The sequence below is a fragment of the Equus caballus genome, chromosome 13 (genome assembly GCF_041296265.1).
Source record: "Equus caballus isolate H_3958 breed thoroughbred chromosome 13, TB-T2T, whole genome shotgun sequence".
NCBI classification, from domain to species: domain Eukaryota; kingdom Metazoa; phylum Chordata; class Mammalia; order Perissodactyla; family Equidae; genus Equus; species Equus caballus.
Genome location: NC_091696.1, coordinates 3,757,461 through 4,034,135, shown reverse-complemented (window position 1 = coordinate 4,034,135; position 276,675 = coordinate 3,757,461). Strand labels below are relative to the sequence as shown.

At 54.1% G+C, this 276,675-nt stretch overlaps 5 protein-coding genes and 3 long non-coding RNA genes across 16 annotated transcripts; 5 read left to right on the top strand and 3 right to left on the bottom strand.

Annotated features, from left to right (window-relative positions):
- The first annotated feature begins 14,329 nt into the window (after positions 1-14,329).
- Positions 14,330-70,509, top strand: MMD2 (monocyte to macrophage differentiation associated 2). Of its 5 annotated transcripts, XM_070230694.1 has the most exons (8): positions 14,330-14,468; positions 44,823-44,904; positions 45,901-46,061; positions 49,216-49,290; positions 55,793-55,894; positions 56,673-56,742; positions 59,151-59,229; positions 60,385-60,867. In XM_070230694.1, exons 1-8 carry the CDS (start codon positions 14,422-14,424, stop codon positions 60,459-60,461), a joined length of 693 nt encoding a protein of 230 aa, XP_070086795.1. In that variant the 5' UTR covers positions 14,330-14,421; the 3' UTR covers positions 60,462-60,867. The 5 variants fall into 5 exon arrangements, with proteins under 5 accessions (XP_070086795.1, XP_014585300.1, XP_070086796.1 ...); XM_014729814.3 differs by lacking the exon at positions 59,151-59,229 and having other exon boundaries at positions 60,385-70,509; XM_070230695.1 differs by lacking the exons at positions 59,151-59,229; positions 60,385-60,867 and adding an exon at positions 60,097-60,329.
- Positions 70,510-77,113: 6,604 nt separating this feature from the next.
- RADIL (Rap associating with DIL domain) lies at positions 77,114-146,839 on the top strand. 3 transcript variants are annotated; one of them, XM_023655188.2, is made up of 16 exons: positions 77,464-78,028; positions 78,393-78,534; positions 81,373-81,971; positions 119,762-119,994; positions 121,030-121,662; positions 123,559-123,596; positions 128,262-128,422; positions 132,698-132,810; positions 134,660-134,897; positions 135,629-135,801; positions 142,508-142,658; positions 143,763-143,953; positions 144,109-144,463; positions 145,349-145,488; positions 145,889-146,028; positions 146,500-146,839. In XM_023655188.2, exons 3-16 carry the CDS (start codon positions 81,437-81,439, stop codon positions 146,603-146,605), a joined length of 3,207 nt encoding a protein of 1,068 aa, XP_023510956.2. In that variant the 5' UTR covers positions 77,464-78,028; positions 78,393-78,534; positions 81,373-81,436; the 3' UTR covers positions 146,606-146,839. The 3 variants fall into 3 exon arrangements, with proteins under 3 accessions (XP_023510955.2, XP_070086793.1, XP_023510956.2); XM_023655187.2 differs by lacking the exons at positions 77,464-78,028; positions 78,393-78,534 and adding an exon at positions 77,114-77,269; XM_070230692.1 differs by lacking the exons at positions 77,464-78,028; positions 78,393-78,534 and adding an exon at positions 77,130-77,269 and having other exon boundaries at positions 119,762-119,868.
- On the top strand, positions 92,393-96,755 carry PAPOLB (poly(A) polymerase beta). The gene has a single exon (XM_023655189.2). It carries the CDS (start codon positions 92,585-92,587, stop codon positions 94,511-94,513), a length of 1,929 nt encoding a protein of 642 aa, XP_023510957.2. The 5' UTR covers positions 92,393-92,584; the 3' UTR covers positions 94,514-96,755.
- A 2,906-nt stretch (positions 146,840-149,745) lies between the features above and the next one.
- AP5Z1 (adaptor related protein complex 5 subunit zeta 1) lies at positions 149,746-161,130 on the bottom strand. Its single transcript, XM_023655186.2, has 17 exons — positions 160,972-161,130; positions 157,876-158,013; positions 157,582-157,768; positions 156,994-157,138; positions 156,777-156,889; positions 156,143-156,314; positions 155,644-155,784; positions 155,304-155,341; positions 154,861-155,023; positions 154,259-154,437; positions 153,357-153,499; positions 152,863-153,003; positions 152,056-152,167; positions 151,619-151,716; positions 150,902-151,034; positions 150,608-150,822; positions 149,746-150,350 (listed from the first exon to the last, which is right to left on the bottom strand). The coding sequence occupies exons 1-17, from the start codon at positions 161,010-161,012 to the stop codon at positions 150,080-150,082; spliced, it is 2,430 nt and encodes an 809-aa protein (XP_023510954.2). The 5' UTR covers positions 161,013-161,130; the 3' UTR covers positions 149,746-150,079.
- A 47-nt stretch (positions 161,131-161,177) lies between these two features.
- LOC138917055 (uncharacterized) lies at positions 161,178-164,908 on the top strand. The gene is made up of 3 exons (XR_011424460.1): positions 161,178-163,333; positions 164,029-164,180; positions 164,260-164,908. It is a non-coding gene; the product is annotated as an uncharacterized lncRNA (long non-coding RNA).
- Positions 164,909-165,867: 959 nt separating this feature from the next.
- On the bottom strand, positions 165,868-233,612 carry FOXK1 (forkhead box K1). The gene is made up of 9 exons (XM_005598584.4): positions 233,044-233,612; positions 191,361-191,546; positions 180,399-180,555; positions 179,728-179,874; positions 178,931-179,124; positions 176,088-176,254; positions 175,704-175,988; positions 174,619-174,843; positions 165,868-173,995 (listed from the first exon to the last, which is right to left on the bottom strand). The coding sequence occupies exons 1-9, from the start codon at positions 233,595-233,597 to the stop codon at positions 173,718-173,720; spliced, it is 2,193 nt and encodes a 730-aa protein (XP_005598641.3). The 5' UTR covers positions 233,598-233,612; the 3' UTR covers positions 165,868-173,717.
- A 21,430-nt stretch (positions 233,613-255,042) lies between these two features.
- LOC106781509 (uncharacterized) lies at positions 255,043-257,958 on the bottom strand. 3 transcript variants are annotated; one of them, XR_002812121.2, is made up of 3 exons: positions 257,519-257,958; positions 255,810-255,893; positions 255,043-255,528 (listed from the first exon to the last, which is right to left on the bottom strand). It is a non-coding gene; the product is annotated as an uncharacterized lncRNA (long non-coding RNA). The 3 variants fall into 3 exon arrangements; XR_002812124.2 differs by having other exon boundaries at positions 257,806-257,954; XR_002812123.2 differs by having other exon boundaries at positions 257,784-257,911.
- A 4,012-nt stretch (positions 257,959-261,970) lies between these two features.
- On the top strand, positions 261,971-271,152 carry LOC138916968 (uncharacterized). Its single transcript, XR_011424244.1, has 2 exons — positions 261,971-263,319; positions 264,318-271,152. It is a non-coding gene; the product is annotated as an uncharacterized lncRNA (long non-coding RNA).
- Positions 271,153-276,675: the final 5,523 nt, after the last annotated feature.

Below are 276,675 nucleotides of genomic sequence, written 5' to 3'. Positions count from 1 at the left end.
CCCTGGGTACCTGCAGTGGGAGCAGCCCTGCCACAGCAGAAGGACACAAGTAGCCCACAAAGGGGTCGCTCCTGGATCTTCTGGACTGGTGACGAGAGGGAGCACACTGCTGGGCCTCATAAGGCATCTCATACATAAGGCCACTTCTCCAAGATCAGGAGACATAGCCGACTCACCTAGTACAAAGAAAATAGCACAGAGAAAGAGGCATAATGAGGAGGCAAAGGAATACTTTCCAAGCAAGGGAACACTACAAAACCCCAGAAAAAGGACCAAGTGAAGCAGAAACTAGCGACCTACTTGACAAAGAGTTCAAACAAAATATCATGAGGATGCTCACAGATACGCGGAGAAGAATGGATGAACACAGTGAGCACATCAGCAAAGAACTGGAAGATATATATAAAAAAAAACCAATCAGAAATGAAGAATACAATACTGGAAATGAGAAATTCACTAGAGGGACTCAATAGCAGAGTAGAGGAAGCAGAAGAATGGATCAGCGAGCTAGACGAAAGACTGGAGGAAATCACCCAAGCAGAACAGAAAAGAGAAAAAAGAATTAGACAGAATGAGAACAGTGTAAGGGAACTCTGGGACAATATCATGTGTGCTAACTTTCGGATTATAGGGGTCCCAGAAGGAGAAGAGAGAGACAAAGGGGCAGAAAATTTATTTGTAGAAATAACAGAAGAAAATTTTCCTAACCTGAGGAAGGAAGCAGACACCCAAGTTAAGGAAGCACAGAGAGCTCCAAACAAGAGAAGCCCAAAGAGGCCCACACCAAGACATATTATAATCAAAATGTCCAAAATTAAAGACAAAGAGAGAATCCTAAAAGCAGCAAGAGAAAGGCCACAAGTGACGTCAGGCTATCAGCGGACTTCTCAGCCGAGACCCTACAGGTGAGAAGAGAATGGCACAACATATTTAAAGTGCTAAAAGGAAAACTCCTACAGCCAAGAATACTCTATCCCTCAAGGCTGTCATTCAGAATGGAAGGAAAGATAAAGAACCTCCCAGACAAGCAAAAATTAGAGTTTATCACCAAGAAACCAGTTCTGCAAGAAATGGAGAAGGGACTTATTTAAGTGGGAAAGCAATAACCACAAATAGAGATAAAAAAAATTATCAAAAAACCCCACAAAACAACAACGACAAAAAACCAGGCAATAAAATCACTTGTAAGGTAAAAGTATAGTAAAGTCAGCAGATCAACTACCTGTGAAGATAACATGAAGGTTAAAAGACAAATGTACTAAAATCACCTATTTCAATGATAAGAGGGTAATGAATGGACACACACTAAACAAGAGAAAAACATAATGTGGGAGGAGGGGAGTGAAGACGTAAAGTTTTTAGAAAGAGGTCAAGCTAAAGAGTCTATCTACTCAATATAGACTGTTACATGCATAGTATATTAAATAGGATCCTCATGGTAACCACAAGTCAGAAACCTATAACAAGCAGGAAAAAAGTAAGACAAAAGAAATCAAACATATTACTAAAGATAGCCATCAAACCACAAGGGAAGACAGCAAGAGAAAAAGAAAGGAACAGAGAACTAGTAAAACACCCAGAAAAAAAAAGTGACAAAATGGCAATAAATACATATTTATCAATAGCTACTTTAAATGTCAATGGACTAAATGCTCCAATCAAATGCCATAGGGTGGCCAATTGGATAAAAAAACAAGACCCACATATATGCTGCATACAAGAGACACACTTCAGACCTACAGATGCTCACAAACTGAAAGTGAAAGGACGGAAAAAGATATTCTATGCAAATGGCAAAGAAAAGAAAGCAGGGGTAGCAAAACTTATATCAGACAAAATAGACTTTAAAACAAAAACCATAACAAGAGACAAAGACAGGCACTACATAATGATAAAGGGAACAATCCAACAAGACAATATAACATTTGTAAATATCTATGCACCCAACATAGGAGAACCTAAAAATATAAAGCAATTATTAACAGAAACACAAAGGCATAATGATACTTGCACCCCTATGTTCATTGCGGCATTATAAACAATAGCCAAGACGTGGAAGCAACCTAGGTGCCCATCAAGGGACGAATGGATAAAGAAGATGTGGTGTTTATACACCATGGACTACTACTCAGCCATAAGAAATGACGAAATCCAGCCATTTGTGACAACATGGATGGACCTTGAGGGTGTTATGCTGAGTGAAATAAGTCAGAGGGAGAAATTCAGATAGCATATGATCTCAATCATAAGTAGAAGATACAAACAACGACAAAAAAACACATAGCATTGGAGATTGGATTGGTGGTTACCATAGGGGAAGGGGGGAGGGCAAAAGGGGCGATTAGGCTCACATGTGAGGGGATGGGCTATAATTAGTTTTCAGGTGGTGAACATGATGTAATGTACAGAGAATTCGAAATAGGATGTACATCCGAAAATAATAAAAAAATAATTTAAAAAAATGACAGAAGACAGTAACTGGAACCCACACAAAGAAATAAAGGACAAGGGTGAAGCTACTACATGGATAAATATAAAGACGGTATAAATGCATTTTTTGGCAACTTTTTTTTCTATCTATCTGATTTAAAAAACAATTGCATAAAGTAATTATAAAACTGTGTTGTTGGGTTGAAATGTATAAAGGCGTAACGTGTATGACAATAATGGTACAAAGATCTTGAACTTCTTTCAACAGCGTTTTGTAATTTTCCGTATACGAGTCTTACAGTTCTTCTGTTAAATTTATTCCTAAGTATTTTATTCTTTTTGATGTTATTGCAAATGGAATTGTTTTCTTAGTTACATTTCAGATTATTCATTGCTAGTGTATAGAAAAACAATAGATTTTTTTCATCTATTGATCTTGTATTGTGCAATCTTGCTAAACTCATTTATTACTTCAACAGTTTTGTTTTAACGAATTGCTTAAGATTTTCTAGATACAAGAGTACATTATCTGCAAATAGAGTTTTACTTCTTCTTTTCTAATCTAGATGCCTTTTATTTCTTTTGCTTGCCCAATTATCCCAGCTAAAACCTTCAGTGCAATGTTGGGGGAAAGTGGCAAGAGCTGACATCTTTGTCTGATTCCTCATCTATAAAGAAAGCATTATGTTTTCACCATTAAGTATGAAGTTAGCTGTGGGTTTTTTGTAGATGCCCTTTATCACATTGATGAAATCCCCTTTTATTCCTGGTTTGCTCAGTGTTCATCATGAAAGGATGTTGGAATTTGTCAGAAGCATCTCTGATCTATTGGATGATCATGTGGTTTTTTAATGTTTTTTTTCCCTATTAATATAGTATATTACATTGATGTATTTTATGTTGCACTCCTGGAATAAATTCCATTTGGTCACGGTATACAATGTGGTCAGATTCGTTTGCTGTTGAGTTCGTTTGCTAGTATTGTTTGGGTTTTCTTTGAGAATTTTCTCTCGGTAAGGAATAATGGTCTGTAGTTGTGTGTGTGTGTGTGTTTTCCTTTTGGTGTCTCGCTCTGGCTTTGGGATGTGGGTAATGCTGGCCTCATAGAATGAGTTAGGAAGTGTCCCTTCCTCTTCTGTTTTTTGGAAGAGTTTGAGAAGAACTGGTGTTAATTCTTCAAATGTTTGGTAAATTTTCCAGTGAAGCCTGCATATGGGTCGTGCTATCCTTTTTCTTTGCATGTCTCATAATTTTTTCTTGAAAACTGGACATTTTAGATAACATAGCGTAGCAACTTTGGATGGTGGTCCCTCGTGCCCAGGGGTGGTTGTTATTGCTGTTGTCTGCTTGGCAATTTATTCAGTGAGTTGGCCGCACTGATTTCGAGACGTCGTCCACCTCCACATCCCCCGGTCCCACAATGTGCGATCTGTGATGTCCCTGCTCAGATCTTCCCCCTGTGTTTGCCTTTTGACCTGGCTACCTGGGGAAACCCCTGAGGCAGCATAAGCCACTTATAGTCAAAAGTTGTGCATGAGCCCTTGGCCAGTTCGATTTTGCCCATCACTGTTGCGTGTGTGGCATGGAAGCTGCCATCACGGTTCAGAGAGTTTACCTGTTTTTGCCCCATATTCAATCAGAGACCAGCAGCTCAGTTCTCTCTATGATCTCTCCCAAGAGGGCACAGCCCTGGGCACGGACATTGTCTTCCAGATACACGTGGAGGACTGGGATATCATTTAAATCCTGGCTTCCTAGAAGAAGCCTGGCTTCTTTCTGGTTGCTGCACACTGTGGGTCAGAGATGTACCATTACGTGTGGACTGGCCATTGCGCATTTGTATATCAGTCTCCCACACCCTCAGGAAACAGTGCAGACTCCGCTTCCAATATATAGTTAGAAACCAACCGCTTCATCCTAGCTACCCGCACCAGTGTCCTGGGTACCATCATCTCTAACCTTGGGATAAAAAAGGGCTCCCATCTGGGTCCCACACTTCCACCCTTGCCCTCTTTCAACCTCTTGGAAGCAATGCTCAGAGAAATCCTAGAAGGCAATGGGGTCATGGATACCCTCCCCACCTCACCTCCCAATAAAGTCCAATTCCTCACCACGGTTTACGAGTGCCATCCAATCTCTTCTCACCTCTTCCATCTCACCTGGGCCCACCTTCCCTTTCTGCCATCCTCCAGCCCCATGGTTCTTCTTCCAATCTCTCTTCCCTCTCTCCCACCTTGGAGACCCTCCCTTTGCCCAGAGTCCGCCCCACCTCCACCTCCCATCTGTCAGGTCTTGGCTTGAAGGGAACCCCTTGGGAGCAAGGATGACCAACCTCTCCCACCATCTCAGTCAGCCAACTCTCTGTCCAGCTGTCTTCTCGGTTCCCCTTTTAGCACTTAATTAAAACTTTAAGAAAAAAATTCGGGATGTTTTCACATATACCAAAGCAGAGAGAAAAACATATGAATTTCCGTACGCCCATCACCCAGCCTCAACGATGGTCAATATTTTGCTCTTTTTATTTCAACTTCATGCCCTGACGTCTGGTGGGAATATTTGAGAAGCAAATTCCAACATTTCATTTCACCCATATGTACTTTAGGACACATCTCAGAAAAAAACCTTGGGCTGGCCCCATGGCCGAGTGGTTAAGTTCACGCGCTCCGCTTCGGAGGCCCAGGGTTTCGCTGGTTCGGACCCTGGGCACGGACACAGCAGCACTCATCAGGCCATGTTGAGGTGGCGTCCCACATGCCACAACTGGAAGGACCCACAACTAAAATATACAAGTATGTACTGGGGGGATTTGGGGAGAAAAAGCTAAAGAAGAAAAAAAAAAAAGAAGATTGGCAACAGTTAGCTCAGGTGCCAATTTTTTTTTTTTAAAAAGAAAAAACCTTTTTTTCTTTAATGTGGCCATAATGCCATTATCTAACCTCACAAAATGAACAATTATTCCTTAATATCTGGTACACTGTTGGGGATCCATTTCCCCTGATTGCCTGTCTTTCTACAGTCAACTCCTTAGAACCAGGATCCAGATAAGTGGCTCAACCATTGTATTGGTGGATGAACTTGGAAGTCTGTTTTTAATCAAAAAATTTCCTAACTCCTCGCTTTTACACCAGCTATTTGTTGAAGAGACCCGATCGGTTGTCCTGCAGGTGGCCCCCTTGTCTGGATTTGGCTAATTACTTTCCTGTGGCTTCATTTAACATGTGGGTGAGAATGTTCCTTTCATCCCTTTTCCTTAGAACTAGAGGGAATATGTTTTGGCACGAAGATACCGTCTGCGATTCCCAGAGCTGGAGTCAACGGGTCAAAAGGTCTGTGCATTTAAAATTTTGACATGTACTCCTGAGAAGCTTACTGTAATTGGCACCCCGCGCCGCCCCCCCCGCCACCAGACCCTGGTTGAGCATGCCCATTCTCCACCCCCAGCTCTGATCAGTGCCAACTCCCGGATTGTCATCATTTTTAATGTGTGATAATTCTACTTCTGGCCACAAGAGGCCAGCAAGGCCCAGCACATTGGGCCCAAGGGGACCCTCCAAGGCTGGATCCTGGGCTTTGGATTCTCTTGGGGGCCCTCGGACCAGGGGTGTCCAGTAACCAGGAGGTGGGTGAGTGGTGCAGACGGGACAGGGGTCTGGGTGTGTCAGAGAGGCCTCGACGAGAGAGGGGCTGAACATCAGAGCTGGTGGTCAGTTCCCAGAAATTGGGGCACTGAACATTTCTGTGATTAGACCACATGCTAGTTAAAGCTGATTGTCAGTCATAGCAGGAAATGGGCCCACGGGCACTCACACCTGCTTTCTGCCTCTCCTACACACACACACACACACACACACACACACACAGCAGGTACAAAGATGGGGCCTTTTGTTTGTTGTATTGTTACATATATTTTAGGTCTTTTCAGTTTTTTCGAAGTATAATTTATATACAGTAAAAGTCACTCTTGTTAAGGATACGGGTCTTGTTTTTGACAAGTAGACAGGTTTTGAGTTTTGACAGATTTACACAATCACATCACATAACCACCTCACAAACAAGAAACAGAACATTGGGTCACCCCCAAAATTCCCGTGTGTCGCCTCCTGCCCGCCTGCACCCCAGCCCCTGGAAACTGCTGAAGTCCGGGAGTTCGTTTCTGTATGGGATGTGAGATATGGAAGGAACAATTTTTTTTCATGTACGGACGTCCAATTTTTGCGGCACCATTTGTTGAAGAGACTGTCCTTTCTCCATTAACTTACCTTGACATTTTTGTCAAAATCGGAGTCTATTCTTGGACTCTGTCTGTTTTATCCCATTGATCTCCAGGTTCGTTCTTCCCCCAGGTCCATAACGTCTTGATTATGGTGCTTCAGAGTCAATCTGGAAATCACGTGGTACAATTCCTCCAACTTGGCTGTCCTTTTGGTGTTGTTACCTTTTAATCTTACAATTCCAGAGCTGGAATACCTTCATTTCAGAGATGAAAAACCTGAGGCCCAGGCAGATGGCATGAGTGGTTTGAGGGGATGCAACTGTCTGAGGCTAGACCAGGCCCAGGTCCCCCGCCTCCTGCTTCCCTGCTCAGATGCTCTTCGGGTCGGTAAAAATTCAGGATCAGTTGTTGCAAAGTTGTAAATGTTGAGAAAAGCACCATCAGCGCCTGTCTAGGTAAAGTTTAAATTTTGTGTTTCTTGTACCTATGGAACAAACCTCAAAGTTTTAAGACCCACTTATGACATCACACCAGTTTTTGTGGATACTTGGAAAACGATATTTTGGTCTTGGTGCCCCAGGTGACATTTTCAATAAAAATCTGGAGGACAACAACGCAATGTGAAGAAGTTGCTTCATCCTCTAGCAAGAGGTTCGGTCTTCCTGTGACAATTCAGGTTATTATGATGGACACCACTTGCCTGTTTTTTTCTTTTGCTGTTTTTTTTTTTAAGACAAATCTTTTTTTTCCCTCCCCAAAGCCCAGCACATAGTAGTCTATCCTAGCTGGAAGTCTGTCTGATTCTTCTATGTGGGACGCCACCACAGCATGGCTTGATGAGCCGTGTGTAGGTCTGTGCCCAGGATCCAAACTGGTGAACCCTGGGCTGCTGAAGTGGAACACATGCCCTTAACCACTATGCCACCAGGCCACGCTCCTGGTTTTTTTTTTTTTTAATCTAAGCTCCCAAGTCAGTGGAGAGCCTGGGTCTGAATTTGGCTCCATCTTCTAAGAAAGTCTCTCCAGCCCTAGTGTCCTCTTTGAAAATGAGAACGTTTTCATTGGAACGGTGCCCTGGGCGTTCTGCAAACGCAGGTGTCACACGTCATACGGAGTGGCTCCCCTACGGGATTTGGACACAACTGCTGGGCACGCGTTGCCGAGATAAGAGGTGCCTAGAGGACAAAAACCTCGAGACCCATCCTCTGGCCCCCCTGCACCTCCTTCCCCAGCTTGCTTCCTGCTCTCATCTCTGCTGCTTCACGAGACTGGATCTGGATTCCCGGCTAAGTGAGGAGCAGGGCAGAGGTGAGAGGGGCATTGTGTCTGGAGGAGGTGGAGGCTGGGAAGAGAGAAAAGTGGACCCAAGAAGAGCCGGCTGGCTGGGGCGGATCAGAGAAGTAAGCTCCCTTACAGAGGAAGCTCTGATCGGGAGCGCGGGGTTACCCCTCCAGGCCGTCAGCCCCCTCAGGGGGTACCTCGTCCCCCCCCACAGCCCTTCCCTGCGGCTTCACCAGCAACTGATGGGTGGGTTACAAAGACCCAAGCCGCTCACCTCCGAGGAAACCTCAGAAGGATCTCCCCAGCTTCTGAACGCCCTCTGCCCCTGCTGTCCACGCCAAGAATAGTCCCTTAATAAATCTGCTTATGCTAATCTCATCTTAGAGCCTGCTCCCCGGGAACGCAGCATGCGACAAGCTGGTTGCCGGGAGCTTCTCCTTTCCTCTGGGGGAAGAGCTGAAGCTGGCCACAGGGACAAGACTTGTTCCATCAGGATGGGAGACCCACCTCTGTGGGGTGAGGAGCCCCCGGAGAGAGTTAGAGTCTAAAGAAGATATTCTCAATCCTGGCCGAACGTTAGAATCACCCAGGATTGGGGAGTGCTCTTAAAACCACACAAGTACCGGAGCCCCTCCCCAGCTAACCGAGCCGGCATCTCCGAGATGGGGGCCCACGCCTCGGGATTGCTACAAACTTCCTAAGAAGAGTGAAAGGGCTACCACGGGTCAGAACCACTGGTCTGAAGCTGGTCAAGTACTGTCCCCACAGCGCCCCTCCACTGCAGCCTCCTCAGGGTGTCGTTGTGAGCGGGAAGGCAAGGCTGTGCACGCAGAGCACCTCGCACAGGGTCTGGCACACAGCAAGTGCTGGAAAACCAGGCCCTGGTATCGTCATTCTTCTACCCATTTTGCAGATCGGAAAAGTAGAGGCCCAAGGTCACATAGCCGACTGGTGGCCAAGCCCAGGCCAGAAAAATGATGAGTGATGAAGCCTCTGGTCCATTACCTCTTGTCCGTTTACCTTGACCCCCGCCCTGCCCACGATCACGGTCCCCCCTGGTTAGGAGGAGCCGAGTAAGAAGACAGATCTGACAACAGAGACTGAGATCGAAAAAGTAGCCCCTCACCGCCAGGAACTGGCCCGACGCTGGCAGTACCCTGTTGTCACACGAGGCCACTGTGTGACCCCAGTGAAGTGAGACTAAAACTAAAACCAGCCTGAAAATTCATCTCATCACAGGCAAAAATAAGGTCTTTTTGTGAAGGGCGAGAGTACCAAATATCCCCACTCTCCTGGCCAGTAGGAATGACTGTCACTTCTTCGCCAGTTACACTTGACTCCACCCTGCTCTTCCCCTCTCTGGACAAGACTTATCGAGATATCCAGTCAAGAGTTAGTCCTAGGGGCCAGCCTGGAGGCGCAGCGGTTAAGTGCGCACGTTCTGCTTCAGCGGCCCAGGGTTTACCGGTTCAGATCCCGGGTGCGGACATGGCACCGCTTGGCACTCTATGCTGTGGAAGGCGTCCCACATATAAAGTAGAGAAAGATGGGCACGGATGTGAGCTTAGGGCCGGTCTTCCTCAGCAAAAAGAGGAGGATTGGCGGCAGATGTTAGCTCAGGGCTAATCTTCCTCAAAAAAAAAAAAAAAAAAGAAAGAAAGAAAGAGAAAAGAGTTAGTCCTGTGTTGGATGTGGACAGCATCCAACACCAAGTAAAGGCCCACTTCCTTGAACTCCCCAAGCACCGAACACAAGTTCCAATCCTGTAGCGAGGCCTTCCTAAGCACCCTCACGGAGCTCCCCACCACGGTGAGCATCCTTCCTTGTTGCAATGTGGCAGGTGACAGGTACACGTGGTCCAGGCAGCCTTTGGCTGGTGGGCGCTGGTGGGATGATGTCACGGCACAAAAAGGAGGAGGAGCTCTTCCCCCAGAATCCCCCGTGGAGGAGACCTTCAAGCTGGGTCTGGAAGAATAGATAGAGGCCTGCCAGGAAAACTGAGGAGGAAGGGGATTCCAAGCAGAGGGAACAGCCTCAGCCAGGAACCAGGGCACCAATGCCGTGACTGCCCTCTCGCCATTTTCTCTTGAAGACATGGGGATGCTGCCTCCCAGAATCTCTATTCTCTGTCCCCCCAGCCCAGCTGGGTGCTCCCTGCTCCAGCCCCGTCTTCAGTGAGGGGCAACACCGCATCCTCCTGGAGCATGGAGAGTGCCCCGCTCGTACTCTCCTGCTTAAAAGCTGTTGGCTTCTCGAGGGCCTAGATGATACAGGCCAGACCCCTCACTCAGGTTTCACGAGCCAGCAGGACCCCAACCACACCATGCTGCTCCATGCCTCTTCCCTGAACTCCTCCCATGCCCGCCCCTGCCAAGCAAAGTTGCTTCCCCTTCCTGGGGCCACTGTCCCCCCCCCCACCCAGACCTCGCCTGCCCCTTGGTTATTGCCTTAGCAGGTCTGCCTCCCCAGTCCACCTGTGTGCCCCCAGGAAAAGGGGCAGCGCCCAGCCCAAGGCTCGCCCAGAGCAGGGGGGCTGGGATGCTGACAGAGAAATTCTAGACCAGAGCAGGGATTTGCAGCGAGTTAGGCCTGGGCTTGAGACTCAGCTCCACCCCTTTTCCCCGTCACCGGCCACCTCTCTCCAAGCCTCAGCTTGCTCGTCGGGCGAATGGGAATCATTGTCCGGTTGTTGAGAGGACTCCTGAGATGACGTATGTGGCATCAGCATGCGACACTCAAATTCACTGACTGAGTGAATGAACAAATGGTTGGCGATGGCCTTGTGTCACTTCTGTCATCTCAGACCCTGAGTTCCAGGTGGCCGGGACTGTGCCTTCCTCTAGGTCCCTTCTAGCTCCCAGACACTGCTAGGCTCCCAGTAGGTGCCCATTTCATATCGACTGATGGGGGATTAAAATCCCCGAGAGGGAAGAGGAGGAGAATCAGGTCACAGGGGGCCCAGGACAGATGACAGAGGCTGGCCTCACGCAGAGGAGGCTGACGATGCGGTCAGGGCCCCAGGGAAGGGGAGAGAAGCCGGGGCGGTTGGGAGGCCTTTATCCCACCTCCCTGCTTCCCACTTGGTCCTCCGCACAGCAGGGAACACAGTAAGAGCTTAATGCACGTCTGTTCCATAGTGCACGGGCTCCAGGCTGAGCCCGCTGTGGGTGCGAGTTCCAGGCCAGCTCTGTGTCACGGAGCCCTTTGCTGGGCTGAGCGTATTTCATGTCTGTGAACTGGGGACGGCAACCCTGCCACGTGGAGTCATTACACCGTCAGCAGTCATGGCCCCGGCCTCCTCTGCTCCTTAGCTGACCCTGTAAGGTGCGTGCGGTCACCTTTATTTTACAAGTGGGGAAACTGAGGCTTGAGTGTTAAGTCCCTGGCCTAGGGCACAGAGCTAGGTGGGCCGGGTGGGGGAGGCTTCAAGTCCCGGGAAGGCCATCTTCACAGCTTTCAACCACCAGCCAGCCTGGCCCAGCGGGTGGTGCTGGTGCCACCGTCAAGGGAGGGGACCAGAGGAGGAGTGGCAGAGAGGGAGGGAAGATGGTGAGGTGGGGTTTGGCCCAGAGGGGTGAGGAGGTGATGTACTTCTCTGCCTGTGAGCGGTCACTGTGGCAGGGCCACAGTTCCACCTGGAGACGAGGGCACACTCTCCACTCCCAGGAGTGGTGGAGGACAGGCTTTGGTGACAAGCCTGGGCCGAGCCAGAGACCTCAGAGCTGGTGGGAGATGGGCTTGCACCAAAAGGAGAGGTTGTCAGGGACCATCCACCACAGCGAGCTGGGTCAGTGGTGACAGAGGTGGACTTCCGAATGGGGGGCAGACTCAGGGCTCATGAAGACCCCTGGGCGGGAGCCTGACGCTTGTCCCCCAGCAGCTGCGGCCCCTGGTGCCCGCCTCGTCTCCTCCCTCACACACAGCAGCCCAACCCGGACTCCGGCGCGGGAGTCAGGTCCCCGGTTGCCATAACAACCGATCCCGACGGTAAAAATAGTAACTTATTTCTTATTCAACTTCTTTTGCTCTTGGAGAAAAAGAAAATCCATTTTTAGGCTTATATTTCCTTTTGGGGTCTCCTCTGGGGCCCTGCTGAGCCCACTGCCAAAACCCGCCTGAAGGTCACCAGCAGGTGGGGCCCGGAGAAGACCAGTGGGCCAGGAGCCTGGGGACGTCCAGTCCCAAACCCATGGCTCCCCCAGCCTCTGGGGAGCCGTGGTCAGCAGTGGACGCCCTGAGCTGGGCCTGGACTCCCCAGGAAGGCGGGGTCACAGGGGACTCCGGCCCCTGGGGGCTTTCGCCTCTGCAAAGCCAGCAGGGACCTTTTTGGGAAGGGAGGTAGAGGACAATGAGAAGGTGTCGCTGGCACCTGGAGACAGTGAGGCACAGGGCGGGATTCAGAGCAATGGTGGTGGAGGGCAAGGTCAGGGAAGAAGGCATGAAATGCAGGGCATGGCCTTACCCGCTTCGTTTGACGGTTTGACTTCCGGCTCCTGAAGGTCTGAGAAACCCTTGGAATGGGAGCAATGAGCTCAGAGCCTGGAGAGCCGGATTCCAGGGCAGGTTCCGCCTCTCAGGCTGTGTGACCTTGGGAGGGTCCCCCCGTCCCTCTCAGCCTCCCTATCCCTCCTCCAAACGAGCGACATGAGGCGCTGTCAGTACAGCTGTGAGCCTCGTCCCTTCTTCGCCATGACTCTCAGTAAGAAATACATCTTCCATCCCAACCAGGACACAAACGTACACAAACCACGGCAGCAAAAGTCTCCTGAACGTGACTTGCTGCGTACGCCGCCCTGCAGGTCGTCTCTGTGTCATTTTCTTTTTCAATGCTGCTCACCCCTTGGTGGACTCCAACATCTCCTGGGACGGCGCTGTCCCGCAGAACCTTCTGCGGTGCTGGAAATGGTCCGATACAGTAGCCACTGGCCACACGTGGCTGTTGAGCACTTGGAATGTGGCCCGCGTGACCCAGGAGCTGCGTTTTAACTTTCATTTCATTTTACGTAATGAGGAAGTAAATGGTCGCGTGAGGCTGGTGGCTATGATTTTGGAAGTCGCACTTCTAGTAAGTCCAGATGGGCCATTTGAAACTCATGGCTCAAAGGGAAGCTTGCGGCTCAGCCCTCCCACCCCTCCTCGCTGGGTGGGCTTCCTGCCCTGCCAGACCCTCTGGCCCACAACAGACTATCCCCTGGGCCTTCCACTCACGCCAACCTTGACCTCAAGGTCACCTGGCCCAAACTCTGATCTTCTCTCATCACCCTGCTGGTCCCCCTCTGGCCATCCCCCCAACCCCTACCACACCTCTCAAGTGGCACCAATACCCACCCAGCAGGGCCAGCCAGAAACCCAGCAGTCGCCCTGACTCCTCTGTTCCCCCACTTCTAATCCATCAACAGCATCTGGCGGGTTTCACCTGAAAACGTCCCTGGATCCCTTCTCTAGTCCTGGCCTCCAGCCCTCCCTCCGGCTAGCCACACTCTCTCCCCACTGGGAGCCCTGCGGTGGCCTCTGACCACATGGACCAGCAACCCTCTGGTCCTCAACCTATAACAAGTGTGTGTGCCCACAGCGTCCCAGCGTCTGGAGAGCAGAAATGAGTTCACTGGAGTCCCTTTGTCTTCCTTCTTTGTCTTGTTCTAGCTACTTTGGGGCAGAGGGCGTGGGTAGGATTATTTTCTTAAAGTGTAGCAGGATCTCAAACAAAGCTGGTTATAAAAAGGAGCAGGGAGCTGGGCTTGTGACAGAGAGGTGGGGAGGAGGGGGACGTGTGCGCTGGGAAGAAGGGGCCTGCTCTTCAATTTGGGGGGGTGTCCTTCCACTTTGAAGGCTGGTCTGCCTCCAGGCGCCCCCAAGAGTGTCACCCCTTCCAGTAGGGGTTTCCCAGAGCCCATAACCGGGCCGAGGTCTCCTAAAAGAGAAAGCTGGACTTCGTAGAAGCAGCAAAGGGAAGTGGGCAGACTCTGGGTACGCTGGAATTCGGCGACCAAATGCGTGCGCCCCTGACTCGGGGTCATGAGGGTCCTCAGAGTCCCAGGGGCTCCCTGGCGCCGTCGCGTCTCGCAGGCACACCGAGGCAGTGGGGGGGAGCGCGAGCTACAAGTACGCGGTGGGGCTGGCCACGCGGGGGGCTGCACGGCGGGGCGCGGGCGGTGGCGGCTCCCCGTGCAGCTCAGCCCGGGCCGGGGGACAGCGGGGCTCCGTCCAGCCCAGGGCATCTTCTCGCTCTCCAAACTGCGGGCAGCGGGGACACGCGGAGAGAAAGAAGGGGCCGCATTCGGAAGCCCCCCTAGTCCCCCCATTGCTCCCCCATCGCCCCCCGCCACCAGCCCAGCCGGGGCAGGAGGGGCCGCCCCCACGGGGAGGTGGGAGGGGGCTGGGGCCTCGGGGCCGAAGGCGATTGGCCCGGAGGCCCCCCGGCGCGCGCCCGCCCATCTGCTCGGGATTTGGCGGCGGCGGCTCGGCCCGGCCGGCCGGACGCTGATGGAACGGCCGCGATGTTCGCTCCCCGGCTGCTGGATTTCCAGAAGACCAAGTACGCGAGGTGAGCGGGGCGCGGGGCGGGGGCGGCTGCGGCTCTCTCGCTGCCCCCACCACCTGGAGAATGCCAGGCGACAAATGGACCCCAACCCCGGCCCGAAGAAGCCAGGAGGGGTTGGAAGAATTTGGGGGTCTCTGCAAGAATCTCCGCGCGCGGCTTTGCGCCCTGGACCCGGAGCAGCGCGGTGCCCAGCGCCACCTCTCTTAGCGGGGCCCCTCCGAGGGGAGCCGCTCCGCCTCTCTGAACCTCAGTTTCCAGGGCTGCTAAACTGGGGGTGATGAGAGCCCCATGCCCGGGGCCCCGCGAGGATTAAGTGAGATGCCTCTGAAAAGCGCTTTGCATGGGCCCGGAGGAGAGTAATCGCTCAAGGTCTGCCCGGCGCTTTAGTTGATGATAGAAGGGGTTGGCGCGCACCACCTCTGTTCCCCCCTGCGCCACCCCTGTCCCGACGCCACCCCTGTCCCCCAACCACCACTGTCCCCCTCAGGACCCCAGACCCCCACCACCCCTGTCCCCTTGTGCCACTTCTGCCCCCTCCCCCACACCCCCAGCATCCTGTCCCCCTCTGACCACCCCTGTCCCCCTTGCAACACCCCTGACCACCCCCATAGCAAGCAGGAGGAATGGATAAGTGCTCTTTTCAGGTGGGGAAACTGAGGCTCAGGTCCCAGGAAGGGCTGCCTTTACATCTTGGCCTTTTCAAAGCATGAGGTCCGTGGTCCCCCCGAGCCTGTTTGTTGTCCTACAATGGTGATGACAGATACTCCCACGGGATTGCTGAACAGAAGACATGCTCCTGTCGCTTTGATTCCCAATTTACGGGCTGGGGCGGGGAGGGAGGTTACAATTATTAAATTTCTCTAAGATGTTGGGGGGTGGGTTGCCTGAAAGCTGGCATGAAAACGCTTTCCTGAAGTTGCCCATCAGCATCCAGGGGACTTTTTGGGGGAGCACCGGCTGTTCTGGGAGTCCTGCCCCTGCACCAGGTTCACGGAGAGGGCACTCAGCCTGCCCTGCTCCCCTCTTACCCTCCCCCTCAGGGCTCCCGCCTCCCCGGGTGGAGTGGGCAGGTGGTGAGTTTGAACCCGGTTGGCATCATTTTTGATATCCTCAGCCCCGTGGCTCCGTGTCACTGGGGGATTGTTGAGGGTCGCTGGTCCCATGAAGTGTCTACAAGTTCAGGTCAAACTGAGCACAGCCTGACGGCAGACGCGGGCGAGGGCTGAGCATGACGTGGGGGCAGGGCGGGCGGGGAGGCAGGCCTGGGCCCCTCCCCATCAGTCTCACCCTCCTTTCCTTCTGGGGACCTTGTGATTGTCACAAAGCTGGGGAGGCCCACCAGGAATGGGGCTGCGGGGGAAGGACTTGAAGAGGAGTTCTTGAGGATTTTCTCTTGGCCGGAGGTGGGAGGGGCTGGGAGCGTTAAGTTTGCGGAATCTTCTCCACTGTCGGTGCTCCGACTTCCAGAGGTTTGTTCTCAGGGGTCCCGGGCGCTGGTGTGAGCTGCAAGTTGGTGGCGTGTTTGCTTGATGGGGAGGGGAAGCCCAGAGCTCAAGGCTACAGATGCAGATGTGCTGGGAGGGCGTTCTGAAGCCTCTGCCGTGGGTCTTCGCCTGTCCTGCCGCTGCTGTGTGATCTTGGGTAGGTGTCTCAGCCTCTCTGGACCTCAGCTGGTTGATCTGTAAAGACAGGAGGATTGGTCTAAATGATCTCTAGGTTTGGACGCCGGTGCTGCCCGCTCTGTACCTGGAATAGGGCTCCTCAGCGAGGCCGGGGGCTGGTCCGTGGGCTGCTGCTTTCATTCTTGGGCTGATACAGCTTCTATGGGTGATGGGTCGGTTAAGGAAACAGAGGGCATCGATTAGAGCTATACCTGTTTCCTTCCTCAGTGCTCGCCCCTTACCACCATGCAGTCCCTGAAGTAGGTTCTTAATAAGGGCTTCTCGATTGAGTGAACTGAATAGTATAAACCAGTGCCATTCCCTAAAAAGGTCATGCAAGCCTCAGATGTCGTTTTAAATTTTCTAGCAGCCGTTCAGTTTAATGTGCGGCTAAAATGCCATCTCGTCGTCATGAAAAGGTAAAAAGAAACAGATGGAATTAATTTTGAATATGTTTTTGTTAGCCCTTTACAGCCAAAGCGTTATCACTCCCACGTGTAATCAATATAAACAAATTATTCATGAGATCCGTTACATTATTCTTTTCACCGCAGATCTTTGAAATCGGGTGTATATTTATCCTTACTGCCCGTCACGGTCGGGACTAGCCGTATTTCAGGTGCTCAGTAGCCACCTGTGGCCTGTGGCCGCCATACTGAACGGCATAAGGATATCCTCCAGGGCGAGAGATGGGTGTTTGTCTTAATCCGTTCGGGTTGCTGTATCAAAGTACTGTAGACTGAGTGTCTTGTAAACGACAGAAATTTATTTTTCATGGTTCTGGAGGCTGGAGGTCTGAGATGAGGGTGCAGCCCAATCGAGTCCTGGTGGGGGCCCTCTTCCGGACTGCAGACTGCACACGTCTTGTTTATTCTCACTCGGCACAAAGAGAAGCAGCTAGCTCTCTGGCCTCTTCTTAGAAAGGCGCCAATCCCGTTTATGAGGGCTCCACCCTCGTGACCTAGTCACGTCCCAAAGGCCCTGCCTCCAAATGCCGTCGCGCTGGGGATTCCATTTCAACATATGAATTTTTTTGGTGGGGAGAACGCAAACATTCAGTTCTTAACGGTGTTCCTACTTATGCTGTGTGTCACTGCAAAAGATGCTTTCTCTCTCTGAGCCTCTGTTTCTCACTGGATGGTTGGACCAGCTGATCTTTAAATTCTAAACTAGAGTCCTTGAATGGTTTGCCTTCATCAAGAAGCATACTTATCATACAGGAATTAGAGACAGTGTAGTGTTGGTGCAGGGCTAAGCAACTTGACCAATGGAACAGAATAGAGAGGCCAGAAACAGCTTCACGCAAAGACATTTGATTTTTGACAAAAGTGGCATTTCTGATCCACCAAGCAAGGATGGTTACTGAGTAAATGACGCTGAGACAATTGGTTATCCACAAGGAAACAGTGAAACTGGAACCCTACCTCACACCATACAGAAAAAGCATCTCTAGCTGGATTAAAGGTTTAAAAGTGAAATTTTTTAAAAAATTGAAAACTTTTAGAAAATATGAAATAATATATTTAGGGCTTTGCATTAGGTAAAGGTTTTCTGAAGGCATAAAAAAGTACAAACCATAAAAGAAAAGTTGGATAAACTAGACTACATTAAAAATTAAGAATATGTAGTCATCAAAAATTGCTGGGAAGAAAGCAGAAGACAAGCCCCAAACTTGGAAGGATGTACCTGCAACACATTTAGCCAAGAAGTAATGAATGTCCAGAATATATAAAGAGCCACAGCAAGAAAAAGACAAATAACCCAAGAGGATATGTAGAAAGACAGTCATTTCGCAGATGAAGAGCACAAATGAGCAGAAAGCGTGAGACAAACAGCTCACTCTCATTGGGGGTCTAGGAAATGCAAAATAAATTCATGATGAGACACTGTTCTTATATTCACTTATGAGAAGTCTGATAGTACTGTGGCAACTGCTTTGGAAAACAGGAATTTTCATGTAAACTTGGCCACGTGCACGTCCTAAGACTGGGCCGTTCTCTTCTGGGCGTCTCCCCTCAAGTTGTGCATGTGTGTGCCAGGGGACGTGCGCCAGGGGACAGGAATCTTCTCAGCAGCATTGTTCGTGGTAAGCAAGACTTCAAGCCAAGGTGACGTCCATCATTGGCAGAATGGTGTGTGTTCATCCAGGGGAATAGTCCCCCCCGTGAAAATGAACTCCAGTTCCGGGGAACACTCTGGATAAATCTGAGACAGGTGGAGTAGAGCAAAGCACAGAAGAAGGTATGAATCCCATCCCATCACGGGACACTCAAAACCAGGCACACCAACTGTGTCATTTAGGAATGCACAGAAAGGTATATAAAAAGCCAGAAAGTGGTTATTGCAAAAATCAGGTGAGTAGTTACCTTTAAGGGAGGGCAAGAAGGATGCACAGGCTGCTTCTGGTCCTGGCAATGTCCTAATTCTTGCCTTGGGAAGAAAAACACGCTGAATTCTAAGTGTTCCAGAAGAGAGCTCACGTTCCCTAGGGGCGACCCACGTGACTACACCTTGCCGCTAGGGAGGCTGGGAAATGTAGTCCAGCTCTCCGTCTGTGTCCACTGCTGTCTCCTCCGGGCCAGAATGGCACCTGGCATCTGAGTGGGTACCAGCCCAAATCTGTTGAATGAATATTGGCTGTGTGACTTTGGACAAGCGAATTAATCTCTGAAGACATTGGTCCCCTCTCTTGCTTCGTGCAAGGTGACTTTCAACGGCGGTCATTGTGAAACAGCGTTACGGTCGTAAGTGTAGCAGGTACTCCTTAAGACTGTTTTTCAAATCGTGGGAAGTGGGTATAAAAATGAAAGCAGCAGTCGCCTTTCATCCCACTGTCTCGAGATCATCGCTCTTAAACATGTGGGTTTGTTTCCTTCCAGTCTTTTTTCTGTGGATACTCCATAGCTAGCGTCTTATCCTGATTTTTAAAATGTGACCTGCTGTAATCCTATTTCCTTCGTCTTCCAAAACTACTTGCAACCTCCGTTTAACGTGTGCCTAACGTTCCATCTCATCGTCATTCTCTGCTTTATTTTAGTATTTCCCACTTTTGGACACTTAGGCTGTTTCCCAGATTCCGTTTCTGTAACTAACGCTCTCAGGGACATCTCTGCAGCAGTGTTCAGGAGAGTTCTCTGTGCGATACCTACCTGACCCATTGTCTGTTCTGGGCGTTGGCCAAATCCTGTGGGTCACAAGGTCCATGTGATGCTCACTGACCGCCCACTTTGCAGTGACCAGGTCAAGGGGTCCCCACTGGGAGTGGCTCCCACAGCGCAGTTCTTGCCCTGGGGCTTAGAGTTGCTCCTAAGGCCACACAAAGGTCGGAGCCCAGCTTGTGCCTCCGTGGCTTCCTTGGGAGGTGGCAGGAGCTTGGCGCTCGTGCTTTGATTGAGTCCTCCTCGTTGCTGGCTTCTCTCGGGCAAGCACCTTATTCCCTGAGCCTTGCTTTCCTCCTTGTAAATGAGGCTGGTGGATGGGGTTGGTAGAGCACGTGGTGGCCCTGCTAGGCCCTTCTGTGGGTTTAGGTCCCTTCCAAACCACTCAGAACCAGTCCTACTCTCGCTAGGACTCTGAAATTCTGAAGGTCACGGGTTTCGTGAATGTCCTTTTTTATTTTTATTTTTATTTTATTTGAGGAAGATTAGCCCTGAGCTAACATCTGCTGCCAATCCTCCTCATTTTTTTTTTTTTTTTTGCTGAGGAAGACTGGCCCTGAGCTAACATTCATGCCCATCTTCCTCTACTTTATACATGGGGCGCCTACCACAGCATGACTCGCCCAGTGGTGCCATGTCCGCACCTGGGATCCGAACCGGCGACCCCCAGGCCACCAAAGCAGATCGCGCGCACTTAACCACTGCACCACTGGGCCGGCCCCCGCCTCGTGAATGTTCTTAAGTGATTGAGATAACATATGTGAAGCATCTAGGTAAACAGCTGGTGCTCCATGGTGGTTATTTATGTCACGGTTATTGCTGTCATTTAATCTGTCTCTTTCCTGAGAGAATTTGAGGCAGTTGGTAAAAAGCGAGTTTCTTAGTCCCCACTGGCTGTCAGAGAGATGCTTTCATCTGGGCAAGGCTTCCTCTGCCTTCGGAAGTCTCTGCGTAGATGGAGGAGGGGTTGGGGGGCGAGGGCCGCACCGGTGCTTCTGTCTGTCTGGGCCGCCAAAGGGCAGGCCGGCCCCTGGCTTCACGGAGCAGGGGGAGATGAGCCCGTGGGCCAGGCCTCATTTCATCCAATTCGTAGCAGTCCTGTGAGCGAGTACGGTTTTTATCTCTGTTTGGTTTGCCCGAGGTCATCGAGCAAATGGTGGGACTCACGCCTGGGTTTGTCTGCCTTCTTCTTTGCTTTGCTGCCTCCCGAGCAACCATGGGGATCATCCTCGTGATCCTAATTATCAACAGTTGCAGAGTGAGCCTCCCGCACCGGATGTCCTGCGAGCGCCTGCTCATCACCGGACACAGGGACTCAAATGCCGGGTCCTCCCCGCTGCCCACACCCTCGCAGGGCCTGGCGGGGCTCTCAGAAGGCCCGTCTGTGCCTCGGCCTCCCTCCTTCATTCACTGACAGGCCCGCCCCAAACCCTTGTAGGGCGGGAGCGAGTGTCCTGCGGAGGGCCACATACCGTATGTCTGAATGTTTAAAGTTAAAGATCAAGCTAACAAGTGTTTCGACGAAATGGGCTGTCCTCCTTCTCGACAAATATACTTGTATGGTGACAAAATTCGACACTCTCTTAGACGGTGGCCATTGTGTGACTGAAGCCTGGCCAGTCTCAAAGACGGCTGAGTTTAGACATCTTCAAGGTGTCTTGGCCTTTGGTACCGGGCCAGCGATGCTTGGAGGAGAAATAAAATAAAGCAACGCGTAATTTGTTCGTTATTGTGTATGTCATATGGTTGATTTTTTGCTTGACTTCATTGCAGTAAAATCATGAATTGTGTTATTCATATTCAAGATTTTTGCTTAAATTTGTGTTCTATTAACAGTAATAAACTAAAAGTGTGCTGTCTGGGGCTGTAGCATTAGCCCCCTGTGGCTATTTAAAAGTAAATCTAAATTCATTAAAATTAAATAAAATTGGAAAGCTAGTTCCTCAGTCTCACTAGCCACATTTCAAGAGCTCAGTAGCCACAGATGGCCAGTGCCACCGAACGGGACAACACAGACAGACAGCATTTCCATCATTGCAGAAATTTCTCTTGGGGAGCACTGGTCTAAAGGATTAAAATGAAAAATGTAATTTAAAAAAAAACAACAAACTCCAGACATGTAAATTAAAGCAAATGCAAAACCTTAAAAAAATTTAAGTGATTTTTATTCCAAAATATCCAAAATTTTCTATTAAATTCAAAAGGCAAAATGCAAGTTAAGATTAATAAGTATAAAATTTAAAGTCAGAAAGTATTTCGGTAAAGCTGAAATATTTTATTTGAGTTTTTGAAACTGTAATTGAACCTTATTTTATGAAAATGAAACCGCTGTCGCCTAGAGTTCGCCTTCACCTGGCTGCCCATGTGAAGAATTTGGGGGCTTCGAGTTCAGGAGTAATGGGAACTTATTAACATTGCACGGCGTCCCTCGGCTGCCGTGTGCTTCTTTTGGGAATTCTCGGGCAGTTTGCCGGTGCCTCTGAAACCTGGAACTGGACGTTATTCGTGTTTTCCCCTCATGTGACGGATGAGGCTGATGGGGGGCTGCTCGGCCAGCAGATGAGAGGGACACCCGGCTCGAAACTCAGGTCTTTCTGACCTCAAGTCTGAGTTCTTGCCAGTTCCTCTCTGCAAGGAACCAGCCCTTCTCCGGCCATCTTGTCCCCGATCTGGCTGATCCCCAAGCTGCCAGAGCTCCCAGGCTGAGGCTCAGACCTCTGCAGCCCCCTCCCTGGGGGGCCGGCCACCTTTAGCCGGATGAGCAGGAGGGCGACCGGAGTTGACCACAGGGTGACGGCTTAGCTCACAGGAGGTGCGAGTGTGGATGGGTGCTCACATGACTCAGTGAGGTCGCTCCTTAAATTGGAGGACACGTGAACTCGTTCTGGGGTTTAGTGCGTGTAGGGCCCCATGGGACCTGGAGAGCTGGTGGCTCTTCCTGTTTATGTGACTCTCCGGCGTGGACCCCATTCTCCGCTTCCACCGTCTGCCTTCTTCACTCTCGTCTCTGTGCTTTTCCCTGCCTCCTGCCTGCAGCCGCCTCATAGTCTCTGCTTTCTCGTGGCTTCACTTCCTTCTTCTCTGTTGCTTGGCATCTCCATCTCATTGAATCCTATTCTAATTGCTCCCTTGGCTGTGCCTCCCACGCACCTGGCGGCAGTGGAGAGGGCAAGTGTGTCTTCTCCATGTGACCTGAGAGTGGACAGCACATAGTAAATACTTGGGGACTGGGAATTAGAATGGCATCATGTGTGGCTTGTGGTGTCAGACCACTTGGGTTTGCCTCAGACCCTTCCCTCCCCACTTATTGGCTGTGTGATCTTAGGCATGCTGTATGACCTCTCTGTGCCTTGGTTTCCTCTTCTGAAGAAATGGAAGTAATAATATTACTAACCTACTAATCTCACTGGGTGGATTGAGTCTCTGAGCCTCAGTTTCCTCATCTGTAAAATGGACAAAATAATAGACTCTCATTGTAGAGTTGTTTGGAGGACTAGATGCTCAAGCATGGCAAGTGCTTGTCCCGGAGCCTGGCGCAGAGTAAGCGCTCCAACAGTGCATTGTCCATCTCGGTCCTATTGCTCACCTACTGGTGCCCTTGAGCTGGTTACTTAGTTTCCCTGGGACTCAGGTCCTCCATCACTCCATGAGGGATGGACCAGGTACATGCACTTGCCAGAGTGTGGGATGTGTCCCTTTGGCCCACAGAGGGGCTGGGTGGTCACAGAATGGACAGTGAATCACTCTGAATGAAGCAGGGTCATTGGGGACCCACTGTCCTTAGGATTCACTGAGAGAAAGACTTGTCTTGGGGATAAGCACTTAGGCCCTCAGGTCCCACTGTTCAGGGAAACTGACCTGCAAGATCACGAACGCCAGACCTAAGATGCTGAGCTGTCTTCTTCCTCCAGACGGTGAGGATTCCCCTCCTCTCAAAATGTCCAGCTGGAAGAATCACCAAGGTCATGAGGGGTCAGGGCTGGGCTTGTCTGGATCTCCCGCGACTCTGCCACCAACCCGATGGCAGGAACACTAGTTGCCAAGAGAGGGCTCGGAGGGATGAGGGGCCCTGGGACTCTCGGCTCGTGTTGTGATAGTTGCTGCTTCGCTCGGAGTCTGTAGTTGGCGGTGGGGCGGGAAATGGAGGGGAGGCAGGTTAGGGCTGTGCCGGGTGTGTCGTTTGATCAGACTGAAGACAACCGAGAAAACACTGACCACCCTCACTGTGGACACTTGGCTGCCCCCACATAGAAATCTGTCTTCCATTTGTTCATTAATTCAGGCCACAATTGCCCCAGTGCCTATGACATGCAAGGCACTGGCCCAGGTGCTGGGGACACAGGGCTGCCTTCCTGGAGCTTGCACTCTAGTGTGAGAAGCAGACGACAGACAGGTGACGAGATAATAGAATTTTGGTGGGGATGTGGCCAGGTGAGAGTGTGCGGTGCAGGGATGGGTGAAACAGGGGTAGAGATGCTCCCCATAGGACTGTTTGGAGGATGAGGTGAGGAGATGCATGTAAACTGGCATACAGTGGGTGCCAACTAAATGAGGGGCTGATGCAGCGCAGGGTTGGGGCACCTGCTGCCCTGCTGGGTGTCGAAGGAGCTGTCCTTTCAGCACTGGCCGGCCTCAGCTTGGTGCTCTCCTCCTCGACTGAGAACCTAGGCTGACAGATTTGCGGGGAGATACAGGAAGTGAGAGTGGTCCAGAAACCCCACTCCCGCAGCAGTGCAGAAACGCACCTTTAGATTCATCCAGACGCAGCCCACCCTTTCACGTTTCTCCCAAGTCCCAGGACTCGAGCAGGAGAGGGTATGGCAGGTCCCCCGTCTTTGCTCACTGTTCCCCAGCCAGACAGCAAGCTGCTTGGAGCGGGGGTGGGCTGGGGGCTGTTCGAACCGTGCGTCCCCTGGGGGGTAACGTGGTCTGGCATGTGGTGGGCATTCCATGTTTGTCCACTGGTTGGGCGCCCAGAGTTGGTTAGCTGGTCCATTGATTCATTCAGACACCTTGTTGAGAGGCAGGGGCTGAGTGCAAAAATGAATCCTATGGAAAGATGCTCATCATCACTAATCATCAGGGAAATGCAAATCAAAACTACACTAAGATATCACCTTACACCCATTAGAATGGCAAAAATATTCAAAACCAAGAGTGACAAATGTTGGAGAGGTTGTGGAGAAAAAGGAACGCTCATACACTGTTGGTGGGAAGGCAAACTGGTGCAGCCACTATGGAAACGGTATGGAGATTTCTCAAAAAGTTAAAAATAGAAATACCTTATGATCCAGCCATCCCGTTACTGGGTATCTATCCTAAGAACCTGAAATCAGCAATTCCAAAAGTCCCATGCACCCCTATGTTCATTGCAGCATTATTTACAATAGCCAAGATGTGGAACCAACCTAAGTGCCCATCAAATGATGATTGGATAAAGAAGATGTGGTATATATACACAATGGAATACTACTCAGCCATAAAAAAGGACAAGATCGTCCCATTCACAACAACATGGATGGACCTTGAGGGTATTATGTTAAGCGAAATAAGCCAGACAGAGAAAGACGAACTCTGTATGACTCCACTCATAGGTGGAAGTTAACATATAGACAAGGAGAAGTGATCGGTGGTTGCCAGGGGAAAGGGTAGGTCAGGGGAGGGCACAAAGGGTGAAGTGGTGTACCCACAACATGACTAACAATAACGTACAACTGAAATTTCACAAGGTTGTAAACTATCATAATCTTAATGAAAAAAAAAAAAGCTTTGGAAAAAAAAATGAATCCTCTGCAGAACTTGCCTCCTCCTTTCCAGAAGCTCATAGTCTAGGGGAGGACTGAGTCTGCTAATCATACCCTGTGAACAAATGCATAATTGAGATATGAATGAATATGCTGCAAATGTAGGTATGCTTTATGCTTGAGTGCCTAGGCGAGGGGGTCTTGAGGGTGAATTTGGGACTTCCGGTTATAAGTAACAGAAGCTTCAATCTGAACTGGCTTAAAGCAAAAAACAAAGAGAATGAGAGGGAAGGAAGCAAAGAATGGGAGGGAGGAGGAAGGAGAGAAAGAAGGAGGAGGAGGAGGAGAGGAAGGGAAAAAAGGAAAGGAAAAATGTTGTTGGTACTCAGAAATGAAAAGTATGTGGGTTCAGGTACAACAGGATCCAGGGTCTCAAGGAGAACCCAGCCCATCTCTCTCCACCTGTGTGCTGTTTCCCCAGGTGGCTCCATTCTCTGGACTGCTCACAGCCCTTGTGGATGGAGAGTTTCTTTTTCCCCACAGAATCACCACTCTCCTGGAATCGAGCTTCCTTGTCCTGGCTTGGATTACACGTCCATCCTCGAGTCTGTCACCAGGGTCGGGGAAGGACTCCACCAGGTCTAGATCACAGCTCTTCCTTTGGAGCTTGGAGTTTGGGAGTCAGGCATGGCTTGGGATGCTCCACTTGAACTCGATGGAGGGGGAGGAGAGAAGGGGTGGCCGAAACCAAAAGTGGTTGCTGTTATGAGATTGAGAGAGGACAGATGCTGGATGGACAAACCCCACCACTACCCGCCATTGGACAGGAGAAGCTGCGGAGAGCTTGAGGCATTTGGGTGGGTCCTTCAGGATGAATAGGAGTTCAGCAGGGAGGCTGGCGGGTGTGGGGAGGTGGGGGGGGGGTGAGGTGGGGGGGGTGAGGGGGGGCGGGGAATTCCTGGAAGAGGGCAGAGCGTGAGAGAGGCATGGAGGGGGAAGCGCAGGGATGCCCAGGGAGGAGTTGGCAAGGCTGGGGCTCAGACTGGGCAGTGGGGAGGATGCTGGGTCTGGCCCCCAAGGACCCCGGGGTACACCCAGCAGCTGGCCTTTCTCCTGTGGGCCCCGGGACGCCATTGAGGCTCTTCCGCTGAGGGTGGCATGGGTTCCAGAAGAAGAGGAACTCATGGGAGGGCCTCTTTCAGAGACCATCACAGCAGTAAACAAGTGGGGGCTTTCTGGGATGCAGAGGCACAGGGGAACGGGCTGGAGGCGCGGGAGCTGCGTGGGGAGGTCTGCTTCTCTCATTCCCTGACTGCGGGAGGTTGCATGCACCAAAACCTCCGTGCGTGTTTCTGCAGAACCAGGACGCTCTTACGGAATGAGATTGAAGAAAGGAAATTTAGCCTTCAAACAGAATGACATTCTGACGCATGCTGTGACATGGATGAACCTTGAGAACGTTATGCTGATGCACAAAATGCTATTACTGCATCGTGCTAATAAGCTAATCAACAAAAGGACAAGTCACGTATGATTCCACTTATCTGAGGTCTCTGGAGGAGTCAAATTCATAGAGACAGAAAGTGGAACGGAGGTCACCAGGGGCTGGGAGGGGGATGAGGAGTCCGTGTTAATGGGGACAGAGTGTCAGCTTGGGCAGAGGAGAAAGTTCTGGAGTTGGATGGTGGGGATGGTTGCACAGCAATGGGAATGTACGCACTGCGCTGAACTGTGCCCTTAAAGATGATGAAAAGGATAAATTTTACACTATGAGTATTTCACCACAATTTAAAAAGTTCCTTTAAGAAAACCTGGCTGAAAATGGTAACATATGCAGGTCATTTATTAAATGTGAGAAGAAACAGAAAAAAAAAGTTTAGCATTGACACAATGTTGTTCGATAGCGTCCACATGTAGATTCTACCCATCGCCCCATTGCTGTCCCAGTTCCCGCTTTCCCGTGGTTCCCTCCGATCCCGGATCTGGTTTGGGATCCTGATCGCGTCGTCTGGGTAGCTTCCTCTCACCCAGAACTCACCTCTAGCCTTCCTCTGTCTTGGAGACCTTTGCGTCTGCAGCATCCAGCCCGGGGGTTCTGTGGACTCTGGCTCCATTTGGGGTCCTTGACCTGTTCTCCTGATCAGACTGAGGCTCTGCGTTTTTGGCAGAAGTGATGCTGGTCCTTCTCAGTGCCTCCCAACCCGGGGTTCATAGCTTCGGTCTGTCCTTTCAGTGTGACGTTAACCTTGATCCCTTGGTTGGCAAGTTTCTCTCCATAACCTGACTGTTTCGTTTGGTAATTAATAGCATTTGGGGGGGGGCACAGGGAGGGGGTATTTCAAGATTATGTAAATATTCCATTCCATCCTATGAACTTGCATTCAAAAAGTAGAGAGGACGATATAATGAACCCCTGACACTTATAGCCTAAATTTGACAGTTACGAACGTTTTGCCGTAAGTACTCGCTTCGCCTCCTTGCTTTTTCTCTGGGGAAGTCTTTGAAGGCAAATTTTGGATGATATCATTCAGTCCCCATCTCTCAGCAGTCTTCCATAACCGCAAGCTCCCTATCACACCTGACGGCGTTGGCAACCGTTCCTGACCCCGAGCACTTGAGATGTGGCTGGTGCCACTGAGGAACTGGGCTGCAAATTTTATTAAGTATTAGTGGATTTACATTGGCTCAGCCGAATGTGGCCAGCGGCTGCCCCCTGAGCTAGCACAGCTGTAGAGCCTCGATTCGATTTGGGATCGACGACGTCCTTGGGAAGAAAGGCAAGAAGCTTCGCATTGTGTCTCTCCAGGAGGCACCAGACGCCTGACTGTCCCGTTTCTGGTGATGCTGAGATCGATCTTGGGGCCTCCGGGGTAATCTTGGGGAGCTCAGCTCCTCGGGTTGAAGATGCCGTTGCTTAGCAACCTCTTGCCGATGGTCCTTGCTTCGTTGGTTATCGTTGTCTGAATCAATGACTTCCTTAGCGGCTGTAGTTGTGTGGTTTCCAGGATCCTCTCTGATGAAGACTCTCACTCCTGAACCTCTCTGCACACAGCGCACCCAGTGGGTGGATCCACGTTACTATCCAAGACAAAAGAGAAGGTTCGTGGCTTCCAAAGAAAGGCCCCGGGGGGAACGAACGGATCGGTCTGCTTGTAGTGTCAATATTCTTAGGATGTGTGGATGGTGTTTTGGGCTCCATGAGCCCCCGGGGTTGCGTGCACAATGTGTGTGTTTGTGTGCATGCATGCATGTGTGTGCATTTTGCCTCAGAAACCCGTAGGTCTCTGGGAGCATCTCTTTCTCCCAGTAGGAGCTGCCTTGTTTAGGAATGGATGCCTGAATCCTGATCACAGGGGATGGAGCTGGGCTGAAAACCAGCTTCAGCATATCCCAGGGCCCCCTGCTTTGGAATTTCCACGGCTCCACCCTGCCCCGACATGGTACCCTGGACCCTGGGCCATCGGCTATGGTCTGTGGCAGTAGGCTATGCCAGGGCATGTGGCCCTGTGTTGGTGGGAGTGGGCCACTCTAAGGCCCCTGCCATGTTCCACGGGTCCCGGAGCGGCCACTCCTTTCACAGGGACCTGTCTGAGCAGTGAGAACACTATTTCTCGTGGAAGGATCGGCCGCTGCAGGATGCCCCAGGGTTCTGGCAGGAGGATGGCTGTGGAAGGCAGCCCCTACATCTCTGGAGTTAGAGCTGCTTATGCTCCCTCCAGGCGAGCCCAGGGCTAAAGGTCCCGTTGGGGGTGGATGGGGGATGTTGCTGAATTTCTTCACCAAGTTCCTCCCAGTGGATTCCCGTTTGGGACTCACCTCTTAGAAGGTGTGTTCCGGTGCCTTCGCTGTGAGGAGGATGGTGGTGGTTCTGTGAGCTCACGGGAAATGTTCTGGATGGTAACCCCATCGTGTCCTCAGGGAGAGGAGAAACGTGGGGACTGAGACATGGCAGGGAGGCCACAGGGCGCTGTGTTAGGAGAGCGAGGGCAGGCGGGGCCGTGGCCTGTCCCTTCCAGAGGCATTGGGAAGAAAACAAATGTGGGTCCCACCCTCGGCTGGCTACCGCACCCCGGCCCCGCCCGTGGAGCCAGGGGGAGTGAAGGAGCTTCCAACTGTGAAGTGCCGTGCCAACAAGCCCCTGGAGTCGGCAGCATCCTCACGTGGGACTGGAGTAATTCAGAAGCAATATTGCCTGCTTGCCCCATATCAACAGATCCTGCTCTTGGCTCCTGAGAATCTGCCTTAGTTTGGGTTTCCCCAGAAGCAGACCCCGAGACTAGGATTCAAGGGCAAGCAGCGTGTTTGGGAGGTGACCCCAAGGTTCATCAATGGGAGAATGGGGGAGTGAGAACAGGGAGGGGCACGCAGCCCCCCTGAAGGGTTTATGAAGAAGCAAGTTGGCACCGTGGGCACCCGGAGCCTAATTCTGCTTGGAAGATGGCTCGGAATTCTTCCCACCGAGGGCAGAGGGCTGGGGTGGGCTGGAGTCTTCCTCAGCTCCCCGTGAGTCGCTGTCGAGGCTGCATCCTCCGGCACTAACTCTCGGGCGCTTGCAGCCGCAGGGCGAAGGCCCCACCTTGCTTCTGCAGCTAGAGCGCTCAGGCCTGGGGCGTGCGGCTGCGGGGTCCAAATGCCGAGGAGCAGCTGGGCACCCACAGCATCGAGGGCAGTGGGCCGACCATTCGGGCTTGCATCTGCCCCTTGTTATAAAAATTGCAGAGGTGGGGGCCTCACCCCAGGGGTTACTGGTTCAGGAGTCTGGGTTTCCATGGCAGCATCTCACTGTTATCTTGCGGGAGCTTCCTGTGAGGCCGGGAGGAGGGGGTGGCCCTGCTTTAGAGATGTGGACTCTCATTGTCCCAGAGGAGAAGAGATTCCCCAGGGAGGCATGGGGAGGGTGCAGGGCTGTGGTCTGACCCAGGTCCTCGGGGTCAGTACCATCAGCTGCACACCTCCAGGGGGCGCCGTTCATGTGGAATGCCATGTGCAGCCTGGCTGAGACCTGTGTTCTCCTACAGACCATGTGGGATTTCCTTGCACCTAGCACCCGGTCCAGCCTCGGCCCCTCCCACCCCTCCCTCAGTTTCCCCTTCCTGTCCCCGGCTCTCTCCCCCCGGGGATTTTGATCTCGCAGCCATTCCATTCCGACGTGGCGCCAGCCCAAGGACTGTTTTTTCCCCACTCTGTTTCCCAAAGGCTGAGCCAAGATGCTGTCTGCCATGCAGGAGGAGCCATGAATTCATGAATGGACACAAAGAGTAGCCGGGGCTGAGCTGGAGAAGGGGAGAGGCTCTGAGGGCCCGGGGCCAGCTTGGAGCCTCTGTGGGACAGACGGACAGACCCCCTTTGTCTCCTGGACAAATCTCTTTAGTCCTCAGCGCTGGGGATTCAGGCCACCGCCACCAGGCACGGGCCCAGCCTGGAGGGGGCAGCCACAGCCGTTCTCCTGGGCCCGGGCTCATTTGGGAGGGAGGCCGGCTTTTCTCCAGGGGCTATGACGGACCCCAGGCAGGCCCGGGGCCAGAAGGAGAGGGGGAAATTGCAGCTCTGAGGCTGGGCCTGGAGAGGACGCAGGAGGGGAGACCAGCAGGGATGGGGCCCAGGTGATGGGGTCAGGGAGGGACAGGCAGGTCAGCAAGCTTAAGCCCTGCCCTGGGGCAGAAATGCTGCCCCCGGCTGCCTGTAGAGACCCCAGGGCGGTGGTTTCGAAAGTGCTCCTTCTTCAGATCTAGCCCAGCAGCAGCCTGTCCATCTTTAAACCCTTCAGTGGAGTGTAACGTACGGGAAAGCGTGCCTCCCTATCACGACTCCAGGTGAGCAACCTGTGGAACCAGCACCCGGATCAAGATGCTCGACGCTGTTGGTTGCCGGAAACCCCTTCATGCCCCCTCCAGTCACTGCCAAGGGTGGCCACCACCCTGGCTTTTATCCTCAAACGCCCCTGGTGCCAGTTCTTGAAGTTTATATATATAGGATCCAGGAGTGGATACTGCCATTCGGCGTCGTATCTGAGATGCGTCCGTCTTTCTGCAAGCAGTCGTTTGCTCATTCTCATCGCCGTCTGGTGTCCCGTTGTGTGAATATCCCCCGTTTATTTCCATTCTGCCCCGGATGGGCATTTGGGTGGTTTCCAGGACTCTCTTTGGCACTGGCCGCTCCCTGCTCCCAACTAGGATGTGGCCGGTTCGAGAACGTCTGGTCTCCAACATTGATTTCCATATTTAAAACGTTTTCGTTTTATTATTTTTTTTTAAAAGATTCCTAAAGGAGTAAATGGACATGGTAGCCAGTCAAACAACACAGAAATAGAAAGAAAAAAATACTATTTCCTGCCCTTCTCTCCCCGTCTCTCCTCTGGTGCTTCTTTTCATTCCTTCTGCTTGTCCCAGTCGGCAAACTGGCCCCACCCCTAGGATGGTGTGGCCTTGGGCAAGCCGCTTGTTCTGGCCGGATTAACCCATGTCTCAGGAGTCTGTCCGTTCCAAAAATTCTAACTGTGCCTAACTTGTTATCTTGAGTCTGAACGACTTAAGCAGTGCTCCGAGGATCGAGTGTTCCGTTATTGGCCGGGCCTTACCTGTTGGGTGCACGGCTCTGCATCGGTGTAACTGAGCGAGGGCTCGTTCTGCTCGCCCCAACCCTGAAGCCAAATCAATTGCAAGACGAGTTGGTGGTGGAGAAAGGGGTTTATTCCATTAGCCAGCGAAATCGGAAGATGGTGGAGTCATGTCCCGAAGACCATCTTACTCAAGCACAAGGTTTAAGCAGTTATGTAGGGCCAGCGGGCTATAAAGGAAGGGGTTGGGATTGTTGACCATCTGGCGTCAGGGACTGGAGGCCCCACCCCAGGCCTTTCAGGTGTCATTGGTGATGGATGTCAGCATAGATGTGTTTCTTCGAGGAGGTCGGCGTATTCCTGAGAAAGTCAAAAGAACAGAGCTAATATTTATCTCTACAGGGAGGTACCTACAGAACGTGCGTATTTCCCAGAGGGTGGTTATAAAAGTCACTTAGGCTACGTGCAAGTTAAAACATGCACTATGTGGGCGGGTTGGTCAGAGGTTATTCTAAGTTACGACACGGCTTCCCTCATGTCAACCTTGCTGTAGGCTGGTATCACTGGTACCAGGAAGGTGAAGATGAATCAGGGCCAGTCCCCTGGTTTGCAGTCTAGGCGTGGAAGCAGACCCAGAAACTCCCAAATACATATTGTATGTGCTATGATAGGGGTTGCACGGGCAGTTGTGGGAGTCCAGAGGAAAGAGTCCGTCTCTCTGCCCAGGAGTGCTCCAGGAAGAGAAAGAGGGAAGGAGAGTCCAAGCAAATGACTTGTGCGGTGGCCTAGAGGGGAGAGAAGGCAGTTTATGACCCAGTCTGGATGGGAGTGTGAGGGTAGCGATCAAGGAAGGGCTTTTCAGGAGAGGGGACTTTTGCCATGGGTTCTGAAGGCTGAATAGGAGTTTGCCAGTTTGAGAGAAGAGAGAAAGGGATTTTCAAGCAGAAGAAACAATGTGTGGAAGGCCCAGGGGCATCATGACTCTGGGCCTTGGAGAGAGCTTTCCTGGGGTGAGGAGGATTGTAGGGACTGAGTTAGCGATAGGACACAAGGAAGTAGATCCCCCTGGAAGACAGGGTCTTCTAGCCCATGCAGAAGCTGCCTGGCGTTTTTGTTCTTGTCCTTGGCACAGGCACTCATGCTCTGCCTTGGCCCACAGACCTGGGAGTCTTGGTGTGGACTTTCCAAGGTGGGAGGGACTGACAGAGCCAGGGCTCAGGGGGACTGGGGATCGTGGGTAACTTGTGGCCGGGGTGCTCTGACCACTGGCCGATGAGGTGGGGATTTGAGGAGCTGGGAAAGGGCTCCAGCCCTGCCCTTCCTTTGCCTCCAGATCCACAGCCAGTCCTCCATCCTGCAGAGGATGGTCGGATCCATTATACTATCATGTAAGAGACTGACGGCAGAACCCTTCCCATCAGGACCACGGACAGGGCTGGAGGGGGCCATGGGTGTGGTGGGAGGTGTGAACCTGGAGTCAGAAGGTCTGGCTTCCAGTCTTAGCCACACCGCTGCTAACTGGGGCTTCCCTTCTCTGAATCCTTGTGTGAAATGACAACCACGATCTGGGCCCTGCTCGGTTGATGGCATCGTGAGGTCCAGAGAGAAGGAGGGTCGTGAAGGCTTTCGGGTAACTCTCCCATCAGGGAGGGCTGCCTCCTGCCTGCCCCATGCCCACGGTCACAGCATCCCTCTCCTGCCACACCTAGAGTCACTCTTCTTTGCAACACAGCACTGCAGGCAGCCTGTGCCAGCCCGTCAAAGTCGGCACGTGAGCCCTGGCTGAGCCCGGCGTACGTTTGGTGGTCCTGGGGTCCCGTGGCATCCCTGATGTGTGGCACCTGTCCAGGTGGGGCCCCCCATCCCCTCCCTGCTGGGCTCCTCCTTGGGTCCACTGCTTGTCAACCTTGCCAGTACACTGGAATCACTTGGGAAGCTTCAAAAATGCCGATGCCCGGGTCCCTCCCCTCGCGGTTCCGTTTTAATTGTCGGAGATGCTGCCTGGGCGTCGGGATTTTTCAGGTCTCCTCTGGTGATTCTTGTGTGCAGCCGCATCTGCCCTGCGAGGCGGTGATGCAGCTGTGTCTGGAGCAGCCCAGGGTTCCAGGGTGGGGGTGATGACCACGCAGCTGAGACCCAGCACCTGTCACTTCCTTGCTGACGTGTTCACAGGGGGTCTTTGTAAGGACATAGATTTGCCTGTGGCCTGAATTTTTTTGGTAAACTACACGTGACATAAAATTGTATTTGGAGCACGTGTCAGAATCTCCTTCCTTTTTAAGGCTGTGTAATATTCCATTGTATGCATAGACTACACTTTGCCTGCCCATTCATCTGTCAGTGGATGCTGGGGTTGCTTCCACCTTGTGGCTTTTGTGAATAATGCTGCTGTGGACATGGGGGAGCAAGGATCTATTCAAGTCCCGGCTTTCAGTTCTTTGGGGCGTAGACTCGAGAGTGGAATTGCTGGATCATATGGTCATTCTGTGTTCAGTTTTTTGAGGACCAGCTGCACAGTTCACAGTGCTGCACCCTTTGCACTCCCACCAGGCGCACACAAGGTTCCAGTTTCTCCACGGCGTCACCAACACTTGTCTTTTTGATGATGGCCACCCTGATGGGGCGAAGTGGTGAGCCCGATTTCTAAAGCAAAGCTTCCTTTTTCCCTTACTTCTACACATCGTACACCTCTTCCAGAGGTACTGGGACCAGCATGTGTTGAGTACCTACTGTGTGCAGGGGACGTCCCATGTCACGTCTCGTCCTCCACGGGGCAGACGTCCGTCCCCTCCTGGAGCGCAGGCTTCGAGGTCAGACAGGCCGGGGCTGAAATCCTGGCTCTGTCCTTTCCCGGCTCTTGTGCCACGACTGTTGATTTGATTTTTCCGGGCTTCAGTTTCCTCAGCTGTAGAATGGAGTTAAGAATAGGATGTCTGTCATCGGCTATGAGGAATCATAGCCCCAGAATCATTAACGTCGGTCAGGTGTCAAGTGTGCTGGGAGCCGTGCACGGATTAACCCATGTCATCCTTTTATAGTCCTCTGAGGTGCATGCTGATGTTATCCCCACGGCTCAGATGAGAAAACGAGGCCCAGAGAGCTTCAGTAACTTGCAGATGGACACGCAGCCGGCAAGGGGTGAAGCCGGGATGGAATCTAGCTTCTCTGCCCCCGGAGTGCCCGATCGTGATTATAAACGCTAATGCGTGCTCAGTAGATGCTGCAAGGCGGGTGTAAGCCACAGCAGAGGCTCAGGGAGCTGAGGTTTTCCCTTGGGGAAGAGGAGCTCCCCAGGCCTAGCTCCACCTCGTCTGAGGAGGGCAGCAGACGGACAGCCCTTTACAGATGGGAAGCACCTTCACTGGTGTGCTGTGAGCATGGAGTTAAGTCTCTGAGCTGCCCTGCAGGAGGCTGGCAGATCCGATAGGGTCGGTTCCGCAGGACGGACCCATGGCTGCACGTGCAACAGAGAAGGGGGCAGGATGGGGTGTGTTGCTGAGAAACTGGGAGACCGTAGTTAGCATCACGTGATTGTGACAGCCCCTGCATTTGGAGGGTTCGCTGAGTTCACTCAAATCTGCCCCTGCACTGCGCCCCACTGCCTGTTCCAAACCTGAGAAGCCCGAGCATGGGCCACCTTAATAAAGGACTGGGGCAGGCACCCTGAGGGAATCCAGCACCGTATTAGCTACAAAGCTGAGCCTCAGCAAAGCATAATTTACCCGAAGGAAACACTTAAAAGTGTTCCGGGGTTTGTGTTGGAAGGAGAGAGGAGAAACAGACTTTCTGCCAACCATCCTCCCATCCGTTCAGACATCTGCTTATCTACCTATCTATCTACTTATTTTTCTACCAAGCTATGTGCCTCTCTCTCCTATCTACCTACGTCTTCACCTGTCCATCTCTCCATCCGTTTATTCCCCATCCATCCATCTATCCAAACTTCCATCCATCCATCCATCCATCCATCCATCCTTCCATCCTTCCATCCCTCCATTTATTCCCCATCCATCCATCCATCCAAACCTCCATCCATCCATCCATCCATCCATCCATCCAAACTTCCATCCGTCCATCCATCCTTCCATCCTTCCATCCCTCCATCCATTTATTCCCCATCCATCCATCCATCCATCCATCCATCCAAACTTCCATCCATCCCTCCCTCCATTCCCCATCCCCCCATCCTCCCATCTGTTCCCCCATCCTCTCATCCCCCGTCCGTCCATCCATCCCCCCATCCTCCCATCCATCCATCCCCAATCCATCCACCCATCCGTCCTTCCAGACATGTATCTACTTATCTAGTTATTTGTCTATCAAGCCATTTGCCTATCTGTCCTGTCTATTTACCTACCCACCTACCCATCTGCTACGGACTGATTGTTTGTGTCTTCCCGAAATTTATGTGTTGAAGCCCCAGTGCCCAGCGTGATGGTATTTGGAAGTGGGGCCTTTGGGAGGTAATTAGGATTGGATTAGCTCATGAGGGTGGGGCCCTCCTCATGGGATTAGTGCCCTAATGGAGAGAGGAAGAGACCCCGGAGCTCTCTCTCCTCCATGGGAGGACCCAGTGAGAAGGTGCCATCTGCACACCAGGAGGAGGACTGTCACCGGACGCTGAGTCTGCTGGCATCTCCATCCTGGGTTTCCTGGCCTCCAGAGCTGCGAGAAAGAAAGAGAATGCATAAACAATCACGAACAGAACATTGGTAGAAATATGCATGGCGGAGCCCCTTCTGATGAGGTCTCAGAAGGAGATGAGGAAGATGTCATTGGACGGGGGAGAAAAGGTGGTCCTTCTCGTGACGTGGCAAAGAGCTTGGCTGATTGTGTCCTAGTGTTTTGTGGCAGGTGGAACTTGCAAGTGGTGAGATTGGATGTTGAGCTAAGGAGATTCCTCAGCAAGGTGTTGACGGAGCGGCTTGGTTCCTCTGGCGGCTTATGGTAAATGCCAGAAGAGAGGAATGAATGGAAGAAGGAATTGTTAAGCAGAAAAGAACCAGAATGTAAAGATTTAGAACATTCTCAGCCTGTCTATACTGTGAAAAGTGAGGACTTGTGTTCAGAAGAGAACATCCAAGGTGGGGCCAGCCCCCCGTTTCATCAGGAGATTAGTGTGGGTGGGAACCACGGACATCATCAGCCGTCTCAGCTGAAGCCAGGAACAGAAAGGGGATTAAACCAGCAGGGACTAAGAAGACTGGGCCAGATAAAGGAAGGCTGCACACGTGCTGTTTCTCAAGAAAGGGGAAGGACGATGACGAAGGCAGTTCAGATGTCCTCAGGACTGCTGCTCCCCCCACAGCCCTGCAGACAGGGTGGTCCCTCCTCAGTTTCAAAGAATGGGGTCGCCTCTCTGATTTTGCTGGCCGGGATACCCCTGCCCAGTGCCTCAGGGGCGGGGCGACCTCCTGAGCTGGGGGCGGGGTGATGCCGTCACACCAGGGGGCTGGAGAGCAGAGCCTCGGGCCAGAGGATTATTCTCGAGCCTTAAGATCTCGAGGAACTTGCCTTGCTAAGTTCTGAACTCCTTCCTTCTTTCCGCTTTCTCCCTTTCGGGATGGGAATGTCTGTCGGAGGCCTGTCCCACCACTGTATTTTAGAAGCACATAATTGGTCTGGTTTCCCAGGTTGGGAAACAGCTGAAGAGGAATTTTGCCTCAGGATGAGATCTCACCTGTATCTGATTTAGATGGTCTTGAGATGAGACTTTGGAATTTTAGAATTTAGAGTTGATGCTGGAATGAGTTAAGACTTTCACGGCCGTTGAGATGGGATGAACGTCTTTTGCCCCTGAGAAAGACGTGAATCTGAAGGACCAGCGGTGGAATGCTGTGGACTGAATGTTTGTGTCCCCCTAAATCCATATGTAGAGGCCCCACCCCCAATGTGGTGGTATTTGGAGGTGGGGCCTTTGGGAGGTATTAGGGTTAGATTAGGTCATGAGGGTGGGATCCTGATGATGGATTAAGGCCCTTAAAAAATGAGGGAGAGACCCTAGAGCTCCCTGCCATGTGAGGAAACACCAGCAAGGTGGCCATGCGCAAACCAGGAGGAGGGTTCTCACCAGACGCTGAATCTGCCAGCACCTCCATCTTGGATTTCTCAGCCTCCAGAATTATGAGAAATAAATGTTTCTTATTTAAGTCACCTAGTTACGGTATTTTGTTATAGCAGCCCAAACTAAGACACCATCCATTCATCTCTCCACTCCTCATCCTCTATCCATCCCAACATGCCCCATCCCTAGTCTGTCCATCCGTCCATCCATCCATCCACCCATCATCCCTAATCCATCCATCCATCCATCCCTAATCCATCCATCGATCTGTCCATCCATCCATTGATCTGTCCATCCATTCATCCCTAATCCGTCCATCCATCCATCCATCCATCCTTCCATCCATCCCTACTCTATCTATCCATCCATGCATCCATCCCTAATCCATCCGTCCATCCCCAATCCATCCATCGATCTGTCCATCCATCCATTGATCTGTCCATCCATCCCTAATCCGTCCATCCATCCATCCATCCATCCATCCTTCTATCCATCCCTACTCTATCTATCCATCCATCCATCCACCCATCCATCCATCCTTCCACCCCTAATCCATCCATCCATCCATCCCTACTCTATCCATCCATCCATCCATCCATCCATCCTTCCACCCCAATCCATCCATCCATCCATCCATCCAGACAGCCATCCATCTATCCATCCAGACATCTATCTACCTATCTACTTATTTATCTATGAAGCCCTTTCTTGTCTACCTACTTACTCACCTACCCATCCATCTAGTTCCACAGTCAATAAATTGAAAACGTATTGGAAAATATGGCCGTTGTCCTGTGGGCAGTGGGAGAGCCAATGAAAAAATTTAATTGATCATGAAAAGTTGAAAATTCTACTTTTCATGATCAATTAAATTTTCAGATTGTGGCATCTGTAAAACCGAGGTGCATCGATGACGTCTTCGGGGAGTTGTGGGCATCAGCACACAGCCCCCCTGCTGCCAGAAAGCTCTTTGGGCCCTACAATAGTTGAGTCCATATGTTTTCCCTCCACCTACTTCCTTTATCCTGGGCAGCCCTGTGCTGAGTTAAAGGTCAGGGTTCCTAGGGAGTGAGGGGAGGATGGGTGCTGGGTGATGACTGTGCCCCTGCCACACAGGGAATGCTGGAACAGTGGGATACTGAAGCTGGCATTGCCTCATAACCCCCTACCCCTTCCCCAGCTCCCTCTCCAGCCTGCGGCTTCCCTCCCAGCCCCTGAGCATGCCTCCTCCTTCCTGCCACCGGGCTTTTCCTGAAGCCCTTCCAGCCTCCAGAAATTGCCTCTCCTGTCTTGAGTGCCTCTGACCATCATGTCTCTGGGATCCCAGCTTTCCTTCGGGAGAAAAGAGCCTTTTCTCCTGCCAACAGCCACATCATGGCAGAGGACTGGCCTTCTGTTGTTTAAATCTTTATGTGATAAAAGCATTAGCATCATGACAATAAAAGAATTTCCTCCAACTTTTTATTTTGAGAAATTTGAAATTTAACATAGAAAAATTGCAAGAAAAGTTCAGTGAACACCCAAGTGTCATTTACTTAGAGTCACTGGGTATTAACATTTTGCGGTGTTTGCTGTGTCAGTTTCTCTTCCTTTGAACCTTTCGAGGATAAGTTGCAGGTGTTCCCCCACAACACGCCGCCACTCCCAGGGACCCGGCGCTCCATGCGATGCTGTGATCTAGTCTCTGTCTTCCCCCGCTGCCACTACAAGAGTTTTTAAGAAGAATCTCTTCTAAAATGAATCCTGCCGCCTCGCCACAAAAATTTGCATTTCATTTTTGTGCATTTACATGTTTTCTTCCGTCCACACGCATACTGTGACCTTACGGCGAATTGTATATTCTCTTTTTCACTTAATATTACACGGCAGACATTTCCCACGTCGTTATACAATTTAAAAACTTATTTTTAGTTCCACAAGTAAAACTTGAATATAATCTCATAAAAATTCAAACAACAGGTGAATTGAAAATCTCCTGCCCAATCTTAAAAATCGTAAAATAGGGGGGCAAAGTCCTCTGTGACCGGCACCCCCAAATCCATCCCTCTCTCCTTTTTTTTTCAGGCCTCGTCCTGTGCGTTTACCATGGATCTGTGGTCGACATTCAGGTTCATTCCTGTTACTGTTTTTGTTGGCTCTGTGTCACTTTTAGTCACCAGGCCAGTTAGCATCTGGGCCCTTTGATGAGCCTGACTCAGTGCTTCTCAGACCGGGCCCCAGCCCCAGAGATAACAGTTTCTTTGATCTGGGATGCGGCCTGGGCACAGGCATGTGTAAAATCTTCCCGGGTGAGTCCTTTTCTTAGCATTTTTTAAAAATGAGGTGAAATTGACATGCACGCAATTAACCATTTAAAAGTGAACACTTCAAGGGCATTCAGTACGTTGACAGTGTTGCGCAAACACCACCTCTTTCTAGTTCCCAAACGTATTCCATATTCTCTCACGGTACCTGCAGGCTAGGCAATGTTATCTCCTTTTACCCACAAGGAAGCTGCAGCCCAGAGATGTTAAGTAATTTCCCCTAGGTCACACAGCACCCAAGTGACTATGTAGGGATTTTCCACCCACTGTGCCTAGCTACAGGAGAGAGCTCCTGCTTCCTCCAGTTCATGATGGAAATTCAACCTTCTGTCTTTGTCTCCCTGCCAGCATCCAGCTCTGGATCCTGGCTCAGTTTGGGAGCCCCCCACATGGAGTTGCCCTCCCTGCCCCTATCAGATGCTGTGGCCACGTGGTCACCCAAGCAGCAAGGGCTGGCCACAGAATGGGGATTCTGTTCTCCAGACAGGAGACAAGGCCCCTTTCCCTCCTTTAGTTAAACCAGCGACGACCTGCTAGAAATGTCAACTCTTCTAAGAGAAATTTCCCACAATCTTGAAGGCCGCCCTTCTGACTGCCAGCTCTGTTCTAGAACATTCTAAAATGTATCTGTGCATTTCATCTGTTAAAAATGACTCCTTTGTCCCTGGACCGGGGAACGGGTAAACACACCATTCTGCATCCAAGCGATGGACCAGTTCTCCACAATAGAAAGGAAGAGCCATCGATACACACAACAGCGCGAATGATTCTCAGATGTGAAGTACGCCAAACTCAAAAGGCTGTACGGAAAAAAAAAAAAAAAAACGGAGGACGGAAAGGTTGAGAACAATTGCCAAGACTGGTACTGTTACATTTAGGAGGGCCCGGTTTTTTCTTGTATGAGACACGTTTGTCTTAGTACCTTTTGAATGGAAAATCAGTAAACCCCTGTTTTACATTCAAAGCACAATTTCTTTTCCCGTAAGAATGTGCTTTGACTTTGTACAGTGAGTTCTGTTGGGGACTCCTGGAGGACTCCAGTTATGGGACATTCGGCACGAGGCAAAGCTAGCGGGACAGAGCAGAGTGGTTCTTCCTGGCCTAGGGAAAGGGATGGGGTCCCAGGGGTGTGAGGGCATTTTGGGGGGTGATAGATGTGTCATTTATCTTGATTGTGGTGTAGCAGTTACACGACTCCCTCCATTTGCCAAAAACCATAAAACCGTGTAGCAAAAAAAGCAAATTTTACTGTGTCAATTAAAAGGTAAATGAAAACACCAATGAAACAATTAAATTCATTGTCCTCTTAAAATGCCTGCTTAGAGGTTTATGAAGAAAAGAAGGAGGCCACAAAGAGTTAAAGAAAAAGGTCTTGATTCCGGAGGGCTGTGGGAACCCTCTTTCTTGGGCTGCTGGCCCTGGCCCCGGCCCCGTGGCCCGGCCTCTCTTTCTCTCCGCCTGCCTTTCTCTCGCACCGGCTTTCAATAGCAGCGGCTCGAGTGGGAGACAACGAGAGTTTTGTGGGGCTCAGAAATAAATAAATAACTGCCCAGGCCTGGGTCGCCATGGCAACCGTGACATCACCCTTGAAGCCAGGAGTCGGGAGGCGGGGCTGGCACCATGGGTGGCTTGTTGGAGTTTGTTAAGGGAGCAGAAGGAGTGAGGGCGGCCAGGCGGCGCCTGGTCGTGGCTGGAGGAGCACTCCCTCGGCTGCAGACTGGGTTTGCCACCTTGGAGAATGGCGCGAGCTGCGTCCCCAGCCCAGTTGGAGGGAGCGTAAACTGGCGCAGCCTCCCTGGGGGCTTTGGGGCAGAATCTATCAAAATGAACACAGTATGCACCTGTGTTCGTGTCTCCAGGGCTGCAGGAACAAGTGGCCACAGAGCATGTGGCTGAGAAAACAGGAATGTGTTCTCTCACGGTTTTGGCAGCCAGAAGTCCAAGATCCAGGTGTCGGCAGGGGTGGGTCCTTCTGGACGTTCTGAGGGAGAGTCTGCCCCAGGTCTCTCTCCCAGCTTCTGGTGGTTTCGGCGAGTCTTGGTGCTCCTTGACTTGTGGACACATCACTCCAATCTCTGCCTCCTTCTACTCTCTGTATCCCACCTTCTCTAAGGACAAGTTGCATTAGGTTAGGGGCTCCCCACCCCCAGTAGGACCTCATCTGCACTCATTGCATCTGCAACAACTACGTAAGGTCACATTTGGAGGTGCTTGGGGTTAGGACTTCGACCCATGTTGGGGGGACATATAACACTATTTTTGTTATTATCACATGCTGTTTAATAAGCCGCTCTTGGCCACCAACAGCTTCCTCCTGGGCCACCCGTGAAGGTGGGCAGATGGGCTAGGTGTTTGGGGCTCCTGGGGAGGCTGTACTTCTGTGGGGTCCCCACCCTCAGGGGCGGGTCCTCCACTTTCTCTGGGACCGTAAGCTCGGTGGTTCGTCTGCCCCTGCCCGAGTGTCCAGACCCTGTGGGAGATGCAGCGCTGACGTCTGGCTGGCCCGGCTCAGAAGCCCTGTCCTGGGACTTGCTGCCAGAAGCCCTTAGTCTTCTCATCTATCTAATGGGCTCAGCATGACCCTGGCCTTGCCGTGGTGGAGTGACCGCTGGCTGCAGGCAGAGAGCAGCTTCCAAGCAGGTGGTGGGGAGCAGACTTGGACCCCCAGACTCGTCCAGGTGCCGAGGGGCCAGTAGAGGAAAAGCAGAGCCCAGGAGTCCTGGGGCACGTGGCACTATCACCTGGCGGATGTCCCCACGCTCCAGCCTTTGCTCCTTCCTGCCCTGCATGCGCCAGGCTGCTGGCAAAGCGCTCTGGGCTCTCCTTGCCTGTTCATGCTGGCCTCTGCGCCACGAGCACCCTTTCCACTCCTGCCTTTTCCTTCACCTGGTAAACTCTTCATTTCCTCCTTCAGCATCCATTTGCTGGGTACCTGCTGTGGTGCCAGGAGCTCTGCCAGGCCCCCGGGTGTCGTGGTCAGCCTGTGCCCCAGGAACCCACAGACACAGTGTGGGCCTTGCCCCCAGGGAGCCCTCCCTCTGCTCTCTGATCTTCCTCTGAGCTCCGAGAGCACCCACCCCCACACCCTTGCCGGCACAAAGTGGGTGCTCAGCAGGTGTTCCCTGGGAGGATGAGAGGCACTTATCACATTGTCTTGGGATTTCTGCTTGCATCCGATGTCTTCTGGGCTGTGAGCTCCTCGAGGGTAAGACCGGGTCATGCCATCCCTCTGTCCCCAGGTCTGAGTGTTGAGCCAGCATACAGAAGGTGTTTAATAAATGCCACATGAACCATACTGGCATAGATCCAGGATATAGAAGGTGCTGATAAATCCTTGGTGAATTGTACCTAGCATGGATCCAGCATACAGAAGGTACTCAATAAATGCTCCGTGAACTTTATTGGCATGGATTCAACACACAGAAGGTGCTCAATAAATGCTCTGTGCTCTGTCCTGGCGTGGTGTTGGCGTACAGAAAGTGCTCAATAAATTCTTGGTGCACTGTACTAGCATGACATTAGCATACAGAAGGTGCTCAGTAAATGCTCAGTGAGCTGCACCAAGCCTGGCCCCAGCATACAGAAAGTGCTTAATAACTGCTCCGTGGACTATCCTGCATCGAGCCCTTTTGTTCTGAATCACGCGCTCACATCTCATTTTTATGGGTCTTCGTAGTAATAATTGGGATCTTGGGGGAGAAGTTTCCGGTGTTTCTGTGGAATTTCGCCCCATCTGGTGGCTGTCCCTTGGCAGAGTCCCAGGTGACCTGTCCGCTTGCCTGATTCTGAGCCTGCGTAGGCAGAGGCGGTGGCCCCTGCTGAGCTGGTCCTGCTTGCAGCCGGGTGCCTGCGGATCTTGCTCGAAGCTCTTGGCGGCCACTTTCCCTGCCCTGCCCGGCTTCCCTTCCCAGCCTGACCTCAACACCCCTGCACAGTCCTGTCCTGGGGGCTGTCACTTCCTAACCTCTCTGCTCCGAGGCTCCTCCGCCATAAAATGGGCCTGGTGAGAGCCCCGTGTGCTTGTGGAGCTCCAGTGTGGAGCAATCGAGAGACGGGAGGGGGCGAGGCTTGGAAGATTCCGGAAAGACACCAGAACATCAGGAATGTTTGTTATGAAGATAAAGTCACCTGGCAATTCCACGTTGGCAGTTCTATGCCGCCAGAAGCGAGTACAGATGTTCACCATTTTGTAGGCCCAAACTGGAACGTCCACCTCCAGTAGATTGAGCACATAGGTGGTGGTACGTTCGCCCAGGGGAATACTATACTGCCATGAAAACAACCAGTTGCTGCATCCAACGTGAGTGGATTGCACCAAAGTCACGTTGAGCCAAGGAAACCAGACACAGAAGGTTTTGTGCTGTGTGACCCCATTGATAAGAAGTTCAAGAACAGGCCAAACCAGCAGATGATGAGAGTGTCAGGGGTGGTGTCCTTGGGGGAAAGATCCCCCCCTGGGAAGGGGTGTCAGGGCATTTCCTGGGGGCAGGAAATGAGCTCTGGCTGCTCCTGGGTGGTGGGTACATGGGCGCGTGCGTGCGTGGAGAAATTTAGCAAGCTGGACCCTCGGGGAGGAAGGAAAAAATAGGAAATGCAGAGAAAGCTGTGTCTCAGTTTTTAGCAAAGTTTTTTTAACAAGCCCCACATTGGGGATTAGACACAAAATATTGGATAGTCGAAAAAACATGTAATAGAAAGGGAGGGAGAGGGAGGGAGGTAGACAGGGATGGGGGTGGTGGGGAGGAGGCGAGGAGGGGACCCTCTCTTCCGGCCGGTAGGGGCCGAGGTCTTCAGGCCTCCTGGGAATTCTGCGACCACAGCTGCTCCCGGCTTCCCGGCTGAGCTGCCAGGAATCGTGCCTCTTGTTCCAGGTTCATGAACCACCGAGTCCCCGCCCACAAGAGGTACCAGCCCACGGAGTACGAACATGCCGCCAACTGTGCCACCCACGCTGTGAGTCGGCTTTGGGGGGCTGAGAGCTGACGGGGGGACACTTCCAGGTGGGGGGGAGGTAGCCTGTCCCCCACTGGAGAGATTCGACGTCTCCCTCCCATGGCGATGTCCCAGGTGGGCTTTGATCCCCTTTGAGCATCTAACGAAAGGTCTAGACGTCCGTTGTCCGGTTCAGTGGCCACTGGCCCCGTGTGGCTGTTGAGTGCTTGACATGCGGCTCGTCTGAATTGAGATGTGTTCTGAGCGTAAAGTACACGCCAGCTTTGAAGGCTGAGCGTGAAAAGAGGAAAGCAAAAAAGTCTCCTGAATAATTTTTTATATTAATGACTTGTTGAAATGATAATATCTTGGATATATGGGGCTGAACAAAAAATATGATGAAAGTTAATTTCATCTATATATTTTTCCTTTTTTAAACGTGGCTGCTTTCAAATCTAAAATTTCCTGTGCGAGGCGAGTTATATTTCTATGGGCCGGTGCTGCATAGACCCCGCCCTCCAGAAAAAGTGCTCCCCACGCGCAGAATTGGGCAGACACTTGCAGGGACCCCCCGCCCGCAGTGTTTTGGAGAGTTCTGAGACCCCTCAGAGGAAACGATGGATAAACCAAGATTTGAAGAGTGGGGGCTTTTCAGGCAGACATAGTGGGGAGGGAGCCACGTGTGCAACAACGCAGAGACGTGAAGCACACGGCGTGCCAGGGGACCCCGGGATAGGGGGTACAGTGGACTCAGAGTGTGGGGGCAGTGAGCAGTGACGCTCCTTGAAGGCAGGGGTCTTGGCTTCCTGTCTTAGACATTTCCACCATCGAGGGAAGTTCTGTCAGACAGTGCAGGTCTAGGACATTTTAATAGCCACACGAAATTCTGTTGCACAGCCTGGTTCTGGGACAACGGTGGGGAGTTTGCTCAGGGATGCTCGGGGGCTCTGTCCTTCCCTGGACGCCACCCCGAAGGCTGGCCCTGGAGCACTTGCCCCCTGCCCTCCCCGCTTCCAGCTCTGGATCATTCCCAGCATCCTCGGCAGCTCCAACCTCTACTTCCTGTCAGACGATGACTGGGAGACCATTTCTGCCTGGATCTACGGCCTCGGGCTCTGCGGGCTCTTTGTGGTGTCCACCGTGTTCCACACGATCTCCTGGAAGAAGAGCCACCTCAGGTACGTCTGCCCAACCCGTGGGAGGGGGCACATGCTGGGCGGGGTGACCTGGGGCCAGGACCCCCAGCGGGCCAAGGGCTGTGGCAGGACGCAGGGTTGGCCATGGGCGTCAGGCCCAGAGTGGGTGTTCCTTGCGCTGTCTTTGCCGGGGGCCGGTCAGGGTTGAATCCCACCTGGGCTGACCACCTCACATGCACTGGCCTCCTCTGCTGACCTCTGAGAGGTGCAAAGAGTGAGCGCCCAGCTCCCAGGGCTGCTGGGAGGGACCATCACCACCATCATCCTAATGGCTCCTTCTGGGCGCCGCCCAGCTTCGGGGCACTCTGCAGATGTCCTTCCCGACCTTCTCAAGAACTCTGCAATGCAGGTGTTGGAATCCCAGACTCTCCTTTTGATTTGTTTTGTTTTTAATTTTTAAAAAAATTGTGGTAAATACGCATAACCTAAAATTGACGGTCTGAACCATTTTAAGTGTGGGAGTCTAGTGGCCTTGAGCACATTCACATTGTCGTGCAGGCATCACCACCATCCATCTCCAGAACTTTCCATCTTCCCAAACTGAAACTCTGCCCCCACTAAACACTCGCTTCCCACCCCTCCCCCAGTCCTGGCCGCCACCCTTCTACTTTCTCTCTCCGTGAACCTGGCTATTCCAGGGACCTCATCGAAGTGGACTCACACAGTATTTGTCCTTTTGTCACTGGCTTGTTTCACTTAGCATCATGTCCTCAGGGTTTGTCCGTGTTGGAGCAGGTGTCAGAACTCTGAGTAACATCCCGTTGCGTGTCTGGATGCATTTTGTCCGCGCATCGGTCGATGGACGCTCGGGCTGCTTCCACCCTGTGTACCGGCTTCTTTCGCTGAGTGTGCTACCCCCGGCTCTTCCACGTTGCAGCCGGTATAATCCCCGTTCTGTGGATGATGACGCTGAAGCTCAGAAGGTGGCGGGCCTTGCTTAAGGTCGCAGAGCTGGTCGTGTCCAAGCCAGTGCTGATTTCAAGAGGCCAGGGTGCCCCGCAAAGCGAGGGGACGCCCTAGCCCATTGCAGCAGCTGCAGGGGCCACTCACCCCCATGCCAGTGCCCCCCTCGCCCCCAGAAGCCCGGGACTGTGCTGTGTCCTACCCCGCTCCTGTCTCTGTTCTTCCCCTCTCTGTGGGTCCCTGTTGAGCACCATTGTATGCGTTTCCTGGAGCTGCTATAACAAATTACTGTAAATTGGGTGGCGTAAAACAGCGGAATTTATTCTCTAATAGTTTAGAAGGCCAGAAGTCCAAGGGCAAGATGTCAGTGGGCCTTGCGCCCTCCAAAGTCTCTACGGGAGAACCCTTCCAGCTTGTAGAGGCTCCTAGTCTTCCTTGGCTCGTGGTTGCATCCCTCCTATCTCTGCCTCTGTCTTCACACGGCCTTCCCACCTGTGTGTGTCTGCGTCTGAATCTCCCTCTCTTTTTTCTCCTAAACACACCAGTCATTGGGTTTAGGGCCCACTTACCAGTGGTGTGACGGAGCTGCCCTTTGGCATCCTCATCTGTGACACGGTGGATGAAAATATTGGTACCTGCCTCCTAGGTGGGATTAAAGAGCTCGCGCTCGTAAAGAGCTTAGAAGAGTGCCCTGATGCTGGGACGTGCTCGGTACACGTCGGCTGTTTCTGTTACTTTTATTTCTAGGAAGACGTGCAGTTAAACCATACGTAGTATCACCGGTCAAATTTATGGAGGGCTGTGGTTGGCTAGACGGAACCACAGTTTGTATGAGTTACCTGTTGCTGGGTAACAAATTACCCTAAATCATAGTGGTTTAAAATAACAATAAACCCCCCCCCCATCCTCTCTCAAAGTTTCAGCAAGTCAGGAATTCAGGAGCTTACCTGTGGGTTCTGGTTCACTGTCTCTGATGTAGTCAACACGCTGGCCTGGGGCCGCCGCCATCTGAAGGCTTGACTGGGGCTGGAGAGGCCACTTCCAAGTTGGCTCCCTTACGTGATTGGCAAGTTGGCGCTGGATGTTTGGGGATGCTCAGTCCTTCCCACGTGGAACTCTCCACAGCCACGTGATGGCTTGTTCCCCCCAAAGTTAGGGATCCGAGAGAACAAGGCAGAGGCTGTAATATTTTGGTGATCTGGCCTCAGAAACCACACGCCATCATTTCTGCATCTCCTATTGGCTACACGCATTTGCCTTATTCTTTGTGGGAGGGGGCTACACACGGGTGCGAATACCAGAAGGTGGGGCCCCTTGGGCGCCATTTTGGAGGATGGCTACCACACAGGTCCAATGTATTGAAGGCTAGAGTTTGCTGTTCAAGGTGAGGTCATAACAAAAATGGCTAACGTTTATTGAGCACTTCTTGGATGCACTGTGCTAAGTACCACCTCACTTAATCCTCACAGCAACCCCGTGATGGGTTGCTGATATCCACCCCACTTCACAGATGAGGGAACTGAGACCCGGGGAGGGTAAGTAACTTGTTCAAGGTCATAGTCCCTTAATGGTAGGGTTGGGATTCGAACCCAGGCCTCCTGGCTCCAGAGCCTGGACCTGAACCAGAATACCAGAACCCAGAGGGTCCTCCGGGGCCACACAGCTTTGTTTGTGCTTTTATTTATTTATCTTTAACCATAGAATTCTTTCATCATTTGAAATCCTTTTTTTTTTTTTTGTGGTGAGGAAGATTGGCCCTGAGCCAACATCTGTGCCAGTCGTCCTCTATTTTGTATGTGGGACACCATGACGGCATGGCTTGATGAGCGGTGTGTGGGTCCAAACCCACAAACCCTGGACCGCCGCTGAAGCAGAGCACAAAAACTTAACCACTACGCTACCGTACCGGCCCTGAAACTTTTTGAGAAGCCCAGTCTATGAAACAGAAATGCAGAGCGGCTCTGATTAAAGAAGGGGAGGATGCTGTCAGACTTTCACCTTTCCGGGAGAGGAGGGTCCTCAGCGCGACCCCGAGGGGTCTCTGTTCAACCCCTAGGGTGATGGGGAGCCTGGTTTGAAAGTCACTGCTCTGGTCCCTCACAGATGGGGAGACTGAGGCCCGTGGCTGGACAGAGGCGAGTCAGCCCGAGCCCAGGCCCTCCCCGTGTGGGAAAGCGCGTTGGGCCAGGCCCGGGCGCGGCTCCGCGGCCCTAACCGCCCTTCTCTGCCCCAGGATGGTGGAACACTGCCTGCACATGGTCGACCGCATGGTCATCTATTTCTTCATCGCCGCCTCCTACGCGCCCTGGTGAGTACCTCCGTGGCTGCCCGCCCGGCAGCGGCCGCTTCCTCTCTTTGCTTTGTTTGACTTTCTCTTTGTGTCTGGCTGGTGAGTGTGGAGACTCAGCGCAAAAGAGTGTAGGTCAAAGTCGGCCCCCCGCCCGTCTGCCTTCCTAGAAGCAACTGCTTAGTCCCGGTTTCTCGTGCGTCCTGCCAGAGTGGCTTTATGCACAAAAGAGCGAGCGTGTGTAAATGTGTGTGCAAACTTGTATAGATACGTGTGTGTCCATGCACATACATAGCTGTATGCTTACATATTAGTAAGTGTATATTTATACTTATGCTTTTCTCTGACTTTTGATACAAACGGGAGGATGGTACCCACCGCTCTGTAATTTGCTCCCGCTCTCACAGTGCCGTAGCTGGGGACGTCTCTCCGTATCAGTGCCTGGAAGATTTCCCTGCTATTTTTCTCACGGCAGCATAATATTCCCTGGCCGGCCTGCTGTTTGTGGATCTTTACGAGGTTGGGACAGCCCCTTCCGTTGCTCTAACGACAGCCCCGCAGGGAATACCCTTGTGTGGGTCGCGTTTGGCACACGTGCGTGGGTGCGTGGCTTGAATCAGAGGCACTTGCTTAGAGGCGACCTTTTTCGACTCCAGAAACGGCAGCTCCAGGTGGTCGGGCCTGATCTTTGGGGGAGAAGCATCGGGAGTTCAAGCCTGGGAGGCTGCGAGCTCCTGCGAAGGGAAAAGGACCATCCCGCTCATGTTTGTTGACCGCGTTCTCCATGGCCGGGCCGTGCAGGGGGTCGGGGCGCTGAGGTTCTGCTCAGTACAGGTGGTCGGTGACAGGACAGTGATGATGGTGAGGCGGGCCTGTGCACACACTGCCGTGGCAGCTCAGAGGAGGCTCTGCCCTGGCCTGGGGGCCTCAGGAGGGCTTCCTGGAGATGTGTCACTCTGAGACTCCGGACGTTGGCATCTGAGGAGGGGGAGCCACAGAAAGCTTTGTTGCTCCATCTTGCCCAGGGGGTTTCTGTTTTGGGCTGTCATAAATGGGGCATTCTCTTTCAGTATTTCAGCTAATAAGTGCGCTTTGTGTGTCTACGCTAAGGCAATTGCTTTGTCAACATTCTATAAGGTGTCCCACACCTGGAGCACTTGCACCGTCATGAAGGTACATCTCAGAGCCTTTCACACATGGCAGCCAGATCCGAGATGGAGAAACAGGATACATCCGGCCCTTCGTCCCCATCTCCTGTCACCATCCCCCCGAGATACCCACAGTCTGAATTATCCACAGTAATTCGCCTGATTTCTTAGTTCATGTTAATGGAATCCTCATCCTTTCGGACTTTGCCTGTTTCACTCAACGTGGCGTCTGGTGACTCATGGAGTCCTTGTGCAGGAGTCGGCCGTCGCAGACCCTATCCTGGGAGAATACGCCACAGGTGTCGACGCTCCTGTGGCAGGCCGTGGCATGGTTTCCTCTCCTCTGGACCCTCCTGTGCAGGTGTGGGGGTGAATGGAGCACAGGTGGGTCTGCACTCAGCAGTGGATGGGGGTTTGAAGCCGGATATTGACGTGGTTCTAGTTTGCAGACTGAAGTGTGGCTGCCTTGGGAGCAGGGAGGTGCAGAGGAGGCAGGTACAAGCAGCCCGGAGAAAAACGGGGGTGGTCTGGAACCCCGTAGTGGCCATGGAGGTTGAGGGGAGCAGACGGATGGACGCCCATCCACGCAGACACTTCTTGTTGGCCCCGTCGGCCCCAGGCCCCACCTTCAGTTGCTGGGAGCCAGGTCATCTCAGGCTTCTTTTTGGATGTTGCCGAGTGGAGTAGAGCTAACTTTTGTGCTCAACGGCGGTAACTATCCTTGACGGAGAATTCTAGAACAACCCTGTACTGACTTCATGGCCGGGTTCTATTCTTTATCCGGGGCTGTGACTGAGTGAGCACGGGCTCCGTGCCCGCCCCCTGTGGTAGCTGAGGATGTGGCCGTAAACAAAGGCAGGAGCCCTCACTCCTTAGGGGACTTGGGGTCCCAGAGGGAACCCACATAGTGACTGTCCCAATACTGACACAAAGAGATGAGTTACAATTGTGTTAAGTGCCAGGAAGGGGAGGGGTCCAGGTGCCGAGATGTGCCCGGGTTCGCGAGCCGTTTAGGAGGAGGAATTGGCAGAACTTGGGGCTCCACTGGATTAGGGGGTGAGAGAGAGGCAGAGCTGGCGGTGACCAGTTTCCTGGCTGGGCCCCTGGGTGAGTGGTGGAGAGGGGACATGGGACAACGTGGTGTAGAATTATGTGGCGCGTATTTTTCTTGTGTTGCTCGGGTTTTCAAGCTGTGTCCTGCACAGCCTGGAGGTTCCCTGAGGACCACAGAGCGGCTGGAGGCGTGGAAGGCTGGGCTCCCCCGTTTCTGCTCCAATCAGAAAAAAACCATTTTTTTAATTTCAATTTTTGTTTTTGATAGAGTGGACTTATGTATAAGCGTCCTGCATACAATCTTTATTTAAAGAAAGGGTGTAAAAGATGGTTAAAAGATGGCATAGCAGAAAGAGAATAGATTGTGGGGTCAGACAGCACAAAGTTCTGGTCCTGGGCCAGCCTTTTCGTAGCAGGGTGCCCCTGGGGCAATTCCTGGGTCTCTCTGAGCCTCAGTTTCCTGCCCTGTAAAATGGAGACAATGATAGTACACACCCCCGGGAGCTGTCGTGAACAGAGACAAACTAAGGGCACATTGACCAGCACACGGACATCATTCACGTGACTGACGAGGCAGGACCATGTCACCAATGATAGACAAGAGTGGTAGCCTCCAGTGGGACACAGAATCTTCCATCCCCTACGCTTCAGAAAACAAGCAAAATAAAGTTATAAATATTGAGGAGGGCAAAAGAAAAATCACTGTTCACCCCTTGACCAGGAATAGGACACAGCTCAAGGCCGTGATTTCAGAGTCACAAGGTTCTGGAACAGAGTGGAGCAGCATTGGGGTGTCAGCAGCCACCCCGAGGATTCCCACCCATAACCCACGCCTGCAGAGGGCATGCTGATCTTTCGTCTCTGCCAACTGCAGGACCTGGAGAAGGCTCCTGGGGAAAGTGTGAGAGGAGGGGATGGGCACGGGAGCCAGCTCCAGGGTCACGGGCTGAGCTGCGCAGGCCTGGTGGGTTGGGTCTGTGTTCGCCTCACTAAGCTGGGACCACAGTTTTCAGGCTTCCCTTCCCCGTAGGTTCCAGGTGGGAAGGTGGAAATGAAACAGCGCCTTCTGGTGTGTGGTACTGGGGCTGTTGCTGACACCCACTGTCCCCGGTCTGTTGGCTCCTCTTGACGGCCTGGGACCTCCTCCATCAGCTTCTCTGGGTCTTGGGACGAGTGTGTGTGCAGCTCCACGCTTCCTCTGCAGGCCACCTGTGTCCTCAAGGTTGGCGATAGTGGGAGACACGTGCAGGTCCAGTTCGTCCTCAGGCTTCCCCACTTCATGTCCCAGCTTTCCTCCCGCCTGCTGGCCCTGCTGACCTGTGGGTGACTTCCAGCCCGTGTGACAAGAGAATGGATATCATCGGACAGGAGCGCAGAGACGAGATGATGAAACAACCGAAAGGCATGGAAATGGAGACCGCACACCCGAGGGAACCAGCCCGAGACCAAAGCCACATTCCAATGGAACCGAAAGTCGAATGCGGAAATAGACGGAAGACAAGGTGGTTGGGGGGGGGGACACACGTTTTTTGAAAAGCCCCAAATTAAAGCCATCAGAGAGAAGCTGATCGAAACGAAGGACGGAGACAAAAATCTTCAGGCGTCGAGGTTGGAAGAACAAATCACTTATGGAGGGGAGCGATCGGGCTGCCCCAGATGTGGCCGCAGCGCCGTTCCATGCCGGAACACGGGGGGACACTGCTACACTTTCCAAAGGTGACTTCGGAATAAACTATCCAGCGAGGTTATCGTGTGGACGTGAAGAAAACCATTCTCGTCTGTGAGAACAGTCAGAGAGCACAGCTCCCATGAAGACTTCTCAGAAAAAACTTTTTGGACAACAAAATCTAGCCATTTAAGAGAAGGGTTAAAAAAAAACCCTCGAGAATGGTGGTAAACGTTGACTCCATTTTTTTAAAAAAAGGACCTGTATTAAACAGCTGTGTGAATTACGGTTATGGATCAGAGCGCGAATGTTGCAGGCCTCGAGAGGGACATCCTGGTGGCGGCTGTCTCTTAGTATCACTAAGAAAGACGGGGTGGTCGGTGGAGGGAGCACGAGATGCTGACGCTCTTGTCTTTTGAGGTGGGAGTCCATCGATGGAGCTTCGCTGCTGTTACAATGGCTACCTGTAAGCTGAAAAAGCAACTGCCTGATGCTTTTCATAATTTATCTCAACTTCAGAGTCAAAAGTGAGTTTTATGGGGAAGAAATATTCTTTTGAAGTTCAGCAATTTTTTTTCCATTTTCTTCTGTTAAAGTCAGGTTAAAATTAAATGTAATACTTTTAATAAAACAATGACGTATCATTTGATTCTCGCTCTTTTTCCCTTTCCTCCGTCCCATCCTGTCCTTCTGTCCATCCCTCTCCCTGTCTATCCCCTTTTACCCTCATCCTTCTGCTATTTTTGTGTCTGTTTGAAAAGATCTCTGGAATGGTCTTCACTGATGGTTCTTTTGGGGAATGTGGCAGGTTATTATTTTTTCCTTTTAAACTTTTCAATATAACCTAACTTCTTTATGACAGTTGGACACTGAGCAGGTCACTTAAAAAAAAAAATTTTTTTTTTGAGGAAGATTAGCCCTGAGCTAACATCTGCCGCCAATCCTCCTCTTTTTGCTGAGGAAGACTGAGCGCACATCCGTGCCCATCTTCCTCTACTTTATATGTGGGACGCCTGCCACAGCATGGCTTGCCAAGCGGTGCCCTGTCCACACCCGAGATCTGAACCGGCGAACCCCGGGCCGCCAAAGCAGAACGTGCACACTTAACCACTGCACCACCGGGCCGGCCCCTCACTTTTTTTGGGGGAAGGGGACAGAAGTTTTATGTAAGGTGTTCTCATTCAAGAAATTTATTCCAGAAAAAAAGTGCAAGGACCTCTGTCCCCAACTGCCACCACCAACTGTCCTTTTCTAGAGGAAGCCATCATTACCCCTTTGGAAGGCGTTCAGATCTGTTTCTGCGCGATTCCCTGTCTCTCTTCATATGTACAAAGATTATAGTCGTGTCGTTCTCGACCCGCTCCCCCCGCCCCCAGCAGCAAGGTCTTGGAGATCTCTCCGTGTCGGTGCAAACAGAGCATTCTCAGATTTTCCAAATTGCTATGAATAGTCCACAGGCTGCTACATCAGCCAGGGTGTAGTCAGGAGACAGAAACCGTACAATGATTTGACCGCAGGAAATGTAGTAGAAAGGATTGTTATGGGGGGACTGAAGTAATGGAGAGCTGACTACTGAGAGTTAAAGACGATTCTGGGAATCCGTTAGTGGCAGATTTAAGAGACAAGCACCACCAACCCCCCTCCGCCCAGGGTGGAGACCCCGCCTCATCGGAAAGGGCATGGCCTTGGCGCACTGGATGGCAGAGAAGTTGCTGAGGGGTCTGTGGGTGGGGCTTTCCCTCTGGGATGCTGGAGGAGGCCACCCCGGGAGAGGTGCCGAGCTACGGTGCTTTCTGCACGCCGGGGAGCTGCTGGTTGCTGGGGGCTCCTGGAACCAGCGCTTGGATAGGTCCCTCTGCAGGAACCCTAGGCATTTCTGTGCAGCTGAGTTGTGTAGACAGCTACACAGGAGGAGGGTCAGCTTGCTGCACAGGAATCCCCATGGGGAGCCCCAGTGTGCATGTGTGTGGGGCCGAGGAGAGGGTGCAGGAGCCTGGCTGAGGCCTAGGCTGCACTGGCTGGGGCCTGAGGCTGTGCTGCTATTATCGAAGTCAACAGCTAGAGAAAACACGCTGAGGCCAAATGCTGGAGAAAGCTGTGCCCTGCAGGCACCTCGCCTGGAGAAGCAGCCTGGGTCAAGCAGGGGAGAGAAAAGCCACTCTCAGTCCCCAGGAGACTCCAATTTTTTTTTTCTTTTGCTGAGGAAGATTGGCCCTGAGCTAACATCTGTGGCAGTCTTCCTCTATTTTGTATGTGGGTTGCTGCCACAGCATGGCTGAATGAGTGGTGTGTAGGTCCGATCCCGGGATCCGAACCCATGAACCCAGGCTGCTGAAGCAGAGCCCATGAACTTAACCACTGTGCCACCAGGCTGGCCCCCCAACAGGCGTTACCCATTTACACTCCTATCAGTTTGATACGTCCTTTCGCTTCACGCTTAGATGTGATCAGTTTTGCTAATTTTCCCTTAATAATTGCTTATTATTTCTGCCCTTCTTTCTGTCTCTCCCTGCGTCTTCCCGTGAGAGCCCATCTCATTTTTGAAGCTGCAAGCGGAAGGGCTTCTCTGGGGTCAGTTTTCCTGTGACGGGCCGGCCATCGAGGGCTAGGTCCCCGTGGGCCCCCCTCAGGCTGTGTCCTCGGCTCTCTCTCCCAGGCTGAACCTTCGGGAGCTGGGCCCCTGGGCCTCCCACATGCGCTGGCTGGTGTGGATCATGGCCTCTGTCGGCACTGTCTACGTCTTCTTCTTCCACGAGCGGTAAGCCAGGGCTGGGGGGCTCAGGCGGGTGGGGGGCCCCTTGATGCTCCAGAGGAGATGAGGCCCCAGGATGACCTCAGAAGTGTCAGGGCACAGCTCCACCTGGGATCCTTGTCTTCAGGCCCATGGATGGCCACCAGGTCCACAGCCCATAGGGTCAATCTGAAAAGTTTTTGAGAAAGACCTGGTAGGTTCCTAGCCCCACTGAACTGTGCCACAGGTTACTGTCGTCCCAAAGCTGTGTTAGCAGATAACGGGGAGAGGCTCTGAGCGATCCAGACCCTGTCCACCTCCATCTTACTGAGTGACAAGATGGGAATGATTAAGTGGGGAAAGAAACTGAGCTATAGAAGCGAAAGGGAGTGACAGACTCCTGGAATCTCCAGGGGTGGCAAACAGGTGTCGGTTGACACAGCCACTCAGATCCACTGATAGTGGCTGCCTGGGGCCCGTGGGAAATGGTGCTGGGATCGAATAGTAATGTCTGCCCTGGGGTTGAGCGTGGGCAGTGCCCATATGCAAGCTATACCCGGCCTTGCCATCCCGGCATGTCATTTCACGGGTGTGGAAACCAAGTCTCGGAGAGGGAAAGAGACCTGCCCAAGGTCGCCCAACTCTGCCAGCTCCTTTTGGGTGTATCTGGGTGAAATGTGGGGCCAGGAGTGCCGGGCAGAGGATGGAGTCCCTTCTTCTCACTCTTCCGGTCAGGGTGTCCCCTCCTACGCTGGTCCTCACGGGGAGGCCGTCCTGAGGCCACGATGGCTTGTCTTCCTGCCAGGTACAAGCTGGTGGAGCTGCTCTGCTATATCGTTATGGGCTTTTTCCCCGCCCTTGTCATCCTTTCCATGGTAAGTCCCGCTCACCCAGCGTGGGGCCTCACATCTGGCTTGAGAGGACCCAGAGCGACTCTCGAGGTCGTCAAGTCGAACCGTGTCCTCTGGCTGACGGGGAAACTGAGGCCCAGGGCCAGTGTGGCTTGCCTACAGGGACGGTGGATCGGGCAGGTTAATCCTGAGGGCTTGGCCACCAGGCCCTCCAGCTCCCACTCACTGCTACGTTCAGGGAGTTCATTGCCCTCTGCACGTCCGTCCGTTTCCCCATCTGCTTGAGGATTATGAATAAGAAAACCCACGGAAAGGGCTCAGCACAGCGTCTGGGACACTGTAAGAGCCCAGTCGCTGAATTTAGTCTCGGCTGATGACATTAACTGATGACGGAGGCAGACCCGGACTCCGGGCTCTGACTGCCCCGTCTTGTATCCTTGGAGATGAATGTGGCCACCATTTCACGAATGAGGATGCTCAGGCTCAGAGAGGGGAAGTGGCCGGCCGAGGACATGCAGTCAGGATTCGGCCCCATGCCCTGAAGGTGATTATTGGGATCTTTGAGCTGCTCTGCCTCGCCTCGTGCATGATAGAGCCCTGCAGACAGGGGGAAGAGAAGCAGCCGACATGGCCATGCATGGATCACCTCTCCTCTCTGAGCCTCAGTTGCCCCATCTGTCCAGTGGGCACAGTAAACTCAGCCTACCCACCCTAGGCCAGATAGCGATTTGTTACTTTACAATTGGCAGATGTTAAAATTTTATGTAGTCAAATCTAACAAGTTTTTTTTTTCTTAATTTTATGGCTTTTACCTTAAGTGTTATGATTAGGAAAGCCTTTCCATTCCCAAGGTTATATGAATATCTACCTATATTTTCTCCTCTTTCTTTTATGGTTTAATTTTTAATTTTTAACACTTTATTCTCGCTGTAGTTTCTTTTACATATGTATGTTCTTCTTTCTTCCCCAAATGATAGCCACTTATTTCATTTAGCTACCTTTTTTTTTTTTTTTTGAGGAAGATTAGCTCTGAGCTAACATCTGCTGCCAGTCCTCCTCTTTTTGCTGAGGAAAACTGGCCCTGGGCTAACATCTACTTATATGTGGGATGCCTGCCACAGCATGGCTTGCCAAGCAGTGCCATGTCTGCACCCGGGATCTGAACTGGTGAACCCCGGGCCGCCGAAGCGGAACGTGCGAACTTAACCGCTGCGCCACGGGGCCGGCCCCTTAGCTCCCATTTTTAAATGTTCCTTTAATCGTATGTTAAAGTCGTATATATACATGGGTCTGTTTCTGAGATTTCCATTCCGTTTTTATACTAGTACCAAACCTTTTCACTTGTTGTAGCTTTGATTGCATTTTAATACTCGACAGTGAAGTCTTGCCCCGTTATTTTTCCCACTCAACATTTTTCTATGATTTGTACTCATTTTTACAGGTTACCTATTTCCCCCAAGTTTATTTTTATTTAAAAATGTGTATTTAAGTTATATCTATTAAATTATATAATATCCATCAAATTATGTATTATATATATTTAATTACATATATACACTTATGTGTATAGTAAGTGTATATTTCAGTACATACTTACTGCAAAAAATAAGTCCCGTCTGAAAATGTATAGAGGACCTGGGGTCCCCCGACTTCTTCCCCGACACGGTGCCCCAGCTGCAGCCACCATTCACAGTTTGTTGAGCATCTTTTCCATTTTTTCCTCTTTTTTATTTTATTTTATTTTATTGAGGTCATAATAGTTTATAACGTGGTGAAATTTTGGTTGTACATTATTATTTGTCAGTCACCATATATACGTGCCCCTTTACCCCTTTCACCCACCCCCCAACCCCCTTCCCCTCTGATAACCACTAATCTGTTCTCTTTGTCCATGTGTTTGTTTATCTTCCACATATGAGTGAAATCATGTGCTGTTTGTCTTTCTCTGTCTGGCCTATTTTGCGTAACATCATACCCTCAAGGTCCATCCATGTGGTTGTGAATGGGACCATTTTGTCTTTTTTACGGCTAAGTAGTATTCCACTGTATATACATATATATATACCACATCTTCTTTATCCAATCATCAGTCCATGGGCACTTGGGTTGCTTCCACATCTTGGCTATTGTGGATAATGCCGCGATGAACACAGGGGTGCATAAATCTCTTTGAATTGTTGATTTCATGTTCTTTGGATAAATACCCAGTAGTGGGATAGCTGGGCCGTATGGTATTTCTATTTTTAATTTTTCGAGCAATCGCCGTACTGTTTTCCTCCTTATGACGTGCCAGTCTAGGTGGACACGCAGACATATATTGGCTTGTTTGTTTTTCTTTGACAAACCCGAGATCACCCCGTGCGTCCTGTTCTGCAGCATGCTCTTCTCGCTTAGCAGGATGCTGAGGGCGTGTTTCCCTGACTGTCATGTAGGGTAACACCTGCCTCGAGGCTGTGGTGAGGCTGGCGTCCGATGACTCATGTGAGGCCCTCACTACAGACCTGGCACATGGTAAGTGCTAGGAAGTATGACGTATTACTAATCTCATTATGTAATTAATATTCAATTATAGGACTCCTGAGAACTGAGTGAATAAATTATTGTACATCTGTACAATGGAATACTATGCAGCTGTTCAAAAAGCGGGGGGAGAGCTCTCGTTCCTGTGCACATGTACACGTCTGTGAGTGCATGTTGTAGATGGTACGTGTGAAGACAGTTTCTGGAAGGATGCTGCAAGATGCTGTTAATGGTGGTCACCTGGAGGCAGTGGGCCCAGGCAGCCCGGTTCCTCATACTCCTCCATCCCTCCCACTCTCCTTGAGTTCCTTTAACCGAAAGCACCCCCAGTGTCAAGAGGGCTCATCTCTGAGGGCCAGGACTACGACATTTTTGTTGTTGTTTTCTCTAAAATTTTTTGCCATGGGCGTGCATTACTCTTTTTTATAGTGATAAAATATACATAAAATTGACCATTTTAGCCATTTTTAGATGTCCAGTCCTTCCACATTGTTGTGCAGCCATCTCCAGAACTTTTCCATCTTCCCAAACTGGAACCCTGTCCCCATTAAACACTAACACCCCCGCCCCCGGCGCCCATCCTTCTACTTTCTGTCCTTATGAATTTGATCTGCATAGAAACAGAAGCATACGTTATTTGTCCTCCTGTGACTGGCTTCTTTCACTTAGCATGCTATCCTCAAGTTGCATCCATGTCGTGTGTGTCAGGATTTCCTTCCTTTTTAAGGCTGAATAATATTCCACAGTATGAAATAACACGAATAACACTGTGTTTATCTATCCATCCACCGATGGACCCTGGGGCTGCTTCCACCTTCGGCCCTTGTGAATGATGCTGCTGGAACCTGGCTATATAAGCATCTGCTCGAGTCTTTGGTTTTCCTTCTTTGGGGTGTACCAGATGTATTCGTTTTTAGAAAAGATAAAAAGCTATCAAATGTTCTTTCAGATTTTGATGGAAGTGCGTTACATTTGTGAATTAATTTGGGGAGAATTGACGATAGCGTGGAGACGCCCCACCCGGGAATCCGGGCTGGCTCGCCATCCACGTGTCCTTTCGTTTCGGGGGGCGGGGGAATGGTTGGGTGCTCCCGGCCTTGCTGGCTGCCCCTCTGACCTGTGCCCCACCCTTGTCCTTGCCGACAGCCCAACACCGAGGGCCTCTGGGAGCTGGTGACCGGAGGGGCTTTCTACTGCTTGGGCATGGTGTTCTTCAAGAGTGACGGGAGGATCCCCTTTGCCCACGCCATCTGGCATCTCTTTGTGGCATTTGGTGCTGGTACCCACTACTATGCCATTTGGAGGTATCTCTACCTGCCCAGCACCCTGCAGGCCAAGGTGTCCAAATGAGGTGGCCCAGACTACACGGGACATTTGGCCTTTTGGAGCAGAGCATCACGGGAAGTGTTTCTGCGAACTTTAGCCCAGAGCACAGCGCCCAGCCCGTCTGCCCGCCCAGGGGTAGAGCTTTTGATGGGTCCGAGGTTATTTCTGGCGACAGCCAAACCCTCCCTCGGGTCCCAGGTGAGAAAGAAAGCATTTAGTCATTTTTACAGAGGAGGAATTAACCCCGTAATGTGTTTCTATTCTAGACGAGTGTTTCCTAATACAACCGACATTAACGTCTTCAGAAAAGGGAGCAGACGCTGTTCTGGCAAATTGGGGAAAGAGGGGGCAATATGTGTTTCTTAAGGTCCTGCGAGATCTATCAGGGAGGCTGGCGGGTTGTTTATACCCAACTGGGCAGGGCCTCCTTCTCTGCTACCAAAGTCCTGGCTGGGGAATTGTCCCCCGCTCAGGGAAGGTCCCCAGCTTGCAGATCAGGGAGGGTGAATACCCGCGACCATGGCAGACATCACCAATCAACTGCAGCACTGTGTGGTCTCAGAATTCTTCTCAAGACGTGCTCTGGGCAGACATGACCAATCGCTCGGCACTCATGATGGAACTTCTTAGCCTTTGCTGCCTGGTGTGCTCTGCAGGGATCCCAGCCAGACCAGCTAAATGTCTCCACGTGGGGGAGCATGCTTATCTCCCGACACGACGCCTCCACCCCCTCTCCCTTGTCCCTTTGGCAGAAGCTCCTGGAGTGGGCGGTTTGGGGGCAGCAGAGGAGGACCGAGGCACACACCCCGAGCAACCCCTGACCTTCTGCTCCACCATAGCTGGTCCTCAGGGCAGAGGTGGAGCGAGTGACGGAGATGGCAATGGGGACGCTGTTACTTGGCCCTTTCTTCTCATGCCGAAAAATCCAGAGAAATTATGAGAGCTGTATGTTAGAGGGGCAGGCAGATCCCGGGAGGGTGCTTGCCTGCCCCAGATTTAGGGTTGTGATGGCAACATTCAGATTCTCATTGGTGCCAATCAGTGGCCCTTCCGGCCTCTTCAGCTGAACCCCAGAGGGAAGATCTTGGCTGATTCGATACTGGGCACAGCGTTGGGGTACGCCAGCCTCTGAAGCCCCCAGTAGCCCAACGACAAGGCTTCCAGGGGCTTGTCCTCACAGCCCCCTCCCAGGGCCGGGCCAGCTGCTCTGTCCCCGGCACGTGGACATTCACTGGGGAGGGGACCAGGCCCGGCTCCGGGATCTGAACTGGAATCTCAGAGTGTCCGGATCAAGGATCTATCTCAAGTTAGATGGGCGTCATTCTGCAACTCCCAACCGGAGTCGAATGGGCAGAGACAAGGTGCCTTATGCTTAGTTCTAGTACATTCCAGGCTATTTCAGGGCTCCAGAACCTGGAATCCCACGTGTGCAAGCTGGTGTGAAAGCATCTGACACGTTCCTCAGAGAGGCGGGTTCTGAGTTGGCAGATGCCTCGGGGAGGTTTAGTCCTCTTGCCCGTGTGTGTGCACGTGTCTCTCTGTCTGTCTACACTGGCACTCCCAGCCGCTGGAAGCTGCCTCTGGTCTGCCCGCCCTGCGGAGATCACCAAGTATTTCCCATCAGTTGGGGTCAGGGTTGGAGGTCAGGGGTCTGTCGGTGGGAGGCTGGGGAAGGGCTTGCCCCTGGTTGGGGGCAGGGACACTGCAAGTTGACCTCTGCCAGGGCCTGAGGCAGAGGGAGGGGGCCATGTGGGTTCTGGGATGCTGTTTAGGAGGCCCCCCAAAGCATGGCACCATGCCAGGGTTGGGATGCTAGGTTGTCCCCTGGACAGCCTGCCTTTTTGTGCCCCTGCACCTTTTGAAGTGCCGGTTCACTCCCTCATCCACCCAGCTCACTCCTATACATCCTTCAAAGCCCCAATCAGGCATCAGCACTGAGGAACTTCCGGCCTTCCTCTGACTTAGGGGCCCCCCACTGCTTCCCAGCAGCCCCTGTGCTCACTGGCACCTCAGCTTGGAGCCCTGTCTTTCGTCACCTCGGTGCTTGTGCCCGTCCCCCAAGCCAGGAACTCCTGGAGGGAGGAGCTGTGTCTTGCTCGACCTGGGATCAAATCTGCATCCTCCGTTTGTGAGGGCTTGGGCTGATTCCTTACCCTCTCTGTGCCTCAGTGTCCCAAGCTGTAAGATGGGTACAGTGAGGCAACGCTACACAAGGGATGCTCGAAGATGCAGCACGACAGTGAGTGGGGGACACCCAGCCGACTCCTGATTCACTCCCTTAGTTGTCAACTTGGAAAGCAACCCTTGATAATGAGGACGACACTCTTCCAGGGGTGTCAGAAAGCCTGCTCCGCACAAAGGAATGAATCACTAATGGTGGAATTTCCGACTGTGGACAGGCTGGTGAGGATACTGGAGGGTGTTCTGTAGGGCCTTGATCACATTCCTTCCCCTCATTCCAACTCAGGACAGGTCTCCCAGAATCCTCTCTCCTCCCCAGCGTCCTTCTGAAAGCCAGTTGGCTAGGGTTCCATTTCACCCAGGCCCAGACCCTGGACCTCCTCCACATACATCACAAACAGTGCAGGAAAGGAAAATGTGTTCCTTGACCCGGTCCCTTCCGAGGCCAGGCCCTGCCCCAGGGACGTTCTAGGCTGTGTGCTGGGCGTGTGGGGTGGAGAGGGCACGACCCTGGAAATTTGGATGCCAGCTCCCTCTTCCTGTCCATCCTTGAGGCCATCACATGCCAGGATGACCCAGCAAAGTGGCCGTCATGCCCCAAGGAGCCAGGGGCGGTCGGCAGCAGCCTGGCCTGTTTGACATTCCAGACACTTCGGTGGCTGCTCCCGAGTTGGGGCCGCTGCCAGGGTGGGGTGAGGGATGGGAGCTGGTGAGAGAGGAAGGTGGGAGCAGGTCGGGGCAGGGGTCCGTCAGCGGGCTCACACGCCGGTGACAGTGATGCGTCCCCGATGCACGGCCGCGCTGGCGGGCAGGCCTGGAGTGGACGGCCTCATCCTTAGTCCATCAGCCTTGGCGGGGCAAGCCGGAGCTTGCTGGCTGAGGCCTGTGTGTCGCCTGGTGGGATTTCCCTGAAAGGGTCCAAGCAGAAGGCCTGGGCCGTCCCAGGGTCCAGGAGCCCCCAGCCCTGGGAGGGATTTAGATCAGTATTACAGACCAGAGCTGGCTTTCTCTCTTGATCGGAAATCGCACTTAGGGTGGAGGCAGGGCGAGCATCCTTCTCTCCAGCAGCGTCCGTCGGGCTCAGGCTGGGGAGCATCCTAGGAAAGCCCTGGGAGGGGGGCGGGGGATGCAGAGATGGGAAGAACCAGTGGGCCTGGCCCTGCTGGTCGAAAGCTCCCTTGGTCGTAGGTGGGGGTCACTGCAGGGCACTGGTTTGGGGGGGGGGGGACTGAAGGCAGGATAATAGCCACAGGCCTGGGTTTTCTGGGGTTTGGACTCCAAACTCTCTTTTCATGTCCGTCTGCAAAACCAACGTGCTCCGCGTGTTTCCCCACAGCTCTGCACGAGCCCCGGCATCTGGGCTCGGTCCTCCACTGGGTGGTGGGGGGGGATGGGGGACGGCTCGGGCCGACTTCCTGCACTGCAGCTGCTCAGAGGGGCAGGCAGAGCTCAGGGGGCTGGGAGAGGGGTCCGAGAGCTGGTCCAAAAGGCAGTTGTCGAATTTGCCGCCACATCCTGTGCAACCAGATGTTGGGGACAGCATCATGGGGTCCCAAAAGAGCTGTAGGAAATTCAAGCAGCCACTTCCCTAGGAGCACACCTTCGCAGGTGTCCTCCCAGGTGTGGTGCACGGCAGGTGCGAGGGGCAGGAGCAGGAAGCCAGGGAGGTAGAAGCTCGCCTGTGTGGCGCTCCTCCTGGGGGCCCTCTCTGTGCGAGACTGGCTTTATAAAAGCTCCAGCCATTGACTGACACAGCCCCCCGTGGGGTGAGGATTACCAGCTGATCTTGCAAAGCAGGAAGCCACAGCACAGAGAGGTTTGGCCACTCTCCCAAGGGCACCCAGCTTCTAACCGGCAGAGCAAAACTTTGAAGCCAGGACTATCTAGCGCCCAAGTGTCGTGTCCCTTGGCCACATCTGTGGCTTCCAAGGAAACTCACTGCCCCCAGGGTCTTTCCTCCAGGGAGGAAAGCCAGCTCAAAAATTTTAGTGGTAAAAAAAACCCAAAGCCTGGTGTGCAGCATTTGCCAGGTCCCGTGTCGTCAATACCCCCACAGTGGCCACCGGAGTGACATCACTGAAGATGGCTTGGGAAGAGACGCACACCGTTGGCCTCCGCAAGCCGTGCCAGCCAGGCCGAGGACATTGCTGCCCCACCGCCCTCCCGACTGTGCCCCACGCGGAGCCTGGCTGGTACTATCAGGCATGTAACCGCAGTGAGAACAAACCGTCGCCGAAGGGTCCTCATTCGGGGTCAGGCCTGTCACCGAGAGGCGTGGAAACTTCATCTGGGAGTCTGGAATCTGGAGCCAGTCGGACCTGATCCAAGTCCAGCCCTGTGCTGGCCAGCCCGCGAGATGCCCAGACAAGTCCTTCAGCCACTCCGTGCCTCAGTTTCCCCACCTGTGACATGGAGACTGTGATCAGTGCGTGGAACCCCTGTCTCTTGCTAACTGCAGGGCGGAGGCCCCGTCTCCACTGGAGGAGGTGGGAGTGGGGTTCCTGACCCTGGGGTTTGGCCAGAGAACCCCAAAGGGGTTTGTTGAACGAGTTCCTGCCCCCCTTGGGAGTGCTGAGCCAGCAGGCCAAGGGGCACTTGGGGTCTGGACTTTAGCAAGCTCCCGGGCACGTCAGATGCTGGTTCTGGAAGCCCCAGCCCGGAGCTTGTCTACTTTAAGGGCGTGCCCTGCACGTGAGTGGCGGGTTCCTGAGTCAGTCTCCAGAGGACAGAGTGCGTGTCCAGGGCCGGGACCTAACGCTTCTCTTGGTTGGCACTTCCTCTTTTCCACTCAGTGTCCTAGACCCACACAACATGCCCCCCCCCCACCCCACCCGGAGCAGCCTGTGTTTATACACAAGGCCATTCCTTAATCTTTCCAATCACTCTGTGAGGTAGGGAGGATCCCATTTGACTGCTTTGGAGATTAAAGCTCAGAGAGGTTAAGTAACTTGTCCAAGGGCACACAGCGGGTAAGGGGCAGGCGTGTGCTCTCCCCCACTCTACTGTCTGTTTCCTAAAGCAATGCATTTGAGGGTTCCCAGCCCACAGCTATGAGCAGCTGAGATGAAGGGGGGTGCTCCACATTTCTGCTTTGGCGGTTCCTGTGCTCTGAGGGTTTTAGCAAAGCTGTGAGGCCTGTTTCAAGAGCCCCGTGTTCAGGCCAGTGTTGGGCAGGGCCACGCCCATCTGGCAGGGGCTCCCATCCCCGCTTTCACAGGAGAACCATTTGGGAGATGGTGTAGCCGGGGGGGCTCCCAGTGGCGGGGTGGCTGGGAGGAGTCAGGTGCAGGCGGCTCTTTAGATCAAAGTCAATTAAAATTAAATAAAAATAAAAATTCAGTGCCGCAGTCACGCCAGCCACATTGTAAATGCTCACTGGCCACGTGGGGCCGGCAGCCGCCTCTTTGAACAGCACAGATAAGGACCGTTGCCGTCATCACTGAAGTTCCATTGGACGACGCTGGCGGGTTGGTGCTTCTCAAACTTTGTGGTCCTGGAACCCCTTTGGACTCTTAAAAATTGTTGAGGAACCAAAGAACTTTTGTTTGTGGACTGTGTCTGTGAATGCTGATCACGCACGAAACGAAAACTGGCAGCATTCTAAAATACCTTTTAATTCATCTCAAGATAAACCCACACGTATTTTTCTATTAAAAATGATGATATTTTTCCAAACGAAAAAAGACATAAGGGGAAGAGTGGCCTTGTTTTGTGTTTTTGCCAGTCTCTCGAGTGTCTGGCTTCATGAAGGCGACCTGGTTCTCCAGTCTGCTTTCACCTTTGGCCTGTTGTGGGGTCACCTGTCTCTCGCGCAAGCTCTGGAAAGCTTTGCTGTGCATGTATGGAAGCACCGAGAGGGAAAAAGACAAGCAAGGTCACAGCAGCGTTAGGAAGATAGTTTGGCTTCGTGGACCCCTCCAAAGGGCCTTGGGGATCCCCGGGGCCCGGACCAAAGGCTGTTGAGAACCACTGATCTCGAGTTTTCCCCTTATTATAACTGGTAACCCCCATTGATGGTGGTCACCGTCGACCGGGACTATCCCTGTGTCGGCCGAACCTGGAGAGCTGGGCAGGACTGGGAGGCGGGGGGCGGGAGCAGAGGTCCCGGAGACCCTCTGGCTGTTGAGGGCGGGCACTGTGTCTGCGTTGACCCCTGTCGCTCCCAGGGCCCAGCAGAGTCGCCAGCACGTGGCGGGTGCTCACGCAGATTTGTGGAAGGGGCGGAGGAGGGGCGTGGTCTTGGCGTGGTCCCCACCTCCGCCTCCTCCTCCTCCGAGGTCGGGAGAGCTCACATGGGAGCCTCTTGTAAGTGTAGGCCCCTCTCATCCGGGGTCAGAAAGAGGCCAGTTCACAACCGTGGGCTGCTTGGACCCCCCGGCCCCGGCCTTTCCTCTTGGAGACTCTGAGCCTGGGAAGATGGAGGGGGGTGCCAACGGGAGGCTCCAGGGTTCGTGTTTCCCAACTCGGGATTGTAGTGAGCCTTGTCTCTGCCCGGAGTGGGTCCACAGCGTGGATGCTCGGTGGTGGACCGTGGCCAGTCCTGGAAGTAGAGGATGAATGAGACAGGGCTGAGGACAAAGGGACAAAGTCTGTGTGGTGCGAAGGGTCGGGGTGGCCTCTGTAGAGGGACCCTGAGACTTGTCAAGGCCTGTCTGTAGGCTGAGGGCGTGCATAGCCAGGTGACTGGCAAGGGGGTTTGTCTTCTTAAATATGTGTAGTTGTTTTTTTTCTTTTCCTGCGGAAGATTGGCCCTGAGCTAACATCTGTTGTTAATCTTCCTCTTTTTGCCTAAGGAAGATGGTGACTGAGCTAACATCTGTGCCAATCTTCCTATACTTTATGTGGGATGCTGCCACAATGTGGCTTGACGAGGATGCTGGGTCTGCACCCAGGATCTAACCCCGTGACCCCAGGCCGCCAAAGCAGAGTGCACGAACTTAACCACTATGCCATGGGGCCGGCCCAAATATGTGCAGTTTTTGATTTCAGTATACACTTTTATATCCTATATTTTTACAAAACTTTTTAAGTGTTTTTCCTTATTTTAAGCCCTCTGTAAACATTTTGAAAAGTTTACATCGAGTGGATGTACCACACTTTATCTACCCATTCTTTAATTCGGGGTATTTATCTGTGTCTACACCCGTGATGAGGATCCTTCGACAGAAAGTTTTTCTCTCACATTTAACGCCTTTTCTTTAGGCCCCATGAAGAAGTTAGGTGGAACTCGCCTTACGCTGTCTGTGCCACCAGTCGTGGCTGCTGCTGGCCTGCTCATTCTCTACAGTCGGCCACTGTCCCCATCCCTGGGGAGTTTGGGCATCCGGAGACCCACTGCCTGGGGGCTGCAAAGAGCTGGTCCATTTGGAGGATTTGTCAACGCTAGCGATAGCGAGGGGCGTGAGCTGTGGGGGAGGGAGGGAGCCGGGTGCCTGTTTTTTGGGGTGGTCTGGGGGATGGCAGACAAAGGAGGTGGGCCTCGTGGAGGGGATGCTGACGGAGACAGCTGCGCGGCCCTCGCCCCGGCTGGCGCTGTCCCCCCGCTAGTGGGAGAGGAGACGTTGTTGAGGGTGTCGAGGTTTTACATGCCGCGGTCCCCTGGAGACCAGCTGGTAGACATTCAGGGACTCGGCAAGTCGTGTGAGGTCGGCTCACACACACTTTTCCGAATTCCAGCCCTTCTCTATCAGTAGAACAGGTGACATGCGCACAGCTACGAACGTGTACACGTTCGCACCCGTGTTCTCATATATTTCTTCCCGCAAAACCTGGCAAGGCAAAGTTATTGTTTCCATATTACATGGGGAAACTGAGCCAGCTCAGAGAGGCTAAGTGACTTGTCCGAAGTCGTCCAGCGGTACAGGGCAAGGCCTGGATCCAAGTTATGATTCTCGGGTGTGGCATCCTTCCTCCTTCCACGGCACCAGCTGTCGTCTCTGCCCCGAGAGCTGAGCTCTGGGGCCTTGGGTGACGGCATCTCCTTAACCTCCTTCCGGGGCCTCATGGCTCCTGACTTTAGCGATCGCATCTCTTGGCTGCCGACTTCCTGAACTCAGTCAGTTTTGCCCGAGCCTTGAGAGGTCCAGGATATAAATGCTGGTGTTCTTTGCTTCTGCCTTTGGTTGGAGCCCCTCAGGGCGCTGGCGGGGGCTGGACGCTCTCTCCGGGGGGCAAGGACACTTGTGCCCAAAGCTCCCTGCAAGGCCCAGCAGCCCTGGCAGCCCTGGGGCCCCGAGCTCTGGGATGCCCTTTGTTGTTGGGGTCGACCGGGCAGCGTCCTGTGGCGTTCTCATCCGTGCAGACAGCTCTCCTCACCAGCACCCCCGGGACAAAGGGGCATTTAAATACCTTAATAAGGGTGATGGGTCTGTCCATAGGGAAGTGACCTTTGGTATCCACCTGCCGTTTTGGGGTGAAGATTTGGGACCTGCTAGGCCAGGCCCAGCCGTGACGGGTTGTCACCTGTCCACACGGAAGCTCTGCCCACACGCCCTCACTCGCAGGTGTCCCGACAGCCTTCTCTTTGCACTCCTCTTGGACAGCTTTGTGACGGGTTTTCAAACAACTGGCACCCTCGTTGTGGTGATGGGAGGGGAGGTGCCACGTCCCAGCTGCCCCGGCAGCCCCCACGGGGAGGGTGACCTGTGCGCCATGGGGTCTGCCCGCTCCAGCACGTGGGAGCAGCTGCAGGTGACCTGGGTCAGCTGCCCTCCTGCGTTGACCCCAGATGTCAGAGTTTCCCAAACCCTTCCGATTCGTACCCATCATGAGAAATGCACTTGACACTGTGATTCCAGTTTACACATCAGGCTCGGAAACAGGATCTAACGTGTGATGCCCTGTGGTGCTTCCTGCCTTACCCAGTGTCCCCCAACCCTGTCCGTCCTGTCCTATGTCATTTTTTCAAGTTGCTGGCTGCAACCCCCTAAATTGATCTTATGACCCATAAGTGCGTCTGAGCCCTCAGTTCTGGAAACTACGCTTGGTGGTCTCCTGGAAAGCCATAGGCATTGGTACTCAGTGCTTAGTGCCTCTTGATTGGCGGTGGTCAGCATGGTGCCATCCCTTGGGAGCCTGGGTACCCCAAGGCCACATGGGGACAGGTATAGAGAAAGAGATTAGGAGCTCGGAGAATCTGGCTACTGAGAACCCTGACCCCACGGAGAGGAATACGAGCCCAGAGTCTTGAGTCTCTTGTCCCTGTGATGGCCTCGCGTTCTGGGGGCCCCAGGGCCGGATGGTCATAGAGACCTCGGGCGGGCAGCGCGCCTGGCTGTGCGTCAGCATTAGTTCAGGCAGGGGTGGGGAGGCAGGAGGGAGAGAGGGAATCCATTCGAGGAAAGAGGACCCAATTTCAGAAGCGCTCTTCTGCCTCCGCGAGCAATTCCGGATTCCAGGCTCTGACTTTGCTGGCGGAACCGCCTGCCGGTCCTGTTTACACTGCCAGGGATCACCAGGACCCCATCCGCTTCTGTGCAGTCAGAAGCTCCGGCTGCTCGTTAAGGCCGTGCTTGGGGGAAAACGGGAGCTCTGAGCGCCTTTCGTGCCCACTTTTATAGACCTCTCATGTCCACGATTCGTGGCGTGACTTTTAAAAAAACGTCCTGCTGGCATTGGACCCTTTCTGTGTTTGTGAAATTGCTATTTTGTATTAACACAGTGTTTGTTTGATAAACATTTGTATTAAGAAGAATAATCCTGCAGGTGGATGTTATTGCTTCCAGCGGTGTAGAAGGAACTGAAATAAACAGAAATTCAAGATGACTCTGTCTCGCCCAGTTGTCTTTCTAAAAAGAACACTTGTGCATTCTTTTTATAAAAGAATCTTGGTTCGTGGTGGAAAACTCGGGCTATTTGGAAAAGTAGAAAGTAAATTTAAAATCCTGTCTTGGCTGTCTATTGCCGTCTAACAAATAATCCTAAAATATAGTGGCTTAAGTCAACAGCAGGCAGCAGCGTCTCTCATGGCTCCTGTCAGTCGGGAGTCCAGAGTCTGGGCCTCACCTGGAGGATGCCCTGTCGGCACACTCACCCACGTGTCTGGTGCTTGATGCTGGCAGCCGGCTGGAGCCCTCACTGGGGAGGTTGGCCCAACACCTGTTTTAAAATGTAAGTTTTATTATTATTCAGGTATGGTGAGGCCCACAGATCAGAGGCTGGCTGGCTTTGAAAAGCCAGTTTGTTCCTTACAGTTCCCGAGAGGAGGGGGCACCCACCCCACCCCAAGCCATGCAGGGCTGCATGGGGAAGCACCAGGGCTGGTCAGGAGGCAGAGGGAGCGAGGGGAAAAGTGGGCCAGAGCCTTTATTGTGGTTTCCACGGGAAGGAATGGGTGAGGCGGGGTGAGCCGGCTTGGGATTGGCTGGTTCCAATAATTTCAGTGGGCTCTGGGACGGAGGGGCTGCCCCTAGTTGCGTGGTACCCTGGTCTGGGCTCATTACGGCGGGGGGATGGGGGCCTGGAGTGTGCGAGGCTGGCTGAGGAGGGGGGAGGGCTGGCCCCAGATTGGTTGATTTGCACAGGTGAGCCGATTACTATCTCTAGGGATTGGCTCACCCTGGGAGGGGCCATCTCCCAGGTCAGTAAGGCCCCAGAAGTCAAAGCATCATCTTAAAGACATGCCTCATACACACCCACAAGGGGGCCTGGGTTTCCTTGCATCATGGTGGTTGGGTCCCAAGAGAAGGAAAGAGCCGGGCAGGAGACATAACGTCTTTTCTGGCCCAGCCCCGGAAGTCTTGCTTCATCACTTCCGCACAGCTGAAAAGGTCCCCAGATCCAGCGGAGAGAACACAGACCTCCTTACAGCACCCGATGGAGGGGAGTCCGCACTACACTGTAAGAGCACGCAGGGCGGAATCTGTACAGATGTGGCCATCTCTGGAAATTGCAATCTGCCACAAACCCCGTCACCCAGAAATAATTACCGTTAATATTCAGTATCTAGCCTGCTTGCATGTCTTTTTGAATGTGATTTTACATGGGAGAAGTCATGTTATTAGTGAAGTTTTGTGATCTTGGACAGGTCCGTTCGCCTCTCTTGGCGGTGGGTCCACCGCAGTGTGGACACTGGTTAAATCGGGGGGTCTCACACATTTCTTTCCTCGGGTACCAGGAAGATCTTCAGCTGGCCCACGCTCTTGCACCCCACATTTGAAAAATCACCCTCGTTAATTCTCAGTAAAAAAAATTACTACATAATATTTTCTCAGTCAATTATTTTTCTCGTACATACATCATAAACGAAATGGTACCTTCTAGCAAAAGCTCGCAAGTAACAAATCAAGTAAACAAATAAAAAATTAATGCTAATGGAAAGGTCAGGTCCTGCCAAGCATATTTGGTTCCGCAGCGTGTTTTCCTGAGGCCACATGTGCCCATGTTTGTGTTTTTATGTTGTGACCATGTCACGTGGTCATATTGTTGGCTGATGAAACAGATCCTCTGTCCTACGTGGACTGAAACGAGCTTTTCAACACGTTCCCAGTCCCCAGAGAACAAGGATTTCCAGAGTTTGATAACCACTGGGGTGGATGATTTCTTAAGTCCCACCCAGCCTCGAATCTTTGGCAGTTCAGTAAATGTGGTTCAAGCTTCTTCACAGCAGAGCAAACACTCAGGAACCGTTTGGCTTGATCTGTGTTATGGTACTGACATCTTTGTTTCAGCTGAACACGCCACCACCCCGGCTTCGTTTCCCATCGACAGGCTAATGACTGAATCAATATCTTCCAGTTAAATATCTCACCTGAGCTTCAGGTCTCTAGAGCTAATTGCCTATTGGATGTCTACATCGGAGTATACACATAACTTCAAACGAAGAGTATCAAATACCATTACTCTGTAATCCTCGAACCCCATACATTACTCTGTAGTTGTGGTACTCCATATGTTACTCTGCACTCCTGATACCCCATATGTTACTCTACTGTCCTGGTACCCCTATGTTACTCTGCTGTCCTGGTACCCCATATGTTACTCTGTAGTCCTGGTACCCTACACATTACTCTGTAATTGTGGTACTCCATATGTTAATCTCCAGTCCCGGTGCCTCATATGTTACTCTGCAGTCCTGGCACCCTGTACATTACTCTGCAGTCCTGGTACCCCATATGTTACTCTGCTGTCCTGGTACCCCATGTGTTACTCTGCAGTCCTGGCACCTTGTACGTTACTCTGCTGTCCTGGTACCCCAGGTGTTACTCTGCAGTCCTGGCACCTTGTACGTTACTCTGCTGTCCTGGTACCCCAGGTGTTACTCTGCAGTCCTGGCACCTTGTACGTTACTCTGACACCCTGGTACCCCATGTGTTACTCTGCAGTCCTGGCACCTTGTACGTTACTCTGACACCCTGGTACCCCATGTGTTACTCTGCAGTCCTGGCACCTTGTACGTTACTCTGACGTCCTGGTACCCCATATGTTACTCTGCGGTCCCAGCACCCCATACGTTACTCTGCTGTTCTTGTGCCCCATATGTTACTCTGCAGTCCTGGTACCTCCTACATTACCAGTGCCAAGAGGTACTAAACTGTTGACTGAAAGTCGCTCAGCATACGATGTGGGACGAAAAATAACAATTGCCGTTTCAGGCTGATGAGTCTACAAGGAATGAGCAAACCCGAAGGGCTGCCATTTATAGGTCGTGGTGCTGAGTTCATCCAGAACGGAGTCCCAGGATTAAATCACTTGTTTCGCCAGCCCCTTCTAATGATGCCGACTTAGTCTCTGAAAGAAGGGCTGGGCTCTGACGCTGTCCCTGTGCCTGCCGCCACCTGCCCTTCCTCTCTTCTGTCCCCAAATGCCCAGTCTCCCCGCCTCTGGACCGGGCGTCCCCTGGGAACCGGCGCTTGGCTCTTAACCGGATGCTTTTCCTCTGGGCTCATCTGGTCCTTTCCTTGAGCAAGTCTCGGGACTCTGCCGCCCTCTGGTGGCCATGGCGGGCAGCGCAACACTCCATTTTCGCCCCTTGAATTTCCAGCTGTTCAACCCTATGCTTCCAAACCTTGTTTGGTTCACCTGCCCCTGGGCTGGGTGCTGGAAAACAAAGATGAACAGAACTCAGTTCTTGCCCTTGAGAAACTTCCAGCTGACGGAGGGGGTGAGAGGTGGGATGGGCCGAAATCTGTTCATTCCTTTATTCCTTTAAGGAATATTTATTGCGCACCTACTTGGAGCCAAGGATGGAGGTAGACAGGACAGATGAGGCGCCTGCCTTCACGGAACACAAATCCTAGTGCGTGTTAAATACACAACAAATAAATAGTGATAAAGGCCTATGGATTAAACAAAACGGGGGGTGAGATAGATAGAGAGTGAGTGCAGGGTGGCTCAGTGGTCAGGACCCAGTAGTTGAGCCGGGTTTTCATGAGAGGAAGGTGCCAGCACGCAAACACAGTGGGAGGAGCATTTTAGGAAGAAGGGCATCAAGGGGAGAGGCTTCTGAGGAGAGTGTGAGCTTAGTGTGTTTGAAACAGGAGTTAGGTGGGGCTGGAGCTCCGTGGCAGAGGGAGAGAGCATCTGGGGGGGGGGTCAACAGGAGCCCGTGGGGGAGGGTTCTGGAAGCCCCACTTTATTCTAAGTGCAAAAGGGAGTTATTAGAGGATTACAGGCTGAGAAGTAACAACGTCTGGTTTGCATTGAAGGAGCATAGTTGGGTATAATGTGGACTTGGTCAATAAAAAAATAAGAAATAAAAGTCTGGAGCCAGCCCTGATGGCCTAGTGGTCGAAGTTTGGTGCTCTCACTGCCTCAGCAGCCTCGGTTCATTTCCCGGTCACAGAACCACCCCACCTGTCTGTCAGTAGCCATGCTGTGGTGGTGGCTCATGTTGAAGAACTAGAAGGACTTACAACTAGGAACACAACCATGCACTGGGGCTTTGGGGAGAAAAAAAAAAAGAGGAAGATTGGCAGCAGATGTTAGCTCAGAGCAAATCCTCCCCTGCAAAAAAAAAAAAAGTCTGTGAGAGCACAAAGGAGGGGCATGTGGCCAAGTCTAGGGGTCAGAGAGGCCTTCCTGGATAAGGTGTATTTATTATCCATTGCTGCCTAACAAGCTACTCCCACGTTTAGTGACTTAAATCCATAATAAACATCTGTCATCTCACACAGTTTCCGAGGGTTGGGAATTTGAGAGCAGCTTTGCTGGGTGCTTCTGGCTCAGGGCTCCTCATCAGATACAGTCAAGATGTCGCTCAGGGCTGCATTCATCTGAAGGCTCCTGGGTCCTGCATCCAGCACGGCTCACTCACATGGATGGCGAGTTGGTGCCAGCTGTTGGCAAGAGGTGCTGGTTTCTCACCATGTGGACCTCTCTGGGGCTGTTTGAGTGTCCTCCCAGCATGGCAGCCGGCTTCTCCCAGAGCGAGGGATCCAAGAGAGAGTGAGGGTGGAAGTCATATCTTTTATGATTTAGCTCCAGAAGTCATACTGTCATTTTGGCAGCATCTTATTGGTTACACAGGTCAGCCCTAGTCAACATGGGACGGGACTACACGGGGGCCTGAAAACCAGAAGGCGTGAATCACTGGGGACCACCTTGGGGGCTGGCTCCCACATAACACCTACTCTGAGTCTTCAAGGATGGGTAGAAATTGGCCAGGTCAGGAAGATTGGAGTGATGAGCTGAACTGTGTTCCCCTAAAATGTATGTGTTGAAGCCCTAACCCCCAATACCTCAGGATGTGACTGTGTTTGGAGATAGGGCCTTTAAAGAGGTGATTAAGTTAAAATGGGTCATTAGGGTGGGCCCTAATCCAATAGAACTGTGTCCTTATAAGAAGAGGAGATTAGGACATAGACACGCACGGAGGGACGACCACGTGAGGACACAGGGAGAAGATGGCCATTTACAAGCCAAGGGGAGGAGCCTCAGAAGGAACTAATCCTGCTGGCACCTTGATGTCTGACTTCCAGCCTCCAGAAGTGTGAGACAATAAATTTCCGCTGTTTAAGCCCCCAGTGTGTGGCATCTGCTCTGGCCCCTGAGCAGCCTAGCACAGTTGGGAAAGGTATTTCAAGGCCGAGCGGATGGCCTGAGCAAAGATACAGAGGTGTGAAACGGTGTAGTAATACCAAATAGTTGGCATTACTAGATCCCGAAGAGCGGGGTCAGCAAACTGTCTCTGTCAAGGGCCAGATAGGAATTATTCTAGGCTTTTGGGCGGTAAAGTCTTTGTTGCATGAAAGCGATTATAGACAATAGTAAACAAATAGGTATTGCTGGGTTCCAATAAAACTTTATTTACAAAAACAGACAGCAGCCCAGACTTGGTCCAGATTTCGTAACAACATCTCCCTCACCAGAACTGACGCAAGCTTTAAATGAGATGACCGAGGTGAAGCCCCTAGTGTAGGGTCTGACATATACAGTAGGTAGTTCATAAATGTCTGTTCCCTCCTTCCCATTTTCCCCTGCACAAATCTGGGGTCACTACTGTAAAACTTTATAGCCCTATAGCTGTCAACAAAGAGGTCCACGCCCAGGGTCAGAATTCTGCATCTCCGTGTCCAACGTGCCGTCAGTCTCACAGCCCTGTCTGTGAGAAGCCTTTCTCCAAAGTGGACCCAGCGGGAGGGCTGGTGCCAAAGTGAGCTCTAAGGACACGAGCTACTTTTAAAACAAGTGACCTAAGGAGGGCTGTTGGGCCAGAGCCCCAGAGCTGACCCGGCTCTGTTTTAAGCAGAAGAGTGCTGTCATCTGATTTGTCATTTGCAACTCTGGCTGCCCAGTGGGGCACAGACTGTAGGGGAGATGGAACCAGCCACCCTTTTCCTTTTTCAGCGTCTTAGATGTTCATATATTGGGCTGCTCCATTTCAGTTAAGTGTTTGCCTTTCCTCGGCTCCGTGGCATTAAAAAGTGGGGACAAAACACTGCTCGCCGGTGCCCCAGAGCGTGAGGCCAGCACGTGGCACCCAGTTTACCCTGGCCCCGCCCCTCCTGCAGAGGCCCCGCCCCTTGGCTGCGCAGCCCCGCCCTCTCCCAGAGACTCCACCTCTGCCTCCGAGGCCACGCCCACACCCGTTAATTGGCCTGCAGGTGGCGCCGGCGCTCCGCCCAATCCCTCACCGGCTCTGCACTCCCCCCCAGGCCCCGCCCCTCGAGGCCTCCTCCCCGTCCATTGGTGGGAACAGGAGGAGCCCGCACACGGCCCGCCTCTTCTTGTAGCCGGCCCCGCCCCCGAGGCCCCGCCCCTCGAGGCCTCCTCTCTCTCCATTGGTGGGTACAGGAGAGCTCGCACACGGCCCGCCTCTTCTCGTAGCCGGCCCCGCCCCCGAGGCCCCGCCCCTCGAGGCCTCCTCCCCGTCCATTGGTGGGCACAGGGGGAGACCGCGCACGGCCCGCCTCTTCTTGTAGCTAGCCCCGCCCCTGAAGCCCCGCCCCCAGGCCCCGCCCCGTCCGTTGCGGCCGGCAGGAGGCGCCGCGCCACGCGCGGGTCCCGGGCACGGGCCCGGGCCAACGGCGGGTGTGGGAGCCGCGCGGGAACGCGGCGGCGGCGGCGGCGGCGGGCTGTGCTGGAGGTGAGTGCGGGCTGCGCGAGGAGTGGCGGCGGAGGGGGGCGCCTCCCGGCGGCGGCCGGGGCTCCGGGGCGCCGAGGCCGCGGGGCGCGCGCTGGGGCAACGGGGTCCGCACGGGGCATCTCCTTGGCCGCCCAGGCCAGGCTTGTCCGGTTGCCATGGAAACCGGCGGCTCTCGGGGCCCGGGCGCGGCCCCAGGGGGGCGGGACCCGAAGGCCGGCGAGTGCGGGCGAGGGCGGCCCAGCCTGCGGTTTTCGGGGGCGTGGGGTGCGGCCAGCGCCCCCTGCGGCTCCCAGAGCCTGGCCCCGACCTGCAGGGTCCCGCGGGCCTCAGTCTCCCGGGTGGTCCCCTTGCGGGGGGGGGCGGGGTCTGGCAGCACAGGAGCCGCGGGGGAGCGGGGCGCAGGGTCCGCACCCTCCTCCAGGGTCGGTGTGACATCCCCCCGCCCACAGCCCGTCTTGATTCTCCTGTGCACACAGCAGCGCCTTCCCCACTCGTGTGCCAGCTGAAAGCATTGTCTCCCAGCTATTTCTGTCCCACTTCCAGCCCCTCTGCGAATACTGCATCTAAGAAAACATACGCTGAGCTGGAGCTCCTGGGGTGGCCCCCGTGGAAGAAACTGGCTTTTTCCCACCAGGGAGCGGGTTGGTTGGGGCCCCTGGGTGGAGCCGCAGCCCCGCCCGCTCAGCCCCCAGCGCCGTGTCAAGTGTTTGGTTAATCTGAATTGCCAAAAAGAATTTTCCAAGTCACCGGCGATTACAGGTGTCTTCAGTCAGCTCGGGCCACCTCTCGTGCATTCCAGCGGGGAGCCGGTCCTTAATCCCATGGGCGGAAAAAGTCAGTCCCGTCTCAAGAGGCTAGCATGTCAGAATTAAATCTGATTCAATTATTTTTGTATTTAAAAGCATCTCTCTGGCTGGAGCTGTCGAGATAGGATTTATGGACCGTGGGGGCTAAAGCAGGGCCTGCAGATCTATGCTCTTCCTTTCCTGTCCGGGTGGAAATTCTAATGGATTCCATATTCCCATGTTGGAACAGCCACGTCCCTCCACCCATTTTGTCAGCCCTGCGCTGACCTCGCTCTCTGCCTGCCCTCACTGGTGTGACTTGAGCTTGTTTTCCTCAGAAACTGGATTCTTCCTTGAGAACAAGAGAAAAACATTCTCCAAGAGAAGCAGCAGCAAACGTCCCACACCCTCGTGTGGGCCCGTGTTCCCCCAACTATTTGTGTGAAAGAGGAGAGAAGAAAGCAGAAAAAGAAAAGGCAGGTCAGGCTCCCCCAAAGAACAGATCTGGTTACCCAGGGTGCGCACGGCTCTGTAGGATATTCCTGCCCTCTTGCCCTTTCCAAAAAAGGATCCGTCACTTTTTCTCAAACAGGCAGTACTTGTGGATAGGCGGAAGGTGACGTAAACAAGTGGCTCCCTCCCTGGTTACTCTCTGAAAATGGCCACAGAGAGAGTGACCCTGAGAAGATAAAAGCTTCCTGATCAGCTGGATCAGAGAGATCAGGGGCTGTGTTTACTGGGACTTCCTGGGGCTTAGGAAGCAGGGTCTGGAAAGGAAGGCATCAGATTCTCTCCTCTGTGCCCTCTGCTCGCTTCATTGACACCGCCAACTTTGCCTTCTAGCCCAGCACGAGAGATTGCCGGAGGGGAGGGAGGGCCCCTCACTTCCAAGGCCCCGGGAGGGGACCTGGCAGCCGTGCATTTGTAGTTTTCTGTTTCTTTCCTGTATGAGCAGAACTATGTAAGCTTCAGACCTTACAGAACCTGGATCGGCCCCCGGGTGCATAACAGCAATTCCCTTCTCCGTTGTATCTGGGGGTCTTTCAAACTCCTACGTTTGCGCCCTGACTTTTCTGCCCAGACCCGGTCTCGCAGTTTTCAGCATCATATTTAAATTTACACTCAGACATCATCTCGAAAGGCAGAGGCTTCTGCCTAGTGGCAGAGGCCACACTGTGGGCCACTCTCGGTTTGGGTGGGGACCCGGGGGGCTATGCTTGAAGGAGGCCAGGGAAGCGGAGAGTGGGGTCGGAGAGGCCCGGGTTGGACGTTTCGGAGGCAGGGCTGTGTGACCTTCAGAAGGCTCAGGGTGGAGTTGGCAGCCGTGCGAAGCTGCTGGCGTGCATGGTGTGCAAACGCACAGCCATGTGCTTGTCAGGCGAGCACTCTCTGAACGGCTCCTGCGGTCACTTCACTCGAGGCCTCCGACAGGTCCACGAGGGGGGCCCTAGCCAGCTCCAGGCTCCTTCCCATCTGACCAGGAAACTTGTCGCACATTCCTCCGGAGGAAGAACGAAGCGGTTGACATGTTTCCTCCTTGACAGCGTGACTCGCTGAGGCCAGAGAGCCTCATGTGCTCCTTCTGCTTAGGGCACTTGACTGCTTTGAGCGAGTTCAAGTCTTCAGAAAGCCCTGACACAGTGACAGGCTTTGCAGGGGTAAAGCGTAAGCAACAGGCTGCAGGGCGGGAGGAGCGCCCCCGGCCCACCCCAGAGGGCAGACGTTTGAGTTTGGGTTTGGAACCCAGTCTTTGGTGCACAAAGCATTTTGAAGAGTTCGGGGTCCTCAAGGATGTCCGGGGGCTGGTTCTGGCTGCGTTGCTGGCAGGCCTGCTTTTCCGCCTGAATTCCCGACAGCCCTCGGAGGGGGGTGGAGGGGTGGGTGGGAGACCTGAGAGGACGTGACGGAAGCCTGGGTGGACAGCGAGGAGGATACCCCGTTCACCATGTCGGTGTTGGCGGCCTGGGCGGTTTGGGGTCAGTGTGAGTCCTTTTCTTTGGGCGGCTCCCCCGTCACTGTCACCTGCTCTAGCAGCCACTTTCACTTCCAAAAGCCCTTTCCAGCGCCCCGGGAGCCACGAGTGAGTCGGGACGAGGGTTCTGACTTCAGGCAAGTCTACTGCTGATGTTCATGGCCCTGTGAGGTGGCCGGTGCTGCCCTCACTGGGACCTGGGCCGCTGTTTCCAGAACCTTCTAGAAAGTGGAGTTTTCTTCTCTGGTCTGTCTGCTTTTGTCACTGGTGAGGACACGAGCTTAGCAGTGGGGTGCGTTAGTCAGGAGACGTGTGCGGTTTTCCAGTCTCCACGGACTTGTAAAGCCTTCGCTTTTATGAAGCAGAGACATCTTCCTTTTCCTCAGCCTCCTGCTCCCCCAGAACTTTGAGGGAACCTGACAAACGCTCTCTTTAGCGCTCTAGGCCCTGGGAACACTAAGTGCACCAGAATTATGGTTTTCTGACACACCAAAGGGTCCCCGAGCTGTTTTCTCATTTCCCCGGCTCTCTGCATCTCCGGCCTGGCCAGGGCTGGCGTACCAGGCTGGATGCGGTGGGTGGAATGCATACATTCCAGTCATGCCTCCACGGTTCTGGAGGAGCCCTTCTGTGTCCACTGTGGTCCCTCGGACATTCTAGCGCCGCCACTCCCGGCAAGTGGCTCCTCCAAGCCAGGGCCGGGCCTCGAGAAGCCGCCTTTTGGGGGGTTTGTGTTTTGAATGTCTGATCGCTTATTACTCTGCTAATGTGGCTGCCACCCTGCCCGTTTTCCTAGTGTCACCTGTATTTGTGATGAATTTTCCACATTACAGGCTGTGGTGAAGGAGAGAGGGAGTTTAAGGGGAGAAGGCATTTCACACGCTCCGTGGTGTGTAACTTTTCTGTGGCTGCCACGTTGTTGGGTTGTGTCCCATGTGACCGGGCCAGCCCTGCTCAAGGTCTGCTCTGCGAGGACAACTCGCACCCACGCTGTCCGTCACGGTTCCCTGGCTGCCTGCGTGTGGTGTGCATGGTGCCAGCACCTTACAGGCCGCCACCCTACAGCAGAGCACGTCTTACCTGTTGGTGACCTCATCACGCCTCCTAATAATGGCTTTCCTCGAAGGGCATTTCAGCCCGTTCACACCTGCTTTGTCCCCTGTGGCCCCTGCCAGCTCAGCCATAGCCTCACTTGGGGGCTCTGTTGGGACTTGGCCGAGGGTGGCGTGTCTGCTGGTTCTGTTGGGCCCCGGATGGCCCCTGGGTCTGTTAGAATTCCCCTGAGCCTCCTTTGCTCTTGCTGCTCCTGACGGTCAGCGCTAACCCAGCTTCCGTTCCTCTCCCAGGACCCGGCCTCTTCCCCGCCGCTGGCTGGAGCCCTCGGTCCTCATCCACGAAGACTGACCCACCATGTTTTATGGGACCCACTTCATCATGTCTCCACCCACCAAGAGCAAGCTGAAGCGTCAGAGTCAGCTGCTGTCCAGCATGCTGTCCCGGACGCTGAGCTACAAGGACCGTGACCTGGACGCCGCCCTCTCCAGCCTGGGGGCCAGCGACGACCCCGCGGAGCTGTCCACCCAGCTCTCGGCCCCCGGCGTCCTGAAGGTGTTCGGGGACAGCGTCTGCACAGGCACCCACTACAAGAGCGTCCTGGCCACCGGCACGTCCAGTGCCCGGGAGCTGGTCAAAGAGGCCTTGGAGCGCTATGCCTTGAGCCCCGAGTGCGCCAGCCAGTACGTGCTGTGTGACGTGGTGGGCCAGGCCGGCGCCTCCGGGCAGCAGTGGCAGGCCGAATGCCTTCGGGTGTTTGGGGACAACGAGAAGCCCCTCTTGATCCAGGAATTATGGAAACCCCGAGAAGGCCTGTCCCGGAGGTTCGAGCTGAGAAAGAGGTCAGACGTGGAGGAGCTGGCGGCCAAGGATGTGGACACTATGACAGCAGGTGACGGGGGAAGATTCAGGAAAAGCTGGGGGCTGGTCAGGGAGATGGACAGGCAGAGGTGCAGGGGCCTGATCGGGGGAAACCGTGGGGAGGAGGAGAGTCAGGGCCTCTGTCCCGGCGTCTGAGGACTTCCCCCACCATTCCCGGCGCTCACCGCACCTGTCCTGGAGACGGCACTGTCCACGCGGTGGGACGCCCGCCCGCTGCTGTTCTTCAGTGGCTCCTGCTGGGCTCCTGCCGCGTTGTAGGGCGGGTGCCTCCTTTTGTTTAGAGACCCCTCCCCAGCTGTCTGGCAAGCCTGTCATTAGCTGCAGGGAGCACCTTGTCCAGTGCAGGTGGCAGACGCGTCACAGAGCATCCTGCAGTGCCCGAGTCCCTGAGCGATCAGATGAAAACGTGCTGGAAGCCGGGCCTCCAGAGGGGACGGGGGCATTCGCTGTGCGTGGGGTCGTGGGTGCCAGGGCAGTTGGAGGCCGTGTGGAGGGAGGCCCAGCCTAGGAATGGTTGGTTATTGTCCCTCTGAGGCGTGCCAGGAGCCGCGGGCGGCTCTGAGTCCCTGCCCGAGGGCGGGAGGGAGCCTTCTGTGGCCTGTGGGCCACTGCTTTGTGCAGGGCTGTTATTCAATTGGTGGGAAGAATTTGTTTGTCTTAATAGGTAAGCGCCACAAGCGATAATTTTTTTAATGCCAAAAGACTCTTAAATGTATCTCAGATCATCTTTGCCTGTTTCCTAGCTTCCCATAGAAAACGGTGGCTTTACACAAGTAAGTGTACTGGTCTTCTGTGGCCCAGAGCGGAAAGACATTTAATGGCCTCAGGAGACTTGTCACTTGATTCGTAGGTTGCAAGGGGCCTGGAGCCCTCGCCGACATTTTGTGTGCATCCCTGAGGTGTGGCGCACTCTCATTTTCTCCAGTTCTGCTGCCATTGAGAAGCCTGCCTTGCACCATCAGTATGTGAAGACAAGGGGTGTGCATGGCGGTGGACTCCCGTGGGGTGGGGTCCCTTGGGCCTGGCCTGCGCAGCTCTGGGTGCCACGGCTGGCACTGGGCAGCAGTGGCCCTCTGTTCCCTTAGGCAAATTGCTTTACCTCTTTCGGCCTCAGTTTCTTGATCTGGAGGATGGGAGCGTGACTCTCCCAGTGACGTGCGGAAAGTTCTTAGCGCTGCCACAGGAAATCATAGTCGTGTGTTATGATGATGATGTCTGTCCTGCCCAGGGGAAGCGCTTTGCTCTGTGTGCTGTGGGCCGTGGGGTGCTGAGGACGGCTGGGGGTCCCCCGCCATGGAGGGTCTTCTATCACTGACGTTGTCCACAGTGCCTGGCACACGGGGTAATAAAAAGCCGGCCACTGTTGGGCTGACGTCTGATGAAGTCTCTGCAGACGAGGCCCCACTCCTGAGGCTCCGGTTCAGGTGGTTGGCTTTTTGTCCTGACTCTGCCTTGCCATACTCCAGGGGACTCTGGCCGGTCCCCTCCTCCTTCTGGAAGGGGCCGCAGTGGTGTGGGTGGAGTGGCCAGTGTCGTTGTCTGCCCTGTGTGTGCTCTGCTGAGTGGGGTGCAAAGAGCCACGGGCCAGGCCAGCCCTGCCCGTCCTGAAAGTCCCTGTACCCCGGGCGCCTGGGGGCCTCGGAGCGCCTGCTCTGTGTCACGGGGTGATTGCTTGGGGGGGCCATGGGGACCATCGCAGGAGGCCGGGCTTTGGCTTACGGTCACCAACCCCTTTGAGACCTTCCCTTTTACATCATTCGAGGCAAGAGAAGGCCAGTGCCACAGCCCGTTGAGCCGGTGGTGGCTTTGCAGGCCTCCCACACAAAGAGCCTATTGAGCCGGCCCGGCTCGCTGACACACTTCTCCGGCTGCAGCGGGTTGTGTTACCTGCCCTGAGCAGGCCTCCGCCTCCCTGGCCTTCCACTCGGGTGTGGGCCGTGCCGTCCCCTCGCCAGTGACAGTGGAGCGGGCTCGGAGAGGCCCTCGGGGGCTGCGGGTTGTCTGAGCTCCACGGTGGCCCAGGCTCAGGGCCTGTGCCACGCTTGACCCGGATGGAGTCCACACCTTCGAGTTAGCGTCCTCATTTGGTTATTCTGATGACACATGGATATGTGGACACAAAGCTGACATGCTCACATGGGGGCACACGCGCCCTGATCTGCTCCTCTGTGCAGAGCGTGGTGTGGCCTCGGGGCCTCTGCAGGCGGCTGTGCGCCGTGGCTGTAGCACACTCCCGGCTTCTCCCAGCATCCCGGAAGGACGGAGCCCCAGGGAGCTGAGTCGTGTCCCATCCCGCTTCCTGAGAGCTGCTGGGTGGCAGCTAAAGTGGCCCAGTGTCCCCCTGCCATCCTCCCCAACGGTGGGCACAACAGAGAGACCCAAAGTCGCCGTGATGTGGAGGCGGGCGAGGCGCCTAGGGGGTGTTTGGTGTCGCAGGTTGGTGGCCGTTAAGTTTGATAATAAGAAAGAATTGCAAGCTCATCTGCCGGTCCTGCCAGGGGAGGCTTCCCCCCGAGGTCCTCACGCCTGTGGCTGCATCCCCTGCCTTACGTGCCCCAGGGAGGGGGCTGCTGACCTCCCACGTGGCCTGTCCCTGCTGAGCCCCCAGGAGGCTGATGGCCCCGCAGTGCCGGCCTGTGCTGAGAGAGCGGGCGCCTGCACTGGCCTGCATGTCGCTGTGAGGCTGGCGGTGGCATTTGCTGTGCTGGGACCAATGCCGAGAGGGGGGGTGTTTCGGTGGGGTGGTGGGTGCCACTGCTGAGCGGTGCTCCGGGCACCTCGTTCCCCTCCTTCCTTCCCCAAAGGACAGGTAAGGTGGTCCCTCCTCCCCATTGAGCCAGTAGTCGACCTCATCTGGAAGAAGTGGTGGAAAAGGGGAGGGACCCCCTGTGTGCGTGCACACGTGTGTGCGTGTGCGTGCACAGGCATGTGCGTGTATGAATAACTGCTGGCCTTCCCCGGGCTCAGGTCCAGATTACTGAATGCCGTCACAGTAATTTTCGTTCTTTAGTGATTGTTCCCACAAGTCCCACAAGAGTCCCACAAAAGACTTGCCCTGGTTGCGAGTTGGGGCTCACTGGTCATACTGGTTTGAGAGGAGGTCTTTAGCCAAAGCCCACAGTGCGCGCCTTGGTGGCTGTGGAGCCGAGGAGCGTTGGGGAGCGGGTATGTGGGGTGGGGGGGCACCTGCTGGCCTTTCTCCTGCACGTTGACTGGGACCCCCCAGCATCAGGTGTGAGAGTGGGGGTGACAGCCCTGCTTCCCCGAGGCCTGCAATAAGAGCCCCCGGGGCGCCTCCACCGTGTGGGCCTGGTTAGGCGCCCCAGTGAGGCACCTGGCTCTCCGGGGCTTTGTTTTCCATAAATGTTGCCTTTTCACAGCTGCCAGCTTCCCCCTCATTTCCAGTATCCAAACATCGTGTGTCAGCTCCGGGAGGGGCGGCCGTGTGGGTGCGGCTCCCACTGCAGTTTCCCACCAGGCTGGCCCGGAGGACGTGCCACGTGGAGGGGCCCCCGGGCCTCTCCCCGAGATAAGGAAGTGATCACTCTGGCTCCCTTTGGGGAGGGGGGCGGCCAAGCCATGTGGTTTTTGTCAGCGGCTAGGGAAGGGCGAGAGGAGGGTTTATTTGTGTTCCCAGAACGGAAGAGCGTGTTTGGACTGGGTTTCTCAACCTCAGCCCCACTCACGTTTTGGGCCTGCAGTCGTTTGCTGTGGGGGCCACCTGTGCGTCGGAGGATGTTTGGCAGCACCCAGGCCTCCACCTGTTAGATGCCTGGAGCATCCCCACCAGCTGTGGCAACCAAAACGTCCCCGGACATTGCCAAGTGTCCCTGGGGGGAAAGTCGCCCTCGACTGGGGACCACTGATTGCACCTAGTGGCCAGGACACAGTTGGGGAAGCTCGGCTTGTCGGCCACAGCAGCACCTCCCCGTTGGGGCCGTGGATCAGGCCACGCCGTCTCCCCTGGGGCGCTGAGGGACTTGGGGTGCCTTGGAAGCCCAGGGTCTTGAGGGGGGTGACGTGCGGAGCCTTTTTGTGCCTGTGGACGCCTTCTGGGCCCTCAGGGCTTGGCGGTGCTCCGTCGCGGCGGGCAGGGCCACCTCTGCTTTGCTGCCCCTTGGGAGCAAGGCAGGCTCAGAGCGTGTCTGCCGCCACTGCGGCCTGGGTGAGCTCTGCAGCTCCAGGGACATCTCTGCGTTGGTCCCTGGGCTTGTGATGTCAGACGTCGGGCATACACTAGGTGCTTGCTAAGTGCCTGCTTACGGATTGAAGTGACTTAGAAGAGCAGGCGCCTCTGTAAGTCTTGGCTTCCACGTGCATCCAAGACTCCAGGGTTGGAATCTGGTTTCCTTGCAGGGGGAGGTGGCAGGGTGACTGTCCCCCGGTACAAGCTGTGGTTGAGGAATGTGCCGCTCTGGCACCTGACAGCCCCTCTGCTCCAGGCCCGGCTGGAGTGGCCGGTGGTGAGAGATGTGTCATCTCTGAGGCCCCTACTTGGGTGTGCGTTTGCCGTCCCCCTTTGTCATCCAGGGATGGGCAGACAGGGCCCGAACCCACGGTGACAGACAGGGACGTCTGGCTCCACTGGAAACCTCTGCCATCTCTGTCTGCTAACTGGGCACTGTGTGTGAGTCCTGTGCTCACACGCCCCCCCCCACTCTCTGCTGTCGTTTTCATCTGATGCTTTTTCCTCCCGCTCTGAATCTGATTTGTAATAACTCTTATCTCGGGACGAAGGGGGCGATCCAGACTCCTTCTTTTGTTTAGGAGAGGCTGCCTGGAGTCGTGAGGGGGACGTCCTCCGAGCCTGTTCTCAGTGACAGAGTCATTGTGGGAAACGCTTGGTTGATGTGGTTTGGTAAAAAGCAAACCACCCCCACCTTTTTTCATCAGTCTAAAACTAGGAAAGTTATTAAACTTAAAAGACATGTTTGAGGATTTTTAATTCAAAGAGAACATAAAGTTGAGTAAGTTTAGCTGCTCACAGCCAGGTTCCTCCTTCAATTCACTGCTTGGACTTAAAAAAAACTCATAGCTTTCAGAGTCACATAGAAGCGCAGCATCAGCAGTGGGCTTAAGGGCCCTGTTCTCGCCAGCTGGGTGGTCCCCACCTGGGGCCTAGCCGGCACACCCCCTGCTCCCCTGGGAGACTTCCAGCCACACTGTGTAAGGAGCCTCCAAAGGGGGCCGCTCAGCGCTTAACGCAGACAACACAGAGGAGATCTTAACTGGTGTCAAATGTTTGAAAGACATAAATGATAAGAGGAATTGGCGAACTTATGGCCAGGGTGGACGCTGTGGGGAAGGAATGGAGCCAGCAAAGGAAGTGCGTGCCCGCAGGGGGCAGAGCCCTCCGGGGTGTTGGGGCACAGGGGCTCTGTCACAGTGGGGGTTAGGTGTCAGGCTGGGGGGGGGGGTGAGCCAGAACCCAGCCGCTTCTCAGCCCTCCAGCTCTGTGATCCCAGTTCACAACTGTCCAGCTTCCTTGGCATTTGGCCCCAAATTGGAATACTCAAAACATGAGGGTGGATGTGGACGGTCGTCCTGAATGACTAGTGATTTCATAAACTAAACGGCACTTGCTTAACTCGTACGTTCTAAAGCCTGTTTACAGTTCGGCTGAAATTGATTTAAAAGTTCTAGAAGTATGTTCAAGAAACCTCATTAGCCAGCGTTTGCTGTGCAACTAGCGTAGCAGACCAGTCTGTTTCTTGAAGCCGTTCGTGTTGCACGATTTCAGTAGACTGAGTCAACCTCTTCAATGCTGCCTTGAAACAGGCAGACAGAAAAGCAAAATTCTGAATTTGATTAAATGGAAATAGAGACCTGACTTTGTGCCGTCAACCGCCTGAAGCATTTCCAGGAAGTAGTAACATATCAACAACTATGTTGTTATTAACATTTAAACCACGTCGATATCTGTTGGTTCCCGACAGTGACTTATAATGTTGGTGGAAAGATTCTGGGGCGTGTATTTCAATCATACAGAGGAGTGTCCCTCATGGGTTTGGACAGTATGCTTGTGCAGACCCAGTCAAGTCTCTCTTTTTCCTTCTGAAGGTTAAAGTGGCAGAAATATTGCCAGAGGCTTCCAGAGGCCCTGGACACACGTTCAGATGCGTACAGAGTGGAAACAGTAAACGAGGCTGAGCCCACCTCCTTGGCTGTGCTGTCCTTGCACAGACTGAGTCCGTCTCTGGGGAAGGAGACGGGACGAGACGAGCAGTGCAGGGGAGGCTGACCTCAGCGCTGAGACGTGTTCTAATCAGTGGTCATGAAGCCTTGTGGTTTTGGGGCAGGAACGTTCGAGCAGGTGGAGGAGCAGAACAGAGAGGGCAGAGGCACCCGTGTTGACTGGCCCCATGGGGACGGGGTGTGCTGTGGGCAATCACAGGTTGTGGGGAGAGGATTTTGTAAACAGTGTTGGGATAACTGGCTTCCACTATATGGAGAAAAATAAACTTGGATCCTTACTCCAAATGCATTGAAGACCCAGGTGTCAAAGGTAAAACTATAGAGCCAAAAGAACGACTTCATAAAGAAGGCCTAAAAGGCACAGACCACAAGGGGAAGGGGTAGCTGGGTTTGATTATATCACAGTTTAAACTTTCTCTCCCACTGAGGATACTGTGTAGATAAGCTAAGATCTGCCCGTGGTGCCGGCTGTGAGGCCAGTCATAGCCTTTGACTGAGGCGTGGTTTTCCATCGATGGAGGTACCCATCACCCGTTCTCTCACCCTGGGCACTCGGCTGCATCCAGCTGCTTCCTCCCTCAAACAGGGGCACTACGACCCTCTTGAGGGGCTGTGCAGAGTTCTCTGGGGGTGTCCTCCCAGGAATAGACTTGCTGGATTATAGGCAGCTCACCGTGTTTCCTAGTGAGCACTGCCGGGCAGCATCCTCCCCAGAAAGGCTGCTACAACAGTGGCCTGCTTTCTTGTGCGGCCCTTCCAGTCCTTATGCACTGAGTACGAGCCCTCCTCCCTCGACTCACAAAAGGCCCCCCTGGAAACACTTTCCAGTCAGAAGCGGCCGCTGTCCCATGGGCTGCTAGGGTCATGCAGCCGTGGAAACTCTACAGCCAAGAGGTGGGAGCAGCTGTGAACTGAGCCATGCAGTGCTTTCCCAAAGGTCACCATGTGTCGATTTGAAACTGCCCCTCTACCTAATCAAAACTCAGGAGGGGCCTGGTTAACTCAGTTCGGTGTGCTCTGCTGCAGTGGCCTCAGTTTATGGGTTCAGATCCTGGGCACGGACCTACACCACTCGTCAGCCAGGCTGTGGTGGCAACCCACATATAAAGTGGAGGAAGGTTGGCATAGATGTTAGCGCCAGGATAATCTTCCCCAGTAAAAAAAAAAACCCAAAACAAAAAAAAACCCTCAAGAAATCAGTCTTCTGGATATTGATTTGCCAGTGACTTGAAGGAGAAATAATTTTCTCTTTTGTTCTCATTCATTTATTTGTTGGCAAGTAATTGTTGAGTGCTGCCATCTGTTAGGGACTTGACTAGGTGCTGGATATGCAGCAGTTGACAAAACAAGTAGATCATGTACTCAGGGACCCGAGAGTCTAGTGGGAAATAAAGATGAAGACATAATCACTCAAAAAACATATAATTACAAATTGTGACGCATGCCCTGAAAGAAAAGTACAGGTGCCAATTTAGCATGAGGGTTGGGGAAATTCTCTCTGAGACGAAATTTAAGCCAATCTCAAAGATGACGAGACACTAACCAGGTGAAGAGTAGTGGACAGTTGGTGGGGCAGGGAGAAATTTCTGGGCAGAGGGACTAGCACTATGCAAAGACCCAAGGATGAGAGAGAATGGCACAAATGCAGGGCACTGAAAGAGGGCCACTGTGGCTGGGGCATAGGGGGGACGTTGTTGGGGTGAGGCTGGAGAGAGGGTGGGGGGAAAGGCAAACCTGGGTTGTTAGGTATTTTGGATTTTAGACTAAGTTTAATGGGAGGCCACTGGAGGGGTTAAAAGACCACTTTGGCTACGAGGTAGAGAATACTTTGAGAAAGTCAGTAATAGGAGAGTAATTAAGTTACTGTGGGAGCCTGGGTGAGCGTTGATGGTGGCTTGGACTAGAGTTATGAGGGAAGTAGGTGGGGAAAAGTGGGTGAATCCCAAATATATTCTGGAGGTAGAATCCACAGTATTTGTAAATGAACTGGATGTTGGGGATGAGAAGGAGGGGGGAGTCAAGAATGATCCCCAGGTTTCTGGTATGAGCATCTGGGTAGATGGAGATGCCATTTACTAAGATGGAGACTACGGAGAGAGAAACAAGTTATGGAGGGAACAGTAAGAGTTCTCTCTAGACCATGTGAAGTTTGAGACGTCCAAATAGAGGTGGCAGATAGGAAGTCAGATGATAGGGACCTGGAGCTCAGAAGAGTCTGCTATAAAAAATTAAATCAATCTGTAAATAGGCGATATTTAAAGGCTAAGTAACGGAGGAACACTCAGCAAATTAGACTGAGAGGAAGCCAGAGATGTACAAGACAACACAAAAATGTGGTGCCATGGAGGCCAAGATGAGGCTGCTACAGGTCACAAAAGGTGTAGACCATGGGATCCATTTGATAAAGCAACAGAGAAGTCACCAAAGACCCTCCTGATAGATGTGCTACTGGAATGGTAAGCACACAAAGCATATTGAAATGGGCTGGAAAACAGGTGCTTAGATTTCTGGCAATACGTAGGATTAATTATTCTGAAGAATCTTTCTATATAAAGTACCCAGAAGTGCTGGATAAAATATAGCAAATCTCCTTTCAGATGCATAGCTGAGTACTCAAGAAAAGAAAGGACATCCCTAGGGGTGAAAAAAAAAAAAAACCCACAAAAGAGGAACCTTCAAACCTCAGAATCTTAGCTGATTCTGAAGCTATAATCGCCCTGGAGGTATCTGCCAGTCTTGGTAGCTAAGAAACTTAAGTTTAATGGCTGCCCAAGAAAGTCGCACAGAGCCTTAGGACCTTAAGAGGTAGGGAGTTGGAACTGAGACCCCCAAATATAGTTGGAACCCTCAAGGGGTGACATATTGAGTGACAATATGGAACAGGAAGAATCTGCTACCTGGTAAAAGCTGATGACAAAGAGTTACCTTTCTTGATGGGCTCTGGGTGGGGAGAGCTAAAGACTCTTCCCCAGGATTGAAAACTGCTCTTCCTCTCACACATGTTTGAGGTTCAAAAATCACAGTCCTTACGTGGTCTGGATAACCCCTGGATGAGCATTTAAATTACAGTGTACATAATTTGATAGTGCACGCAGACATCTGAGAGAGACAAAGCAAATCCCCTTAGAAGGACACATCCTTCACACAGCCATGCTGAGCCTCGCCAGAGATGAGCCCACAGCCTCAAATTACAAGACACGTGAAGCAGTGCCACTCCAAATCAGTCCGTAGAGAACTAGCTATACAATCAGATTAGGAACTGGGACTGTTATAGAATACTGACTAAGTATGTGTAAAACGTGTAAAGAAACAAAAGGCAGAAAGAAAACAGGAAAGAACAGAATGTCACCCAGAAAGGCAGGGAAGATTTGGGAAAGGACGAGATAATGCTTCTAGTAATAAAAACATAAGCATTCAGTGAGGGCTTAAACAGCAGACTAAATACAGCTGAAGAGAGAATTGGAGAAGTGAGAGGTAGATCTGCTGTCGCCCAGAAAGAAACACGGAGGAAGAGACACAGAGAACACAATGAGAAGGGCTGTCATGTGTCACATGACCAGAATCAAGAGAATGCCGGGAGAGCATCTTCCAAGGACACGCCTGAGAATCTTTCAGAGGTCACGGAATGAAAAGCATGAAATTCAGGAATCATGGGGTATCCTGTGTGAGACAAAGAAACAGGAATTTACCCCTTGACACCTAGCGGTGGTACCGCAGGAACCAGGGGCGGAGGAGGTTTTCACAGCTGCCGAAAAGACGGGACAGGTGAGCAGCAGTTTTGGCCTGACTGCAGACTCCCCACCAGCAACCACGGCAACCAGAAGACAGCAGCTAGGACCTCGAAGGCGTGGCGAGAACGGAACCGTCAGCCCAGAGTGGCAGGCCCGGCTGAACGTCATCCCGGCCGCGGGCCACGGAGGCCACGCCGGGAGCTGCCGCCACCAGCGGACCCTCGCGGTGAAGGGATTGCTAAAGGATGTGCCTTCGGGAGAGGAACACCTGAAGCTGCCCCTGGAGAGGAAGCAGATCTGAGGCGTAAGAGGAAATGGTGAGCGAGGGCTAGATGGGTGGGTCTGGGTAAATAATGAAAACGAGGCCGAAAACGAAGGCGCGCCCCTGCCCACTCCCACCCGCCTGATGGCCGCGTTGCACCCCTGGAAACTACAACTCCCGTGAAACTCTGCGCAGCGCGCACGCGTGCTGCGCGTGGCGTGCGTGGCCGTTCTAGAACGCCGCGCCGAGGGCCCGGGCGCCATGTTGGGGCCGAGGGGACGGCGGAGAGGCGCTTGAAGCGGCGGGAGCGGAGCGGGAGCGGGTCGCCCCCGGGCTGGTAGGAGCCCCGCCCCTCCGGCCTCAGCGGATCATGACCCGGGCGGCCGCGGGGGTCGCGGCGGCGGCGGGGGCGGCGCGGAGGGGCCGGCGCTAGAGATGATGCCGTTGCAGGTGACGAGCCCGGGACCCCCGCCGCCCCCGCCGCCGCCCAAGCACCCCGGCATCTCCGCGCCCATCAGTCTGGCCGCCCCCAAGGAGACTGACCGCGTGCTCACCCGGAAGCTGGTGGAGACCCTGAGGCCCTTCGGGGTGTTCGAAGAGGAAGAGGAACTGCAGCGCCGGACTCTGATTTTGGAGAAATTGAATAATCTGGTCAAGGAATGGATCCGGGAGATCAGCGAGAGCAAGAGCCTGCCGCAGGCCGTGGTGGAGAGCGTGGGCGGGAAGATCTTCACATTCGGCTCCTACCGGCTGGGGGTGCACACGAAGGGCGCCGACATAGACGCCCTGTGCGTGGCGCCGAGACACGTGGACCGCAGCGACTTCTTCACCTCCTTCTACGACAAGCTGAAGCTCCACGAGGAGGTGAAAGACTTGCGGGCCGTGGAGGAGGCGTTTGTTCCCGTCATCAAACTGTGTTTTGATGGGATCGAGATTGACATTTTGTTTGCAAGATTAGCACTGCAGACGATTCCAGAAGATTTGGACCTAAGAGACGATAGTCTGCTTAAAAATTTAGACATTCGATGCATAAGAAGTCTTAACGGCTGCCGAGTCACTGATGAAATCTTACACCTCGTCCCCAACATCGACAACTTCAGGTTGACTCTAAGAGCCATCAAATTGTGGGCCAAGTGCCACAACATCTATTCCAATATATTAGGTTTCCTAGGAGGGGTTTCCTGGGCCATGCTAGTGGCGAGGACTTGCCAGCTTTATCCAAACGCCATAGCATCCACCCTTGTACGTAAATTTTTCTTGGTGTTTTCTGAATGGGAGTGGCCAAACCCAGTGCTGCTCAAAGAGCCGGAAGAGCGGAATCTTAATTTGCCTGTGTGGGACCCAAGGGTAAATCCCAGTGACAGGTACCATCTTATGCCTATAATCACACCAGCGTACCCACAGCAGAACTCCACCTACAACGTGTCTGTTTCCACAAGGATGGTCATGGTCGAGGAGTTTAAACAGGGGCTTGCTATCACACATGAAATCTTGCTGAGTAGGGCCGAGTGGTCCAAACTTTTTGAAGCACCCAGCTTCTTCCAAAAGTACAAGCACTACATTGTACTTCTAGCGAGCGCACCAACTGAAAAACAGCATCTGGAGTGGGTGGGCTTGGTGGAATCAAAAATCCGAATCCTGGTGGGAAGCTTGGAGAAGAATGAATTTATCACACTGGCGCACGTGAATCCTCAGTCGTTTCCAGCACCCAAAGAAAATCCCGACAAGGAAGAATTTCGTACAATGTGGGTGATTGGGTTAGTATTAAAGAAACCAGAAAACTCTGATGTTCTCAGTATTGATCTCACCTATGACATCCAGTCTTTCACAGACACGGTTTATAGGCAAGCTATAAATAGCAAGATGTTTGAGATGGATATGAAGATTGCTGCGATGCATTTAAAAAGAAAGGAACTTCATCAGCTGCTCCCTAATCATGAGCTTCAGCAAAAGAAAACACAGTCGGCAGAAGGTGTCACGTTGACAGCTTTGAGTGATGACAGCCTCGACTTGACCGCAGACAGTGAAAACAGCATGTCTGTGCCTTCACCTCCTAGCACTGTGAAGACTGGCCCAGTGAGTGGCAGCTCTCAGGGCAGAAACAGTCCTACCTTGGCTGTAATGGCAGCACCTGTGAGCAGCGTACAGGTTACTGACGTTTCCTTGCCACAGGTGTATCCCAGTGACAGCTCCGGGGGTACGCCGAGTGAAAGCGTTGCTCAGACTGCCTCTCACCCAGCTGTTTCTCCGCCCCCAAAGCCCACGGTCACCAGAGTCGTTTCTTCAGCCTGTCTGGTGAACCATCCACCCAGGCCTTCAGGGAGTGCAGCCGCAAACATAGCTAACCCTATAGTAGGAGTCTAGGGGACATTCTCATCTCATACGGAGAAAGGACCAAGGACACCAAAACAGAAGAGGAACAGTCTCATAAAGGGACAAGCACAACCCAATTAGAAACTCCACGGAGCAGCTTCTCTGTTGGCCTCGTGGGAAACGTCCAGGGCAGACCTTTCCAGTAGCCCTGCTTATCCTGTTCCTGTTGTCAGGAATTCAATAAAGCAGAGTGAACTGATGAAAACAACTTTGAGGGTTCATAAACAGTATCTGCCAGCTCAACCTGTCGTCTTCAAATGTGAAAGGAGGAGGAGGAAGGGGACCAAAGTAGAAAGGACTCAAAGTAGATTTAAGCTTGTTTGGTCACTGCCTTTACTGGGCTAATCTTGATCAGAAGTCCAGGTTAGTGTGTGAAGCTGAAAGTACTGCTGTCAACGTGTCTGATTATTAATGTGTCCGTGACAGTTCTGTTAACTCTTCCAGAGGACTACTGCCCTTAAAGAGAAAAAAGAGAGAAACCCTGCACTATATTTGTACCCGTGGCTGACCTCTGGACTGGATTTATCTTTGATGCGTTGTTGGGGAAAATTTGCAATACAAAGTGGTATCAGAATGCCTTGCAGTGATGATGCACTTTATGTATATTTTCATTAGAAGATAGAACTAATTTTAGATTTTTCAGCTTGATGAATTTTAGCTTTTTTTCCTGAAGAGTTTTTTTCATTGTTAACCTTCAGCTTGGGTACCCCCGTGCCGTGGTGTCCTGTACTTCAGAACAAGCATGAAAATGCATCTAGCTCAGTCCCTGTGAGGTAGCTGTGACCCTTCAAAACGAAATGTCAGCTCTTAGGGTGTATGTTTGACACGAAACAGTGATTAGTAAGTCCTCGGTTTTGATGGGACATGATCAAGAAATGAGATCTTGGTTTTATCTGTAGAATTGGCTTCTGGTGCCCACAATCAGCGATCGAACAGCACACATTGTCTTGGAGCTCAAAAAGCTCCATAGTCTTGTCCTTAATCATTTGTCCTGAAGCAAAAAGGCTTTTTGCCTCCCCCTGCTCTTCTTGGTTCCTATGCACAAGGTCTGCTTATGTGTTGTTTCTTAAAAAAACCCAGAATGCTAATATTTTCTTAACCGTAGTGTGGAACCAGCAATCCTGTGGCCGTGTGGCATAAAGCACTAAATTTTGGTTCCATGGCTAATATTTTGATAAGACTTTACTGAAAGTAATGCCTGTGAGCCATGTTGTCGATCTTGGATGGCCATTTGCTCTCTGCATATGAGAAATTTTGTGTGCTCCACAGAGTACCTGCTTATAGTAAAGTTAGTTTCCAGTTTAAATGTGTAAGCAAAAAGGCATTTTCTCCAAGAATTTTAAACCAATTTTTATTTTTAAATGACTTAACTAAAATTCATCAGTGAATTTTATGTGTAGAAACATAACAAATAATTCCTAGCAAGTGCTTGATGTCTAGTCAGCTGTCTAGTCAGCTTTCTACTCTTGTTTTATCCTACCAAAGATTAGGAATACCTTTCTTTAAACAAGCAAAAAAAAAAGACCGCTCATAATTAAGCAGCAGAACATCATGTTTAGGAAGCATGAGTGACAGCAGCTGGAGATGAATGAAAACTCAATTTTGATCTGACAGGTTCTCCACTTGGCTGGTTCCGACCTTCGCCTCCCCCAGCCGTGTTCCTTTCTACCACATGCGCATTGTTGACGTTAAACTGTAGCTTCCTAGACCCTTTCCCTATTCTTCTAGATTAATCTTCCAAAGCAGCAATGCGGTCTTTCTCCTTTCACGCTCTGTAGTCACTGAGGCTCTCTTCTCATCATTCCTTCCGACATCCAGGACACGGTGTGTCTGTCTGCCCCCTCCGCCCTGTGTGGTCACCCTGCCCTCCACCCCAGTGAGAAGGCAGGCGAGGTGCGCACAGTGCCTGTGTGTTGCAAGTAGCTGTGGTGTCGGGTTGAAATGGCCAGGCACAAATTTAGTCTTGTCATTTTGTTTACACATTGGGGAAAATTTGCTTATTAAATGTTTCATGTAACTGTACTTGTTTTACCAAGCTGGAAACTTGGGCCTTTTTAATTCTAGTTTTCATTACCTGACTGTTAGACTATTTTTTTCGTATGATGTGCATAGTGTCTGATGGCTGGAGTTTGCTTTGTTTTATAGTATCTGTACTCCTTGTATTTTTCAAGCACTATTTTGGAAACAGATGATGTATTTCTCCGTTAAAAACACAATAAAAATAAACAGCAAAGAAGCAAGCATAGGGGTTTAAATCTGACAATAAGAGTTCAGATGTTCCGCACTGTTCAGAGAATGGTGGAGACGCTGGTGAGCTTTTCAACTTGGTTAAGTCTAGAATTCATGTTATACTTTTGGGAGAAAAGATGAGAAGGTTAAAATTTCAAATCAATACAAGTAAAAAAATGGAGATAAAAAGTCTTAATCCTAAAGAAGGCAGGAAGGAAAGGAGGGGAAAAGCAGAGAAAAAAACTGTATACAGAGAAAATACAATAGGGGCTGGCCTAGTGGCCTCATGGTTACGTTTGCACACTCTGCTTTGATGGCACAGGGTTCATGGGTCCAGATCCCGGGTGTGGACATACACACTGCTCATCAAGCTGTGCTGTGGTGGTGTCCCACATGCAAAGTAGAGGAAGATGGGCACAGATGTTAGCTCAGGGCCAATCTTCCTCACTAAAAAAAATAAAGTAAAAAAGAAAATACAATCTAGGATGGAGGAAATGAAACCAAGTATATGTCATTGTATGTAATAAATGGACCAACCTTCCTGACTAAAAGACGGATTGTCAGATTCCATGGAAAAACTAAGTCCAGCTCTATGCTCTTTTATTTACAAGCGACACACCCAAAACGTAAGACATAAAAGAATGGAAAAAAGATGTGCTAACAAAAAGAAACTGTCATAGTAACAATATCATCCAAACAGATTTCAAAGCAAAAGTAGTTACTAGGGACAAAAGGACCACTGCGTAAGTGAGAGAAGAAATAATGCAGCAGGAAAATAGAACCATTTAAAACTTGTTTGCACTTAATAAATTAGCCTCTATGTAAAGTAACAAAGATTAACAGAAATTGCCAAAAGTGTCATTGTCAGAGAAGATTTTAAAACAACTCTTTCATTAATGATATCAAGCAGACTGAAAAAATGGAAACGTTTTCAACACAGCAACAGTGGTTGGCAAACTTTTTCTATAAAAGGCGAGATGGTAGATATTTTCAGCTTCGTGAGGCCACACGGTCTCTGTGTCAACTACGTAACTTTACCTTTGTAGCGTGAAAGCAGCCCTGGGGGACAGGGAAAGAGACGGTCAGGGCTGGATCTGTCACCCGTCCACCCAGCTGGTGTTTGTCATCCCTTAGCCAGTGGACATTTATTATAGAACCCCCCATGCGACAATTGGAAAATGCATATCATTCTCAAATAAGCATTGGGCATGTATAAGAGTTAACCTCACGATAGGTCAGAAAGCCAGACCCAACATATTTCAAATGATCTGATTCATAGAACAAGGTTCTCTGACAGGACAGTGAGTTAGAAATCAATAACAAATAGTGTAGAGAAGAATCTCCTAAAAAGGACACAAAAGACCTCAAACCATAAAGGAAGAGATGGATGAACAGAATCTAATTGTATCAAATAATGAACAGCAAAAAGTGAAAAACAGGCTCTAAGCGGGGAGAAGATTTCATAATAAACAAATGAGACAAACGATTGCTCTCCAGAATATATTAAGGATGCGCCCCTTCCTACCACGCAGAGTCTACTTGGAAAGGTCAAACAGCCTAATTAAACTCGGGCAAAAGAAACGCACAGGCGTTTTCCCGGAGAGACTGTTTACGAAAACGACGTCCAGAAAAGTCGGGGAGCACTTTCCTGGAGACTCTGTCCCGTGGGTCACCAGAGACGAGCGCAGGAGTGTTTGTAGCCATGTTTTGTTATAGCCTGAAGCTCCAGATAACCCACATATCCATAAGTGGGGCGTGGATAGATAGTGGTGTATTCGTGCAGTGAATAACATAAAGCCGTCAGATTAAATGGACCGTAGCTCAGTGCGTCACTGTAGATGCATCTCATAATATTGAGGGAAAAAGAAAATTGCAGGATGCACAGTGTGATACAATTTATATAAGGCTTAAAAACAAGCAAAGTAGGGCAGTATAATGTAGGGTTATGAGAATGTGCGGTATAGCAATAAATGAAAACCAAGGGCATGCGGAACACAGGCTCCAGAGTAGTGGCTCCCTTTGGCAGGCTCAGAGGTGGGGAGACGTCAGGGGGGCGCCGCGGGAGAGGGCGGGGAGACTGGAAGCACCCCACTCTTTCCAGGTCAGGTGGTGGATGAAATGGTGTTCGTTTTTATCATTAGTCTAAGTCATAAATGCTTTCATATGACTGAAATATTTTATGATTAAAAAACTGATATCAGAGTGATATCTTAAAACGTCTCCATCAGTTGAGAACTGCATTTGGCCAGATAACATAGCTGCACACCATGCAGGTTTATTTTCTTTCATGTTACAGAGGTAGTGAGTTCAGGGTCGCTCAGGCGTCTTTCCTGGCCGCCAAGGACCCAGGCTGTGTTCACTTTCAGCCCCACCATTCTAGTTCATGCCTTCCATCCTCAAGGTCACCTCAAGGTGCAGGATGATAGTGGGGCCACTGCCAGAAGGAAGGGAGGGGGGGAAGGGCAGGTGTCCCTGTAGATTGTGTCCTCCTTCCACGGGGCTTTCCTAGAAGTCACAACAGTGACATTCCCTCCCCTTTCACTGACTGGAACTTAGTCACATGGCCACGCCTACCTGCAAGGGAGACTGGAAGATGTCATTGTTGTTAGCCGGGTAGGTTCCCTCATCGTTCCTCACCTTTACACTGTTAGGAAGAAGGAGGGAATGGATATCGAAAGGCAATGGTCACAGTCTCTGACACAGCGCTCAGAAGTCCCAACACTTCCGAATAACTCAGGGGTCAAAAAAGATCCTCTAGTGTCAATCAGAACTGAACAGGGATGGAAATGCAACTTGTGGGATGCAGCTAATGCGTTATTTAGAAGGAGGTCACATAAAAAAATCTTTTTTTTTTTTTTTAAAAAAAGGGGAGCCTACCCTGTGGCCGAGTGGTAAAGTTCGCGCTCCACTTCAGTGGCCCAGGGTTTCGCCAGTTCGAATCCTGGGTGCGGACATGGCACCGCTCATCAAGCCATGCTGAGGTGGCATCCCACATGCCACAACTAGAAGGACCTACAACTAAAAAAACCCCATATAACTATGTACTGGGGGGCTTTGGGGATAAAAAGGAAAAATAAAAAATCTTAAAAAAAAAAGTCACAGCATTAAATGCTTATACTAGAAAATAATAAAGACAAGATCAATGAGCTATCTGTTTATGTAATTAGGGTAAGAAAGGAATATGATAAATCCAATGAGAAGAAAGGAAATAACATAGAGCAGAAACTAAAGAAACAGAAAACAAACACGCAGTGGAGAGGATCAATAAGGTGAAAAGTAGGTTCTTTGAAAAGACTAACAAAATAGTCAAAACTGTCAAGATGATGAGGAAAAATAAAGATGGTAAAGATAAGCAATCTTCGGAATTTAAAAGGGGATATAGGTACAAATGCAGTAGTGAGTTTTAGAGAAGGATCTTAGAGACAGCTTAATGCCAGTAAATTTGAAAACTTAGACAATATCCTAGTAAAAGATACCTACAAAAACTCACTCAAGACAAATAGGAAACCTGAATAGACTTATAACCTTGAAGGAAATTGCATGAGTAGTTTGAAAGTGTGCCCACTAAAACCAAACCAAAACACATACGTAAAACCAGAAGGTTGTACAGGCCGATTTTTCCTAATATTCAAGGACAAAATTATTCCAACATTATACTTCAGACTATCTCAGAAAACAGAAAAAGAAGAAACATTTTATGAAACTAATATAACTTCATGTCAGAACCAGAGAAGTATGACACAGAAAAATCATCAGCCAAATTCACTTATGTATATGGATAGGAAAACCAAACCAAAACCAGAAATCTATGAAAACTGTCCTGACCATGTTTGATGAGACTCTGGAATGCCAGGGTGCTGTAACATTTGAGGGGTTGGCTGGCCAGTTGATGCTGGCTGTAGGCAGGAGGCCTCAGCTCCTCTCCATGTGGAGCGCTCCTTAGGGCTGGTTGAGTGTCCTCCCAACATGGCGGCCAGCTTAACCCAGAGCACGTGACCTGAGAGCACTGTGCCCCAAGGCATGTAATCATGGAAGTCACACATCGCTATTTCCTCGGTGTCCTCGTTTTTAAACAGCCTCCATTCACTGTGGGAGGAGACTACAAAAGGGCTTGAATACCAGGAGGCGGGGATCATTAGGGACCATCTTGGAGACTGACCTCCTCATCCATCAACAGGAAAAATGGGTACATTTTAATATATTACAATGGAAAACCACACAGCAATGAGATGGCAAGAACTAGAGATACACATAGCAAATGAATGCGTTCCGCTAACATGATGCTGAGTAAAAAAAGCAGCTGGATAAGGATACATACCATATGGTACCATTTCATCCAAGTTTTTAAAAATTGCGAAATGAAATATCTTTTCCAGAGATACTTAATGTGTGTGTATATAATGTTTTAGCCATACTTAATATATGATAAAAGGATAAATACATACATGGGAATTATGCCTGCTGATCAGCATAGCCGTTATTTCTGGGTACGAGAGAGAATGCTCATCTGCATCTATCATTTTCTTCTTTATTTCTTGAGGCTGGGTAGTGAGTAACTTCGTGCTCATTATTTTGTTCTTCACACCTTTCTTTGTGTCTGACATGCTTCGTAGTTGTACAGAAAGGGGAGCAGGAGAAAAGAGAGCAGGAAGCATGTGCATAGACAGCCCCTTCACAAAGTTTGGCGGACAAGGAGAGTTGAGGGAGAGGCCTGTGACTCATGGACGTGGGACCACGGCAGGGCTGGGCATGCCAGAGCGTGGGGATGCCGCTGGAAAGAGTCCACGGCGCTGGGAAGCTGCCTGCGGAGAGGTGTGCCCACCCACACCACGAGAATATCTTTGTCCCCCTCCCTCCCGGTCGTGCAAATAAGCTGTGTTCATCTTAAAGAATTTGAACCACACATAGGAACATAGAGAAAAAGGGTCACTGAAATCCCTGTTCCTTTTAGACCGCCGTGAGCTGTTTTCCCTTTTACGTATTTGTTATAAAACATATGTGAACAGTTTAACAAATAGTTATAAAGCAAACACCTGAGTAACCTCCACTTGGCCGGGAACTGGATCACGAGGAGCAGCGCGTGAGCCCTCCGCAGACCCCTCTTCAGTGAGCCCTGCGTCTTTCTTCTAGACAGAAGCGGAGCCCGGCGGTGAGTGGCGATGCTCTGCTTGGCCCCATTGTCCGTGTGGACGCATTCCTCGACAGCAGAGCGTGGTTCTGCCTGAATCTGAACTTTCTGTGAACTCAGTTGGATGGCGTGTGTTCTTGTGTGCCTTCTGTCTCTCGGCGTGTCACTGAGATTCATTCGTGTTGCTGTAGCCATCGCTCATTTTCATTCCTGGGTCGGATCACGTGGTGTGAATGTACCACTGTATCCATCCCACTGTGGATGGGTATTCTGGTCATTTCAAGTCTTGGGCTGTTACAAATCACGTTGCCGTTATTGTTCCTGTCCAGTCTTGGGGTGCGTGTGGAGGTGTTGTATAATCTGTGTCCGTCCCTGCTGGTTCTTAGGGCGCCACGTGTCCTTGGGGCGCTCGCTTACCTTTCACTGTGTGCACCTGCTGACTGCCCACGACAAAGTCAAGGCCTTTAAACCGAAACTGTCGCTTGAGGTTTCTTGGCCCAGGTCACATAAGTTTGGTTATAGCTTTTTCCTTCTCCCTTCCCCCCATTTTGATCAGTGCCAGGGGCAACTCCTCCCACAGCCCCCCGGGGTAGGGTCGGGTAGGGTGAGTTATGTCTGGCTCACTTTCTCTTCTGTGCTTTCATCTTAATTCAGGGAGGGTCTCCTTTAGACTCTCCATGGTGGGTGAGCCCCGGGCTTTGATTTCTATCAATACCACCGTTCTCTTTCCTTGGAGCTGGCAAATGTTTCAGGACAAAAGGGGCTCCATACACTCCTACCTCCTGGTTCTTCCTTTGGCTCAGATTTTGGCCTGACAACTTCTCTCTCTGTTATTTGTGCCCCACCCTCTCCAGCATTAGCTGTTTTCAGTGGTGACGTCGTCTTTGTCCAAAGTCAACTGGTTAGCCCTTAGGCCATTGTATCTTAGGGAAGAAACACCCCTCTTAATGTTAACACACTTCTATTTAATGTTTCATGCATGAGTTTGTACGATGTAAACTTTTTTTATCATGGAATTCTGCTCTCTCCCACGTGGGTGCCTCCCCACTCGAGTCCTCCTAATATCATGTTAACAGCCTCATACGTTCCTGTGTTAGTTTTCTATTGCTGTATAACAACTTATCATAAACCTAGCCGCTTAAACACCACCGCTGTCTTGGCGCACAGTTCTGCAGGTCGGGTCCGGCCTGGTGTGGCTGGACTCTCAGGGTAGCACCGGCTGAAGCTAAGATGGCAGCCAGGCCAAGTGCTTGACGGGAGCCTCTGGGGCAGGACCACTTCCCAGCTCATCTTTCAGTTCCTTGTGGTTAGAGGACAAGGTTCTTGTCTCCTGCTGGCTGTCCTCTTGGGGCTACTCTCCCTGCCTTCCCACGTGGCCGCCTGTACCTTCAGGCCAGCTGCGTTGTATCGACTTCCGCTTGGCTTTTAAAAGCCCCATGCGTTTAGGTCAGGCCCACCTGGATAATCTCCTTTTGATGAAGCCAAAGCGAACTGATTAGTGAAATTAATTACATCTGCAAAAACCTGTTTTGCCATATCACACAACATAATCACAGTGACGGCTCCCACATTCACAGGTCCCACCCACACTCAGGGGAGGTAATTATACAAGGCGAGGTCATCGGAGGTCATCTTAGAATCCTGGCTGCCAAAGAGGGCCCTCTGGCCCCCAGGGATCCACGTCTGCTTCACCCATCTCCAGGTGCCCCAAAGTCTCGTCCCACTGTAGTGTCAGTTCAAGACCCAAATCACGTCATCTAAATAATCTAAATCAGGCGTGGAGGAGGCACCTGGGTATAATCTATTAAGTACAGCCCCCCGGGTGGAGGGCCACAGCCGTCTCCACCTGCGGACCTGGGAGCCGGGGTGAGGTACCCGCCACAGCTCCCAGCCCCGTGGTGGGACTGGCATAGACCACAGGCATAGTTCTGTGTTAAAAGGGGAAAATGGACGGTGAGAAGGACTCCCTGTCCAAGGCAGTTTTGAGACCCAGCCCGGCAGACTGCAGCTGGAGTTCCTTGGTCGGTTCAGGGCCTGGGAATAATCTCTCGCCGCTCTTCCTTTCTCGTGAAGGGTCGCACGTGGCTGCAGTTGTGTGGTGTCACCGGCCTGCCTCCTGGCAGGAGCCTCCTTTCATCCTGTGCCCTCTCTGCCCCGTCGGGCTAAGCTGGCGCCGTGTCTGTCGATACGATCTTCTCGAGAGCCTGTGGGCCTCACATGGATTTCAGGGGATTCCGCTCCGTTAGACAAAACCACCTGTACAGACATCTCTGAGATAACCCTTGTCTTTTCTAGCTTCTGCTGAGATGGTGAAGGATGCTCTTAAACCTCTCAGGGCCTCTGCTTTGATTAAGAAAACCTACGAGGAACGCCCTTAATCTCTTGAGAAGGTCTTCTGTGCGGCTGAGCACTTGGATCTGTCGATCTTTCTGAGGTTTCAGGAAAGGGTTGAGCGGGACACATGCAGCCTCTGCTCTGCCACACTCGCCACCGCCGTTTCTGACTTTCGGCATCTTTTCTCATCTGGAGAGGCTGAGAGTTTTCAAAATAGTCCAGTGTGGGTTCCTTTCTGTTATCTGTTCCTCCAATTTCTCTCTCTCCTCTTGCCTCTCACTCTAAGCAGCAGGGAGAAACCAGGTCGCGCCTTCAATACTCTGCCTGGAAAGCTCCATAGTGGCAGTTCAGCTTCACTTGCCAGGTCTGCTTGCACGTGCCGCGGGGTGCATTTCCATGAGCACCCCCTCTCCTTCTCCAGTTTCCCATAAATGCCCCTCACTTCCTTCTGAGCCTTCTCTGCCACTTTCTCAAAGTCTGCATTTCTGCCGCCACGCTGTTCCCGCAGTTGGCTTTCTCTGAGGCACGTTGTTATGTTTACGTGATAGAAATGGCCGTATTTCTGTTAACAGCCTCTTCAGGGCAACCTGGACTCTTTCTGTCATGCTCCTCCCAGGTCCTCCAGCTGCACCCACTGCCTGATGCCAAAGTGCCTTCCACGTTGTACGTATTTGTTCCAGCAGCAGCTCACTTCCTCGTACTAAATCTGTCCTTGTTTTCTGTTGCTCTGCAACGAATAACCACAGATTTAGTGGCTGGAAACAACACCCTTTTATCGTCTCGGTTTCCATGAGTCGGGAGTCTGGGCCCAGGGTAGCTGGACACTCCGCGCGGGTGTCACCCGGCTGCCGTCAAGGTTGTGGTGGCCAGCCTGCCATCCTTTCTGGAGGGGCGGGGCCTCTGTCACGCTCACTGGTTGTTGGCAGAATTCCATTCCTTGAGATTGTAGGACTGAAGTCTCCATCTGTTGTCTTTCTTTCTTTCCTCCTTTTTCTTGCTTGCCGTTGACCAGGGGTGCCTCTTGGACTCCTTACCTGCCCTGTGGCCCCTCCCAACTCAGCCGTGAAAAAACCCCTTGGGTCAAACCCTTCTCGTCTCTCTGACTTCTTCTCTTCTGTGACCAGCTGGAGAAGACTCTGCTTTGATGGCACTCGTGTGATGAGGTTGGGCCCATTGGAGAATCTCCATGTCTTAAGATCAGCTGATCGGTAACCTTAATTATATCAGCAAAGTCTTTCGCCCATGAACATAGTCACCGGGTAATCCCAGGGGGCAGAGGTCGTGGGGGTCACCTTAGAGGGCTGCTACCACAGTGACCTTCTGTAGTTTCTCTGTGCTTGGGTACTCCTGTGTGATTTACTCAAACTTATACATACACATGCTTTCTGTCAAAGTTCATTTTTTAAAGATGAGATCACGTATTAGTTTTCTGTGTCTTTTCTTACCAGACTCCTTTTGGAAATCTCCCCACATCATCTGTTCTAGTTCTAGTTAATTCGTTTTAGGGATTATAGAATATTCTGTGGTGTGGATAGAGCAAAATACACAAAATACATATATATTGGGATCTTTAAGAGCAACTTTGCAGTAGATAATCCTGTATATACTGCATTTCACTAAATAAAAGACACTATCAATTGTAAGATCATCAGTACTGGCTTATCACCAGGATAAAAAATACTGCAAGTTAAACTAGGACACAGCACTTTATTATTACTTAGGATTCTTAGTTTTGTACTTATGTAAAGAACTCTAGTAAACCTAAAGATTTATTTAAACGTGGGTTTTAATCTGTATTCGTTTGGGGCATACATAAGAAGATAAATATGAGTGAAGTAAATTCAAAGTGTAGTTCTTTTCAACTCGGAGTTGTCGGTGTGCACCTTTCCCCACAATAGCGTTTTCTGTGCCCTCAAGAAGACTGGCGATGTGGCATTTCTTGAAAGAGTGCCGCACTGTCATTTCTGGGATTTTCTTCCAAGCTGCTGGCATGAAATTCTGCAAGTTTGCACACAACACTCATTCTTCAAATGGCCCATAAATGACTGAAATATTGCAGAATCTTGCCTTCCCAGGCCTAACAACCAAGCTCTTATCACAGCTGCTGCCTGGCTGGCATTCCACATGCATATAGGATGCTTTCCAGCTTCAAAGATGCTAAAATGTAAAAACAGTGTGCCTAGGAATTGATGAGCTATATACCATTTAAGCATGCATTCATTCATTCATTCATTTAGTGGGTTGAAAAGTATGTACATTTAAAAACTTATTTTCACCAAAGTTATGGTTATGTATGTGCACAGTGAAAGCAGCGCTTTCTCATCACTAATTCAAAACAAAACAAACTACAAACAGCAGTTCCCTAGCCGGCCTCTCTTCCCAGTTTTGCACCCCCAGAGGGAACCACTTCCAACTGTGAACTCTTTCGTTTTTGGCATTTAATTCCGCATCTTAAAATAACAAACTTATCCTGCTACTGCTTGGTTTTGAAAATTTCTGGCGTTATCTAGTGACGTCCTGCCACGAAGATGAGGATGTGGCTCTTTTCACCATCCCTCGTTCAAAACAGCCCGCCCCCTCTCCGTGTCCTCTGGGTCCAGCCGCAGTTCTGGCTCGATCAGTAAGCAGGGCTTACATTTCTAGACCAGGTGTAGTTTTCACAACGGAAGATTGATAAATACAAAGATTGCTTTTCCTTCTTGTCCAACTTTGAGAGTCTTTGAAATTAATTATGGTCATTATTGCTTGTTTGCTCGTTCTTTTTCTTGGTACTTCTCACTGATTCAGTATCTCCCTTCCCCCGGCCAGTTAGCGTCTCTCTCTTCAGGATCGCAGAATCAGCTTCAGCGTTTGCGGCCTTCCGCTGCCTCGGTCGGGGCTGCACCTCTCGGAGCCCACGCGTGACTGTCATCCCCTGGGTGTCTCTCCCGGGGAGACCCCTGTTTCTCGTCCTCGCTCCCTTCTTCCTCATTCTAGGTGACGCCCTCGTTTTGACTCAGTATGTCCCCCAGTGGCTTCCTGAGAGTTAAAATGGTTTAAAACACCCTTTGTCTAGAAAGATCTTTATTCCTCCTTAATGCTTGATTAATAGTTTAGCTGCGTACAGAGCTTTAGAATGAACATAATTTTCTGTCCTAGAGTTTTGAAGGCTCTGGTCCGTGTCTTCTAGCATTCAGCGCCCCTGTAGGCAGTTGCAGCGCGTCCTGATTCTTGATCCTTTGTACTTAATCTCTTTCTTCTCCATCTGGAAGCACATATAGTTTCTCCACGCTGCCTGCCGCCCCGGGCTGGTCCTGAAAATTCTCAGTATGCGTCTCGGTGGGGGTGTGTTTTCATCCTTTGCGTTAGACTTTTATTTTTTTTTTAACTATCATATTTATTTATATCATCCATAAGTCTCTTATCATCTTATTAAGGTCACTAAAATATATCCATTTGCGCATTTTGACCCTTTATGCATTTTTTTACCTCTATTGTATGTTAGACTTTCCATGGGACATTTTATTCTAAAAACTCGTGTTCTTCAGTTCTGCAAAATTGTATTATTCCTTTGATGATGTCTCCTGGCTCTTCTGTTATTCAGGTTCTGGGTCTCCTGGACTGGTGTGGGTTTTTCTGATCTTTTCTCTCCTAGTTTCTCTTCTTTGTCCTTTTGCTCAACTTTCAAAGCAGTTTCCTCAACTCTCCCTTCCAACCTGAATCAGTCGTGGAGAGCATCTTTCAGAACGATGTTGCGGACTGCGATCGAAGCTTCGTCAGGATGGGGACGCAGCACGGGGCGGGGTGGCCAGCTCTGGGGGCCCAGAAGCCTCCTCTCACGTGAAAAGCCAAGGCACTTAATACAAGATAGAGATTGCTAAGCTCAGGGACGAAAGAGCTGGTTCTCCAGCTGGATCCAGAGAACGGACGTGCTGGTAGAGATGCGGACTGTCCCTTCTAGGTCGTTAGCGCCTGTGGGGAGCGACCCCGTGTGCGTCAGCTGTTAGCGTGAATATTGACCATGGTCCTCGCTAAGATGGGGTATAGAGACGTCGCAGGGAATCAGCGTGGCCTTTGGTTTCAGCTGAAGACAATTCCTTGTTTTGCCGTCCTGCTCTTTCTTTGGCACAGTTCTGGAAGGTTCCATTTCCATCTGCGACTAACAAATGGCTAAAGCATTTCATCTGCTCAGTTACCCATTATCTTAATTAGGTGATTCGTTGCTTCTGGAGAGGAGGGGATGTTCTTCCCTCATTAAGACCCTAAGTCGTGGGAGAACGTCCAAGTTTTACCATGAAAATAATGCTCTTCAGTACTTGAAAATGTAATTTCTCCCCACTTTAAAAAATAAGACATACCCATTGTTGAAAACTTGGAAAATAAGGGAAAGTGTAAAGAAGAGAGTAAAAATCATCTGTGAAGTTGCCTCCTGGAGAGAATCGCTTTTAGTATTTTGGTGCCGTTCATTCTAGTCTTTTCTTCGTTTGTGCATTTATCATCTTACATAATTTAAATCAACCTATGTACCTGTACATAGCTATATATATCCTCTGTTTTTTAGTTAATATACTTATTTCCTCATATTGTGAACATCAGTTTTAATGCCGGTGAACAGGTGTATCTCCCACGTCCCTAGTGGGTTTTTAGGATGTTTCCTATTTTTCTCTGTTTATAAATAGTGCTTATATAAACATCTTAGTACGCAACTGACTCCTTTCTGATTATTTCTGTACGATGGTGACTTGAAGTGGGGCTCCTTTGTGGAAGGACGGAGACGTTGTAGGTACCGACGTCCCCGTGTCTGACACTGATGGAGTTGGCAACGTCTCTGTAGCTTTTTTAAAATGTGGGGCGGGTCAGTGCCGTTTGATATTCCCACCAGCGGTTTCTGAGAATGTGCGTCTCTCCTCGTCCTCGCTGTCATATGATTCCAGCGTTTAAAACTCTGCTAATTTGACAGGAGAAAAACATACCCTGTTGTTGAAGTTTGTGTTTAGCTTTAGTATCTGTGAGGTTGAGCAGTTTCTAGAATGTTTATGAACCACTGATATTTGCATTCTGTAGCTGCCTCTCCTTGCCGTCCTCGTCTTTGCTGTGAAATTCTTCAAGCACGCGTGAAGTCGATGCAGAATAGTGAATGACCTGTTTGTGTACACAGGACCCAGCTTAAGAAATAAGGTGTTGTAGGTGGAGTCCAGGAGGGCATTGTACGGTGCAAGTTTTCACGGATCTCCTCCGTCGTAGGTGGAGGGAAGGCTTGGGGTGCTGGGGACACTCGCCTTTTGCCCGAGGATCGGGCATTTGTGGGAGGGAAGCGCTGGCGGCCCCCTGGGTGGGCGATGAGGAGAGGTGCTGGAGGCACGGAGCGAGGCTGCCTGGGGTGTGGGACTGTGGCTGGGGAGGGGGCGTAAAGCGCTCCCAGGGCTCAGGTCAGCATGGAATCGGCAAGGAGCGGGACGTCGTCAGCACCCAGAGTGGCCCGAAGCTCAGCCCGTCCCTGCCCCCTCGGCAGCGCCCACCGTCCCGGTTTCGTGAGGAGGATTCTCTCGCTTTTCTTTATGGTGTTATCACCTGTGTATGTCTACCCACACAGGAGTTTCGTCTCGCCTGTTTTGAGCGTTACGTGAATGGATTTATGTTTCTTTCGTGTCTTGCTCTCTCTCAGCATGTTTGTGAGAGTCGCCCTCTTGTTGCTTGGGCTTTATTCATTCCTTTTCCCTGCATAGTATTCCACTGGATGGATATCGTGCTATTGATCCACTCTGCAAGCGGCCTGGGATCTGTCTGCTGTGAACCGTGCTGCTAGGAACATCGTGTACACACGTCCTGGTACACGGGGCGCCTCTGAGGCGGGCGCCTGTAGGGAAATTGCTGGACGCTGAGTTTGCGGATCTCTGCTTTACCTCACAGGGCCAAACAGTTTACTGATTTACAATCCTACATGTGATGTCAGTGCCTGGTCTGCTCTTTTGCATAATTTTCTGTTGTTTGGTCTTTTTCTTATTGATTTGTGGGAGTTCTTTATTCTAGATCCTAGCATTTTACTAGAAAGATGTGTTGCAGATATCTCCTCCCAGTCTGTGGGTTGATTTTTAAAACTCTACTTATAGTGTCTTTTTTTTTAATAATTTTGTTTTATTTTTTTTTTGAGGAAGATTAGCCCTGAGCTAACTACTGCCAGTCCTCCTCTTTTTGCTGAGGAAGACTGGCCCTGAGCTAACATTTGTGCCCATCTTCCTCTACTTTATATGTGGGACACCTACCACAGCATGGTGTGCCAAGCAGTGCAGTGTCCACACCTGGGATCCAAACCGGCAAACCCCAGGCCGCGGAGAATCGTAACGTGCGAGCTTAACCGCTGCGCCACCGGGCCGGCCCCTGTATTGTCTTTTGATGAATGAAATTGTTAATATAGTTGGCGTTGTCAGTTCTTTTCTCTCTGGTTAATGCTTTCGGTCGGTCTTGGTTTTGGTCTTGTGGCAGAAGTCTTTCCCTGCCTCCCGGGTCATAGAGTTGTTCCCCTGTGTTCTCTTCTGAAAGCTTCATAGTCTTGCCTTTCACACCAGGGTGTTTAAAGCCTGACTTTTGAATGGAAATAAAATTTACCTGATATGAAATTAACGATTTTAAAGCATGTGATGCAGTGGCATTTAGTACATGATCATGTCGTTTTGGTCTTTTGTTCTGTCGGTATAGTTACCACAGCGATCCATCTGGGGATGTTGAGTCAGCTTGTCTTCCTGGGGCGAGCCCCGTTGGTCCTGCTGTTTAATCCTGTTACATGTTTGCGAGTCTCTGTTGGAGATTTTCACATTTGTATTCACGAGGGGTGCTAGTCCATAGTGTTCTCCTGATGTCTTTCTTCTTCCTTTTATTGGACTTCGTGAATCTGTGAATTGGTTTCTTCACTCAGTTCTGGAGAATTCTCAGCCATGTTCTTTTCAAGTATTGCCTTTGCCCCATTCTTGTTCCTCTCCCTCTAGAGCTGTCTTTAGACGCACGTGACACCTTCTCACTCTGTCTTCCTCATCTCCTAGCCTCCTTCATATAGTCTTATTCCTCTCCTTCTAGAGCTGTCTTTAGACGCGCGTGACACCTTCTCACTCTGTCTTCCTCATCTCCTAGCCTCCTTCATATAGTCTTATTCCTCTCCTTCTAGAGCTGTCTTTAGACGCACGTGACACCTTCTCACTCTGTCTTCCTTATCTCTTAACCTCCTTCATATAATCTTGTTTCTTCTTTGTCTCCTTGCAGCACGTCTGGGACATTTTCTTGGTGTTTTTTTTTTTTTTTTTTTTGCTGAGGAAGATTTTCCCTGAGCTAACATCTGTGCTGATTGTCCTCTATTTTGTATGTGGGTCGCAGCCACAGCATGGCCCCCGAGGAGTGGTGTAGGTCTGCACCCAGGAACTGAACCCAGGCTGCCGAAGTGGAGCACGCTGAACTTAACCACTAGGCCACGGGGCCAGCCCCCGGGATAATTTCTTTTGACTTGTCTTTTAGTTTGCTAATTCGCTTTTCTGTTGTGTCTGATATGCTCCATTGAAATGGTAGTTTCTGTTTCTGTCCTAATTATTTTTCAAATCTGGTGTTATTGTTTTTAGTTTCCTGTTCTCTACCAATATTTCAAGATTTTTTATTTCTTTAAACAGGGTAAGCATAGTTTTATCATTTGCATATGATAATCTTAATATCTGATGTCCTTTTCTTAAAAGGAAGCATTTCCCTGAAATATAGCATGCAAACAAAAGAGTACACAGATTATAAGTGTGCAGCTCAAGGCATTTTCAACAAGCACCCAGACCGAGAAACAGGACGTCAGCAGGCTCCCTCATATCCCCTCCTAATCGTTAGCACGGACCCAACGAGCCTGACTTCCAGCACTGTCGTTCAGTCTTGCCTGTTCTTGAATTTCCCATAAATGGAGTCATATAATATGTACCTTTTTGTGTCTGGCCTTGTTTTGCTTGATGTCGTGTTTTTAAGACATCTGCTTTATTGCTCATAGACGAATCTCTTCACTGTTGTTGCTGTGCAGTATTCCATTGTGCGAATGCACCACAATTTGTTTAGTCATTCTGTCACTGATTGACATGGGCTTGTCTCCGGTTTGGGCCTGCCAGGAGTGATGCTTCCATGAATGAGCTCGTGCTCGTCTCACGGCCGTGCACGCATTTCTGCCGAGCACCCGCCTGGGACAGGCATTGACGGGTCCTGGGGTCTGCGTCTGTTCAGCTCTAGGACATGCTGCCTCACGGTTTATCCCAAAGTGCTTCTGCCCGTTTACACTCCCACCAGCAGTGTGTGAGAATTCTAATTGTTCTGTGTTCTTGCTCACACTTGGTGTTGTCTGTCTTTTCGTTTTAGCTGGTCCAGCAGTCATGTAGTGGTATTGCTTTGAGGTTTTAATTTGCATATCTGATGTTCAGTGAGATTAGTCACATTTTCATATGTTTAAGGGCCATTTGGGCTATTCTTTTGAGGTATGTGTTCAGAGCTCTTGTCTACTTTTCTATCGGGTTGTCTGCCTTTTTCATATGGATTTTGGATATGAGTCCTTCTTCTGATGTGTCTACGAATATCTCCTCCCACTCTGCAGTGTGCCATCACCGTCTTTTTTTTTTTTTTTTTTAAAGATTTTATTTTTTTCCTTTTTCTCCCCAAAGCCCCCCGGTACATAGTTATATATTCTTCGTTGTGGGTCCTTCTAGTTGTGGCATGTGGGATGCTGCCTCAGCGTGGTCTGATGAGCAGTGCCATGTCCACACCCAGGATTCGAATCAACGAAACACTGGGCCGCCTGCAGCGGAGCGCGCGAACTTAACCACTCGGCCACGGGGCCAGCCCCATCATCACCGTCTGTTAAAGAGAAGTTCGATTCACCTACTGTCCAGTCAGGAAAGCAGAAACCACACCAGTTGGTGATGGGGACCCAGGTTGTGGGGTCCTGTAATGTCCCTTCATGAGACCTTCAGTTTCCATCAGGACCCAGGAGCGGGTCAGGAGTTGTTTCTCAAAAGGAAGGAAGACAACGTGCTCCAAACCCTGAGGTCGGCCTGAGGCCCTGTGCTGCAGACCCATCTGCTGTGGACTCTCCGGGTGTCACCGGGCCTCCAGGGTCAGGGCAGCCTGCCTGCAGCCCGGAGGTGCTGCTGAGCTCTCTGTCACTCTGATTGCCTCTAAAACATGACACCTGTGCATTCAGTGGCCACCACGCTGTGATAATAAGGGTAGGGGTGGGTTTTCAGGGGGTAGGCATCCTCTCGCGGCTGCCCACGTGAGGTTATTGTAGGTTCTTGAAGCAGGGGGAGGCTAGTCCTTCCGGACGCAGGAGGCAGGCTGCTTCTCCTGGCCAGTGAGGCTGTTGGTTTGCAGACTGGCCCGGCACTCACTCGGGCAAGGAGAGACTGGAGAAAAAGGCAGGATAAGTAAGGGGACTCTCAAGGCTCGTCTTGGGCACCTGCAAGGTGAGCAGATCTCTGGAGCCACCCGCCAGGATCTCAAAGTTTGTACAGAGGCTTTAACTGGGCTCCGTCGTGAACCCCATCCAGATGGTCTCAGCCCCGCCTTTTCTCAAGGCCGTTTCCTTGGCGCAGCTCCCATGCTGGGAACGGTGGGCACAGCGTACGTTCCAAGGACGGGGAGGGGTGAGCAGCCTCTGACTGCCCAGGGCCAGCTCTCGGGTCACCTGGCGGTCACGTCCTCTCGAGGACCCCCTCCTGCAGGCTCAGGTTGAGTCCAGGGTTCCAGCTGCTCAGCTTCGTGAGAGCCCACAAGATTTCCCCGTGCCAGGTCTTAGGGCCCCACTTCTTCCCGGTCAGTGCCTTAACTTTCGCACAAGGGGCTTGGTGAGACTGCGAATCCAGTTTACACTGTGTCCTACAAACCACGCAGTTACATTTTGTATCTGATTTTTGGTGAGATTGGCACTGTATCTGCAAGAAACGAGGGGTTCCTTTAGGACCCCTCTGAAAACTTGCTGCTTCTCTGACTGATTTAAGCCTCGCATTTAAAGAGCTGAACTTGTCACTGTCTGTAACCACTCCAGTGCCCTCACAGCATCCATGATCCATTGTCCCTTTGTGATTAGCGCTGTTCCCTGATTTAAGAAATCTCTGTGTACCCGAGGTCATGAAGATATTTTCCTGGGCTTTCTTCTCAACACTTTATTGTTTTACCTTTCGCAGCTAGATCTGCAATCCACCTGAAATTAATTTTTGTGGGTGGCGTGAGGTAGGGATCATGATTCATTTTTTCCCACGTGGAGATCCAGTTGACCCAGTACCATTTACTGAAAAGACCAGCCCTTCTGGATACATGACTCGTTTCTGTTCCGCTGGTCTGTTTGTCTGTCCTTATACCAATGCCACACTCTCTTAATTACCGAAGCTTATAATAAGGCTGTTATCTGGTAGCGTCCTCCAGCTTTGTTGTTGATCTTCAAGATTACCTTAGCCCTTTGCATCACCATATATGTTTTATCACTTTGCACCGCACCACCCCCCCACCCCAGTGAAACCATAATTGGGATTACATGGCATTGAACTTACACACCAGTTGGGGGAAAACTGACGTCTTTACTGCCCATCAACTTGGTATATCCTTCTATTCCTTAGGTCTGCCTTAATTTCTATCAATAGTGTTTTATAATTTTCAGTGTAGTGGTCTTGCACATCTTTTGGTAGATTTATTACTTAGTTGTTTTATGTTTCTTGACACTTTCGTAAATGGTATCACTTTTTTTACATATCCTTTTCTCTTTGTTTCTAGTGTTTAAAAATATTATTGAAGTTTGCATATTCACCATATCTAGTCACTTTGCTAAATTCAGTTGTTAATTCCCATAATTTGTCCGTGGATTGTTTTGCATTTTCTGTATACACAATCACATTGTCTGCAAAATAATTATATTTTTCTTCCTTTCTTTTCAATCTTTAGACCTTTCGTTTGTTTTTCTTGCCTTGTTGTACGGGCCAGGACCTCCAGTACAATGTTGAATAGAGGTGGTCATTGTGGTCACAAGTGGCATCCTTGTCCTGTTCCTAATCGGGGAGGGGGTGTTAAATATACATTTACTTTAGAAATTTTTTCGCCAGTGGTAGGATTGGTCCTAAAAAGCGAGGCTAACATATTCCCGTCTCACTGAGGTGCCTTTGTAGGGTCCGTTGTAAGAAGGAAATGGAATCAGATGCAAAATGCCCAGAAGAAGTCTGGCCATGGAGTAGATAGGTGCTTACCAGATTGTGCCTAACTAGGTCTTTCTTTGTACATTTCCAATACAAAAAATTTCACATCTACTCCAAGGATTGCTTGATTGACTTAGAAAACGTTCTTATGGTTCGGAAAGACTTGTTTAAGGCAAGTCGGACCCCTGTGTTTCGCAGCAGCTACTGCAGAGTTTAGTTTAGCAGCCTGTCCCCAGCTGTTACTAGGGACCACTTAAAAATACTCTCGTTTCCCCCAATTTTAGTAAAATTTCCTAACACAGCAATGTCTCATTTTCCCATCAGTCCCCTATTGTAATCGCATCTCCAGACCTCCTCCGGCCCCGGGGGAGGGCGTGTAAGCAACAGAAAGTTTTCCAAGTTGTGTGTATCGTTTCAAACCTTCAGCGTCCAGGGAGGGAAGAGCCAACAGGATCCAGAGGTAAAGCCTACAGGTGACTTCACTGTCCCGAACTTAGTGACGTTCAGGAAAAGAGCTGTGTTTTTCTTTCCAGGGCTGTTCTGCAGCCAGCAGAGAGCCCATGCCCAGAGCTCTCATGACAGCTGCAGGCTGTTTTCAACACCAATCTTGCCACCCCTGGTACCCGAAAAGTCCTTTCCTCTCTGCCAGCGGAACGCACGTCTGTACTTCCTGTGGAGGGGCAAGGACGGGTGCATGCAGAAGAGCCATGTGGCCCAGGGTGTCATTCCCCTACCCCTTCCTTCCCTGCCCAGCTGGCTGCCTCACCCAGAGTGTCTGATCCTGGGGACAAGGAACGGGGGACTCCTGCCTGCAGAGCCGTGAGCTTGCAGGTTTCCTTCTGGGCAGGGCAGGAAGCTGGCTAGAGCCGGCCGCCGGGGCAGGGCAAGCTCCGAGCTCCTTTCTGTAAACGGTGCACTGTGAACGCACGTTCACGCTCTCTCACCGTCTCTGTCAAGTTACACCGTCTGCTGGTTGCGAGCCCCGCCCCCCCAATTCCCATGTCGGAGACAAACAGTTCAGGGTGGGTCAGCGTGGCCAGAGCACCCCGAGTCGGAGCCTGTGGACCCAGCTGTGGTTTCTTCGGGAGGCAGCAGGGGCTGTTTCAGGATCTCTCCCAGTGCATTATCCTCTTAAGATGGTGGAGAGTGATGATTTTGCTTCTGAGTCTGGGGCCTCCCTGTGTATTAGCGAATGTTGAGTGGCAAGGCGGGTGACGTGCGTGTCCTTGCGTGGGAACAAGACGACTCCCTGCGTGTGTCCTGAGGTGGGAACGGGGCAGGGCGGTCCTGTGTGTGTCCTCGGGGGAGCCCAGCAGCCCCTCTGGGTTGCCGTTTCCAGACCCCTGCTTTCATTCCCCTGCTGGGTGTGTTTCTGCTTTTTCGCCAGAGAGCAGATATACAACGGGGAAATGGGGAGCCCCACATCGCCGCAGGGCTACCGTGGGCCAAGCTCCTGGAAGAGGCCATGCCATGCACCACTGGGACATGTGACGTCTTTGGAGGGGCGTGGGTAGGTTCTGTGAGTGCTTCTACCTGCGCTCTGCCCAAGCGGCCCCCTCCTGTCACCGCCACCAGGAAGCCAGATGGGAGGTTCTGTTCCTGGTCGGGCAGATCCGCCCAGTTTGGGGCTGTGCCAGGACGCCCGGTCTCATGATGGTGACACTGGAAGACAATGTCAGTCAGGAGACCATGACTGTCCCTGTAGGCTCTCTGGAAGCCACCACCTCCTCAGAGTGACTCACTGGGGACGCGGGGCTGGCGGTTCGTCTCCGGCAGGCTCGTCAGGACAGGATGGGGACCGGCCCCGCAGCTCCACATGCAAGTCTCCCGCCCCCCGGGGGGAGCCAGGAGGTCACAGCAAGTGAGGGGGCTGTGAATGCTTATGGGCTTTACTTTAAGAAAGGTTTTAAAAATAAAGTATAAAGAATAATCTGACACCTGGGGACCTATCTCCCAGGGTTGACATAAAGTTTTTTTTATCATATTTATTTAGAGTTAAAAAAAAATGAGTAAAACATTGTATAAAACTATATATAAAATGTAGGGGCCAGCCCTGTGGTGCAGCGGTTAAGTTCGCACTTTCTGCTTCGGCAGCCTGGGATTCGCTGGTTCGGATCCCGGGTGCGGACATGGCACCGCTTGGCACGCCATGCTGTGGTAGGCGTCCCACGTATAAAATAGAGGAAGATGGGCACAGATGTTAGCTCAGGGCCAGTCTTCCTTAGCAAAAAGAGGAGGATTGGCAGCAGATGCTAATCTCAGGGCTAATCTTCCTCAAAAGAAGTAAATAAATAAAATGCATTCTCTTCTATGTAGGACGTGGTATTGCATATATTCTATTAGATGTATTCTATTAGATGTATTTATTCTATTAGATGTATTAATGCATTATATTATGTACCTTCCCAGGGTCATTCCTCCCCACCTGGAAGACAGTCGTTTCTTGAATTTGCTGTGCGCGTTTTCTATCCATCTGTGAAAATAGCTTCACGTGCACACATATACACCCGTGAGCAGTACACAGTGGTGTTCGACGTGCTGTTTTAAGCGTGTAAACAGGAGGCCTTGCACTTTACTCTCTGCCTCTCCGTCCACCGCTGGGCACACGCTTGGCCCCTGCTTTCCCCCGCAGCATCTTCGTCCTATGAACGAATAGTCCCCACGGGGGGTTGTGTGGGGTCGGTGGCCATCCTTGCACGGGTGTCCACGTGTGTGTGAGGGTCCACACGGCTGTGCGCCAGCAGGGTGCTCGGGATCATGCCTGCATGCTGGCCCTGCCGGCCAGGCCAGTGTGGGCAGCCCCGGCTGAGGGTGGTCCTGAGTGTGGTGAGGATACTGTTTTAGACAGCGGGGTCAGAGAACCCGGCCCTGGGGGCTGGGAGGGGTCATCTGCCGGTGGTGTGGGGCCACACCTAGAGGAGTGGGGTCCGGTTCGCTGTGAGCTCCATCCACATGGGCTGCAGCCCCCGAGGACGCTGGCCCCCATCACTTGAGCCCCATCGGGGGTCTCTGGAAGCCCCTGGGAGTCCACGAGGAAAGGGCACCCTCTGGGGCTCTGCCGGTGTCCCAGGAGCCCAGGACTTGGGGAAGGCGGCTCTGAGGTGCATCTCCTGCAGCCGCGGCCGAGATGAGGAGGAGCCTGGGGGTTGGAGCAGCATTTGGACTGGCTTTGAATGTTCTTCTCTCCGATGTGGCCCTGTGGTTGTGCAGTGATGCTGCAGCCGGGGCTCTGCCATTCGTAGGGCAGTATGTGGGACACGGCCAGCTGGGGCTGGCTTCTGCCTCCCTCACCCCCTGCTCCCCGCCCCCCTCCCCCTACCCCCCCTCCCCCCCACCCCCGGCTCTCTGTCTGCCAGTCGCTGGCTGGCTCTGCAGCGGCGGCGGCGGGAGCAGCCTCGCACTGCGGTGGGCTGGCCTCACCTCCCGCAGCCCCGGCCCCGCAGGCTGCAGCGAGCTGGCCTGCTCCGGGAGGGCGGGCTGGTCTCCTCGGGTAAGGCAGCCCTGCCCCGGCCCCAGCGCCTCGCGCCCTTCGCGTCCTCGGGCTTTGTCTGGCTTCCTTTGGAGGGGGTGTAGGAAGAGAAGCTGCAGATGGGGGCAGATGGAGGCCGTGTCGGGGGACTGGCTGAGGGCTCAGAAAGAAAGGCCTGGGGTCAGTGGGGGAATGGGGACAGTGAGGGGAGACTGGCGCTCACGGGCTCCATGTGGCTTCCCAGCTTCCCAGCAGCGTTAGTTTAAAGAGCGCTTCCTGGTGTGCGCGACTAAGTCCTTCACGTGGTGTGTTTGTGTGTGCACGTGTGCGTGTGTGCACTTGTGTGTGTGCATGGGCTTGAGTGTGTGTGCACACTCTGACCTGGCCGTGTCTCAGGCAGGCTCGGAGACCAGCCGGCTCAGTGGGCCCGGGTGACATGGGCAAGTTGACTGCTTCCTCCTCATAAATTAGGGGAGGAGGATGGATGGTTCTCATCTCACCTGATCACAGCATGCACGCACGCACATGCATGCACACACGCACGCATACGTGCACAGGTGGGCTGGCAGGACGGGACAGGTGGCTGGGCAGGGCTTTGGGGTGGTGCGGCCACATGGAAGCCCCCCGCACGGTGACCCGGCAGGAGTCCCTGCCTCACCTGAGGGGAGGGCCGAGATGCTGGGTGTGCCACAGGGCTCCTGTAGGGGCCTCGGGTGTGGACAGCCCAGCTATCTGGCTCTTCAGGGGGAGCCTGGCCTTGTGAGGATGTGGTCAGTCCTGCGGCCTCCTCCAGCCCTGCTGGACAGAATGGGGCCTGCTGTTGGGAGCAGTGGCTTCCTGAGATCTGAAGTCAGAAGGGCCTGGAGGTGGCCTCAGCCAGGCTCTGACCCTCCCCTGTGTGGCTTCTGTTTCAGGCATCAACGCCCAGGCCCGGAGGCTGCAGCGGAGTCGCGCCAAGGGGACCCCGACCCTGGTCCCGGGGGGCGCACGGAGCCCCCCTCCACCCCGGCTGCGCCGCACGGTCAGTGAGACCAGCCTGAGCCAGGCCGCCGCCCAGGGCTCCGAGGAGCCGGGCCAGGACGCCATGCGCTACTCGCTCTATGAGTCGCCCCACCTGCTTCTCCTGCAGGGTTACAGCCAGCAGCATGTGAGCTCCCTCACCCCCCGCCGCCTCCTGCAGGGGTCCTGGGCTCAGCCGCTGCCAGCTCCTGCTCTGATGATGGGGCTGTAGAAACGGGGCGGCTGGGGTCCACCACATTGGGCCCCTCCTAGTCTCTGGGAGGGTGAGGGCTTCCCCTGCCGTCTGCTTCCAGAGCATTCCTGTGTTCAGGGCTCAGTGGGAGGCAGCAAGGTGTGTGCCGAGGACCTCCCAGCTCCTGACGTAGGAGCCCAGTGTTTGCCTGTCCCCAGGTCCCTTCTGGAAGAGTTGTCCCCGCCTCCCAGACGGTGCCTCAGGCCACTTCCTGCCGGGGCTCTGGGGAGGGACCTGGGCAGGTGCCAGGGCACAGGCCTCAGTCTCTTCCAGGTGGCTGGCTGCCCAGGGAGTGGCTCAGTGGGCTCAGCCTCGAGCGGGTGCAGGACACCTTCTCAGGAGGTACAGAAGGCGGCCGCCTGGCCCTCCCCGAGCCCGCATTTCTTATGGCTTTTGTTGGAACGAAGACCCACGTCTTGGCTGGAAGGGTCTGACCCTTAGCAGCCGGCTGTGTGGCCGCCACGTCGAAGCCTGCTCCTCCCCGTTCTCCGTTCCCTCCTGTTCTCAGAGCTCCCTCAGGGCACACTTGGCGACATTAGGCCTCCTGGCGCTCAGTTCTTGGGGGCACTTTCCTAGCTCCCTTGGAGCAGCGGGGGAGGGGCTTGCACACAGCCTGACGTGGGTCACGGGGTGGGGGCTGGCCACGCTCGGCCCGTGTTGAGATGCCCTCGTTTAGCCTCTCATCTCTGAATGCTGGAGTCGGCCCTGGGTCTCTGGTGTGCCGCCGAGGCTGCCCTGGGAAACCTCCTCGGACAGGGCGGGTGCCCAGTGTGGGGCAGGCTGGGGGCCAGCAGCAGGACACCGGGAGCCGGGGACAGCGGGCCCAGCACACAGCTAGGTGCCGAGGACTGGGACACCTGTTCTTTTCTTCTCACTGACTGAACTGCCAGGGTGCTGTCCTGCCCCTGATGTCTGGTGTCTGTGTTTCAGGACAGCCTGGTGTACGTGCTCAACCGGGAGCGGCACACAGTAGGCCAGAGGACCCCCTCCAGCAAGCCCAGCATCAGCCTGTCGGCCCCCGACATCCTGCCCCTGCACTGCACCATCCGCAGGCGCCAGCCTGCGGGCCGAGAGCAGGCGGGGGCCCGGCTGGTCCTGGAGCCCATCCCGGGGGCGCCCGTCTCCGTCAACTTCTCGGAGCTGGGGGGCCGGACCGTGGCGCTGCGCCACGGGGACCTGCTCTCCCTGGGCCTCTACTACCTGCTGCTGTTCAAGGACCCGGCACAGGCCCAGCCCCTGCCCGCCCAGGCCCTGGCCCGCCTCCGGGCCGGGCCGCCCAGCTGCCGGCTGTGTGGTGCTGTGCTGCGGGCCCGGGGCGCCTCGGGGGCTGCGCGGGCCGCCCTCCCCCGGCCGAGGCAGCTGCACCTGGAGTTCGAGCCCGAGGTGGAGGACACGCTGCTGCAGCGGATCATGACGCTGATCGAGCCCGGCGGCGATGACCACAAGCTGACCCCTGCTTTCCTCCTCTGCCTCTGCATCCAGCACTCGGCCACCCGCCTCGAGCCAGGCTCGTTCGGGCAGCTCCTGCTCAAGATAGCGAAGTCGATCCGAGAGACAGTCTGGGTCAGTCGCAGGGGTGGGGCAGTTCCACTGTCCGGGGTCCTTGGCCATGGGAGGAGCTGGGTGGCAGCTGCGGCAGCCAGGGTGGAGGTCGTGAGTCCCTCCTCTGACCGAGGGCCAGCCTTCCCTGCCTGTCCACGCCTCCCAGCCCGTCGGGCAAGCAGGGGGAGCGGGACCACTCAGGGGTCTGCTGTGGTGCTTTGCCTTGTGGGGTCGGCCGTGGGTGGCTGCATGAGCTCTGGCCCTGTGTCCCTCCCCGTGGCCCGGCCTGGCCCAGCGTCTCCACGCGCCCGGTAACAAGGTGCCCTGGAGCCCTGAGCCCCCATCTAGCCTGTGTACACCGTCCTTTCTGCTGGGAACAGGCTGAGCCGCTGCCAACACCCCATTGTCGACTTGGTGAGGGCGCCGGACGGGTGGACTTTTGTATGTTGTAAAGCTTCTCTCCAGGATGGTTTCTAGACCTTGGCACCCGGCATATTTTGGGCAGAATTCCTCCTGTCGTGCCGCCGTGTGCACGGTAGGATGTTGAGCAGCATCCCTGGCCTCACCCACTGCGTGCCAGGAGGACCCCCCCTCCCCTCACAGAAATGGCTCTGGGCACTGCCAGACCTCCCCCGGGGGCCAGAGCAGCCCGGGCACAGACAGCTTGTTCGGCAGGGCGAGGGTGGGAGTGAGGCCGCCTGGGCCCTGCACTCACGGCCCCTGCCCCTCTCCTGCCCCTCCAGTGATGGACTCCCCGGGGTCCTAGAGGATGGCTTCTGATTGCACACAGTCCTTCAGAGACCCCTGTTAATCTTGGTCCTGCTTACCCCGGGGCAGACCTGGGAAGAGGAAACCATTTGGCTGTGTGGAAACCAGATAGATTCCTCAGATTAAAACCCACATTGAAAATGTTTGAAACTTTTTAAAAGCAAAAGCCAACGTGGGCTGTCACTCCAAAGGTTTGTACAAGCGATCCATGTGCATTGTGGGTTTCCGAGCCGTGTCTCCCTGTGTCCTGCATGGGATTTGATGTTAGTGTCCCCGCGGTGTGGTCCCTGCCCCTCCGTGCAGTCGTGCGCACGGGCAGGTGGAGTCGGTGCAGGGTGGCAGCTGCCCACAGCAGGGCCTGAGGCGACCGAGCCCTGACGTTAGGGGCTGTGAGTTTCCACGTGGATCTGGCCCTTTCCTGAGTCTGCTCGGGGCCGGATGCTTCCTAGTAAGTCAGGCACTGTTTGATTTAACTCCCACACAACCCTGACGACGTGGGGCTGCATCCCGCGTCACGGCTGAGGCCGCTGAGGGTGCAGGAGACTCGTGAAGGAGCATTCTATGAACTGCAGGGCAATGTGTGCGTCTTGGAAGAAGAAGCGACAGTCAGCAGTGAGGCCACGCTTCCCAGATGACACCTTGCTACTGAAGCAAGAATCGTTGCTTGATTACAAGTGACAGAAAATGTGGGCTAAACCTGAATCCCTGTGGGGACGTTTAAATATGTTTGTAAATCCTCAAGCTCGTATTCCTCTCCTCATGAGCACTGTGGCCGACACTTAAAGGTGTATGGATGCAGCTGCCCAATGGAGCGTCCCTGGGATCTTCGTTCTGCTCTCTGTAAAGCGTGTGGCCTGTCGTCACCCTTCTGAAACGGCCGGTTGTTGTGTGAGCTGGATGGTCGTGAAATATTTCTGTCGTAGGAAATACGTAGGTCGTATTCAGTAATGGAACGGGAAGATGTTGAACCAGATGGAAGCATGCTCTTTCCAGCATGGCTTAGAGTAAACAGCACAGGGCGGGGTGGCTGGTGCAACGGGCTGTGTGTCTCTGTGGATGGTGTAGCGTGTACTTGGTGGTGTTCTCTTTGCACATAACCCGGGGTATCCTGTTTTTCTCATGCTTGCTTTTTTTTCTTTATAATTGTAGGAGAAGACCAAAGAACTGGCGGAGAAGCAGGCGCACCTGTGAGTACGGCCCGGCTGCTGCCCCCGCCTGCCCCTTAGGCAGCTGGTTCCCTGTCGACCTGCCCTCCCCTGCGGAGCCAAGACCCAGGGGGTCCCCCAGGTGCCTCCGGGGTCAGCTCTGCGCCTCTGCCACACCCTCCTTCCGTCTCAGAGGGCGTTTCCACTTCTTTAGTCCCCCGCCCCTGGGAAGCTCTGGTCTGGGAGACGTCTCAGGGCGCCCGTGGCCTGGGTGGGAGCCTCTGCACTGCCCCTGGCTCCCTGCTTCTCCAGGGCATGTCCAGCTCCCCATTTTGAGAGACGGCAGCACATCTCAGTCTCCAACGTCCATTTCTATAAAAAGCACTATTTCTACCCTTACACACTGCTTGTGGGACTTGGGAGAACTATTCGGCGTTAACAATAAGGACGTGCACGTCCTGGGACCCAACAGGCCCGCTCCCGAGGGGACGCCACAGGGAAACGCCTTCACACAGAGGGCGGGACACGTGCGTTCCAGGCCTTGTTTGTACTCTCACAGGCTGGGAGCACCCACGAGTCCGTGGCAGGGGAGGTGCAGTGTGTGGGTGCAGGGGACACGGCAACCGTGACAGCGAAGGAACTGCTGCCACATGCTTCACACGTGTAGACACGTGTGTAAAGTCCAGCTAAGCCCTCTGTATAAGAACATACGAATGTGGTGCTGACCCCAGGCTGAGCTGAGGGCAAGGGGGTGGCCACTGCCCATAATCGGGGAAGGACACGTGGGGCCTCAAGGCCCCCACGGTGCACAGAGCTTTACTTTTCATCCCTGTGTATCCTCGCATGGGAAGGCAGGCCATTCATAAAGCACGCTGCTGCCTGTGTGCTTCTTAGACGGCCGCCACGGTCCTGTAAGGAGGGGTCAGGAGGAGGTGTCCTCACCTCCCGCTTTTGCAGAAAGGAGCTAAAGGCGTGGAGAGGGAGATGGAAGGCTGGTCAGGGGCAGCGAAGCTGTGGAGTCACTCCCCACCGCCCCCCGGCCCCCCCCAGGCTGGAGGCTGAGCCCAGAATTCCCGTCACTCCCGTGTGCGCTCCCTGGCTCCTATTGACATCAGCACAGCCGAGTGACCTCGATTACCTGTGCGCTGACGGGTGACAGGGCTCTGAGGCTGGGGCTGTGCGGGGAGACCAGGCTCTGCCACCGTCGCGGGGCGCAACAGAGGCCCCCGGGGGACGCTGCCTCGGAGGGTGATGAGTGGCTTGTCCATGTGGGGCAAATGGCAGAGGCGTGAGCACGTGGAGTCCTATACCTCTGGGTTTTCTGAGTGAGGGGACGTTTAATGAGGGAGTGGCCTCGGGGCCCAGCGACAGGTGAGGGGCTTTCCCTGCCCGGGCTTGGCTCAGGGACAGCCGGGGTTCCAGGGTCGAGGTGGGGTGTGGAGGCGATGGAGCTGGGTCTTGCAGGCGCACCCGGCCCTCCGCCTCCCGTCCAGTGCCCGTCTGCCGGGGGCGCTGCTGGGCCCTTTTGCGCTGCGGTCCCACAGACGGGAGGAACCTAGTCTTCCCTTCTGCGACTCATGCTCATACTGTGTTTTCCAGACACACAGGCAGCCCCATGTCCATCCCCAGTGAGCACTCTTTTCCCCCCCTTTTTAAAGATAATGGATCACTTCCACAATACAGAAAAGTACAGAATAGATCAGTTACCCACGAGCCCACACCTGAGTTTCACACTGTTGCCATGGTGACTCCTTTCCTTCCCATCGTTGGGTCGTGTGCTTCTCTTTGTGAGTGGCTGTTGGAGTTTGCCAACGCTTTTACCGCATCTGTGATCGTCACGCGTTTTCTCCCTTGAATCTGTGAACATGGGTCCCACATTAGGAGGTTTTCTGAGCCGTGGTTGAATTCCTGGAACCCTTCTTGACCCTTCATGACCATCGATTTTTTTTTTAGCATCGCAGGATATGGTTTGTTGGTATTTTAACTAGGATTTTCCCACCTGCGTTCATAGGTAAAGTTGATCTGAGTGTCTTTCTTGTGTTGCCCTTGTCTGATTTTAATCATGAGGTTCACAGAAAGTGAACGGGCAGATTTCTCTGCGTTCATTTCTCTGAATCAGCGTGTCCGTGGTGAGGACGCGGCTCAGAGCTCTGCCCGGAGGAGTGGGGACAGGCCTGGGCTGTGCCCGTTGGGCTCGGAGACTGTTTCCTGGCTCCATTTCTTTAAGGATTATTGATTTAGTTTTCTCTTTCGCCTTAAGTTGATTTTGGTAATTTTTGCTTTCCTAGAAAATTATCTGTTACATATGTTTTCAAAGTCATTAGAATAAAACTGTTCGTTATAATCTCTTACGACTTTTTCATCCCTAATATAGTTGTAGTAATATCCTCCTATTTAACCTATTGTGTTGCTATCTTTTCTCTTTTCCTTCTCCTTTGATTTATTTTGCCAGGCGTTTGTCTGTTGTTATCTGTTTAAAAGAACCGATTTTGCTGTTTCTGTTTACTGTTTCTTTGGCTTCTATTCCATTAAGCTCTTTATTATTTCCTTATTCTTGCATATTTCGTATTTTAATTTCTTCTTTGATTCATGAATTGTTTTGAAAGTTTTTTGAATTTTTCATTTTCGTTTAATTTTGATTAGCAAAAATGCATTTGACTTTGTTTTCAGTAATAATGTCTCTGCTATATGCTTCCCCAGTGGGTTTTCTAAAAAAACAATTTACATCAGAGCATCATTGATTTGATTTGTTTCATTTTTATTTATTTTATCGTGATAAGAACACTTCACGTGAGAACCACTCTCAACGGATCTCTAAGGGCACAATGCAGCGTCGTTAACCGTGGGCATGGTGGTGTAGAGCAGACCTCTAGAACTTATCCATCCTGCGTAATTGAAACTTTATGCTCATTGATTAGCAATTTCCCATTTCTCCCTACCCCCGCCCCTGGTAACCACCATTCTGCCCTCTGATTCCATAAGGTTGACAATTTTGGATACCTCATATAAGTGACATCATGCAACATTCGTCCTTCTTGATGGTCTCATTTCGCTTAGTGTAATGTCTTTGAGGTTCATCCACGTTGTTGCATATGCAGGATTTCCTTCTTTTTTGAAGGCTGAATAATATTCCATTGTATCGTATACCACATATTCTTTACCCATTCATTCATTGATGGACATCACTGATGGGTGAACTGTGGGTGCTAATGTCTCTTGGAGATCCTGATTTCAGTCCTTTTGGAGAAATACCCAGAAGTGGAATTGCTGGATCATAATGTCGTTCTATATTTAATTTTTTGAGGACCCGCCATACTGTTTTCCATAGTGGCTGCCCCAATTTACATTCCCCCCAACAGTGTACAAGGGTCCCCTTTTCTCCGCATCCTCGCCGACACTTGTTATCCCTTGTCTTTTTGATGATAGTCATTCCAACCGACTGTGAGGCGATACCTCACTGTGGATTTGATTTGCGTTTCCCTGGTGACGAGTGATGTTGAGCATCTTTTCATGTGCCTGTTGGCCATCTGTGTGTCTTCTTTGGAGAGATGTCTGTTTAAGTCTCTAAGTTATTTTTAATTGGGTTATTAGTTTTTTTGCTTTTGAGTTGTAGGCGCTCCTCATATATTTCGCCTATTAACCCCTTATCTGATAGATGGTTTGCACATATTTCTCCCATCCCCAAGTTGCTTTTTCACTCCGTTGATGGTTTCCTTTGCTGTGTGGAAGCTTTTTAGTCTGACACAGTCCTACTTGTCTGTTTTTTCTTCTGTTGCCTGTGCCTTTGGTGTCATATCTGTGAAATCACTCTCTCTACTTGGTGTTCATCTGAAGGCGTGGGACGGGCCCCAGAGCTGTGGCCGGGGCTGCCAGGCCGCGTGCACTTGACACTGACCTCTCTGAGGTGTGACACCAAAACTCCAGTTGGTGATGCCTGGGGGTTCTTTTCCAGTAGAGGCCTGTCTGTGCCTTCGAGTTCTGGGTGAAACTGAGAAGGGCAATGAATGTCGAAAACAAAATGAAATTAGGCTCTGAAGGCCAGATCGATGCTTTTTAATGACCTAAAACTCTTTATGCTCATGTGCGTACATGTGTGTAATTCAAACTAGAGTGGAGAGCGGGAAGGGAACAGGGCTCAGAGCTCTGCTGATGGGCAGGTGCTGTGGTGGCTGACCGACCGAGCGGTGGAAACCGGGAGCTGCAATCGGGTACCACTTCCTTCCCTCCCCGGGAGCAGGACAGAGAGAGGGCACATTGTTTGTCGACAAAAGTGAAGTTACATCAGAGAGAGCAACACTGCAGGCTCAAGAGGAGCGGGAGGACTGGAGCCTCAGGTCCGCTCGGCCCATGCGGGCTGCCCAGCAGGGGATGGTCACGGTGGGGGATGAGGCCTCAGCAGGGGATGGACATGGGGGGACGAGGCCTCAGCAGGCGACGGACACGGGCAGTGCCTGGCAGTGGGAGCTCTTTCTGTGGCCCCTGGTGGCTCTTCCTGCTCAGGTGTGTGGCTGCGCCTCTGGCCGTCAGGTGTCAAGCAGGGTGGGTGTCTGTATCTGGTTTCCCAGCCTGACGTTGGCAGGTTGACAAATCGTAGTGGCTTTTGTTAGTTATTGAAACTACCGTCTTCCTGTGCAGAGCAGCAGATTCGGCCTCCCGCGGTGACGGGGCCCCTCCGAGCGTAACCTCAGCCCCTCTCTCTCTCGGCAGCCAGGAGCCCCTGTCGCTGGGCGGCGTCAGCATGGCGGGCCTCGTGCCAGACCTGCAGCACATCCTCTTCTGGATGTCCAACTCCGTCGAGCTCCTGTTCTTCATACAGCAGCAGTGCCCGCTCTACATGCAGAGCCTGGAGGAGGAGCTGGACGTCACGGGTACGGCTGCTGCGCTCCCGGGGGGCGGAGTGAGCGGGCTGGGCGTGGCGTCGCCTCACCGTTTCAGGGTCGGGTCGGACGCCAGAACAGAGGTGGATTTGTGTCGGGGCTTCCTCTGAGAGGGAGGAGACGCCGATGGCTGGGCTAGTCTGGCCCCTTTGTCCTTGTCCTTCTGTGCACTTGGTGCAGCTGCCCTGTGTCCTGCTGGGGGAGGCCGGGGGACACAGGGCACCACTGGGCACCGTAGAGAGGGCGGCGCGTCGGCCCTCAGCCACCACCATTCAAGATGCACCACTGTTTCAGAAAGCAAGCACGCTCCCCAGGAGAGTTGTAAAATTGTGTGATGCTTGTTGCCATCAGAGACTAAAAGGAGGGCAAAATGTGCATCTTAGAATTTATGGAATACAGTGTGGATGCTGAAAACACTAAGTTGAAAGAGTGAGTCTGACGGGGGCAGTCTGGGAGGGCTTCATGAAGAAGGTGGCATCTGGCCCCCGGTGGGATTCAGCTGGTGTGTGTCTCACGAGGGCTGTGCAGGGGCTGCAGAGGCGGGCTGGGTGCTGGAACGGAGCCCGGAAGGAGCGGCAGGACCGTCCCACGGTAGGACAGGGTGTGACAGCCAGGCACCCAGCGGCTGGGCCACAGCCTCACATGGTTGAGCTTGGTTTTGTCCCACATCCCCATGCTCTGCCGTGGCAAAACCAAAGCTGCTCACTTCCCTCCCTCCCGTTTGTGGGCCCCGGCCCGTCCCCAGCCTGACCCCGGCCTGCCCCAGAAGCGTAGGGGACCCCGAGCAGGCGGGGCTGGGCGGCCCGGCTTTGAGGCCCCAGCTACAGCGGGAGGCTGCCCTCGGAGCCGGGAGGGAAGCCAGGAGGGCGGGGGCAGGGCTGCTGGACACTGTGCAGCGTCTCTGTGTGCTCAGCCGTGTCTCCCGGGAGGTGGCCATGGGCTCCGTGTGAAAGAGCCCGCGAGAGCGACGTCAGGAGGAGGCCCTGGACCTCGCCTGCTCGGCTGGGACCTGCTGGGGCCCCGACGGCGAAGGGCTGGATTTCCTGCGAGGGGGGCTCTTGGCGGCCGGTGGGAGGGGCGGTGGTCTGCACCGTGTGGACTGTCCTGCTGTGTGCTTCAGGAGGCCTGTGCCCACTTGGTCCCTGGGGAGCCCAGCTGAGCCGGCCCTGTGGGGTCCAAGCCGGGTCGAGGGATTGCAGGGTGAGGGAGCGGAGCCAGCCGGTCTCCCTACTTTCCTCTTGTCGTTGTGGCTTCTTGGCATCTCCTTACCCCAACCCCACAGTGGACGCCGGTGGGAACTCTTGGGCTCCTGGGCCGGGAATCTGGGCTTCCGTGGATATGTGGAGGGCAGCTTTGATCCCTCAGCGTCCGGGGGCATTCCAGGCCCGCTGGCCTGTTGCCTCTGTCCCTTGTTGTGAAAGGCGCCTGGTGAGACCTCCCAGGGTGGGGCAGCTGCTTTCTCTGTCCGGGAGGCCTGGGGCCGAAGCAGACCTGTTGTCTGGCTTTTTCCCCCGAAGGTCACATAAACGACTGCATGTGCACGCGTCTCGTCTCCGAAGCCAAGGCCCCTCCAGCCGTGGGCCCGCCCTGCGCGGGGCGCTCTGGGGTCCAGGCAGGCAGCTCAGTGCCCCGCTGCCTGCGAGGCCCTCATCACCTCTCTCCAGCCCACTTGTCCCCTCAGAGGCCCCAGCCGCCCAGGACCCACGTTGCGGGCGCCCCAGTGGCTCCGAGTGGAGGAGACTTCTGCACTTGGCATTGGCCAGCGAGCACCTGGGCCTCTGGCTTGTCTCCCAGTGCATGTTGTCCCTCCGTGCGGGATGTCAGGAGGTCAGGGGTGTGGGTGGGGAGGCCCGTTTACTTTGGGTCCAGCAGAAAGTCAGCTGGGAGAACCGACCGCCCCGTGACTTTTGGGCAAGTCCTGCTGACGCCCCTTCTCATCTGGGCTTATTTCAGATGCATATCGAGAGGTTGTGGTCCCGAGACCCCACTGAGTTAGGGCATCCGTCCTACACAGGGACCCTGTGTTTGGCTGGTTTCCGTGGGAAAAGCCGCTTGGGGTTGGTGGGGCTCCGCTTCCTTAGCTGCTGCCTCTGCTCCTGGGAGGAAGTTATTTTTGGGCCCGGGCCGGGATGCCGTTGGGGCCCAGTCGGTGCTGGGAGGGTGAGCTCGTGGACGCCCGGTCCCGCCACTGCCCACCCTGGGACCACGCGGCCGGGCCACCACGCGGGACCTGAGCGTCCCAGCAACCATGCCCTGTGCCGTGCAGGCGCTAGAGAGCGCAGAGGAAAAGCAGCATCAGCGGAGGGCGAAGGGGAGGTTAGGGCAGGCGTTTCGGCCTCCTGACCCTCAGCAGGAAATCTCTGTGGGAAGAATTCTAAAAACAGAGATGTCATGTCCTGAAAGCTGGAAAAATCGCGTTTTCATTCCCCAAACAACCTTTTTTGTCCGAGCTCTGATCCAGGAGGCCTCGTCTGCACGGGCAGATGAGAGTCAGCCCATATAAGGGGGGGTGTTTGTTTTATCCGTTCACAACTCCCCTGTCGGTCTTCGAGGCCCTGCCTCTGTGCCCGCAGGCTTGGGGGGGTGGGTTCCTCGGGTGCCTGAGGGGCAGCTCCGTCCTGGGGCCTTGGGAGCAAGTAACGGAGGGAGGGAGTCCCTGAGGGCGTAAGCTCAGCCAGAACCCCCGCAGAGCCCACAGCACAGGGAGAAGTGTTCAGGTGGCCTTTAGATGCCACCAGGGAGATCCGCATGGCCCTGCTGGGAGCCACCCCGCTTGGCGCTCTGCGGAATCCCGCCTCGGCCTCTTTCTGCCATCCCTGCTCCCTCCAGAGCCCCTCGTGGCCACGCGAGGGGGTGGGTCTGCTCTCTCAGCCCGGCAGTGGTGTGGGGGCCCCACGGTCAGCACCCAGCCCGTGCGCAGGCCCTGCTGCGGTGAGAGGTTGGGAGCTGGGGTTCCCACTGGCTGCCACATGTTCGGTCTGCTCATGTTCCGGGGGCAGTAGGCCAGCCTTGCGTGTTTCTCTAGGCCTGGAGCCTTCTGGAGGAAAGGGCACAGCCTCTTGCTCCCGCAGACCCAGGACCCCTCAAATCTCCTCATTTGCCCCTCCCCCGAGGCCCAGTGAGGCTGCAGGGAGCAGCCAGACCCCGCCAGGGTCCCCAGGGAGACCCCCACCCACAACCCAGACAAGACCCTGCAGGCCAGGCTCTGGGAGGGCTCAGACGGGGCTCAGCACGAAGGCCCCGGCTGCCTGCACTGGACATGGCGCCGCGGCCACTGGCCTGCAGCTCCTGGTGGTGAAGAATTGAGGGTTTCAGAGGGCAAAGGACCAAGGAGGGCATCCAGCGTCCAGTCTCTTCCCCTGAGTGCTGGGGACCCCCAGCACTGACACCACATGGCTCCCCACATTCTGGGAGGCCTCCTCGGTGGGTCCGCCCTGTTGGAGGCATCTGGTCTTGGGGACCCTGTTACCAGTTTGGACCCCTGCCTTTACAGAAACCCCTCCCAGAGGGAAGGGACCACCTGATGTCTGCTGACACCCAGCCCCGCTGGGCAGGCTCCCGGCAGCCCCCGAGTCTTAGCTCCGGCCATAGCTGCCTGGCAGCTGCCCCAGCCTGGGGAGGCCACCCTCGGGCCTGTTGTTCCCCTGCCCACGCAGAGCCGGGGTTCCCTCTCCCGTGCTGTTGAGGGTCCGGGGTCTCTGCTCTGTGCCCAAGACACAGCGGCGTCTTCCTGCAGCCTCTCTGGGCGCTGGGGGGAGAGCGGGGGACACAGACAGTAGGGTTTCTCCCTTCTCGGAAAAATGTCACAATTCCAGGGAGCGACGGTCTCCTTAGGAGCTTCAGCCAGGTGTCCTTTGACCTGTGTCCTGAGTGGGAAGTGAGCCGTGGGAATCGGGTGGGAATCTGCCACTGTGGGGGCAGTTGGTTCTCGCAGAAAAGCTCTCCAGAATCTGTTGGTTACTGAGCTCCTGACGTGCTTGGTGTGGATTCAGCTGTCGGAAGCGCGGTACTGGGGCTTCTCAGCCGCGCCATTCAGCATCTCGGGACCCCGGGGACCCCTGGGAGGGCGTGGTGGGCGGGGTGGGGGTCGGCCGGGCCTGCTCTGTGACTTTGGCTTGTTTTCCAAAGCCAAGATGGGCGCGTCGGGCGAGGGCACTCGGGAGATAACTGGGCCGGTGTGTGAGGTCACTGTGTTCCAGAAGGTTCCTGCGTGCACTGAGGCCCAGCCGCCTCGCGCGGTGACGTCGTGCTGCTGTGTCCCCACAGGCTCGAAGGAGTCGCTGTTCTCCTGCACCCTGACGGCCAGCGAGGAGGCCATGGCGGTGCTGGAGGAGGTCATCCTGTACGCCTTCCAGCAGTGCGTCTACTATGTGTCCAAGGTAGGGCGCGGCTGGGCGAGTCCTCGCGGCCCTCCTGGGAGTGTGGGGGCCCGGGGGCGAGCGAGGAGCTTTCCACACCCGTCACCCCAGGATTGTGGGCTCTGAACCGGCCGCCTCGGCCCCCCTGAGCCCTGGCCTCTGGTTCCTCCCCATGCTCGCTGGCTGTTACTTGTCGCATGAGCCGTCCCCCGACCTGGGGCCAGCAGTGTGGAGAGATGGGGGGCGGCTACCCCGGGGAAGATGATTTGAGAGGCGGAATGGACCCGCGGCAGTGCCAGGCTCTTTGCCCTGGGCACGCTGTCCCAGCGCCCTGAGGGGGTGGGCAGCAGCTCGTGGCCCCCAGACCCCGTCAGTCACTGAGCCGGTGTCAGGGTCTCTGGACTCAGGGCCGAGCCACACCTGCAGCTCTGCGCTGTCTGCAGCCTCCTGGCCTGGCTGTCACCTTTCCGAGCCGTGGTTCCCTCTGGACACTGGGTTTTGCAGCATCCTTGGCTGAGCGGGTTGAGGGTCAGCAGGTCGGTGTACAGGCGTCCATCAACGCAGCTGTCACTAGGGGGGGGCCTGCTGATCCAGTCTATTCAGAGACCACATGGGATGGTAATAGTCACCCTACATTCTAAAGAGAGCTCCCAGTTACGGAAGACCCCCTCGAGGTGCCCCTCGCGGTCGCACCCTACAAAGCCCAGCGCTGTGAGGAGGGGTTGTTGGCCGTGAGCCATTGGCCTCTGGAGGGCACTGTGGCCTTTCACCTACCCCTCACCCCACCAGCTGGCCCAGGGGGACCCCAGAGGGTCACTTCTGGAGATTGATTGGCAAAAAGGCAAGCCCAGCGTCCACCCCGTTGATGGTGCTGTTCCTACCTGATCGGGGCGAGCGGGCCTGGCCAGTGGGGAGAGGGACAGCCCCTTCCCTCGTGTGGGCACGGCCAGGGCACAGGCCCTGTGGACCCCTGTGGACCCCCGGGAAGTGCCCGAGCCCTTGCCTACCAGCGAGGAAAGCCCAGGGGGCTTGGAGGAGCCCAGGCCAGGGGCCAGGCAGCAAGGGGTGCCTGAGGGCCCTGAGAGATGGGTATGTGTGCCCTGTGGGCCCTGGTGGCCATCACGGTGACCAGAGCTGCCAGGTAAGGAGGAGCCGCTTATCCCCACCCAGTGCACGGGGCAGGAGAGAGAGTGGGGAGAGGAGGTGCCCCGAGGCAGGCGGCCCCTGCGGGGGGAGCCTGAGGGACTCACTGAGACTGAGGTTTAACTCGGGTGGATGGTGTGGGTGATTGTCCAGTGGGAAGGAAGAGGCTGGATAAGGCACTTTGGGGATAGTGACTGGAGAAGAAGATGACCCCTATTTGTTCCAAATGGAGTTCAGATGGTGGAGTAAACCAGCAATGTGGTCATGAACACTGGCTGCTGGGGCCCTGTGTTGAGAAGGATTCTGAGGTTGCATCCTGGCTGGCCAGGCAGGAGCCCACTCCTCCGCCCCGCATGCTCTGATCTGCCCTGGGGCCCGAGTGGGGCGTGCACTGCCCTTGACACAGCATCCTGGGGTCCCTTTGTGGGGCACTGGCCGAGTGACAACTGTTTATTTCTGGGGGCCAGCTGTGGATGCCCAGTCGCCCCTGAGAAGAGTGTGAGCACCTGTCGTTCTGCACAGAATGTGGTCCCCTTAGGGGCCTTCCCCCAGGCAGGCGCCTCAACCCCCAGGGAGCTGCATCTGGCTCAGCTCTGGTGAGGGGTGCTCGTGGTGCCGGGGGTGCCGTCCCAGGGGCATCCTGTCCAACAGATGTGGGATGTGGCCGAGCCAGGAGCTCGGGGCCCCGGGCCGGGCTGATGGTGCTGCGTCTGCCTCTCGCCCCCAGACCCTGTACGTTTGCCTCCCGGCCCTGCTGGAGTGCCCCCCTTTCCAGTCGGAGCGCCGGGAGAGCTGGTGCTCGGCTCCCCAGCTGCCCGAGGAGCTGCGGCGCGTCGTGTCCGTGTACCAGGCCGCCCTGGACCTCCTGCGGCAGTTCCGGGTGCACCCCGAGATCGCGTCCCAGGTGCTGGCCTACCTCTTCTTCTTCTCCAGCACTCTGCTCTTCAACCAGCTCCTGGACAGGGGTGAGGGCCTGGGCGGCCGGGGACCCATCCTCCTGCAGGAGATACCTGCATGTTCCCCTTGGAGGCGGGCGCTCTGAGCCCTCGGCGCCCTCCCGACACCGGCTCCGCCAGGGTCAGGGCGTCTTGCTCAGTGGCGGTCAGGGCTGTGCCATGGCGGGGAGGCTGGCTGAGGCCCGGGGAGGAGGACGTGTTGCAGAATGAGCTCCTGCAGGAGCAGGAGCCAGAGGCCCCAGGGTGGGGTGGGGCTGGGGGGTCTGCACAGGGCCCCTGGGGCCTTTCCTGGTCTGTTTTATCCCCACACAGCCCCACAGGCCCTGTGAGAGGGGAGGGGCAGGCTCAGGGAAGTGATGTGACCTTTGACCCTTCCTCGCTGCGCCAAGGCCCAACTCCCCTCCTTGCAGAAGTTCCTCCGTCGCCCTGCCCCGGGCCCAGTGCACCAGAGAATTCCACCCAGGGCACTGCTGGGTCTGCAGGGCTGGAGGGGTGGGAGCAAGGCGTCTTGACTGAAGGCCTGGACCATGCCCCTTTGCTCTGGGGATCCAGTGGCTGTCACAGCCCCTCCCTGCCGTCCCACCTTAACCTCCCGCCTCCTGTGTCTGTCCTCAGAGGCCTGGAGCGGGGGGGAGGGCAGGTGCTGGGGGCCAGCTGGGGCCCGGCTCCCTCTGGGGGAGGGTGGGCAGTGCAGCTGCTCTGTGAGGAGTGGCCCAGGCAGTGCCCCCCTGCCTCCCAAGGTCCCTCTCTGAGTTGCTTCCACTGGCCCCGAGGCGTCCAGGCCTGCGCCCGCCTGCAGCAGCTCCTGGAGTGGACGCGGAGTGCCGGCTTTGGGGAGGCCGGCGAGCACTTCTTCCGGAAGCTTTCCTGCACGCTCAACCTGCTGGCCACGCCCAGTGCCCAGCTTATCCAGGTAGGAGGGGCGCAGAGAGCGTGGGAGACCCACAAGTGCAGTGGGGCGGAGGGTCGCGGGCCACGTGTTGTCGCTCTTGGGTCACGGGCTTGCACACCAGGCCAGGATCCGGGGACCTGGCTTCTGGGCCTCAGAGAGCTCGCAGAGCTGTTTCCCTTCCCCAGCTGTTCCCACCTGAACAATGGCCCCTAAGTTGTCTGTGTCTAGTCCCTGACCTGAGGCTGTGTGACCCACATGGCCCAGGGGCTCTGCAGGTGTGATTAAGCTTCAGGACCCTGAGATGAGGAGATTGCCCCTGGTGACCCCGTGGGCCCTGTGTAGTCACGAGTCCTTAAAAGTGGAGGCGGGAGGCAGAAGAGGGGGTCAGACAGACAGGACAGAGGAAAAAGAGGGCTCAAGCCGCTGCTGCTGGCTGTGTTCTTGGAGGAAGGGGCCGTGGCCAAGGAGTGCAGCGGCCTCCACGAGCTGGGGACGGCCCTCAGGCGAAGGCCAGCACAGAAACCTGGACCTCGGTCGTACAGCTTCAAGGAACTGAATTCTGACAACCTACATGAGCCGGGAAACGCATCCTGCCCTGGAGACCCCGGAAGGAACGCAGCCCTGCCCATACCTGGATTTTAGCCCTGTGCAACCCGTGCTGGATGTCTGATCCCCAGAGCTGTAAGATTAGATGTCTGTGTGGCTCGTCATTTGTGACAACAGCAACAGGCAGCTAGTGTGTCACCTCCCTCACCAGCCGCCCGACACAGTCCTCCCAGAGAATCAATGAGCCGAACCAGTGGTATTCCTTTCCTGCCTGGCATGGACATGGATGGTGCCCCAGGAGTGATGGTGATGGGGTTTGCAGGGCAGCCCAGGATGAAGCCTGCACTCTGGGCCACCTGGGAGTGAACATTTGAACCAAACGGGTCATGTAGCCCATCTGCCGTCTCCAGGCAAAGTCCTGAGCCGACTGCAGTGTAACCAGCGTCACGTGATCTTCACGAGGGGACAGAGGACCTTCCAGTTTGGTATAAAAAGTGGAGCACTCCACCTGTGCCCCAGGAGCAGAACAGAAAGTCTCATCGGTGTCTCGTCACTGCTGTGACCAGTAGCAGCCAGAGCTGCGGCCAGTGAGCGTCTGCGGGGTGCGAATGGCGCTCCTTTACCCTCACAGCCACCTCGGAGGGAGGCTGCTGGTGACTCTGCTTCCTGGTGGCCAAGCGGAGGTCACACAGCCTGGTTCCAGGAACCGTTGACCCTTCAGCAGATATTCAGAATCCACCACGCATCAGGAACTGTATGTCTTGCTCAAGTGTCTTTTTTTTAAGTTACTAATTTTTTTAATTCTAAAAGGGAAGCACGGATTCACTAGAGAAAATTCAGAGACAGGGGACGTCTGGGGAGGGATCGCAGATTGAACATGAATTCAGTTTGCTTTCTCCCCAACCGTCACTAAACCAACGCACAGCCGAGCTTTGTAATGGCAGAGCCAGTAAGGACGGAGAAAACGGAGAGGGCGCAGAAACGACGTTTGGAGGCTGGAAGCAGAGGGCTGACTGGCACCTGCCTCGGCGGATCTGAGAGGCAGCCCCGTGTACCACGCAGCCACTGACGGGCTCAGGGAGCACGAGTGCCGGGTGCCTCTGGAGGCCGTGGTGGGGGTGGCCGAGGCGGAGGAGGAGCGCCAGGGACCTTGTGGAAAGCTCTAACGCCCTGGCTGCCCGGTGGGTCCAGTTGCTTGGGGTGAGGCTGTGCCTGTGCTGAGGGAGGAAGGAGGAAGACGACACATGAAGTCCTGTATCAGAGGGCCCCTGAAGCAGTGGGACGGAGGGGGACTGAGCCGCTGAGGGGCCCCAGGAGCTCGCCTGTGCTGCCTTTCCTGTGGGGCACTGGCATCGTCCAGGGCAGGATCTGTGTGAGGCCGAGGATCCAGGCTTCATCCAGGCAGGGGCCGGAGCTGGGGAGGAGAGCCCGCACAGCCGTGGCCACCTCATGGGCCAGAGAGACAGACGCGAGGTACTTGAGGGGCCTGAGTTGTGTGGTGGTTTCCCCTCATGACATGTGCCGAAATTCTGAAGCTCCAGGGCCTGGGATGGGAAGGGCTTTGTTGAAAGCAGAGTGGAACTGTGGTAGTCTCACAGTGCCGAGGAGCAAGTGTTAGTGTTCAGGACTCTGAGGGAGTGAGCACCAGGCTCTTGGCTGAAACCCTGGCAGCAGCATCAAGCAGAGACCAAGCTGCCCAGCGCAGCCCCCACCGGGTCCAGGTGGTCAGTGGCAAGGAAGATGCACACCACCAAAGCCTGTAGGTGCAGCTAAAGCAGTGCCAAGAGGAAAAGTTATAGCCTTAAGTGTCTATCTTAGAAAAAGCAGAAGGCTGAGGATGATGGTTGTGAAGCAAGAAAAAGTACAGCAAATCAAACCCAAGAAAGTACTAGAGAAGAGCCAAAATCAACGAAACAGTAAACACGCATACAACAGAGAAAAGCCAAATGCAGGGAGTGGGTTCTTTGAAAAGCTATTTAAACAGTTGAATAAAAGTTTGAAAAAACCAAGAGAGCCAGGAGTTGGTTCTCTGAAAAGTTTAATAAAAGTGGAAAACACTAACTGCCATATCAAAAATGAAGACGGTGACATCATTCAGATCCTACATTAAAAATTAGTAGCAATAATTTTATCTCAATAAAACGGGGAAAGTCTCTTTAAAGATTAATGGAGGATATTAAGACCAACTTTATGCTGATAAATTTGACAATTTAGACGAAACAAATAAGACAAAGAACACTTATTAAACTTGCTACAAGAGGAAATAGAAAATCTGAATTGTCCCGTATCTCTTAAAGAAACGGAATCTGTTATTTAAAAACCTCCCCACAAAGAAGATTTGAGGTCCAGATGGTTTCATTGCTGAATTGCTTTAAACATCAGAGGGAGAAGTAAAACCGTTATTACCCAAATTCTTCCAGAAACTAGGAAAAGAGGAAATCCCATCTCATTTTAAAACGCCAGCACAACCTTGATACCAGAACCTGAGAAGGAACCATACGAAAGGGAAATTACACACGAGAGATGAGCAGCTTTGCTCATCATCAGAGAAATGTCTCTCAAAACCACAGTGTTTTCCACACCAGAGACATCAGAATGGTTAAGATGAGAAAAGCCGGTACCATGCCCCCTGAGGAGGGTGCCCATGGACCGCACTGTGGGGGGCCGTGGGCAGTGCTGGAGCCGACCACAGGCACACACCCCACCCGGCACTTCTCCCGGTGGGCCTGCTTCTGTCTGCACTTGACACAGCAGGCAGGGATGGCACAGCAGCGCTGTCACAGCTGCCCCGACTGCCAGCCACCCCCGCTCCGCAGCAGCGTCGTGGATAAGTACGTGGTGGGACGCTCACTCCCAGGGCGTGCTGCCCGGAGCGGGCATGTGGCGGCCACTGTCACAGGCAGCAGCAGGCGCATGTGAAGCTCAGTGTTAAACCAGAGTCGGGCTCAGAGGCGCAGTGCCAGGTGCCCGTGGTCCAGAGCTGGAGCCGGGCCCAGCACCCCTGTGCTGCTGGAGGTTAGGACAGAGCCTGCCCCACAGAGGCCGCCGGGGCTGCTGCCTGGGCTCTGCCCTCGCCCTGGGCTGGGGACACAGGCGGTGCCCTTTGCGAACACTTAGCGAGCTGTGCACCCCGGAGCCGTGTAGTTCACTGGATGTTGCGCTTCCACACATAACACATAGGACCGGGGAGAGACAGCCGCAGCGGGCTCTCGGCTGCCCCTTCCTGTGCAGCTGGGGGCTGGCCCCGCCTCACCCCAGCAGAGGACCGGGGCTGGTTTTTAGAGCCTTGAAGACAAAGGGTCTGCCTGCGGAAGTCGGGACCTCATCCTGAAACAGGGGGCTTCCCAGTGGCTAGGTGCCCACCGAGTGCTGGAGTGGCCACCCGCTTGCCCCGCGTGGCTCAGGCCTGTGCCCGCCAAGCAGGAGGCGGCTGACTCGGCCAGCCTGGCAGTCAGGGACAGCCCAGGGGAGGACGGAGGACGCTGACACTGGGGCTTCACAGCGAACCAGCCAGGCCGGGGTGAGCTGAGCGGGCCTGGGGGCCAGGCCGGGGCTCAGGCTGGGCGCTGCCAGGCTGACTTGGCCCCCGCTCTAAAACAGCGTGAACTGCCTCCAGCACGAGAGACAGAAGTGGGAGCGAGGCTGGAGGAGACGCAGGAAGTCGGCACCCTTCTCCTGCAGGGCCGGGTACTACCTGTGTCAGGCTGCGGGCCACATGTGGGCTTCGTCCAAGATTCTTCTTTGTTTTTTTTAAGCCCTTTAAAAATGTGAAAACCATTCTTAGCCTGAGGGCCCTATACAAATAGGCCTCAGGCCCTGGTGTGCCTCCCCTGAAGCAGACTATTCAGAAGAAACTTAAAAAAATTTATGTTCTCATAAAGATAAGATATATCCATAAAGTAATCACAGGATTCTATAAATGAGAGAACAAAAAGAATTCTTGGAAATTAAAACTATGACAACAGGGGGCCAGCCCCGTGGCCGAGTGGTTAAGTTCGTGTGCTCCGCTTTGGCGGCCCAGGGTTCTGGCGGTTCGGATCCTGGGCGCGGACATGGCACCGCTCATCAAGCCATGCTGAGGGGGCGTCCCACACAGCACAGCCAGAAGGACCCACAGCTAGAATATACAACTATGCACTGGGAGCTTCGGGGAGGAGAAGAAGAAGAAAAAAGTATGACAGCAGAGGTGACACATTCAGTAGCAGGGTTGGAAGATAAAGGCAAGGAATCTCCCGGGAAGCAGAGAGATGCTGAGATGGAAGTGGGAGGCGCTCAGATGGTGGCGTCCTCCCGACACCAGCCCCGGAGACGTGGGGGAAGCGAGGATTCTAGGACCTGGAGAAATCACAGAGCCTCCTCCCGGCCAACAGGGCTTCCTGAACTATTGGGGTAGTGGGGGCCCCAGGGGCTGTCCTCGCCCCTGCCCCACGCAGCCTTAGGATGGCGATTGTCCCTTCAGTGTAGATGGCTGATAAGCACAGCACAGGCCTCTTGATGTTGGCAGTGAAATCAATGGAGGGAGAAATGAGAGAGAGAGGAAGAAAGGCAGGAAAATTAAAGGACCAATCAGTGAGGCCCAACGTCCAAACAGCAGGAGTCCCCAGGGAGCAGAGGAACCAGTGGCGAAGGGTGAAGATAAACCAGACCATTCCAGACCCGCAGGGCCTGAGCTGCCAGAGGGAAGAGCAGCCAGTGGGGGAAAGCACAGCGGCCGAAGCGGACTCCCACCCAGGCCAGCCTCAGGGACTCAGGGCAGGGCACGCAGAGCTGAAGGGGACTGCCACCCAGGCCAGCCTCGGGGACTCAGGGCAGGGCACGCAGAGCTGAAGGGGACTGCCACCCAGGCCAGCCTCGGGGACTCAGGGCAGGGCACGCAGAGCTGAAGGGGACTGCCACCCAGGCCAGCCTCGGGGACTCAGGGCAGGGCACGCAGAGCTGAAGGGGACTGCCACCCAGGCCAGCCTCGGGGACTCAGGGCAGGGCACGCAGAGCTGAAGGGGACTGCCACCCAGGCCAGCCTCGGGGACTCAGGGCAGGGCACGCAGAGCTGAAGGGGACTGCCACCCAGGCCAGCCTCGGGGACTCAGGGCAGGGCACGCAGAGCTGAAGGGGACTGCCACCCAGGCCAGCCTCGGGGACTCAGGGCAGGGCACGCAGAGCTGAAGGGGACTGCCACCCAGGCCAGCCTCGGGGACTCAGGGCAGGGCACGCAGAGCTGAAGGGGACTGCCACCCAGGCCAGCCTCGGGGACTCAGGGCAGAGCACGCAGAGCATCCCCGAGGCTCCCCTCCAGAGAAGAGAACCAGACCCGTCCCAAGGATCGGTGGTCAGAATGTTCCCGACGGCTCAGGGGCAGCACGGGAAGCTGGAAGACAGGAGCCGCCTTCCAGGATCGGAGCGAGTCAGCCTCCGGTCTGCAGGTGTGGACCAGCCACGTTGTCACGGAGCGTGACAACAGAGTGGGGACGCCTCACCACACACGAGGCTCCTGGTGCTCCTCCAGCGCATCCTGTTTGGGAAGCTCCTAGAGGCTCTGTCTCAGAAATGAGGGGGTAAGCTGAGAGAGCGTGAAAGGGGGTCCAGAAAACAAGACAGGAGAGGGGTCCCAGGATGACGGGGCGACGTCGCAGGGTGACTGCACCAGTATAATTAATGATATGCGTCCACCCTTCTCCTCCGGCTCGCACTGTCTGTCCTATTTAAGAAAGCTTTCCGCATCCTGGGCTCGGAAAGCCAGGCTCGAGTGTCAGCTCGATGACTCAGTTCTTGCCTCTACGCAGGGCTCTAACCTACTTGGTTTCCCTTCCGAGGTACGAGGCCAGGATCCTATTTCATCTCCACTTTCCCCGAGTCTCTTCCCTCACTTCTCGGCCATGAGAGGTGATGTGATGAGGGGCGGGTTTGGTGATCCGGGCACTCGGGGTGGTGCCCGCTAGCCTCTCCCGGGAACGGCCACTGGACGCCCACGAGGCAGTGGGGGTGAGCTGCCGCTGTGGGGCGGCCCCACTGCACTGACCTTGCCCCCTCATTGGCCTCACTGTCCTGTGCGGACACTAGGGGCCCGTGTGCTGGCCTGGAGCGTGTGGTCCAAAAGCCCCAGAGCACCGGAGGGCAGGCCCTCCCTGGGGTGGGGCGGTGCCCCCCCGGGGCCTTTGACCATGAGCTCCTTCTTGTCACCCAGATGAGCTGGGCAAACTTGCGGGCCGCGTTCCCCGCCCTGAGCCCGGCGCAGCTGCACCGGCTGCTGACTCAGTACCAGCTGGCCTCGGCCATGGGCCCCATGAGTGCGTGGGAGCCGGGTGCCCAGGACAGCGCTGATGCCTTCAAATCAGGTGAGCCCCCTCCTCGGGGCAGGAGCAGGGCGCCCTGGGGCCGGGGCGGGGGCAGGGGAGCCTCTGGGGGGACTTCCCTGGAGGTGCCCCCAGAGCATCTGGCACCTCTGCCCTGGGCCATCTGCCTCCTCGGTGCCCTGCCCTGTCCCCTACCTGGGGACCTGCGGACCTCCACAGCTGGGGGTCAAGGAGCCCACAGTTCATGGCCAGGTTCCAAGCTGCAGGCTCAGGTCAAAGGTCCCCCTCGCCCCTCATCCAGTCTGAGGCTGGGGCCTGACCCCATGCCCGGCCCACGAGGAAGAGAACGGGGTCCACACCGGGTGGCATCGCGCAGGCTGAGCACGCTTGCCACATAAGACACACGCGACACATGTGGATCCGGATGGACGTATATACGGGTGTACTTTCATAAGTTAGACACCCGCCTCTATCATTAGCATTACACACATCATAACAGGCACAGTGGGAAATTAAAGGGCCGTAGAAGATACAGACAGGACCAGGCTTCAAGTGCCTTCTTTGCGTGCCTGGGTCACCTGGGGCTTGGGTGGGACACAGACACTGTCTCTGAGGAGGACACTTGGGGCCCTCCCCATTTACGGGGTCATTTCCGAGGCCCGTGCAGGGCCGGCTCTGGGCCGAGCCGAGGACGCAGTGTGGGTGCCAGTTGTGCTGTCTGGAAGGTGCTCACGTTTGTCCAGAGATCCCCGTGCACACGGGCCGTGTGACCTGAGCGGGGATGTAGTCAGCATGGGCTCTGGGAGCCCCAGGAGGCGCAGCGTCGGCTCGGGGCGCAGAGGTTCAGGCTGAGCGACCTCAGGTGCCGCGCGGCCAGCAGGAGCTGGGGGAGTTGGGGGTGGGGCACAAGCTCCAGGTGCCAGGGCCTTGGGCTTCCTCCGGGGTGGTCACTGAGGTTCAGTAGGGACGAAAGCACAGTTTGGGTGGGTCACCCTGGCCTGGATGCCCCCCACCCATCTCCTGGGTAGGTCAACCTGCTGGTCCCTGGGTTCCCACGGCGTCGGGGGGGCAGGAGCATCTGGGCAAGCGAGGGGTGGGCAGCTACCCCTGGGCCGGGCCCTCAGGCTGTCCCCGTCCCCACCGCAGAGGATGTCCTGGAGTCCTATGAAAACCCCCCGCCCATCGTTTTGCCGAGCGAGGGCTTCCAGGTGGATCTGGAAGCCGACTGCCCGGACGACAGCATCTACCAGCACCTTCTCTACATCCGCCACTTCCTCTGGAGCCTGCGGAGCAAGCCCGGCCCCGGCGGGGGGCCTCCCCAGCCCGAGGGCCTTGAGGTACCGGCCGCCCCCGGGGCGGAGCTCAGGGGGGCTCTGGGGCTCCAGGGCCCCGGGAGTTCTGGGCGCTTTAGGTACGGCTGCCGCAGGCTGGGGCTCTCAGGTCTCCCCCCGCGTGGGAAGGCTGCTGCTTAGCCCTCCTCCTCTCCCACCAGGGCCCGCACCACCCCGCCCCTGAGGGGCACCCCGAGGGCCAGAGCTGCCCCGTGGCTTCCAGGGACCCCGGGAGGGGAGCCCGGGACGCTGGCCTGGTGCACCCGCTGCCTTCTGCTGTGGCTCCCCGGGCACAGGGCCCTCCGGGAAGGCAGCCTGGCCGCGTGAGCCGTGGGGGCCCCCAGGCCGGCCCCCCGCACACGGACTCCTCGTGCCTGCTCACGCCGCCCAGCACCCCACTCGGCCTCGAGCCCGCTGTCCCCGACTGGCCAGAGCCCGGCGGTGGCACCCGTGGGAACTCGCCCCTGGAATGGAGGAGGAACGGGCCCAGCGGCTCCCGCGGTGCCGCTCTGGAAGGTGAGGCCCAGCCCCTGGCCCCTCCCGGCTCCTGGGCAGGTCCTTCTGGGTCACTCCATCGCAGGGGCCTGGTGCACACTCAGCCTGGGCTTCCAGTACCTGCCACGAATGCCGGCAGCCCTGGGCGCCAGTCAGAAAGGCTCCAGGGCCCACAGGAGGGCGCAGGGCCGCTGGGCCACACGCAGCCGTCCGTCCGTGGGACTAAGAGAGTGGCTCCGCACAGGGCAGAGGAAGGGGACCCAGGTGATGTGTGCTGGGCTTCAGAGAAGATGCAAGGGCCAGGGATCCAAGGAGGAGGGGGAGGCAGGCCCAGAGCCCTCTGGGGGTGGAGGACCAGGAGGCAGGGTGAGTGTGTGTGGCTGTGTATGGGCATGTGTGCATGAATGTGTGCAAGTGTGTGTGTCTCTTGTGTGTGCACGTGCAGCTGGACGGGCTGGAAGGGCAGCGAAGGGCGGAGCAGCCCCTGGGCCCATGGTCCCAGGCACGGAGCTCGGTAGCGCGTGCTGACCCCTGCGTCCTCGGTGCTCCTGCAGAGGCGGGAGCAGCAGAGCTGGCGTGCTGGGCCTGGAGCCCCCAGGGCTGTCGGGAGGTGGCTCCACACCACACCCGGCTCTGCCTGATGCCCTGAGCAGAGCCCACCTCTCAGCCCCCTGGAAACAGCCGGCCTGGCCTGGGGCAACCGCAGGGGGACGGAGGGGCCACCCACAGATGGGCCCAACCCTGTCACCGACGTTCTGCCCCAACGGGCACCTTGCTGGGGCTATGAGAGCACTGTTCCCTTCGGAGCAGCCGCCGAGCAGGACGTCCCTGGGTCCTGACTCCTGGGACAGGCGCTGGCACGGCTGCCACAGCAGTCTCACCCACTGCACTGTTTCCCGCCCCCAGGAGGCTGTGCGGCGCCTGCAGACGAGCCCCCTCCAGTCCCCTCCAGCTGCAGCTCTAGCACAGATGACTTCTGCTACGTCTTCATGGTGGAGCTGGAGCGAGGCCCCTCAGGGCTGGGGATGGGCCTAATTGACGGCATGGTGAGTGGCATCGCCGCTCCCTGCAGGCCCCCGGCTCTTCCTGCTACCAAAGATAGGCCCACAGTGGCGTGGTCGCCGGGGAGGAATGTGGGCAGGCCCACCGAGGGCTTGGCACTGGGGTCCTTGGGGGGGAATCTCCGCATAATTTGAGCAAAGGGAAAGGTTCCCAGGCAGCAGCTGCTTCCCCCAACCTTTCATCTCCGCCTCCATCCTCAGACCTCGGGGTGTCTGTCCTGGGCCTTTGGGGACAGTGATGGCGTCCAGTGCTGTCCTTGCAGACCCACTGATGACCACATGAGTGAGCCCTGCCTTGGCCAGGCCAGGCCTCTCGGCCAAGGAGGGGACTGAGGTGGCCTTAGCTGGAACACCAGCATGTCCTGAGGCCTGTGCTTCTCCCCAGCACACGCCCCTGGGGGCCCCCGGGCTCTACATCCAGACCCTGCTCCCGGGCAGCCCTGCGGCGGCCGATGGCCGGCTGTCGCTGGGGGACCGCATCCTGGAGGTGAATGGCAGCAGCCTGATGGGCGTCAGCTACCTGAGGTACTTCCCCGCTCACAGCTCAGCCAGGGCAGGGCCACCGCTGGCCCAGCCTGGCTTACTCCTCCCCATCCCGGGAGAGGTCCTGCCGTTACCCTAGCATTCTAGAGAGGAACAAGGGAGGAGCCTCTGGCCTGGCTCCTTGAGGCCGCCTCTCCCTTCCCTGCCCTCGTTCCGGGGGGCGGGGGGCTCTGGACCAGGTGGCACAAGCTGCACCTCATGGATCTGTGATTCCTGCTGCTGTCACAGCTCAGGGGGCCCAGGGCTGCTGACTCTAAACACGTCGCCTGTGCTGTAGGAGCACCACACCCCTCCTGGAGGGAGGGAAGCAGGCGATGGCCGGGCCCTCACACACAGCCCAGGGTGACAGCTGGGGGTGGAGGGCGGGGTCCCCTCCGGAGGCTTGCCCACCCAGGGGCTGGCCCAGCCCCAGTGAGCTCATCTAGCCGCCCTCTGCCCCTCGCTGGGTTGCAGGGCTGTGGACCTGATCCGGCACGGCGGACAGAAGATGCGGTTTCTGGTTGCCAAGTCGGACGTGGAAACAGCCAAGAAGATCCGCTTCCGCCCACCCCCTCCCTAGGTGGCCCTGCCCCTGCGCCCCGAGGCTCGACCTGGCCGCCACCTCCTCCAGCTGGTCCCTGTGGTCCGTCCGTCACCTTCAGCACGGGCCGCTCCTCGCCCTGTGGATAATGTACATCTCAGTGTATATTTTATTTATATGACGGGTGACAGTCGTGCTGTTTGTTACAGAGCTTTATGTTTGGAGATTTTAATGGAGAAGCATAGATTCAATAAACTATCTTTCATATTCCTAGAGTGTGGCAGCATGCCAGCTCCCCTAGGGCCCAGAGGGGCTCCGGGGCTCCGGGGGACCCACTCCCCTGCCGGCCAGGGCAGGAGAGACCCCAGGAGGACACGAGGATCATTGTAATGGAGCCTGGGGGACACCCCAGGAGAAGGGCTGGAGCCCCCAGGCAGAGTGTAGTTTGTCTTGGTAATCACGTGCTCAGCACAGTCCTGAGAGGTTCCAGAAACCCCCGGAAGGTTCTAAGTGAGAGTTCGGACCCTCCCGGATCCCCAGGCCTCACGCCCCTCCCGATTCCCTCTCATCACTAAAGCTGCAGCTTGGCCCTAATACCAGGCTGGCCGGCCCCAGGCTCTTAATCTGCTGCCTGGCTGGCGTCCACCTGGTGGCCGCCCCTTCACCCCGGCAGAAGGCCCACCCCCTCCGCCAGCAGGCAGCCATGCGCATGGCCGGGGGCAGGGCCGTGTTGGCGTCAGGGTGATGGCGTGGCTCAGACACCTCCACCCTGGGCATCTTCAGTTCGGTGGCCCACATGTGGACGGCACCCGAATTCTCCTCACAGTGCTCAGATCTCGCGGCCGGGCTCTGGACCAGGGTCCTCCCCTTTGACATGAATAGAGAGACCCTGGGGACCAGCGGGTCCCGGCCAGTCAGCTGCAGACGCACCCCTCACGTGGAAAGGGCCTCCTGGAGCAGCCCGGCTGCGAGGAGCCATGTCGGAGTTCTGTCCCAAGCCTGGACCTGCAGCTCGGTGCTGCCCCTGCTCACGCTGGAGAGAGGCGCCTGCGTGTGGGCCTTGGGCTTTCGTGGCAGTTCCACTGAGGCACCAAGATTGCAGCCACCACTGAGTTCCCAAAATGCTGGATAAAATGCATCTTTTAAAAAGTCATTTTGAACATATCATTGAACTCAAAAGAAAAGAAAGCCTTAGAACCCAAATTGAAAAGATGGCCCAAGTCGAGAGAGGCTGGCAGTGGGCCAAAGGCCTGTGGAATTCGTGGCTACAATTCTCCACTCCTCTGCCTGGTGGAGGTGACGGGGGCTCAGCCGTCCCAAGCTGCAGGCGAGTGGGGGACCCCGTAACTCCCGAGTGCCCGAAGGGCTGGGCCCCGAGAAAGGGGACCTGAGCAGAGCTCACGTGTGCAGAGCACGCCTGGCGCTTCACGGGTGTGAACACACTCAGGGCGCACGGCAGTTCTCTGTGGTGGCGGGTGCTGTGACTGTCCCCATCTTTCAGACGAGGACACCAGAGCAGGGGGCTGTGGTCGTCTCCCTCAGTCAGCATCCTCACAGTAATGCTGCCAGAAAAACCACACAGCTCGGCGTCTGAAAACAGCGTGTCCTCTCGCTCAGCGGCTGGAGCTGGCTGCACCGGCCGGGGAGGGGAGGCCAGGGCTGTCCCCACGCGGCCTGTCCTCTTGGACCTACAGGTGGCAAGGACTAGAGGGCAGGAAGGCAAGCCCGCCACCAAGCACATTTCAAGCCTCGGTCCCTTCTGCTGCCTCCTGATGGCCAAGCCCACGGCCAGTGGGCGGGGAGGCATCTCCCCCAATGGGGCCGCTGCGCGCGGGTGTGGACCGCACCGCGCCCCAGGGGAGGGAACACGGACACCCGTGATTCATCTTCCTCTTGGTAGGAGCGAACCGCCACAGGGTTTGAAGTCGGGCTATTTGACTCTGAACCGAAAGTCGGCCCTCAAAGGAAATGGGAAGGGAGAGTTTCTGGATGGGCCTTGGCTGTCTTCACAAACGAGTTCTGATGCGGGCTTGCGAGCCAACGTACAATCATCATAATCTGAAAACACCCCAAGTCGAGCTTAATTGAAAGTAGCTCCCCAGGCATCTGGCACAAGCGACAGAGTTATCTCCAGATGAACAGACCTCAGTCCCGAGGGCCGTGCAGGGTCGGGCGGGCCGGGGTCTGCGCGTCCGGGGCACTCGGCGCGGGGGCTCGCAGGCCGGCGCCGCCGCATCCCGGGAGGGTCCGCGGTCCTAGGGAGCTGCCGCACCGGCGCTCGCCTGCTCGGCCCCGCGCGCCTCACCCCACGGGACGCCGGGCAGGGCAGGGGCGGCGCTCCCCGCCAGCTCCGCGGTCACCGCGGGCCCGGCCCACCCGCCTTCTCCGCCCCCGCCTCTTCCCCGCGCTTCCTAGGAGCCACGCGGCGGGGGGGCGGGGCGAGGGGCGGGGCGGAGCCTGGGGCGGGGGCGGAGCCTGGGGCGGGGCCAGAGCCGGGCGGGGCGCGAGGCTGGTGGTGCAGCAGCACCACCTAGTGGCCGAGGCCGTCCCCGCGCCGGGCGGCTCTGATCCACAGGCGGGAAGCGGACTCGACCCCCAGTGGATGGAAGCGGTGGGGCCGGGGCCGGGGACACGCTTCTTGCCCTTCCACACCCAGCGGGTCTGCCCCGCTTGGATATTACCAAAGCGACCCGGCTCGGCTCTGGACCAGGCTCGCGGCCGCAGGTGTCAGGGGCTCCGTGAGCCCCACCGCGGGAGCACCCCCCCTTGGTTGGCCTGCCCTCCCTCCTAGTGGCAGGAGGCTGCAAGGCCTGCAGAGGTGACAGCCACCCTGCAGGTCTCGGAGCTCCAGCCTTGCATCTTCAGGTCATTCAGGAACTCGAGGAGGTGACTGAAGAACACTGAGCGAACGCATTTCCCCAGGGGTAGCGAGCACCTCTGGGAGACTCACGCTCCTTCCCTCCTGACAGCCTGTCTCAGTGAGCTGTTGTTTCTGGGACATCGAGGACACCAGGGTGGCCTTACGCGTCGGCACTGAGTGGGAAGGGACAGCCCCAGGGCGTCCAACCTGGCCGCGCGAGGGCCCCTGACGTGCCCACAGCCAGCTCTCCGGGCCCAGCAGCACGACCCACACCCGGCCCTCTCCCCTGGGTGCAGGGAAAGGGAACAGCCTTGCCTTGTTCATGCAGATCCTTGTTAAAGGGGATTTATTTTTGCTGTACCTCTTCTGGCCCCCAACTGCCCCCAGACAAGGAACAGCAGGACACAGACCAGGCAGCTGCCGTCCAGCTAAAGCCACGAGTCAGAGCTGTCGCACCACACAGCTCAGCATGTCACAGGAGAAAGGGTTTACAGACACAAGCACCCATGCGTGTGCACGGGACAGCCCCGCCCAGCACTGAGGACCAAGACCCCCCAGCCTCCTCCCTGGGCCTAACGCCCTCCTCATTTCCTCTCGGATCACAAAGCCTCAGCCTGCCCTGATTCAGGCTCTCAGTCCTGGTGGCCGTCCTCTCACCCCGGCAGGAGGCCCGCCTCCTTCTCCGCCAGCCGGCTGACGGTGCACAGGGCCAGGGGCAGGGCCGTGTTGGTGTCGCGGTGATAGCGGGGCTGGGACACCTCCACGCTGGGTGTGAGCACGAACTGGGCCACGCTGGGCATCTTCAGCAGGTTCAGCAGCTCGGTGGCCCGCGTGCGGACGGCGCCCGCGTCCTCCTCACCGTGCATGGAGCTCGTGGCCGGGCTCTGGGCCAGGGTCCTCATCTTTGACAGGAACAGAGAGACCCTGGGGACACGGGGGGCCCCAGGCCAGTCAGCTGCAGACATACCCCTCCCGTGCAAAAGGGTCTTGTGGAGGGGCCCAGCCACCCGAGACACCCAGCTAGTGTGGCTTTAGCTCGGGGAAGTGGGGTGACAGTGCTGACACAGCCCACGCCACCTGCGCCCACCGGAACCTTGTGCTGCTGACCCTGTGTCCGGGCGCCTGGGCCAGGGCAGACCCCTGATCCCTTGTGCTTTCCCCATGGGGACCCTGACCGGTACCTGGGGATCAGGTCTTGGCTCCGGGAGGCCAGCTTGGTCAGCGTTGTCATGAGCACAGTGATGACCTGGGGTGGACACTTGGGCAGGGTGGCAGAGGGGCGGGACTGGGTGACCTCGAACAGCAGGGCCTCCAGGCCTTCAAAGAACTTGTTGATCTGCTCCACGGTGCAGCGCCGGTCCCAGGACACCGAGAGGTACTCGCCGATGGCCCACACCTGCGGGGGCACAGCGCCTCAGCCCCCGGCCGGGCCTCTGGGGTTGGGAGAGAGCCGGGCGGCAGCAGGGTGGCCTTACCACGGAGGTCAGCATGCTCCCTGTGCCGTGGATGCCGCGCCCGCTGCCCACGAACTCCAGGAGCTCCTTCGCCAGCTCGACCACCAGGGAGGGGTGCAGCTTGCACAGGACCAGGAACTGGGAGCTCAGCACCCTGCCGGGAGGACACTCGTGGGCTGCGGCAGGCCCCTCGAGACCCCAGACCCACGGCCCCCCATCCAGAACAAGAAACAGGGGCGGACAGGACAGCCTCGTTCGGCCCCTGAAGTAACCTATGGCCCACTGGGAGGAGGCTGGGCCGCTCTGTACTCAGTCCAAGGCCCGAGATGGGAGTGGGGACATGCCTGCTTGTATCAGGCCCTCAGAAAGGGTCACAGATGGTCTGAAAACCTCCACGGAAGAGGGACTTAGGCCAGTGCTGAAGATAACAGGCTTGAGAGAGGAGGGACGGACACAGGAACATTCTGGATTGGGAACAGGGGAGTCTGTGCAGTGACCCAGGAAGCACCCGGGCTGGGTCTGGGGGGGGTGCTGGGGGTGGCAGGATGTGAACTGCTGGGGACAGCTGGAAGAGGGGCCGAGGCCCCGCCCAGGGAGAGCGGTGCTGCAGTGACCCCAGGGAGAAAGCGGGGAGTCGGGGCTGTGCCGAGCAAGTTGTGGGGTCAGGGAAAGCTCCAGGGCCGTGGCCCTCGAGCTGTGGGAGGGGTGAAGCCTCACAGGCCGACAGCGGGGACACACCTGTGTACTCGGGCTTCGTACTGGGGGACCTGGAAGAGTGAGTCGCTTCTCTCCAGGAGCAGCAGTGCCAGCTGGGTGGTCAGGGCCCCGTCGGCAAACTGCGGTCCAGAGCGAGAGGCCGGCTCAGTGCCACCCCAGCCAACAGCATCTTCTGCCGCAGCCACTCTGGCCCTGGCTCTTTCCGCCCGCCCCGGGGCTGCTCACGTGCCCCCTGTCTGGGGCGGGGCCGGGCCAGATGGGAGGGACAGGACCCTGGCCGGGGCTGGCCGGTGCAGCCCTTGCACGGGGACTCCCACGATCCTCCGCAGATTAGCCTTTCTTGCCACCGGGGCAGCTGAAGCTCAGCAAAGGGTGAGGGCAAGGCCACAGCCCTCGCTCTGGGCAGCCCCTCTGCCTGGGGGTGTGAGGCTGGGGGATGGGGCCTACGGGGGGCTCACCTGGGTCACCGCCGAGAAGAAGGCCTGGAGCAGGGTGGGCACCGCCTCGGCGCACTGGACCACACGGGCACAGCCGGCCAGGGGCTGCAGCAGCTGGTGGAGCGGTGCTAACCTGGGGACACAGGTGGTCTGCTGAGCGCCACCCCCACCGCCCCTGGCCCAGCGGTGCCCACGGATTCGCTCTGAACACGGGGACCGGGTGAGCCCCAGGCCGGGGCTGCAGGAAGGGAGGCGGCCGGTGGGCTGTGGCCTGGACTGCGATCTGACAGTGCCTGCATCACCTCATCAGAGGAGGTGGCTCTGTCACCATGCGCATCCCACGCTGCCGAGCCTCACTCCTGTCATCAGCCACTCGCTTCTCCGGGCAGCCCTGTGTCCACGGGACATGGGCAGGGCTGGCACAGGGCTGCCGCTGCCCGGGCCTGGGGTCAGCAGGCCTGTTCCAGTCCTGGCCATCCTGCTCCTAAGCTGTGCTATGCCTCAGTTTCTCCCTGTCGAATGGAGTCCACACAGCGCCTATCTCGTGGGGTTATGAGGACTGAATTGGGAACAGAGAGCTGAGCACGAGGCCCGGTGCCCAGCGAGTACTTGGCGACATGGCCAGCGCCTGTGTGGTGGGGTGCCAAGGCTGTCTCTCCAGGTCAGCAGGCGCAAGGCCCAGGGTGGCGACGAGGGCCTGGCTGCCCCAAGAGTGGGCTCCGGCTGCGCAGAACCCTCAGGGTGCTCTTGAGCCCTGAGCGGGGCCGTGGGGCCTGCGGCGCCCAGCAGTGAGGCCCACCCTGGGGTCCCCGCCCGAGCAGCCCCCACCTCTCTGTGGTTCCTGCGGCCTGAGCACGCAGCAGGTGCTGGAAGAGACCCTGGAACCGTGAGTCGCGCAAGGCCTCCAGGCAGGCGGGGGTCCTGAGGGAGGCGTCCCAGAGCGGCCTCTCAGATGCAGCCTGTGACAACCTGTGAGGGGACAGCCACCAAGGCCGGGCTGACGTTACGGTAACTCCATGGTGCCCTGAGTCAGCGATGAGCCCCCGGGTAACCAGGAAGGGCCTGGGGGTCTGGCGCCCACAGGGTCGGGCAGGGGCCCGCTGAGTGGGAGACGGGCTGAGGGCTCCAGGGCTCTGGGGCTGCGTCTGTGGGCGACCAGGAGCCACAGAGAGGTGCTCAGCCTGGCAGGCAGCTCACTCCACACAGCAGAGAGGAGCCGGGGGAGAGAGAAGGAGGACCGTGCTGGCCGGGCAGGGGGACCGGTGAGGAGGGGCCGGGCATGCACAACCAGGCGGGGCTGGCAGTGGGGACCAAGAGGTCACCTGAGCTGCAGGTCCAGGGCCGCGGTCAGACAGGGCAGGTCCAGCAGCGTGTGCAGCATCTCCACAGCCGTGCCGGCGTCGACCAGCGACGGGAGCAGCGCCACAAACTCAGAGGTGAGGGGTGGGCTGTTCCAGGCCAGGAACTGCGGGGACAAGCAGGGCAGCTCGGGTGGGAGCCGGGAGGCCGAGGGTGGTGTGTGCAGCCCAGCAGCAGGCGCCTAGGGGCCGGCTGCAGAGGGGGAGAGCCGGTCATGACCTCACAGCTGCCGTCACGGGTGCGCTGCCATCTGGCAGGGGGCGTCTGCGTTGGTCCCTCCACCTTGCCATGTTTCACTGTGACCCATGTGTCTGAAAATACCCCTTCGATTTTTTACTTCGCTGTTCTTTTCGCTTCTGCGTTCCCTTTCGGACCAACAATTAAATCAGTCACTTTCCACTTCTCATCGCTTTTCTCTGATTAAAGGACAAAGTCTCCAATTGATTTTGAAAAGGCCATGTGGTGACGTGCCAGTCCCCAAAGAGCCATCAAAAGCCACCAGTACCAGAGGGTTGAACACAGGAGGCAGGGCTCCCAGGTGGAGATCCGAGGATGCTCAATCCGCACGGATTCTGTGGGCGCTAACCCACAGTTGGGCCCTACGATGCCTGCCTAAGGAGGATAGGCGCGAGGCTCCCCTGACGGCCACGCTGTCTATACGTCATGTGTGGACGCCCGGGCCGCCCACACCTCTCTCTGCCCTGTGGTCCAGGCCACCTCCCCCGAGGCCTGGGAGCCACCAGGCCCTGTGGTCACAGCCAGGACCCGCCCGGAGGCCCCGAGGGCAGAGGGGAGAGCCGGGGGCCCAGCGCACCCCCGCCCCAGCCCCCAGCTCCCGCCCCGGCCCCAGGACAATGGCACGTGCCTTGAAGAGATTGGGGAAGCTCAACTTGAGGATGCCGAGGCTTCTGCCGAACAGGGGGAGGTTGTCCCTGCAGAACTGGACGAACTCGAAGGCCAGCATGGGGCTGTGGAAGAGCTCGGAGGGGATCCTGGTGAACAGGTGCTGGTAGATGGCTTCGGTGTCCACGGCGGCTGCCTCCCCTGAGAGGCACGGGGGCCAGGGAGTCAGGGCGGGAGGGCCGAGGAGCAGCCGGCCCGACCCGTGGATGCCTCTCCTGCCAGGGGTGGGGGGGGGGCCTGCAGTCTCGGGCCAGGCTCCACGGCCACGAGTGTCACCCAGCCACGCCTAGCAACACGATGTGACCGTTCTCAGGAAGGGGCTGGTTTCACGGCACCTTCCGGAAACTGTCAGGAACTCTCACGGCAAAGAGAGTTTTGAGATCGACACAAAATTGACGGCATTTGAATTCCCTGCGTAAACGCACTTCACAATCCCCACCCCCAAGCCCCAGCCGCCCAGTGCTGGCGGTCCAGTGGGTCAAAGCAGCGCTGACCAACAGACAAAGGGAGGAGGGGGGCCACGCGCAGAGAGGGCCGCCCCGGGACTGGGCCGAGGGGGCTCACCGTGGTTCAGGAAGAACTGGGCGACGGGCAGCAGCGCCCGCACGCACGCCGGGTCCCCACAGAGCCGCGCGTGCAAGGCCTTCAGGCAGGAGAGGGTGCGGTACAGGAAGGAGGGGTCCTGCCTGCAGAGCACGTCCAGCACCAGCACCGCCTCCACCAGGCACTGCGGGGACGCCCAGGCTGCTCAGAGGAGCCGGTGCGAGCCCCTGCCCGCCCCCTGCCCCCCGGCCCTCCTGCCTCCCTGGTCCTTCCAGCCCCCCAGACCCCTGCCTTCCTGCCCCCCCACCCCGGTCCTTCCAGCTCCCCAGCCCCCCTGCCCTCCTGACCCGCCTGGTCCTTCCAGCCCCCCTGTCCTCCTGCCCCCAGGTATTTCCAGCCCCCCTGGCCCCCGGTCCGCCAGCCCCCCTGCCCCCCATTCTTCCCCCGCCCCTCTGGGCACCTACAGCTTTCTGCAGGTCAGCATCTCCCTTCCTCAGGGCTCCTGGGGGAGGAAGAAGGTTATCTGGTCTCTGTTTCAGCATCACAGGCCAATGAGAAGGCACACTGTGTTCTGGCAGCTGGAGGAGAGACCCCACCACCGGGAGCAGAGGAACAAGACAGGGCTAGCAAAGAGCCGCCCCTCCCAGGGGAGCTGGAGTCTGATGCCTGGTGGGCTGGGGACGCAGCCCAGAGGAGCCCAGGACGGGTGCTGCCCAAGGCCGAGCTCCCGGGGCTTGATGTCAGAAAACAGCAGCCGCCCTGGAGCAGCTGAGGCAGCCCCCGCGGAAGGGCCCCGGGACTCACGGCGGTTACTCTGCTCGATGAGGCGCTGGCAGTACTCAAAGGCCTTCTCCCGCAGCCGCTCCTGGGGGGGCAGCAGGCGGCTGGCGGTGGAGGCGGCCGAGAGCACGGACAGGGTGGAGCCCTCCAGCTCCGACCTGTCGTCTGGAAGAGAGGACAGGCGCTCAGCAGGAGAGCCTGCGAGGACCGGCCGGCCCGGCCCGAGGGTGGGAAGAGAGCCGCCGTTGCAGGTGACACGGCACTGGGCCCCTGCCTGGCCTCGGCCACCGTCACCCTCATCTACGCCCTCAGTGACACTGGGTTCCCCCCAGGGGTCCAGACGGTCTAAACCACCGGCCGCCGTGCAGAGGGGGAGTTCAGTGAAGCTGCCCGAACAACGTTGTGACCTCTGCCCCTACAGGATAACTCTGGCTCCCGACATATCTGGGAGCCTAGCGGCTCAGCCAAGCGGCCAACATAACCCAGGGATACCCGGGTCCCCCAGCCCCAGCCCGTGGCCCACCTGTGTCGGGCGCGCTGGGGCCGCCCGGGGGGCCGCTGTGCAGCAGCCACGCCCGCAGCATGGAGAAGGCCTGCACGTTCAGCCACTGGTCCTCTGTGAAGTGCTGGCCCGTGGACAGCACCGTGAAGAAATCTGTGGCCACCGCCCCGTCCACCTCGGTGACAGGGCCCGGCTGCGGGAGGCAAGGAGGGATGGGGGGTGTTGCAGGACCCCTGGGCTGGGGGCTGTGGCCGGGAAAGGCCGCAGGCTCCCAGGTATTTGGGAGGGCCAAGACGAGGCTGCGTGTACCCCTGCCCGGCCCTGTCCTTGCACCAAACTGGGCGTCCACACTCTTCTAAAACTAGAAGCGCCCACCCTTTGTAAGGCGCGCACACACCGGCATCTGAGTTAACAATATGGCCCTCCGTCGGATAAGTGAGCCCCACCAACAGGCTCCGGGCCTCAACAGGCACCGCGTCATGGGCTGGGGGGCTGTGACCCCGTGTGACCCAAAGCACCGCCCCCTCGCCCGCCTGAGGAGAATCAGAAAGGAGGGATCATTCTGGAACCAGGGCAGGAGGCGCCAGGACCCTGTGGGCAAGGCCGGCAACAGCGGCCGAGGGACAGGGAGGTTCTTCCAGCGTCTCCTGCTCACCTGCCGGCCCCTGGGCGTGGAGAAGAAGCCCCCCGTGGAGTGCGCCAGCCCTTGCTGCAGGCTGGCATAGCGGAGCCAGTCCACCAGCCGCTTGCTGAGCAGGTTGGTCTGGTCTGGGGGGGAGCGGGGAGGGGTCAGTGCCGTGGGAACCAGCTCCATCCCACAGACTCTGCCAACAGAGGCCATGCCCTCAGGCCTGCCCGAGGAGGGTGAATACCTTCCTGGAGGGCGCCAGGGGCGAGGCCAATGACCTTCGTCACAACGGGAAGGAGGGGCCTTGGACTGGGCCCCTCCGGCTGCCGGCTCTCGAGGACTCGGAAGACGTGCTGGCCCACGCTTCTGACCTCCTGCTGTTTGTCACCCTGCAAACCCAACGCAGGTGGAATGTGACTCGCCTGAGAGCTTGAAGGACAGGTCTTTTCCTCTGAAATCTCGGGAAAGGGGACTGCCAAACTCTGACGGCTGCCGCTCTATCAGTGTCATTGATGTCACAGTGCCACCTCTGATGGTGCGGCCTGAATTAGCCTTCAGAGTCCCAGCTACTTCCCTAGAAAGGAGGGGGAAGGTGGGGATGGGGAGGGTGAGGAGGCAGGTGTTTCTGCTCATTCCAGATGAATCCGAGCGCCGGGTGTCCTGCCACAGCCGAGGCAGCCATAAAAACGGTCAAAGGCAAGGGGAAGCCAGACCGAGCCCGCCCGCGCGGCAAGTCAGCTCCCCTTTGGGGACCACAGGCCGGCCTGCGGGTTCTCTGAGGCCCCAGGGCCAAAAGGGCAGGCAGCCGAGTGGATGGTGACAGTCGCGTTACCTGGGCCAACAGCACAGAGGCCACCAGGCTCAGTTGCCGCGCATTCTGCACGTGCTCACAGGACAGACGCAGGCTGTCGCAGGGCGATCTCTCTCTCAGGATGGCGGCGCAGAGAAGCTGGAGCTGCTCGGGGCATGCGGGCGAGCAGAGCGTGGTCTGCAGCAGGTCCACACACGTCTGCTCCAGCCTGGGACGGCGAGACCATGGCGGGCGGCACGTCACACCACCGCAAGAGCTCCCGGACGGGGTGCCCCTGCCTGGGGCCTGCCACACCCCAGAGATGCTCACACTCACCTCCTGCTGTATTTGGTGGCCGAGACGATAAGGAAGAGCCTCTGCAGGGCGTCAATGGCCTCGGGCCCCACGTCCTCCTTCTGCAGCAGCTTGCTGACCCGGGAACAGAACTTCTTCAGCTCCTCATCTGGGATCTCCCTAAGCGAAGAAGACCGTGTCAGCGACCTGGCATCGAGGGACCCAGAAAGGCTGCCTTGAGCTGCAAGAGAATGACTCTCGGGCTGGGGGAAAATCCCCACTGAGCAGAGCAAGCTGGGTGTCGGGAGAGGAGAGCGACCACCAGCCCTTGACGCCTCTGTACTCAATCCACCAGCTGGCTCCCTGACCCGGCCCCTCGCTCCCTGGGACCCAGGATGTACGGGGACACTCCTGCCCCTGCCGGGCAGGGCTGTTGGGGAGACCATGGCCCCAGCAGTTTGCGACGACAAACCTCATTAACAGAGGCCTCACACATTCAGACTGTGTTCTCTCAGGAGCAGAAGTAAATCGATTGACTTTAGGAGTCTCATCCAAAAGTAAGGGAAATTTAGTCTAAGACAAGTTGCTTTTCATAAGATTCCTTCAGCGAGCCTTTCACCTCTGGGAACAAGACTCAAATCTTACATATTAAAGGATAAATATTATGATGCATGGTAAGACAAGCCAGTTATGGTTTCTGACTCTAAGACTTAACCTGTTTAGTTAAAAAATGGAGCCACTGAGCATCGATGAGGTAAGATACTGACAACGTCTCCAACAGGAAACCTGGTTGTAGGTTTCTATTTCAGTCCAAAAGGCAAGGAAAGGTAACTTGCCAACAAGTCACTGTTCTAGGGACCTCTGGGGGCTCTCAGAGAAGCCCCCACCCAGCTGTGTCCTCACCCACCACCCCCAAGCTTGAGCTCAGGAATCCGGAGTTTTGAACCAAGAGAAAGGGTGTCCCCTGCCTCTGGGGCTGATGAGAAGGTTCGGGGAACACCTGGAGCTGGGGGCCTGGGGTGGCCTCTTGTGTTTCCTGTTCTGACTTGAAGGCTGGCAGGTAACCCCCATGGACTTCCCACCACTCCTCAACACTGCCACCCCCCGCCCCCCAACCCCCCGCCCCCCGCCCCCCAACCCCCCGCCCCCCGCCCCACAGTCTGCATTGTTTTAGCTCATTTATCCAGAGTTGGGTCCAGTCACCCACAATCTAAAGAAAAGGCACACGCAGGCGAGGAGAGGGAGACAGCAAGATGAGAGGCCGGGGCCAGGTCTGCTTCCGACTGTGACAATGAGACGGAGGGAGCAGCTACCAGACTGTCTCGCAATTATGATGGAGAACCTTTCCCAGAACGGTGGGACCCCTCATCCCAAATTAATCCCGTCCAGGACACTCTCCAAATCACAAGATTCTTCCTAAAAGGCCAATCTGCTCAAACCCTTGGCTCCCCGCTGCTTTCAAACCCACACTCGTACGGACGCCACCAGCCTTGCAAGGCCCGGCCCTCCTCACTCCTTCAGGAGCCGACGAGTCCTGTTCCTCCTGCTTCTGACCCTTCGCACCGACCCTCTGCCTGAAATGCTCCTGACTCCTTCCCGGGCTGGTAATGCCTCACTCGAGCTTCTGATTAGTTGTCCTGCGCTTCTGGAAACTTCCCCTGACCTGGTGCACTCCCCTTTCTTCCCTTATTCTTCAGCTTACAAGAAATGCTTCTGATGACTTTTCCCGCCCCTGCTTTCCATCTCTGAAAAATTGAGGGAAACTAAAATTCACTCCAAATCCCAACTCCCACAGCTTAGCCATTTAAAGTGACACCAAAAATCACAAGTTTCATTAAAATAAAATATATAGTGGAAACTGGTAAGAACTGATAGTTTTTAACTCTCCTCAAATCTAACAGAGAAACTGTATACCTCATACGTTTTACTTACAGATATTTACCCATGCCCTACCCTCAACCCACCCAAGACAGAGCAACAGAAATACAAAGTTGAATAGTGAGGGCTCTTCCTTCTGCCTTTCATTCCCTGAATTTGTGACCTTGAGCGGAAGGTGAGTTGGGAGGGGTCAACCCGATGGGGCTCTGAGTGGGTCTCAGTTCTCACCTGCCTCTTGGCAAGGACTTTGGGGTGAACCTGCTGCATGTTGAGTGAGATGCTAGAATTGAAAGATATCTATTTTTTCACTTAACACAGCCCCTAAATTTAAGTGAACTTGAATTGGAATACTGGAACCTGAATATTGGACTATTTCTCCAATATGGAAAAACAGACAGACGACGTTGGACTTATTGGGAGATGGTGCTGCAAATCCATGAAATGCTTCCCTAACAGACTTTCAAGGCTTGTTTTGACCATAGACTTTTGCCCTGTCCACAGCCTTTAGACCCTAATGTGCATTCAAGATCTTGCCGCCCTATAATCACAGCAGCCGCGGCCATCCAGTCTTTCCCACCCACTGGTCCAGCTCCGAAGCCTGCTTTTCAGGTTTTTTTTTTTTTTTTTAAAGTTCACCAGGGGCTTGTGGTTCTGGCTGCATTTTCCTCTTTTACACAAGTACCCTCAAGTCTTAGGCTGTCTGATGGACTGTGGGGTTTTGGTTCTAGCCTACATTCTGCTTTCTCCCACTACTGGTTAGCTGGTGAGGAAGGGGCTACTGACTAGTTAGGGGAGCCCAGAGTCAGCTCCCCGCTGGAAGACCACTCAGGGCGTCCTCAGGAGAGCGATCTCTCTGGATCACAAAACCCTCCACGGCTCCCCGAAGCCCTCGGAGGGTTCCAACTCCTGAGCTTGGCGCACGGAGCTCGCACGGCTCACTCCAAGCCCCCGAGCCTCTCTGCAGCTTTGCGCTCCCGACCTGCAGCAGCTGACAGCTCCTGGCTACCCTGCTTCCTGCCTTTGGCCAATCAAGCGGCGGGTCCCACACCACTCCATCGCCACCCATCCACCGGGGCGCTGCTCCGGCGCCACCTCCTCCGGGGGCCGCTCGACCCTCGCGGGCCTCCTCGCCCCGAGCCTGGCCGGCGCGGTCTCCCCGTCCCCGCCTGGGGAGCGGGAGCAGGCGGCCTCCTGGGAGTCGCCGCGCCCCGGCCCCGCGCTCAGGCCGCCCCCGGCGCCCCCCAGGAAGGGCCGGCGCACCTGGCCTGTCGGAGCAGACTCTCCGCCCCCGCCGAGAACATCCCGCCGCAGCCGCCGGGAGCCGGGAGCCGGGAGCCGGGAGCAGGGCGCAGGGCCGCAGCACCGCCGGCTTCCGGGTCGCGTCACGTGCCGCGTCACGTGGGCGGGCCGCCGACCAATGGGCTTGGGCGGGGCTTCTGCCAGCCCACGTGCCTCTAGCCCCTCCCACAGGCTGTACCAGCTGCTTTAAAGCTCCTGCTCTGCCCGCGCCGTGCCCGCAGGCCGTCGGGGTCTGCTTCACAGCCCGGGGTGCCGCAGGCCCGGGGAGGACGGTGAACGTCCGGTAACTCTAGAAGCTGGCCGGCCGCAGCACGTCCGCCCTGCAGGCTGCGCGGGGACGCGGGCGGTGACCGTCCCGCTGACCAGCGCGGCCCAGCCTAACTCAGCGGGGTCCTAGGAGGAAGCCTCCCAGGGCCTGAGCCAGGAGAGCCCGGAGGGAGGCGGACAGGGGTGCGGAGGGGTGGGCCTCGGACTGGGAGCGCCTGGAGGCTGCTGCCTGTGGCTTCTGCCGCCCAGGGAGCCTGGTGTCTGGGGCGGGATAGAGAAGGGATGGGCTGGGGCCATCAGTGGTCCAGGGGAGAGGGGGAGGCTGTGAAACTGGTAAACAGTTAGCCATGGATGATTTGGGTTTTTTCTTTTTTGCAATTACAGCTTTTAGCTGCTTAACCCACTCATTGTTAACTGTGCTGCTTAGGCAATATGCCATCTGGCTCCCACTAGGCTCCTACAGACAACATCTCCCTGGCCACCTGAGTCGCCATAGTAATGGGTGTTTGAGATGTTTTCCAGGAATTAGGACCCCTTGTCCAGTTCAGGCTGGTTGAGACCACCAACCCATCAACCGGGCCCACACAGGTGCCTGATAAGTGACCTTTTGCTGTCAAGAGGCTATAAACTCCACTGTCAGATCATGCCAACGCCATCATTTTGTGAGCATGTGTCCCACGTAGAGGCAGGAGGTCTGACCTTGCTTGTGCAGCTCATCAATTACCTCACTCCTTCTGCCTCTGGTCATCTATCTCCACATTTCAGACCACCTTGCGCCCCATCCCATAAATATCCCTGAGTCCCTATTTTCGAGGAGGCAGATTTGAGACTCGTTCTCTCGCTTCCTCACATGGCTGCCTTGTGATTAAACCCTCTCTCTGCTGCAGTCTTGTCGTCTTGGTGTGTGGCTTTCTGGGTGGCGGGCAAAAACGAACCTGGTTCTGGAACAGTTGCCGAGCTAGGTCAAGGCCACGAGGATGGAGAAGCAGGCAGATTCAGCCACCGCTCCGGGCTAGGGTTTGTAGGACCTGGAGAGCGATGGCTTTGGGGGCTGGAGGAGGAATGGGAAATGCAAGGCAGCAGCGGTTTCTGCCTCACCGGGTGCTGCCACGCACTTGGCCCTGGGGCAGGACAGGACTGGGAGGTCTGTGGAGGTGGTTAGTGGACAAGCAGTGACGAGTCCCTAGCTGTGTGAGGCAGTGCTTTAGGTTCTGGGAAGAGTGAACGGGGACGGCCAAGTCCCTGCCGTCACGGAATTTACAGTCAACAAGGACGACAGGTATCAAGTATACAAACTTACACACAAGCCTGTCGTGGTAGATGCTGTGGAAGAAAACGGAGCAGTGCAGTGGGAGAGCTGGGTGTTCAATGGATGGGTGGGCCAGGGCGGCCTCGGAGGGACAGAGAAGACACCTGAATGGAGGACAGGAGGGTGAACGGAGGGAGCACGGGCCAGGCACCCGTCTGTAGGAATTCCAGACTTGGTGGTTCTGAGATGCCCTTCAGGTGCCCAAGTGGAGATGTTGAGGGCGACTGGTGCTGAGGATGAAGAGATGGGGGCCAGCGGTGGTGAGCGAGGCCGGGACGGTGCTGCTGCCCAGGGAGCTTGTGGAATGAGGTCCCCCCCACCCAACCCTTGAGCCGCAGGGTAAAGAGGAAAGGAACCGACAAGGGCAGCTGGCTCCCGGCAGTCTCCATGGAGAGCCTGCACGCAAAGCACTGGACGCCCATGATCTCTAACTGGGGGACGCTCTCAGCAGAGTTTTATTACTACCATTTGAAGGGTGAGTTGACTGAAGCTAAAAAAGTGGTTAAGGTGCCCAAAGTCACTCACCTGTAAGCTGAGGAGGGAACTGAGCCGGCAGGTGGACTCCAGGTCAAAGCCTGCGGCCACTCTGTCCACGGCCTGCTGAGGATGGCCAGAGGAGTGGGAAGAAACCTAGGAGAAGCTTTCTAGCTTCAGACCCGAGTGGTGTTCCAGAGGCCGGGACGCAGAGGCCGGGCGAGGTCGGCACTGAGTCAGCCGGCGGCCGGCCAGGAGACGGAAGGCACTCAGGTATTTTATTAGAAGCTTCCACGTAAAGAACTGTCAACCAAGTATCAAAGAACTGAGAGGGAGCAGGGAGAGCAGCTGCTCCTAACAGTGAGGGGACAGGGGGAGGAGGGTGGAGCCTGGCAGAGGGGTCCCACCGAGCTGACTCGACCCTGGAGGAGGCACAAGGTGGCCGGCCCTGTTGGGCCGGAAGTTCGACTGCAGTCCACCACTGTGGCCAGAACACCTGCGGACGGAAGTCTCCAGGAGCAGGAAGCATCCTCCTGCCTGCCGGTCCCCTCGAGCGCCCGTGTCGCGTGGGCTGGCCTGACAGGGAGGGGCTGGCAGAGCAGAGATGGGTCTACAGAGCGCCAGCCCCAGAGTCACGCTGCAGAGCAGAGGAGGTCGGGGCTGAAGCTACCACAGCGGCTGAACGACGACAGGCGGTTTTTGGTGGGAGTTTGCTGGTTTACTTGAGCCACCGAGTACGAATCAAATTCCAAGCGACTGCATTTAGACCTAGGAAATGGGAGGCCCGGAAGGGAGTTCCAACATGGGTTTCAGAGCTGAAAAGGAAGTCTTTATTAAGGTGAAAGGTCCAGCAAGTGCACAAATCTTAAATGAACTCCGTGTTCCACGCTTCTCTAACTCGGGTGTGCTGGTCAACGGGTAGCTGGCTCTCCTGGAAGGAGGGTGATTTATACGTTTGACAATTTCAGGGATGCAACACTCCGGCAATGGCTGGTTTCAGGCGGCCGACGTGCTGTCACTGGACAGAGCTGGGAGGAGACTGGCGGCGGCAGCAGTCTGCCCACCAGATAAATGGACGGGAGTCACCCGGAGAGCACAGGTGACCAACCGTCGGATGGCAGTAAGTGAGGAATGGAGTACTTAGTACCTTTGTTTTTAATGTAATTTATTAAAATTTTAATAATGGCTTTGTTTAACAGCTGGCTCACAAAATTCCTGAGGATTTCGCAAGCTGCTCTCGTGAGCTGGCTCCAGCACACCACTGCTGTGAACCGTGCGGCCACGGCCAGGATTGGAGAGGGGACGTTGCCAGCTTCCCCTGCGCCTTGTGCCCCCTCCAGTCAGCAGCCCCCTCCCCTGCCGGAGGTAACCGCCAGCCTCGCTTCGAGCAGCCTCGGTTGGTTTGGCCTCTTTACAGTTCATACAAATAGAAGCCAGAGTGGCCGCCTCTGCCGGCTCTTCCCGCGGCCTCAGGCCCGTGAGCGCCGTCCGGGCTGTGGTGCCGGAGCGGTTCTCGTATGGCCGTGTCCGGGGCCGTGAAGGCCAGCGTGCAGATCCCACAGTTTATCCGCTCCACTGTGGATGAATATGCGGTTTGTTTCCCAAGCCTGGGCAACGATGAACACAGCTGCGATGCACGTCTGCCTTTTGGTGGGGACACGCATGTGCTTCGCTCTGGTGCATTCCCAGCTTCACAGGGCGGCTCCACTTTTCCTGAGAACCCAACTGTGGGCGAGGGACCATTCTCTCTCTCTCTCTCCCGCCCCACTCACGCCCCTAGTGCTGTCACCAAGGGTAACATTTGACTGTTTCTTACAAAAGTTACATTTGTATAAAATGTTATTTTCAGGTCTTGCTGGTGAGAAATGGTTGTCTTAATCAAAAACAAAACTAAACATTTAAAAAAGATGCTAACTAGCCACTGTAGCTCCCGAAACTCGCTATTCTCACTCTTGCTGGCTATTTGGCTATAAGATCGCAAACTATGAGGCATCCGTGGTGTGTTCAGGCTCACAGGTGGCCTCTTCCGGCGGAGGGGGAGGGATGTGAAGGGCAGTGAGGACGAGGGCCAGCCTCGTGATGGCGGGTGAGTCCCGTGGCTCAATGAGGTGACGGGTCACACGCACAAACACTACAGGACCTTGACGGAAGATGTGCTTGTGACAAACACCACTGTCATTCAGTCCCAGTCAGAGGTCGTCTGCAGCAGAAACGCACAGGCGTTCGCACGGTGACCTGCTTATAAACCCGCGGGCACCTAAGAGGAGGACCTGACATGCACCATGTCACTCAATCCATGGGACGCTCTGTGAGGCGGGCTGCCCGTTGTGCAGACGCAGAAACGCAGCTTCCTGCAGGTCAGGGTGCCCCCGGCTGGACTTAGACCCCAGGTCTGTCTGACCCCCGGGTCCAGGCCCGGCCCCCTCTGCTCAGCTGCCTCCCCGTCCCGCTCAGCGCCGAGAATCAGCAAGGCCGCCATGCACATCCCCACAGGAGCCAGGGGAGGCGCCACTGGTCCCCACTGTGTCCGGGCTGACGTGAGCTGTGTGCACGTCCCTGGAGCTGCGAACACTCAGATGCAGGGGACTCAGGGGAAACGGCCGTGCCCCACGGCTCGAGTCTTCGTCAGGTGCTTGTCCCCTGGCGTGGGGCAACCGAGGACAAATGGGAGAGAGCACATCTCCCCTGACATCGGCCCCTGGGCAGGCGCCCCCACTCCAGGGGGTAGAGTGTCCAGGCCGTCCACCTGTCCACCCGTCCGTCTGTCCCTCAGCAGCCACTCACAAGGACCACACAGAGCCCCGGGGTCATTTCTGTAATATATAATTTTATTTCTGGTTATAGAAACAAATGCTAAGAGGAGAAACAAAACTTCCCCATCCACATACAACAGTTTAATAGATAAAAGAACAGTTAAAAGAAATGAAAAACAAAAAGTAGAAATTTTAAACTTTGTTATAGCTTTGAAACATTAACGTCTGATACAATTAGAAATCACATTCAGATCTCAAACTTTAAAAAAAAAAAAGTATGGCTCCTTACGAACAAATACTGTATCCCGCTTGAAGTGGAGACGCAGGCCGGCCAGCTTCTCCGCGTGGCTCCCGCCACCGTGCAGGGCTGGTCATGGTCCTTCCTGGTTTCCCGCCGACCAGATGTCACTCACAGGAGGTGAAACACCGCAAGGTGACATGACCTGAACTTCACCCCCAACGCGCTAGGACCTCAGGTCCCACTTCATCGGATACCGCTGCTTTTTAAAGCACTGATTATTAAACATATTGTGAAAAACACTTTAGACAGCCACTGTAAAAAAAATACACACTCACACGCACATACACACACACCCCCCTAACGACACCCACCCCCCAAAGTATCTTTACAGAAGATCTATCGCTCGGGTAAGAAAGAAGGAATCTCAGTACGGGGTTTAACGCCCTCATGGGCGCCGAGCTACGGGGAATCGGCGGGAGACGCAGGGCTCGCGGGTCTGAACGCGGCCGAGGCTAGTGAGGATCGGGGACGAGACTTCTCTTTCTCCTCCCCGACCCCCCGGCCTGAAACAGAACCCAAACCGTGTAAATTAAGGTACACGAGGATCGAGAAAGCTTTTCTTGAAAGGAAGGAGGGAAAGGGCCAAACTTAAAATGTGTGGTTTTCAATCCCATTTTTACTGATTAAAGAAACCCCAAAACCTGGACCGGTTAACCCGGAAATTTAGAGGCTAAGAGCTTACGAGGCCACAGGCACAGTTTAACATCCTTTAGGCCAGTTAACTTCATTTAGGGAAAAAAAATCCGTTTCAGAGTCACGGGCCTCGTTCTAGCTCAGCCAACACGGCGGGAAGTCGGGGCACAGGTCCCGTTGCCCCTCGGGACGCCGGGGGACAACTCAGAAGAGCAGGTCCTATTACTTGGGGTGAGAACATTCTTCGCGTAAGCAGCACACAATCATTTCACAACGCCGGGCCATTTACACGTTAATCCAGGGCATGTCGCAGGTCCAAACAGCTACATCCCTCTGCAGCCTGGCCTCCCCTGCACTTTTCACTGTTTCTGACACAGAGCAAACCATCAATAAATATTTGGATTAATCAAATGAGCAAACTATTCCAGAAAAAGATTCCCAAATAAATAATAAAAAGCCAGAACTCTGCCAATTCTATTTTGACTCTGAAAGTAAGTGGGTTGGGGCAAAAGGTGAGCGAGTAAACTCCGCCACCTCGGGAAGCGAACGGGCAGGGGACGAAAACCTGGAGGACGTGACCTGAAGATGCCCCGGGCCCTGGGCCTGCGCAGCGCGCGCTCAGCCGGTCAAGCAAAGCAAAGAACCGGTGTGCCGCCTCTCCCTGGCCCCAGTTGTCTTCTCAGGACACTGTCCCAAGTGCTACCAGAAGGACGAGCAGGTGCAAAGAACGATGGGAATCCTTCGAGTGGGGTTTCTCTCTGGAGAGAAAGAAAGACGCACAGACATAAAGTGGCTGCTTCCTTGACTGCTTTCTGGAATGCCGAGCAGCCCACACCAGCCAGGAGGATGAGGAAAAGGAACTAAAGAGGCCCGAGGCTACTGAGTCAAAGAAGGGCTTTCATTTCAGTGCTGCGTGAGGATGCCTCGCAAATGATGGTCCCCGGAGCAGGGGGCAAGGGGCAGGGGGCAGGCAGAGGGGCAGGGGACTGCTCAGTCGCCCCCAGCGGGTTAGGCAGCAGGAGGGCCTCCTGTCACCAGGGAGGACGCCTCTCAGGGCAGGAGCCGGGCTGGTTGTCCACACGCGAGTCTGCCCTCCCATGGGCAGCTGGTGCAGACATTGGCCCCGACGTGATGGAGGCACAGTGAGGCTCGTCAGACAGAAACGGCTCCCACCTCGCCCTCTGGTCAGTGTCCAGGTGTCCTGGAGAACCTTCTCATTGCCCCGGGGAAGCCAGCGCAGCCTCTCAACAGGCAGCACCGCTGGCTATGCCCGGGGCCTGGCCCGGCCCCTCCACGGGGACCTTCTCCCAGGACGTGGCTCCAGAGGCAGGTTGAGGAACGTCCTCCAGCAACAGAGCTGAGCTGCAGCCTGAGCCCGGGAAAGGGGGGCTGAGTCTGGGCCAGCGACGCCCCACACAGACTGCGGCCATCTGAAGGGTAGAGAGGCAGCTTGGCCAGCGACCGCTCCTTCTGCCCTGTACACAGTCAGTGAACAGACCTCTCTTTCATTTCAGTTCCAACCAATGCTCACGGGGTATCGCAACATCCCACTGCTCCAAGCAGCTGGGATGCCCGGGCTCGGGCAAGAGGGCGGGCAGAGGAAGCAACAGATCCACGCAACACGGGCGTCTCCAGGAGGAGCCCTCACACCAACCGAGCTGGGACACGCCCAGCTGCCGGCCCGGGGCAGACCAGCCACAGGCAGAGGGCGCCACCACGGGGCCGGGCCCAGCCCGCCAGCCTGCAGAGCAGCGATGCCAGGCTGACAGCAAAGATAGCAGCTTCTGGTAGTAAAAGAAAACCGGGGAGTAGCTGTCGTGCCCCCCCGCCCCCAGCAAGGTCAGTACGAGCACGGATGGAAGTAACCGTGTCCTGGACACGAACAAACTCTAATGCAGAGAACAAGGCCTCGAGACAGGAACTTATAAAATGAAGGGAACTTATAAAATCCGGGAAAATCGTTTGAAAACAATGGACAGAAACTGGGTGACATTCAGCCCTCACCTCCAAGAGCCTCCCTCCGTGTGAGGGTCCCATCCAAGGGGCAATCCTATCTTCATAGCAGCACATTTGAATAATTTAAATCGCTCTCATTAAATAATATTGCTTCTAGGCAGAGGTATGAAGAGGGGGCTTGCGAGCTGCGGTGGGGACACGTAACTTTCACTTTCACTGTAACCAAAACTAGGAGTGCGGTGGCCGGTCGCACGGGCTGGCGCAGCTGTGTGGCCACGCCGCGGACGGAGCTCCGTGTGGCCGCTGCGGCTCTCTGCGCCGGCAGAGTCTCGCGCTCACTTTTTGGTAACTCACCTACAACAAGTAGTGCACTGTTTACTCAGCACGGAAACGCGCGCAGCGGCCACCCTGCGGCCCGTGCTCGGGGAGCTGGTCTCTCGGAGGGGGAGGAGGTGTGGACCCCGAGACGGCGACAGTCCCTCCTCCCGGACAGGGCCCTCGAGGGCAAAGCAGAATCTGAGGCTTTGGAGAAAAGCAGCTCCTTCGCCCGCACCAGCCGCGCTCGGTTTTGCTCCGAACGCTCCGGGGAGAACCCTCTCCAGGACGTTCTCTAACACTGCCCCACATTCAACTCAGCTTTCGTTTCTCCAAATGAGGTCTGCTGTCTGTCTCTGTAGAGTAAGAAACTGACTCCAAGCAAAAGCGGGCTTCCCCGTGAGGACTCTGGGCTGCAGTGAAGGGCTGGCTGTCTACAGAGGCTCGGGCACCATGGGTGCGGGGGCGATCGCTCCTCTGGAGGGTCCGTGCGGATCCCCGGTCCAAGGAAGGAAGGTGAGCGACGCCTGGGATCTCAGACCAACCTCCCCCCCAGGACCGCGAGCACAGGCCAGGCAGCAGGAGGCTCGGCCGGAGCCTTGGCCGTGGTGAAGCTCCACCAGGGCCACTCCCTCCCAGCTCGAGAATCACGGAATACTCATTTCAGCAACTCAGAAATCCGTTCCTGCCTTTTTTATTTGGCTTGGTTCTTAAATGGAAAAAAGAAAACAAACAGCAATCCCAGATGTGAACCAACCAGACCCGAGAGGGAAACCAATAGGTTGTGGCCTGAGCACGTGCCTGCCTGCGGGACTCGGTCCCCCAGCACCGGCCTGGCGCCTCTTGGCACAGTGGCCCGGGCGCCCCAGAGTGTCAGCGGAGCGAGTCTGAGGACCGCGTCCCAGGACCAGGGGCCGGTCTGGCACATACCTGTTTTCAAGTTGTGATTTTAAAGGAAGGGGGCAGAGGGAAAGTCCACTTGAGCCCCTCACAGGCCCTACATCACTGACCCTCGGCCCTCCACAGGGGCCAACGTGACCCTGGACGGCTTCCGCAGAGAAAGAAAGGCAGACGGTTGACAACCGGGCACCACGACCCAACCCCGCTCCCCTGGCCTGGGTTCTGTCTCCTGCACTGCTCTGTTCGCTGCTCCGTTCGCTGCTCCGTTCGCTGCTCCGTGCGACACTGGCCGAGGTCTGACGTCAACACAGCAGAAAGTGCCACGGAGCCAAGGGCAGTCCTAGCAGCTAGCGAGCCCTTGGGTACAATGCTTCTCACTTCCAACATTACACTAAATTGTCTTGGTGGGAAATGCTCAACTAACTAAAAATAGTTATTTTGTGACTTCCTTTCTATGCAGAGCGTGCTTTTCTGCGTTTGGTGCTGGTGAAAGTGCTGACGGGTCAAGCAGGAGGCAGACCGGGAACCTGGACGGAGAGGGAGCAGCCGCCAGCACGGGCTGAGCACGCTGTGTCAGGACGGAGGCAGGCCCGGCCCACCGCCAGCATCTCTCGGCCTGGCTGATCTCATCACGCAGACCTGAGCCCTAGGTGACCAGAGAGGAGGTCTCGGACCCCTGAGGCTGCAGCGACACTAGCATCATGCCAGGCTGAGTTATTTCTGCTTCTCCCCACCGCGGCTGGAGTCAGCCCAACCTCTACAATCGACGCTGTGGCAGATCACAGGCCACTGGACTCTGATGGCCGCAGTTCACTGGTCACTTCCGGTCTGGCACTCCCACTTCCGGGGGCGAGTTTAGAGGGAGACCATCACTTGGCTGGCCCTGAGGGTGGCAGGCGACCTTCCTGGCTGCGATGTGCGTCTGTCTCGGGCACTGGCTATTCCTGTGCCTTTGCCTACCTGTCCCCAGACAAGTTCTGGCACAAGCCAGGCATGCCGTCTGGTCAGATGACCAAAACCCCATCCAGACGCTCAGTGCTGGTGAACCAAGTGGCGGCTCCCCCAAGGCTGAGCCCTCCCCTGCTTGCCTTGAGCTGCCCCATGGGGCCCCTTCTCAGTCCCAGCAGGAACTGACAAGGCACAAGCTCTCCACGTGGCAGAATGCCACCCATCGACATTCTGTCCTCCTGGTTCCATGCGTCCGCCTCTCTACTCCCTGCTCCCTGAACCACTGCCTGTGCGGTGGGAGCATCGCTGAAGACGGACAGAACCCAGAGCATCTCGGGAGTCAGGAAAGCAGAGGGCCAGAGCCAGACTGACCATAGAGAGAAAGGAGAGGCAAAGAGCTGACACTACTCTGTGGCCAAGTGTCCTGTGCTTGTTCTCTGCAGATGCCGCCGCTGTCTCAAGGAGGCAAACCTGACGGTCCCCAAGTAAACACAATCACCCCCTGAAGGAGCCACGTGCAGCCCTGGGAACGAGTGACTGCAGCGGGCAGGGAAAGAAGCAACGGGGACCCGGAGGCTGTCGGCGCACGTGGGCTGCCTCGGCCCAACTCACTCATTCTCTCTCCCAGCCACGCACACACCAGACCCTCAGGAAGAAAGTTTACATAAGGTAACAGAAAACGTCAACGTGGAATGAGCGTGACTTCTCATCACCAGCAGGGTGACCACACCCGAGGACGGCCCACCTCGCTGTGACACCCCCTGCCCAGCTCTCTGCAACCTCACCGAGGGCGACAGGCACACGCGTCACAAAAGAGCTTATTTCCCACTGAGGGTTTAGTGCCATAGAAACAACTGGTTCGGGGCTGAAAGAAAACCAGAACAGTATTTCCCTGGTCCAGGCAGGAGGAGAGCTGGTGTGGGGGGGGCTGAGTGACTGATGGTGGGGGCAGCGCCTGGGGACAACCGGGGCAGCATGACGGAGCTCCTCACATCCGCCTGGCCTCTGAATACCTCTAGCTGTAGCCGGGTCACGCTCGGCACGTGTGCCCAGTCTTGCCTGCACTGCCTCGAAATCCTGTTCAAGGTTCCCTCGCCTCCTGAGCCAGCTCTGTGCAGCCAGGCCCTGGCCTGGGGAGGCCGTCTGCTCTTCCTCTGGGGGGCGTCAAGGGAGCGGTGGCTCGCTCGGGGGCACCACCATCAGGGCTCAGGGAAGAGCAAGCAGCTTTGCTGGTAGGAGACTAATGCTGAGGACAGGCTATTTCTAAGGAGACGAGCATTGCCCCTGGGACTTCCGGAGCTCCGGGCAGAGCCTGCTGTTGTTTGTAGCTGTGTCCACCGCCAGGAGAACCAACGCCGGGGTGTGCAGCCAAGTGTAAAGTCACTTTTCAGAGACGCACTTACCATTTCCTGAGAATGTTCTCGAGAGAAGCTAAAGGACTAATTCTGACCCGCAAACTGGGCTACAGGCCAGCCAGCTCAGGCTCGCTTCCTGCTCTGGTGGTGATGGCGCAGAGTGCACAGGGCGTCTGCAGGTGCAGGGGTCCCTTCTTGGGGGGGCTGCTGCCACTTGCCTGGAGTTGCCACCCTCGACTCTCACCATGTCACAGCGAGACCCACTGAGTCAGCAAGGGCTGGGCTCACGGAGGGGTGGCCCGCCCCAGCTGCTGCAGATGACCCCAGAGCCCCAGGGCTGTGGGCAGAAGAGATGGTTCCGACTGACACAGGAGGTGACTCTGGGGTGGTGAAGAAAGCTTGGGGAGAAGAGCGGTGTGAACGGCTGGCGCTCAGCGCTGCGTGTCCCATGGTGTCCGCCAGCACCAGGACCACAGGGGACACAGGCTTCGCCCTTTGCTGTTTTCAGAGCAACACATGTGTGAACGTCCTCCCATTGGGCCGGCAACCTCCTCCCACCTCGAGCCCCGGGGGCCCGATTTCCCGAGGCCACGCGGTCCAGGCGCGGCCAGCGGCGCTGCAGTCTCTCGACTCTCTTTCATCCAAACTTCTGCCTCGAGGCCCGATCCAGGAAGCCATCCATCTTTCTTGAAGTTAACAGACAAGGCAGCAGACTTACTCTCCCGGGGGATTAATGCCAGCGAGCAGCCCAGACACCCGCAGTTGTCAACCGTCTACAGGAGAAAACCTCAGAAACAGGTGATCCCGTCTGTGTTTGTCTCAGATGACGATTAAGCCTGAATTCCACGTTTCAACAAAACAAGCAAGGCCCGAGGTCTGACGCCAAACCAGACCCCACGTCCACCCCTACCCCCCCATTAATGCAGATACTTTGTGTCACTGGCTGGAAGAAGAGGCCCCAGAACAGTCCGGAGTCGGCAGTTCTTGCCCTTCTCTTCTGTCGCCCACTCCCACCCAACACAGACAGGATGTGCCCCACCCCGGCCTCGCCCTCGGAGGGCCGGTGTGTCCGCGGCTGCGTTTCTGTCCGGTCCTCCAGGGCGAAGGCTGCTTGGAAGCCTGGCTCCTGCTCGTGGCCGGTCTGCCGGGGACACGTTCCTTGAGACGCTGAGCTGCCCTTCTCCCCACGCCCTTGACACAGGCCTGGAGGAAGGCGGTGCTGAGGGCGGAGGAGACAGAAACAAACAACTCCCAGAATCATACAATCAGCTGTCTGAACTGGTTTATGTGTTTTCAGTGAACCATAGCAGGGGCAGGAGAGAGAGTGACAAGGAGGATCAGTGTGTCAGGCGCAGGCAGACGGAGGTCGTCCTGGCCGTTTGGCACCGTGCTTCAGCTTTCTCGGAACGGTCCCCGAGTGGCAGCGATGGCAGCATCACGGTTCAGCTCCAGAATTCCTTAGGGCGTGTGTCCCACTCCTCCTACAGCAGGCGCCTTCACTCCCCGGTTCCGGGCCCCTGCGGGCCGGCAGCTGTGATCACCCCGGCCTGTGCGGTCACAGTCCCGAGGGGCTCCTCCACTCGGGACCTTTTGACCTCAGGCTCCCCAGTGGAAGAGGCAGAGGTGGTGGCGGTGGCTGTGGTGGTTGGGGTGGCGGTGGTGGTGGCCGCTGCCACTGCCGGCTCCTCGGGCCCCACCTCACACACCCGGGTGACCACCACCGGAGTGGACGAACTGGCTTGGGCCGCGAGGAGCTGCAGGGGGCTCGTGAGGGCTAGGAAGGGAGGAAAAAGAGATTTACGTTGGGAAACCGCGTAGGACCGGCATCGACTTGTTCTGAATACAGGCCACAATCGCTCCCCAAGGACTAAATCCATGACACAGGAAGCTGGCTCCCAGCACACCTGGCACCGCTGCGTAAAGCTGGCCAGAAGCCCCTGGGCGCCCGCCCCTCGCCAGCTCCCACCCCAGCTGGCCTTCCTTCCGTGGCTGTGTCTCCCGTGCGCCACGCCCTCCCTGACCCCGGCCTGCTCTCCACCCGCGGGGCCTCCGTCCCTGATCTCCTCCCGCTGTTGCTTGTGTGTGTGGATCCCTCTAGACGTCCCGAGGGCTCCAGCCTCACCTCCCGCCCAGCGACTGGGAACGGAGACCCACCCACTTGAAACGATGCCCACAGTCCCTCCCGGGACTCTGAGGCCTCTTTTACCTCCCCTGTGGCCTCTCGTCTCATCCTGTGGTGTCAGCCCTGGGCCTGGGGACTTTCCTTTCTCCTCAGAGCATCACAGTGCCTGGTGGGCGCTCAACAAACTGACTGACCCACTGGATTAACGGGAAAAACATCCTCACGTTGCACTGACTACGGACTGAACCACGGGTTGAGGTCGGGCGGGGCCTCACCGTAAGTGCTGCCGGCTAAGCTATTCGTGGGGACGGCGTGCTTGCCGTTCTGAGTCACGGCCCGGACCGGAAGATGGTGCTGCCCGATGGTCACCGGTGTGGCTGGCTGAAGAATGGTAACCGTGTGTCCGGGGACCCCGGGGGCCATCTGGCTAGCCACCGTCTGGATCACTCGGCTGGCAGCAGGGATGGTGGCAAACGCAATGGTGGGTTTCTCTTCCAAGCCTAGAGGAAGAAAGCGTGTGAGACCCCACTCTGCCTCAGCCACCGTTCAGGTCCACTCACGCCTCAGTGCTACATCCGCTGGGGGGAAAGGGGACCTTGGTTTTTAAGCATCAACACTGGGAAAAACACTGGCTCTCAAAAGAAAGATCCCACTGACAAAATATAGTTTGAAACAAGAGAAAAATGATTAATACAGTTTTAGAGAACCACGTAAATACCTTGAACCTTTAACCAACCCACATTTACCCTAAGGAAGAAAACGTATTATCTGGAAGCAAACGATCTGCATGTGGAGCCACAGCTCAGTTTTCTCTCGGCGACATACACTTGTCACGAGGACAGCATTAAAAGGGGAAATCACTGCCAAGATCGCCAACAGTGGGCAGTAAGATGCAGGAGACGCTGCCCAATTCAGAAGAGCTCCTGCCTTCACAGGGTCTTCGACAGTTCTGGGTGCGTTTTCAGTGTTTACTCCATCAATTCCCTGGGATCCAGATTTCTAACTTAGGAATTTGCAACTATTTTTTACTTAAAGTGGTTTCTAAGGACTCCTCCCTGGGGGCTTGAGAGGAATCACCCTCCCCAAACTGGGGCAGCCCCCAGCCTAACTCCACGGGATGCGGGGCTCTGCGCACTGGAGCTGCTGTTGCACAGAGGATAATCAGCGCCGATTCAAAGGACACGCCCCCCCGGAAAACAGGCAGCAGGAGGGAGAGGGAGCAGCTGAGGGCCATCGGCCCCCAGAGACGGCCTGTGTCCCCACACCCGGGCTCCAGAGCCCCGTGGCCCAGGCTGACAGCTCTCCTTTCTGGAGGCCAATGGCCACACAGTCCCAGTTGGGCCCCGCACGGCTCCGTTACCTCTCGCCTCACTGCCCAGGTCCAACACGGCTGTGCCCGCCGCCTCGTGGGCACCCCCTGCCGGGGCCTGGCTGGCGAGGATGTATCCGTTGGCAGAGCTGGCAGAGGTGGTGACCACCCTGAGCATGGTCACAGGGGGGGCCTGCTGCACGACGTGGATGGCGTGGCCAGAGGGCTGCTGTGCCGTCACTATGGAAGCTGGCATGTAGGCGACGGGCTTGGCCACTAAACTGGGTGGTCGGGGAGGCACGGCCATGATCACGGGCTGGGCGCTGACGGGGGAGCCTGCAGAGAAGGAGTGCGACCACTGAGCACCGGCCTGCGCCCATCCAGCGCCCGAGTCTGAGTCGGCCACGCGGGGCCAAAGGCCAGAACCCTGCTTACCGGGTGCGCTCTGGGAATACCGATACTCGGGGACAGACGCTAGCTTTGACCCAAAGTCAGGGTCGTGAGGAATGGGCGAGCCCTCCCGAGACAGGCACTCTGGGGTCTGCAGGCCACTAGAACGAGGGGACATTAGCCCAGGGTGAGTGGGTGAGGCTGGAGCGCTCCTAAAGAAAGGGAGAGAAAGCACGCGGTGGTGAGCACAGAGGCCAGGAAACGGAAGGGCTCAGCAACCCTCGGATGCCCTTACCCCACATCCGCGGGCTGCCCTTGCTCGACTTCTCCTGAGGCTCCTCTCTGTCCTCAGGAGGGGTTTCCAACACTAACATTCCCACAGTGACAGCCGACACACGTCGCGTCGCCCCAGCAGACGGACCCCGGTAAACGGGAGAAGGCTGCGTTACCTGCGGCCTCCCAGCAAAGCCACACTCGAGAGCATTCGCCTCCTGAAGGGACCAGCCGGTCTCCCAGGAGAGCGACTCGGTCTCCTATGTTCAAAACAAGCTTCTGCAGGACGAGCACAAACCCCCCCAGGATAAATCTATCCCTCAGAGAGCAAGGAGCGCTCTGGGAGCACAGGTGCACATCCTGCCCGAGTAACCACCCGGAAGCCTGATGCTTCCGTCACCACTGGACCTAAACACGGCATCCTCGTCCAGCTCCCGACAGGGAGCGTGAGCCCGGCACCGGCTGCGCAGCGTCGAGACGCACAGTCCCGCAAACAGAACCAGCTCTCAGGGCACTGTCAAAGATGCACGAGTAACACAGGGACACACAGTCACCCTGCACCGCCGAACAGAGATGGGGTCAACACAGACCAACAGAGGCAGGGAGCCGGTGCCGCCCAGACGCAGCTGGGGGACGGGGTCTTCCTTTTGCTTTATGACCAGTGCTCCAGCGCCCCCGTGCAGGGCACGCCGTCTCCCTCCGCTGGCCCTGGGGCTGCAGAGTCCCTGGTCTCCACGCAGAGACCAGAGACCGGCTCCCTCTGCCCTCCTGGGCTCTGGGTCTCACCTACTGCTCCCCTGACCTGTCCGCTCGCACGTCTGCCTCTACCCAGGCCTCCAGTCCCTGTCTGCTTGTCCCGATGCTCAAATGAGCAGCGAACAGCTCACTGCCCAGTCCTGGACTCCGGGACGGCCCTAATGCTCACCCCAGGACTTCAACGCCTGTCAGTGCCTCTCTCATCGGGCTTTGCTCTACCGAACTGGTCCTGTGTCTTACCCACCTCCTGCTCCCAACACACGCACCCCCACCGTCTTGACCCAAATGAATCCAGGCTCTGGAGACCAGACAGTCCCTGTGCCCCTGAGGACACAGCCCGCTCCCGAGCTTCGGCGACACGTTCTGCTGGCCTGAGGTTTCCTTCTCCATTCCTCCTTGCAAATTCTACGAAGCACCAGATGGGAGCCCCCAGCTCCAAGGGGCTGTGACGAGGGGCCCACCTTGTGCTCCTTACAGACACTCCATACAGACACTCCTCGCACACAAAGCGAGCCCCGGGGCCTATTCCCCAATAGCGGACGGGCTGGTCTGCAAGGGAAAAACGGTGTTGGTCACTGGTATGGGGTGAACTGTGTCCCCACAAAGACACGTTGGGGCCCCAAGCTCCAGTGCCCCAGGAGGGGACCTTCTTTGGAAAGAGGGTCATTACCGAGGTGATCAAGTCAGATGAAGTCAGTAGGGTGGGCCCTAATTCAGTGACTGGTGTCCTCATAAAAACGGGAGATTTGGACAAAGAGACACGCACAGGGCGAACGCCACGAGAAGTGGGAGCAGAGGTTGGGGTGATGCCCTGACAAGCCACAGGACTCCAAAGACTGCCAGCAAGCCCCAGAGGCGAGGACAGAGGCCGGGAGCACACTAGCCCTCGCAGCCTCCAGAGGGAACCGGCCGCCACCTCGAACTCAGACTTCTGGCTCCAGAACCGCAAGAGAAACATCTGTCACTTAAGCCACCAAATTCGTGGTACTTTGTCACTGCAGCCCTAGCAAACTGACAGTTTAATGAAACTTCTCTCCACGTTCCTGTTGAAGTAACATGGTGTTCTGGAAAATCTGAGCCCAGCGGAAAGATTCCAAGTGATGTTAAAGCGCTGTCTGGATTCCTATCTTACCGACAGGACCACTCCACCTGTGTTCTGGTCTCTGCTTTGATTAGAAACTGAGGATCACCCCACAGACCCCGCTCCAGAAGTTAATTCCCGACCATTTGAGCGGCCTTTCACGTCATCATGTCTGAAATCCAACTGCAAGGTGGACGCTTCAGGTGCCACTGTTTCCCTCCAGGCAGAAGCATTTCTGCACCTCTTTCCATCTCCTCGCCCACCTGCTCCCCGAGATCGGGGACCTTGGCAAGACCACTGGGCCTCTCCAGTCCCGGCCAGACCTCGCTGGCCACGACTGACAGGAGCAGGAGGGGCCTTGACCAGCGGGCAGCTGGTGCTGCTGGCGACGGGGAGGCTGCTCGGCCCCACGTGGGGGCAGGCGGGGGCCACACCCCAACATCAGCTTTCTGCATGACAAAGGGACACCCTCCGCCTGTCCCTTCCCAGACACACACCCCGTCAGGGAAGAGGACGGCTATGCAGGGGGTCCCTCGGACCCTCCGACAGAGTGTGTGCTTCCACGAGCATCGCTGCGAACCATAACCCATCCGACTCCTCCCTGACTTTGGATTCCATTCCCACCGCCACACGCACGTTGACAGCCTCTCACAGCCCTTCTGGGACAGAGCTCGCTGTGCTCAAAAAACGTGGCAAGGGTTCGAAGTGCCAAAGCTACTGCTGTGAACGTGGAGGCTGGGGAGCCGGGCCTCCGACTGAGGAGCAGACAGGGGCTCACCTGGACGACAGAGGCCCAAAGGGGGTGCGGAAGCAGGAGACGCCCCTCTGCCTGCGCTTCCGGAAGGCCTGTTCCACGAGCTTGGCTTCTGAGGCAGGGTCTATTCGCCAGAACGACCCCTTCCCGGGCTCCTCCTGGGAGCGCGGGACTTTAATAAAGTAACGGTTCAGAGAGAGGTTGTGTCGGATAGAATTCTGCAGGCAAGCGGAGAGAGGCACCGATTATTAGCAAATCAGAAAACAAACCCGAACCCGCCCCAAATCTGAACGCAACGGACGCAAGACTGAAGGTGACCACGGAGGCTGCTCATGGCAGCAAGGGCTCTCGGAGGGTGGCGAGGTGGCTGTGCTTTACTGGGGACGTGCAAAGGCACAGTGGTCATTCTTCCTATCAGAGCTCAGCACAGTCTACAGCACGCTGAGTTCAACACTTGCATTGAATCAACTAGCAAATGGGAACACTAACTACAGAGAAAACAAATGGGCACGATAGACATCAGTGAGCCTCACACAGAAAGAGGTCTCACGATCCTGTCAAACGCGAAACACACAGTCTCCACATGTGGACTTCCACCCGTGAATGACGTGGACACTGTCTCCACGTCAGCATAATACTGTAATGCACAGCAAGCTGCAGACGGATCACTCTTCCCACTTCTGGCTGTGGGGCGGTTGCAGCTGTCTTTAGCTACCCGGCAGCACACCACGGAAAACACCCCATGCCCCTCTGTCCTCTTAAAGGAAGGGACGCGCCTGCTGCTCCCCGCCCTCGGAGCCGGTCTCGGGGCGCGGCCTCACCTGCCAGCCCTTGTCGGCCGTTCGGTAGTAAGGGTAATGCCTGGTGATGTGCGCGTAGATCCCGCTGAGTGTCAGCTGCCTGTCCTGCGCCGAGGAGATGGCCTGCACAATGAGCTGCGCGTACGAGTACGGCGGCTTCGACTCATCCTGGGGAGAGAGCGCCCGACGACCGGCGTCAGCTCGAGGCCAGTCCACCCACAGGCCACCTCCTGATGCAGAAAACCCTCCCACGGGGACGAGAGATTAATCGTACGTCTCCTTGAATTGGCCCCGGGACGGCCATGTGCCTGCACTACTCCAGGAATGGCCGCTTCTGCCTCGTGGGAAGCACGAATCAGGTTTTCATCGTAATTTAATTCTGAAATTTCTTACCTCCCCGACAAACTGATTTAAAAACAGTTAGATGGGCATGAACTAAGACACAAGGTTTCAGGGGAAAACCTGTCATTCTTCTCGAAGACTATAATTAAAACTCTCTGAACCGTTCTGTCCCCAGCAGACGCAGAGGAGCAATGGGAGGGAGGCGGAGAGCGGGATGGGCGACTGTCCCGTCCAGGAGGGGGAGGTCCCCCCAGGTGCAGCTCATCTCCACGCCTGCCACGCTCGCTGGAGTCCCGGCTCTGCCCCACACCCGGTCCCCACTCGACCCAGTGTGCTGCGAGGGCTGAGACCTTGGGGCTGTCCCCTCCGGACGTGTCTGCCTGCTGCTCCGAGGCGGCCTTCGCGGCGAACTCTGCTGCCAGCTGCAGGTCCGAGGTCACGTTCTGCACAAAGCGGTAGCCGGAGGACCCTGCTCCACGTGGACTGGCCGGGCAGGAGTTGGGAACACTGCAGAGAGAAAGGACACGTCCTCAGTTCATGACCCTGAAGAGAGAGCTTCACGGAGGACAGGTCTCAGGACCTACCTGCACGATGCGGGGGCCAGAGCAACACACGACACTCCTCTCTTCTACGTCATCATGACACCGCGCCGACCTTACAAGGACGGACCAGGTGCACCCAGATAACGAGAATTACAGTGTCCACGACCAAGGCTGGGACAAGGGCCATCTCTGCTCGCAGCAGGGAGCTGGGGCCCTGCCGGGCAGGTCGCACTGCAGCCGGGCGGCCACCCCTCCCGGCCGCACACTCCTGTCGCGGCTGCTGTGGAGCGCCCACTCGGCCACACGATGGCGCCGTGACAGCAGGCGGGGCAGCGGGGACAGAGCCAGCTCTGTGCCTGCTGGAGGCAAGCAGCCCGGGGTGGGGGGGCCCCCTTCCACTGCGACGGCTCACGCGCCCTCGTCTCTCTCCCGGCTGCAGTGACAACCCACAGGAGAAAGTGCACCCACAGGCGTGGGCTGGAGACATCCACAGCTCCTTCCTCGGGGCTCCCAGGTCCCGGGCCTCAGCCCGTGGGGTCTCTGCCTCCACCCCAGCCCCGGCTCAGCTCCCCAGCACGGTGGCCCGTTTCCTCTGTCAGCAAGCTTCTCCAACCACATCAAAACTCGATTCTGAAAATTCACCCTACTACAAAATACTCAGAGAAAACCAGCGGAAGCCCTCGAGGGGGTCACAGAGCCAGGTCAGAGGCCCTGCCGGGAGCTGACCGGCGCCCGGGCTCCCTCGCCTCCCGCGGAACCACGGGTCCCCCTCCTGCCACGTTCCCCAAGAGTGCCGAGGTCAGCCTGCCTGCGTCACACCTCCCTACAGTCGGGGACAGGGTGGGGGAACAGAGGCCCCGCCTCCATGAGAGTGCCCCCAGCCGGAAGCCCCCAGAAGGCCAGAGTCCTCTCACACTTCACGCACTCCTGCTTCCACCCGGCTCTGTCCGCGTCCCCCGCCTGGACACTGTCCAAATAGCAAGACGCTCTCAAGTCCCCACAACTCATGCTCAAGCTACACCCCCTGTGCCCCTTTCTGGACACATGCACGGGGCCCCTTCCTCCTCTCGTAGGCCGAGGATGGCAGCCACTGGTTGACATGCTGGTCCCCTCTGACGGGGGACCGTCTGTGGCACATAGGAGGCGCTCAAGAAATAGTCACTGAAGGCAGCAAGGGCCGAACGGGAAAACAGAACACCGACTGAGAGGAACCTGGCAGTTGGTCTTAACGATAAACTCAGCTACGGGTCCCCACCCCTGCTCAGCAGTGAGCCCGCGTGAGCCGCCGAGCATCGGAGGGCTCTGGCCTGGGGACGCCTGTGCTCCCTCCGCCAGGCTCCTTCCACAGGGCGGGAGGAAGGGAGGCCTGTGAGCACAGAAACTTTAATCGACAGCCATCAAAGAGCCTGTCAGGGGCAGGAAACGGAACAGAGGCAGCTTTTTCTGAATTTAACTGAAGCAAATATACAAAACCCAAGCATTTAAAGGCAGGTGGGAGGGGCCAGAAAGGACCTTAGCAGGAACCTGTTCACACATTCAAAACAAGGCTTTTCAAACGCACCCACTCGGGACCAAACGCCAGGCACTGGGACGAGGCTGCAGTACAGGGGGCGCCCAAGGCTGCCACGAGGGCTTGTCCCGAGGACGCCAGGCTGCAGAATGCGCCAGCACAACAGCAGCCCTGTCCACCCACTCAACTTCCAGACACTCAACGCCCTTCTGGACTCAACCACAAATAAACTGCAACACCACGCCTGACTCGGGGCCACAGGGGCCGAGAACCATCCCCAGAAACACACAACCTCCCAGAGACGGAGGGGGAAGGCCCTGGTGTGTGTGGAGACGGGGGTGCAGGGCTTGTCGGGGAAACTGTCGAGTCCAGCCAGGTGCCGGCGGGCTGTGACCTGCGTGGGACTGACGGCGCCGGTACTGTGCGGGCGACAGATGACCCCTTCCGGGCACAGGCACCGGCGCCTGCTGTGCGTCCCAAGTGGAGATTTTGTCAAAGACGACAGAAAACTGACATCCAAGCCTTGGAAGGCAAAATCCAGAGAACAGGCTGCCGCCCCCCCCAGCCTGATGTCACGTGGGAATAACACACGGGCTCGGAAAGCTGGCTCACAGACATGCAGAGGGGCGGGGGCCTCTGTACCACTTTCCACCGTGGGCGCCTCGTGCTGACCATCCGTCTCTGCTGAAGCTCGGCAGGGACAGGACAGTCACGGCCCGTGACCCCCAGAGCCTGCCTAGTGGGCCTGTCCTGGGGGAGCGATGTCTGCACACAGGGCCTCTCCGGCCTCAGAGCAGCCAGCTTCCCCATAACCCCATCCAGCCATCCCCTGGGCTGTGCCCGGACCCCGGTGCCCAGACGGCACACCTCCCTCGGGGGAAGGAGGAGAGCTCCCTGCCTTGTAAGCAGAAGGTCTTCGTGTTGGAAAACGCACAGCCGGGCCTGGGGGGCGGGCGGAGGGACGGGGCATCAGGGCTCGAAGGCAAGGCCCCACCCCGGAAACGGACCAGGACACTCGGTGTCCAACACCACAGTTTTATCCTTCTCCTGGGAAAACTCCTGACAATTAGGAAAACCGGGAAAAGCCTCACAGTACAAACACACACACGTCTATCTCTGGAGGGGACGGAGAGAGAAGACAGGCTGGGACGCTCCTGGGAGGCCAGGCTTCACGTGAGGAAACGGAGAATTCTGCTCACTGCGGGGTCGGGGTCCCCACTGCCCAGGTGGGGGGTCAGAATTCGGGGACGCGGCAGAGCAGCAGAGGCCGAACAGCCACGCCCACCAGATGTCGCAGGAACAACCGCCCGTTCTTCCTGACTTGAGATTAAAAGTGGAAAAGCGGCTGAACGTGCACTTCAGACCAGGAGTCACTGATTCCTCCCCTTTTATGGAAAGGCAATTCCTAAGTCGTTTCCGCTTCAGGCGAGAAAGACTTTAAGGTCATGAGTGGCGACTGCTTGCGATCGGCCCATCCTGCCAGCGGCTGCTCCAGATTTGGGCTGTTGTCCTGCCAGGACAAATCCGTGACAGCCCAGGCCTAGAACGTGACTTCTGGGACGGGCCAAGACGCAGCTGGCAGTAAGACTGCAGCCTATGTTTACAACACTGTAAAGAAGCAACAGCCTGGCGGGAGAAAGCGTTCCCAGGTCCTACTACAACGGCAAGAATGCAAGCGGACAAAACAAACCTGACAAAACGCCCAAGCCCACCGCCGGGCCAGCCAGTCTGTCCCTGGAGCCTTTTCCATGACCCCCAGATTGCCCCCGGCCCCCGCTGGGCCCTCGACAGCCCGCTCAGACCCCCTGCTGGCCTGGCTCTGCCCTGGGATGGGAGCAGGACCCTGAAGGTGTCCTGGGGCCACAGGACAACAGATGGGTGAGCCTCTGGTCACCTCCCTCCCACGCCGGCGCCCGGAATGCGGACCTCACAGCCTGAAATGGAGTGGGAATGGGGGTCTGCCCAGGCACGGGGGCTGACGTCTGTGAGACGTGGCCTGGTCCCCTCCCCGCCCCACTCCCAGGTCTCACCACAGAGCCGTGGGGCCTGCCTCTGCAGGGGACCAAGGGGAGGTGCCGGGGGAACAGGTCAGGGGCAAGTCCACACCCTGGACAGCGGGGCCCCAGCAAGGCTGCTGGGGGAGGGTTTCTATGCTTTCGCACCTCCGCCTTTTTTGGGGGGTGTTACGGAGATTTTAATGAGATCATTAATTTTCAGTTGAAAAATATAATTAGCTCCTTAATGGGATGGCAGTTGAGCTGACTTTTTGAGAGACTTTTCAGGCTGAAGATTATACTCTTGATGACGACACAGAGATAAATAGTATTTCTGTTTTTCATCAACGCCTTTTGAATTTCTTTTGAAAATCAAGATCTTTTTATTCTAGAAAATGAATGCCTCAGTTAAAGTACACAGACTTTCTTATTCGAAAGGCCGTTTTCGTGAACTTACGGGCTCACCTCATAGCTTTCCCCAGTTTTACTGAAGAACGTAGGACCTCATCTTAAACACGAGCAGCCAGCCGGACACACAGCCACACGCAGCCCCGAGGAGCCGACCCGGGCTTGGGAGGGGACGAAGACGGCGACACAGCGTGCTCCCCCCGAGAGGGAAGGAGAGGGCGTCTACAAGACAGCAGATACTGAAAGCACATTCAGAGATAAGGAAACGCTCTTAAAATTTTGCAAAAAGAGGAGAAATAAAAGTTCAATGAAGGGTGGAAGGAGGGACTGGAGAAAGTCCCAGAAAGCAGATGAGAGGAGGGCGGACGGCGGAGGGAGGAGGTGGGACGAGGCAGGAGCTGGGAGGGGAACGTGGCCACGGAAAGAAGGGGACGACTCGCCAGAAGGTAGGGAAGGGGTCTGCAGACTGAAGGGGCCCGTGGAACACGCAGCCCAACGGACGGAAAGGACCCCTCCCCAGCCTGGTGTGGAGACGGGCCGAGGGCGCCCGAGAGGGATGCGCCCCCCGAGGGGGACCTCACACCCAAGAGGAGGAGGAGTCAGGGGGCATCCAGCTTCTCCAGAGCAACACTCGAAGCCAGAAAGCGACACCAGTTTTGAGGGAAAAACGTTTCCCACCTGGAATTCCCTACCCAGGAAAACCATCATTCTGGCTGACTGGAGAATAACGGTAATTTTCAGGCATGGACAAATTTTCTAAAAGCTACCGTCTCCTGGACCCTTCCTCCCAGGAAGCAGCTGGATGTCCTCCAGTAAAAGCAGCAGGTCAGGAGAGAGGCCACGGGAGTCGAGAGAGGGAAGTCCCAGGGCGGGGGGAAGACGAGGCCAGGTCAGAGGCGTCCCAGACCTGGGCCAGGCAGCAGGAGGCCTGGGCTCCAGAGGAAGGTCGTCCCAGGAAAGGTGAAAGTGATGGACAGGCCACTCACACCGGGTAGAGGGCGGGGTGTGCGGCCCAGGCGCATGGAGAGCGAGCCAAACGCAGGGAAGGGTGGTGAGAACCCCTGGGGAGAACAGCCGGTGCCACAGAGGAAGCGGCCAGCGCTGGGACAGGCGTCACAGCGGGAATAAAGGAGGTTCCGCTGTAACCCCGGGAGGGGGCGAGGCGGGAAGGCTCCAGCTCAGGCCCCCAGGAAGCCGCGCACAGCACGCAGAGGGCAGGGCTGGAGGCCGGTCTCGGCGGCAACCCCTTAGGATAAAAGCAGACTTTCTAACAACACAGATGGAACGAACCAGCGCTGCCACCACCGCCGTGGGCACCCGCTGAACCATCGCTCGGCCGGCTTACACGACCCGCTGGGCAGCATCACTCTCTCCGAGCCTCAGATTCCTCACTGTGAGAGGGGGTGCAGCGTCCCGCCCCGCAGGGCTGCTGCGGAGACCGAAGGACGGATGGCCCTCCAGCCCTCGGCACAGGCCGGCCCGCCTCACTAACGGCGTCTATTTTCACTGTTGTTCTTAGAATCTTGTGGCTCATGACCCTAAAGAGCATATTTTAAACAAACAACCAAATCTGAGAATCCTATCGCCTCGGCATAAAACGTGTAGACGTTTCGGAGAGGCAGCTTCAGCCCCAGCGTGCCCTGGCCTGCAGCAAGGGTCTGGGCTCTGCTCGTGAGCGTGACACACGGTGGGGGGGGGGGGGGGGGGGGGGGGAGGAGAGGGTGGCCGTGCGGCCCGGAGCGAGTCAGTGAACACTGCAACCCGGCCACGCGCCAGGCCACCACGCAGCCACTGAAGACGCAGTGACGCGGAAGGGCGCCTAGGGCACCGTGGAAGGCGACAACCGCCAGGCGCAGGACAGCAGGAACTCTGTGGCCCCTCTGGGAGGAGTAACCGGTGACAACAGCTGTTAGACAAGGAAGGCTCACGGCAAGACGCACCACGCGGACTCATCTCCAGGGTGTCCCTGTGGGGACTTCATTCTCTGAAATACGTGAATTTTGTATCACGCATATTTAGCATTTCTGTAATCTGAAGACAGTAAAAGAACAGGGAAAGGAAATTCAGAGGCCAGCTTCTTAGCTTTATCTTAAAGAATGTCTGTGCTCTGGTGAGACAAATGCAAGGTTGTGAAATCCTGGGAACCTATTCTAAAAGATTCGCTAGTTTCTAAAAAGCATTTTCCTGCTGGAAAAACAAGCAGCAGACTCGTCTGCCCCCCACGCCTCCCTCAGAGGCTGCCCTCCAATCACCCCATCAGGTCCTGCTGCTGCCGAATCCAAATCCGAATCGGAACCCATGTGGGATCTGGGACGGGCTCTCCGGGGCAGCCACGTGCTCACACCACAGCAGCACAACAGGCCGGCTGCACACAGCCGGGCGCCGCCCAGAAGGCACACCCAGAAAACACTAACATGATCCTTCCCAGCGCCCCTGAGATGTGTCTGAGAACCGGAAATGGCCACCCGGCTGGAGAAGAACTTAAGCACAAGCTTCAGACAACTTCCAACATTTTAGAGCCAAAAAACACCCCGGCACGGACTCACGCAGAAAGGAAAGGAGAAAGGACATGGAGGCCCCACCTGCCTGTAGGATGAACCAACTCTGTTTCTCTGAAGTTTTCAGATGGGGAAAGGGACCCCGTGGGTGCGGGTGGGGCTGGGGGTGTGAGGTCACAGGGACAGGTGTGGGAAGGGAAGACAGCCCCCAGGTGACCCACCACTGATGACGCTCCTCCACCAGCCAAGGGCCCTGCTCTGCAGGACGGCCCCTCCGGGAGCCACACTCCTGCGGGGCGGGGCTGGGACGCCGAAGCAGGACGCGCACGCTTAAGGAAGGATCCAAAGTTTGCCAGAAAAACAGAAGCCCTTACTTCTAACGCAGATCCAATAACTTCCAAACTCAAAAGACACGTAACGCGACGGAACACGGACGCGCCAGGGCTGGCTCCGTCCCGCGGCCAGGCAGGGCCGAGCCTCGAGACCAGGGCGGCAAGGGGCTTCGATTCTGAAGTCAGTTGCCCAATTTTTCTTTTATACAACGTTCTGCTAACCTGTGCCAGATGTCATAAAACAAATTACTTTCGTTTCTGATCTCTACACTGGCAAAATCAAGACAAGTCTCCTTAAAGAAACAGCTTCTCAAACCTTGCTGTTGCTTAAAATTAGCTACTCTCTTTCTGTGCCGTGCCGTTTTTCTGGTTCAGTTCAGCAGTTTTCTTAAAACTCCAGCTCTAAGGAGAACTGTTTAGACGGGTCTCTGTTTTTGTAAAACCCAGAAAATGATTAACCAATTTCTTCTTTCCTAAAAACACTTCTTTGCAAAATGAAAAAAAAAAAAAGGTGGACAAAACGTTGCTTTAGGTAGCAGAATTCATTTCAAAGAGAGTTCATTCATTTTCCGGGTGGAGTACTTCAGGGCCAAAAAAACCACCCAACTTTAAAAAAAACCAACCACACCCCTCACACACCCTGGCCTGGCCACCAGGGGAAACGGAACCCGCAACAGAGAGAGCAGGCAGCTGGCGGGAGGTACAGCCACTCTTGGCGTCTTGGAGGGGACGGGGCTCAGGGTGGGGTGCCGGAGGAACCGGGCTCCCAGGGCAAGCCGCCGAGAGGCCTCCACCAAGTCAGGAGCAGGGGGTGCCCTCGGCCGCCTTCCTCACAAAGGGCCCTGCACCCCACGCCTCCCCTCCGGAGGAGAGCAAGGGGCTGTTTGTAAACACGTGGGCTCCACCTCGCCGCGCCACGGGGCCCAGAGGAGAAGGATCTCGCAAGCAAAACCTCAAGGGCCTCTGAGGTTTCTGACACTCAATTGAATTCCACAGGGCTCACAGAAACGGATGTAAACAGAAACGCTTTCTCTGCGACACTTAATCAAGGGCCAAAAGGCGAGAGCCAGTCCCAAAGTCACTACTTTCTCCGCAAATATTCTCCCAGATGAAAACAAGAAGCCAGCCCCTCCTGGGCAGCCTCAAAGGAGAGGACGCAGGGGGACCAGTGCCCCCCAACCGGCCGACCCCAGCCAAGAGCGAGTTAAACATAAACCACGGGGCCACGTCTCCACCACACTCACCCCAGCCCTGACTTCTGAGAACCGCGCCCTCAGTACCTGCTCCGCTCTGCTCAGTAAGAACCTCTCTTCTGACCTGCTTTCCGGGCCACGGCCTCTCCCCTAACACAAGAGCAGCTTCAACATGCAAAGCTTTGCTTGAATAGCTTAACCAGTTGGCCCCTATTTTTAATTGGAATACTCCTGGGAAATACAATTATTGTATGAAGCTCTCCAGGTACAAACCAAAACATTTTGCTTTCTTAAAGAGGGTCTATTTGGCTGGATTATAAACTGATTACTAATAATCCCATGGCCGTCTAAAGGGACCGCCTGCTTTGGCCCACTGGCCTGGACGGCCCCTCGCTGCCCACCCCACACGGCGCAGGACACGCCTCGGGGAGAACACTGGCTGTGCTCCTGCAGCTGCCCGAAGGAGCTCCTGGAGGAAGGTGTGCGGACAGGACAGCTGTCTACCAGCGTCACTGACGTCCGATGCACACACTACAGAATTCCCCCATTTAGAGTGCACAGTTCAGTGGGTTTAGGGTATTCACAGAGCTTGTAACCATCACTGCTATGTAATTCTAGAACATTTTCCTCACCCCAGAAAGAAACCCCATAACGGTGAGCAGCCCCTCCTTTAACCGCCCCGGGAACCACTCACCTACTTTCTTTCTCTACAGGTTTGCCTTTCTGGACTTTTCCTATCAATGACTCATACCGTGTGGTGTCTTTTGTGTCTGGTTTCTTTCACTTTGCATAATGTTTTCAAGGGTCATCTACGTTGTACCAGGTGTCCATACTTTCTTTTTTATGACCAAATAATATTCCACTGTAAGGACACTCCACGTGCTATTTACGCACTCGTCAGCTGATGGGCATCTGAGTCATCTCCACGTTTGGGCGGTTGTGAACAGTGCTGCCATCACACCTCGGGTACAAGTTTTTCACTGGACCTTAGGACCCCGTGAGTAGAGACCCATGTGGCTGCCCTCTAACATTCTGAGGAACTGCCAGACTCTTGTCCAAAGTGGCTACACTGTTTCACTACATATAATTTTTCATCTGTGTATAAACGATACAGACATGACGGGATGTAAGAGCATTTTCACAGCTTGACTTGACTGTGAACTCACACAAGCACTCACGTCTTGATCCAGGTGAGACATCCGAGCAAGCACTGAGAACATGCTAAACCCTGGGCTCGAGAACAGAGCCGCTGTTAGAAGTCTGAGACACGCTCAGGAAGAAACAGTGTCTCAGAAGCTGCAAAGACTGAATGGAACAGCGAGGACAGAGCTGACGAGGCACGGGGTCCAGAACCACGAGGCTCTCAGGGGGCCACCACTCAGCATCGTCACCACCAAGAACTAGGACACCAGCGTGCTGGCCTCAGCAACGAGGAAGCCAGGGCCCAAGAGGCTGCCCACCGGCCCCCCGTTCTCCCGCTAACTGGAAATACGTCCAGAACCAGCACTCAGAGCCCAGCCTGCATCAGGGGCCATGCCATTTCAGTGCTGTGCCCGAACTTTCTCTCTGTAAGAGGAGGACACCTCGTCCCTGCCCAGCAGGAAACCAACTCCAAGCAGCTCAGCGTGAGGGACCCCCAGCTCGCAGCCGACACGTCACGGCTGGAAACCGACAGGTGCACCTGAGACACTGATTACTACGCAAAGGCAACCAACGTGGCATCCACATGTAAACCACTAAAAGGCTCAAAAACAGTGACTACCAGAGGATGGCTGGCTGGCAAGAGAAGGGAGTGTGTCTCACACGCAGAGGAGGCCGCAGTGACAGCAGAACCCCAGCTCGGCCAGAGGAGCGGTTCCCCAAGCGTGGTTCACAGACGGAGCCCCGAGAATCCCAGGCACCTTTCAGGGTGGGTGAGGTCAAAACTATCATCCTAACAATATTAAGACGTGATCTGCCTTTGCCACTGGGCTGACACAAGCCACGGTGGAAGCTGCCGGTGCCGTAGCAGAAACCAAGGCGCCAGCGCCAAACCCACTGGTGGCCCCAGTGCATCTTCAGGGCCACACGCAAGCAGCAAAGAGAAAAAGCCAGTTTCGTTTAAAAATGTCCCTAGTGAAGCAGTCCACTATTTTAAAATTCATTAAATCTTGACTCTCTAATACACGTCTTTTCAACATGCTTTAGGACAAAACAGGAAGGCGGCACATGACTCCTGTGTACAGAGGCAGAATGGCTGTCGCCAGAAGTGCTCGTGCCGCTGAGAGCCGACAGCCCAACGAGCCACTTTTAGGCGGCTCTCTAGCAAGATTTCCACCTGCAGCCTCCCCCAGGGCCTTGTCATGTCTGTGTAACTCGCCAAGGACGAGAAAGTTCGAGGACTTCCCTTTCTTCAAAGTCTTGATTAATTTCTAAAACTTCACGAAGAATTTCCACAAATAAAGTTTAGAAAAACACAGTTCGCCAAATTCCGGCATACAAACATTACTTTAAAATATTTTCAGTGTCTTAAACACATCATCCCTGTGCTTGCTTTAAAAGGCCCTAATACACACACTTTCAAGCCGTAAAAATGACTCATGAGGTAGCGACTCTTCGCTTTGTAAGACAACCCTCCAGAGACTTTATTTAAAGTAGTCACGTCCCCTGATGCACTTAAAATAGTTTCAAAATTTCCATTCACGTGCGATTTTCCAGAAACACATCTAATACTGTAAAGAACGCAGAACTTCTCTATCGTCTTCCTCTTTCGCAAACTGCCAGAGCACAGGGCCCCGGGTGGCAGAGGAAATCATGTGGCAAGCGCTCCGGGTGGCCCGGGGACAGGCCGCTCACCTGATGGTGCCGGTCGGGGAGGGGACAGGGCTGACCAGGCTCCGGAGGTCCGGCTCCGGAATGTGGATCTTCAGCGGGGAGATGTGCGGGTAGAGCGGCCGGAGTGGGGACGCCGGGGCCTCCTCCTGGTGGTACAGCGAGGTGAACTGGATCTTTATGGCCGTGCTGGGGAACCGGAAAGTGCACCTGCAACCGAGGGAAGAGCAGAAAGCCAACATTCAGACAAGGAACGTTCTAGTCCACCTAAGTCACTGTAATCACGTAACTTTACTCTCGGGATCACTCTGTGGTGCAGAGGTGCCCGAATCGTCTTTCTTATGCTTTCATTAGGATACGGACTAACCCTGACACCAGTTTTCCTTTTACCGCGCACGTGAACAGAACAGACATACACATCCCCAGACAGACACTGACGACGTCATCTCCAACAGAGGTTCCAGACAGACGGCTACTTCCTGTCTGCCAGGATCGCGGCTACAAGACCCACGTGGGCTCCACCACCTCACGGAGAACCAAAATGCCACGGTCACCGTGTCTGCAGCGATTTTAGAGACAGACACTCACGCCACCCAGAAGACAGAAGGCAGCTGCCGCACGACAGAGCACAGTACCACCCATGGGCGTGTGGTAGGAGCCCCGAGGGGAGCGCTGGGGGCGGGGTTGAAGGTCTGGCTTCACAAGCAGTGCTGTGCTCAGGCCCCTCGAGCCTGGGCTCTGATGCCAGCAGATGACCACACGCAGACAAAGCCGGCGCTGGCCGAGGGGTAGGCAGCCTCATGCAGCAGGTGTGGCTGGATCAAGGTCCACCCGCCTCTAAGAAACTTCCACCTATGAAGCCTGGGCCTATTGTCCAGCACATCTTCTTATCTCTAAACCGACAGACTATCAACAAATTGCTAATGGTGTGACAGTTAAAAACAAAAACAAAAACCCAAAAGCAGGTTGCCCAGAGAGACACAGCAACACAGTCTGCCAGGAATAGCTGCCTAGAAAGGCTCTGTGTGCAGGACGGAGGGGTCAGACACGACCAGAGGAGCACCGTTTGCACTGCTGGTTGTCTCAGAAAGGCGCTGGGGCCCCAGGGACCAGCCTGGGAGAAGTGCTCAGGTCTGCCAGGGCCCTGGGTCCATGCCCTGGCTGGCAGGCTCTCTGCTCTCTCCGCGGGAGCAATGTTTCAACAGCACATTTACCTCCAACTTGCCCTGGACACGGCAAACGGCCCCTCAATTCAAATTCCCTTTTACTCTCAGCAAGAGAGTTTTTAAAAAACAAGACCTAAGAATAGGTCAAAACAGGTTCTGGGATCACGGAAGGTTGTGAAGGGGCACCCTGCTGGGTGACAGGGTGCCTTCTGGAGCCTTCCGCTGGAAGACCCCGCCCCTCACGAAACGACTCAGCAACGTGAGCATCTGCTCTGACGGTCGAGCTGCCCACACTTCATAGGGAAAATCAGTGACTTAAACTGGCCTGGCCGGCCATGACCGATCCTTCCAGAGACACCCGAGCAGAGAGGGGCCGAGCAGAGAGGGGCTGGAAGTGGCCACAAAGGTGGAGCCTGCGCCGGCCGTGAAGCACCAGGAGCCGTCTGACCCCGGGCACTGGGTCTGTATTTCCAAACTAAAATCAGAACAAAGGGATTTTACACTGTTTTCCGAAACTGTTTTCCTGTTTGATGCTGTTCTGATGCTGGGAGATGTGGCCTAAACACCAAAATGTTAGGGATGGGGGCAGGGTGTCTGTAATGCGTCCTCAACATCACCCCTATGGTTCTGTGTAAAGGGCCACCCAAGGCCACCTAAAAATCCTCTGCAATTTCCTCCTTGTAGCCCACAGTTAAACATTTGATGTCGTCTCCATTTTTAGTTTCCCCACAACCCAAGGAAAACTTCCTCCATCAGTATTCTAGCTAGAAAGTTACAGCACGCATTTTTCTCAGATGCTTTCTGAGGTCTACTGTCTCTCCTCTAAGTCACAGAGCCACCATCCTGCATCCCAGGATGGGCCGGGCATCCCAAACCAGAGCAGGGAGCAAAGAGCCCCAGCTGAGGGCTCCAGGCAGGGGAGCTGACGGGCTAGGTAAGCTGCACCTGCGAATGACAAGACCGAACGAACAGTGGGGGTGTGTACACACGTGCACATGCACACTCACTCGCACGCACACCTGTTCCACCAGTGTCGGCCATGAAAGCAGCAATGACAACAGAAACTTAAAGACAGTTTCTCTAGCCCTTTACCAGCTGTCTCTTCTTCACCTCCAGCAAATGAACAAAACAGGTGACATTTCACTATCTGCCGAGGGGGCACACGGTCAGGGTTATGCCGTTCTGCGTGGTGCAAGTCCCTATGTTAACGTGAGGTCACATCATCCTACAATCACCGAGGCCAACTAGAAAGAGGATGTGGCTTCTGGCCCATGACAGCAGTCACCAGGCAGGCGGGAACTCAGAAAACAGGGTTTGGGATGAAGACAAGAAGAGGCGCCTGACCCCCTGGACTGGGGGTCTGGACTCCAGGTTGTGATCAGGCCTGTCTGGCCTGGGCGGAGGTGGAGAGGTGGCCGAGCCAGCACACCGCTTCAGACCCCTCCTGCAGTTCTCGGCCTGATTTCTGCCCTCCCGCCCCTCCCGCTGGCTGAGACTCACCCTCACCTGAATGAGCCTTTAGTGACACAAGCACAAAGTCCAGGACTTGGGGACATCCTTACAAGCAAAACCCAACACTGTACTGATACTAGCTGCACGGTTTCCTACTTTAATAGTAATTTTCCAATTAAGGTTTAACAATAAACTTGTCACATTATTTACTGCGAAAGCGATTTTAAAAGCATCTGCTGACTCACTCTTCCAGAAATTCTCCTGAGGCAGACTCTCTCTTACCCGGGAGGAGGAGAGAAACCACCAGGAAGTTACTTAATTATAAAGAGATGTCCCCCCAGGGTGCTGGCGGAGTTCGCCAATTACTTCTCTCCCTGTAATATTTTCACCCTGGTTTAGGGCCTTAGCTGGAGTTTTAATGACCACGTTTTGCAATTAAAGCCATTCTCTTGAAGGTGCTCCACACTCAGTCTACACCCAGCCACTCACTGTGGGCCCGTCTTCACTGCCAGGAGTCCCTGCTCAAGGTCAGAATGTCCCTGCTAGAAGTCACTGTCCCCCCAGCCTGGCAGAGGGCTCCTGTACTCACAGGCATCCACCCTTCAGATCTCTACAAAACCCTTGCCCTAATTTACAGAGACAGAGAGCAGATCAGCGGCTGCCTAGGGCTGGGGGCGAGGGGTGGGGTGGCGGAATGGAGAGTGACTACTGATGGCTTCTTTCGGGAGTGACACAAATGTTCTAAAATCCAGGGTGGCGATGGTGGCACAAGTCCGTGAATATGCGAAAAACCACTGACTTGAACAATTTAAATGGGTTTGTGGTATGGTATGCGAATGACACCTCAATCAAGCTGTTCCAGAAAGTTCTGGCCCTAAAGCTCCCACCATCAGGGTCTGCTCCAGGCTTAGCGCCCAGGTCCATCCGGAAGCCAAGGGCCCCTGGCAGTTGAGCAAAACGGCTAACACCTCGGTTCCACGTGAGGCTGTCCTACTCAGACTGAGGTCAAGATCACAGCGCGGCAGGCTGGTTCCGGCCCCCAGAGACCATCAACGAGCGTAAGCAACTTGGGCCGTCACCCTCACTTCCATCTCGTTCTTTCGTAGGAATCCCACCACCTGTCATGCCCACCAGGAGTCGGAGAATAGAAATAGCTCGTTCAGTCCTCGCTGATATAAACACAGTTCACTCCACTTTAGACGAGAGAAATAACCAGAGAGAGAAGGAAGTACATGTGAAGGCTTCCACAAAGTTTAAAAAGAATTAACACAATAGATTATTCATCTCCGGAGCTGTCACTGCCCCGACACCCCAGCCTCGGTTCCTAGTCCCCTTCTGTCCCAGCGGACGGTGAAGCACAGACGCTTGCACCTGGGGCACTGACACAACAGAGCGACAGTCCACACGAACGTGGATGACGACGGAAATTCCGCACACCAACCACGACACCCCCGACCCTCCCAACACGCCCCAGCGGACGACGGCCCCAGGACGTCTGCAGACCCGGCATTTGTGGGCCCCCGTGAAGCCCACCAGCCGACACCCAGGCGCACGCGGCAGCCGAGCATCTTGAGTGCCTTGCTCTGAAACGCAGACACGCAGCCAGGGAAGAAGAGCCGTCGGGCTCGGGAGCAGTTCCAACAGGAAGCCGAGGACCGAGGCCAACAATGGGGGCGGGCGCAGAGGAAACAGACATCCAAGGCAGAAGAGAACGCAGCCCACTCGGGCCCTGAGACAAGAGAGGGGATCTGCCACCAAGGACTGAGGGCCCAGAAGGCACCGCCAGGGAAAAACAGGAAACCCGGACAACTGATGTGACACAGAAAAGAAACTTCAGAAGGCAGCTGGGTGACAGACCGGGAGTCACCTCCCAGAAAAGACACAGAACAGAAAGCCTGGGAGGCTCCGGCCAGGAGCGCTAGTATCGGAATGACTGCCAGTCTACAGAAGACGCCCCTTCGAAGTCAGGCGGCTACAGGGAGGAAGGCACGGACCCCACACGCAGACCCGGGGCCTCACGAGGCCGCCACGCGGCTTCCTCACCCCTGCAGAGTCGTGTTTGCTGGAAGCTAGATGGTGCAGTCACAAAATTTAAGACGCAGGGCGCTGGCCGCTTTGTGGTTAGGCGGGGGCGGGGGCTGGACGCGAACGCTGCAGGCTGGAAACCTGGCCGCCCTTCGCGTGGTGGGGCAAACCGTCCCTTGTGACACCTGAGTGCAGACCTGCGTGGACAGCACCCGCCACCGCGCCGGGATCTGTGGGGACGTTCCACGGTGGTATGTGCTGGGACGTGTGTGGCCTTCAGCAGTCCGATGCGATGGACGGCAGGATAAGAAGGCCCCAGGCCCTCCTCACACAGCTGCCACATGGCTGGATGACTGAGCAGCCTGAGGCACGGAAGTGAGTCCACCGAGGCCAGCTCCAGGGTCTCAAAGCGGCCCCCACTGCAGCGAGCCCGACAGAGGGGGCCCCAGCCCCACGACAGAGGGACCAGGGTTCTCAAGACTACAGCTTGCACCGGGGATCCTTGCTGCGGTTCCACACGCAGACATGACGGAAGGCCGCGGCCTGGGCGCCTGCCCGGGCTCTGCAGAGACTCTGCCCCGAGCGGCAGTGAAGCTGGCCGCGAAGTGTGCTGCCCCTCACCCCAGCCGTGAGGGGCGGCAGCCAGGAAGCACGTCATCTCCAGGACCCACTTCAGGCAGGACAGGGAGCTGGGGACAGAGGTCCTTCCAGAACGCAGACAGCACGGTGTCACTGGGTGGGACCTGGGCCGCCTCCTCTGACAACGGGGATGAGGGTGACCGAAACAGCCGACTGTGACACACGACTGGTTCCCTGGACACACCTCCTCTCCTGCTTCCACAGCGAACTGGTTTCAGCTGGACACATGCCGCCCAACTACAGACGACACTGCTCTGCCTCGACACTTGCAGCCACGAGACTGTGCTGGTCAGTGGGACGCCTCAGGAGGAACACTGCCTTCTTCACTTCTCCTTTTCCTGACGGCCAGAATGCAGCTGCAATGGCAGGAGCTGGAGCAGCCGTGGTGGATCATAAAACGGACACTGGGTAACAGAGCGAAGTAAGAGAAAGAGTCTGGAGCTGCCATATCAGCTTACGTTAGGACTGTTACATGTAAAAGACATCACCTTCACCCTTGTTATTTTGACCTTGGTTACAAAGACCAAACCTACATCCTAACTCTAAACAGCTAAAGAGCTCCCTGTGGGGAATGGCGGAGTGAGCTACAGTGCAAATTCAGGGAAGAATATGATGCAGCCACTTAAGGGGACACTTCCAGCACTGTGTACCTTTGGGCCAAATCTCTGAATGTATCAGACCTGTTTTCCTCATCAGGAAAATTGGTATAATTATAGTGCATACTTCATAGGGTTCTTGTAGGTATTAAACAAAATACTCCCACCACGGTAACAGAAGCACACAGGGCATCTAACACACGATGAGCACAAACTAAAGACGGGCCGCGGAGGAACCTGGAAATGCTGATAACACACTGATAAATGAAGACAGCAGAGACCAAACGGCACGCGTGGGTCGCAGCTGAGGCATGGGGTTTGAAATCAGAGACTGGGTTTGAGAGCGGGCTGTTGGGACGTGGTGGTGGGACGTGGGCCCTCACTGACTTGAAGGCCCCTCTCTGGTCAACCAGAGACAAACAGGCCTCGGTGCCACAGCAGCCCCAGTGCAGCGAGTGCAGATGAGCACAACTGACACACGGTGAGTGTGCGCCGACACGTGCCCCAGCTGTTCTGGTTACGGCACAAGGACGGGGCGGGGGGGAGCAATGAAAACAGCCCAAGGGGAGGGTGGCGTTACTGGAGACAGCTCTTTTTCAACATGTTCTCTAAATGCTGTCACCATGTCCTTTGAGAATGAAAGGCTCAAGAACAGGAAAGAAAGCAGCTGTTACACACTTGGTCACCAGCAGTTTCGAGCTCTGCCAGGGCGATGCGGCCTTCAGAACCCCATCGCGGACCCGGCCTGGCCCAGCTCTGCCACGTGGTCCGGCTCCAGCCGCAGGGAGAAAGCCCCTCGAGGCCCAGGCCCAACCTGAGGGGCGGAAGGCTGGTCAGGAAGGGAAGGGAGGCTGGAGGCCTGCTGAGCATGCATTTACAGAAGGGCTGAAAGGAGAGGGCCACGAGACCAAGGCTCTGAGACTTGCAAGAACGCCACAGAAAAATAAGACTGTTCAGGAAACGGTTTTGAAAACACTTTTACAAAGAAAATCGCCAAATCGTAGAATTCTGACCATCTTAAAATTTTTTAACCTAAAATATCTTATTTCTATTAAAACTTTAATACGTCTTGCTAGAACATCCAGACACACGAGCAGCAGGGGCTGCAGCGGTGGGGCCCGCTCCGCGCGGAGCCCACACCTGGCTGCGGCGCTCAGCAGCAGCACGGAGCGGCGAAGGCGAAGCACGTGTCGGACAGACACACAGCAAGACGGGGACGGCGGAGGGTCCAAACGCCCAGTGGGCCCAGGAGGGGCAAAGGGAAGCAAATGTCCAGGCTACGGGCAGGCGGGATGGCCACCGTCTCCGGGCAGGAGCCAGCTCTGCACGGTCCCTGACGGAAATTCAAGTCATCGGAGTCCAAAAAACTAACTAAATGCTGGTGTAGATGCAAGGCAGAGGAAGAATGGTTCACACCCCAGCCTCGTCCACCATCCCTCCCCCTCCTCCCTGAACAGTGCTCCACCTCGACCCACCCCCTGGGTTTCTGCACCTTCTACCTCAGCCCTGGGCTCTCCTTTGCTGGGCTGACGGCCCATGCAGCTGCGACCCGGGGCTGGCTGCGCTAAGGCGGGAGCAGGGCGGTTCCAGAGACGTGGCTCGGACCCTGGTCACCACCAACCAGCCATGCACACTCGGCGCTGGTCCTGGGCCTCACAACAGTATAGGTGTGCGGGTGTGGGGTGTGCAAGATAAACGTGGTGGTGATTTTCCGGTTTAGAAGTAATTCAGCTTTCCTCTTTCTCTGTTTTCCTGTGGTCTAAGAGAATGCATTTATTTTTATATTCAGGCAAAACCACCACTTCTAGGGGGAAAAAAGAAAAAGCATAGTGGGATACTCAAGTCCCTGTGCTGAATGGCTAAAGCACAGTGAAAACTGTGGCCAAAGATCCGGCCAAGACCGGGCTTCTCCCTAAAACTGGGGTCTCAGCAACTGTCTCAGGAGCGTGCTGAGGGGAGGAGTGAGGTGAGCGACCCTGCAACCAGCACAGAAGCTCCCAGAGGCCGCCAGGCACACGGCCTGCCAAGCGGGGCTGACAGCGCCCAGCAGTCCTGAGGGTCATGGTCCCTGCACAATCATTCCACCTAGCTGTCTACAGGGGAGCATCAATCTGCCAGGTGACATTTACCAAATCCAGCAGCAGAGGATTCATGGTCATTTCTACAGCACACTCAGAGGATTCCAGTGACTTCCGCAGTGTCACTCGTGGACGCAGGGCATTTCTACAGCACACTCAGAGGGTTCAAGTGACTCCTGCAGTGTCACTCAGGGACGCAGGGCATTTCTACAGCACACTCAGAGGGTTCAAGTGACTCCTGCAGTGTCACTCAGGGACGCAGGGCATTTCTACAGCACGCTCAGAGGGTTCGAGTGACTTCTGCAGCGTCACTCGGGGGACGCATGGCATTTCCACAGCACACTCAGAGGATTCCAGTGACTTCTGCAGTGTCACTCGGGGATGCAGGGCGTTTCTATGTTGTTACTCAGAGGATTCCTAATAACTTCTACAATCTTACCTGAAGGACTTGTGACCTCTCTCGTACCATTTGGAGGTTTCGAGGTAACTTTTACAGTGTTACTCAGAGGAGTTGAGGGAACGTCTATAGTATTACTTGGAAGATTTGTGGTAACTTCTATAGCGTCACGTGGATGGCTCGGGGTCACCCCCACGGTGTCACCCGCCAGGATCCGGGTGGCTCCCATGGCGTCACCAGGAGGGTTCGAGGTCACTCCCAGGGCATCACTGGGAGGGCTCGAGGTGACGTCCACAGTAGTACTCAGCAAGGCTGAGACTCACCAGTGACAGCGAGTCCTCTGGGCTGGGGATGCTCCGGAGTGTGCATTCTTTGTGGGCGTGCCCCAGGAGAATCCTATGCCCCAGAAAGCCGTGTTCTCAGGCACACTTGGGCAACTCTGCCTCAGACCTGGCAAATGCAAGAAGGGCCAGTAGTGGGCCTGCCACGCCTGCTCTGTCCCCGGCCCCCGGAGAAAGCCCAGTGCCTGCCAGCTCTTGAAGCCGATCGTGAAACAACCCACCCCCATCACCAACGAAGTCCACCTCCAGGCGGCATCTCTGCCTCCCCATATCGGGGAAGCCTGCCCAGGGCCTGGACCTCGGACACAGCGTCCCGGCAGAGCCGCAGACCATGCAGGGTCAGGGACCAGGGGCGAGCACCCCAGGCCATCTTCCCAGGGACATTCTTAGCCCTTTGTGGGGATGTACCAGAAACATTACTGTGTAAGTCGAGCTCCCACACTTTAGTTTGTAAAGCGGAACGGGGCAGAGAGGCCGATACATCTGGAAAAGCAAGTACAATCCAGCTTTGCCGGGAAAACACCAGCATCACTAGCTGGGTGAACGGGGGAGTGACCAGGTCAGAAGGAGCCCTTCAAACGTCTGGGCTTCCTGAGGTGCAACGCTGAACTGAGCAGCCCTCGAGAGGGACCTCCTGTACCACACGGCTTACACAGAGACCAGGAGGCTAGACTCTAGGGACCGAGGTCACAGAAACAACGCTGTCGCTCTCTGGAAGCGACACAGCGACAGAGCAGAGCTCGCCTGCACTGAGCAACTCACATTCTGTCGCATCTTTTCCCTCCAAGCTGACTGAAAGAAACTACTGTAAAAAGTCCACATGGCTCAATCAGCAGATCTTCTTAGGATGCAGCCCATGGCAACTCGACGTGACCAACACTCATCGGGCGCCTGCCACCAAGTGCCAGACAGGCCTTGTCCCAGCAGACCTACACCCTTCAAGACTGCGTTCCCAGAGGCCAGCTCCTCTCCGGGGCCTTCCTGGAGTACCCCGCTCCCCCCGCCGGGCTCAGGGGCCCCGCCCTGGACGGCTGGTCCTCTTAGGCAGCCTGTAGGCTCCCTGAGGGCAGGTGTCACCTCTGCTCCTGGGCAGTTCTCTCCGCACGGACACGGCGCACACACAGCACACGCGTGATAGTGCGCACGAGTCAGAGTTCACCATGATGTACTCTTTCCAGAACTTACAGTCCATGGGGCAGAGCAAGATAAATGCTAAACAGGGGTGTGGGAACAAGCCATGGCCACACGGAGGGGTGACAGCTAACACCTTCCATCAGAGGATCTTCCAAAACCACAGAGAACTCGTCAGACTTTTCCGATCCTGGATTAGCATTGCAAGGATTTCAACAATACGCCTTCACTGTGCTTAGGAGCATCAATTAGCCAAAGAGTGAGAACATGCAGTGGGCAAGAGTGTCTTCACTCTATCACACACACCAAGGGCTGTGAGCTGCCAATTGAACTACTCAAACCCATGTCCACAGTCTCTAAAAAGAGAGGCTCGCATGAAGACGGCAACTCCGAGCCAGCCCCAGCTGCTGTCCAGCGGGTTGGAGACATTCCATCTGCTGTCCTGCAGGCCAGGCTGCCGTGAGGTCAAGGTGTCACCATGATGGGGGGAGCCTGGAGCAGTCTGTGCAGGGGTCACTACTTGCCTAACACTGATCTCAACTCGAGACAGACATGGAATGGCCTCCACTGTACGTGCAGCTTCTCCCCGCCCTCCTAGACGACACGGTCTGCAAGCATTTCTGAAAAGGAAGACCACGGGGAGGCCGAGGAAAGGGCCAGGCGTGGCTCCAAGGGAAATCAGCGCAAAATAAGTAATGATCGCATTTACACTTAAAAATTCTATCCAGAGGGGCCGGCCCGGTGGCATAGCGGTTAAGTTCACATGTTCTGCTTCAGTGGCCCAGGGTTCACCGCTTTGGATCCTGGGTGCAGACATGGCACCGCTTGACAAGCCATGCTGTGTCAGGCGTCCCACATACAAAGCAGAGGAAGATGGGCACAGATGTGAGCTCAGGGCCAGTCTTCCTCAGCAGAAAGAGGAGGATTGGCAGCAGTTAGCTCAGGGCTAATCTTCCTTAAAAAAATTCCATCCAGAGAGCACTGGTAACACACGTCCTCAGGTCATGGACCCCCATGCCATGTGAGACAATGTCGAGGTGACATTAGGAATTGTGGACTGGTCAGGCAGGACACTGTCAGCCAGTGGGACACAGCACTGAAGGAGGGACGTTCGACTTCAGCATAAATTGCAAAATCAAGAGTCGACTGCCTAAACCTTAATTAACACGAAATTCAACAGTAACATAAGAGCGACAGTTAAAGACTAGTATCTGCTGTCATCATACACACCGGGTAACCACGCACTGAGCACTGCAGGCATGTTAACCAACCAAAACACCCTGCTTCTCTGGACACTTCGGCCATATTCAAATACGTGTGTTTGGAAGATATTACAGAAAAGGCTCCTGTGTGATCTTCTCTCCTGTAAAATAGAGGGGCAAAAAGACAAGACTTGTGGACAAAGTGGCTGCCGAATCATGGACGGGGAGGCGAAGAGAAAGCAGACACAGCAGAAATCAGACACAGCAGAAATCAGCTCCACGGGCTGGAAACATCCTGGGTTCTGGCAACGCAAACAGGCCCAAGTCCAACTTTGCTAAACTTGGCAGAGGAAAGGCTTTCAGAAGCTGAAGTGAGTCCGGGAAGGGCTGCGGAGAGGCAGGCACCGCCACCACCCAGCAGGGTCTGGTCCTTCCCAAATAAAAGCAACAGGAATGTTCCAGGCAAACCCGCGAGACCTCCGTGCTGCTCACAGGGGCGCTACCATCCAGGTCAGAAGTCACGTGTTCCCAGACCTCCCTTTGACATTGTCCCCAAGACAGCAGTGAAGCTCCCAACACAACCCTCAACCACACCTCCGTAAGGAGCAACCTGAGAAACAAGTTCCATTTGTCAAAACACGGCAGGCACAGCATCTGGAAGCTTCCACGAATGCTCTGACCTGCTTTATTCACCTTCCTAATTTGGAAAACGCAACCAGGCACAAAGGGAACCCGCCCCCCAACAGCCCCGCAGCCCCAGGGCTGGGAGGGAGGGAGGGGGGCAGGCAGGGCGCCATGGGGCGTGTGCCCCAACCTGAGAGCACACTTGGCAGCCGCCTGGTTCCTGTGACGGAGCCAGGAAGTGACCGCAGTTGACAGAGACTGCAAGGTCCTTTCCAAAGGACATCAACCAGCAGCTCTGGCTGGGGGGCAGGCGGGCGGGTGTGCTGGGCGCTGCAGGGAAGGGGCGGGCGGCGCCATTGCTGGGCGCCAGGGGGCCTGAGTGAGCGAGCCTGCCTGGCTGTGCAGCCCAGAGCAGTGTGGCCGGGACACGCCAGGACCTGCCCTGCTGTGCGGTGAGAGTGAAAGAGAAAGCCAGTCTGGTTCTCCCCAGCCTTATCCTCAGGGCGGGCCGGGCTCCTGGAACAGCATCTGGACCACGTTTCACTCGGGGTGCAGCAGTAAAAATCGCCTGCTTCCTGCCCCCTACCCTGGGACGTCCTCACAGAGCAGCACCCAGGCGATGGGGGGGCTCTGTCGCCCAGCTCCCTTCTCGTCTGCGCCAAAGCAGGAGGGAAACAAGAGCGGGTACATGAAGGGCGCTCCTGCCGGAGGGAGCCAAGGACCGCATCCTAAGGCAGCAGCTCCCACCCTCCCAGGAACCCCGCTTCCCACGGAGGAAGCCCCTTCACAGAGCTGCCCCACGGGGTTCCGTGGAGGGAGCAGGGTGAAGGGGGCACTGGGGGGGTGGCACCTGGGGGCAGGCCTGGGCAAGCTTCTGTTGGGGAAGGAGTGCAGAAGATAGGGTGCCCACTCAAAACCCACTTCCCCCTCCAGCCCCCCATATTTTTCTGGGTGCCCATGTCCCAGCTTCCCCTGCAGTCAAAAATGACCGATAGGGGCCAGAGCCAGCCTGGTGGCACAGTAGTTAAGTGCACACGTTCCGCTTTGGCGGCGCGGCGTTTGCCGGTCCGGATCCCGGGTACGGACATGGCACCACTTGGCAAGCCATGCTGTGGTAGGCATCCCACATATAAAATAGAGGAAGATGGGCATGGATGTGAGCTCAGGGCCAGTCTTCCTCACCAAAAAGAGGAGGATTGGCAGCAGATGTTAGTTCAGGGCTAATCTTCCTCAAGAAAAAAAAAAAAAAGAAAAAACGACCGATAAAAAGACAAAGAAAGTCCTCAAAGAGGTGGACAGACAGCTACCAGGTGAGTATTACTGCTCATCGTCCCTTCCTCCCATTTCAGGCCCCGACTGGAGATGTAATGACTGGTTCACCACCAACCACCCTGGACAAGGAGGTCACCTTCAAAATGGAAGCCTTGTGCTAAGCATGGTGGGACAGAAAACAGAAGCAGCCTGGATGTTTGCGAGGCCTGGAGCCAGGCCTGGACTGTGGTCAGCAGCGAAGGCGGCAGAGTCGCATTAAACACACACACAGCAGGGCGCAATATCTCTTATCCGATACACATTTTGGACAAAACAAAACCGCCTGGCTTTAGGAAGGAAAGTCAGTCAGAGCTTCTCTAGTGAAGAAAAGACAGGCCATGGAAGGTACACTGAGTCACGGCTGGAGGGGGGGCCCACTTCACCAGTGTCTGCCCAGCATGGCACCGACAAGGGCAGCAGGGGATTCCTGTGTGAGGCCACCACCACTTTCACTCACACAAACCAAGGGCCCAAAATGCCAACGGCCCTCAAAAAAACTAAGAAGCAGAAAATGCGAGGTCACCAAACTTCTTAGAAATTAATGGGTACTATTCTGAACAGAATCTGCTTGAAAGAGGAGAGGAGAAAGAGCGAGCCTCCTGAATTCCTCCCAGAACTCGTGTTGGTGCCACACGGCTGTGATGCTGCCAAGGCAACGTGAGACCGTCCGCGGGGCAGGGCAGACGCAGCGACACGGGCAGGGCCGGGCACGGCTATGGGCTGGTCTCTCATTTTTAGGAGGCTTTCAACTCGGCGAGATTACTCAAAGATGGGCTTTGAAAGAGGTCACCTTGGTACATCCAAAAAACAGAAACAAAATAGCTTTGAGAAGACAACTCAGGCCGGGCATGTCAGGCAGTGCTGGGCAGCACACTCCTTTGCCAACTGTCCCGCAGCAATCGGGCCCATGGGCCTGGTGCCGAGCGGGCGCCCAGCAGCAGCAGCAGCTCGATGACTTACCCCGGCCCCGTCAGCAGCCAGAGCCCACGGTCACCGTCTTCCCTGGGAGACAGGAGGGAAACGGGGCTCGGAGAGGGCACGCTTTTTATTCGGGATCACCAAGCTGACAAACGGTGGGGCCGGGAACTGAGCCCAGTGCTGTCACTCGTCTGATCGCAGGGTCTGGGGGTGCCTCGTCTGCTACCCCTCTGGGGGGTTCTTTACACAAAGACTGCTGTGAGAAGACCCCCAAAGAGAACTCCGTGCGCGAGGCTTCTGGACTAGCTGTTGGCTCTCTGGGAGCTGGACCCAAACCAAAGGGACAGAGGAGAGGGAGTGGGGACCCAGCGGAGGGCGGGGGGGAGGGGCCTGTGGCCCAGGAGGGGTGGGCAGGACGCCGAAAGCCGGGCTGGGCAGGGGAATCGGGCTCCCCCTCCTCACTGTCCACAGGCCGGTCACGTCTCTGTAACATTCCTGTAATCATGGTTCGCAGAGGCCACCCGACACCTCCCAAAGTGCACAAGTGCACTGGCGGTGTAAGAGGCAAGCCCGGGGCTGTCCCCACAGGCCCCACAGGACACCGTCTGCCCACGCCCAGCACGGCGGCGGCTCCCCACTCACTCAGCACGGCCCCCACCGGGGGCTCCGGACGTCCCCTGGCCAAGATTCCAGGGAACAGCTATTCACAGAACGCTTCTTCAGCTAAGGAAACACTGCCCACGGACGCGAGAAGCTAAATTGAGAATCTGGGCACCACCTTCGAGGGTCCCTAGAACAACAGATTTCGGAGGGTCCCTGGAGCCGGGACACCTGGGAAGGACAGAGGAAGTGAGGCCCCATCTCACTGCTTATATTCACGCAGCAATGGAAGAGACATCAAACGTTCACTGAGACACACGCCCCTCCCGCCCTCGTCTTCTCAGTCAGCGCAGGACACAAGAACGCCCAACCTAACCCTAGGCCCCCTCGAGGCGACCCCTGCGGGGCAGCATGGGCCCAGGAGGCAGGGCCTCTCCCAGGACTCGGGGCCACACGGCTCCCAGCCACTCATCTCCCCTGGGAAGGGCCCCGCCACAGCCTGGCGCCTGCAGGAAAAAGGGCTGCATCTAAAGGTAAGAAGTCTATCTTGGGAATGAAAACTGCATGGACATGCCTCATTTTCCTTACTGCTTATCTGCCCCACCATTTCCTGCACTCCTTGGCTAAAAACCTAGGGGATTACCTGATCCGTCTCTTCCGCACAGCCCAAGACGAGCTGCCCCCGCCACGCCTTTTAAAATCAGTCACCCGTGTCACGGCGAGCTTCGGTCACCACTCAGAGGAAGAGGGAACAGTCCAAATGACCCCGAGAACCTATTCCAGGTTGGCACAGGCACACCAGTCAAGGACGAAAGTTATCCGGCGACGATTTCACGACAGTCTGAGTTAGCGGTGAGCAAGTTTTTTGTTTTTTTCAGGGGCCAATTTAGGGAAAATTCAAATATTTAGAAACCTTTTTTGGTTTTAATTAAAGATTAAAATGATACTAAGTTCCATGCAAAAACCTACACATTCATCAGACGCTGGGCTGGAGCATGCAAGTCTGCCCGTGGGCCAAGATTTCTCATCACTAAACTCTGCCAACCCATCACCCACCAGTAAGATGGCTCAGCACCGCTCCCTGACGAGGGACATTTGCCTATTATTTATAGATTGTGTATATGATGCTCTCCACCAATACAGACACGATGAAGCGTGACAAGCGCATTCTTACGGGAGAAGAATAAATACCGTCAAATGGAAGTTTCGGGGTCTCCTCCTGCACCACTGACTCTTGACTCTGCTCCCTGGGTGACAGGACAGCGCCCAGGGTTCCTGGGGACAGGCCAGTTCACCTTCGCTTTCTACACACCAGCAGGACAGTCTCTGAGAAACCCCACGAGGAATCAGGCCCCTCCTCCGCTGAGAACCCTGCACGGCCCCCCGGGGAGAAAACGTAAACTTCCCAGGCCTGTGACCGGCCCCCCAGCCTCCCCGATGCCATCCTGCTCCCTCCCCAGCCTCCTCGTCCACCCTGCCCGGCCCAGCTCCTCCCGGCCCCGGGGCTGCTCTGCCGGAACACTTGTGCCCACCTCGCACCCACCTCTGCCTGGCTGGGGGGCCCACTCAGCCTCAGTGACCACACTCAGAGAGGTCACCTCTGACCCCAGTCCACACAGGCCCCACGTCCTCCCTCTCCTGGCGCTGAACTCTTCTCCTCAAGATTGCACATTGCGGGAGCATCTTCTCACTTAAGCCTTGCCCACTGGCAGCCATCTCCCCAGGACAGGGGCCAGGCCTCTCCTGTTCACCATCACACCCAGGGCCTGGCACACAGGAGACGCACATCAACACGCGGTGAAACGGAGACCAGTCAACTGTGTCTGAGCTGCCAGCCGTGGACCCTCAGGTCAGGGGCTGGCTGGAGTTAGCCCCATTCTCAAAGTTTAAGGAAAGTCCTTAGGTGATTTGGCTTAAGGGCTGCCAGCAGCTCAAGATTAGGATTAAGGGCATTTTCTCGAACCACTGCCTGCCTCCAGGAAACAGGCCTGGTTGTCACAGGCAACACCACCTTCTCACCCAGGCTGGACTAAGGCCACCAGGCAGAGGGACCAAGGAGGTGTTTACCTGTGCATTCTGCAACTTGGACAGCCGCTCAGCCGCTGCCCTCCTGTTCCACCCGAATGTCAGAAACCCACCCACACACAGACCACGGCGTCCCACCCTATGGGCTCTTCCCACCAACTCTGAAAGAGGCACCCCACTTTGCTGGTCCTTATTTCTGGTCCTTTAATTACAGCGTCCGTGTGGCAGGGTCTAAGTCTGGCAACTTCCATCCTGCGACTAGCCACTGGAAGGACTGTGTTTGCTTGTTTTCCCCACATTTCTTTATCTTCAAAGAACTGACTGTGGACGTGAGCACTCTTTTGGGGGGAACCATAGCGAGAGAACCTTGGCATGCCTGGCTGTGAGTGGCCAAGGACGCCCAACTTAACATCTGCACGACACCGCCACTTGGCAAGACCCGGTTCCTATCAGTCAGTTACAGCGAGAAAGAACGAGCTTGCAAAGCTTCATATTTCACAACACCAGAGTATTTCAAGATATCCTAGTCATTCATTCCAAACTTGGCTCTGCTCAAGTCAAAAGCTGACTGTTGATAAACAGAAGGCTCTTCATAGGTCAGGCATTCCAGCCTCTGCCCCCAGCGGGAGGAGGCCCAAGGCCCAGCCGGTCTGCCGGAAAAAGGATGGCTGGGCAGAGCGGCTGCGGACAATCTCCCCAGAGCCTGTACCTGGGCCACCGCCCTGCGGCCTCTGCACCTGGCCCCATCTCACACTTCAGCCTGACACCAAGAGCTTCACTCTGAGACATGCCTGCTGGCACACTGAAGCTGTAATTCACGATCTCCCCTTGAAAGGGAGTACTGTACGTTACAGTACAACACGATTCAGTCTACGCTCCCCGTGAAGATTTTCCGCACTAGACAAAGCCAGGAAACTCGGTGGACCAGAAGGCCCCTCCACCCCCACGCAGAGCCTGACTCCCGCTGGTGTGGCTCCCAGTCTGCACCGAGGAAAGGAAGGCGCAGGGTGGCCTTCTGCTTCTGGCATGCCTCGTGCACGCGCACTTTCTGAAGGTGCCTGCGGCAACGTTCCGTGAATTGTGGTCTTTGGAGAAAGGGAACTCAGGGAGGAAAGGACATTTACTGTCAACTTGATGCTCTCCCTGTCCAGAAACCAGAAACGGATTATCTGAGAGGGAAGCCGGGACGAGAGGAAGAGACAGTGTGGACTGCAAACCCGCTGAGTTCTGAACTGTGGGAAGGCATCATCTTTCCAGAAAACGGCTAAATCTAAATTTGTACGATGCGCCTCGTCAAAACAAAACGAGCAAAAAGCACGCCTACTTTCAGGAGGACTGGCTCTTATCTCCACACCTGGGCCGTCTGGCAAGTTCTTCCCCTTGAGGCTGCGCGGCTGCGTGGCTGCGTGAGGTTAACTATAACTACGGGGATGCTCCTTCTCTCCTTGGCCATCCCCATCCCGTCTGCGACAAGGCCTGGGGGTCCTGAAGCAGGTGCTTCCCACTGCTGAAAAACAGGCGACTTCACAAACACCCTACAAATGAGTCAGAGATCAAAAGGACGCTGGCCATTAGAGCCTCTGTGCAGGAGGCTGGCCCGTGGGCTGTGCGACTCCTGACTCTTTTGCTTTGGTTTCCCCATCTCACCAGGGCCTGGCTCAGTGCCTGGCACACAACAGCGCCAAAAGAATCACACAAAAGCAGCATTTTCTCTCTAAACTTACACAACCGCCTAGGAACAGGTGCAACCTTTCTCTGTGGACTATTCCAAAATGTAAGCGACTAGCAAATTAACAGGGCAGGAAGAGATTCTTTTAAGCCACAAATTTACTTGGATAAATTACCTGACACAAGGTAGCTGACGATGAGTCTAGATGTGAAGTTTATCAACCGAAGGGGACGAGCGAGGGAGCCTGCCCCTTGGAAATACTGACTGTTATCCCCTTTGTTACCACAATTTTGAACTGAAATCTTGTTTGGAGTTCTGCAGAAGTCACAGAGCTGTGAGCACAACTTAAAAATAAGTGTCGTCTCTTGTCAGGTGGAATCAACAGAACGGAGGGGAATGACTCACCGCCACCCGGCCAGCGCTCCACCAGCCCTGCTCTGTGTCAACAGCGCTCACTCTGCTGTTTGAGCAGCGTTTAATCATAAATGGATCTGAAAGCACTCAGGAGTGTAAACAGAGCCAACAGCATGTTCCCGAGAGAGTCACGGACGAGCCAGGTGAGAGGACAGAAAACCCGGCTTGTAAAGAGATGCCAAATAGCCGGTGTGTTTAAGCCCGACACGGACACGACCGTGTGCGGGGTTACAGGCCCGAGCCCAGTACTCACGGAGGGCGGCGGTTTGATCGAGTCCACGGTCAGCACTCTCCCGAGGCAGAAGCAGGCAGAACGGACGGGCCCAGGCACCTCCTGGCAGAGCTCCTTGAGGGTAAAGGACCAAACTGAACTAAGGCAGCGCCTGCGCCGTCTGCAAGGGCTGCCGCGCGCAGAGGAAGACGCTGCTGACGACCGCGGAAAGTAACCCTGCTCTCCAGGGAAGGCGTCACCGCGCAGTGCGGGTTATTTGAAACCACCCGTAGTCAACACTGCACGCAAACAAGACACCAACTGAGCACGAGTCACAGGGCCACCTGAAGGAATCACGTCAACGAGACAGGAACCGAGTGGTGGAGCGAGCGACCCTCAAGGGCCGGCACCCTGCCCTTCCATCTAACATCGTGTGTGGGTTTCATCTCTCCTCACCGTCTCATGTCTAAAGGCAAATAAACCCAGGAAGTGGCAACTAGGAAGCACAGACAAGCCACCTCAGACACCAAAGAAGGCGAATGCCTAGCTCGGACTTGTTGGAAGAGAACTCCCGAGGCACTCCCGATCGCCCAGGTCCTTCCTCTGCGCACAGCCCCCCGGCTCCAGGCTCATCCGCCCCGCACCTCCCTCCAAAGGCACGTCTTGTTTCCGGGCACCGGGGGTCAGCCCACCACCGCCTGGAGTCCCTGCGCTGTTCCCAACTGTGGTTCATCTTGAACCAAATTCCACTTCATTCGTTTGCTGAGTCTGCAGCCCAATCGATCCCTTCTCCCGCCAGGTCACAGCACTCCGTCATCCGCATGTCTGAATGTTTACTTCCTGTGCCCCTGCGTGTGAACCCAGCCTGGCCTGGTGATCCAGAGCCGAGTGACCCTGGGAAGGTACTTAATCTCTCGGAGCCAGGTCCCTCCTTTGTAAAGTCTAGGAACACCAGCCCTACCTTGGGGGTTATGGCGATACCCCCCACAGTAAGGCAGTGCGCGTGATAAGGCCAGTACACGCACAGCTCCTGTCATCCTTATTCTCCTACAGATTCGAGTGTTGAGATCTCCTCTTGCAAAGGACCCACCTCACTACAACCCACCTACAGGCTGCTCCTGACTCGCATCCTAAACGGAGGTGCTGACAGCATCACCTGTCTCCTCTGAAGACCCCCAGGGCTCCCCACTGGCCATGTTAAGCACATCTTCCCACGCTCTTCACTTGCCAAGAGGTCTGAGGTCCCCTGAGAGCAGTGCATCTTCCTTTACCCAAGGTCCCCCTCTCCTCAATATCCAGCCCAGCTCTCTCTTGCCACAGTGTCTGCTAGCTGCTCGCCAAAATCCATCTCTTGTGTTCGGGTGCTCTTCCCAGCATCCTGTGTAGACACGTGTGCCTGAGACGGGTTCTCACGGGGGAATGTGTGTGGTGGGATAGAAGTTTTTCCAGGCCAACGCTCTGAAGAAGGGATGGTCCCTGTGCCCTGCGGCCTCCCCTGCCACAGGCTGGGCGTGACTGGCTCTGCGGCCCCCGGGCAGGGAGCTCTCCTCCCTGCATGACCACAGGAGGTGCTGGCTTCAGACCAGGACGCCCACTGAAGGTTACTTCCTGTGTTTGAGCCACGGCACATCCACTGAGTGTCCCTGTCACTGCCCCGGCCTCGCTGACTGGCACATCACACGACATAGCCGTGCGCACGCGGCCTCTGCATCTGCCCTGGCAGAGCCACCAGCCAGTGCCTCCTGCGGGGGGAGCGCACGGCCCTCGTGCTTCTGGCAGCCCCACAGGACGACCAATTCTCAAATGCAGCTGGAGGAAACTCTCTGAGGCATGGTATCATGGCCAAACAGCCTGTTACAGGAGAAGAAAAGCTGACAGGGGTCAGGAGACGTGGGTGCAAGCCCAGCGCTGCCCTGTGACTGGCCAATCGGTTAGGCTCTCGGGCCTCCGCTCCGCACGTCCTCTAGAGGCCAGGTGGCTTGGAAACTCTGCAGGTCTGTGAACAGCACGGCCCAGGGGCGGTGACAGCGTCTACCGAGGGCTCCTCAGGCAGTACGGACGGATACGCATCTCTATCAAGAAGGACGACTCCACTGAAGGGGAAAAATGAGAAGAGCACAGTGATGAGAGCGAGCCAAGACGAAGTGAGGACAACGGGACGGAGAAACTCACGCGTGGAGCTGCTGTAACTCCAGGCGACGGGGGGAGTGGCTGCACCGAGCACAGCCTCTATGAGAAGCAGCCCGGCCTGCGCAGACCCTCGGGGCGGGCGCCTCTCGTGCTGCCAAGCAGCGGCCCGGCCGGCACAGCGAGGAGGGCAGCCACTGCAGCAGACCCGGCAGGAACAGATCCGGAAGCGTGACTTCTCTGGAGTCCAGGAGACTTTGTCACCGCGAGCACGCAACAGCCCCCGATGCGGACCCCAGCACTCCACCCCGACTCAAACGCCGAGCGGCATCCGGATGACGCACTGCACCCGCATTCCACGAGGGCGGGTCTTTTCAACGAACGCTGGGCTGGCCAGGTAAAGACGGTGAGGAGGGACACCCCGTTCCCCAGCACTGTCCCTGAGGCACCTGCTGTCTCAGAGAGGAAGAGGCGTCTGCCCTGTTTTACACACGGGAAACGGACGCCTGGAGGACACAAGGTACTTGTCCAAAGTCAAGTCATCAAACAGCAAACGACAGCTTCTCTTCGCGCTCCGGCCGTCTAACTCCTCGGATGAGAAAACACAGAGACTGAATTTTGTCAAAAATTTTGACCATGAAAGTTGCTGCTGTATTGACTTACTACCACACAATTTAATTGTAAGAAGTCACTACTTTTGCCTGTCGCTCTCTCCTCAGGCTTTGGAACAGGCCTGGTAACTGCCCCATCCAGAGCACTGTGCACCAGCACCCCCAGAGCACCAGTACTGCCTCGAGCACTGTGCACCAGCACCGCCCTGAGCACTGTCCTACAGGAGCTGCCCCAGCCTCTCCCACTGGGAGGGGCGGGAATCCTATCACACCTGTCGCACAGACAGGGAGCTGCTGTGGGGCAGCGAGAGGACGCACAGACAGCACCAGGTTACTCAGTGTGAGGAATTAGGACCACATGGTAGAAACACACCGTGCAAATGTTCAAACCACGGCATAACACGCCAACCAAGTTCCTTATCATGTGAATTAAACTTTACTGTGGCAAAATTAGTTCACAATTTCACCAAAGTCAAATTCTGAAGCTTCATCCTTTCAATGCCTAGCAGACCACACATGCACGCCATGAAGCCAACAATTGTGCTAGGCTGTCGGAGGACATTGGCTGCGCTCACGGAGAAAAGCCCGAGTTTTCAGATAAGGTCCCCACTGGTGGACAGGGCCCAGGCTCCATCTGGGGTAAGGCCCTCGTTGGTGGGCAGGGCCCAGGCTCCGTCTGGGGTAAGGCCCTCGTTGGCGGGCAGGGCCCAGGCTCCGTCTGGAGTAAGGCCCTCGTTGGCGGGCAGGGCCCAGGCTCCGTCTGGGGTAAGGCCCTCGTTGGCGGACGGGGCCCGGGCTCCTGGAGAAGGCCCTTGTTGGCAGACACGGCCCTTGCTCACCAGGTCACGGGCCAGCAGTGGCAAGTGCCCCCCGCCCCCACCTGCCCAGACACGGCCTAGTCCACTGCTTGCTCGCACAGCCTTTAATCCACCAACAGTTATTATGAGCTTGTTAACTGCCTGGCCCTGTACTGGGCCTAAGAATAAAAATAAATGATAATTTCTCCTAGAAGACAGGGCTGATGACCTCGTCAAAGAGGCAAATAAACACAGCAATGTGATCGATGCTGCAAAAGAGAAATACAAATGATAAGGAGCCACAGCAAAGGGCCTCACCCAACCTGGTAAAACAACATGAGGGGAGAACAGGTCTGCAGAGCCCGAAGGCTGAGTGGGGGTTCTCTGGGAGACAGGGAGTGGCAACGGCATTCGAGGCCATGAAGAGCACTAATAAGATGCCAGGTTGCAAGGACCTGGCTGGAGCGTTAGCCGTCACCAAGTGCTCCCTCGGTCAAGTCCAGGAGTCGGCATCTTCCAGGAGCCTCTTCCAGAAGCAGCATTTGGCAGTCACCCCTCCCTTCGAGCTCCCCAAGAGGGAGCAGCCAGGAGGAGTACCGGCCGCCTGGTGCAGCCAGACTCACGCCCACGGGCCGGGGAGGCCACCTCCACTGTCAGTGGACGCAGCTGCTGCGGCTGCCCCACAGAAACAGCCAGGGAGAATTCTGTCCCAGACGACACAAAATTGAAGTTTATATCATCTGGGGCCAACTGCTGTATTTTCATCACAGCAATTTATTATACTTTTGTCACCTCTGTTCTCGTTCCGTCACATAAAATGCCATACTGAACCGAGAAAATTACTTTGGATATTTGAAGGTCAGGTTAGAGTTTGATCCCTTCAACCCTTCCCGAGGGAGGGGTCTCCTCCCGGGACCCCCACCCCCCGCCCCGATCTACCTTCGGGCTAACCCCCCCCCAGCAGCGGCCACCAGCCACAGAAGCGACCGGGCGGCAGGAAGCGCGGCCAGGCTCCTGGGGAGGCTGGGGTCGCTGCTGCCACCCGGACGATGTTCCAGAGCTGCGGGACTCACCTCCGGCCTCCACGCCGTCCGTCTCCGTGGAGCCCACAGCTAAACGCACGGTGGCAGACTTGGCCCCCAGCGGAGCAGGAAAGGCGTTTACTGGCTTAGGACGCGGGCCTTTCCAAGCTCGAGTTCCGCCAGCTCCTGGAGCACCCAGAGACGCCGGGCCACCGAGAGGAGACGCCCATCCTCCCCACGCATCCCAGTCCCCAAGGGGGCCTGTGCTGGGGTCTCCTCCTCCACACACACTCAGAATTGGGAGAACACGTGAAAAACCGAGCGCTGATGGCCAGGTCTGCCATCACGCACATAAATGAGAGAACGACGAACGTGTGGGTCAGGGACACACAGACTGGAAAGACAGTGACGGAGGGGGAGAAATCGCTCCGCGGACGCTCCGAAGACCACCACCAGCTCCTGCAGACGGCCTTCCCTGCCTGGATTTCAGTACCACGGAGAAGAAAGCACCCATCTGGGGAAAGTGGGTCATAAAACAGATTAACAACACCGAACGGTCGCTGGGGGAAGCCTGGTCTCCACAGTGTGGGCACATAAACTAGTTTAATTGTTATGTAAATGCATCCTGAAGCCCCGTCAATTTATCCCTGATGGCCTATTCATCAGAACCGGTTCCTCTGAAATAAAAATGGAGCCAGACACTCTTTTCCCGGCGTCCACCCTCCTGGCAGAGCCACCCCCGTGTCCGGAATTCCCAACAACTCTGTCTCCCCGTCGGTGCCTGTGCGCTTGACAGAAAACGGGGACGTGGCATTACAGGAAAGCGGGAGAAGGGACAACATCACCCTCTCCCCTGAAACGGGAACAGTGTCCCTCCTACCTGCCCCTGGGCTCCACGGGGTCAAGGCCCACCGGGCCTGCGCCCGGGCTAACCAGCGTCTCTGCCCGCTTATGGACAAAGGCAGGAAACGCTTGGGATGTAGTTTTCATTTTCACCAAGAAACCGACGGAGCTCCATTAAGGTGCAAAGTAGTAAGTTATTTCCTCGTGAGATTTTTCCACAAGCTGCTATTTGTTCAGTTTCAATAAAATTATTTGTGAACCCTGGGGGGAAAAAAAGAGCTAAGAACAGCGGGAAGTCTCTGTAGATCCCAGAGGGAGCTGCACCCAGAAGAAGGGGGGGCGCAAGGGAGAGCCTGGGCGGCATCCGGGCAGGTGAGGGAGGGTCCGCCCGGCCAGGGCTCCGCGGCGCCTGACCGGCATCCACAGCAAAGGAGAGAAGCCCCCTCACCCTCCAGACGCTGCGCTTCACTGGGCTAAGTCTCTAACTAGGTGCTGGGTCATCTCCTCCACTCTTGTCCACCGTGAAAACAATTCAGGAAAAACCAGAAACCACATTTTGTCTTGCGGTTGCCACGAGCATTATCTGATCCAGTCGGTAGGAATTCGGGCCCATGACGAGGCTGGGTGGGGACGCTCCTTGCTGATAAGAAGGACTCAAGACACCACACGCTGCACGCAGGGGCCCCCCCCTACCGCGACCTTGACCCCGCCCTTCTGTGGAGGACTTTGGCTGTGGGGGGGACCACGGAGGTGAGCCCCTACCTGCCCTGCAGGAGGCAAAGCGATCCTAACCCACCCGTTTAAACAGGCATTAACATAAAAAAAGGCTCTGTAAAGCCCCTGGCTGCCCAAGAACACGCAGGTTCACAAAAGTGCTTGCTGGGCTTTTTAAAGAGAAGCAGACACAAGGAAAACGCCCTGAGTGGCATCAGGGGTGGCCTCCTGCAGGGGCGCGACCCATGGCTTCCCTCTCATCCACACTCCCGTCTTCTCCCAGCTTTTCCTGAGCACAGACTGCACACGCCATACCAAAAAGCGTGAAACGATCAAGGGCACAGAGATATATTACATAAAAGCTGAAACGCACTGTTCTTTTTGCTTTTGTTTAAAAATTGCCTCCTCCAAAAAGATATGACACTGAAGGGTTTTCACTTTGAAGAAAATTAGAGAATGCAGGCTGAAAAACTCCCAAATAAGCTTTAGAATTCAAGACTTTTAACTTTCTGTTAACTACCGTATTAGTAACCTCGAAACCTCTGGAAAAAAGTCATTTTGGATAGACGAGTTCTCCAAAGAGATAATCGTCTTCTCCTCCAAAAAGTTACTGACTTTAAAATTTTTACCCGTTTTTCAGTTACCTTGTTAAAAACACGTCATACCTCCCTGGCTTCTTAGATGACAGTGAACAAAAAATTACGATTCTGAAAAGTGTAAAAGGGGAAGGCTACACAGAGTTATAATTTAAAAATTGTTAAAATTACTGACTAGAAAAAGTAAATACGAACACTTGCATCAAATGCCCAAGCCGACCCCTGAAAGGTCAGAAGGCAGAAGCTTGAATCAATTACCCCCATACATGGCTAAACTATCATTAGCGTTCCGAGGACTTGCAGATGATACACGGAAAAGCACAGCTGTGGGACCAGCCAGCGCAGAGATGCGGGGGCACAGACGCTTGCCGGCCTGCAGGTCCATAGACAGCCTGGGGCCGGAAGGCAGGGAGGTGGGGGCGGCCATGACTGTTAGTGGGGCGATTAACTCAGTTCTGAGAACCTCCAGCCCATTTCGCCTCCGGATGGCCAAGGCAGAGGAGGGCGCTCAGGTCCTCTTCCCGCGCCTTGGATCCGGAGCAAGCGTCCCTCCAGGCGGATGCAGCAGCCAGGGCACAAGGCCTGGAGAGGAGAGGGCCGCACCAGGACAGAGCCTGCAGGAGCCCAGGGAGCCCCGAGGACGCCCACACCTCCCACATCCTGCACACACCCCAAGACGGCTGGGCCTCCCTCTGTGCCACCTGCTGCTCCTTCGTCCTCCCCCTGCCCACAGTCCCCCTCTGTGAAGCTTGTGACGCACCCCTCCTCTCCCGCACCCCAGGGCCACCTGCTCCAGCCTTCAGACTCCCCTCAGCCCTTCCACATCCTCCCATGGTCCCAGTGGCCTGGTGCGTCTGTCTCCCAGAGACCATGGCCGAGCCTCTCGGCAGCTAGAGACAGACTCTTTGGTTTTTTTCCGGAAATGGTGGGCCAGACTCCAGGCCTCCCTTGCATGGAGTCAGCAAGGAGACACTCAGTGTGCAAAGGGCTTACGGTGCGCTGCCAGGGCCACCCCAGTATCAGTCTTAGGGGATCATCCCGGCTGCTTCTCTTCGCGTTCCACAGGCCTGGTAAGTAGAAGACGACACAGACTAGGCTGGAGCTAAGGACGATGTTGCTGTTAATCCAGGCTTTTCGGTGACACCTGGTCCATTCCACCATGGTCTGGCTCTTAGCTTATGAACTTCATGGAGCAACAGTACCCTGCCCAGGCTCCTGCCAGATCACGTACTTTTAATATTGAAGCTTTTAGTTTTGCCACATGGAATAAAACAATTCTTCTTAACGACGCTCTGTCCCTGACTCCCGGGTGCATGAAATCCCCCAAGGCTCGTGGGCTCCTTAAATTTCACGCACACTTTCCTCCTTCCTGCACCAGGAGGTCAGGCAACGCCAGAAGAATCTGTCAGGCGAGGACTCCAGGCCCCGCGCCCTGGGCTGAACCCCTCCCTGGAGAGGCGGCTCCTCTTGGGGGCTTCGCTGAGTTATCCTCACACAGCTCTCCTCCATGGTGCCAGCCCATCACCCAGCCTACTGACTTACGTCCTGAATGACCTTCAGGCCTACTGACCTCTCCCCACGGCGCAGCACCCTGGTCCCTGTGCCGGAGCATGGCCCCCATGGTCCGTCCCACAGAACGGCCGGGGCTGCTCACATCACTTCTCTCCTTCGAGCCTTCCAGGGCTCCCTCCACACAGGAGACCCTGACACCCTCCCCTCATCTCGGGCTTCCTTCCCTCCCCCACCCCCACCTCAGAGCCAGTGAACTCGCAGGTCCCACAGCTGGGATGTCTCTCCCTCACCGCCTCCTGCTTGTAACGTAGATCACAAAGTGTCACCTCCCCAGAGGTGACACCACCTCCTGGCCGGTTTTCCTCGCTGCACCTTGAACGCCTCTGAAATCAAAGGGCACATGAGCTCTTTGTGGCCATGCTGTCTCACAGAGGGAGTGTGTCCTGCTCCCCTCCGCATTCCCAGGCCCCACACACCTAACGCGCAGGCATCACTCACTCGCCAATGAAAGTAAAAGCAAAGGCTATGGTAACCAACTGGATGACGCTGGGAGCGGGGGCGGGGGGCCAGGGTGACCTTTGACTCCTTTCAGTTCCAGGGCGAAGACAGCCAGGAGCTCAGGAGAGGCAGCCTGGAGCCGAGCCCCGGACCACCCGGCCCTGGGGGAGTGGAGTAGCAGTGATGCTCACGCTGAGACGAGAGGGGTTCCCGATGGCAGGGCGCACGCCCAGACACGCTGGAGGTCAGCAAGGCCACTCCAGGCAGTGACCAGAAGCCACTTCAGTTAGAGCTACGAGAACAAGGGACAAGTGGGCAAGGAGGCTGCAGAGCCCGGAAGGACTGAGGTCCAAATGTCAGAGCTACAAGGAAACAGCCACAGTTCTTTGTCAGACAGCACAAGCCAAGAAGTAATGTTTCAAAGTGGAAAATGCGCACAGTAAAATGAAAAGACTGAATGACACCATTTATGCAAATCAACCCTCCCCACACAAACTAGACGACGTGTCGTTCCTCAACATCTCTGTGCGGAGGAAAGTACGAGGGGATTGGAGTTAAGTTCCTCACGTCGCTGCTTCTGGAGACAAGAGAGAAACGAGGTGGGAAAGGGAGCAGAGGCAACGTTAGTGTCACCTGTAGCGTGGTGTTAAAATACGACAAAATACGCACAAGTGTCGATCCTTCGTGGGCACACAAGTACAAGTTAAATCATCCACTGTACTTTCCTTTATTTTGTAAATATCATATGAATTATTTAATCAGTCCTGGGCTTCTATCTCCAATTCATAACTTTTCCTTTGCAAAATGCCCTGCGTCCTACTTGCCGTGGTCACAACGCTGGAGAGATGGACCTGGATGAATGTGAGGCTGGCCTGCACTCCAAGCCCCCCCTCTGCCGGCTCATCTCAGTGTCCGGCCTCAGTGTGAGCCAGTCTCTGCACCCTACAGAGGTTATTCAAACTGATCGAGGTAACCTGAGTTCATCTTTACAAATCCCCTGTACTTTGAGCTCCCACGCTTTGGAGAAGCAGCTCAGAGAAGCACAAGAAAACAAACTCTTTCTCTCTGGTCACATACAACCTCAGGAGCTGGGGGGCACTCGGCAATGCCAAGCCCATCCTGCAGCCCGAGAAGGAAAGCGGTCAGGGACTGGGGCCTCTGCTGGAGCCAGCTGGCGGCTCCGCCCCGCTGCCATCAGATCAGGGCACCGCCACGGTTTCCCCACCAATGAAAGAGACCTCACTTCCGACACCCAGATGCCTCGAGGAGCCAACACAGTCCCTGTCCTCCACGGCCACAGTGACAGCAGTGACACTGACGATGATGCGGGCATGTAGCAAGGGTTTCTACGTGCCAGGCGCTGAGGTGACACTCCTAACACACAATGTTTAGTTCTCAGTCACCCAGGAAGTGGGTGGTGCGCCCATTTTACAGATGAAGAAACGTGCACTTGAGGTTAGCTCACTCGCCCAAGGGCTGCCAGCGGGAGGTGATCAGGCCACACCGTTCAAAAGCTGAGCTCCCGGGACCTCCCATCACTCTCTCCAGCCAGACTGTCTTCCGCATTCAGATCTCTGTTTGTTTATCCATTTTGCCAGCAAGTACTTACGAAGCGCCAACTACGTGCCAAGCAAGGGAGGTGCTGGGTTACAGCAGTAACCCGAAAAGCGCAGGCTGCTCCCACAACACTCAGTGCTCCAGAGACACGAACACAGCGGGAAACCGAGGCGGCACTGCCCTGGGGCGCCGTGAGGCTGTCCGGGGGGACCGCGCTGGAGAGGCCCCCGGAAGGCCGCCTTAAGAAAGCGGCTTCTCAGCAGCAAAGCTATCTTTACTCTAGAAACGAGAATGGAGCCCGTTATCATGGCATTTACTCAGTGCTATTTGGAGGCTCCAGCCCATACAGCAAGATAACACGAAGAAATGAGACAGAAACTAGTGGGAGAAAGAGAGAAAATAATCACTATTTGCAGATGAAGATTATGACCTAGACAAGCACGCAAAGAGCGAATTAAAACATGTCACCAGAAACGTAACTGTGCCTGGATACAAAACTAACACCCTATTTCAGCACTCAATCTCAAACATTACTTATGAGTTACAGAAGGAAAAACAGTAACTATTTGCTGGAGAAGCCCGACACCATGGAAACCCAGGATCCACATGAACTCCACCAAGGACACAGCACGGCCCCTGCCCAGAACCCAGATGCCCGACGCATCAGATCAGGATTCTGTCTAATCAGACAAATCTAAATCAAGAGACATCCATAAAGTAACCGTCCTGTTCTCTTTAAAAATGTCAAGGTCAATGAAGACAAAGGGCTGCGAAGCCATTCCAGTCAGGGGACAAGAGACAGCATAGCCGAACGCAAGCCCCCCTCCCGGACGGGACCCTAAACAGGGGTGGAAATGCCACAAAGGATGCCACTGGGACAATGGACAAGACTGGAATACGGGCTGTAGATTAACAACAGTATCGCAGTAATGTTACATTTCCTGAACTTAACAATGACTGCGGTTATGGAAAGTATCCTCATTCTTAGGAAATACATATCGTAGCATGAAGGAAAAAAGGGGCACAATATATTTAACCATTTAACCCACTCTCAGATAACACATACATACAGGGGAAATACTAAAGCAAACAAGGCCAAATGTTAAAAACCAATGAATCTGGGCAGAGGATGTACGGGAGTTTTTTTGACTAATCTTGCAACTTTTTTGGACACTTGAAATTTTTTCAAAATGTAAAGTTTTATAAATAAAGTAGTATTATAAAGCCCATACCCCCAACCCCAAAAGAAGAAACACACACGCATGCACGTACGGCCCACCTTGCATACATGTAAGTCCTGACTCCTTCAGAAAATAACAAGGGAAGAAAGATCCCATTCATACGAACCATCCCCAAACAAACATATAAAACACCCTGGATTAAACAGAACAAGAAATAAAGAGTCTCTAGTAAAGAAAACCAGCAATGTGAAGGTGTTGATTAATCTCAGCAAAATGTACCGACATGGAAGAAGGTCTCTGTTCCAGAGTACGGTGTGCACAGCTTCTGCAAAGGGCCAGACAGTAAATGTTTCAGGTTTGCAGGCCACATGGTCTCCGTCTCAGTGAGCCGCCATAAGCAGCGTGTAAACGAAGGGGCGTGGCTGTGTTCCAGTCAAACTTTCATTTATAAAAACAGCAGCCTGGCAGGATTTGGCCCACAGGCTGCAGCATGCTGCCCGGATCTAAATGTGGCCGAGACTGGCCGACTGTCCCCAAAGCGCTTCCTCCCCTCCCTGGGCATACGCCCTCCTTGGAGTGGCCCTGGACTGAGCTCTGGTCATTGGCACACAAGCGAAGTGAGATGTGCCTGGCCCATCAACACTGCCCCACACGACCCGCCTGCAGGCCTGAGGCAGAACCAACGCAGCCTGGAGAGCCGAGCGTGACAGTGAGGTCACAGATGGGGCCAGCCCGGGTGTCTGATTCACCTTTTGAGGGAGGTGTTCTCTGACCACTGATCAGAAACACCTGTTGTGGACTTCCCGCGAGCAAGATGGTGGAACTGACCTCTCACAAGAGCCAGCAGGCTGCAGGAGATTCTGTCCATCAGCAGATATTCACTCAGTAGATGCTTAGTGTCTCCCAAGAGCCAAGCACCGTGCTGGCCCCGGAACAGAAGGCCATGCAAAGAACTCAGCCCCGCCCCGGGGAACTTATCACCACTGATCAACATCCACACGGGGTGGGACAGACCGTACTGACGAGCGCCACCTGGGACGAACGGTGGCCATGCAGACCGCAGACACACGCAACACACACACATTTATTTATAAAGGAATTACAAACTCTGCAAGGATATAAACCAAAATATTAATGTTAAGGAGCTGGACTCACACATAATCCACCCATAACCAATACACACAATCACCAGCAAACCCTGGGCTACCAGGGGCCACAGAGCTGTTTTTCTTAAATTTCCCCCTAAATCAGCAAATTCGTCTCTCCTCTTTATCTGCTATCCACAGGAATCGCCTCTCAGATCCCCTGACTTTTTTGCTCTGGCCTCAGAACGAGGGTAATAAAGGGAAAACTGGAAGCCACCCATTCGAGGGTGGTGGAAACTGAGGAGAATGACCAACCTATTCGGCCACAAGCCGTGTCAGGAAGAGCCTTTGGGAAAGGGCAAGGCTGGCAGTTCCTCACCGCACGCTTGTGACCACAGACAACGTTACTGAGCGGGTCTCCTGAGTCCCACAGCCTAGACCAGACCCGCTCCATCTTTTTCACCTGGAAGCATAATGCAAAAAATAACACGTGCCTTGGAGGCAAACGGGGTAAGCTGAGGCGGTGGCCACACCCAGGAGCCTGGGCATGCACAGATCTGCAGCCTCTTCAAGGACACCAGCAGCAGCAACACATGTGGCTAAACAAAATTAAACTAAACGAAATTAAAAATTCAGAAACATTAGCCACAGTTCACGTGCTCAACAGCCACACAACACCAGCGCTCCCATACGGGACAGCACAGGCGGCCAAGGTTTCTGCCAGCGGGGAATGCTCCTGACTCTCCCTGAGACTCCCGAGAAATCTGTTCACACCCTAAGTCACAGAGGAAAATGCAACTGCTAAGAAAGTGGAATATTCGCAGCGTCGGCTCGTCGGCTTGCCTCTCCTCTCGAGGGCTGTAAACGTGCCCAGTTAACATGAAACCCAACCCCAGGGAGGGGGACCCTCGGGGGGAGGGCTGTTTTCCTCAGGCTGGGTGAGTCAGTGTTCCCAGCCTCAGGGATATACCTGCCAAGCAGACCGGATATTTATGTCCCCAAGGGGAGAGGCGGAGGAACACAACTTCTTCTGTGCAGTCTCCCTTTTCTATCACTTCTCGGCCCCCAACCCGCGTGCTCCGTCATCAGAATCATCGGATTTCATGGGAACACTCTTGCAAAACCAGCTCCAAAGGGCTCCCAGTACACAAACCGTTTTTTACTGACTCTGTCTCCAGCCCCGGCTTCCTGGGAGCGTACAGGAGGCTCCCCGATTTCATCAGTGAACCGGGTCCAAATCGCATGACAGGAGCCCGTGTTTCTGGGAGCGGTGTCTACGGACCGCCGGCCCCGCCCGCCGCGCGAGTTTCTCTGAGCTTGAATCACGCGCAGCTCACGAGTGCCAGGCGGGAGTCGTCTCTAGCTGACACCCTCCCTGCAGCTCACGACACAGACTCTGTGGGAGGGGCTGGGGGCTGTGAACACGTGTGACGGTACAAGCATCTGTGTGGAAAAAGGGTGAGTGCTTTTGTCTCTGCGACTCGAGTCACAAAAAGCAAAGTTCTTTCGGAACAGTCAGAAGATGCGTTCACGTTTACCAAAAGTGGCACAGGTTTTCTGAAGTGTGCTCAGAAAGCATCCATGAAAAACCCCAAACAAGGCCCGTTTCCATAAAGCACATTTTGTTCCTGATGTCTCCTGAGGACCCCCGCGGTTCAACGTCCAGCTCTTCTGCATGTCCACCCCCCACTCTGCCTTTGTCCTGGTGGCCCCACACCTGTGGCTGAAGGAAAAAAGCAGAGCTGTCATCTGGGGACCAACTGGGAAGAGGGAAGGGCCCAGAACGTCCTATCTGGTTATGGGAAAAGAAAAGAAATAACTGACAAGATGGACAGCTCCATCTGAAATAATCAGGAACTGACTGCACATACAAAGAAATACTAATTTATTTCTGCTTTTTTTGGTGGGGAAGATTGGCCCTGAGCTGACATCTGTGCCAATCCTCTTCCACTTTATATGTGGGATGCCACCACAGCAAGGCTTGATGAGCGGTGTGTAGGTCTGCATCCAGGATCCGAACCCAAGAATCCTGGGCCACCAAAGTAGAAGCACGTGAATTAACCACTATGTCACCCAGCCGCCCCTCCCCACCCACTTCCCACCCACCCCCCCAGCCAAATACTAAATTTAACCCAGATTATGTCACAGACGCTAATAAGGTAAATGACTAAATTATATGACTTTTTTTATTTCTACAAAACTATACTGTTATTCAACTTTTAAAGCCAATTAAAAAATTAAACTACATCAAAAAGCCCGATCATTTCGAAGATTTCTATTTTCAAAAATATGATTTGTTGGTCTCAAGGGGATCAAATTTAACTACCAATTGAACTTAAAGGTAAAGCATGGCCAAGTGGTTATGTTTGTACGCTCCACTTCAGCGGCCTGGGGTTTGCCAGTTCCGATCCTGGGTGTGGACCTACACACCGCTCGTCAGGCCATGCTGATGAGGTGATGTCCCACACAGAAGAACTAGAAGGACCTACAACGAGGAAATACAACCATGGACTGGGGCGTTGGGGAGGAAAAAAGCAAAAGCAAAAGCAAAATTGGCAACAGATGTTAGCTCAGGGCCAATCTTCCTCACAAAAAAGAAAAAGGTAAAATACGCTTTGTATAATAAGACACCATGACAGTACAAGATCTGCACAATTTAATCAATATTTTTCCCAATGATCAATGCATGTGATTACAAAATCATGCACTGATAAATGCGAGATCGAGCAATGGATTTTAGTGTAAGAGTACAAAAGTCCAAAGATGGAGTTTCAGATTCCATATTACAATTAACCTTTGAGAAACTACCACCTGTCAAGTTCGAGTGCGCAGCAAAGCACCACCATGATTTTCTGAAAGGCTGCTAAAACAGCGCGCCCTTTCCAGCCACACACCACGCAGGGCTGGATGTTCTTCATGTGCATCACTTAACGGAAACAACGTATCACAACAGACCAAAGGCAGAAGCAGCCAGGAGATTCCAGCTGTCTCTACTAAGCTAGACATTAAAGATTTTTACAAAAAATGAATACCTTTACTCTAATTTTGGGGGGAGGGGGAGAGAGAGTTATTTTTTTCATAAAAAGTTATTTTTGAATTAGGTATATTATTGAGTAGATTAATTACACATTTTAATTTCTAATATGGTGATCGTTAACAGACAAATCTCACGTAAACAAAAGCTCTTTGGGGCCCCCAGTAATGCGTCAGGGGTAAAAGGGCCCTTGGACTAAACACTGAGAACTGGCGTCAGAAACAAAGGTATGGGATGGCCAGACGTCTCTCTGCCCAAAGGGAACCCTGTGCCTTGAAACACAGGGTAGCATGTTCAGAGAGGACCTTCAGAGACACGAGGGCAGGGCCGGCCCTGTGGCCAAGTGGGTAAGTTTGCGCGCTCCACTTCGGCGGCCCGGGTTTCACCGGTTCAGATGCCGGGCGCACACATAGCACCACTCGTCAAGCCATGCTGAGGCGGCGTCCCACACAGCATAACCAGAAGGACACGCGACTAGAATGTACAACTATGTGCTGGGGGGCTTTGGGGAGAAGAAGAAAGAAAAAAAAAAGGATTGGCAACAGATGTTAGCTCAGGGCCAATCAAAAAAAAAAAAAAGGATAAAAAGAAACACTGGGGCCTCTGCTAAGGGACAGGGCCTGGCCCCGTGGGCACTGGGCAGCCGCTGAGGTTTCGAGCAGGGTGCAACGTGGTCAGAGCTCAGCTCTGCACACACACGCCGGGAAGAATGAGTGCCCTCGGAGGAAACAGGCGGAAATAAGTCTGTGCCTTTCTCTCTCTCTCTCTCTCTCTCTCTCTCTCTCTCTCGGCAGGGTTAAACATGATACAGATGACTAAGGGCAAACAGTTTCTTCGCAACCAAATCATGTAGAAAACATCCATCTCCATTCTGTGTGTCTACTGGAAATTACTCTTAGGAGAGAAAAGCCACATACTTGCAGGCAGCTCAGGATCTACCGCTGGAACCATTCTAAGGAAAGGAAACTGCACTACCCCATCCTCAGCCCATCCGAGGAGAGCCCATGTGGTCCACATTCTAGGGCTGGGTGGAGCGAGGCCTGACAGGGACAGCTGTGGGACCGTCACCAGTAAACCAGCCGGGTCACGCTGCTCTCACGGCCTCTGTTCAGACTCCTGGATGACACACAGCACGCCGCCCTCGCTCCCTGGACACAGTCACAAAACGTGTTCACACACACATCCCATTTTCCTTTCTTTTTAATCAATCGGCAATGTCTTACCAGAAAACGACAAACTCGTGAAAAGTGATAGAAGCGAGGAAAACTAACTAGGAAACCTCCCAACAAGTCACAATGCTGAGTCCACTTCCAGGAAACCAGAGTAAAAGCATTTTCTACGATGCTCTCATTCTAATATGAAGCGCTTTAAAGGGAGGATAATCATGGAAATGAGGCACTGATGCAATTCCAGCTGTCATTAATTTAGCAAGTTTGTCCCCTGACATTCCCAAGATGCAGAAACAGCAAATGGCAAATGAGTGTGTCCCCAAAGCAAACGCTTTCCCTTCATTTCAGCACATCGCTTTAAACTGGGCTGCGTCCTCCTCAAAAGTACTATCAACACCATCAAAACTCGACGTCACACACTTTGGCACCAACCCATCTTACTCCTCCAGCAATGACAAAGGCTTTTACAAATTTGTTACAGATTCAGTTCAACACATACTACGTGATAAATAACATCCTTCTCAGAGACTGCTTTTAAAATACTATAGAAGGGGCCGGCCCCGTGGCCGAGTGGTTAAGTTCCTGTGCTCTGCTTCCGCGGCCCAGGGTTTCGCCGGTTTGGATCCTGGGCGCGGATGTGGCACCGCTCATCAGGCCACACTGAGGTGGCGTCACACGTACCACAACTAGAAGGACCCACAACTAAAATATATATACAACTATGTACTGGGGGGCTTTGGGGAGAAAAAAGAAAAATAAAATCTTTAAAAAAAAATTAAAAAATAAAATACCATAAGTTTTCTTATATGGGTGACAGGCCCAAAAAACTCAATGTGAACTAACTACTAGAAAGTGGCCCATATTTTTACTAACATAGATTCAAGGTACTAGTTCCCAATTTGCTACGCCCCCAAAAACCTTTTTTTTTTTTAAGATTGGCACCTGCACTAACATCTGTTTCCAATCTTCTCTTTTTATTCTTCTCCCCAAAGCCCCCCAGGACACAGTTGTGTATCCTAGTTGTGAGTGCCTCTTCTTGTGCTATGTGAGATGCCGCTTCCGCATGGCCTGATGAGCAATGCCAAGTTTTTAACAAGACGACAGTCTAACTTTGAACAAATACATGTGATGCACAGTAACTGCCAGCCAGCAAGAAAGCCAGACTAAAGCATTTCTCGGGAGAAGATGCCACCTTCTGTATTTTGACCACACCCTCCAGATACAACACGACCGAAGCTAAAGTCTCGTTTCCTCCCACTAAACGCCTCCTGCTTCCCATCTCCCAGCTTCATTCCGTAGCAGTTACCATCCCTCCAGCGTCAGATTCAAACCATCCCTTCTCTCCAGACAATCAGCAAGTGGGAACAGTCCTTCCTTCGGAACATGCATTGGCTCCAGCTCCTCTCCGGTCCCAGGCCGCCTAGTCGGGGTCTGAAGGAGTCAGGCCTGCGTGGCCGTCTCCTCCACGGTCTGGGGCCCTTGAGCTCCGCACACATCCCAACAGACCATCCTCCTCTCTAGTCACAGCTCCGCTGTCCAGGTGGAACAGAGCCAGCACAACCTCAGCTGTCACATCTTCCAGTTTCGGCCACTAGGAATAGAATGATCTGACACCCTCTCTTGTCCCAAGTACAAACCCAGCTCAGCACACACGCCCACTCCTGGACCCACTGCCGTGACCGAGGCATCGGTCACAGAAGGACCCCACAGCTCCCATGGGGCTGGAGGGTTGGGGGGGCGCAGTGTGTGGCGACGAGGTCAGGGAGAAAAGGAACCAGTCGCTGTTTTCCAGGAATGCCCCAGAGCAAGGCATTCACAGACAGCTGCCGTCTTCACCAACCCCAGGGCATTTTCCAATTCATTTCAAAGGAATTTCCATCTGATAACTACTTATAGGCTGGTTAGTAACTAATCCGATATTCTTCAAGTGACCAGGCAGAATAGCAGTAAGAAGCTGCGTTCTATATGTTTTCATAGGGCCTAAAACAATTATTTAGGTAGTAAAATGCTTTGGTGGTTACAATTAATTACTTTGTATCACAGTACATGTGCAGAAGCTGTGATCCGTAACATCTGCCATTCACAACCTCCCTTTCAGAGGGGAGGGTGCGTCAGCAGGGCGGCCTACGCACACTGGCAGCCAAAATGAACGGCAGTGGTCCAGGTGATGATAAATTTACGGACCTAGGCAATGACCAAAATGCTGCTACGGGAGACGGACGACGTCTGCTTCCCGACAGATGCATGCGCCACTGCCTCTGAGGCAGCTCGGGCAGCACCGTCAGCCCTGAGTCTGACCAGATCTCTAGGTCCAACAACCAATTTGCAGGTATGACGGGCGAGAGGGCAGACTCAGTGGACACCATGGGAACCCAAGCGGTAAAAGCAGATCGTGGCAAACTGTTCAGGTCAAGTGACCCTGGTTCTTCAGCAAGAAAAAAAAAGGGAGTGACATGCAGCCTATTAAAATTAGATTAAAAGAGATGTAAGAGACGCATCAACCAACCACAATTCTGGACCAGATTTGGTTCCCGATTCAAATGAACACATCGTAAGAAAGGAAAAAATTCATAAGACCATACGGGAAATCTGAGCAGCGATGAGGTATGTGATGACAGGAAGAAATTATTATTAATTTTTAAGGTGTGATAATGACATTGTGGTCAAGTTTTTTTTTTAAAAAAAAAACCTTTATCTTTTACTGAAGGATTTACAGACAGAACAATATGACATTTGTAATTCGCTTCCAAATAACCGGGAGCAGGGGAAAGAGGAGCCAGGAGGGAGATAAAACAAGCTTGGGGTAAGATGATAATTTTGAAGCTGGGGGATGAGGACATGGACGTCCACTACCCTATTTTTATGCTTGAAACTTTCTGTAATAAAAAGTCTTCCAAAAAAAGGAGCGATGCTCATCGCAGAAAATTTGGAAAACACAGAAAAGTAAAAAGAAAAAAGAATCCCTTAAACCTTACCATTCACAGAAGCTACAACAAACAGAAGTCTCGATTTTCCTGCAATTATTCAAGTAGCCCATATTTATTATAAAAGTGTTAGAAAGTCTGGGAAAAAAGAGGGAAGAACAGGTAAGGGGCTGTGTGTGGGTCTTTTTCTTTTTAGTTCACAAATAACATCTACTTTAAATTCCAAATTGGACGGTGTAAAGAACCACAATCACCCACACACCCCAGGAAGGCTGTCCACACGTCCCCCTGCATACCCACTGTCCGCCTCAGGAAACCGAGCCACATCAATGACAGGGCTTTTCCCCCACGGAAGCTGCAAATTTCATTTAGTCACTGATTTGTTCCCTCAACAAACACAACTCAGTGTGCGTGCTTACTGCCAGCCGGTTCCTGCGCTGTCTCCTGCTGGCCCTGCGTCCGGGAGCCGCGGGCCAGGAAAAGCGCCGTCTGCCCAGGGGACTCAGAACTGTGTGCACGTCCCTCCCCTCGGGAGCCACCGCTCGATTCGGGAGCACAGTGTGACCACATGCTGGTACAGCGAGATCACCTCTCAGTTGGGTCCCAAGGAATTGTTTTCCTACCGATAATTTAAAAATATTGCAGTTTTGGGAAGCTGTACCTGGAGGAACAAATGGGGGTAAATTCCAGTAAATCCCCTTAAGCACGTGCTTTCTGCAGTGGGAAAGAAAAAGGAGGAATGACAGTGGAGCTGTAAGGGAGTGTGAGGCACATACAAATGTCACTCACGGTGGATGTCACCTGTATGGGGGGGGGGGTGCATGCCACCACAAGGGGAAGAGGAAGCTCCGAGTCTCATGCAACTGCCACCCGCTAAACCCAAGCACGGTCAAGTCAACCACATTCCAGTACAACAAGAATTTAAAATTTACCATGAAGAAATTAGTAACTTCAAATATTAACGGCAAACCCATGTACCAAGCCGGAGAGGAAATAGAAGATAATTACTGCCATTCTTTGAAAGTAATGAATTTCTCCTTTTTGGAGAAAATGTACACATTCAACTTCCTTGCTCTGAATTCATTAGAATTTCTCAATTACTGGCAACGTGCTAGGCCAAAGAACCTCGACCTAACTCTTTAAAGGAAGTTTTCGACAGCCCTCTCCATATATGTGACTACTTAGGTTTAAGTTTTCTAAAATAAAAAGCAACGTAAAGCCACTCTTAAGGCTGCTAAACATATCTGTCAACAGGCTTTGACAGTCTTCAGAAGCAAAGAGCCGTCTCCCAGGAAGGCAGATGCGGACGTGCACTCAAAGCTTCTCCTTTTGCACGTCTGTTCTGCTATGCAAACTTCGCATCGTTGCCCACGTGGACAGGCTCAGAAGCGCAGCTGAAGTCAGTGGGTCCGACAGGCACCCTGGGGCAGAGCACCAGGCCAGGGGGCGGTGGAAGGTGAGACTGCCAGCTACACCACGGGGCACCGAGATGCGGCCGCTAACAAGGCAAGCTCCCCCGAGCGTCAAGTGAACACCAATGACGTTTTATAAACAACAGGCTTGGTACTGGCCCATTCAGCAGATGCTCTGAGGCCCCCGAGGACTGAGACTTCTGCCCCTGAGTTAGGGAAGACACCAGCGCATTCAAGATTCAGAAAGCTAGGTCCTGGTTAGGAGATGCACGTATTTAAAGGCCAGGCAGGAACTCTGAGAACAAGACTGCTTCGTGGAGGCACTCAGAGAATCTGCACTATAATACAAAGGCACAAGAGCAAAGACAGGCCTCTAAGAGCCGCAGGGCAGGGAGGGGAAGGAGCTGTTGACCTGTTGCTTTCTCACAAGAGGAGTGACTGGCCCCAAAACGCATTTAATGGCCCAGAATGGAGAGAGCGGATGGGTGATGGAAAAGATAGAACAGAGTAATAACAACCAAGGGAGAGAACACCTTTGTTAATAAGCAAGTCCTGATTTTACTGAAATACGTACCTTTCCTGTTTGGAAAATCAAGATAAACTCTCCCTCTCACGCCCTAAGCAGGACTGAGTCACTGTTGATGTTGTGCTTAAAAATTATTCAATACAGTATTTACAAGCAAACATGCCAAGGCCCTAGAAAAGGAAGATGTTTACAGAAAGAGGCTTTGGGCCCTGGGAATTACCCCAGCAAAAATTCCCTGGACTCAGGGCACCTATAAAAGAGAGAGTAACTACCCGGAGACAACTGTGGACCATGAGGCACACTGGAGAAAACCCAACACTAGCAAGGAGTTAAAAGCAATTACTACGTAGAAAAAGAAAGTGTCTAAAGAGGAAATGAGTAATTAAACAGGCTTTCTCCGGATCAAGAGATCTTGAGGAAGCAAGGATCTCCAAGGGCAGAGCAGATGGGGGAGAAATGTGTATGTGGACACCGGAAGAGACAGGAAAGGGAGCGACGACCGGAAGGAATACCGAGAAGTTGCTACAGCGCGTTGGGGCATCAGGGCCCTGCGGCCTGGGTCTGCCTTCTCCCTGCCCCGACCTCCACGCCCTGCAGCGGCCCCTTCCCGCCCAGGAACCCCAACTGGGCTCTGAGTGTCCCCCAAGCGCTGGGTGCCACTGCCCCATCCCAGGGTCCTTAACTGAGTTCTGAGTGTCCCCCAAGCGCTGGGTGCCACTGACCCATCCCAGGGATCCTAACTGAGCTCTGAGCGTCCCCCAGTGCTGGGTACCACTGCCCCATCCCAGGAGCAGGCCGGCTCCTGACCTGCGTCTTCAGACACACCGAGGAGAGGACACTTCCTGTCCTGTCCCCCTGTCCTCGGGATGGGAATGTCCCCTCCCCGCCCATCTCGCTGCCTGTTGAGACTTGGCCCTGCCTGCCTGCCTGCCTGCCTGCCTGCCTGCCGGGGGCTCAGGCCTTGGGTTGGGGGAGGGGACTGGCGCTGCCCAGGGGGACCCCACACCTCCCTGAGCGACACCGCCTGATGCAACTCTTCTCGGGAGGACTCGCGGGGGCCACCCCGGGGTCCCAGCCTGGCGGGGAGGATGGGGGTTGGGGGGAAGGCGACCCTGGGGTTCAGGTCTGGGTGGGGGCAAGGGCGACACTCAGGGTCCAGGCCAGGCAGGGGCAGCGCTCGGGGTGGCCCAGGACGCCCAGGGGGGACGCCAGGGCGACCCGGGGCGCGGGCGGGAGGAGGGGCCAGGGCGACCCCCGGGTCCCGGGCCGGGCCGGGCGGGGCGGGGCCGCGGGCACTCACTGTTTGGGCAGCTGCAGGGCGGGTGCGCCGCGCCGCTGGAAGGCCCCGTCCACGAAGACGCCGTTCTTGCCGAGGCAGCGCAGGTAGAAGTGCGGTTCCTGGAAGCTGAGCTGCAGGTGGCGCCGCGAGATGAAACTCGACAGGCCCATGCTCAGGTCCACCGAGCCCTGCGACGAGTTGCGGCCGATGGTGACGCTCGGCTGCCGCATCAGGAACTCGAACTCGCGGCCCTCCAGGCGCGCCAGCGCGGGCGCGGGGCTCCGGCGCACCGACGCGGCCGCCGCGGCCACCAGGGCCTCGCCCGCCGCGCCCCCCGCCGCCGCGGCGCCCCCTGAGGAGGAGGAGGAGGCGGCGGCGGCGGAGGAGGAGGAGGAGGAGGAGGCGGCGGGCGGCGGCGGCGGCGGCGGCGGGGGCTGCGCGGGCGGCGGCGGGGACGGCGCGGGCCCGGCGGGCGGCCGGGCGGCGGCGGCGGCGGCGCACAGCGCGGGGCCGCAGGGCGCCGAGCGCAGGGCCAGCAGGGCGCGGGCGCCGCTGTCCTCGCCGACTTCGGCCATGTTCGCGCAGCTCCGGGCGGCCTCCGGCGGCGGCGCGGCGCGGGGCGGGGCGGGGCGCGGCGGGCGGCGGGCGCGGCATCCCGGGCCGGATCGCGGCGCGGCGCGGAGCGGAGTGGGGCGGGGCCGCGCGCACCGCCCCGCCCCTCCGGAGCGCGTGGGGTTGGGGGGACGCGGGGCCGCACCCCCCCCTCGCTGACCCCCGGGCGACCCCCCACGCCCGCTGCCCTCTCGTCCTCCCTGGGGGGGCGGCTCGAGGCGTAACTGGCAAGTTTGGATCCTGGATCCCTGGAGAGACCCACACGTGTGACCTCACTGGTCTCCTGCGGGTGACTCGCTCCATCCCTCCACCCCCAAGGGCGATCGGACTTAAGCTCCAAATTAAGGGTTTTCGTACTTTCACTGGAGATCGAGTTTGTCTAAGCAAGCTCCAAATTAAGGGTTTTCATCCTTTCCTCTGGAGATCCAGTTTGTCTAAGGATGCTTGCGAACCCCTGTGTTCCTTGGTGTCATCCACTCCCTCAATAAATGGCTCGATCCAATATCCTGGGACCCGTGCTAGGCACCGGCCTGAGGAAGGCACGCAGCGCCTGCCCTTCAGACCCCCGGGAGGCCCCCCTGAGGGAGATCTTAGCTGAAAATGTGGAACTGGCCAGTTTGGGGATCGTGCAGATTCCTGGAGAACTTTAGGATCCTGGCCATGTAGTCTCCTTCAGCCACGTCCTCTTAAAGGGGCGGTAATGTTTCCGCGTTTGCGTTGCTTAATAATTGTGGAGCCTGAGAAAATAGACCTCGCTCTCTCCCTGATGGAGCATGCAGTCTCATGGGAGATGCCCACGAGAGTCAAGAGCACATCTTAACACATAGGAAATGACCCCTGCGGGGAGTCCTGTGAGGCGCTGGTGGTGGTGAGCTGCGGGTGTGTGGGCAGACGTGGCCGGCTTAGGGTGGGAAGCTGGTCTGCTTGCCCACTGTCCAGCCTGGGGCTGCAACCAATATTGACCCAGTGATCACATCACAGAGTGAGTGTATAGGCACAAACACAGATAAGTGTTTCAGGGACAAGTAACTCATTTTTATGAGAAACTATAACAAGAGGACCTAGTTAAGGGAGGGAAGAAGACAGTAAAAAATGGGGTTGGGGGTCGCTTCCCTAAAGAATGACACTTGAACTGAAATCCAAGGATGATTAGGGGAGAGGCTGGGAGTGTGGGGGAAGGTATTCCAGCCAAGGAACGGCCTGTGCTAAGGAAAGGGGCACGGTGCCTTCGATGGACTGACAGATGGTCACTGTGGGTGGAAGAGAGAGGGACCACTCAACTGAACCAGATTAGGCTAAAGAGGACAAGGGCCATGTCAGGTCATGTAAGGATCTGGGTGAATACCGGGAGCCATGGAAACCACTGAGGGGTTTTAGGCAGGAGGGCAGCATGCAGGCCCACATATTGGAGAGATCACTGGCAGCCGTGTGGAGCCTGGATCAGAAAGGGGTCAGTGTCTGTGGGAGGCTAGTTAGGAAGCTATCGGACCAGGCAAGAGAGGTTGAAGGAGGGAGATGGGGAGAAGTTGGGGGAGTGAAGCAGTATTTATCTCCTACAAAGACCGTTACACACGCACGCACGAGTGGTGGGAATGTAAAATGGTGCAGCTGCTCTGTCAAACAGTATGGCGGCTCATCCAAAAACTAAATACTGACCGTATGATCCAGCAACTCCACTTCTGGGTATAAACCCAAAAGAATTGAAAGCAGGGTCTCAGAGATATTTGCACACCCATGTTCATAGCAGCGCTATTCACAATAGTCAAAAGGTGGAAGCACGCCAAAAGTCCAGCAATACTTTGTGTATACATCCAGCGGAATATGATTCAGCCTTAAAAAGGAAGGAAATTCTGACACCTGCCACAGCAAACGGATGAGCCTCGAGAACACTATGCCGAGTGGAATTAACCGGTCACAAAAAGACAAATACTGTATGAAGCCACTCGTTTGAGGGACCCAGAGTTCACAGAGACAGAAGGTAGAAGGGTGGTTGCCAGGGGTTGGGGGGAGGGGTGGAGAATGGGGAGTAAGTTTTAATGGGGACAGAGTTTCAGCTTGGGAAGGAAAAAGTTTTGGAGATGGACTGTGCTGATGGCTGCAAAGCAACGTGACTGTATTTAACTCTACTGAGCTGTACACTTAAAATGGTCAAGACGGCAAATTTTATGTGACACGTATTTTCCCACAATTTTTCTGAAAAGAGAGATTTACATACAATCTCCAAAGTTCTTTTCTACCGGTTCATCTGAGGTGACTTCTCAACTTTTTAATAAGTCTGTTTGATGACAAGAGGTACATGTGTGCTTCCAGGCCCCTCAGGCTTCACTTAATATTAAATGTAAAGCCTTAGATGACTAAATTTAAAGGCCTAGATGATTCTTTTCTTAAGGAGCAAGAACCCGTATGACAGTAATGCCAGGAGCGCACAGGGCTGACTCACGGTGACCTTGCCAAGCCTAGACACCCATTTAATCGTTTGCAGTTCCTTTCTCCTGCAACAGCAGGCGTTGGGTAGATCGACAGCTTCAACAGAGAGGGCAGGAAAAGGGCCAGTAAAAAGCCATTCAAGAAGCAAAATAAGAGAAACTGAACTCTTCTGTCATGCTCTCCAGGTCTAGAGGTTAGTGCTAAAGCTGTTTTTCAAAGCATTCTCTCAAAAAAGGAACAATGAAAAGCTTGCAAGGGAGAATCTAGTCAACCTTTTGGAGCCCACGACATCCAGGCTCTCACCTTGATGGAACCTTCTGGAGCGGGTTGCAGAAACAAAAAGGAGCAGAACTAACTCCGAGGCACTAAGCCATTGACAAGAAAAAGTACACTGTCTTGGGAGGTGACAATTAAGGCGTGTTAAAAAGCAATGAAATATCTGGAGAAACAATACATTAAAAAAAAAAAGACAAAACACGTGAACAGATCTTTCCCCAAAGATATATGGATGACACACGAGCACATGAAAAGACGCTCAGCATCGTCAATTGTTAGGGAGCAAATTAAAACCACAATGGGCTATCACTACACACCTATTAAAATTGCTTAAAGAAAGTGGCAAACCAACTGTTGAGAATGTGGAGCGGCCGGAGCTCTCCTGCAGAGCTGGCAGAAGGCAAAATGGACCTGCCGTTTTGGAAAACAGTTTGGCAGTTTCTTATAAAGTTCAACAAACCGTGTGACCCACAATACCATCACTGGATTCTTACCCAAGTGAAATGAAAACTTGTGTGGACACACAAAGACCTGTACACGAATATTTATGGTGGATTTATTCGTAATTGCTAAAAACTGGAAACAACGTGACAACCCAAGTGTGCCTCAAGTGGGGAGTGAATAAACAAACTGTGGTATGACCATAAGATGGAATACTACGCATCAATGAACAGGAGCAAGGATGCATACACAGAACAACACGAATGATTCCCAAATGCACCGTGTATGCCTTCATTTGTAGGACATTGTGGAAAAGGCAAAACTATGGAGAGAGACACAGATGAGTGGTTGCCAGGAGCTGGAGGTCTGGGGAGAGGTTGACCACAAAATGACATGTGAGAATTTTGGAGAGGAGACGATGATTGTGGTGATGATTATATGACTCTATGTATTTGTCAAAAGCAACAGAACTGTGCACTAAAAAAGGTGAATTTTACTCTATGTCAATCGTACCTTAATTTAAAAATTAAAAAAAAAAAAACACTCAATAGAGATTGTGTTTATAGACCCAAAACAAGGATTAAGAGCTGTGCTGTCCAATTCGGAAGCCACTAGCCGCCACTGGCTATTGACATTTATACTCTAATGAAAGTGAAATAAAATTAAACCTTCTGTTTCTCGGTGACATGAGCCACATTTCAAGTGCTGGATCTGGAGGCCGGCGTGGCTCCCACGCTGAGCAAAGTAGATGAAGAACATGGCCATCGCTGCGGAAAGTTCTGCTGGACCGTGCTGCTCTGAGGGCGCAGTGTGGCCGGGCTACCTCTGCCCTCTCCTCCCTTTTGCTCCCAGTCAGGGAATGGTGCCAAGCATCACATGCCAGGCACGCAGTAGCTGTACAACAAGACCCTCGAAGAAGCCACGGTGGGCTCATCCCTCTGGCTGGAACCCTCGATAACCCTGCAGGGTCCTCGCTTGGACTCTTGTTCCGGGGTGGACGCCTGCAAGGCAGAAGAATAGAGCCACCAGCACGAGACAGGATCCTTATGGAAGCCCCGTGTTCTAGTCTAGGCTGAGTCTGAAGGCAGGCGGATGGGGCTGAGGAAGAGAAGCCTGGGAATCTGAAAGCTGCTGGTCCACACTAGCATCTTCGAGGGCCTGGAGCTCAATCAGTATTTGGCGAATGAGTGGGGAACCCAGACCATTCTCTATCTTCTCATCATCCCCTTCCTTTTCCTGTCTGCTGAAGTCACTTCCTGCTGTTTCTGTATCCTTCTTGGGTCCTTCCTGCATCCCCGATACTGTTTCCTGCCTGTTCACCGAATCCTTAGGGTTTCACATCCTGCAGCAATGGGACCTCTGCTGGGGCTTCCCCTTACTGGGAAGGACTGAACTTTTGTACAAGGACTGAACCTTTTTGCAAGAGAGACAGAGAGACAGAGAGAGGCGCAGAATAATCTTCCATGGAAACGCTTCCTCACCCATTTGAGACCATAGCCTAAAAACCGGAGAGGCACAAACTCTGTGTCCTCAGCTCCCGCGGAGCAGGCTGACTGGTTTTTCTTTTACAGCCTACCCCCAGCCAGCTTGTCATTTAGAACTCATATATATTTCTTAAACACCAATTCAGGAAAAGATAAGTCTGACTTTGACACCACAGGAAACTTGTTGAAACCAAAGCATGGGTGAAAACTACTCTTGACAGAATACAGCGCTGTTGGCACTTAGAAGAATATAGACATGCTGTGTGTTACTCGTCTATTACTGTGTGACCAAAGGCTCCAAAACGTAGTGGCTTAGAGCGAAAAATGTGTATCATCTCCCAGTTTCTGTGGGTCAGGACTTCAGGAACGGCTCACCTGGGTGCTTCTGGCTCGAGGTTTCCCATGAGGTCAAGATGTTGGCTGGGGCTGCATCTTCTGGAAGTCTGCCTGAGCCTGGAGAATCTGCCTGCAAGGTGGCGAGCTTATGCACCTGCCAAGTTGGTGCTGTTATGGGCTGGAGGCCTCGGTTCCTTGCCAGCTGTGTGACCTCTCCACAGCGCTGGCTGAGCATCCTCCCCACGTGGCGGCTGGCTCCCCCCAGAGCGGGGGATCCAAGAGAGAGCAAAGAGGGATCTGGAAGGTCTTTTATTGACCTTGCCTCAGAAGCCCCGCTCTACCATTTCTGCAATATCCTAGTGGCTATACACATCAGCCCGATGCAGTCTGAGAGGGAACTCCACAGGAGGGTGGATACCAGGAGAGGAGTTGAAATGGGGAGTTGGTGTTCCACACATTTGTTTAGCAGCCACACAATATGTTAGTGATAACAACGGAAGCAGCCTGAATAAGTCCAGCCTGGCCTGGTTGGAGAAGAGAAACAAAGCAAATTGAGCTGCTTGAGTTTGCACGTTCAGTCAAAGCAACATGAAGGTACAGTGGGAGGGGCGCAGACTCTGGAGCCAGCTCCACTGTTGACCAGCCATGTGCCATGGACCAGTTATTTGGCCTCTCTGAGCCTCAGTTTCCTCTGCTGTAAAATGAGTTTACGGTTGCTGGAGGCTTAAAAAAGGTAATATCAATGGGGGCTTTGACTCACTCAGAAACTCACCCGTGTTACCTCAAGAAACGCAGAGTGTTTTGTAAGAACAGACTTAGAAAGGAGGCAAGGAAGGCTCTCAGCCCACGGGCCAGCTCCACGGAAGCCCCTTACAAGCTGCTCAGCGGGCAGGCCTTGCAGAGAAGAGTAGAACACTCTGGATGTGTTGCAAGATGGCTGTTAGTCCTCTCCGTGATGGATGCTCCCAGGACTTTTTTTTTTGCTGATCTTTACTGTGAAAACCTTGGGGCTTCACAAAAGTGTAGGGGCCCCCAGGACTGAGAGAGTTGAGCTCTCAGCCTCGTCCTCCCTGAGCCCCCAGCGATTTGTCCACTGCACTGTGGGTTTTCCTACCCGGCCTGGTTCTCCTGTTCGTGACTTCCTGTGATCCCCTGCACTCACCTGTCTGCCTCCCCAATTTGCTGACAGCGATTTGCCCTGTGCCCTCACTTCTCTGACGGATCTAAGAAGAGCTGTTGATTTTCAGTTTGTTCGACTTATTTCTTGTAATGTGCACGGGAGCCATGACGTCCAAGCTCCTTATGTGTCGGACTGGAAACTGGAAAGAATCGTAAATGATAATTCAGCAGCTCTATTTCTGCTTCTCTGTGAAGCTTTCTGCACACCTACTTCCACCACTAATGGCTCAGTTCTCTAATAATCCAAGAGCCAGCTCTTTCGGAGAGGGGTCTGAGGGGCCCTGTAAGTCACCTTTGTACCTGGTGAAAGGGTCACCCTAGGTTTCCTGTCCGTAAGTCGGCTGTCTGGGGTCCGGCCCTCTGCATGCCCAGTCAGTGGCATCGTTACGTGTAGGGGTCCCCACTGCAGACGAAACCTGCCCATGATTGATGTGCGCTCAGCAGGAGCCTTAGGTAGACCTCTGAGGATGCAGCTGGGCAGATGTGGTGGCCATTCTAAGGCTTCGTGATCCAGGAGAACACATCTGGAAATGCCCGAGCGGTGGTTGACAGCCCCTGTGTTTCCCATGTGATAGCCAGTGGCCACAGGTAGCTACTGAGCGGTTGAAATGTGGCTAGTCCAAACTGAGATGTGCTGTAAGTATAAAATACACTATATGCTGGATTTCAAAGACTAATTAGTTAAAAAAAAAGAAAAGCAAAATCTCAATAATAGTTTTTATATTAGTGACAGTTTGAAATAATAACATTTTGGATATGTAATGTATTAGTAAAATTAATTCCACCTATCTCTTTTTACCACTTGAAAGCAGCTACTAGAAAATTTAAAATTTATCTGTGCCTCTCATTTGTGGCTCGAACCATATTTCCACCCGACGGTGCTGCTGTAGACCAGCGACACTTTTTTTGTCCTAAGAGATGTTTCAGGATTAAGGACAATGCTTTGCATTTGTGTTTCAGCAGAGCGTGGGCTCAAAACTGTCCACTCGGTGTCTTTGTATCATTTGCATTCCTTCCTCTTGGGGTTGTCAGATCACCTTGTGTGAGTTTTAATGCCCAAGGGTTCTGGGCTTGTAGCTGAAGCAGCCTGAGGGAGAGGAGAGATGGAAGCGAACACGCGGACTGTTTGGTAAGCTGTGCTGTCTGCCACGGGGTGCTTTGGTTTTTGGCCATAGAAACCAACTCTGGCCAAGTTAAACGCAAAGGGAATTTGCTGGCATGATGCTTGGTAGATCACATAACCGAAGAAAGCTGAGATCCAGGTCTCAGGAAGGGCCGGAGTCAGACCTGCTCTGGGGACTTAGGAGCAAAACCCCAAGGCTGGTCTCTCAGGAGGCCCCCACTGGGATTAATCAGCTCCAGGCCTTTCCCCCTCTTGCATCATTCCATACAGGATGGGACGCCCCAGGGGAGAGCAGCTGATCGGCTTAGCAGAGTCTCTGTGCGGCGGCCCGGGCCAAAGGTGTGCAGGCGCCGTGACGAGCAGATGCTGGAAGACAGCCTGCAGAGGGCTGGCCCTTCCTCAAAGCAGAGTCTGGTTACTGTTAACAGGAGCGGGAAGGAACGCTGAGCAGGCAGAAACAATAGATGGCCACGACCTCATTCCAAGCAGATTTCGTCAGGGACTCGGGGAGAACTCAGCCAGTTCAGCTTGTTTCAAAGATTCTTAAGTTCATCGTTTAAAACTTTGAAGTATGAATACATCGAAAACATACACAAAAGAAAACCAAATAATAAAATAAACCTCCATGTACCCATCACCCAGCTTCCACAACGATCAATTAATGCTCAGCTTTGTTTCATCTTTTTTGTTTTTTTTGTGGTGAGGAAGATTGGCCCTGAGCTAACATCTGTTGCCAAGCTTCCTCTTTTTGCTTGAGGAGGATTGTCACTGAGCTAACATCTGTGCCAATCTTCCTCTATTTTATGTGGGATGACACCACAGCATGGCTTGATGAGTGGTACTAGGTCTGCTCCCGGGATCCGAACCCGTGAACCCCGGGCTGCCAAAGCAGAGTGTGTGAACCCAACCACTACACCACAGGGCCAGCCCCCTTGTTTCATCTTTAAGCCACCCAAATCCTCCCATATTACTTGGAAGCAAATCTTAGGCATTGTATCATTTCCTCTAATTCAGTGTGTTTCTCTTAAAGGGAAGAGCTCGTTTTAAAAACATAACCATGATATTATCACCCGTAAACGAAGCCCAACAATGCCTTAATATTATCAAATTTGTGGCCAGTGTTTAGATTCTCATTTTTTAACAAGTTTATCAAGGTATAATTCACATATCATGAAAGTCACACACTGTTGGCGTATGGTTTGATGAATTTTAGTAGGTTTGTATGGTTGTTCACTAATCACCACAATCCAGTTGCAGAATATTTTGGAATATTTCCGTCACCCTAAAAATTCCCTCCTGCCTGTTTGCAGTCAATCCTCCTGCCTTCTTCTCTATGGTTTTCCCCTTCCTACCAATTTCACATACACAGAATCACACATGTGTGGTCTTTTGTGTGTGGCTTCTTTCCCTAAGCACGCGGTGTCAGGCTTCATCCATGTTGTTGCACGTATCGGCAAGTCATTCCTTGTTCTCGCTGATAACGCCTTAGTACGTGAAGAGACCACGATTTAGAACCCAGCTCCCTAGCTGATAGACTGATGGACTACTTCCAGTTGGGGCTTTGTGAAGAATTCTGCTATAAACATTCGCGCACTGCTCTTTGACACGTGTTTGCATTTCTCTCCAGTAGTTTCGAGGGGTGGACCTGCTGGGTTACAGGCTGAGGGTGTGTTTAACTTTTTAGGAAATTACCAGACCGTTTTCCCCAGTGACGACAGAACCTGACATTCCCAACAACAGCGTAGAGGGTGTCTCTCCATCTCTTTTTGGTCCATGTTTTCCCTCCATCTCCTTTTCCCCCCCTTTCAATTTATTTAAGAAACTGGGTCCTGTGTTCATTAGAGTCCCACAGTTTGACTTTTGCTGATTGCATCTCATGGTGTCCAAGTTCATTTTAACTAAAAAAAAACAAAAAACAAAAAACCAGAATTTCTGATAGCATACCCACGTACATACATACATCAAAACAAATGTGTATCAGTAAATGAGGATACTGGAAAACAGTGACCAAAACCATAAGATGAAGCCACAGATACAGTCAGTACATAGGATGCAAACCTTAAAGTCTAACAGAGTTGGTGGAGATGGAGCCTGCTTTTAGTTTTGAGCTTCCTAACAGCCCAAGCAAAGAAGGAAACAGGGTCAGTTACAAGATTCACCGTCCATGAGATAAAGACAAACTGACTGCTCAGAGGAAGCCAGCTTTGTCCTGCCAGAGACCAAAGAGAAATTTTGACCATGATTCCCTCTTCTTTATTAGGGAAGTGGTATGAAGTTGTGAGACAGACACTCCTACTGGTGACCCAGCGAGTGCATGGTGATGTTCGTCAGGGGGACTTCCGTGATGGAAATGGCAGTAGATTTCTTTGGGATCTGATGAGATAACATGAAAAGTCAGACTTCCAACCCAGGTCAAAGAAGGCAACTTTTTTTTTTTTTTTTAGGAAGATTAGCCCTGAGCTAACATCTGCCAATCTTCTTCTTTTTGCTGAGGAAGACTGGCCCTGAGCTAACATCCATGCCCATCTTCCTCTATTTTATATGTGGGACGCCTACCACAGCATGGTGTGCCAAGCGGTGCCATGTCCACACCCAGGACTCGAACTGGAGAACCCCAGGCCACCGAAGCAGAACGTGCGCACTTAACCACTGCACCACAGGGCCAGCCCCAGAAGGCAACTTTTAACTGCAACATCACCGTCCTCATGTGAGGGTTCATCATCAGGCCACAAGGTTGTGCAGCTGGCAAAGAAAAAGAAATGTCCATATAACATACAGATAATCCCTACAAAGCCCTCCCAACGTGAGCTGCCCTTCCAGGTCTGTAACCGCGCCTCCCCCCAAGATATAAAGACAAACAAGCAAAAACCCACTGTCAACTCATTTGTTTTTCATTCTAAGAATTAGCGCAAGTTTCACTCCTAGGAGAAAGGAGAAGATTCATCCACACAAAAATCTGTCCTTGAACGTTCATAGTAGCAGTAGTCATAATAGAATGAAACAAAATGGAAACAACCCGAAAGTCCATCGATGGGTGAATGGGTAAACAAAATACAGTGGAATACTATTCAGCCATAAAAAGGAGGGAAGCACTGATACATGCTGCAAGGTGGATGACCCTTGAAAACATTATGCTACAGTGGAAGAAGCCAGAGGCGAAAGGACCACACGTTGTATGACTCGTTTATATGAAATGTCCAGAATAGGCAAATCCAGAGAGACAGAAAGCAGATTTGTGGTTGCTCAGGGCTGAGTGGGATTAGGGGCTGGGGGCTGAGTTTTCTTTTGGGGGTAATGAAAATGTTCTAAAATGAACTGCAGTCATGAATGCACAGCTCAGTGAATATATCAAAAGCCGTCAAATTGTACGCTTTAAGTGGGTGATATATATAGTATGTTAATTATATCTCAGAGCTATTAAAAAGTTAGATAGATTTTGTACGTACTAAATTCAGTGAAGGGTAAGTTAAATCAACCTATTTTAATCATCTTTCTGGGTAAAGTCTGAATCATGCCTTTTTTTTTCACCATATTTATAAAATTTCACAAAATTGGAGAATTCTGGGTTTTTAGGTGGATTCCCAGTAAGCAGCCTTTTCATGCAGAGCACGAGAACCTTCTTGTATGTTTCATCGTCTCACCCTCAAGCGACAAATAGGCAAGTGTTTGAGAGTAGGTAAGTGAAACCACTCCTTGCTGAGGAGGAAGACGTCCCCCGCCAGCTTCCCCCGCCGTGGACCTGCCTCTCCCCATGAGGCCATGTTCGGCCAGCTTATCTTGGAGTTCCAAGGAGACACCTCCTCAACAGAGGAGATACTTGGCCCTGACCTTGCTTGTAGCAAACCTGGCTTAGATAAATCCACGTCCTTTGAATCCTGTATTTCTTCCCAGAGTTATTTCTACCCCAGCGTTCCATTTCAGCGTCTTTCTTTTCCTCGCCCTTTCACTGCACACATCATGCCTTGGAGAACTCTGCAGTGGGGAAGGACGCCGGACAACAGCAAGCTTTTATTCCATCAAAGTTTTTTTCTTTTTGAGGAAGATGAGCCCTGAGCTAACATCTGCTGCCAATCCTCCTCTTTTTGCTGAGGAAGACTGGCCCTGAGCTAACATCCATGCCCATCTTCCTCTACTTTATATGCGGGATGCCTGCCACAGCATGGCTTGACAAGCGGTTCCACGTCCGCACCTGGGATCTGAACCGGCGAACCCCGGGCTGCCGAAGCGGAACGTGTGCACTTAACCACTGAGCCACCGGGCTGGCCTTCCATCAAACTTTAATAAGGAGTTCCCTGCTTACTTGAGGCATCGCTATTTATTCGAAATCCAGACTTCCTGCAGGTGCTAAATAATTGCAATATTCTGCATATTTATAGCAATTTGTAGATGTAAAATGTGCAAAGAACTCATCAGCGTCTAAGCCCAGGAAGGCGGCACTGTCTTTTGTGGCTGTGGTATGCTATGCCCAGGACCCAAAACAGAGCTCAGCACATCCTAGGCACTCAGAAACTATTTGTTGAATGAATGTGTGAGTATAAATTTGCAGCCATCATATGGGATATAGGAAACGTTCCAGGATTTCTTCAAAAAATCAAAATAGGGGCCAGCCCCGTGGCCTAGTGGTTAAGTTCGACGTGCTCTGCTTTGGTGGCCCAGGTTCAGTTCCTGGGCCTAGACTTACACCCTTTGTTGGTGGCCCTGCTGTGGTGGCATCCAACATACAAAGCAGAGGAAGATTGGCACAGATGTTCGCTCAGGGCCAATCTTCCTCAGCAAAAACAAACAAACAAAAAAACACACTCAAAAAACAGACTTAAGGCTAGGAGTTCAACTAGCACTCTTCAGAGCTCTGAACAGGGAAGAAGATGGCATTCCATAAAGACAACGGGAGAAAACGAAATTGGACTTTGCTCAATTACGTGCCAGTGGTGGGAACTGCTTGTTTCTCATTCTACTCTAAACAGATCTTAACATAGTCCCTGTTTGGAAGTGGAAAAAGCCAGTGTAGCTTCCCACGTCTATGGAGAAATCTGTATCCTAGTGAAGGAAGTGGAATTTGAGAAGCCCTGGCTTCCAGCCCGACGCTCAGCCGTCGGTAAGAAGCGCTGTGTACTAGGCACATGCAGTGCTGGGTAATTAGAAGCAGACGAGATGCAGCCTCCTGTTCTGCGTGGCCCTTGCAGAGATGCAGCCTCCACCGATGGTGTGGGGTGTGAGGAAGTCATGAGGCACGTGAAATGTGCACAGTCTGGCCTCCCTTGGCTGTCCAGTACCTACGGATCACACTTTCCCTCCGTAGTCTAACCGATTAATGCATCCAAAGAGGAAACCAATTGGCTAAGAGTTTCAGTTAATCGAAAAGAGATTAAATCTGTAAGACATAATTTTGCCTCCCTCTTTTTATGTTTATTACTGCCATAAAGAATAAGCAGCTAGCTGCTGAAATTAAAATGAGTTGGCATATTGACTTCCTAGATTTGAAATCCTTCATGGCGAGTGTTTTCCTACCGAGCCAACAGTAGTAAATATAAGTGCCAGAGGATATTCGGAATGACCCTAGGATACAAGGATAGTCAATGTCTGAAGACCTGGCTTCTGGTCACAACTCTGATGACAGCCGTGTGAGCCCGGGCAACGCTGTGGGGCGGGTGGTGGTGATAGTCTGGAGTTAAAAGGGCAGACCCACCAGCAGCCTCCCCTACATCCGTTCTGCTCTTCCCCTTATCAACACAACTCTGATTCTGCCTGGGATGGTGATAAGCCAGCTAAAAAAAACGGCATTTCATCCTTCCGTGAAGCCATGGGTGGCCCTCCGACGTAAGTATGGTTCATGTGTTTCAGCTGAGGATGACCAACTCCTCACAATTTGCCTAGACTTTCTCCATTTCAGCCATGAAAGTCCTGCACCCTGGGAGACCCCTTAGTCCTGGACAAACTGGGGCGGTTGGTCATCGTAGTAGAAGGCTCTTTGAAAGAGGCAGACGCAGCTGGCAAGTGTCATTTCCCATTTGTCTGTCCCCCTCTGGGTGCATGGGGTGTGGACTCCAAACTAGAAGTGACTGTGAAGGAACAAGTGTCAAGACAAGAGCCACAGAAAGAAGTTGATATGAAGAACTGATAACTAGGTATAAAGATGTCAACTACGTAACTGAAAGGGAAAAAGGGAACTCTGAGTGTATCTTGAAGGTGGCGACCTAATGAAGTGGCTGCTATTTCTAGGGATGGGTGGGGGACAAAGTGAAGAGGTGGGAGTGTTTGAAAATGAGGAACTTGGAGGAGCCCAAACTCCACGAGGTGGGGGGCTGTTTGTGTGTCAGAAAAATAGCAGACAAAAAGCTCCTGCCTCCAAAGGGAACTGAGGATACAGGAGTAAAAAAGCGTTGCTAGAATAGAGCTTACAGGAACGGGGAACAGGTGGAGATCCGAGGGGAAGAAAGCTGGAGGAGAAAGTCCTTCCTGCCTCTTCCAACCTTGCACGCTTTGTGCCACCCATTGGAAGATGCTAAGAGGGAGCCAGTTGGCTACACAAGTGTGAACGGCAGGTCGCAGCCCCCAAAAGACAAAGCCCAGTATAGGATGGGCTTGGAGCCCAGAGGCCGTAACCTCCTCTCTAGACACTCCCGCTGGTCACAGCCTAGAGGAGGAATTCACTACACCAACTTTTGTGTTGTTTTCTTGCCTTTTCTTAGGCTTTTAGCACATACGCATGCCACTCTGAATAATAAGGTTCGATTTTACCTGTTTTTAAGCTTTTTACGATTGCAATTATACTGTCTATGGTCTATCACATCTGGCTTTTTACGTTCGAGCTGTTCTGTAGACACATCCATATTTGGCTGGCGGTGGGAGTTCATTCATTTCTAGTTCTTTATAGGATTCCGTTGTAGGAACAGGCCACATTTTATTCATTCAGTTGTTGATGGACATTTTAAGCTACCACTCTAAGAGCACTTCCTGTATACGTATCCTGGAGCCCAAGAGCACACGCTCCTCTAAGGTGCTTCTCAAAGCGTGGTCCACAGATCAGCATTACCTGGGAACTCATTAGAGAGGCAGATTCCGGAGTTCTACCCCAGGCCTCCTGGCTCAGATTCTGGGGCTGGGGCCCAGAAGCCCTCCGGGGGAGTCTGATGCTCGGCAAAGTTTGAGAAGCGCTGTTACCGTTGTGCATCCAGAAGGCCGATGCAATGTTCATATTTTCTAGATAACATCAAACTACTTTCCAAAGTCATTGCACCAATCTATGCTCCCACCAGTAGTGTCCTGAGCTCCCATTGCCCCATATCTTTGCCATCATTTGCCTAGGTCGTGTTTTGAAACTCCTGCCAATCTGGAGGTGGAAAGGCATCTCACAGTTTTAATAGGCGCTTGCATGACCTCTAATGAGGTTGAACACCTTTTTCCGGACATTTATCAGCCGTTCAGACTTCCTCTTTTGTGAAGTGTCTGTTTGAGCCTTTTGCCCATTTTCCTATTGGGTTTCCCGTTTTGTCTCATCACTCTGAAGTTCTTTAAATGTTTGGAGAACCCACCTTTGTTGGTTATATTTGTTGCAGATATGTTCTCCTGCTCTTAGAGTGGCCTTCCTGCTTTCATTTTCTTTGTGTCACTGTACTTTGACCAACGACATCTTAATTTTAACTTAGATTTGTCACTGTTTTTCTTTATAACTAGTGCTTTTGATGACTTGTGTAAGAAATCGCCGTCTACCCCAAAGTCAGGAAGATATCCTTCTCTAATATCTTCTTAGAAAGAAGACTTCTTTGTAGCCTTGCCTTTCCCATTGAATTCTTTAATCCACCTGGAATTGCTCTTTACAGATGATGTAAGGTAGGGATTCCACTTATTTTTCTTTTTGCATAGAAATACCTAATTTTCTTAGCACCTTTGATGGAAAAATCTGTCTTCCTCCACAGCCCTCCATTGCTGCTCTTGGCATAAACTGAGCGTTGCTGTGTCCACAGATCTGCTTCCGAGCTCTCCGTTCTGCTCGTTGGTCATCTGTGTACACCTGAATCGACGTCACCCTGCGTGCCATGCCCTAGCTTCTAGTGCCACTCACGCAGGAAAGATTCTTCCTCTCTGGGGGCCCTCAAGTGCAGTCGCTCCCTTGCCCCATCTCCTCACGGTCAGGAGGAGTTAACAAGGTTGTCTATAGTTCTGCCATTGCTCACGTGTCTTCATGCCCTCTCCCCACACTCCATCCCGACCTGTTGACGTCCCCCACTTCCTTCAAGGCTCCTGCAAAGCCGACACCTCTGCTCGCTGCAGCCGGAAGCAATCCCTTCCTGCTCCGGCACAGCCTGTCAGCAGGATGACCGCAGGAGTTTGCCGGGGCTGCCACGACACAGCCCCACAGACTTGGAAGCTCAAACCACAGACATTTATTGCTTCACGGTTCTGGAGGCCAGAAGTCTGAGACCAAGGCGTCAGCAGGGCGGTGCTCCCTCTAAAGGCTCTAGGAGAGGATCTGTTCCAGGCCTCTCCCCCACCTTCTGGTGGTTCCTCGGCTTGTGGCAGCGTCACTCCAGTCTTCCCGTGGCGCGCTCCCTGCCACGTACATGTCTGCGTCCAAATTTCCCCTTTTGATAAGGACACTGGTGAAGTTGGATTCAGGGCCCACTGCGCTCCAGGATGGTTTCCCTTTAACTAATTACACCTGCAGTGACCCCGTTTCCAAACAGGATCACCTTTTGAGGTCCTAGGGGGAGGGTTTCAACATAGGAATTTGGCAAGGACACAGCTCAACCCATAACGATAACCATATAATTGACCGTCTGAAACTGGGCCACTTCTGAGAGCGGACTGGGGCCCTGGTTATAACTACACCAGGCGCACGGGCATCAACGGTGAGCGCTCTGGAGGATCCGGGACGTGTGGGTCACCCTGCATTCATGTCATGTGAACGCTTAACTTCGGCACTGGCTCTGTAAGATGGCTATGACCCCAAAGAACAGAAGACCCAACTCGACGTGGCTCCACACCAAGGGGATTTACGATCTTACATATAAGAACTCTGGGGAAAGGGCAGTCCTGGGATGACTGAGTCAGTGACTCAGTGATGCCATCAAGGACTCGGTTTCTCCCTGCCATTTGGCTCCTCTGTCCTTGATGGATTGACCCTCATGATTTCGAGGTGGCTGCAGGGGCCTAGGCCCCCAAACTTCACAAACCAGGATCCAGAGGCCACTTTTGCTTCGTGCATCTCTTTTTAGGAAAAAAGACACTTTTCTCAGGGGCTCTCTGCTCCAGCCCACTTCCCCTCATGTCTCGTTGGCCAAAATTACACCGCATGCCCATGTTCAAACCACTTCCTGGCAAGAGGCTGAGACCACCATGCTTTTCAGCATGGGCTCGGCTCTGCTGAAGTTGATAGAAAGAGGGTATCTGGACAAAAATCTGGGTTCTCTTGGCAAGAAAAGGAGGAGGATGGTGTGGGGGGCTGCTGGGTAGGCAACCAAATGCATCTGCTACGACAGAGCAAAGAAGAGAATTCTGGAGACCAGCAGTGTGTAAGGTACTGGCAGAAGGAGAGATTTTCACGGCTGGGTGTGAAAGCAAAAACTAGGAACCAAGCATCTCTACGGTGTTATTCTTTCTAGACCGTTTATTAAGTGCAAGGTTTTGGGAAGTTGGCAGCAGTGTTCACGTCTCATAAGGTGGAAGGTGTGATAATTGAGAAGGTCAGATAGTTTCGCTTATTGCCCTGGTCTGAAATCATTTCACACCAGATTGCTCTGCAATGCAGCCTTACTAAAGAGTGCCGGTGAGAAAAAAGGCAATCATTAAAAATGATTGTTACCAGGCAACAAGCTAGCATCGCAAGAATTGTATAAAAGGAACTTAAATGGACCACAAAAGTCAATCATGAAAAAAAGGGAGCACTGGAGAGAAAAAGAATATTAGAAAGTTGTTCCGGTTTCTGCTACATTTCATTTTAAAAACGACACTGCTTCTGATTAGAAATGCAACATACGTTCACCATTGTAGAAAATTAGGAAAATGTATATAAAAAAAGAAACTAATCGCATGCATAATCTCACCGACTACTTTTAATAGCTTGGTGCATTTCCTTCAACACACATGCACACGCGCGCACACACACACTCAGTTTCATATCTTGCTTTTTTCATTTCACTTTCTGTAGTATTTCCCCATGTTATTAAAAATCCTTAGTTGACAGCCTTTTAAATAACTGCATAGCATGTGCATTGATCAATTACTCTTTGCAAAACACCATAAATTTGTGCTTTGGAAGGACTATCTCAGGAGAAAGGGAAGTGAGAGGAGAACCCAAGAGCCAAGATTCCTCCCTGTTCTTCTCTGTTGAATTTTGAAGTCAGACCAAAGGTTGAGAAGCCCTCCAACCTCTTCTCCAGTTTGCGGAAAATAAATGCGTGGGGCGAGGACGGGGTGCCAGGAACGTCTCTGAATTTTTTCTTTGTGGGACCCTGTGCATTGATTTGTGCTGCAACCCGTAAAGCAAAACACAAAACTTTCCAATTATTAGTGGCATTTTTTTCAAGATCAGCCATCGAGCTGCTGGGCACTTCCTGAAATAATCGTGAGCGGGCCCTCAGCTGTGCCTTAAATTTCCTCCCTTAACTCGTGTGATGGATCCTTAGGAAGTACTGTAAAGCCATTATCAGAATCATCTCTTCTTTTAGAGTGTCCTTTTTTTAATTTAAAAAAAAAATCTCACAATAGCAAAGGTCCAGAAGTACTTTTTAACTGCCATGGTAGGATTTCCCCCTGCTATTTAACCACAGCGCTCGCTAAGCTAGACTATCCACACAGCCAAAGTGAATAAATTCCGGTCATTTAACTCTGTTAACCTTTCAGGAATGGGTAGGCATTGCCCATCACAAATCAAGTCACACTATCTGGTCCTTAGGTTTACTTTCTTTGTGAGAAGAGCGTCTGCCCTCTTGGGTTCAAGCACTGTTCTGATCATTTAATGAGAAGATGCTACTTGTCCCTCATCCTTCCCGGTGTGGGTACCATCTGTTTTAGATCACAAGTCTCCCGCTGTATCCAAGGCAGGCCAAGATCTACGCTTTGAAGTACGCTGTCTACCATGCTAGGCCAAGGATGATGCCTTTACAATGAAGCGCTATATCTTGATTCATCTGATTTTCCAAGCTCATGCTGTGTACTGGTTTTGGGTGGACTTCTGCCCTCGAATGTGAATGAACAGAACTCAAGTCTTCTTTGAGCCAAGTTTTTTCCTTTCCTTTTTTTTTAAAAAAATGTTTTTATTAAACTTTAATGAAAAAGAACGTGCTTCCACTCAGAGGCAGAAAAGCCTAGGACTGTTCCTCCTCATGCCTGATAGCAGCCACGGCATCTGGATAAAAAGGCCATTTCTCTCTGCCACGGGACAATCCACACGCAGGCCCACAGATACCAGGCCTGGTCCCCGGGGAGATGAGGATTTGTCTGGGGAAGTGATGGCTTGGTGTTCTGGCCTGTGTCTTCTGTTTAAAAAGAGAAGCCAAACCTCATACTTAGAGACAAATGGATAATGCAGAATGAGTTACTGGTTAATGCAGAACAGCAACACTGGAGAAACAGAAAGAGACAAAGGAGCTGAGATGGAGGGAAATGGGATTTTTGCTTTTCTCTTCCATCCTCCTACTACGTACCTACATAAAAAAATAATTTCACTGGGTCTTGTTGGTTTCTCAAATAGAACAAGGAAGGGGGCTGCATGCCGGAGACCCCTGCTCTCGGCCCGCGGAGCCGGCACATTCCAGCTGCCTGCACCAGGCAGCCAGGCGTGGCTCTTGTCTGTCTGTCTGCACGTCCCCGGGGCCCAGGCGTCTTGTTGGCTGGTGAGAGGGGCTGGGGGAGCCTCTCTGCTCAGGCCTCTGGGAAGCTCTTCCTGCTTAGAAAAGAGGTTTTGTCTGACTCCTTTTTTGGCCTCTGAGGCCCCAAAGGGAGTGATTAATAGAGAAGCACCTCGAGATTTCAATAGAGCAGCAGCGTGAGCTCCCAGACCCGGCCAGGCCTTTGTTCAGCCATAAAGCCGGATGGGCTGGGGGCTGGGAACCGAGGCCTCAGCCTGCCTGGTCTGGTCTCTGCCGCCAACCTCACGACCCGAGCCTGTCTGGGCGGATTAGCAGGGGCTTTCTCCGCCAAGGCGGGCCGGCAAAGGGGGCCGCTGGGCCTTGCAAAGCGCCTGGGCTGCGGCAGGGGGCCGGAGACCCTGGTTTTCTGCTGTGAAATCCCGCAGATGAGAGCAAAGGCACAAGAGGCAGGGCTGGGAAGGGGCAGGCTTCCGGGCAAGCCAGGAGGGCTCCCCAGTGGAGGTGCCAAAGCAGGCTGGCAAACAGGGCCACAGCTCTGGGTCAGCCTTCGCTGAACTCTGGGCAGGCTGAGTGGGCTCCTGTGACAACAGAAGCCAGGGCGGGCTTGGAAAGTGAAAGGAAGATGACAAGGCACGGTGAATTGAAACAGAAGGGAAAGCACCAGCCGGCAGGCCCAGGCCTGGACACCATCGTTGGTGTGGATCCCACGGTGGCTTGATGCTTCCTGGAGCTGCATTTGTCCCTGAGGCTCAACGGGGGGATTAGAAGGTTGTTCGGGTCACATTAGAGTGAGGACAAATGAGGACCTCCTCAGCACTCAGGCCTCTTACCTTCATTCCTTTAACAACTGCCGAGTGCCTGCTGGGATGGCAGCATCTCAGCTAGATTCAAGGCAGGGGCTCAGCAGCATCTGGGGCACCTCTGCCCGGCTCTGAACACGTTAGGAGGCTCCATACAGAGGCAAATACCACCGCGGCCAATGGCGACTTCACCCGAGCGCATCAGTGTCTCAGGACAAGTTGCCAGAGGCCGCAGAGCACAGGGGTTGAAGTGGGGGAGTGTCTCAGTCAGCTCACCCCTACGACAAAGATCCCCCAGACTGGGTACATTTACTTTTCACAGACGCTGGGAAGTCCAAGATCAAGGTGCCGGCAGGTCAGAGTCTGCGGACGGACGGCCCTCTGTCCTCTTCCTGGTTTGCAGAGGACTGCCTGCCTTGCCTCTGTGTACTTACAGGAGGGAGGGAGGGAGAGATTGCTCTCCTTTCTCTTCTTACAAGGGTACTCCTCCCATTCTCCCCCATGACCTAATGACCTCCCAAAGGTCCCACCTCCAAATGCCATCACACTGCAGATTAGGGTTTCAACAGACAAAACTGTGGAGGGAGTAAAGGCCTGCCCCTCATAAGCCACGAGGCCTTGTGCAAGTGACGTGGCCTCTCTCTGCTTCAGTGTCAAGTGTCCCTCGTTAATGGCTTTACGTGGCTTTACAGGATGCAAATTCAGCCTGTCAGGTACCAGGAGACCCAACTCAAAATGGTCTAAACAATGGGAAAATGTCTCAGTCTACACAACTGAGACCCGAGTGTGGATGGAATTTGGGGTGGAATTTTCGACCCCATGGCTCCAGCTCCCTGAGCCGATGATGAGGCTGGCCCTGCTCTCCTCTTGTGGCAGCCTGGAAGTCTAATGGCCGAATCACTCCAGGCCACCCACAGCAAATCCTCTCCCACAGCATCTGGAGATGGAAAGGCCACCTCTTCTCGTGGCTGCCTCTTAGAAGATAGGAACTCTTTTCCAGAATCTTCTACCAGATATTTCTTCAAATTGGAGGTCTGATCTTTCTTGAACAGCTCAGGGAATGGCAGACAGTGAGTGACTTAGATTCCTTAATCATTCACTGTGTGGGTCACCATCCATGGTACAGACCCATCTGGGCCCACCCGAGCTGGGCTCAGCCCCCACGCCCCCTGACAGTTCCATAACAGGTGAGGGCTACACGGGATATGGTCCACTTATAAGGGACCGCTGGAAAGAGTTGTCTCACCAGATCCTGCGAGCTATCCCATGAGGCGGGTGCCACTGCCGTCCCCATTTTAAAGATGAGGAAACGGAGGCTCGTTGAGACGCACAGGCAGGTAGGAAGCACTGGGGCTGAGGGAAAGCCCCAGGCACTGGAATCTAGCCCTCAACCTCACACCCACTTCACAGTGTAGACAGGTCACAGAGTCAGGACACTGAGCTCATTAGGGGCAAACCAACCAACCAACCAAAACCCACCTTCGAGATTCGGCAGAGTGAGATCATACAAGAGTACTCTGGCCACCATTCTGCACAGTTCCTTCCTGCTACTTTTATTGTGTAATGTTAACACTTCCCCCCAACCTTTAAAAATTGAGAAACGTGACACACACACAGAAAGATGCACATATCCTGTGAACAATGGTGCATCAGTTTTCTATTGCTGCGTAACAAATGACCACAGATTTAGCAGCTTAAGACAACACACGTGTATTATCTCAGTTTCCGTGGGGCAGGAGTCTGGGCACGGCTGACCCGGGTCATCTGCTCAGGGTCTCAGGCAGCTACAATCCAGGTGCCGGTCTGGCTGTGTTCTAATCTGGAGGCTTAAGTGGGCAAGAATGCTCTTTCAAGCTCATTCAGGTTGTTAGCAGACGCGTGTCCTTGTGGCTGTGAGACTGAGGGCCCCTGATTCTTCCTGGCTGTTGGCTAGAGATGGCTCTCAGGTCCTAGAGGCCACCTGTGGTCCCCTGCCTCGTGAACTCTTCAGGCGCCGTTCACAACACGGTGGTTTGCTCCTGCAAGGCCAACAGGAGAGTCCTTGTTTCCAATTGTCTTGGGATCATGGGCATGACATCCATTACCTTTTTCACATGATGTAACCCAGTCAATGCAATGCCACCCCATCCCCTTTGCTGAATTCTTTTGGTTAGAAGCGTGCCACAGTCCCTTCCACACTCAAGGGGAGACGATGCAGCTTGTGATTCACTGGGGGTCACCTTACGGTGTGTTTGTCTAAGCGGAACCCAGATTAAGAAACTGAACTTTGTCTACCATCCCGGAAGTCTAGCTGACCCACCTCGGATCCACTTTGTGTAAGACCAGTGTTGAGTTGCAGCCGGCTCATGAGAGCTGACTGTTAAATATTCAGGAATTCGTTGAGCTGGCGGTTAAACACAGACAATACCAAAAATTAAATGATATAAACTTACAGTGAAATCAGTTCTATTGAGAACAAGGCCGCAAAACTCATTACTTCCTAATGATTTTACTATGACCTATGTTCAAGGTTATTTATATCGATTGTATCTGGATCCTAGAAATACTTTTCGCAACTCCTAGCCCAGGTACTTTGTGTTGGTAGCTCAAAATCAGCCATCAGAGAAAATATTTACACTGTGCAAATCTGAAAATGCTATAATTCAGAGCCCGAGGGCCAAATCTGGCCCTTGCTCAAGCTAAGAATGGTTTTTCCATTTTTAAAGGTTTGTAAAAAATAAAACAAAACAAAGGATATGTGCCAGAGACCATATGTGTCTGGCAAAGCCTAAAATATTTACTATCCAGCCCTTTGTGGAAAACATTTGCCAAGTCCTACTCTAGACATAAGAAAGTAATGGAGAAAAATAATAATGTAGTTAAACTTAAAATTTTTTGTGTCTGGTCTTTAGCCATTATATTGTGAATAGCACAAAATATGGAGGAAATATTCATCTAATATTGGAAAATGATGATTCAATGCAGGAAAGAAATTGCTCACAACACCGATGAATAAAGATCTATGTCTTTTTGGCTTCATTTCCGTCTTACTCATTAATGCAATATCAACCAAGGTGCATATCACATATTCCGTTTAATGACAGCAAGTTTAGTGGGCAACTAGTTCATGGGTTGGGAGCCATTATATCAGTATAATTTGTAATAAGTGTATGTACGTATGCACTCCTCCTCTAGCCAGTTTTTAACAGGTACCATCAGCCTGATCTTGAGAGTAGTACTTCCCGGCTTTCCTTTATAACGTAACCACTTTTAGCTTTTTTCTCTCCCCTAGATGTGACCCATCTCCCTTACAGCCTGGAGCAGGGTCCAGCATATAGTTTAGGTATTTAAAAAATGTTGCTGAGGTGGGCAAACTGCTGAGGAATACTCATTTTTCAGAGCAACCAGCAGTTAGCAAATCAACTGGGAGCCTTTACGATCGAAGGGCAGAAAAAGTCACGGGGAAGTTTGTTGGTTGGCTTTTCAACGTGAGCCTCCTCAAAACCTGTTAGACTCAACGGTATAAAGTCAAAGCAAAGAAAACACCCCAACAGCCATAATAACAACTACCATAGATGTAAAGAACTTAGCGTGGGCCCAATAGTGTTTTTCATGTAGAATCTCATCAATAAAATCTATGCAGAAGGGGATAGAATAAAAAACCGTAAACATCTCTTGAATATTTGAATAATTCACTGATTTCACCATCTATTCGCCTATTTATTACACACACCCGGAGCATCTTAGGGCGCACGGACACAAGCCCAGCGGGGACGCCCTCTGGGCACTTAAACCCCCACGTGGGGGGAGGCGGCGGCCCGCAGCCCCTGCAGCCGGGCCCGCAGCGCGGACTCCTTGCACGCGCATCACACGCCGGCCGCGGTACCCACGTGGACGGCTGGAGGCCCCTCCCGCGGAGTCACCGAGCCTCGGCCAGCCCCGCACGTGTGACCTTTGCGGGCCGCCCCACCCTCGCCGGGACCCCGGGGCGGTCACGAGGACGCAACCGACCCACGCCCGGCTCCCTACCCAGCAGACCGGAAGGCGCGTCATGACGCGTTGTGCGCAGGCGCGACGTGCAGCGCGGAGCGCGCGGCCGCCGCCAGGAGGCGCTTCGGGGCCGCCGGCGCCGTGGGGGAGGGGAGGCCGCAGCGCCGGGACCGGACCACGTGCGCACCACGTGGCGCCCCCGGCAGCCCCGGACTGCGGTAGGGCGGCCAGACCGGCCACGCACCGCGCAGCCAGCAGCCCGCGAAGACGAAGGGATGGATCTCCCAGTTGGCGCCCCGCTGACCTCTGACCTCCGACCGCACTACCTTTAGGGTTACCCCTCGCCGGCGGCCGCGCGGTGTGTTTATAAACAGAGCTCCCGGCGGGGCCCAAACCCCGGATCGCGGATTCGCGCCCGGGGAAGCGGAGCCTGCCGCGCATGCGCCGTGCCCCTTCCACGCGGCTCCTCCTGCGCATGCGCACTGGCGGGTGGGGCGGGCCGCTATGTCGGGGCGTGGTCCAGCGGCCGGGAAGAGGATGGGGGCGGCCGGGAAGAGCTGGGCGGGGCGGTTGCCTGGCTACTCCGAGCCGGGTCCTCCCTGGGAAAGTGGGGCGCAGGTGGGTGGTCGCGCAGGTGAAGTGCTGACCTGCCCTGGCTGCTCTTCCTGGCCCAGATTGCCCTCCTCGCCCCCCCCCCCCCCGGCAGTCTCCACGTGGCCGATAAGGAGACCCTTCAAACTCACCAGTTCCCCCGTGCTGATGAATGGGGCAACAAAATGGGGTATTTGCACGCCGTGGAACAGTGTTCAGCCTTAAAAAGCAACGAAGTAAATTTTGTGTTATGTGTATTTTATCACAATAAATAAGGGAAGGAAATTCTGACACAGTGCTGCCGCCTGGATGAACCTGGAAGACGTTTTGCTAAGTGAAATAAGCCAGACGCAAAAGGACAGTGTATGATTCCACTTTATACGAGGTAGCTAGAACAGGCAGTTCCATAGAGACAGAAAGCAGCATGGTGGGCCCCAGGGGTTGGGGGTTAGTGTTTAATGGGGACAGAGTTTCAGTTTGGGAAGATGGGAAAGCTCTGGAGATGGATGATGGTGATAGTTGCACAAGAATGTAAACGTGCTCAATGCCACTGAACCCTGCACTTAAAAATGGCTAAAATGGTAAACTGTATGTCACGTGTATTTTATCCGCCTCCGCATCAGATCACGTTAAGCCTGACGATATCCTTTGGTGGTTCTAAAGGACCCCAGCCTCTCTCACTCCTGCCTATGCCATCTTGAACCCTTCCAGCCCCAACTAGCAGCCTTTCTTCCCTAGAACATACCATCCACACCTCACGGCTGCTCCTTGCTATTCTCTCCGACAGAAATGCTTGCCCTTCTCATCTTCTCATGGCTCTTTCCTCCTCATGGACTCATTAATTTAATAAACATTTATCTGTGCTTACTGTATGCTAGGCGTTATATAAAGAGCAGGGGATTAAAACAGGTGATTAAACTGGCGAGGACTCCCCTCTCATGGACTTTGTATTGTGGCAGAGGGCAGAGTCAAAAACACACAGAAAAATTTCAGATGGTATTAACTGCTGTAAAAAGCACGGCAATGTGATAGCGCCTGGGAAGCAGGGCATCTAATCTAGATCAGGTGATTCTAAAGAACTCGCTGAGGGGCGGCTGTTTGATCTGAGGCGTACAAGATAAGGAGACGGCCATGGCAGATTGGGAGTCGGGGAGAGGGGAGTTTTCCCTGGAGAGAGAAGACAGCTGGAGCAAAACCCCTGAGGCTGGAGCCATTCTGTGTGTTTGACAAATGGAAAAAGACCAGGTGGTGGGAGCATGCGAACGAACGAGCGAGTAAGGGAGAGGTACACGGAATGAGGCCAGAGAGAGAGGGAGGGACTCCCGTTCCTATAGCTATGGAACAGTGTCCTGCAGACTTGCTAGTGTGAGGCAATCGTTTTACTTGGCTCACAGCTGGGTGGGTCAGGAGTTCATTTAGGGGTCAGCGAGGCAGCTCTTCCTTGGGGTCTCATGCAATGGGGTGCAGGCGTCCCGAGGCTGGATGGGCTGGCGGTCCAGGTCGGCTCACTCACATGGCTGGCAGGTGACCCTGCCGGTCAGCTGGGAGCTCAGATAGAGCTGTGGCTGGGAGTGCCCACCTGTGGCTTCTTCAGCCTAGTGGGCTCAGGGTAACTGACTTCTCGCATGACAAGGCTCCCAGGAGAACCAGGCGGAAACGACATGGCCTTTTAGGAGTCATCCTCAAAAGCCACAGAGTCCCACTTTCCTCATACTTTGTGGGTTGGAGCAATGGGAAACCTGCCCAGATTCAGGGAGAGGGGACACAGACCCACCCCTCAAGGGGAGGAGCATCAACGGTTCTTGGAGCCATGTTTTAAAATCACGGCAAGGTGATCTTAGCTCTTTTTACAGATAGAGAAAGAGAAAGTGATGCGTCCTGGTGGGGTGACCTGCCCGAGGTTACAGAGCAGATCCCGGGCTGGGCCTGCGTACCCTGGTCCTCTCTCCCGCATCTCTCCTGTCCTCCTCCGCTCCAGCCACATGGAAGGGAAGCTTCAGGCTTAGAGTTCTCATGACCTAGTTTTGGCTCAGGTGGCTGCTCAGAGAGGCCTTGTGGAACAGTCCCCTCTGTTTCGTGACCTTGTTTAATTGCCTTCCCAGCCCTTATCGCTGTCTCTGATTATGGTTTATTGTCTGTCTCGCCCTCTTCCAAGGAACCTTGTTTGTCTCATTCACGGCCGCATTGCAGCATCCAGCCCCGTGTGAGCCCGCAGGAATCAATCTACGGATTTAACTCGGTGTTCACTCTGCAGGGTACACTCTGTGTCCCCCACTGCCGCTTGATGAGCGTGTACAACACGCCAAATACTATATAGACGTGAACTCGGTCCTCACGGGAGTGCTTAGACCCATTTTACAGAACGGGAAATAGAGGCTCTGGGAGAGAGTGCCCGGATTCAGGTCGTGGACGGGGTTGTTTTCCACCAACGACAGTCCTCTCCCCCACCTCCCAAACTTATCATGAGTTAAAGAGGTGGTAAGTGTGAGGCTTTCCTCGACTGTGGGATCCCACTGGTACCACTGCGAGGAATTCTTATTAAAATATGTGTGTTTGTTTACATCATACCTCCTCTCTTCAAGGAGCCAAGGAGACTCATAGTGATAACAGAGCATCAGAGTAGACACAATTATTGGGCGGGAGAAGGGAGGATGGAGAAGAAAGGGAAAATCGGGATAAGAAAAAAGAGGCCATTTCATGATGCCCATTGTCTGGGGAGAGCAGTGTTGCTGTGTGCTTGGCAGTGAGGATGTTGCCAGGGGGGCATGGCCTGGGGGCCAGGCTGGCCACACCCTTTGGTGGCATCACCCTCCCTCAGTGGCACCCATGGTCGACTGTAGAATGAAGACCTCAGAGAGCATAACTGCAGGGTGTCCACAGTGCTCTTTCACCGCCAGCCAGCAGCGTGGGGGTCCAGCCGGAGCCATGGGTCCTGAGGGTCCCACAGGAAAAATCCCCGTCTGCGTATGTCACGTGACTTGTCCCCCACCAGCGGAGCTGCGGAACTGGCGGGGTCCCAGGCGCCGCTCCTCCTGAATGCGCTGCAAATATCTGATCACGATCCCAGACTTGGGGGCGGTTCTCTGCTGCAGCTTAGCCATTAATGCCGTTTGTGACATTAGTTAATAGTGAGAGGGGATATCTTTACCGAGGCATCCATTTTTTTAAAGTCTCTGTTTTTCCTCCCCGCCAAATTATTTGTTCAGAAGTTTTTTGTTTTTTTTTTAAAGATTTTATTTTTTCCTTTTTCTCCCCAAAGCCCCCCGGTACATAGTTGTATGTTCTTCATTGTGGGTCCTTCTAGTTGTGGCATGTGGGACGCTGCCTCAGCGTGGTCTGATGAGCAGTGCCACGTTCGTGCCCAGGATTTGAACCAATGAAACACTGGGCCGCCTGCAGCGGAGCGCGTGAACTTAACCACTAGGCCACAGGGCCAGCCCCGTTCAGAAGTTTTAAACCTTGTTTTGGCTCATCTTCCTCCTGCTCCTTCCCACCCCCCAAATTTGGAGAAAATCCATGAATGCTTTCAATATCAACATATCTATCTATTCCTGGAATATTATCCTTCCCTCTACCCTTTTTTCTGACTTTAGACATAAGAAGTGTATCACACACACAAAAGACCAAGTACTGCTGGCCCCTGGACCACATTTGAAATATCGAGGATCAACTGTAGCAGCTGGGATTTGCCAGAAATGCAGACTCCCAGGCCCCACCCCAGCCTGAGGCTTTGGAATCTGCATTTTACAAGCTCCTGAGTGCTTGCCAAGCACGTCACCCTGGGACAGGCTCTGGTCTGAGGCCCGGCCTGTCTTGGCCCTGCGGTCTCGCTGGCTCACGGCCGAAGAGCCGGGCAGCCGGTGTCACCACTGCACAGCCAAGGAGGAATACTGATGAGCACACGCTTCTCCAGGGCTGTGACCTTTCTCGGATCAAAAACCCTGATTATGAGGGTGATTTTGCATTTCCTGGCCAAGTTTGCTACCATTGTGATCCTCCTGGAGAGCGCCCAGTGCCCTGGAGATGGCAGTGCAGGACGGGAACTGCACAGGGCAGAGCAGGGGAAACCCGCAGCGGCTACTCCCTCACTTGGCGCCGTCACTCCAGCTGCAACCGCCAGAGCCGGCCTGCCGGTCCCCCAGGTTCCTACCCTGACCTCTGGTTTTCCCAGGGAGCGTGAATCAGCCCAGCACCCCACCCCCTGAGCAATTCCCTAACAAGACCACTGGTGGGAGGTTCCTGTTTATCGGCTGGGATGGGAAAGCATTCATTTCATCCTTCAGCCGGTGCTTATTGATTGCCTACTGTGTGACAGGCAGCCTGCTAAGTAAGAGCACAGATGCGACGCAAAGAAAAGAAACGGCGGTTAAGCATCACCGGAATACACATAAACTATGAATAAGTGCTACCAAGGATGCTTCCCGGTGACCAGAACAGATACAAGAAGAGGTTCTGACCTTGTCTGGGAGGAGAGGTCTCAGGGATAAGTAAGTAGCAGCTTGGCAGAATGGGCTGGGCAGGAAGCACGCTCGGTGACTTTAAAACAAACATTGCTGTGCGTGTCTGCACCGACGACAGAGTTCCTTATAGTCTCCCCTTCTCCCCAGTGACCAACTATAGTCTTAGCCAATCAAAGTTGGAGTTTATGGGATGCTGTGTCACTCAGAAAGTGCCAGAAGCTTTTCTGTAGGGATGGCCCCAAACTCTGGGGAAATACCTGCCCTCGAAGCAATTAGCAAACGCTCCCGGAGCGTGTATCCCGTGCAAGACGGGGCTCTGGGGAGGCTGGGTCCTGCCGAGGAGCAATGGCTGGACTCTCGTCTCCGAAGAACCACTGATTTTTATTGGGAAGACTGGAAACTACTCATGAAAAGGAAACGGACAGTGCAACGTGGTTTACAGAATGGCCAGCATGTGCTCGAGGGTGGGGGGGAAGCCGTGGGAGTTCAGAGGAAAGCATCAAAACAACGGTTTGACTTGCTAGCTAAATTATTAGGATTTCCCCCTTTAGCTCTTCAAGGGGAATGGAAGCTTTAGGAAGAGGTGAGCATTTCGGGTGCCAGACACTCACCGCGCTTCTCAGCTGGACAGATGGGCTGGGCAGGTGCTGCTTCTCTGGGCGCATTGAGACCCGACCACTGGGATCCAGATGCCACATGACCTTCCCGTGTGACCCGGGGCTCCATCTCCTGTTGATGCCTGAGCTCTCGGAGTGGGCATGAATCACAGGTCCCACCTGATAGGTTTGGGTGAGTACTGAATGAGTGAGTTGCAAATAGTCGCTGTTAGATAATGAGATTATCTGAGTCAATAAATGTTAGATAGGATGATGATTTGCATCATTTACAGGTCATAGAGGGTCCTGAATGGTTCACACTTCAAAAGGTGTGTCCAGCTCTGGGGGGAGGATCAAAGTCCTAAGAGTCAAAATGTTAGGAATTTGGGGGCTGCATGGGGGCAAAGGGGCACAGTCTGGATGTGGAGACTTAGTGCCACTGGCCCTTGGAGAAAGGTGGAGGGGAAGCTATGCCACACCATTCATTCGCCAGCTGGAAAGACCAGGGAGTGTGTCCTGGAAAGGGGCTGAGGGGGTGGCAGCTTGCTCATGTGCTGTGAAAATTGACACGGGAATTGTAAGATGCAGATGCCCATCTGTAATGGACTGAAAGTTTGCATCCCTCCGAAATCGTGTGCTGAAACCCTAAACCCTGTGTGGCTGTGTTTGGAGAGGGGGCCTCTGAGGCAGTAATTGAGGTTAAATGAGGTCCTAAGGGTGGGGCCCTGATCCCACAGGGTTAGAGTCCTTATAAGAGGAGACACAGAGAGCTTGCTGTCTCTCTCTCTCTGTGTCACGTGGGGACCCGGTGAGAAGGCAGCTGTCTGCAAGCCGGGAAGAGACCTCTCACCAGAAATGGACTCTGCCGGTCTTGAGCTAGTTGTTCCAGCCTCCAGAATTGTGAGAAAATCAGTTTATGTTGTTTAAGACCCCCGTATTCTGTGGTAGGAGCCTGAGCAGACTAATATAGCATTTTGAGCTTAGCTGGTGGCATGGGAAGGGACGGTCACCTTTAGGTACCTACCCCAGGCCAGGCCTCAACGGCTCTGTCTGCATGGACGATTTTTCCTCAGCTCAGAGAGGCATGTTCGGGGCCTCCTCTCTCCCGGGTCTCTCCTTCACTTTGTAATTATGCATTCTTCGGCTTGTTTGCCCATTAAATTGCCTGTTTGTCGTCCATCTCTCCCCTAGACAGTGAACACCACGGAGGCAGGACTGCATCCCCTCATCCCCAGCCCCTGCAGAGGACGTGGCACTAAAAGATGCTCAGGGGCAATTTGTCCACATACTGGTGGATCCAGGAGCTTGATATACTCAATTGGTCCTTATGGAATGCTCACAACGCCAAGAAGTAGCTGTCATCTGCCTTTTACAGATGAAGAATGAAACTGAGGGAGGAGCAGGGTGCCTTGTCTCAAATGCACACACCTGGACAGGTGTGGCTGTGGGGACAGGAGCCCAAGTAGGACTGGCTGCGAAGACCCTGTGCCTCCCGCAGAACCAAACTGCCTTCAGGGGATGAGCTCAGCTGTTGACATGTTGAGTTTGCCAAGATGGCGGGCTTCTGGATGGATGAGTCCAAAGGGCGCTTCCAGATGTGATGGATCTTCGAGTTGGAAAGGATTGTAGAAGATATCACTGCACTATTTCATCCGGGGCTGGACTCTGGTCTTCTCAAGACCTTTGGCTTGACATCAGCCCATTAATCGAAACTTTGCTTTTGGTCCTTGAGTGTCTTCTGAATCCACCTCGCCTGACTGCCCTCAGCCCATATTTGTCTAACCCACCTACAGGAGCATCATGGGGACCTCTGTCCAATGTTTGGTTGAAATCCAGACACAGAACCTCTTTAGTCTTCTCTCAGGAAGGGGCGTGAGCTTCCTGTGGTATGAATGGTCTCTGTGGAACCAGGCCATCTCTGAAGGACTATCTATTTGTGTCTTCTTCTCCCAGAGCTTGCAAGATTGTAGAATTTCTGCCCAGCCAGAGGTTGAGTTTGTGGCTTCCAGAATCTACCCTCCCTTGCTTTTTTGTCAAGTGGGACATCTGTTAATCTCTCCTCTGCTGGCACCCTCCCACTCTTCGGGGCTCTCTGAGGATAGGCCCCAGGTCTGTCACAGTCCCTGTCCTGTTTGCTGTAGTGCTCCCAGAGCCTAGCAGAGAGGACGTGGTCAGTCACTGTGTCGGTCTGCGCTGGACTGACCTACTCCAATGCTACAATTTTGTCACGTCTGTGACCCTCCTGATTTCCCAGCTCCTAAGCTGTCTCCCACTTTAGTTATTCTTAAAAAAAATAGCATATTCTTTTTTTATTTTTTTGGTAACTATAAAAATAGCGCATGCCCATTCAGGATCCCAAAAAATAACCAAACAAAACTCATCCGTAGTTCGATGCTCAATGTTAGTGACTCCCAACATTATCTTCCTGAGTTTTCGACTCAGATTTCCAACTGCCTGGAGAACATTTCACAGGGTGTCTCTGAGATATTTCAAGCTCTACCTGATCCCAGTCAAGCTCACCATCTCCCCACCGTGGCCCCACACTGAGTTCCCTAGATTGGTAGATAGCCAATTCACCACTCGCCAGATCACCCAAGACAGGAGTCTTGCGTTATTTGACTCCCAACATCCAATTATTCATCAAGACTTGCCCAGCTTCGCTCCCTGGAATGTGGTTTCTCATGATCAGCCTGCCTTCCCAGGACTCCCGAGCAGCCCCTTGTCATTGCTTATCTGAATTATTGCAGCAAGATTCTTACTGGGCTCCTAACCTTTAACCTCTCCTCCGGGGCGATCTAATCTTTACATTGCCACCCAGATAAGACCATATTATCCTTCTGCTCAAAACTTTAAGGACACTCCGTGATCTGCAAAAAAATTCAGCCTGATGTTCAGAGCTCCAAGTGCTTTGGTTCAAACCTCTGTCTTATTCCTCCTCTTGTACTCAAATGTCACCTCCTCCAGGAAGCCACCTTTCTGATCTTGAAGGTCAAAATTAACAATCCCCTTTCTCTGTTCTCCCATGGTGCTTTGGTCGAGTATAGTTAACAGGTCTTACCAATCATCTTATGGTTTGTCGCTTACGTATCTTGCTTCCTCTCCAGCCTGGGAGCTCATCCACGCTGGGGACTGCCTCATTTATCTTTGTGAGCCCTGAGGGAATGGCAGCGTTGTTCAGCTTGATTTTGGCACAGGATTCATCTGGGTATGGAAACTTGAGTTCTTGAAGCAGAAATATGCTGAGGATCACCTTACCTTTCTGGAATGTCAGTTTTCTCTTTTTAAAAAGTTTTAAATTAATTTTTCTCTTTTAAAATTTAATTTAAATTTTATATATTTAAAGGTAACAAAATATATATATATCTCCCAGTTATCCATTCCCTCTGATTGTGCTTGAGAATCACCTGTCCGTTTCCCAGGGGAGACAGTTCAGTGGAGGTGGGGGTTGAGGGGCATTTAAAACCAGGAGTCTGCCCTCCGCAAGCCAAAAGGGGTCATATGTCTCAAGCTAGACCCAACTGGATGCTTCTTCCTCCCGAAACTGAATCTGGGGCAGACAGAAGAGAGACTGAAAACGACTGGCGTTCTTTTCCATCCTGCCTGGTTCCTCTTGTGGGACTTTTTGTTTTAAGATGATGTGCCAAAATTAGGGACCCGCCCCTTGCGGGGTTAGGTCACCCTTAGATTTTTGAAAATTACAACAAGATGGAAATTCCGGGACCCCAAAGGGTTTTGCCATCCTTTTATTTCCTGTTAACCACTATGTTAAGCCGTATTCAGGTGTACCCCATAATACTTCCATCTCTCTGCTGGAGACAAGTTACATCACTTGTCTAAACACCCTGGACCTCTGAGCTGGCAGAGCTTACCTGCTGGAGGCGTGGGTGCAAGCAATCGCCCCCAGAGTTCAGCATGGTGGAGAAATCGTGAGCAGTGGAGGACTGCGGGCACATGTATTCATAACTCTTGTTTTATTTGACATATGGAGGGGGTAAGTTTCTCTCTGGAAACGTAACAGTAAGCAAGCAAAATCTGCAAAGAGGATTTTGGGAGGGCAAGTTTGTACGTTTCTCTGTTCTCCTCCCTGTCCCAATCTATAGCTTGGCTTCCAGGAAAGGGCGTGGTTTGTTTTTGGATTCCAGTGACTGTTTATTAACCCAGCTGCTGCTCAGAGAAGGAGAATCATGTGATGGCGATGAGGTCATCCATAACTTCATGATATGTTTCTTGCTTCTTAACTCTTGAGCTGCCTAAATTCTTGCCCGTTTCCCAGGCTGGCTCTCCAGATTCTTGTGGATGCTGTGAGTTCTGCTTGGTTAGGAATGGATGTGCTGGCAGGCAGCAGCAGAACAGTGGCTTAGATGTCGGAGATGGGCGGCCCCGGTCTGGTCTGTGGCTGGCTCCATGAGGTCACCAATGTTCCAGACTCTTTCTCTCTTTCTGCTCCAACCGTCCTCAGCTTGTGACTTCCGTCCTCAGGGTCACATAATAGTCACCACTGCTTCTGCAGCACCAGCCATCACATTGATGTTCCATATGGGAGAAACAAGGAAGGGAGGAGGGTCAAAGGGGCATTGCCAGCATAGTCAACCACTTAAAAATTTTCCCCCGAGAATTCCAATCCAGTGGACTCCCATTTATATCTTATTTGCCATGACAATGTCACGTGACCGCCCCTAGTTATTTATTTATTTTTTTGCTGAGGAAGATTTGCCCTGAGCTAACACCGGTTGTCAATCTCCTGCTTTTTGTATGTGAGCCACTGCCACAGCATGGCCACTGACAGACAGGAGGTGCAGCTCCACGCCTGAGAACTGAACCCGGGCTGCCAAAGTGGAACACGCTGAACTTAACCACTGGGCCACCGGGGCTGGCTACCCCTAGTTAAACGAAAACTGAGAGGCATAGTTACCTGGACACATTCCTACCCTGACTAAAACCAGGCTTCGGTTATGAAGGAAGAGGCAGGGAATGGACACTGGGTGGGCAGATCCCACTCTTTGCATCAGCCCCCAATATCCTTCCTAGGGTTTCTTTTTGCTTAGATTAATTTGAATGACTTCAACCAAAGAAAACTTTGATACAATAACTTATTTTTTCCTTCTTAGAAAAAGAGAAAATACATGAAACATAAACAAAAGTTCAAAATCACCTGTGATCCACTACCCAGAGATAAATATCCTTAATAATGTATTCATATCAATGAATATTCTACTAACTAGTGGTTTCCTAGCTTTTTAAAAATAAGCAAAGTCTTAAAGGGCTGCTCAATTCACAAAATAGATAAAATGGAGCTGCTTTAACTGATGCTGGAATAGGGGCCCAGACCCCTCCCAGTCAGGCTCCTCCTCCTTTTGCTAAGTTTTGGACTCTATTGGCCACTGCATGGGTGCATCCTAACGTACTTCATCAGTCCCCTATTGTTGAGCGCTGAGGTTGCTGCCAGTTTTCCACTGTGTTAGATCAACTCTGTTATAGCCAAACCTTCTGAACTTTCCTTTCCATTTAACCAACATTGGAGCACATTTGTTACTTTGGAAAATGTGGCAGGACACGGGGAGTTGAGTCGTTCTTCTTTCTCTGCCATCTAGTGGCCTCACACCAAAGAAGCCTGTCCGTTTTCTCCTCTCCTCTCCTTCCCATCTTTAAAAGCACTAACATCTTTCAGTGTGTCCCCTCCTGGGACGCAGCCTTCCACGACATTGACACCTCCCCTTTGTTTTCATCCTGGGGTCTGTGTGAGGCTGACGTGCCACCATCACGGGGTGGCCACACTGGCCGTTCAGCCTGGTTAGCGCCCAAGTGGGACGGGCTGTTCACTGTTTTTGTAAATAAGTAATCTATATTAAAAATACTTTTTATTTTGAAATTATTCTAGATTCACAAGAGATTGCAAATATATATATATATATATATATATACAGGGAGGTCCCATGCACCCAATATCCAGTTTCCCCCAATGGTAGCATCCTGCATAATTAAAGTATAATATCAGAACCAGGAAATTGACTTTTGTACCGTCGAACTTATTCAGGTTTCAGCACTTATACACGTGTGTGTGTGTAGTTTTACGTAGTTTTATCACGTGTGGATCTGTGTAACCACGACCACAAAAAAGACAGAAGTGCTCCACCACCATAGAGAGCTCCCTCCCGCTGCCCCCTTGTAGCCTGCACCCACCCGCCCCCATTCTTAACGCTTAGAAACTGCTAATATGTTCTCCATCACTATTATTTTGTGTTTAAAGAATGTTATATAAATGGAACCATGTAATATGTAACTTTTTGAGATTGGCTCCCCACCCCCAGCATAATTCCCTTGAGATTCAGAAAAGTTATTATGTGTATCAATGGTTTGTTCCTCTTTATTCTAAGTAGTCTTCATGGTGTGGATGTAACAGTTTCCAATTGGGCATTGGGTTGTTTCCAATTGTTGGCCGTTATGACTAAAGCTACTGTGAACAAACGTTTTTGGGCACATAGTTTTCATTTCTGGGTGAATGCCCCAAGGTGTAGCTTCTGGGTTGTACGATAAGTGCATATTTAGCTTTGTAAGAAGCTGTCATACAGTTTTCCAGAGTGGCTGTACCATTTCACATTCCCGCCAGCAAATTCTGGTTTCCCCACATCCTCTCCAGCACTGGGTGTTGTTACTGTTTCTTATTTTAGCCATCCAGACATTTGTGTAGCGATTCTTCATTGTGGTTTTAATTTGCATTTCTCTAGTGGCTAACGATGGTGAACTCATTTACAAATGCTTATTTGCCATTTGTAGATCTTTTTTCAATGAAATTTCTCTTCATATCTTTTGCCCATCTTCTAATTAGATTGTTTTTTACTATTGACTTTTGGGAATTTAAAAAAATATGTATATTCTAAATACGAGTCCTTTGGTAAATAAGTGGTTTAAATATTTTCTCCCACTTTGTAGCTTGTTTTTTCATCCTCAACAGGTTTTTTTTTTTCCTATTAAGGTATAATTGACACACCATACCATAAATTCACCCTTTTAAACCGTACAATTCAGTAGCTTTTAGTATATTCACGAAGTTGTGCAACTGACAGCAGTACTTAATTCCAGAACATTTTTCTCACTCTAAAAATAAGCTCCATACCCATCAGCAGTCACTCTGCCTTCTTCCCTTCCCTCCAGCCTCTATAATCTATTTTCTGTTCCTATGGATTTGGCTGTTCCAGGTCTTTCATTTCATATAAACGGGATCTTACAATACCTGAACTTTTACATCTGTTTTCTTTCACTTAGCATCATGTTTTCAGGTTTTAGCCAATGTTGCAACTTGTATCAGTGTTTTAGTCCCTTTTATGGCTGAATAATACCCCTTGTATAGATATACCACATTCTGTTTATCCATTGTTGACAAGCCGAACTGTATCCTCCAAAATAAACAATGTTGCAGCCTCACTCCCAGCACCTCAGAACGTGACCTTATTTGGAAATAGAGTTGTTGCAGATGTAATCAGTTAAAATAAGGTCATACTCGAGCGAGCCTTTAGTCCAAAATGGCTGCTGTCCTTATAAGACACATTGAGAGAAGATGGCTATGCCACGGCAGATCAGAGACTCCAGTGGCGCAGCGACGAGCCAAGAAATGCCAAGCGCTGCCAGCAAACACGAGAAGCTGGGAGAGACGAGGATTCCCCTGCTGGTTTCAGAGGGAGCGCGGCCCTGCCAGCACCTCCAGCTCAAGCTTCTGGCCTCCAGACCTGCGATCCTGTCCACGCCTACAGTTTTAAATCACCTGGTTTGTGGTAATTTGTTTCGGCAGCCCTTGGAAACCAAAACATCCATTCATCATTTGATGGACAGTTGGGTCGTTTCCACTTATTGGCTATTATGAATCATGCTGCTATGAACACACTCGGACAGGTTTTTGTGTAGACATATGTTTTTAATTCTCTTGAGAATATACTTAGGCATGGAATTGCTGAGTCATACGGGAACTCTGTGTTTTACTTGCTTTGTGTGTGGCGAAATACACGTAACATAAAATCTACCATTTTAACCATTTTAAAGTGTACAATTCAGTGGCGTTAATAATTCACAATGTGCAACCATCACCACTATCGAGTTAAAGAATTTTTCATCACCCCAAACTGAAACCCGTACCCAGTAAGCACTCACTCCCCATTCTCCCCTCTCCCCACATCCTAGAAATCATTAATCTGCTTTCTATTGGCTATTCTGGATATTTCATTTAAATGGAATTATACCATATACATCCTTTTGTGTGCAGCTTCTTTCTCTTAGCCTCAGGTTTTCAAGTTCAACCCCATTCTAGCGTGTATCATACTTTATTCCTTTTATGGAGGAGCAATATTCTGTCGTATGGATAGACCACATTTTGTTTATCCATTCATCAAGTGATGGACATGTATGTTGTTTCCACCTTTTGGCGCCTGTGAATATCAGTGCTATTATGAACATGGGTGTCCAAGTTTTTATTTGAACTCCTATTTTCAGTTCTCTGGGGTACATACCCAGGAATGGAATTGCTGGGTCATTTGGTCATTTTATGTGAAGGTGTCTGCAACCCAGAGAAGGGTCCTCGCCAGAACAGGACCGTGCTGGCACCCTGCTCCTGGACATCCAGCCTCCAAAACTATGAGAAATAAATGTCTGTTGTTTGTAAGTCACCCAGGCTATGGTTCTTTGTTATAGCAGCCCGCACGGACTAAGGAAGTTAGCTTTGCCTGTGTTTGACTGTGATCTCATGAAATCATACAGTACGTATGCTTTCACGTCTGGCTTCTTTGCTCAGCATCGTGTCTGTGAGGTTCATGCATTTATTAGAGCGTGGTTTGCTCATTCTCACGGCTGTATCATCTCCCGTCATCAGAGTATACGACACGCTACAGACCTATTCACTGTTGACAGACATTTGGGTTCTTTCCAGCTTTCGCCTGTCATAAATAAAGCTGCAGTGGACATTCTTGAAGAAGCCTTTGGGGGGAATCCACGCCCTTATTTCTCTTGGGCATGAGTGAGCGGGTGGGTCATGAGTGTTTGTGTATTTCGCTCTCACAGGCACCACCAAATACATTTCCAAAGTGGTACCACGTTGTGCTCCCGTGCAATGGGAGAGAGTTTGCTTTTGCCCAGCCTGGCATCACGTTGTAACTTTTCTTTGCGTTTCTTGGACGGTTAGTGCTACGGAGCACCTTTCCCAATGCTTATTTCCCTTTTAATATTAGCTCTGAAGGACACCCACTGTAGCATGCTGAGAGGCTGGCGTTCTTGTGTCCATTGGACAGATGGGACATTTGGCGGGCAGAGAGGGCCAGTGGCCTGTCCGAGGGTGAGCGCTGGTGATTGGTGCATCCGGGTCTATCACAGAGAATGAGCCCTTCCCAGCAGCCATAATTCAAAGAGAAGAAAAGTTTCTTTTCCTTCTCGAACTAGAGGGAGGCCGCCAGAACTCAGACTAGCGCCTGGAAAGTTAAAAGATCGGCAACACACAGGTTAAGTCAGGCTCTTTTGGGAACAGGCTGTGTCAGTTATGGCATTGTGCTGATGTGAGCCGGAGCTGGTATTTTTACGGGAAAGTGCATTCCGAGTTCCAAGCCAGGGATGTAGGAATGAGCCCTGGTGTACGGCCCGTGGGAGCACGTCTGTGTACCCAAAGAAAACATTACTGCTTGAGTAATGGCAAATCCTGGAACTGATGGCAGCCTTGCCTGTGAGCTTGCTGCAAGCCGCTTGCTGGAGTTTGCAGAAACCTGAGAACCAGGCCTGTGTGTGGGTGGCAGGCCGCCGGCCATGTCGGGTCTCAGATTTCTAAATCTCCGGGATGCCAGAATCCATTTTCCCCTCCGTTTTAGGTCAGGGTCTCCAGAAGCAAACCCTGAGATGAGGATTTGAGTGAAGTCATTTATTAAGTTCGTGGTCCCAGGGAGATCTGCAAGGGGGACCAAGAAGCCAAGTGAGAGCGGGTTTTTTTTGGCAAAGTCCCTCAAGGGGTGGCTTCGGCCTGATCCTGCCAGAGGATGCTGCAATGGAGGGTACACTTCGGGGTTTGTCCAGACTCGGGCAAGGGAGCTGCGCTTTCGTATTCTTGCATCTGTCGGTCATTGGCCAAGGGCTCCCCTGGGGGGTGAAACCCCAGGCGTGTGTAGGCAAACAGCTCTACAGGTCCAGACCTTTAGAAGTAAAACATCTCAAAGCCGAAGGAGGCCGAGACAAACCCTGGGAACTGGGGGCAGGAACTCAGAGAGCGTGCACGGTCCTCCTACTGGGACATGGCGGACGTTGAGTCTAGACTCTGACCTCATGGCTTTTCCTGGGCGTCTCCGTTTCAGAATTGGGGGGATGGGTGGCTGCCTGTCTTGCTGGAATCACAAGTCAACTTCTGCAGACTCCAACGCGGTGCGGTGATAAATTGTTCAATGACGTGCTGGTAACTTGTAGCATTTTTGTTTCCTCCGGAAAACAAGAGGCCAACAACGCTTTCGAATCGCAGATGCCAGCCTGGTGTTCACGGCAGCTGGAAGCGAGGATCCTGGTCACCAAATCCTAAATGTTGGTCTGTTGAAACAGCCGATCCAAGGAAGCTGGTTTTTCTCTGCAGCGACGAATCCTTACGATTCCAGGCAGTTCTGCCGTGGACATTGCACCTGGAGGCGGCGATGCTCGAAGCTGGTGGCCATTTTCTGCCTCTCCTCCTTCGCAGCTCTCCCCTGCCCAATGCACACGTGGGGTCCTCTCCCATGATGTTTGTTTATCTGACTATAGCACATGTAGGGAAAATGCACAAAGCTTGAGTCTGGACAGCTCGGTGGATTTTCCCAAAGTGAACCCAGCCATGTGACCCCCACCCAGGTCAAGGACCAGAACCTCCCAGCACCATAGGAGATTTCCTTGTGTGCCCTTTCAATCTCCACCCACATTCCCCTGAGCAAGACTGCTATTTCGACTTCTGACGCCGCAGATTAGCTTTGCCCGCCGTTTACATTTCAGGCAGATGAAATCACACGGACCACTGTCTTTTCGGGCTGGCTGCATCGACTTAATGTTACTCTTATGTGATTCGTCCATTTTATGGTTCATAGCACAGTTCGCTCATTTGCATCGCCGTGTAGTATTCACTGTGTGAATGTAGGATCTATCGACCCTTTCCATCGCTGACGGGCATCAGAGCTCTTTCTGGTTTGGGCTGTTACAAATGGTGTGCCCTGCATGTTCTAGAATGTGTTTCCGGGTGCACGTACGTATGCATGCTGTCGGGTACCCACCTAGCGGAATTGCTCGGTCATGGGTATCTGTCTGTTCAGCTTGATTAGGTGCTGCCAAAGTGCCCAAAGAGGAGGTGGGTTTTTTACCGATTTACCTGCCTCCCAGTCATGCAGGAGTCCTTTCTACCTCCGTAATTGCACCAACACTGGGGAGCTGGAACTTAACATTTTGCAGCCCGGTCAGAGTGCCTGAGATCATTCTTTTCAGTATTCTCCGCCATCAGGGCTGCTGCTGGTTCTTGCAACACACTTGTGGGAATTTAAAAAAGGACATTCCTGCCTTAAGTCACTTTATTTCCATCTGTTGAAAATTTTTGTGAGAGACTGATTTTGTTAGAGCGTGTCATGTTACTGCCCTCTGCTGGAGAACTGTTGCAATTCATAGCACAAATCTCGGATGCCTGTGACAGAAACGGCAGCCTCTCAGGGTGCAGTGCACACCCTGGACAACCACACGTGATGACCGTGGTCGCTCTCCACTCTTGTCCACACACATTGAAAGTGATGGTGAGCACTAGGAAGAGGAGACCCAATGAAAGCTCACAAAATGATGGTCCAGGAGCTGAATCTGGTCTGCAGTTGTGTTTTATTTGACCCACAATGTAAGAGAACAACAACAACAAAAACCCCCACAAAAATCCAGCCAATATTTTAAAATTTGGGAGATTTTTGTCTAAAAATCTGGAAAAATCTAAAAAAAAAACAGAGAAATGGGCCCCTCATCCCCAAATTATGACGTAGAGGCTGATCTGCATGTGTCTCCAATTAGCCTCAGTCTCCACCATGCCCTATTGTCCCTCAACCCCAAAGCCTCTGTCAATGGCAGCAGCAAAACCAAAATACCATGCTAATGCAGTGCCAGATTCATTTCCCAAGAGTCTTCATTTGTTTATGGAAACTGCCTTGCTGCTAAAGGCATGTACGTTTGTGATCACTGATGTGACATTTGATATTGACGAGGGGAAAAAACCCATTCCAAGTTGATCACAGATGCTGAGAGAAAATAACTCCCAGCTTCTTTGTGCTGGAGTAAAAATCCCATCTGACAAGTTTCTATGGAGCAATGGGGTCAAAAGCCTGGAGTTATTGGCAGGCCCTGCCCAAGGGGGTGGGTGCTTCATGAGCTGGTGGCTCAGAAATGATGAAGCTGAGAGAGTGTGGCAGGAGGCAGGGCAGGAGGGGCTGGGATGAGCAGGTGAGGGTGAGCAGGAGAGGGTGGGCAGGTGAGAGTGGACAGGTGAGGGTGGGCAGGTTGCATCTAGCACTTGCTCAGAAAGGATCTGGGGTCCCAGGGATCCGGCCTGGGGTGGGAGCCTAACAGGTTATGGGGCTGAGATGGAATTGCAAATTTCAGATCCTTATGGCACATAGTTCTAATCTAGTCTCCTGCTTCGCTCAAGAACTTTTCACTTATCTCTATATGCAGCAATTTTCTTTTTGCATCTAGTGGCTAAATCAACTAACTTTGAAGTAATTGTCTTTGTCATTTTTGTGAAAGGTGAATGATCACAGTACTACTTGTGTTTAATGCTGCGTCGTCTCATTTAATCTTCACAGTGATGCTGCCTGCCCTAATGGAGACGCTGTTATCAGCTCTGTTTTGTACTTATTTTACAGATAAGCCAACTGAAGCCTAAAGAGGTTTAGCGATTTGCCCCATCATTGTAAGTGGGGGATGGGTTTGAGCCCGGATCTTCCTGACGGCAGGATTCAAGCCTCAGAAGCCCCTGCACTTTGGCTCAGATCTCAAAGATTTAGGGTGGAACCTCTTCACTGATGGCACCAGATACAATCTAGGTTGGAAACGAGTGCTTTGTAATAATTACAAATGTGTTGGTGCGATACGCCTGCGCTGTAGCATCTTTCTTGGAAATGTGGCTCTTTTTCATCTCTGATGTCATGAGCTTTGAGACCCTACAGGGTGAAAACCACTGCTGTCCTACCCACCCTCTTCTTACAGGGGCCCCCAGAGGGACCTGACGCTTTGCACAAGGTCACGCAGCCCGCCCTGTCCGTGGCAGAACCAGGATTGGAATAGCCTGGGTCCTGACTCATGGGTTTTCTCCACCCGGTGTTGAGTCTCAGTTTCCAAATCCGGCAGCACCATGGCATGCTGCCCCTCCGAAAGGATGAGCCGGTTTACGTCCTCACCAGCAGGACGTGAGCTGGCTTCAAATCGGCAGATTGGCAGATGCCAGCAGCCTTGACCCACGCGTGGCTTTTCCACATGGTCCGCCTACTCAAGGACCCCGGCTCCTCTTCGATTCCAGCCGAGGCACAGGGGCCGCCCGGCTGGGAGG

What these genes read in the sequence shown, in the direction of transcription:
- MMD2 (XM_014729813.3), top strand. Translation starts at nt 14,422, where the DNA reads ATGTTCGCTCCCCGGCTGCTGGATTTCCAGAAGACCAAGTACGCGAG. An exon ending in GCCGCCTCCTACGCGCCCTG is followed by an intron (nt 49,291 to 55,792) that starts GTGAGTACCTCC and finishes TCTCTCTCCCAG; the next exon opens with GCTGAACCTTCGGGAGCTGG. An exon ending in GTCTTCTTCTTCCACGAGCG is followed by an intron (nt 55,895 to 56,672) that starts GTAAGCCAGGGC and finishes TCTTCCTGCCAG; the next exon opens with GTACAAGCTGGTGGAGCTGC.
- RADIL (XM_023655187.2), top strand. Translation starts at nt 81,437, where the DNA reads ATGTTTTATGGGACCCACTTCATCATGTCTCCACCCACCAAGAGCAAG. An exon ending in AGGGTTACAGCCAGCAGCAT is followed by an intron (nt 119,995 to 121,029) that starts GTGAGCTCCCTC and finishes TCTGTGTTTCAG; the next exon opens with GACAGCCTGGTGTACGTGCT. An exon ending in CCCAGCCCGAGGGCCTTGAG is followed by an intron (nt 143,954 to 144,108) that starts GTACCGGCCGCC and finishes CTCTCCCACCAG; the next exon opens with GGCCCGCACCACCCCGCCCC.
- PAPOLB (XM_023655189.2), top strand. Translation starts at nt 92,585, where the DNA reads ATGATGCCGTTGCAGGTGACGAGCCCGGGACCCCCGCCGCCCCCGCCG.
- AP5Z1 (XM_023655186.2), bottom strand. Translation starts at nt 161,012, where the DNA reads ATGTTCTCGGCGGGGGCGGAGAGTCTGCTCCGACAGGCCAG. An exon ending in TACGAAGCCCGAGTACACAG is followed by an intron (nt 151,035 to 151,618) that starts GTGTGTCCCCGC and finishes TCCTCCCGGCAG; the next exon opens with GGTGCTGAGCTCCCAGTTCC. An exon ending in GGAGCATGCTGACCTCCGTG is followed by an intron (nt 150,823 to 150,901) that starts GTAAGGCCACCC and finishes GTGCCCCCGCAG; the next exon opens with GTGTGGGCCATCGGCGAGTA.
- FOXK1 (XM_005598584.4), bottom strand. Translation starts at nt 233,597, where the DNA reads ATGGCCGAAGTCGGCGAGGACAGCGGCGCCCGCGCCCTGCTGGCCCTG. An exon ending in TCCCCGACCGGCACCATCAG is followed by an intron (nt 180,556 to 191,360) that starts GTGAGCGGCCTG and finishes TTCTCTCTGCAG; the next exon opens with TGTTCCCAACTCCTGCCCGG. An exon ending in CCGGAGGGGACAGCCCCAAG is followed by an intron (nt 179,875 to 180,398) that starts GTCTCAGCCCTC and finishes CTCTCTCCCCAG; the next exon opens with GATGAGTCGAAGCCGCCGTA.